Below are 288,358 nucleotides of genomic sequence, written 5' to 3' on the forward strand. Positions count from 1 at the left end.
ACCGGTGATTTCAATGGTGATGCAAACGGAAACCAAGGTTTCCGTTTTTTTCAGTCAGGACTCCGTTCCGACGAAAAGCTCAGACGGAACGCCTGAACGGAGCCTTAGTCTGACCATGGTTGCTGAGCAATTCTTAAAGGGAACCTGTCACCAGCATTTCACCAATTAAACTAGCAACACCTTGAGGTAGTGGGTGAAAAATAATTTCTATATAACCTATAATTGTCTTCTTAGTCGGCTCTGTAGCTTTAGTATTCAGTTTTTTAGTGTCCCTACACCGTATGCTAATGAGCATAAAAGAGTCAAATCTTCGTTTGAAGAGAGTCATATTTTCATTCCTCAAGTCTTTCTGGGTTTACCCCGCCTCCATACTTTTGATTGACAGCTTCTCGCCTTCCCCCAGCATACAAAAACCTGTGCTTGTGCATTGATGTCCCATTCTGTTGTGTGCGCACAAAGAGACACCGTATTATTACGATAAAAGGCGCAAAATGTTTGCAGACCGTTATTTACAGTCGGAGGAGTTTAGGAGAGGGGATAACGGCAATGACCTTTTGATAGCAGCGGCCAGAGAGGGATAAGTAAAGTTCAATAGGTGAAATGCTGGTGACAGGTTCCCTTTAAAGGCTATGTACACCTTTGAAAACATTTTTTTTTTAAATTAAAATATGTATGTTTGGTGCAACTTTCTCAAAAAGTAAAAATCATTTTTAATAAAATTTAATTAGATACAGCTGCTTTGTATCCTGTATACAGAGCAGCTGTATCTAGCACTGAAACCTGTATCAGTCAGGTCAGCGGGTCTGACAAGCAGGATCGAGCTGTTACCAATCACACCTAAGTTCATAACACGCAGGATCCGCTGTCACTGTCCCGCTGACCTGACTGATTTAGTGCTAGATAAGGCTGTTCTGTTATACAGGAGACAAAGTTGGTGTCCCAGCGCTGTCACTTGTGAAACCCAGTCAATGGTGAGGTTCAGGAAATCAATCCAAGGCAGGATAGTAGAAGAGGAGTTGAAAAGAAATATGTTTATTAGTACAACAGCTACGCGTTACAAGATCAAATCGATCGCTTCATCAGCCTAAAACATACATGTTGCCAGCTGAGCCCAGCAGCATTTAAATAGCTGAAAAAGACTGCCAAAGCAGAGAAAACATCAGGGGAAGCCTTGGCCATCAAACCTTTGCATATATGAATACCCACTTTGGCAACGGTTTTCATCCATACCCACCGTTTGGACCAACAACTGCATCACACCGCCTCTTTTTGTAAAAACAAGCATGACCTTGAAATACTGACAAGTATTCCACTCATTCCCATCATAAAAACAGAGACTGCTGCCATGAACAAAGCTCCTAACCATAGTCCACTTGGCCCCTTCAGGCTTCCGTAGTCTTCTTGCGATTCCCCTGACAACCAAGGATGCTAACCCGTCCTTTCGCTTCATACATCCAACCTAACGATCCCCATAGGTACCAAGGACGCGTACCTGCCATCCACTTTTGCCCCTCCGACAGGTCAAAGTGGCTTTCATATAATTTTGAGCGATCCCCATAGCAACAGGGGACGCTAACACACCGTCTCTTCGCTTCACTTTTCAAGCTCACGGCGGCTAACACAGCAACATGCCACACCTCCCCAGGAAGATGTCATCATAAATCACACATCTTCCCCTCTAACACATTGCCTTGGCAAGATGCAAGTCCCCCTCTGTATCTATTGTGCCCATCAACACACTCCGCCGGCCTGTAACATTTATTCTATTGACACTTTGTGAAAGTTGCAAGTTACATCGATGTATCTAATTGCATCCTTTTATTGTTAATTCTTTTAACCCTTGAACCCAATGATTTTCTCTGCTTTGGCTGTATTTTTTAGCTATTTAAATGCTGCTGGGCTCTCCCGGCAACATCTAGGTTTTTGCCTGATGAAGAGATCGGTTCGATCTCGTAACCCGTAGCTGTTGTACTAATAAACATAGATTTATTTTCAACTCCTCATCTACTATCCTGCCTTGGTTTGATTTCCTGAAGATCACCATTGACTGGGTTTCACACGTGATAGCACTGGGACACCAATCAATTTTTTTCCTCATCCCTTCTGCATTATTGAAGGAGCCCGAGTGGACCCCGAACGGATCAACCAGCTGCAGTCTCTGACATCTAATAGGAGCACAACACCCTGGTGTGCCTATCACAACACTATAAGGTAAGCATAACCACTTACCCCCTGACCCTCTCCAAAAGCAACATGAGAGGATGCACGATGTGCGCCGGTCGTTCTGTTTTTTTTTATCCTTTTCTTGTAGATACGTAGACTTTAAGGTATTTATCCATCCCAGAGGGTGCCATGGCAAAATAATATCCCACACCTATGGGGTTGTTATTTTATATCATAGAAAATAGAAGTCTAAACAGTATGGCCTCTAGTGAAGAAATGAATAGTAGGTCTAATAACTGGTGGCCAAGTGCAGTGGTGTCCCAATAAGCAGAGAAAAAGGGGTGACCGTGTTAGAACTGGCACTAAGGGGGCATATGACTAGAAGTCTGGAAATAGTCATACAAATATAAATAAATACATACCCCCTCGTAAAATGCGTAGAATGGGTAGGAGAATAATACTGTTCACTAAAGTTAGGTCACACAGAGGCAATAGTGTGGTAACAGCAAAGACCCCTTAAGATTTCAGTAAAGTCAAACATAGAATATGGGGATTTTTCCCCTACTCACTCAGTTTTTCAAAAAGTGATCATCCGTGCCGAGTCGGGTCTGGAAGAGCCATTTTAAACGGGAATTTGAAGTTATCAGTAGGCTTGTTGCAGCAGGGTTCCCGCGTAGACGTATCCCTAGTTTCCTCAGCAGAGGCGTTCAGGACAGGAGTCACTGCTGATGTGTTCTATTGCTGAAAATGGCCTGGATCCCGGAGGTTACAGGGAGAGTACCTCCTATAGCATCAGACAGCCCGTGTAGTGGGGTTCCCGTCTAGACAATCTGTCAGCTGCTCTTAGTGGAATACGGTAAATGGAGGTGGATGCTCCGAGATAGGCCAATTGTTGCAGGTTCACATGGCGGGACTTGGAGCACCATGGAGATCAGCTGATGGAGGACCAAGATTTTGGGGTATGAAATAAGGAGATTTGTTGTAACTGTGGGGCTCTCCCCTGGGTCCTTACTGCAGGATTCAGAAGGATGGAGGCAAATTCTCTGCAATTTCTCTTGGGAGAGTAGGAACATGACTAAATCGCAGCCGTTTGAGAGTTGCCGGCCCGGATGTCCCCTTGAACTTCTTGTTAAAACACACAAGTTTACTTACTTCGCTCTTTTATTAAAAAATGTTTCAAGTTCACTGTGCAAGAGGCATTTGTTTGCGAGGTCACATGGTAAACTGATATTTAACCCTTCTAATGACCAGCCTATTTTAGGCCTTAATGACCAAGCTATTTTTTAAGTTTTTCCATCGTATCATTCAAAGAGCTAACACTTTTATTTTTGCATCGACACAGCTGTATAAGGTCTTGGTTTTTTTTCAGGACAAGCACCATTCTGGGGTACATAGATTTTATTGATTAACTTTTATCAACTTTTTTGGGCGAGCAATAGAAAAAAAACACAGCAATTTCACCTTACTTTTTTCCATCCTAAATTCACGCAGTTCAGTGTGTGGTATAATAAACACAATAACTGTATCCAGCGGGGTGTTAGAATTGCAACTATTCCAACTATATAGATTTTGTATGTTTTAACACTTTTACATTTTTAAGGGAGGATTCACAGAAAACAGCAATTTTTGCATTGTTTTTTTATTTTATTTTTTACGGCGTTCAAGGTGCGGGTTAAATAATGTAATAACTTTATAGTTGGGGTCGTTACAGACGTGGTGATACCAAATATGTATAACTTTTTATTTTTTATAATAAAGCATTTTTTTATTAAACTTTTTTTTAATTACTTTTTTAATAGTCCCACCAGGGGACTTCACTATGCGATCCTCCGATCACATTTATAATACACTGCAATACTTTTGTAGTGCCGTGTATTAGTGCCTGTCCGTGTAAAACGGCCATGCCGCAGACATAACTAGTGGCAGACCTGGGGGCCTTTACTAGGCCCCCGGCTGTCATAGAAACCACCGACATCCTGCGATCTTATCGCAGGATGCCTGTGGGGTGAGAGAGGGAGCTTCCTCTATTCAAAACCACTCAGAAGCGGCGCTCGCTATTGAGGGGTTAAACTTGCGAGATTGATACGGATATCGATCTCGCCCATTCGAACATTGCTGTTCCCAGAGCAGGGAGATTTAACGGCTCCCTGCTCTATTTATTTAATCCGATGCAGCGCTGTGAAAAGGCGTATGCATCAGAATAAAGCGCATTAGTGGCCGCCATGAATAGGTGTATTGGCGGTCACTAACGGGTTTATTCCTGTGAAACGCCCAAAGGGTTAAGAAAGTTTATAAATGCTGTTTTGAATACTTTGAGGGGTGAAGTTTTTAAAATGGGGTGACTTATTGGTGGTTTCGAATATATAAGGCCCTCAAAGCCATTTAACAACCGAACTGGCCCCTGTAAAAATGGCCTTTGTAAATTTTCTTGAAAATGTCAGAAATTGCTGCTAAAGTTCAAAGCCTTGTAACGTCGTAGAAAAATAAAAGGATGTTCAAAAAACAATGCCAATTTAAAATAGACATATGGGGTATGTTAATTAGCAACAATTTTGTGTGGTATAACTGCCTGTCTTACGAGCAGATACATTTAAATTTAAAAATGCACATTTTTGCAAAACTTCGCTAAATTTTGGGGTTTTTCACAATTAAATACTGAATATATAATCGACCAAATTTTGCCAGTAAAGTCAAATGTGTCACGAGAAAATCTCAGAATCACTTGGATAGGTAAAAGCATTCCGAAGTTATTACCACATAAAGTGAAACATGTCACATTTGAAAAATTAAAAATCAGGCTCTCTCAGGAAGGTCAAAAGGGGCCAAAGCGGGAAGGGGTTAAAGCAAAGTAGAGGTGAAATTTACAAATGTATTTTTTTTTGCAGATATTCATATTTAATCCATTTTTTTTAGTAACACAGAAAGCTTTACCAGAGAAACACAACTCAATATTTATTGCCCAGGTTCTGCAGTTTTAGGAAATGTGGCCCTAGTGTTCTAATACACTGAAACACAGGCCTCAGAAACAAAAAAGAGTACCGAGCGTATTTTGGGCCTCCTTTTTATTAGAATATATTTTAGGCACCACGTCAGGTTTGAAGGGCTCTCTTGGTGCGAAAACAGTGGAAAGCCCCAAAAAGTGACCCCATTTGGGAAACTACACCCCTCAAGGAAATGATCTAGGGGTATAGTGAGAATTTTGACTACCACAAGTTTTTCCGCAGAATTTATTGGAAGTAGGCCGTGAAAATTTAAATCTAAATTTTTTCAAAGAAAATGTAGGTTTAGCTAATTTTTTCTCATTTCCACAAGGAGAAAAAAGCACAACAACATTTGTAAAGCAATTTCTGCCGAGTAAAACAATACCCCACATGTGGAGATAAACGGCTGTTTGGACACACGGCAGGGCTTAGAAGGGAAAGAGCGCCATTTGGCGTTTGGAGCTCAAATTTAGAAGGAATGGTTGCGGAGGCCATGTCGCATTTGCAATGTCCCTGAGGGCACGAAACAGTGGAAACCACCCACAAGTGACCCCATTTTGGAAACTACACCCCTTGAGGAAATTATTTAGGGGTATAGTGGGCATTTTAACCCCACAGGTGTTTCATAGAATTTATTAGAATTGGGCAGTGAAAAAAGAAATAATTTTTTTTTTCTTCAATAAGATGTAGCTTTAATGCAAAATTATTCATTTTCTCAACAAATAAAGGAAAAAAAGGATCCCAACATTTGCAAAGCAATTTCTCTCGAGTGCGGCAATACTCCATTTGTTGTCATAAACTGCTGTTTGGGCACAAGGTAGGGCTCAGAAGGGAAGGAGCGCCATTTGGCTTTTGGAGCGCAGATTTTGCAGGATCGATTTCTGGGCGCAATGTCGCATTTGCAAAGCCAATGTGGGACCAAAACAGTGGAAACTCCCCAGAAGTGACTCCATTTTGGAAACTACACCCCTTAAGATATTCACCTAGGGGTGTAGTGAGCATGTTAACTGCGCAGGTGTTTTGCAGAAATTAGTGTGCACTCGATGTTGGAGTGAAAATGGGATTTTTCCATAGATATGCCAATATGTGGTGCACAGCTTGTGCCATCATAACCAGACAGCTCTCTAATTATTATGCTTTTTACCGGTTTCAGAATCACCATACATGTGGCACTAATCTTTTGCCTGGACATTTGGCAGGGCTCAGGAGTGAAAGAGTACCATGTAAAGTTATGGCCTAATTTGGCGATTTACAAAGTATTGGTTCACAATTGCAGAGGCTCTGATGTGAAATAATAAAAGAAACCCCTGAGAAGTGACCCCACTTTGGAAACTGCATCCTCAAGGCATTTATAAAGGGGTGTAGTGAGCATTTTCACCCCACAGGTCTTTTCCATAAATTATTGCGCTGCGGATGGTGCAAAGTAAAAATGTACATTTTTTCCTAGATATGCCATTTCAGTGGCAAATGTGTCGTGCCCAGCTTTTGCCACTGGAGAGACATCCCAAAAATTGTTAAAAGGGTTCTCCTGGATATGGCGATGCCATATATGTGGAAGTAAATAGCTGTTTGGGCACGCTGCAGGGTTCAGAATGGAGGGTGCACCATTTGGATTGTGAATTTTCCTTGGTAGTAATTTTGTTTGGAGTTTTACTGGTATTTCAGTTGATAATGATATATGTACCCTGACAAGTGTACATCAGGGGCATAGTCAGGTTATATAATAATGGGGTAAAAAAAAAAAAAAAAAAAATCCCTAGATATTGGTTACGCTGTGAAGCAATCCTACACAGACCAGTGTCGCACTGATAAACTATGTCCTTACATATCCCCCTTTTGGTCCATACTCCGCACATTTTGCTGGGAAAGTGTTGTCCTGGTATAATATGGGCACCGTCGCTTCCAGCAGATATGTTTGGGCTCTACCCTTCCTGGTTCCCCAATTTTAGGGCCTTAATAAATCGCCTCTTGAAATAGAAGAAATGTTCCCCTCTGATCTGCACATTTATTATTTTCTGACTTATTGGAGCCTCAACTAATTTTATTTTTTCATACATGTAGTGACATGAGGGCTGTTTTTTTGCGGGATGAGCTGTAGTTACTATTGGTACGATTTTGGGGTACATGCGACTTTTTATCCTATTTTTTAGGAGACAAGGTGCCCAAAAAAACAGCAATTCTGGCATAGTTTTTTTTTAGTTATTTCTATACAGCACTCACCATGCGTTATAAATTACATGTTAACTTTATTCTGCAGGTCAGTACGATTCTGGCGAAACCTAATTTATAGCACTTTTTTAGGTTTTACAACTTTTTGCACAATAAAATTACTTTTGTAAAAAGAATGTATTTTTCCTGTCGCCATGTTGTGAGAACCAGAACGTTTTAATTTTTACGTCGACTGAGCTATATGAGCGTAATCTCTTTGTAACCGGTCATCTACAGTGTAATCTTGCAAGATTACGCTTGCTCTGCTGTAAGTACCACAGAAACCGTAACGAAGTGCACAGATTGAGAATAGACATCCCGTGGAATGTCTATTCACCGTCTAAACACTTCAGTATCGTTAATGTGTTCGTATAAGACAGCACATAGTGATCTAAAAGGATCCCTATGCGCTGACTAAATGAATGGAGATGAGTGCATGACGCCGATTGGTCAGCATCATATCCTCCTCTGTACAACGCCCACTTGGTCTAAAGAAAAAACACGCCCACTTGGGCATTAAGAAACTCATTAGCAAAAATCTATAATCGCTAATAAAGTGGTGAAAATAGATCATTTTTTTTAAATAAGCATTACTGTCACCTACATTATAGCGCCCATGCCCATCTCCTGATGTAGGAGATAGGGCACTTATAATGTGGTGACAGAGCCTCTTTAAACGCAGCGATCTCTTTTTGCCGCTGCATTTAAGGGGTTAATGACGGGGATCGCAGCAAACTTCTGTCCTTGCCATTACCCAAGGGTGTTAGCTTTAACATACAGCTGACACCCGGGGATGGCAGCACCGACTCAGCTTCTGAGCCGGTGTCACCCATTTGTCGTATGGATACGGCAAAATGCGGTAAGCACTAGCTTTCCATGACTAATTTATAAATGTCGGGAAGGGCTAAATTCATATTCAGCTGAGGGCAGTGCTGCAAGCAATCAAAACAAAGACAAGGAAATATTGAAAACACCAATTCCACACTTGGAAATCTTGCAATGTGGGACTATGATGCAAATTTTATTACAAAACCAACCAAATATAAAAGGAAGGAATTAATCATAAAAAACAGTAATGCTAACATCTTTAACATTTAGCTTCAAGACCATCCATTCTCTCTATTACAGTCACTGTTCTTGGCATACATCAATAAAATAAGCTCATAGTAGGACGGAGCGTAATGCAATTTTAATCATAACCCTCCACTCACAAATAAATTATCTGAACCCTTACTCAGTAATGCGAAAGTGTATTTAAGCATTGATGGAGAACATGGAATATAAACGGATGACATAAAACCACAACACACACTGTGCAATTTTCTTTTTTAATAGCAATACAAACAGAAATAAAACATTCCATATTTTCCCCATTCCTAATTAAAAGTAATTCAGAAGGGAAGAAAACATAAAAATCAAATAGTTAATGACAAAATGACAGACAATTACGCTTCCACATATATTTCCGAGCATACCAATGCGTTGCAAGTGCAGATATCCGTATCCAACATCTAATTTCTCTGATTAAAGAGGTTGTCCCAAATGCTAACAACCCCTTTATAAATAAAGCTGCCCTGGCCATTCTTATGGGCCCATATGCAGAAACCCTGCACTTTTGTGGGCGCAAATTTGATACCTCCTACAGGGGAAGTGTGATATTAAATGGTGCCCATTCAAATGAATTTGCAACATTTAGTACATACTGTATTCTTGCTGGGAACTGCTATTTAATGAAGAATGCAAGTACTCCTTAGGCTTCTTTCACATCTCCGTCAGAGCTGTCTGTTGTTCTGCCTGGTCTTTGGAGCAGAACAATGAAAAACAGGAGCTGCCGGATCAGTCGCATGCTGGAAACCAACGGCGCCCGACGGAACCCATTCAATTTAATGGGTTTTGTCACATTTCTTTGCCATGATTAAGAGCACAGTACGTGCTTGAAACGCGTAGGCCAGGGCAACCGCCCACTACTGATATACATCTTGGGACTGCGTCTCCCTTCGATTTTAATTTCTACACCCCAATAAAAGTGGGAATACTTCTTCCTTTTTAAACAAAAGCACGACTCAGCGCTGGATCATTTCTTTTTTTCTCTACTACATACCGCCAGCCGTAGCGGGGATCCGAGCGGAGAGTCCGGAGACGCATCAAACTGGTGAGCTGGAGGTTTCCTCCCTTTCTTACTGCTTTTGTCACTGTATTCATGTGAACACAGCATAAAACAGACATATCAGGAGAGGTGATAGTGCCTCGTTAATACTTCAAAAATCAACTTCATTATATAACTTATCAAAATATAAATATATTTCCAGACATTTTAAAAAAACATATCGCTCTCACAAGTTTAATTTCCCTGATGTCAGCTTATCTGACTCCCTATAGACATTCTGAAAATGGAGGCATACAACGGTACTAGCTGCATGTTACTTTCCTTCATTTCAAGCACGTAACAAGACAAACTGAATATATGGAATTAAAGGTAATAATTTGCAGCAGTTTATCATTAAATACATATAAAATTACAGCCGATTATTAAAGCGCTGATCTAGATTGCTACGTACATAAAGCATTAAATCAAGTTATCAACCCTTCTCGATCTCACCCTTAACATATATTATGTATTGCTGTCTACAGGTATATTGGCATATTCATTGGCCGGATAAAGTAACAAGATACCAGATAATGATCCTATCACAAATAAAACAATTCTATTGAAACGAAAAAGCAGCCTGTACTGTAAATGGTGCACGAAATGCCGCTATCGAGTCCGACCATATTTTTTATGACTTTTGAAATACCGCTGTTCTTATTTGCACATAGAGGCCTCTGAAAAAAATTAAGTAACTGCAAAATAAGAGTTCAATGTGAAGGAATTTAGTTTTTAGATGGTTACAAAAAAACAGGAGTTTTACCGCAGGTCTCTGAACTGCAAATCGATCGTGAAACAAATATGTAAGGCATTGCTGAAAAGCACGGAATCAATGGGTAATTTAAGTCACTTCGTTTTGAAATCCCTGCAACATAACATAACAACCCTCTGTGCTTACAACCAAAATAAAACGAGGCGCTTATTTCAGATAAATAACATTCTTGACATTATATTTATAGATTCTGCTGATGGGTCAAAAATCATAAAAATAAAAGATAACAAAACTGACAATTATTTTCCTTCTCCTAAAGCATCACAAACACATGGGTTTATATCTGACAATCCTGAGCAAGAGTCGGTTATATAAAAAATTCATAGAAATAAGATTCATTAAAAGAAAAATAAAAAAAAGCAAGAAAAAATACCACAAATCAATGACCTTCCTTTCATGAAATGATTGCACATTTGTAAAGGTTACATGAGGTGGAGTGCACAGATCAAATATGCCAGTAAAGCTAGCGGGAAATATTAAAGGGTTATTCCCATTGTCGATATTCCCGGCATATTCACAGATCGATGTGCTACTGTTTTGTAACTCCCATTCACTTCTATACAGTTACGGAAATAACGTAGCTCAGCAAGCTCGGATGTTTCTGGAATTCACGGCCACCTCTGCGTGGATTCTCAGCCTGGATGAGGCGGGTAGCGGTCGCTTAAACAGGCGGGAGAAGGCTGGGGAGATAGGTGCGGGTTCCAGAAGGAGGACAAGCATCTATCAGACGTATCCTGTGGATAAGCTATAAACGTCTAAGATGTACAATCTACTCAAGTACCAATGACTTAAAGGGGTTGTCCAGCAGTTTTTTTTTTTTTTTTTTACTTATTTTTAGAATAGGAAATCATACCGTTTTCTAATATACATGTATTAGAAATTCTGCTCATATACATTTCTTATAGTGAATGAGGCCCCTGTCACAGTGGAATGGTATAGCCCACAGATTAGTCCTACATAATGCATCCACAGGCTGAGTATGACTAAACATGGCATCAGTCATGTGACATACACACACACACACACACACACACACACACACACACACACACACAGTTAAGGCAACATAGAAGACACATGCATGGGCTAAAGTGAATAGGACTAGTGGTGGAATATTGATGAACAACTACTTCACTGTGCCTGTATTCACGGTCTCTAGATGATTTATAAAATAACTGCCTGTCTCTGAGATGTAGTCATGTTGTTAATAAAGTTAAGTAAATAAAAATAACACAGAGAAGACACGGAGAGTAATGTAAGAGCTGCTCCTTACAGACACTGACGGACATGTTGAGGATATATTGCTGTATGTAGAAATATCTTATAATTTCTGCTCCTCAGTAACCTATTCACCCGTTATATACCGGACAAGTGTTACCTGAATGCCAGGGGTCACATGATGTGGGTCACATCACTGCCGCCATCTTTAGTCCATTCAGTTATCCTATGGGCGAATTTCTGTGGACTATACCATTTTTAGTTTTTTTAGACATTGGCAACTGCACTGATATAAGAAAGGTATGTGAGCAGAATTGTAAACACATTTATATTAGAAATTTCTATGATTTCCTATTCTATTAATAAAATAGAAAATTAAAAAAAAAAAAAAAAAAAGTGGACAACCCCTCTAATTACAATCTACACAAAATATTATGCCCAATAAAATCAGAAATAGGAGCATCAAGAAAGATTGGCATCCACCAAACGGATTATGTTTTTGACAAAATGTATGCCTAACAAGTTTACAAATAAATGAGCAATTATTGGTATGTATATCCAAGGATCAGTTTCAGTGTAAATCAACATTAGAATGGAAAAATCAAGCGATCTGAGTGACTTCGAACAAGACATTGATGCTAGCCGGACCAGTATTTTAAAAACTGACTACTTTTTTTTGTTGTTGCATGCAACGGTGTCGAAAGAATACCGAGAATGGTGTGATTGAGGTAAAACCTCTAGCGATCATCCTGTGGATGTCCAAAAATAAATAAAATATATATATATTACACACACACACACACACCAAAAAATTCAAGACCGTACTTCCATGAATAGTGAAAAAGTAGAAAAATTGTATTCACCACATGCGCGACGTTTTAGCCCTACTCCATGGGGCCTTTCTCAAGCAATACATTGTGTGAGTAGTGCACATATAAATATTCAAATCATCAGACCGTAATTAAATATAAAATTATACAATATACACGTGTCCGTATGGTATAAAATCGTACGATGCATTGCTATGTAACACATTCACAAATAGCAATTTGCAATAATAAGTGAACATCAATGAATAGTCTATTATGACTGTATAAGTTTAAAAAGTGTCAAGTGCCAATTACACCAACACGTGTGTTAATAAAATAATATTTGCAGGCTCACCCCTCTCCGGATCCCTTCATTAATATTCTGAATGCCGAACTTCTCGGTGCTTGTATAATCCTACTGCACATGCGTTAGTGTTGAATTTCGGCGCATGCCCATACCCTACATGCATCCGAAGCGTGAGAAGCAAGCTGTCAGACCAAGATCATCAAGGCACAGACATTCTCTTAGCCGTATGAACTATCCATCTAACAAGTGTGATATAGATATCAGGATTTCTCATCAGTTCTCAATGCACATAAAGTTGCTACTTCGGGAATATTTATATGTGCACTACTCACACAATGTATTGCTTGAGAAAGGCCCCATAGAGTAGGGCTGAAACGTCGTGCATGTGGTGAATACAATTTTTCTACTTTTTCACTATTTATGGAAGTACTGCCTTGAATTTTTTGGGGTATCTATTGGAATTGTGGGACACTGGTCTTGTGTCCTATCGAGGCTTCTCTGCACTCCGCCTGATCGTTCTTTAGCAGTGCTGCTTTCTTTACCTGATCTTAGTGAATATATATATATATATATATATATATATATATATATATATATATATTTTATTCTGCCACACGTATATATATTCCAGCCATGAGAGTGTAAAATGCCTAGCAAGTTGCACAGATTTTGCCACGTGCGCTACTTTGATGCATTTCTCACCTATTATCTTTACAATGGTAAGTTTGAAAAGATATACTGTACATTTTATCTTTATGTACATACTACATAAACCACTACAGTTAGGATTCTTTTCAGCCTGTAGTGGGCACTGGTTACACTTTCCTCTGTATCTTATGGTGAAATTCGCACTGAAATAGTACTACAAATATTTTTGTAAATAAACTCTCACTTACGAATTCTACAGCCAATAGAAAGGCTAACATCCTTCTTTGTAGCTTTAAATTATTCTTATGGGTCTCCATGCATTTGCCATCTATGGCAAGATGGAGAGAAGTGCTCTATACGCAGTGGATTGATAAAAATAGGGATATGAGAGTAAGAAATAGGAAAAAATTTGGTACCCAGTGGTAAAAAGGATATTCTTTGCAGAGTAAATGAAATGGTTGTATGAAGGTAGATGATCCAGAATATAACAGAAGTTGTATGGGTAATAAGTAGGTGTGGCAGAACGCAGACTTAGGGAGGGGGGGGTTGGGGGGTAAGGAAGGGGTTATTTATTTGTATTCATTGGTTAAATAATTTTTTTGTATAATTATTGCCTGATGTTCCATGCTTAATGGACACAGGACGGTTTGTCTTTTTAAAGCAATGAAAAATTAGAAGAGAGTATATTAGAGAGAAGGGAAAGAGTATTATCCGAAACATTTACAATTAAATATGTCTCAAGCGCAAAAAAAGACAGTGAGGCAATCAACTGAACGCCGTGGTTCCAGCAATTAACAGTTATCCCTGGGGTAAGCCACAGCCAGCCACACATTACATACCAGCCATTTATACATGGATGTGACGGATCTTAGAGCGGCTCTCCCTTTTGGCACATGGAGGGATGTCCGAGCAGATCCCTCTTTATGACATCCCTATGCCTTAAACAGAAAGTGGTTCTTGTCTTGAGATAACCCGATACAAATTTGCGACTTTCAGGGGTGACTTTGAAATATAGATAACCTGCTCTTTTTATAAGCAAATCATGTATATAGGCACATGTGAGGCAGGCTATCTTTGCTGAAACGTTGAGGCAGCATGAAGCCACCTCAAGAAGTAACATTCTTAAAAAGTAGAATTTGATCCTCTCTGCAAAGTGTCAGTCATGATAACGCTCTACAAGAGATCCAGTGCTAATAAAGTCTTTAGATATCCACAAATTTGAGCTTGATGAAAAATCTTCTCTGTGCCTTCTCTGCTTATACATCCTTGCAAGGAGTGTACTGCACATTAGGAATTTCTGATTTGGATTTCCTAAAAAGTGAAAATCGACAAAAACATTACCATGTAGATTGTACAAACTCCACCAATGATTCCGAGATGAAAGGGTAGTATTACAAAGAAGAGAAATAGAAGACAGTTGCCAATATACAAAGAAGAGAAAAAGAAATAAAAAAAGTCAAAAGGCTGTACGGAAATATTAAGTAAATGAAGATTATAAATACAGAAGGCCAGGAATAGTAGCTTAAGTCCTTAAAACCCAACAATAGTGGTTGCCGTTTCCTATATTCTTACACATGTTCCTTGGATTGTGAACATTTAGGGCAGTAACGTTAGATGATAATTTGTTTATCATTTTTGTAATCTAAAAGGTGGATTCTAGCACTAGTTCTAGTCATATTGTAATGAAGATATTGGACTAATTGGAAATGGATCGCATATATAATTCTTGAGGACTAAAGTTTCCCAATTCCTGCTTTTGGCAAGAGTTATAAAAGAGAAAAAGAAAATACATAGTCTGCTAGTGTGAACAGTTGAAATCATTTTGCAAGGCATTTTAATGCAAGTAGCATCCTTATAAGACATATTTAGATACCAGGCGTCACAGCATCTTCAGGAGACAAAACATACTGTGAAATTTAGTGGCAAAGTAGCAAAATTGTGATTAAACAAATACACTTAAGACAACAAGGTTAGATACAAACATAGTGATGTTCACTGACAAATGGCAAGCGAGTGAGTGTTACATTGAAAAAAAATCTGGCATAAATACTGGGAATTCAAATGAACGTCATATCTGCTTTTAACCAACCTCGGGTTGCACAAACAACCCTCAAGAGGTTTTAAAAAGCAGAGCCTTAAAGAAAAAAAAAATGCTACAATAATACAATGAAATATGCACATTTTATATACAATGCATATAAAATGACATTAAAATAAAAATTAAATAGCTGATCATAGAATCAATTTCATTAACGTTCTGATTCAAGAGATTGTTCATAATTTTTTCGTTTCAAATATAATTAATACGGCAGTAAGAGATAGAGAAATATTTGGTTTAAAGGGGTATTCCCAGCTACGAGATGCACCTTTTTCCAAAACAGGGGTTACTTGGGCCCCTGTCAAGTCTGGTCAGGCAGCAGCCGCATCCTGGTGAAGAGTGAATGGAGAGGTGGCCATGCATGTTAACAACTCTCTCCATTTATTCCTATGGAACTCCGGAAACAGCCGAGCCCACTTCCTCAATTGATTCTGTAACTCACGTAGGAATGAATGGAAAGTGTCATTCTCAGTCTGAATGCGGCAGCCGTCTTAACGTTGAGGCGGTATGGGGGATGGATGACCCTCATTCTGGAGATAGCTCTAGGTACCAGCTCCGAGACCCAGACCTTTTACTAATTTATGGCATACATGTTTAAGTTGGGAATACCCCTTTAGGCTGGGTTCACACGACCATGTTACGTCCGTAATGTACGGAACGTATTTCGGCCGGAAGACCCGGACCGAACACAGTGCAGGGAGCCGGGCTCCTAGCATCATAGTGATGTACGACGCTAGGAGTCCCTGCCTCTGCGTGGAACTACTGTCCCGTAATGTAATCATGATTACAGTACGGGACAGTTGTCCTGCAGCGAGGCAGGGACTCCTAGCATCGTACATCACTATGATGCTAGGAGCCCGGCTCCCTGCACTGTGTTCGGTCCGGGTCTTCTGGCCGAAATATGTTCCGTACAATACGGATGTAACATGGTCGTGTGAACCCAGCCTTAAGCTGCTTGACAACCCCACAGAATAGACCAGTCACCTCCAGCCTGTGTCCATCCAGCTAGGAACAGCTTAGCAGCAGTCAATCCATGCTATTCATCTTCTCAGACTGGTTTTATTAATCAGATTTTTAGAAGAATAAATTTAAACAGTAAACCTCAGTTTCAATTCAACTATAAGTAGCCCAACACCAAGTATAAGCAATTTCTTCTTTATCCCATTGTTTCAAGTTACTACAAAATAATAAATCAATTTCATTTTCAGCAAATTAAATATAAAAAACACAAGCTCTAAAGACTTGCTTCCATTAAGAAACTTGTTTTTTTAAATAAACAGCCAATTCTGACTTTAAGAACAACTATTATTGTTTCTGCACCTCTGCAGACAAGGAGTTCTAGTCTATGTTGATGTAGTGGAATGAGGCCTTGTGTTTTGTGGGTCACTTTTTTTTAGGAGTCAATTTGAGTTATAAATGTGTTATATTTATTACTGGGTTTTACTGCTAGGAGGATGCCAAATGTGTTATGTGATGGGTACTGGAACATTGTTTCTTTAATTTTTTTCCAAAACTTTTCTAATAAAGGGAAAAGTTACCCCCACCCTTTTGTATATAACTTTTTTTATTTAACATTCTTGCTTTCACATATTGTTAGTATGCAACACAGGAAGACAAGCAGTACAATGAGACATGGACACTGCCAAAAAGATCATAAAATCTCCTTAAAGGGGTTTTCCGTGACTAAATCATTGATAGGACATCATTGTGTGATCAGTGGAAGTTTGAACCCAGTGAATAAGACTGAGTTGCAGTACCAGGCACAGCCAAACTTCGAGCTGCTGAGCCTAGAAAAACAATGAATGGGCCACGGTGCTCCAACCTCCATTCGGCTGATCATCATCATCCCCAACAAAGGATAGCTTATCAACGTTTTAGTCCCAAGAACCCCCTTTAACTGCGTTAAATGGGCGCACCTGTAAGCCTTAAAATACCTGTTTGTATTAATTGTTTCAGTAAGCTCCTGCAATACAGTCTGCTTGAACTTGTCATTTTTGTTTTCACAATAATATTCACTGGGTAAAAGAAGAAACAATGCTAATATTGTGCAAAAAAAAAAAAAAAGGAGAAAAACAAATCACGGTTGCTAACTTTTTTTTTAAGGAGTTTTTTTTTTTGGTCACCACAAACACCTACAAAAACCCCTCCAAAACTCAAACCGGTATGACCATGAAAAAATTGCAATAAAATAGCGTAATTTTGGGATAAACAAGAATATTGATGGAAAAGAACCAGAAGTACAGTACAGAGAGCCAGTTCTTTTCATCATGCTCTGCATCGACTACTGCAAAGTACTATTTAGTATAAGCCATGAAAAAAAATAGAGAAAATGGGTAAAGAGTTAATGAAAACACTTCTCACTATATTATGCATTTCTTCTTAGAAATTAAAGCAACAAGAACAAGGGACCAATTGTCAATTCCACTGAAGTTAAAGTGTAAGAATTAGAAAAAAAAACCTCCTTAAAAAAAAATAATAATTATTTCACTCCGAAACTCTCATTGGCAATTGTGAAATGGAGAAACTAAAATCAGAATGAAATAAAGGAGCGTGTGTCGTATTTAATGCTGTAGTTTCTCATCCCAGCACAGAAAATGTGCCCATTTCTTCTACTTACAAACACAACTACTATCAAACTATTGTAAAGCATCCAGGTTTGTTTATATGGTTGCTGCAATGGTTGGGGAATTTTGCTTCCTATTGTATAGAAAAACGGGTGTCAGAAATGTTACTAGAACATTAGATACTGCAGCAATGTAGCGTAAAACCAGAACTATGGGGAAGATTTATTAAGACTGACGTTTCATACACCGGCCTGAATATAAAGATCACTGGAGTAAAATGCGCACTAATAAATCAGATGCGTCTCTAGCATTTCTGTGCAGAATGTCAAATCTACTTTGGCTACAAGCCGGACTAGATTTGCACTATAATTTATGCCACTTTCTGGTGTAAATTTGTTGGGCTCACACACACTTTTCCAGAAGAGTGGCGGACACAGCACAACATTTTTGCAACCTGTGTGTCGTTTATTAACTTTTCTATGGCAGTTTTTTGGCGTACAAAATGTGCAAATTCCCCCGTGTGTTTTTGAATTTTCCCCTTTGAGACCAAAAGTGCAAAGCGTGAATGTAAATTCACTGCATTTTCACTGTGGACAACCTGGCAATCTTTAGAAAGGTTAAAATTGCAGTGATCCTTTTCCAGAAGCAGATTTTACAGCACTACAGCAGAAAACATGACACCGTTTTCAAAAGGAAATCATTAAGAGAGAGATGTTTCAGGGAATGCTAAATATGGAGAATCACCAGTTGCCATAAAAATATATGCCAGAGATCTGGACTCATCAACTATGAAATTGTGTTCTTGAAGCCCAAACTATGACAAAAAGACATTGTACAAAAATTAGTTGATACAAGTAGGGTATGTCTCTTTTTCACCTATAGCGGTTACAAAGAGAAAAGAAAACAATGATGAAAATGGTGAATGTCTTTTTCAGAACTGCTAATAAAAGAACGTTGTTTTTAAATATAAACTGATCACCATATTCTTAGAAGAGGCCACTATAGACATAACACTATAAGGCTCTGTTCACCCCACAAACGTGGTACACGTTTGGAATATATGTATTCTTCAGCCTATTACAAATTTAAAGGGAAGGTGTCATGATTTTTTTTTATTTTTTTTAGAATATTACTTTTAGTATGATATTAAAATACATTTTATTTATGTGTTCCACTTTTTTTTTTTTTATTACTTTTACTTCTCTATGGGGGCTGCCATTTTTTTTTCATCTCTTTGTGCGTCGATTAACGACACATACAGAGATGGAATACGGCACATACATCCCCATAGAGAATGCGAATGGGAACCGTTCCATTCACTGCAGCGTATGCCGTCTGTGTGGGAACGGCGCATGCGCCGCTCCCACACAGACCAAAACGAAGCTCGTTAGCAGAGCGAAATCCGGAGCCATTTTCATGTGGAACGGAAGCTGCTGCCGGACAGTCAGATGACGACCTCTGGCCATATGTTCAAGGAAGCGAAGATGCAAGGAATAGGAGCGGAGGCGGCAGTAGGAGCAGGTAAGTTATGTTTGTGTATGTGATGGGTGCATTATGTTCGTGTTATACTGTCCGATTAGCACTGTATCTAATCCTTCTACACTGTGCATTCGCTCAGAAAATGGCGGCACACAGTGTAGGAGGTTTGAAGATTCAACCCCCTCCTTCTCCTGGCACTAGCCAGAATAAGGGAGGGGGGATTGTGTGAGGACATTAGAGCGAGTGTGTCTACCCCAAATTTGCAGCATAAAGCAATGAGGTTGCTTTACCCCATTGACCATGCTACAATTTTGGGAACTGCTCCCTCTAGTTACCAGCACATGGAAATGTTATAAATTAGAATCTAATTTATAAGATTTCCTGACTTGTGAAAAAATTAAAAAAATTAAAACAATGTGTAATCACTTAAATAATAATTGTTTAACTAAAAAAAATTGAAATAAAAAAAATTTCTAGCGACACATTCCCTTTAAATACATTTCCACAATTAAATAAATATCTATATTAATAAAATATTATACATAACAAAAGGATACCAGAAAGGAAGGAAAAGTTTGAATTAGAAATATAAACAAATATAAGCATACATAAAAAGTAAAAAAGGTATGTGATTTTTGAGGACAGACAAAGAAGATCACCACAATGAAGAATCCTCACCCTGATTTTTTCTTTAAACAGCAGCAATACAGTAGGACAAAAGCAATTGCTGCAACAACAGCGGCTATAACAATGGCTTAAGAGGGGGGAAAAAAAACAACACGTTATTAATGACTTGCAGGCATAAAACACTAAATGATCATACAGTCAAGGTCTTATTAATAGCTGGGGAATAGCGACCCGACATTTTGGTTGTCAAATGAGGGAAATTACAAACTAAATCGTAAACTACAGAGAAGTTTAAAAGGAGACATTGGGTGGGCAAGAATTAAATTTTATCATAATATCAGCCCTCAAGCAGCTGTAAGGTCTAATGCACACAACCGTAGTGATTTTTGCAATCTGCAAAGCAGCGGATCAGTTGTCTGTATTTGCGGTCCAATTGTCCACAAAAAACCTTCAATAGTGCATCTGTGTGTTATCAGTATTCACGGATCTGCACCAAAAAAAAAAAGAAGGCTGGAATTGATATCACCAGTTTGTCCCAACCCTCATGTGAGTAGGTCATATGAAAGCTGAATCACATGAATACTCTGTCGTCGCTTGGCAACATATCCGCAATTGCGCACGACCCACTTTTCATGGTTCCATAGACTTCTACGGGCACGTCAGTGCTGCAAATCTGGACAGTAAAATTCAATTTCCTGAGTTTTTGCAGCCCGGTATCATGGCCCCCAAACGGATCCGTGAATATTACGGTCGTGTGCATGGGGCCTAAGTCATTCTGATTTATTTACACTCTTGTCTGAAACTTCACAGCCATGGTGGTTCATTGTGAACAAAGATGGGCCACGTAACTTGGAAAAAATAAAACTACCATGAAATAGACAGGATCTGATTGTTACTGTTCAATAAGGAGGTCATACAACCTGATGCGATTCCTGTACTACGCACAACAAACCAATAAATGTGTTGGAGCAACAAGGGTCTTTGAAAAGGTACAGCTGCCTTTATAGTGTAAGAATTTGCAGAGAATCTAACTTTAAAGATCCTGTATAACAATTCCAATCATTATGTCTAGAGCAACACAATACTTAATTCCATGAATGGAAATTTTTATTGAATGGAACTTTTATTGGATATATATTAAAATCCCTCTCGGTTAGGAGCTATAAATCAGCAGAGACTTTCCAGATATGGGTAATTACTGTCCAGCTGCTTCACATAAAGGGGTAACCAGTTAGTCGAAGAATTCACGTAGCAGTTCATATGCATTTTTTGCTGCGAATCATGACAAAATTGCACCATTTTGCTTTGATTTTTCAAAAGACAAAGCAAGGAGGCGCAGATTTGCTACGATTTGTGTCTAAAAAACAAACAAACATTTTATATGCAAAAGGAATTCTCAGTCTTAGGAGGACCCTTTTTGGGCTGGGTTTCCACAGGGCGTTTTTATTGCAGTTTCACAATGTGCTTCATCTGTAATACTTGCACGGCCGAAAACCAAATCACAGTAAACGCATGTGGTTTTTAAAATGTATTTTTCAAAGAAATGAGGAAACACATCAAAACTGCAACCAAACTATAATAAAAAAAACCCTGAAAAAAACTGGATAAAAATGCCCTGTGGAAACCCAACTTTAAAGTATGGGTAAGGTTACCATAACGGTCTCCCCATAAGCCCTAATAAGGCATATAGATAGAGGTTGTCCATAGAGGACAGTACCATTAACCAGAATGTATACAGAAGAGAAAATGTTCAGAAGAATATAATAATTTTTAGGTTTTATGTATTTTTATCAAAGTAAACTTTGGACCACTTACCTATAATAGAACCAATGCCGAGTTGTGACTCGAGAGACCCTAAAATGCAAAAATGAATAACGTGTTTAGTATGTAAAGTAATGCCTTAGAAAGAAGGAAAAAAACTGAAAATAAACAGGATTCAGAGGATCCTAAAAAAATTGGAAGTCCAATGGGTCTGCTTTGGTGGGAAGGAGTAATGAACCAGAAAGGTCACCGCACTATTTTACAATGTCTAATTTAGGGTATTGCTCACAGATGCGTTTGAGGGTCCATCAGGTGCCCGTCACAGAGGCAGTCAAAAAAACAACAAAAACTGTTTATTTGGTAAAATGACAGACATGATGACAAAAACCCCATGAGTCAATGGGCTCTGTCGGACAACGTTGGTGTTTCTCTATTCAACAGATCCGACACTTCGGTTTTTTTATTGTCATTTTCTGTGATAGGAGCAGAACAATGAAAAAAAACCGAATGAAAGTGTGAATCCAGCCTAAGATTGTCATAAGTCTGAAAAAAAAAATGTAATCTGTAATTGACATCTTAGCACCTGTCACACTGCGTTTCCCCTGCACGTTTCACGCACACTTAGGGAAATATCCCTATGCATTATCAAAAGTACACATAGTCTCGCATTATACCGATGTAGGCCAAATGTGTACTTTTTCCGTCGAGCAATCTACATTAGGGTTATTGCTTATTTTCTGGATAGAATAGCATTCCGCAGGCATCCTTTTTTTTTTTTTTTTTTTACATGGGAGACCATGGGTGCCAACAGTCCCTGTATGGCATATGTCACAAGCAGCCATTTAACGTATAAGCCATGAACTTTTTGATAGTTTTTCATAACATCCGTTAAACAGATGCCCTAATCCATCACCCATAGACTTTAATGGGATCCGTTTAATGGTCACAAACGGATCATGAGTGTTCATGGCACAAAGTGTCTACGCCACTGTTAGGCATCCATTACAGCCTCCATAAAAGGTAGACGTCGGGAACTTTTCCAGGCGTATACGTCAAACAGACCATAAACACAATGTGAAATGGGCCTAAAAAGAACATAGTAAGCCAATAAAAAAAACTTAGTAATTCCATTCTTAGGCTATGTTCACACGGGGTATTTTGCCGAGTTTTTTGACGCGGAAACCGCGTCGCAAAACTCGGCAGAAACGGCCCGAGAACGCCTCCCATTGATTTCAATGGGAGGCGTCGGCGTCTTTTTCCCGCGAGCAGTAAAACTGCCTCGCGGGAAAAAGAAGCGACATGCCCCATCTTCGGGCGCTTCCGCCTCGGACCTCCCATTGACTTCAATGGGAGGCAGGAGAAAGCGTATATCTCGCTGTTTTATGCCCGCGGCGCTCAATGGCCGCGGGCGAAAAACGGCGAGATAATTGCCGCGAAAATCGGCGTGCAGGGAGAGGAATATCTGCCTCAAAGTTCCAAACGGAATTTTGAGGCAGATATTCCTCCCCCAAAATAGTCCGTGTGAACATAGCCTTAACCCTTTAAAAGAGTAACTACACTTTCAGCAAACTAGAGACATCAAAAGTTTATTCAATTCAATGAGAGAAAAGGCTGCAATACCTGTAAATCACCGCTAAATGCGTGTCGAAGATTCACAGTGAGCAAGTGGACATGAAGCAGCTGATCGGCGAGATTCCCGGGAGTGGGACCCAGACCCATCACCTTTTCATGGCCTATCCTGAGGATAGGCAATTTTTACTGGGTGGAAAGCCCCTTTGAGGACAGAGTCAAATGTTGGGTTAAGGAACGCTGGAATGTTTTGGCTTTTGCAGCGTCGCATTCCGAGAGCCATGACTTATATTTTGTTCAATGTAGTTGCATGGAGCGCTAGTTCTTTGCGGAAGTAGAAGTATTTTGAAGTATATTGTATATAACTTACGAACTTTCACTTACATTTTCACAGACATAACTTTGATTATTTTCGTCAATATAGCCGTATGAGGGCCTATTTTTGACGGCAACGAGCCATTTTAGGACTTATTGGTTAACTTTTATTATTTTTTTTGGGGGGGGGGGGGGGAGGGGGGATAGAAATTAAAACCAATTCCGTCACTTTTGGATTCAATTTTGTTTACTTTTGGGAAAAAATTGTTTTATTACATTTCTTTCTTTTTTTGTAGTACAGTTTATTTAACTAGTACGCTGTACTCCGCAATCCGTCATAGACACTGGGGACCGCCTAAACAGGTCACCAATGCAAATGGGAGGATGCAGGGTAACGTGTGTGTGGATGGCAAGAAAAAACCCACAAGAAAACAGTGCTGCACTTGTTAGAGGACGTGAAAGGTCCAATTTGAATGCTTTGGTATACTCAGTATACTAAAGAATTTTAGCCGGTCGGTGACAAACTGCTAATAGTCAAAAGGCCATGGCAAGCCTGGGGGTTGTTGTACGGCCCCCGACTGCCATGGAAACTGATCAGCTCCCCGTGATGCTATCGATAGCAATATCAAAGGGTTTAAACGACCGCTGCAGAAGTATGTTGGATTTATATTACAGCCAGCACCCACTGCTAATGAGGTTTGTGTTTGTGCCATCCACTGGACGTACTATTGCAGTAAGAACACCGCAATTAAGATGTAACACATCCAAATGCGGGAGGGGGTTAAAAGTCTCCTCTCGTTTGATCTACTGTATCTCTTATTAAAATCGAAGCTAAAAAAAAATAAAATCTCAGCCATTTCTCTCCACCTGCTTCTCACAGGCAGGTGCAGGATTGTAAGAAAACTTGGTGCAGAAGTATTCCAACCCTCATCCTCAAAATCCTACAGACTGAGTATGGGCAAGCTCATTTACGGTTCACTTTTATCATTAATTTCTAAGTTTAGTGTAATATATATATATGTGTGTGTGTGAACTTCCCCATTGGAAGTAAATTTAGCAGTAATGCATATTTATTCCAACACCTATAACACATATGGTTTAAGCATGTTCCATCTAGGACTCCAATCATTTTATATAATTATTTCCTTCTTTACCTCTTGAAACATGTAACTATTTAAAAATGCCTATTACTAATAATGCTATAATTACTATTACATGATATACAGGGTCCTTATTTTGACTGCACTGCTATAATGCAATATTGCTATTCATCAGACTCGTAATCACACTTTAATACAGAGATAAGAACTTTTTTGGCTATGGACATACATAGAAATTCTAAGAAAAAATGCTGAAAAATGGCTAAGATATATTGACATGCGCAATCTGCAACGCCTCACACTTCGTAAATTACCATTTTAACAGGGAATGGCCAGCATATGCCGTTCTTCCACTATTAAGTGGCGTAGCCTGTGTTTATTCACAGGCTACCCTTTTTTTCTAAGTGTCCAGACCTGCGCAGATATATCCTTTTCCTCTTATGGCTCATCGGATAGTTTTTTTCACTTCTGTGCGCATGCGCCTTCCGAGATCCTTGAGTGGATGGATCTTTTTTTTTTTTTTTTTTTTTTTTTTAAGAATATTAAGTTTCAGAACACAAAAGTTACAAAACATAGTGGAGGGGAGACCTCCACACCTTAAATAAAAAACAAACAAGGTCAGTGGACCAAAGCAAAAACAAACAAAACACCAAAGGGAAAATCAATAATGTGCATCACATCTCAACATGCAAAAGAATGGTCGGTGTCCAACAGTAGAATAAGTAATCCTTGAGGCATAACAACAGGAGGTACAGCAAGACCACTTAATTCAAACAGAGAAGAAGAGGCACATTACCCTAGACAGGGGAAGAGAAAGTATAGAGAAAGGCCCCAAGAGAGGGAGGGATAGGAGGGAGGGGAGAGGACAAGGGGATCCTGGACTCCAGTTCCGGCGTATTATGAATGAAAATCAGCAACGAGCAAAAGCCATAGTACATTTCACAGGGGCATAGGCCGACTCAGGTGACAGCCGTGAGGTAGGAAGGAGAAGAAAGAAACACTATCCAGGGAGACCATGTAGACGTGTATTTTACCACAGCTGCCGGGGAGTGAGCCACCAAGTGTTCCATTCGCTGTATCAAGGCAACTTCCCGAAACCACTCATCTAATGTTGGGGGTATGGCCGTTTTCCACCTGCGCGGGATCACGGATTTTGCCGCCTGAAGGAGATGTCTAGTTAGGGAGCTTTTATAAACTTGTATTGGCATCGGGAACATGAATAAAAGAGCTGCTTCCGGGGAGTTGGGGACAGAGACTCCAGTAACCTCCAATATCAATTTAAGTACCGCATCCCAAAAACTCCTCAACAAGGGACAACTCCACCAGACATGTGACATGGAGCCTCCCGCAGCACCACAGCACCAACATTTGTCAGGCACAGACGGATACCATTTATGAAGCGCAGCCGGGACCCTATACCATCTAGAGACAATTTTGTAGCTAGTTTCCTGGGCCCTAATGGCTATAGAGGCTTTTTGTGAGAGGGAGAAACACCTCTTCCATTGTGCGTCAGTAAATGTAGTATGTAATTCTCTCTCCCAGGCCCCACAGAAGGCGGGGAGTTGTTGGGAACGCTGTGAAAGGAGTAATTTATATATTGTGGATATGGTATGGGTAGGTGGCTGGGAGTAGACACATAGGCGCTCAAAGTCCGTCAACCCCCTGTGAAGATGTGCGCGCCGGTTAACTGTTCCATAAAAATGTTTTAACTGGGCATACTCATATATATGGCGAGTTAGGGGCACGGCATCGGGGTAGATGGAGGTTAGAGGGAGAAGAGAGGAAGCTGAGAGGACCTGGGCAAAATACATGGGGCCGGTGGACGACCTGCCTAGGAAGGAGCGACCAGCTTTACCAGCAGGAAAGTCTGGATTATCTGTGATAGGAGTTAAAGGACCCAGAGGGTCTACAAGCGTACTTCCAGGCCCTAGGGACCTCAACGTCATGAGGGTATGGTAAACAACAAAGGAGGGTTGAGTCGGTCTATTCCCGGGCAGGATCCACGGCAGGGATGATAGGGTACTGGGACATAGTTGTTGAGCCAAACGGACCCATAATTTTGATTCACGGTTATGAAAAAAATCTAAAACCCGTGCGTGAGTTGCCGCCAGATAGTAGAGCCGACAATCCGGCAGACCAACCCCACCCGTACCCCTGGAACGAGTCAGCAGAGCCCGGCTCAAACGTGCACGACCAGTTGGCCAAATGAAGGAGCCGAAGCATCTCTGAAGCCGCAACCAATAGGAGGATGGGCTAGAGATGGGGATCGTCTGCAGGAGATAAAGTAAGCGGGGGAGGAGAGACATCTTAATAATATTGATACGACCAAACCAGGAAAATTCAGTCTTATGCCAGGAATTAAGATCAGTGCGAAACTTGGCCAGTAGGGGGATAAAATTATTTGCAAACAATTGTGTAAGAACCCCGCTTATACGGGCACCCAAATATGTAATACCTCTGGAGGGCCATGAAAAGGGGAAATTACTTTGGAGAAGCGATACTAACGGCCCTGGGAGAGAAACATTTAACGCCTCTGACTTGGAGAAATTGATTTTGAAATTAGACCATGTTCCAAAACGAGACAACTCGGACATCAGTGAAGGCAGAGAGACATGAGGGTCTGTTAGATAGACCAATAGGTCATCAGCAAATGCTGAGCACTTGTATTCCTTCCCTCCAATATTAATACCCTTAATATCCGTGTTGCTCCGAATGGAGGCCATGAGGTGTTCCATAACCAGGACATACAACAGAGGGGATAGGGGACAGCCCTGTCGTGTGCCATTGTAGATAGGGAAAGGTGCCGAGAGGGAGCCATTTATTTTTATTTGGGCCGAAGGCGTGCGATACAATGCCATAATTTTTGCCAAAAGAGAGGGTCCTATTCCCACATGCCGAAGGGTTTGGTAAAGGGCAGGCCACGATATTCTGTCAAACGCCTTTTCCGCATCTAGGGACAGGATCATGAGCGGGATTCGGTTAGTCTGGGCGTGGTGAATGATATCGAAAGTTTTAAGGGTGTTGTCACGGGCCTCCCGACCAGGCACAAACCCCACCTGGTCCGGGTGGATTAGGTCAGGCAGGTATTTATTCATCCTATTGGCGAGCAATTTAGCGTAAATTTTTAGGTCTACATTGAGCAAGGAGATGGGACGATAACTGGAGCATAGTTGAGGGTCCTTACCCGGCTTAGGGATAACCACGACATGAGCCAAGGTGGAGCTAGGAGGAAACAGGACCTCCGGGGAAATAGAGTTAAAAGCTAACAACAAAAGCGGTAGCAACCGGTCCGCCAACACCTTGTAAAACTTGGCAGTGTAGCCATCCGGGCCAGGACTCTTTCCCCCAGGAAGCTCGGTTATAACCCTGAGGAGCTCCGAGGAAGTGAAATCCATATCAAGTTCCTCAGCTATCTCCCCCGACAACTGTGTGAAGGGAGATGGGAAAGAATCCCGGTCCGGCGGATGGGAGGGGACGGAGGTGGGAGGGTCAAGGTTGTAAAGATCAGAGAAAAAGCTATGGAAGCACTCCGCTATCTCTGGGGTCGTGTGAACAACTTGGCCAGAAGGAGCCTTAGTATTTGGGATGTGTGACTGGGCGATTCTATTTTTTAAAGCTCTGGCCAACATACGTCCGCTCTTATTGCCAAACTCGTAGAATTTACTGCGACAGACTTGGAGAGCGCGCTGCTGGGCAGAGTCCAACAGCTGTCGGGCAACCTGTAACTCCCTTAAAACTCCATTAAAATCGGAAGAGACAGCGCACGCTTGTGAGCCAGTTCAAGAGCGCTAATTTTTTGGAGAGCAATTTGGAGACCTTTTGTCCTTTTGATTGGACAGTACACATGTTTATCACACCAGGCGCGCCCCTTCTTAGGCATTTCTATTGGGCCTACATAGGGCCGCACCTTCTCATACGTCATTCTGAGGTCTTAAAGGGAAGGTGTCATGATTTTTGTAATTAGATTGCTTTTTATATAAACAAAATTTTTTATTTATGTTGTCACTTTCAACTTTTTCATGTATTCATACTTTTACTTCTCTATGGGGGCTGACATTTTTTTTCAACTCTGTATGAGTCAATTAACGACACATACTAAGATGCTATTCGGCACATAAAATCCCATAGAGAATGCGAACGGTAGCCGTTCCATTCTCAGGAGCGTGCGCCGTCTGTGTGGGAACTGCGCATCAGAACGAAGCTCGACCGTAGAGCGGAATCCGGCGCCATTTTCTTGTAGAACGGAAGCCGCTGCCGGACAGTAAGATGACGAATTTAAACCGCCGCGGCTTCCATATGTTCAATGAAGCGAAGGCGGCAAGAACTTGTGTGTGTGCAGCAGAGCTGAGGGTGTGTCTGTCTGTATGTAGCAAAGCTGAGTATGTGTCTGTATGTAGAAGAGCTGGGTGTGTGTGCGTGCAGCAGAGGTGAGTGTGTCTGTATGTAGAAGTGCTGAGTGTGTGTGTGTGTGTGCAGCAACGCTGAGTATGTGTTTGTATGTAGCAGTACTGTGTGTGTGTGTGTGCGTGCAGCAGAGCTGTCTGTGTGTGTTTGTATGTAGCAGGGCTGAGTGGCTGAGTGTGTGCAGCAGAGCTGAGTGTGTGTCTGTATTTAGCTGAGCTGATCGTGTGTCTATGGGTAGAAGTGCTAAGTGTGTGCGTGTGTGTGTGTTTAGCAGAGCGGAGTGTGTATGTATTTAGTAGTGGTGTGTGTGTTCGCGCATCAGAGCTGTGTGTGTAGTGTCCTATTTTTGTGCAACGGAGTATGCACGGGTGGCGCTGATCATTCATAGCCACTTATCAGCGGTTTTGAAGAATCAGCGGCGAGCACTCCCCCCCCCCCCCCACAAATCCCCCCAAACATGAAAAATCAAGAGTTTCCTGATGCGGGTTTTGGCACGTAAGATGCGCAAAAAAAAAAAAATATGTCAAATACATGCCGTGTGAACCGGTCAACTGAAAAGTCATTCACTTCACTTTCATCATTCTAAGGGTATGTTCACACGCAGTGTTTTCAGCCGTTTTTCGGCCTGTAAACGTTCTGAAGGACGGCTGAAAAATTGGAAGCAGAACGCCTACAAACATCTGCCCATTGGTTTCAATGGGAAATACGGCGTTCTGTTCCGACGGGGCGTTTTTTACGTGCCTGTTTTCCAAAAACGCATATAACGTGCATATCACTTCTTGGGACGTTTTTGGAGCAGTTTTTACAGCTCCAAAAACGGCCGTAAAAAACGCCACCAAAAACACGAGTTTGATTATAAAATGTCTGAAAATCCGAAGTTGTTTTCCCTTTGTTTAGTAAGCATGTGAACATACCCTTAGCCTTTTGGTGTGTCCTATAGCGTCTGCCAGCTGCATTTGTACAATCACACCAAAAATGGAAGCCGGACACTGCTTAGCAATTTGAAGACACCTTTTCCTGGCTTGTAGGAGAGGGGGTGATATTCCCTCCCACATTTACGGCAGCTGTGAGTCAGGTTGCTTTGCCTTATTCACCTTGCTGTAATTCTGGGAAGTGGTCCCTCTGGTAGCGAACATAGGAAAACATGTCAAATTATTATTTAATTTTTAATACTTTCCACCATGTGGAAGAAAAGAAAAAATACAGCAAAAAACGTAAAAAATATATAATTGAAATAAGTAACTTAAGAAAAAAAAAAGGTTTAATTCGCGACACATTCCAGTTAAGAGAAGGAAACCTTGAGCACGCCGTCATTAGCACCAATATACCTCTGAGGACGCTACGTTTGTGTAGCGAAACATGCCGGGGGTGGGTGCTTCTTAGTTTTTAATTTCTTTGTTAGGATAGAAGTTGGACTGTAAATTTCTTAGTTTATGGTTATTGGCACAGCGTACCACGTCCACTGTTTGCTGAACCAGTGCATCTATACACTTACTCAATATACTGTAGTTACGCATCCTTACGCACTACATCCTGCTAGCTAAGACTGGCTACTTTTAAACATGTGTGTTGTAGGTCTTATTTGGAATCCTTTTTTATTTAATTTAATAAAAGCTCAATTTTAGTTTAATTCAACATTATCAATTTGGTAGCTGGGAACTAGGATGTTTAGTGTGCCTTGGCACAATACTTTCTCCTTGGGGACCACTCTTGGCTCAGGCAGGTCTCACCGGCTGATTTGGTTGGTGCGCTTGTGCCTCAGCAGCCAGCCTGAACGTGTTATAACTGATAATCCCTGCACTCCAGGCAGCCATACCTTTAGCGTTCTAGAGGAGTAGCGTCGATGTCATCACTGCTCGGCCATTGGCTATCCCAAACGTCAGTAACTGTATGGAATCCAATCAGAATCGCTGATATGTTAATCACATATCAGCGATTCTAATTCTATAGCATACAGTTACTAACAGCAGAGGCTGGGCTGCACGTAATAATCAAACAGAAATGCGAAGAGGACGTTTGTTATCTGCGCTGATTTTCGGTTTCGATTAATTGACCAATTCATTTTAAATACAATACAAAACAAGAATAAAAAGGAAATAATTGCATGGATCTAATTACAGGTTATAAAACTATTGCAATATACAAACATGTCTATAGTTCGTGAAGGCGGTGCAACACAGTGATCTTTGCCTGTGCAAGCTGTGCCAAAGCCAAAGACACTGTGTAGCACGAGCCTTAGGCCTAATTCACACGAGCGTGTTCGGTCCGTGATATACAGACCGCATGTCGGCCGCATTTCCCGGACCGAGCACAGTGCAGGGAGGAACGCTACTAGCATCATAGTTATGTACGATGCCAGGAGTCACTGTCTCGCTGCAGGAAAAAACTGTCCCGTACTGTAATCATGTTTTCAGCATGGGACAGTAGTTCCGTGGGGAGGCAGGGACACCTAGCGTCCTAGATAACCATGATGCTAGGAGCCCAGCTCCCTGCACCGTGTTCAGTCCGGGAAATGTGGCTGACATGCGGTACGTATATCACAGACCGAACACGCTTGTGTGAATTAGGCCTTAGACAGATCATCCTTGAGCCATGGGCCCCATTTATATTTTAAAGAGTAACAATGTTTAAAAAACTTCTGACATGTCATAGTGACAGTGATCGGTGGGGGTCCGAGCCTTGCGAACCCCACCGAACCGCTAAAATGAAGCGACAGAAGCGCTTGGGCGAGCAGTGTGCCTCTTTGTTTCTGATCGCTTTTCTCGGAGTGGTATATGAGCTCAATAGATGGCCTGAGAGTCCGCACACCGCTCGCTTGGCCTTCTGAGGAAACCCGATCAGAAACGAAGCGGCACAGCGCTCAGCCGAGCACTTCTGCTGCTTTGTTTTAGCGATCGGTCGTCATCGCAGGGCTCGGACACACACCGATCTAAACTTCTGACATGTCACTATGAAATGTCAAAAGTTTTTAAAAGTTTAGTTATCTTTCAAGACCGGCTTTCCAGTCGATTATCCCTGCAAATTTACAATTCATACTTAAAGTAGATGTTAACTCTGTTTATAAGCTCGGGACTTAATGATGTATTAGCAGTCTTGTAATTGAATCAAATAAAATAGCGAGCTGCATCAAAGATATGAGTCATCATCCACCTCCTATTCCCATATTCATATATAATAGAGCTTTTTCAGGGAATTAGATTGTAATTTATCTATGACAACTGGATTAAAACCTCCTTCCAAAACCTATCAATCTTAGCACAGTTCCACTACATGCATCAGATCTCGCACCATTCTACAATCCCTCCAACACAGATTAGACATCTGAGAATCAAAATGTTGATAATTTAGATGGATGAAAGTGCAACAAGTGTTTGTTATATGATTAATACATCATGTAAATTTTGGTGCCCAACTTACTGCCTGATCCCCTTGTGATAGAGAAAATTCTCTTAACCAATTCTGCATATAATTTATCTTTAATTCTTCTAGTAACCAATTATAAATACTAAATAACCCTCTCCCTACGCTCACAGTAAAGTAAATTGGCAGCTAAAATAACTTCATATGTCTTATAGTAATCCTTTAATAGTTCATCTAAACCTGGCTTTTTCCTATCTGAAGTTAATATATTGTTTTATTTTTTTTTAAACTCCATTATTAAGAGTGGCTGACTTGTAATTTGATGATTCTCTGTCAGACTGGGAAAAGCTACAATTTTAAATCATATCTTCCTCATTGGACTTAATGGTCAAGACATCACCAGCCAAATTGTGAAATATTTTATAATATTGCACTAAAGCGTCAGCAATAACTTAAAATGCCATTTAAATGGATAAATAGCAAAATGTACAAATTCTTTTAATAAGCAATTTACTTACTTGTACATTCTGGTGGCGAAGGCTCCCACTGACCACGACTGCTGCATGTGCTAGAATTTGAGCCATGCAAGACATGGCCTGTCTCACATTCAAATACCAAAACATCATTCTTCACATATACCCTCTTAGAGCCTAATTTAATTTGTGAGTTGGCAACCTCTGGAATCTGGCATGTAACTATTGAGAGACAAGCGAAGACAAGACAGAACATTTAAATTAATTAGGGTCAGGAGAATATAACAGAACTTTTTTTTACGGTCACAGTTACCCTTTAACCCTTTTGCTGCCAAGGGTTTTGGACATTTTGTACCTCTGGTAGACAAGGCAATTTGCACACTTTTGACATGTACAAAAAAAAAATCCTTCAATTGCTAAATAAAAAAACCATACTACTTAGATTATCACCGATCAGGAAAGCCGATCAGAAACGAAGTGGCACAGTGCTCACCCGAGCGCTTCTGCCGCTTCATTATAGCGATTGTTGGGGTTCTCAGTGCTCAGACCCTCCCCGATCACAAAGGCATGTCTTTTTTTTTTTTTAAGTTTAGTTACACTTTAAGCACCTAGCCATGCAGTCTGCCTTTACAAACATTTGTGAAAGGATGGGTCAATCTAAAGACCTCAATGAATTCAAGAATGGTAATGTAATAGGATGCCACAGATCGTGAATTGTCTTCCCTAGCAGATATCCACGATCAACTGTGAGTGGTATTATTGCTAAGTGGAAGCGTTTAGGAACCACAGCAACTCAGCAAGACTACGGAAAGTTATAGAGTGGGGTAGCTGAGTGCTGAGGGAAGCACTCGGCGCATAGTGAATAAAAGTTGCAAAAGCTCTGCTGACAAAATAACTGCAGAGTTCCAAACCTTCTCTGGCATTGGCACAAAATTTGGAGCTTCATGATTTGGGTTTCCATTGCCGATCAGCTGCATGCAAGTTTTACATCAAGTACAATGCCAAGCGTTGGATATAGTGGTGTAAAGCATGCTGCCACTGGACTCTGGAGAGGTGGAAACAGTTTCTGTGGAGTAATGAATCGAACAAAATTACCCATTGTGCCAACTGTAAAGTTTGGTGGAGGAGGGATAATGCTATTATTTTTTGAGGGTGGCCTAGGCTCCTTAGTTCCATTGAAAGGAATTCTTAATGGTTCAGCATACCAAGACATTTGGACAATTGTATGCTTAGAACTATGTGGGAACAGTTTGGGGAAGGCCCTTTTCTGTTCCAGCAGGACTGTGCCCCAGTGGACAAAGCAAGGTCCGTAAAGGCATGGTTGGGTGAGTTTGGTGGGGAACGACGTGACGGGTCCGCACAGAGCCCTTACCTCATCTCCATTGAACACATTTAGGATAAACTAGAAAGGCGTTTGCAAGCTAGGCCCTCTCATCTAACATCAGTGTCTGACCTCACTAATACTCTTCTGGATGGTAGGAGAAAACTTCCCACAGACACTCCATAATCTTGTAGAAAGCCATCCCAGAATAGTGAAAGCGGCTTCAGCTTCAAAGAGCTCATCTTAATGACTATATTTAGAATGGAAAATCATAAAAGCTCATGAAGCTGTAATGTGTAAGTGTAACAATACATTTGTCCATATTGTGTATCTTCATAAAATCACCAAAATTAAAAAGACCAAAAATCTGGGTTTTAAATGGTCACTAACTTTTAAACAATTTTGCATAAATCAATAGTACAAGCAAATATAAAACGACTTTGTAATAGGTCTTATTATTGAAAAATGCCTCTTCCTCCACCTTAGGAGATGTTCACACGCAGTAACAAATTACGTCTGAAATTACGGAGCCGTTTTCAGGCGAAAACAGCTCCCTAATTTCAGATGTTTTTGCAAGTACTCGCGTTTTTCGCGGCGTCTTTTACGGACGTATTTGTAGCTGTTGTCAATTAAAAACTACTCCAAAAACGTCCCAAGAAGGGACATGCTCTTCTTTGACGCGGGCGTCTTTTTACACGCCGTCTTTTGACAGCGACGCTTAAAATGACACCTCGTCTGAACAGAACATTGTAAAACCCATTGCAAGCAATGGGAAGGTGTTTGTAGATGTAATGGAGCCGTCTTTTCAGGCGTAATTCGAGGCCCCTCCCCCCGACTGTTCACTCACTCTGAATGTATTGCTTTTTCCATCTCCTTAAAGGAACAGTGTCATCACAATTTTTTTTTTAATACGTTAAAGATGTTGGTGCTTTATTAAAAACGTTTATATTTATTTGTGTGTTTGTGTTTTACTTTTTCTTATTTTTACACTTTTTCTTCCCTATGGGGGGGGGCTGCCATTTTTTTTCCCATTTCTGTATGTGTCGATTAACGACACATACAGACATGGAATACGGCAGCCACAGTCCCATAGGGACTGCGAACGGGGCCCGTTCCATCCACTAACATGTACGCCGTCTGTGTGGGAACTGCGCATGCGCCTCTCCCACACAGTCCAATTTGAAATGCGCGCCGTCCGGCGCCATTTTCCTGTGGACCGGAAGTCGCGGCCGGACAGTAAGATTACTACTTCCGGTCGCGGCTTCCGGACTTGTGCACTTGGACCAGCGGCAGCAGACGGAGCGGACGGGCCGGAGGGAGCCGCGGCGGCAGGAGCAGGTAAGAGATTTCTATGTATGTTCGTGTACGTTTACTACTGTATGTAAACCTACTACACTGTGTTAGCTCACACAGTGTAGGAGGTTAGACCGTTCAAACCCCTCGTTTATCCCGGCACTAGCCAGGATAAAGGAGGGGGGGGGGATGCTGAGAGCTCACTAGAGCGAGGGCTTTTTACCCAATTTTGCAATGCTGCAATTTTGGGAATAGCTCCATCTAGTGACCAGCAATGGGAAATATTATAAATTAGAATTAATTTATAATATTTCCTGACTCGTGAAAAAAATAAAAAAAATTTGAACAATGTTTAATCACCTACACACTAAACGTTTAATTAAAAAAAAACAAAACATGTTTTTCTGGCAACACATTCCCTTTAAGACATGACAGAACATTGCTTTTTCATGGCACCATTTATTGTACCATACAATGTCCTGGGAAATTGGATGAAAGTTTATTCGTGGAGTGGAATGAGAAAAATATAGTGATTCTTCAATTGCTTTTATGGGTTTCGTTTGACGTTGGCCGTGTGGTAAAAATGACATGTTAACTTTATTCTGCAGGTCCATTCGATTATGTCGATACCAAATGTAAGTAATTTTTTTTATGTTTTACTACTTTTACAAGGGAAAAACTATTTGTTAGAATTTGTTTTGTGGTGCCATATTCTGAGATAACTTTTTATTTTTCAGTCAATTGAGCGATGTGGGGGGCTTCTTTTTTTTGCGTGGCGGGCTGTAGTTTTTATTGGTACCACTTTGGGGTATAAGGGTTTTTGATCATTTTTTGTGGGAGATGAGGTGACCAAAAAACAGCGATTTTTGCATTTGTTTTCTTTCTATGGAACTCACCATGTGGGTTGAGTAACGTTAAATTGTAATAGTGCAGAATTTTACGGACGCGGCGATACCAGTTATGTTAATTTTTTATTTTACATTGCTTTTGGTTTTTGTTTTTATTTAACTTTTATTAGCCCCTCTAGGGGACTTGAACCAGTGATCGTTGGATCGCTTGCACGATATACTGCAATACTAATGTATTGCAATATATTGTGATTCTAGCAGGCTCCTATTAGCACAACCACCAGCACCCTGCGATCGTGAAGGGGCCAATGAACCATTAGAGGCGGCCATCTGTCCATTTTTAATGGCTGAGATGTCACGTCGCTATTGACTGCGGCATCTAAGGGGTTAAACGGGTGGAATCAGAGTGTTCTTTGATTCCACCTGTTGCAGTGAGGTGTCGGCTGTAACATGAAACCGACATGCTGCTCTTATGGAGCGGGCTTGGCACGTGAACCCGCTCCATACTCTCCCACCTGACCTGCATATATACACGGCAGAGGTTGGGAAGGGGTTAAGCTGCAATGTAGCCTGAGCTAGAGCCTATAGAAGCATGGGTTGAAGTAAGAGCTACAATATTATGCTCCAGCTAGATCGCAGCTACAATCTAGCCTGAGCTAGATCCACTTGTAGGGAGGATGTAGCAGATATGCCCTTGGCTAATGAAGTGCCTCCATGCTAGGACGTATGAGATACATCCATGTCAGGAAAAAGTGGTATTGCCAGGGAAAAAAAAAAAAAAAGTTAAACCAGGAAGTGCTTGCATGGACGAGAAAGAGACACACGGAAACTACACTGACACAACACGGACAGTCACATGCATGAAAAAGGTCCGTTCTTTTGCCAACACAAATCAGACATTCGTGTGAATAAGGCCTTATTTAATGTATTAATCGTAAGGCGGTTTGCAGGAACGACCCACTTACCACGACAAGCTATCACAGCTCAGGAAGGGAAGAAGTTAAAAACCCTCTAAATCACAATTCTGGATAAACCTTCTAAATAATAACAATTGTGCTTTTCTATAGAACCGCTTTATTCAAGAACAAAAACGGAAAAATCCCAGCAAAATTATGCATATTTAATACATGGTTTTACTGGGGTTCTTGCCGCCGCGTCTCACATGCTGTAGCGGTATCGCTTTTTGCTGCACTACCACCAGTATGTGTGAATGTACCCTAGCAAATACAAAAATAATTGGGGGAGTTGTATCAAAACTAGTGCACGGGAAAAGTGGATGAGTAGTTCATATCAAATCACTGCTCATTTTCCAAAATATTTTTTTTAATAAGGATACCGCACTTGAGTGATATTGCTTTTGCAAGACAGGGACTCTTAACAAAAAGTGGTGTTTTGTTTGAAGTGACACTATTTCTAGTTTTATTTGGATATATACCCCAGCACAGTGGGCACAGTCTTCCTGGGAATTTGAACACCGAAAGTATTTTCCTTCTGGCGGGAAGCCATACAAACGCTCTACATAGTTGTGCCCATCATTTAGTACAACTAACAAAGATGAGCCTCCTTTCTTTATAATGTTTGAGACCCTGAATCAGAATGTACTTTTGGTAAGTTGCGCCGTCTTTTCGGTCTTCTGAGCCCTATCCCGATTTTACAGAAGGTGTAAGCCATGTGGGGTTTAAATGTAGTCGTTAATACTTGTTACCTATAGGAAATTAGGTATCCGTATAATTGACCAAAGTGTAATTAGAAGTACTCCAATTTAACATTTGTATCGTTATTTGACATTAGTCGCTCCCTGTTTCTGTCCTGCAGTGCAGTCCTTAAACCCTTTCCCTCTTTGGTCACTTTTGACCTTCCTGACAGAGCCTCATTTTCCAAATCTGACATGTTTCACTTTATGTGGTAATAACTTCGGAATGCTTTTACCTATCCAAGCGATTCTGAGATGGTTTTCTCGTGACACATTGGATTTTATGTTACTGGCAAAATTTGCTTGATACATTTAGTATTTAATTGTGGAAAACACAAAAATTTTGCGAAAAATTGCAAACATTATCATTTTTCTACATTTAAATGTATCTGCTTGTAAGACAGGCAGTAAATACCACAAAAAAATTTATGCTAATGAACATCCCCCATATGTCTATTACAGTGCTTAGAACTTTAGTAGCAATTTCACACATTTTCAAAAGAATTTCAAGAGACTATTTTTACAGGGGCCAGTTCAGTTGTGAAGAGGATTTTAGAGCCTTATATATTAGAAACCCCCGATAAGTCACCCCATTTAAAAAACTTTACCCCTCAAAATATTCAAAACAGCATTTAGAAAGGTTAACCCTTGAGACATTTCACAGGAATGAAAGCAAAGTAGAGGTGACATTTTCAAATTTATTTTTTTTTTGCAGAAATTCATTTTTAATCTATTTTTTTTGTAACACAGAAAGTTTTACCAGAGAAATGGAACTAAATATCTATTGCCCAGATTCTGCACTTTTTAGAAATATCCCACATGTGGTGCTAGTGCGCTAATGGACTGAAGCACAGGCCTCAGAAGCAAAGGAGCACCTAGAGGATTTTGGGGCCTCCTTTTTGTTAGAAAATATTTTAGGCACCATGTCAGGTTTGAAGTGCTCTTGCAGTGCCAAAACAGTGGAAATCCCCCAAAAGTGACCCCATTTTAGAAACTACACTCCTTGAGGAAATTATCTAGGGGTATAGTGAGCATTTTGACCCCACAGGTTTTTTTGTAGAAATTATTCGAAGTAGGCCATGAAAATGAAAATCTACATTATTTCAAAGAAAATTTAGGTTTAGCTAATTTTTTCTAATTTCCACAAGGACTAAAGGAGAAAAAGCAACGCAACATTTGTAAAGCAATTTCTCCCGAGTAAAACAATAACAATACCTCATGTGGTGATAAACGGCTGTTTGGACACACGGCGGGGCTTAGAAGGGAAAGAGCACCATTTGGAGCTCAAATTTAGCAGGAATGATTTGTGGAGGCCATGTCGCATTTGCAAAGCCCCTAAGGCACCAAAGCAGTGAAAACGCCAAAAAAGTGACTCCATTTAGGAAACTACACCCCTTGAAGAATCCATCTAGCGGTGTAGTGAGCTTTTTGATCCCACAGGGGTTTCATAGATTTTTATTAGAATTGGGCAGTAAAGATAAATAAAATAAAAATCCTTTTTCCAATAAGACATAGCTTTAGCTCAAAATTTTTCATTTTCTCAATAAAGGAAAAAAAGAACCCCAACATTTGTAAAGCAACTTCTCTGGAGTACGGAGACACCCCATATGTGGTCATAAACTGCTGTTTGGGCACATGGCAAGGATCAGAAGGGAAGGAGCGCCATTTGGCTTTTGGAGTACAGATTTTGCTGGATTGGTTTCTCTGCACCATTTTGCTTTTGCAATGCCCCTAAGGTACCAGTACAGTAGAAACTACCAAAAAGTTACTCCATTAACTAAACTACACCCCTTGAAAAATTAATTCAGGGGTGTAGTGAACATTTTGACGCCACAGGTGTTTCATAGATTTTAATAGAACTGAGCAGTGAAAATAAAAAAAAATCCTTTTTCTTCAATAAGACAATTTTAGCTCAAAATTTTTCATTTTCTTAAGAAATAAATAAAATAAAAAAAAAGAACCCAACATTTGTAAAGCAATTTCTCCCGAGTACAGCAATACCCGATATGTGGTCATAAATTGCTGTTTGGGCACATGGCAGACCTCAGAAAGGAAGGAGCGCCATTTGCTTTTGGAGTACAGATTTTGCTGGATTGGTTTCTGGGCGCTGTGTCGCATTTGCAAAGTCCCTGTGGGACCAAAACAGTGGATCCCCCCAGAAGTGACCCCATTTTGGAAACAACACCCCTCAAGCTATTCACCTAGGGGTGTAGTGAGCATATTAACCTTGCTGGTGTTTGGCAGAAATTGTTGTGCACTCGATGTTGCAGAGTGAAAATGGGATTTTTTCCATAGATATGCCAATATGTGGTGCCCAGCTTGTGCCACCATAACAAGACAGCTCTCTAATTATTATGCTGTTTCTCCCGGTTTTAGAAACACCCTACATGTGGCCCTAATATTTTGCCTGGAAATTCGACCAGGCTCAGGAGTGAAAGAGCGCCATGTAATATTGAGGCCTAATTTGGCGACTTACAAAGTATTGGTTCACAATTGCAGGGCTCAGATGTGAAATAATAAAAGAAACCCCTGACAAGTGACCCCATTTTGGAGACTACACCGCTCAAGGCATTTATTAAGGGGTGTAGTGAGCATTTTCACCCCACTGGTCTTTTCCATAAATGATTGCACCGCGGATAGTGCAAAGTAAAAATTAAAATTTTTCCCTAGAAATGCCATTTCAGTGTCAAATATGTCGTGCCCAGCTTGTGCCACTGGAGACACACACCCCAAAAATTGTTAAATGGGTTCTCCCGGGTATGGCGATGCCATATATGTGGAAGTAAACTGCTGTTTGGCCACGCTGTAGGGTTCAGAGGGGAGGGAGCGCCATTTAGAAGGCAGATTTTGCTTGGTAGTAGTTTTGTTTGGAGTCTTACTGGTGTATAATAATAAGGTAAAAAAAAGAATAAAATAATCCATATATGTGTGTTACGATGTGAAGCAATCATTTCTGCACAGGCCAGTGTCGCACTGATAAATGTCCTTCCTTATCCCCCTTTTGGTCCACACTCCGCACCTTTTGCAGTTTGGGGAATTTAGCTGGGAAGTGTAGTCCTGGTATAATATGGGCACCCTCGCTTCCAGCAGATATGTTTGGGACCTCCCCTTCCTGGTTCCCTAATTTTAGTGCCTTGATAATTCGCCTCTTGAAACAGAAGAAATGTTCCCCTCGGGCTGCTCTACTGGATATTTTTATTTCCTGAATTATTGGAGTCTTAACTAATTAAATTTTTTCATAGACGTAGTAGTAGGAGGGCTGTATTTTTGCGGGATGAGCTGTAGCTTTTATTGGTACAATTTTGGGGTACATGCAACTTTTTGATCACTTTTTATCCTTTTTTTTTGGGAGACAAGGTGACAAAAAAAACAGCAATTCTGGCATATTTTTTTAGTTATTTTTATATAGTGTTCACCACGCATTATAAACTACATGTTAACTTTATTCTGCGGGCCAGTCCGATTCCGGCGATACCGAATTTATAGCACTTTTTTATGTTTTACAACTTTTTGCACAATAAAATTACTTATGTAAAGAGAATGTATTTTTCCTGTCGCCAAGTTGTGAGAGCCATAACTTTTTAATTTTTTCGTCGACGGAGCTGTATGAGGGTTTGTTTTTTTGCGAGACGAGTTATAGTTTTTATAGGTACCATTTTTGGATACATGCGACTTTTTGATCACTTTTTATCCTTTTTTTTTGGGAGACAAGGTGACAAAAAAAAAACCACAGCAATTCTGGCAGTATTTTTTTACTGTCGTTCACTGTGCGTATATATAAATAACATAATATTTTTATAGTTCAGGTCATTACGGACGCAGCGATACCAAATATGTATGACTTATTTTTTTCAATAATAAATTACTTGAAGCTCCAAATGTTTTTTTGATCTAATATATTGCACTACCTATGTAGTGCAATGTATTAAAACTGTCAGTTGTTCACTGACAGCAAGCCGATCAGGCCATTGTTAGGCCTCCTGTTGCCATAGTAGCAGTCACCTGCCTTGCCATCGCATGGCAGGCTGCCGATTTGATACAAACCGCTAAGATGCAGCGGTTGCTGTATTAGGCCTCCGGTTGCCATTGCAGTCACCGGCAACACAGCGATCACGTTGCTGGGGTGCCGGTGGCTAAAAACTCCTCACATGCTGCGATCTCTATTGATTGCAGCATCTGAGGGGTTAATCGGCCGGATCGGAGGCTAGCTCCAGTCCTGGTCGTTACATCAGGGTGCCAGCTGTAACATACAGCTGGCACCCGACGGTGATGGAGCTGGCTCAGCTCCTGAGCTAGCTCCATCTCCTTCACGTACAGTTACATGGGAATGCGTTAAAACACCAGTTCCCATTACGTAACTGTACGTGATATTGTGGGAAGGGGTTAACCTGAAGAAATTGGTTCTCTGTTTTTTTTTACAGTTTAGACAATATGTTATTATATTGAAGTCACTGTTTCCAAGGTTTTCACAAACGGTGGCATTCCTGCATTGTTAGATATTACCAGATCCAACCAAGCATCACTTCTTTTTCCCTGCAACAAGATGAGGAAATTTCTCCCCTTCGCAGTTGAAGCAGAACCATGACACCAATTAGTATCTGGTTAATTAAAATCTCCCATTATCACTACAGTACCAGCCTCTGCAGCTAGCTCCGTTTCTTTATATAGCTGACCTTCCATCTCCTCAGTAATGTTGAGGGGTCTATAGATTACACCCCAAAAAAAATTTCACAGTGTTTACCTCCCTTTGCAATTCCACCCACAAGATTTCAACATTCTCACAAACTTCAGCCACTATTGCCTCTTTAACAATCCCTTTCATATCACTTCTCACATATAGACGTACACCACCGCATTACCTATTTGCCCTGTATTTCAGAAACATTATAAAAGACTTACAGCCAATCATGTGAAGAGTCCATCCACGTTTCAGCAACACCAACTATATAAATTACCCATGGAACAGAAGGCGATAAATGTGACTGAATTGTATATGCACAGAGGTCACTAAGAAGAAAATGCGGTAGTAGGACTACACGAAGGTGAACAAAATCATACATGAACAAAGGTCACATGAAGAAAGAGAATGCGGTAGAAGAACTATATGCAGGTGAACAATGAAATACAGAAGATTAAGTGATTTAATAAACAAACCTGAACAGATAATATCACCAGCGCTCCAAGTTCCATCTTCTTGACATTCTCGATAATTGGTCGAAGACAACATCGTATAGCTGAAATGAAACGGATAACATTCAATGTAACTCAAAAAAAGGGTCATGCAACCATAACGAATGATATCAAAAAGTATAAAATGTTATTGAAATACTTAAAATATTGCACATAATAAAATCAATAATGAATCACCAAAAAAGACCAGTACAGATACTGAATGAATTAACAACCACAGTCAGCTTGGAATAGGAGGCTATAATGGAGTAAAATACCAGTATATATATGAAAAAATCTCTAATACAGCAGATAGCTGGTCATCTCGTCTCCGAGGTGACCAGACACACTTCTGAACATCTACCTAGGTGAGCTAATTTTTACTGTTATCTGAGAGTATCAGACAGATCCAGAGCAGTTAATAGCCACATAGATTTGCACCTCCTCTCATAGGTCCATATATATTTTTGGACAGGTGGTGTAATTTCATGTTACTGAAGCGTACAAATTACTATTTGACTAGCTATCTGCTGTCTTAGAGATCTTTTCGTATATACTGGTATTTTACTCCATAATAGTCTCCTATTCCAAGCTGACTGTGGTAGTTAATAATTCATTCAGTATGTGTACTGTTTTGTTTTTTTGGTGATCCATCATTGATTTCAATAAAATTTATACTTTTTGATATCATTAATTATGGTTGCATGACCCTTTTTTGAGTTAGGTTTAATATTTGCAAGGAGTTGCAAAAACTTTCAATTCTATGGACGATAGTTATGTATAAACAGGATAAAATTCAATGCAATAATTCTTAACTTATTTAATATCATGCTTTGTTTTTCTTCCTGTAAATTTAAACTTTCTTCACAGCAGTAGAGGGATGCTTTACAGTTTGAGATGGACATTGAATTCACCAGCCCCATCTCCGATAACAGTCTCCTCGATCTGCCTGAGCTGCTCTTCACTTTTATCTTAAATGGTCACTAAGGGCCTGTTCACATCACCGTTCATTTCCGTTCCGGGGTTCCGTCTGAGGTTTCCGTCGGGTGAACCCCGCAACGGAAAGTGAAAAGCACAGCCTCCGTTTCAGTTACCATTGATCTCAATAGTGACGGAAACATCGCTAATGGTTTCCGTTCGTCACCATTCCGGCAGGTCTGACGGAATCAATAGCGGAGTCGACTACGCTATTGATTCCGTCGGAAAACCGGATAAGTTAAGAATTATTGCATTGAATGTTATCCTGTTTATGCATATATATCGTCCACAGAATTGAAAGTTTTTACAACTCCTTGCAAACATTAAACCCAACTCAAAAAAGGGTCAGGCAACCATAACTAATGATATCAAAAAGTATAAATTTTATTGAAATACATAAAATATTGCACATAATAAAATCAATGATGGATCACCAAAAAAACAAAACAGTACACATACTGAATGAATTATTAACAACCACAGTCAGCTTGGAATAGGAGACTTCTGGAATAAAATACCAGTATATACGAAAAGATCTCTGACGGAACCCCGGAACGGAAATGAACAGTGATGTGAACAGGCCCTAACTTTAACAAACTTTTCATACATAAACAGTATAAGTGAACACAGAAAGATTTGTAATATATCTTATTAGAAAAAAATGTCTCCTAACTGTTCCCTTTCTGAATTTTTCTGCTAAATCAGCTCACTCAAGGATCACGTTACAGGTTCCCATAGAAGTCTATGGAGAGGGGTAGGGATGGGTTATCCCCATTACAGAAAGTGATCTTTGGAAACAGATTGCCAGGATCTCCACCAATCCTGAGTTTGTAAGGGAACGTAGTGCTGCCGTAGTGCCTTCATTTTCAGAAATAGTGGGGTCCCAGCGGTCCGCAAATCTGAGCGCTATAACCCTCTAACACCTTCCACAGTGCCTAATCTCCCGCTGAAGCAAAGGATAGAATATTCTAAAATCGAATCTATAATCCCATAAACATCTTTTGATCAAATATGTCTGCCTACTATTAATAACTAAGCTATAACATTCAATTTTCACTGTAGGCTGCAAATCAAGAAAATGAAAAAAAAAAAAAAAAAAAAAACTTTAAAAAATAAATAAATTCATTTTATGATTATATTGTATACTATTTCAATAATTTCTATAGTGTGATTGGTGCAACTTTTGAAATAATTTTTACTTTTTGAGATGCAGCTGTTGTGCGAAGACCTGAATCCATCAGGTCCGCATGAGTGACTGGTTCAGTGAAAGCGGGTCCTGCATGTCTCTGAATCCACCTGTAATCGATCATATCTAACTTATGAACTTAGATGTGATCGATAACAGGTAAATCCTGCATGTCAGAAATATCACAAGATACAGCTGTTCTGTATACAGTATACAGAGCAGCTGTATCTCAAAAAGCAAAAAAATTTTTTATAAAAAGTACTAAAAAGTCAAAGTAATTTTTAATAAAAAGTATTTTGAAAGTTGCACTAATCACACGGATACAATTTTCTTAAGAAAAACGATTGGCGTACATAGCCTTTAACCCCTTAATGACCGGAACTGAAAAGACCTTAATGACCAGCTAAATTTTTCTGTTTTTGCCTCTCTGCCTTTCAGCAGCCATAACTTTTTTATTTTTTCATTGACGTGGCTGTTTGAGGCCTTGTTTTATGCGAGAGAAATAGTATATTTTTCCCCACAGTTTGGGGGTAAAAAAAAATTTACGGCGTGAATATAGGAAAAAGCGATTCTTGGTATTGTTTTTCTTTTTTTTTTTATCCCGTTCATGTTTCACGCTAAATAACCTATTCGATTAATTCTTCAGGCGATTGTGGTCATTCAGATACCTAATATGTGTAGGTTTTCTGTTTTTATTTAGTGTAGGGGCAGTAAAATTTATTTTATGCAAAATAATGCCTTTTTTTGGGACTTTTTTTATTTATTTATTTTGTTACCTTTTTTGGATTCCCATTAAGGGATAACTTTATTTTATACTTATAATGTATTAGCATACTCCTGTATGCTAATACATTACACTGTGTCACTATGACACAGGCTGCTGTTAGGGCAGCACATAGTGTGCCCGAACAGCAGGCAAACGGAACAGACAGCCCTGGGGTCCCTTCTAGGTCCCCAGGGCTGACTGCAGAGGGATTCCCCGGTGTTTGATCGCATCACAGGGATTCCGGTGATGCGATCAAAGAGGGGAATTCCCTTTGATCATGTTGCGGTCACAGACCCCAGCTGTATTCAGGAGGCTTCTCTAAGATCAGGAGCTGTTAGTTACAACTCCTGCTTAGAGGATGAGCGCTCACACGAGCGCTCATCAGCCTCATCTACAGCGACGCCAAAAGACGTCATTGTAGACTGGTGACGTGCACCGCATGCCGTCAAAAGACGGGGGTGGTCATTAAGGAGTTAATTATGGAAATGAAAAATAATGGGTTACCAATCAAACTGTACCTGTAGTTCTAATTGAAAAATTATATGCTGCAGTACTTACTATAATATTTAAAGAGGCTCTGTCACCAGATTTTGCAACCCCTATCTGCTATTGCAGCAGATAGGCGCTGCAATGTAGATTACAGTAACGTTTTTATTTTTAAAAAACAAGCATTTTTGGCCAAGTTATGACCATTTTTGTAGTTATGCAAATGAGGCTTGCAAAAGTCCAAGTGGGTGTGTTTAAAAGTAAAAGTCCAAGTGGGCGTGTATTATGTGCGTACATCGGGGCGTTTTTAATACTTTTACTAGCTGGGCGTTCTGATGAGAAGTATCATCCACTTCTCTTCACAACGCCCAGCTTCTGCCTGATCACTGCTGTGACGTCACTCATAGGTCCTGCATCGTGTCAGACGAGCGAGGACACATCGGCACCTGAGGCTACAGTTGATTCTGCAGCAGCATCAGCGTTTGCAGGTAAGTAGCTACATTGACTTACCTGCTAACGCCGAGGCTGCTGCAGAATCAACTGAAGCCTCTGGTGCCGATGTGTCCGACACGATGCAGAACCTGTGAGTGACGTCACAGATCTGCACTGCCAGAAGCTGGGCGTTCTGAAGAGAAGTGGATGATACTTCTCATCAGAACGCCCAGCTAGTAAAAGTATTAAAAACGCCCCGATGTACGCACATAATACACGCCCACTTGGACTTTTGCAAGCCTCATTTGCATAACTACAAAAATGGTCATAACTTGGCCAAAAATGCTCGTTTTTTAAAAAGAAAAACGTTACTGTAATCTACATTGCAGCGCCGATCTGCTGCAATAGCAGATAAGGGTTGCAAAATCTGGTGACAGAGCCTCTTTAACTTCCTCTTCCTTTCTGATCTACAGCTTCACAGACAGCCGTGCTTCAAACTTACTGTAAAGGCTACGTTCACACATAGTGGAAATTATGCGGATTTTTCGTCCGGATTTGCATATGGAAAGTCTGCAGCGAATCAAAGTAGCTGCAAAGTGGAGATTTGAATAAATCTCACCCATTGGCTGTGGAAACTTTCCGTGCAGAAATTGACGTGTAAAAATCTGCCGTATGTCCATTTCTGTCGGATTTGTTGTAACACCTAAATTTTTCCCGTTTGTATTGATATTTACACGGTTTAATGTCTCAGATGTACTTTGAAATGAAAGCATAGAAGAAACAAACAAGTTAAGATGAATACAAATAATAGATTAACTTTGTTTCAACTAATTAAATATAGATTTTTGACTCATCAGAGTAGCCACCTCTAGCGGATATAACAGCTTTACACAACCGAGGCATTCTTTCTACAATTGAATTAAGATATTGGTCAGAAATGTCTTCCCAATATTGTTGCAGAAGTTCCCTGAAATGTACTGCACTTGTAGATTGCTTTGCTTTTACCCTTGTGTCTAGTTTATCCCAAACAAGCTCAATTGGGTTTAAGTCTGGAGACTGTGCAGGCCATTCCATTCTTTGAAGCCTACCAGCTTCTTCTGGTCTTCTTAGGTAGTTCTGATATATATCGTACTTCTTGGTTGTTTTGGATCATGGTCTTGCTGTAATATAAACCCCTGACCAAGTAGGTATATACCAGAGGGTAATGCATGGTGCATCAAAATGATGTGGTAACCCTTTTGTCCAGTGTGCCAGTAACCCTGTGCAAGTTGCCAAATCTGGATGTAACAAAAGAGCCCCAAACCATCATGCTTCCTCCTCCGTGTTTGACAGTTGGTGTCACACACCGAGAAAGCATCCTTTCACGTACTCGACGAGGTACAAAAACCCTGCGCGATGTACCAAAGATGTCAAATTTGGATTCCTCAGTCCATAAGACCTTCTTCCACTCTTCAATAGTTCACTGGAGGTGCTGCTTGGACCAGGCAAGTCTTTTTTTTCTTATTTTACAAAATTAGCAGTGGCTTTCTAACGGATACTCGACTTGTCAAACATGCAGATAGAAGTTTTCTCTTCATAGTTAAAATGGAAACTTGTTTATTTCTTGCTGAATTAAGCTGGGCTTGAAGATTTTGTGCTGTGAGGCGCCAATCACATAAACTGTTGACACTCCAAAACTTTACATCTGATTTTGTAATGGCCTTTGGTCTGCCAGACCTCTTCCTGACAGTTTCCACCAATATAATGCAGCACAGCTTATTATTGAAGCATAATGTAGAAGCTTGTGTTTGTTAGATCTATTCTATAGTTCACTTTATATGCAAAACAGGGATTACTCTGCTTCTGAACTTGCTCAAGTCTTGGATACTATTTAATTTCCAGATAGATCAATGTTGGATGCCCCTATTTCCAGAGCTGAAATCATTGCAGCAATTAATATTTTACAAGGTTTCAAAGCATATGGACCGTATTGTCTCCGACGATACGTTACTACGTTACTATTTAAACCGACGATACGTTACTATTTATTACGTTTTCAATATGCGTTTAGTATTGAGCTATTGCCCCCTTCAATGTACGAGGCAATAATTACTTTATTACTGAAGGAAGGCAAAGTCAAGTTCTTTGCCGAACCTTATCGACCAATTTCTCGAACTAATTCGGACGCTAAAATATTCTGTAAGATTTTAGTGAATCGCCTTGACTGGATTGTTGGAGGTTTGGCACATGAGAATTATTCAGGCTTCATGTGTTGCAGATCAACGTCTATTTACCTGCATATGGTCTTTTTAAATATACACCTTCCGCGAATGGGAATTGCTTGTTAATCTTACTGGAAGTGGTCAAAGCATTTGACTGTGTGGAGTGGGAATTCATGTTTGAAATTTTGAATAGGTTTTGCTTCAGCTCAAGCTTCATTAAATGGATTAGGACTATGTATAAAAATCCATCAGCATGTGTCTGTTAATGAGACCAGGTCATAATTTTTTTGTTTGCAGAGGGGAACGAGGCAGGGCTGTCACCTTTTCCATCTTTTGTTTAATCTAGTATGTGAGCCTTTCACTCTTTTGATAAGACAACTCTCGTGTATCTGTCTTTGAACAGGAAGGTTTCTCCAAAAATGTTTTACTATATGCTGATAGCCGTGTAAAGGAGCAGGCTGATCCTTTTAGATCACTAGAGGTACTATTTGAAATTTTCTGTCTTCTTTGTAAACTGGCAGAAATCAAACATACTACCCTTGAACAACCACCCGATTGAAAATAGTTTTTGTCTTAGGGTAGTTTCTTCCATCTTATACTTGGGTGTTGTGATATCCCCTCATCCTGAAGAATTTCACTTAATTTGAAACCCCATATTAAGACGTTAAAAACTAAAATCAATCTTTTGGAAGTGACTTTCACTTCTGGCTATGGTTTTACATCACCTTCTGCATCTCTCCGATATGGCTGTTGGATTTTTGGTTCAAATTTCTTAGAAGTTTCTATTAAACGTATATGGCATATTTGGAGAATAAGAATGAAAATTTATTAGTTTTACTCTAGACTAGATTGGGGTGGCCTTGGTGTACCGTATTTTAACCATGATTTTTGGGAGCAGTCTCATAACACTGCACTTGCACGGAGTCCTATCTAAGTGCAGCAAGTGATAGATCAGTGACATAGAACTACTGTCCCCTAACTGCAGCGTCTCAGTGTATCCTATGTGATGCAGCTTCAGCCTGTCTCTTTGCATACAGCACTCACAGATAGTATAGACATTCAGTATGAGTCAGGGGTGTTTTGTTTAACTCTACAGCTAATTATTGTATGGGCTCACCTATTATATCACTGCACTCATGCTCCCTTAGAGAAGGCAGAAATGATCTCCTCAGTAGCACTATATACATGGGGAACCAGAGAGGAACAAGGAGGGTAGAGCTGGGTGGGGAGTATCTCTGTGCTGCCAGCAGGTATTTGATAGGTGATAATGTAATCCTGTAGTTCACAGGAAGTCAGCCATTCAGGAGAAACTGACCTGTCTACACATGAAAACATGGTCTATTTTGGGGGTCAGACTGAGATCACATGACAGCTCCCCATAATGAAAGGCTCAAAATGTATAGATAGATGCAACTGAGCTGGGAAGAAACAAAATCACACTGGTAAAATACTGCTGGTGAATAACCATGCAATGTGCAAAAAAAAAAAAAAAAAGTTTGCCGGAGTGCTTCTTTAAAGAGGCTCTATCACCACATTATAAGTGCCCTATCTCCTACATAATGTGATCGGTGCTGTAATGTAGATAAGAGGTTTTTATTTTGAAAAACGATCATTTTTGAGCAAGTTATGAACAATTTTAGATTTATGCTAATGAGTTTCTTAATGGCCAACTGGGCGTGTTTTTACTTTTGACCAAGTGGGTGTTGTAAAGAAGTGTATGAGGCTGACCAATCAGTGACCAATCAGTGTCATACACTTCTTATTGTTTCAGCCCAGATTCATTCACTGCACAATCACACGGTGCTGTGGATCATGCGGAGCTGGAACAATGAGAAGTGCATGAAGCCGATTGGTCACTGATTGGTTAGCGTCATACACTTCTTTACAACACCCACTTGGTCAAAAGTAAAAACACAGTTGGTCATTAAGAAACTCATTAAAATAACTTGCTTAAAAATGATCGTTTTTCAAAATAAAAACCACTCCGGTTATCTATATTACAGCGCCGATCAGATTATGTAGGAGATAGGGCACTTATATAAATTTATGTGTTTTTATTTAATAAAATATTATATAGACTTTGTGTTTTCACACACACAATGTTTTTTTTTTTTATTAACACTTTCTTACTTTACTGGGGCTGCCATGATTTATTTAATCTCTGTAGGTGTCTCTTAACGACACATACACAGATGGAATACGGCAGCTACAGGGCATAGGACATAATGAACGGCTCCCGTTCATTGCGTCCTCCGCTTCTGCTGTTTCACTCTGGGCGGGCGTGCAGCAGAGCTGTGCGTGGGCGCACGCTTAGCAGCACTGAGCGTGCGCGCAGCAGAGCTGTGCGTGTGGCAGAGCCGTGGGGGGTTGTGTAATGGTGGGCGTGTGTGTGTGGGTTGTGTGATGTGGGGGTGTGTGTGTGTGCAGGGTCCTCTAGTATTTATTGTGGGGTGTAGACAGAAGTCACTGTAGGCGAGTATGAGTATTTATATTTTTCATATTACTAACTTTATTATTTTTGCTTTGCAGGTTCCGCGGGGCATATTGTAGATTCGTTGGACTACTGCGATCTACGCTTTTGTTTTTTTAATAAAATGGTTAGCGAGGATTGTGTGGGGGAGTTTTTATTTCAATAAAAATATTTTCTAATCTCTGTGTTTTTTTAATACTTTATTACCACCTTAGTAATGCCAGTTGTCTATTTGACGACATCCATTACTAAGGTGGGGCTTAGTGTTAGCCAGTAAAGAGCTAGCACTAACCCCTAACATTGCACTAACATGAAGCCTCGCCTTAGTAATGGACATCGTCAAACAGACAACTGGCATTACTAAGGTGGTAATAAAGTAGTAAAAAAAAACAGACATAAGAAAATATTTTTATAGAAATAAACACTCCCACACAATCCTCACTAACCATTTTATTTAAACAAACACCGTAGATCATCACAGTAGACCACCGAATCTATGACGTAGTCCAATAGGTCCAGCGGAACCTGCAAAAAAAATAAAGTTAGGTCTCAAGCACCCTTCAGTGAAATGCCTCAGTGTGCTATCCGTTTTTTGTGAACAGATAGCACACAGAGCCATTTATTTCTATGGGGCCATGCACACTTCCTCTTTATTTGCAGAGGTGTTTTTGCAGTTTGTGTGTGTGCTTTTTGCAAGTTTTTGGGCGCGTAGTTAGGACTCCCACTGATTCTGGGAATATTTGGTGCATTTTATGTGCAAAGGAATTGACTCGGCACTTCTTTATTTACACAACGCGTTTTTTAAAAAAACAGTGCGCTTTACCAATTATGTAAATGAAAAGCGTAATCAAGCGTTATTTAATGCGGTTTTTGGCACGTAAAATGCGCAAAAAAAAAACAAAACATGTCAAATACACGGTGTGAACCTGTCAACTGTAAAGTAATTTACCACAGGGGCTTCCCTCTTGACTTTCATCATTCTTAGCCATTTGCTGTGTCCTATAGCTTCAACCAGTTGCATCGTAAATGCTCTCCCAAAATGGGAGCCGGACACTGCTTAGCAATTTGAAGACACCTTTTCCTGGCTTGTAGCCAAAAATAGGGAGGGGGCGTGAGATTCACTCCCACATTTACAACAGCTGTGAGTCAGCTTGCTTTCCCTTATTTACCTTGCTGTAATTCTGGGAAGTGCTCCCTCTGGTGGCCAACATAGGAAAAAAATGTCAAATTATTATTTCATTTTTAATACTTCCTAACATGTGGAAGAAAAAAAAAATGCAGCCAAAAACGTAAATATAATAAAAATAAGTAACTTAAAAAAAAATAAATTTTCATTCGCAACACATTCCCTTTAGAGAGCGGAATGTAAAGGAAAGTAATGCATAAGGCCCAGTTCACAGTGTTTTTTTACGCTGATTTTGGCACAAACGTCAGAATAAGCATTAACCCCTTCCCGCTCCTGGACGTACTATTAGGTCATGGTAGCTGTATCGTTCGCGCTCCATGACCTAATAGTACGTCTCGGGAGTAACGGCCATTTCGGCCGTCCTCCCGACACATACAGGAGCTGTGACAGCTGCGGTCTCGTACAGCAGCTGTCACAGCTCCTACAGCGGGGACCGATCGCTGTGTCCCCGCTGATTAAGCCCTTAAAAGCCGCGTTCAATAGAGATTGCGGCTTTTTAGGGGTTAAGCTGCCATCGCCCGCCAGCTACACGATAGCGGCCTGCGATGGGGACTATGGCAACCGGACACCAAACAATGGCATCCGGCTATGCCATCGACGGAAGCCAGGACCCACTATGCTTGCTGTCAGTGAGTAGCTGACAGTTCGAATACACTGCACTACGCATGTAGTGCAGTGTATTAGAATTACGATCAGGGCCTCCTGCCCTCAAGTCCCCTAGTGGGACAAAGTAATAAAGTTAAAAAAAAGTTAAAAAAAAAAAAGATGTGTAAAAATAAGAAAATAAAAGTTTTAAAAGTATTAAAAGTAAAAATCCCCCTTTTTACCTTATCAGTCCTTTATTATTAATAAAAATATATGAACAAACAAATAAACTCTACATAATTGGTATCGCCGTGTCCGTAACGGCCTGAACTACAAAATTATTTCGTTATTTATCCCGCAGGGTGAACGGCGTAAAAGAAAATAATAATAAACCGTACCACAATCAGAATTGTTTGATCACTTCACCTCCCAAAAAATGGAATAAAAAGAGATCAAAAAGTCGCATGTACCTAAAAATGGTACTGATCGAAACTACAGTTCGTTACGCAAAAATAAGTCCTCGCACGGCTTTATTGATGGAAAAATAAAAAAAGTTCTGGCTTAGAATAAGGTAACACAAAAAGTGAATGATTTTTTACAAAACTTATTTTATTGTGCAAACGCCATAAGACATAAAAAAACTATAAACATCTGGTATCGTCGTAATCGTATCGCCACGCAGAATAAAGTGAATATGTCATTTATAGCACACGGTGAATGCTGTAAAAAAAAACGAAAAAAAAAACAATAGTAGAATTGCTGTTTTTTAGTCACCACGCCACCTAAGAATAGAATAAAAACTGATCAAAAAGCCGCATGCACCCCAAGAAAACTACAATGAATTCCTCAAGGGGTCTCGTTTCCAAAATGGGGTCACTTTTTGTGGGTTTCCACTGTTTTGGCACCACAAGACCTCTTCAAACCGGACATGGTGCCTAATAAAAAAGAGGCCTCAAAATCCACTAGTTGCTCCTTTGCTTCTGAGGCCGCTGCTTCAGTCCATTACCGCACTAGGGCCACATGTAGGATATTTCTCAAAACTGCAGAATCTGGGTAATAAGTATTAAGTTGCGTTTCTCTGATAAAACCTTTTGTGTTATAAAAAAAATGGTATAAAGAGGATTTTCTGACAAAAAAAAAATGTAAATTTCACCTCTACTTTGCTGTAAATTTCTGTGAAACACCTAAAGGGTTCATAAACTTTTTAAATGCTGTTGTGAATACTTTGAGGGGTCGAGTTTCTAAAATGGGGTGTTTGATAGGGGTTTCTAATATATAGGCCCCTCAAAGCAACTTCAGAACTGAACTGTAACCTAAAAAAATTAATAAATTAGGCAATACTTTGCTTCTTACATTATACTGATAATGAGCCGTGTACACCCCGAGATGACCCCAGTTTTGACCGTTTGTATAAACGGAGACCCCTATTAGACAGTTTCAGTGCCCGGTTTTCCCAAGCAAACACCCCCGAGAAGTGTATTTCTATTGATGAGTCCTTGGTACATTTTAAAGGGAGGCTTCAATTCCGCCAGTACCTGCCGAGTAAGAGGGCAAGGTATGGCGTGAAGATGTATAAGCTATATGAGAGTGCACCAGACTGCATCCTGGACTACAATTGGTACATGGGAGGGGTGGACTTGTCAGATCAAGTCCTGAAGCCCTACAGCGCCATGCGGTGTGGTATAAGAAGCTGGCCGTGCACATCATACAGATGGCATTGTACAATGTGTACGTGCTACGTCGATGTACAGGCCAGACGGGAACATTCATGGAATTTCAAGAGGTGATTATCAACAACCTAATCTTTAGGGACCAAGAAGGGGGGGGGGGGGCACCCAGTACTTCTGGAAGCGAGGCCACACGCATCGTACCAGGGCAACACTTTCCAGGAGAAGTTCCCCAAACTGGCAAGAAGGGAAAAAGTCAAAAGAGGTACAAAGTCTGCTATAAGAGGTGGATAAGGGAGGACACAATATATCAATGTGACACGTGTCCCGAAAAACCGGAGCTCTGTATGAAAGAGTGTTTTAAAGTTTATCATACATCCCTTGGCTTATAATTTACCCCAATTTTACTTACCCTGATGTACTCCGCACAGCTTATCCCCCTTCGTCTTTCCCCTCTGGGCCCTGCTGTGTGCCCAGGCAGCTGATAACAGCCACATGTAGGGTATTGCCGTACCCAGGAGAACCCACATTACAGTTTATGGGGTGTATGTCTCCGGTCAAAATGCTCACTACACCTCTAGATGAATGCCTTAAGGGTGTCGTTTTTAAAACGGGGTCACTTCTTGCGGGTTTCAACTGTACTGGTACCTCAGGGGCTTCTGCATACATGACTTAGCACCAGAAAATCCCAAGTAGGCCAAATGGTGGTCCTTTCGTTCTGAGCCCTCCCATGGGCCCAAACGGCAGTTTATCACCACAAATGGGGTATTGCCGCACTAAGGACAAATTTGGCAACAAAATGGAGTATTTTATTTCTTTTTTTGAAAATAAGAATTTTTGAGCTAAAACGACATATTGGAAAAAATATATATTTTTTTTTAATTCCCAGCCCAATTCAAATAAGTTCTGTGAAGAAACTATGGGGTCTAAATGGTCACATTACCCATAAATGAATTCCTTGAGGGGTGTAGTTTCCAAAATGGGGTCACTTCTGGTGTGTTTCCATTGCTTTGATACCTCTGGGGCTCTGCAAATGCGACATGGCACCCGAAATCCAAACCAGCAAAATCTGCACTCCAAAGAACACACAACTCTCCTTCCCTTCTGAGGCCTCCCATGGGCCCAAACGGCAGTTTATTGCCACAAATGGGGTATTGCCGCACTAAGGAGAAATTGGGCAATAAAATGGGGTATTTTGTTCCCTGTGAAAATAAGAAATTTTGATAAAAAAAATGACATCTTATTGGAAAAAATGTCATTTTTTTCATTTCACAGCCCAATTCAAATAGGTGCTGTGAAAAAACTGTGCGGTCAAAATGGTAACAACAACCATAAATGATTTCCTTTAGGGGTGTAGTTTCCAAAATGGGGTCACTATTGGGGGGATTCCTACTGTTTTGGCACCTCAACAGCTTTTCAAACCTGGCATGCTGCCTAAAATATATTCTAATAAAAAAAGAGGCCTCAAAATGCACTAGGTGCTGCTTTGCTTCTAGGGCTTGTGTTTTAGTCCACGAGCGCAGTAGAGCCACATGTGGGACATTTCTAAAAACTGCAGAATCTGGACAATACATATTTAGTAGTGTTTCTCTGGTAAAACCTTCTGTGTTACAGAAAAAAACCCGAATATAATTGAAATTCAGCAGGAAAAATGAAATTTGCAAATTTCACCTGCACTTTGCTTTAATTCCTGTGAAATGCCTGAAGGGTTAAAAAACTTTCTAAATGCTGTTTTGAATACTTTGAGGGGGTCTAGTTTTTAAAATGTGTTTTATCAGGGTTTCTAATACATAGGCCCCTCAAAGCCACTTCAGAACTGAAGAGGTACCTTAAAAAAAAGGCTTTTGACATTTTCTTAAAAATATGAAAATTTACTGTTTATGTTCTAAGCCTTGTAACGTCCAAGAAAAAGAAAAGAATGTTCAAAAAACGATGCCAATCTAAAATAGTCATATGGGAAATGTGAACTAGTAAATATTTTGAGTGGTATAACCGTCTGTTTTACAAGCAGATGCATTTAAATTCTGAAAAATTCTATTTTTTCAAAATTTGCAATTTTTCACCAATAAACACTGAATATATGGACCACATTTTACCACGAACATGAAACCCAATGTGTCACGAGAAAACAATCTCAGAATCGCTTGGATAGGTTTAAGCATTCCGACATTATTATCACATAAAGGGAAATATGTCAGATTGGAAAAATGGGCTCTGAGCCTTAAGGCCAAAACAAGGCTGCGTCCTTAAGGGGTTAAAAGAAACTTTCAATCTTTCTCCATGGATTTAATTTGGTGCAAAAGCCATGCCATGCCAAGTAAGAAACACTGCAGAGGGAAAAGATGATGGTGGTTTGGCGGTCCATAAACTTTGGGTATATTATTTATCTTCTAAACTAAAACATATCAAGGGTTAGGGGTGACAGTAACTGCAGACTCTGTCCGAGCTTTTATTGCAACACTTTTTAAATACAGAAAACCTATAAGAGGCGATTGAAGCTCGTAGATTTTAGAGCAGCTCTGGGGTATTCGTACTCTATATTTCATAAAACCTCGAGGAAATTGAGAGGTGTTCTTAATATTACGGACTGTTCAGCCTACACCTTTATTTGGGATAATCCATGGCTTTGGAAATCATTCTGCCTGAAAGGCTTTACTGGTTGGCAGCAACTGGGAATGAGATGTATATTACACGTGGCACAGGGCTCAGATTGGAACACGAGTTACCTCAGTCTCACTTTTAGGCTGTGTTCACATGGGATGGGTAAAAGCAAGCAGCATAGCCGTCCTGTGCGCCACAGGGAATTCCGGGCGAAAAACCGCAAACTGTGGTGCAGTTTTTCGCCCGGTATGTCCGCTGCGGAAAACTGCAGTACCAGCCGGCCTGTGATTGGCTGCAGCGACGGTCACCTGGAATGAAGCGTCATCCCTGGAGGCCGGCCTTCTGACTTCACCCAGGCCGGCCCCATGGGATGAAGTTTCATCCCATGTGACCGCCACTACAGTTCAATTTGTACCTATGATTATTAGCATATGCGTGTATGCGAAAACATTACACAGTATCACTATGAGCCTGCTGTTAGGGAAACTTTTAGTTGCATACTGAACAGCCAGCCCTGGGGTCCTTTCTAGGTGCACGGCTGACTGCAGAGGGTTCCACCAGTCTCCATTTCCAGTGATGCAATTGAATACGGAACACGCTTTGATCAAGCAGCAGTCATGGACGGTGGCGATCAAAGGGTAAAACAGCTAGGGTCGGAATTTCCTGTGATCTCAAATATAATCCGGACCTGCACCACCCACTGTCAAAACACAGTGGGCGGACGGGAAGGGGTTAAATTAATTTGTCTCCCTTTAACCCCTTCCCGACATTTGCCGTACATGTACGTCATGGAAAGTACTGACTTCCCGCATCTTGCCGTACATGTACGCCAAATGTTTGGGACCGGCTCAGAAGCTGAGCCGGTGCCATCATCACCGGATCTCAGCTGTATCTTACAGCTGACATCCGGCTGTAACGGCGGGGACCGAAATTAGCTTCGATCCCCGCCATTAACCCCTTAAGTGCAGCGCTCAAACGCGATCGCTGCACTTAAGGTGTTTGCAGCTCATCGGAACCCCAGTAATGAAATTGCCGGGGTTCCGGTGGCTGCAATGGCAACCGGAGGCCTAATACTGGCCTCCCGGTCTGCCTAGCACCGAAGCCGGTCAAGATCCGCCCGGCGGCGGAGCCTGATCAGCTTCCGTAGCTGCCGGCAAGATGGCGCCGGGTCAGGAGCTGATCCGGCGTCATCAGCGGTGGAAGTCAGCTGTACTGTACAGCTGACATCCACCTGTAACGGCAGGAACCGGAGCTAGCTCCGATCCCTGCCATTAACCCCTTCGATGCAGCAATCGAAAGCGATTGCTGCATCGAAGCGGTTACTAGCATATCGCCAGCCCTGACAGGCAATCGGGACTGGCGACTGCTGTTATGGCAACAGGAGACACAATGGTCTCCTGCTCTGCCATTACGGAAGCCGATTTAGGCCCCGCCGGGAGGCGAAGCCTAATCGGCTTGCTGTCAGTGATTGACTGACAGATCTAATACATTGCACTACATAGGTAGTGCAATGTATTAGAAAAAAAAAAATCTGACCGTTGGAACTTCAAGTCCCCTAGTGGGACTTGAGAAAAAGTGTAAAAAAAGTATAAAAAAGTGTAAAAAAAAGTGCAAAAAATAAAAGTTTGAAAACAATAAAAGTTTCAAGTAATCAAATAAAACACAATCCCCCTTTTACTCTTATCAAGTCCTTTATTATTGAAAAATAATAATAAACCATATGTATTTGGTATCGCCACGACCGTAACGACCGGAGGTATCAAAATATTATATTATTTATTGCACGCGGTGAACAGCGTAAAAAAAACCGTAAAAAACGTTACCAGAGTTTGTTTTTTGGTCACTTTGCCCTACAAATATTAGAATAAAAAGTGATTAAAAAGTCGCACGTATCCAAAAATGGTACCTATAAAAACTATAGCTCGTCCCGCAAAAAACAAGCCCTCATACACCTCCGTCGACAAAAAAATTAAAAAGTTATGGTTCTCACAACTTGGCGACAGAAAAAGTACATTCTTTTTACAAAAGTAATTTTATTGTGCAAAAAGTTGTAAAACATAAAAAAGTTCTATAAATTCGGTATCGCCGGAATCATACTGACCCACAGAATAAAGTTAACATGTAATTTATAACGCATGGTGAACGCTGTATAAAAAAAAAAACGAAAAAAGCTGTGCCAGAATTGCGTTTTTTTGTTTACCTGGCATCCCAAAAAATAGGATAAAAGGTGATCAAAAAGTCGCATGTACCCCAAAATGGTACCAATAATAACTACAGCTCGTCCCGCAACAAACCAGCCCTCATACCGCTACGTCTATGAAAAATAAAATGAGTTATGGCTCCAATAAGTCAGGAAATAAAAAAATATGCAGTTGTGCCCGAGGGGAACATTTCTTCTGTTTGAAGAGGCGATTTTTCAAGGACCTAAAATTAGGGAACCAGGAAAGGGAGGGCCCAAACATATCCGCTGGAAGCGACGGTGCCCGTATTATACCAGGACAACACTTTCCCAGCAAAATTCCCCAAACTACAAAGGCGCGGAGTGTGGACCAAAAGGGGGATAAGAAATGACACCATTTATCAGTGCGACACCGGCCTGTGCGGAAAGGATTGCTTCACAGCGTAACACACATCTATGGATCATTTTATTGGTTTTTTTTACCCCATTATTATACCACCTGACTATGCCCCTTATATACTCCGCCCGGCTTACATATGCCCTACATTATAAACGGAAACACCAGTAAGACTCCAAACAAAACTACTACCAAGCAAAATCCACGCTCCAAAAGCCAAATGGCATTTCCTCCCATCTGAACCCTACAGCGTGCCCAAACAGCAGTTTCCTTCCACATATATGGCATCGTCATACCCGGGAGAACCCTTTTAGCAATTTTTGGGGTGTGTGTCTCCAGTGGCATAAGCTGGGCACGACATATTTGCCACTGAATGGCATATCTAGGGAAAAATATAAATTTTTAATTTGCACCATCCACAGCGCATTTATTAATGGAAAAGACCTGTGGGGTGAAAATGCTCTCTACACCCCTTAATAAATGCCTTGAGGGGTGCAGTTTCCATAGTGGGGTCACTTCCCAGGGGTTTATTTTTATTATTTCACATCAGAGCCTCTGCAGTTGTGAACCAATACTTTGTAAATCGCCAAATTAGGCCTCAATTTTACATGGTACCCTTTCACTCCTGAGCCTGGTCGACTGTCCAGGCAAGAGATTAGGGCCACATGTAGGGTGTTTCTAAAACCAGGAAACCCAGCATAATAATTAGAGAGCTGTCTCGTTATGGTGGCACAAGCCGGGCACCACATATTGTCCACATATCTGTGGAAAAAATCCCATTTTCACTCTGCAACATCGAGTTCACACCAATTTCTACAAAACACCTGCAGGGTTAACATGCTCACTACACCCGTAGGTAAATGCATTGAGGGGTGTAGTTTCCAAAATGGGGTCACTTCTGGGGGGTTTCCACTGTTTTGGGCCCACAGGCACCCAGAAACCAATCCAGAAACATCTGCACTCCAAATGGCGGTCCTTCCCTTCTGAGCCCTGCCGTGTGCCCAAACAGCAGTTTATGACCACATATGGGGTATTGCCGTACTCGGTAGAAATTGCTTTACAAATGTTGGGTTCTTTTTTTCCTTTATTTGTTGCGAAAATGAAAAAATTTGCGCTAAAGCTACGTCTTATTGAAGAAAAAGGATTGTTTTTATTTTCACTGCCCAATTCTAATAAATTCTATGAAACATCTGTGGGGTCAAAATGCTCACTACGCCCCTAGATGAATTCCTCAAGAGGTGTAGTTTCCTAAATGGTGTCACTTTTTGGGCGTTTTCATTGTTTTTTCCCCCCAGGGGCTTTGCAAATGTGACATGGCCGCCGCAAACCATTCCTGCTCAATGTTATCTCCAAAAGCCAAATAGCGCTCTTTCCCTTCTAAGCCAAGCCGTGTCTCCAAACAGCCGTTTATTACCACATGTGGGGCATTGTTTTACTCGGGAGAAATTGCTTTACAAATTTTGTGGTGCTTTTTCTCCTTCAGTCCTTGTGGAAATGAGTAAAAATAAGCTAAACCTACATTTTCTTTGAAAAAATGTTGATTTTTATTTTCAGGGCCTACTTCCAATAATTTCTGCAAAAAACCTGTGGGGTCAAAGAGCTCACTATACCCCTAGATAATTTCCTCAATGGGCGTAGTTTCCAAAATGGGGTCACCTGTGGGGGGTTTCCACTGTTTTGTCCCCTCAGGGGCTTTGTAAATGTGACATGGCCTCCACAAACCATTCCTGCTAAACTTGAGCTCCAAAAGCCAAATAGCGCTCTTTCCCTTCTCAGCCTCGCCGTGTCTCCAAACAACCGGTTATTACCACGTGGGGTATTGTTTTACTCGGGAGAAATTGCTTTACAAATTTTACGGTGCTTTTTCTCCTTTAGTCTTTGTGAAAATGAGAAAAAAAAATCGCTAAACCTACATTTTCTTTGAAGAAATGTTGATTTTAATTTTCACGGCCTACTTCTAATAATTTCTGTAAAAAAGCTGTGCGGTCAAAATGCTCACTGTACCCCTAGATAATTTCCTTGAGGTGTGTAGTTTCCCAGATGGGGTCACTTTTGGGGGATTTTGACTGTTTTGGCACCGCAAGAGCCCTTCAAACCTGACATGGTGCCTAAAATTTATTCTAACAAAAATAAGGCCCGAAAATCCACCAGGTGCTCCTTTGCTTCTGAGGCCGGTGCTTCAGTCCAGTAGCACGCTACGGCCACATGTGGGATATTTCCTAAAACTGCAGAAACTGGGCAACAAATATTGAGTTGCATTTCTCTGGTAAAACCTTCTGTGTTATAAAAAAAATTGTACTAAAAATTTATTTCTGCAAAAAAATATGAAATTTGTAAAATTCACCTCTACATTGCTTTAATTCCTGTGACATGTGTAAAGGGTTAAGACATTTTCTAAATGCTGTTTTGAATACTTTGAGGGGTGAAGTTTTTAAAATGGGGTGACTTTTTGGGGGTTTCTAATATATAAGGCCCTCAAAGCCACTTCACAACTGAACTGGCCCCTGTAAAAATGGCCTTTTGAAATTTTCTTGAAAATGTGAGAAATTGCTGCTAAAGTTCTAAGCCTTGTGAGGTCATAGAAAAATAAAAGGATGTTCAAAAAACGATGCCAATCTAAAGTAGACATATGGGTGATGTTAATTAGCAACAATTTTGGGTGGTATAACTGCCTGTCTTACAAGCCGATACATTTAAATTGAGAAAAATGCAAATTTTTGCAATTTTTCGCTAAATTTTGGTGTTTTTCACAATTAAATACGGAACATATCGAGCAAATTTTGCCAGTAACATAAAGTCCAATGTGTCACGAGAAAACAATCTCAGAATCGCTTGGATAGGTGAAAGCATTCCGGAGTTATTACCACATAAAGTGACATGTCAGATTTGAAAAATGAGGCTCGGTCAGGAAGGTCAAAAGTGGCTAAAGAGGGAAGGGGTTAATAATATAATGTAAACAAAAATTTTATTTGTGTTGTCACTTTCTACTTTTTAACCCCTTCCCCCTGCTTGCATTCTGGGCCCTAATGTCCAAGCCATTTTTTACATTTTTCCATTGTCACATTCGAAGAGCTCTAACTTTTTTATTTTTGCGTCGGCATAGCTGTATAAGGTCTTGTTTTTTGCGGGACGACTTGCAGTTTTTATTGGTACCATTTGAGAGTAGATGCGACTTTTTGATCACTTCTTATCACATTTTTTTTAAGTCAGGATTAACAGAAAACAGCAATTTTTCCATTGTTTTTTATTTTATTTTTTTACGGCGTTCACAGTGCGGGTTAAATAATGTAACAGCTTTATAGTCTGGGTCGTTACGGACGCGGCGATACCAAATATGTGTAACTTTTTTGCTTTATTGTAGTTTTTTTTAATAGTAAAGCATTTTGTAAGGGGAAAAAGTGGGTTTTTCATTTTTTTTTTCACTTTTTTTTAAAATTAACTTTATTAAACTTTTTTTACTTTTATACTAGTCCCACTAGGGGACTTCACTATCCTCCGATCGCTATTGTAATACACTGCAATACTTTTGTATTGCAGTGTATTACTGCCTGTCCGTTTAAAACGGACAGGCATCTGCTAGGTCATGCCTGCGGCATGATCTAGCAGGCATTCGCTCCAGGCAGACCTGGGGGCCTTTATTAGACCCCCGGCTGCCATAGAAGACACTGACACTCGGCGATTTTATTGCCGGGTGTCGGTGGGAGAGAGAGGGAGCTCCCTCCCTCTCTCCCAAAACCATTCAGATGCGGTGCACGCTATTGTGCACCGCATCTGAAGGGTTAAACGGGGAGATCGATACTAATATCGATCTCACCCGGCAGAGCAGGGATGCCCCCAGCCCTCAGCTGCCTCTGGCAGCTGAGAGCAGGGAGATTTGACAGCTCCCTGCTGTTTACTTTATTCTACAGCAGCGCCGTAGAATGGCGGCGCTGTAGAATAAAGCCCATTAATGACCCCCGTGAAAAGGCTTATCGGCGGTCATTAAGGGGTTAATGTATTAATACTTTTACTGCTCTATGGGGGCTGCCATTTTTTTTCATCTCTGTATGTGTCGATTAACGACACATACACAGATGGAATACGGCAGCACAATGCATAGGACACAATGAACGGCAGCCGTTCATTGCTTCTGCTATCTGGCTCTCTACTGCGCAGACGCAGGTCAGAGTCACACAGCAGAGAAGCTGGTTTGTAGGGAGATAGCAGGCGCCATTATGAAGACTGGCTGCTCTGCAGGTAAGGTGTGGGTCTCGGTCTGTCCCTCTCCCACAGACCCCCGCTCTCGGCCCCCCCGATGCTAGCTGTATTGTCAGTGTGGACGGTGTGCGGAGCTAAGCCTGTCAGATGTAGCAGTGCTGAGTGTGTGTCTGTATGTAGCGGTGTTGACTGTGTGTGTGTGTGTGTGTGTGTGTGTGTGTGTGTGTGTGTGTGTGTGTAGCAGTGCTGTGTGTGTAGCAGTGCTGCGTGTAGCAGAGCGGAGAAGGCACGGGCGCCGCTGATACTTCATAGCTGCTTATCAGCTGTTTTGAAGAAGCGGCGGCGAGCACCCCCCCCCCCACACACAAATCTCCCCAAACATGCAAAATTAAGTGTAATGAAGCCTTTTTTTGATGCGGTCTTTGTCACGTATAATGTGCAAAAAAAAAAAAGGGGCCAAATACACGCCGTGTGAACCGGTCGACTGAAAAGTCATTGACTTCGCTTTCATCATTCTAAGAGTATGTTCACACGCAGTGTTTTCAGACGTTTTTAGGGCCATAAATATCCCGAAAAATGGCAGAACGCCAGAACGGAAGCAGAACGCCTACAAAAATCTGCCCATTGGTTTCAATTGGAAATACGCCGTTCTGTTCCGACGGGGCGTTTTTTACGCGTCCGTTTTCCATAAACGGCACGTAAAAAGACGCCCGCCAAAAAGAAGTGCATATCACTTGACTATAGAAAAACAGCTCCAAAAACGGCCATAAAAAAAACGCCGCCAAAAACGCGGGTTTGATTAAAAAATGGCTGAAAATCAGGATCTGTTTCCCCTTTATTTAGTAAGCGTGTGAACATACCCTTAGCCTTTTGGTGTGTCCTATAGCTTCTGCCAGCTGCAGAATCACACCCTAAATGACAGCCGGACACTGCTTAGAAATTTGAAGACACCTTTTCCTGGCTTGTAGGAGGGAGGGTGAGATTCCCTCCCACATTTACAGCAGCTGTGAGTCAGGTTGCTTTGCCTTATTCACATGTCAAATTATTATTTCATTTTTAATACTTTCCACCATGTAGAAGAAAAAACAAAAAATACAGCAAAAAACAAAAAAATAATAGAAGTAACTTACTTAAAAAAAAAAGGTTTAATTCATGACACATTCCCTTTAACAGCATTTTAAATGTTTTATAAATTGGTAGGTGACACCAACATAAAACTTACCCCTTTTGGCATTTATAGTTCACCCTGGATCCATAGGTAAATTCTAAACCAGACCTCTCTGCATACATTATGTCCCCAGGATCACCACAAGATTTGGCTGCAAACAAGATGCAAATTGTCATCTTAGATTTATATTATACACAAAAACCACACACAATAACTTCAGAGCTACAGTATGCAGTGCAACAAAAAATACTTACGTGAACAAAACATAGCAAGTTTAGACCAGTCTCTTCCTGAGCAAGTTATTTGATTAACTATTTCAGGATCCCTCGTGTATCCTGTTTTGCATTTGTAGAGCACAGTTGTGTTGTCAAAGTAGTTGTTAAGGTTGGCAAAGCCTTCTTCAAGCACCGCAAAGAGATAATCGGGAGGGGCACGACAAACCGCTAGGAAATAAGTAGTTCAGCCATTAATACAGAATTGTAAAAATACCATTACTGTAGCAAAGGAATGATAAAGACAAAAGGAACCCCTTTCTGCTGCAGCCACTTTTGACCTCCCTGACGGAGCCTCATTTTTCAAATCGGACATGTTTCACCTTATGTCGTGTTAACTTTGGAATGCTTTTTACCTATCCAAGCGATTCGGAGATTGTTTTCTCAGAACACATTGTACTTAATGTCAGAGGTAAAGTTTTGTCGATACATTCATTGCTTAATTGTGAAAATTCCAAAATATAGAGAAAATCTCACACATTTTCAAGAAAATTTCAAAAGCCTTTTTTTTTTTTACACGCCAGTTCTGAAGGGTCCATACTTTAGAAACCCCTATAAATTGCCCCATTTCAAAAACAGCACCCCTCAAAGCATTCAAAACAGCATTTACAAAGCTTCTAATCCCCTTAGGCATGTCACAGGAATTGAAGCAAAGTGGAGGAGAAATATACAAATTTAATTAATTTTTTGCAGGAATGCTATTTTAATGATTTTTTTTTAATGTAACACAGAAGGTTTTACGAGAAAAATGCAACTTAATATTTATTTCCCAGATTCTGCAGTTTTTAGAAATATCCCACATGTGGGCATAGTGCGGTAAAGGACTCAAGCACCAGCCTAAGAAGCTAAGGAGCACCAAGTGGATTTTGGGGCCTTCGCATTATTAGATTCATTTTAGGCCCCATGTCAGGTTAGAAGAGGTCTTGAGGTGCCAAATCATAGGAAACACCACAAAATAAGACCCTATTTTGGAAACTACACCCACAAGGAATTCATCTAGGGGTGTAGTGAGCGTGTTAACACCACAGGTGTTTTCTAGAAATTCGAGTGCAATAGATGTTGCAGATTAAAAATGGCAGGTTTTTCCTATATATGCCATTTCAGTGTCCAATATGTTGTGCCCAGCTTGTGCCACAATGAAAAGATCGCTCTTATTATGCTGTGTTTCCCGGTTTTAGAAACACCCAATATGTGACCCTAATCTTTTGCCTTGAGATATGACAGGGCTCAGGAGTGAATGAGTATCATGCAAATTTAAGACCTAATTTGGGGATTTACACAGTATTGGTTCACAATTGCAGGGCTCTGATGTGAAATAATAAAAGAAACCCCAGATACGTGACCCCATTTTGTAAACTACACCCCTCATTGCAATGTATTGAGTGCAGAATGATGGAGGAAATCCAAAAAGGTTTTATTTTTATCCAAAGCCTCAACATAAAATGTGAAAAATATTTAACCCCTTAGTGACCAGCCTATTTTAGGCCCTAATGACCAAGCAGCAATTTTTTTCGTTTTTCTATAGTCGCATTCAAAGAGCTATAACTTTTTTGTTTTTCCGTCGACATAGCTGTATGAGGACTTGTTTTTTGCGGGATTAGTTGTACTTTTTAATTGCACCATTTTGGGGTACATATAAACATTTTTGATTAACCTTTATTAACTTTTTTTGGGGGGGGGGGGGGGGGAATAGAAAAAAAACCTGAAATTCCACCATTGTTCTATGCGTTTTAAATTGACGCCGTTCACTGTGCGGCGTAACTAACACATTACTTTTTTTTATGTGGGTTGGCACGATTACGACGATACCACATATGTGTAGGTTTTTTATGTTTTACGACTTTTGCACAGTAAAAACACTTATGAACTAAAATTATTTGTTTTTGCATCGTCGCTTTCCAAGAGCTGTAATTTTTTTATTTTTCAGTCGATGTAGTGATTTTTTGGGCTTGTTTTTTGCAGGACGAGACGTCGTTTTGGTGGTACTATTTTGGGGTACATGGGACTTATTGATTAACTTTTATTATGACTTTTGAGGGGCAGTGGGGGGGAAAAAAAAGCAATTTCGCCATATTTTTTTTTACGGTGTTCACCTTCCGGTTTAAATTACATATTAACATTACTGTTTAAGTCATTACGGTCACTGCGATACCATATATGTGTGGTTTTATTTCTATTTTTTTACACTTTTACTAAATAAAACCACTTTTTAATGGAAAAAATGATTTATTTTTTACTGTAATTTTTATTAACTTTTATTTCACATTAATTACTTCTTTTTTTTTAGTCCCACTAGGGAACTTTACTATGCGATCTTCAGATCGCTGCTAAAATGCATTGGTATACTTAGTATACCAAAGCATTATTGCCTGTCAGTGTAAATCTGGCAGGCAATCCGGCAATCCTAATAGGGATATGCCCAGGGTAGACCTGGGGGCTTTTATCAGGCCCCCGGCTGCCATGACACCCCATCTAAGGCCCACGATTGCATTTATGGGGCACCAATGGGTGAGAGAGGGAGCTCACTCCCTCTGTAAACAAGTTAAATGCCACGGTCTCTATTGACCGCATTTAATGGGTTAAACGGCCGCGATCTAAGTAAACTTTGATCGTGCTTGTTGGAGCAGGAGTCCGGCTGTCATCAGACAGTCGAGCCCCGGCTCCAGCCTGGACGGGACACCCGTGCAGGGCTTAGATTGGGCTGCCGTGAAAAGGCGACGGCCTAGCCCATGGCCCCTTATTGACCGCCGTGAAGAGGCGTATTGGTGGTCACTAAGGGGTTAAAGGGTCCTTAGACTTTAAGAATGCATTGTATGTTGTGCCAAGCTTGTGCCACTGGAGACACACCCCCCGAAAATTGTTAATTGTGTTCATCCGGTTATGGCAATGCCATATATGTGGAAGTAAGCTGCTGTTTGGGCACACTGTAGGGCTCAGAAGGACGGTAATTTTGTTTGGAGTTTTAAAGGTATCTCAGTTTATAATGTGGGGCATTTGTAAGCTGAGCAGAGTACATAGGGTCATAATAAGGTGGTATAATAATAATAATAATAATAATTGCATAACATTTATTATTATTTTTTATCCTTTGTTGTTTGTTACGCTTTGAAGCAATCCATTATGCACGGGCCAGTGTCAAACAGGATAAATTGTGTCCTTTCTTATCACCCTTTTGTACACACTCTGCACCTTTGCAGTTTTGGGAATTTTGCTGGGAAAGTGTTGTCCTGATATAATACGGGCACCCTCGTTTCCAGCAGATATATTTGAGCCCTCCCCTTCCTGGTTCCCAAATATTAGGGCCTTGATAATCGCCTCTTAGAAACAGAAGAAATGTTCCCACCTGGCCTGCACATCTGCATATTTCTTCTTTCCTGACTTATGGGAGCCATGATTTATTTTATTTTTTCATAGACGTAGCGGTATGAGGGCTGTTTTTTGCAGGATGAGCTATGTTTTTTTTTGTTTAAGAAACCTTTTGAGGTACATGCAACTTTTTGATCACTTAAATTTTTTTGGGAGGCAAAGTGATAAAAATAGGCAATTCCTGTATAGTTTTTTTTAATATGGCATTCATTAATCTGTACAAATTACATTTAACCCCTTCCCGACATTTGCCGTATGGGTACGCCATGGAAAGCATGGACTTCCCGCAAATTGCCGTACCCATACACCAAATGTTTGGCACCGGCTCAGAAGCTGAGCCGGTGCCATCATCGCCGGCTCTCAGCTGTATCTGACAGCTGACATCCGGCTGTAATGGCGGGGACCGAAATTGGCTTAGATCCCCGCCATTAACCCCTTAAGCGCAGCGCTCAAACGCGAGTGCTGCACTTAAGGTGTTTGCAGCTCATCGGAACCCCAGCAATGAAATTGCCGGGGTTCCGGTGGCTGCAATGGCAGCCGGAGGCCTAATACTGGCCTCCCGGTCTGCCTAGCACAGAAGCCGGTCAAGATCCGCCCGGCGTCATAAGATCCGGCGTCATCAGCGGTGGAAGTCAGCTGTATGTTACAGCTGACATCCACCTGTAACGGCAGGAACCGGAGCTAGCTCCGATCCCTGCCATTAACCCCTTCGATGCAGCAATTGAAAGCGATTGCTGCATCGTAGCGGTTACTAGCAGATCGCCAGCCCTGACAGGCAATCAGGACTGGCGACTGCTGCTATGGCAACAGGAGACACAATGGCCTCCCGCTCTGCCATTACGGAAGCCAATTAGGCCCCGCCGGGAGGCGAAGCCTAGTCGGCTTGCTGTCAGTGAATAACTGACAGATCTAATATATTGCACTACGTAGGTAGTGCAATGTATTAGAAAAAATAAATCTGACAGCTGGACCTTCAAGTCCCCTAGTGGGACTTGAGAAAAAGTGTAAAAAAAAAGTGTAAAAAAAAAGTGAACACAATAAAAGTTTCAAGTAATAAAATAAAACACAATCCCCCTTTTACTCTTATCAAATCCTTTATTATTGAAAAAAAATAATAAACCATATGTATTTGGTATCGCCGCGACCGTAACGACCTGAGGTATCAAAATATTATATTATTTATTGCACGCGGTGAACAGCATAAAAAAAACCCGTAAAAAACTATACCAGAGTTTCTGTTTTTTGGTCACTTTGCCCTATAAATATAGGAATAAAAAGTGATCAAAAAGTCGCACGTATTCCAAAAATGGTACCTATAAAAACTATAGCTAGTCTCGCAAAAAACAAGCCCTCATACAGCTCCGTCGACAAAAAAATAAAAAAGTTATGGTTCTCACAACTTGGCGACAGAAAAAATACATTCTTTTTACAAAAGTAGTTTTATTGTGCAAAAAGTTATAAATTAGGTAACGCCGGAATCGTACTGACCCGCAGAATACAGGTAACATGTAATTTATAACGCTTGGTGAACGCTGTATAAAAAAAACTAAAAAAAACTATGCCAGAATTGCGGTTTTTTTGTTTACCTGGCCTCCCAAAAAATAGGATAAAAGATGATCAAAAAGTCACATGTACCCCAAAATGGTACCAATAATAACTACAGCTTGTCCCGCAAAAAAAAGCCCTCATACCACTACGTCTATGAAAAAATTAAATTAGTTATGTCTCCAATAAGTCAGGAAATAAAAAATATGCAGTTGTGCCCGAGGGGAACATTTCTTCTGTTTGAAGAAGAAATTTAGCAAGGACCTAAAATTAGGGAACCAGGAAAGGGAGGGCCCGAACATATCTGCTGGAAGAGACGGTGCCCGTATTATACCAGGACAACACTTTCGCAGCAAAATTCCCCAAACTGCAAAGGTGCGGAGTGTGGACCAAAAGGGGCATAAGGACGCCATATATCAGTGCGACACCGGCCTGTGCAGAAAGGATTGTGTCACAGCGTAACACACATCTATGTATCATTTTATTGTTGTTTTTTTTACCCCATTATTACACCACCTGACTATGCCCCTGATGTACCCTGCCCAGCTTAAATGTACCCCCACATTATAAACGGAAACACCAGCAATACTCAAAACAAATCTACTACCAAGCAAAATCCGCTCTACAAAAGCCAAATGGCGTTCCCTCCCATCTGAACCCTAAAGCGTCCCCAAACAGCAGTTTCCTTCCACATATATAGCATCGTCATACCCGGGAGAACCCTTTTAACAATTTTTGGGGTGTGTGTCTCCAGCGTCATAAGCTGGGCATGACATATTTGCCACTGAAATGGCATATCTAGGGAAAAATATAAATTTTTAATTTGCCACCATCCGCAGCGCATTCATTTATGGAAAAGACCTGTGGTAGAAATGCTCACTACACCCCTTAACAAATGCCTTGAGGGGTGTCGTTTCCAAATGGGGTCACGTCTCAGGGGTTTCTTTTTATTATTTCACATCAGAGGCTCTGCAATTGTGAACCAATACTTTGTAAATCGCCAAATTAGGCCTCAATTTCGCATGGTGCTCTTTCACTCCTGAGCCTGGTCGTATGTCCAGGAAAAAGATTAGGGTCACCTGTAGGGTGTTTCTAAAACCGGGAAACACTGCATAATAATTAGAGGGCTGTCTTGTCATGGTGGCACAAGCTGGGCACCACATATTGGCATATCTATGGAAAAAAATCCCATTTTCACTCTGCAACATCGAGTGCACACTAATTTCTACAAAACACCTGTAGGGTTAAAATGCTTACTACACCCCAAGGTAAATGCATTGAGGGGTGTAGTTTCCAAAATTGGGTCACTTCTGGGGGGTTTCCAGTGTTTTGGGCCCACAGGCCCAATCCAGCAACATCTGTATTCCAAATGGCAGTCCTTCCCTTCTGAGCCCTGCCGTTTGCCCAAACAGCAGTTTATGACCAGATATGGGGTATTGCTGTACTCGGGAGAAATTGCTTTACAAATGTTGGGGTTATTTTTTTCCTTTATTTGTTGAGAAAATGAAAAAATTTGCGCTAAAGCTACGTCTTATTGAAGAAAAAGGATTGTTTTTATTTTCACTGCCCACTTCTAATAAATTCTATGAAACATCTGTGGGGTCAAAATGCTTACTACACCCCTAGACGAATTCCTCAAGAGGTGTAGTTTACTAAATGGAGTCACTTTTTGGGCGTTTTCATTGTTTTGTCCACTCAGGGTCTTTGCAAATGCGACATGGCCTCCGCAAACCATTCCTGCTAAATGTGATCTCCAAAAGTCAAATAGCGCTCTTTCCCTTCTAAGCCCTGCTGTGTGTCCAAACAGCCGTTTATTACCACATGTGGGGTATTTTTCTCCTTCAGTCCTTGTGGAAATGAGAAAAAATTAGCTAAACCTACATTTTCTTTGAAAAAATTTAGATGGTCATTTTCAGGGCCTACTTCCAATAATTGATGCAAAAAACCTGTGGATAGATAATTCGTGGTGTAGTATATCCCCCACCTGGATTATTGTGAATTCACTTCTCCGTAGTATCAAAATAAAGAAAGAATAGATCCGGAGTACTAAAATATAACTTTTACTGGTGTAGGTAAAAAATGGACAAACATGTAAAACAACATGAGGATCCTATCTGCCAATACTGCATGCAAATATGTATTTAGTTTCCATCAATTCGGAATATTGTCAAGATTTCCTGTTGACAGCAATGAACAGCAATAAATCAGTCCACCTTTTGTGTGGTTTCCTAGTATGAATGGTGCTTGATTCTTGGATCACATGTGGAAAAAGTGTAAACAACAATGGGGCAATTGCCCTCCTACCCCGTATTTGGTTGGTAGTCCTCCACGTGAATGTGTCCAGAGTAGAATATTAAATCCTCTCTTTGGAAGGTGAAAAACGACAGGTAATTCTCCCAACGCGTTTCCTGCTGACCAGGCAATTCCTCAGGGGAGATAGGTCGATGAAGCAGTGATGTCCAAAGTCAGGGCTTGCTGCTTAAAATGTAGCTGTCAATCTTGATAGAGAGGAATGCTCAATAACTTAGAGCATGTTAAATCAGAGCAGCAGTTATTTTCAATGTGCTGCTCAGCTGTCATTTCTTGCACAGGGGAAAGCTCGATTAGAGCAAGTTTGCAGTGGCAAAAGGAATCCTTTAAAACAATCTTGCAGTGGCAACGATTATATCCTTCCTGGTAGGAGGTAAACAAAGAACGCCTGTCCCTGGCGTGTGCCGTCAGTGTACTGAGGGATTCCCTGCTTTTTATGCTAGATTATTTCCCCTAGCCCATCCCACCAATCACACCCCCTTGTGACGTATCAAGGGAGGTGTGTGTTAGAGGTGACAGATCTCTCCTCCCCGCGACTGAACGCACGCCGGGCATGAAAATCATGCCACGGCTGTGTGAGCAGCCGCGCCGAGAACGAGTGCCACTTAGAACCCCCGGCAGACTTACCCAGATTAATGTACTGCAGATATAACTGCGTCTCCTGTCTGCAAACAAGTGCAGACAGGAGATGCATAAAGGGGAACAATCCCTTATGGTGACGCAGCGGCCAATGATTGGCTGTGACGTACCCAGTGTATTTCTCGTACATCAGGTCCGTGTGCCTATACAGGCATCACGGGTCTGTGTTAGAGAAAATAACATGGAAGATATCCATGCTTGGTGATGAGGAGCGTGGTCAGGGAATAACTGGCTGGGATGAGGAATAGGGAAGTGTCAGAACGGAACAAATGCCGTGTGCAAGGGACAGTGGTGCCGACATAAGCATGTCAGCACTCATTGAACCAGGGACACAGCATTATATCTGAGTATAATCAAAAAAGCTATGTTTAGTTTAGGGTAATCCATTTATAAATAGTCATGTGACTAAAATTCTTTGGATATTTAAGTGGCAAACTGAGTTTGATATTTTTAAAGCTATTATCAGAGGTTGAAAAAATTCAATATGTATTAAAGAAACCTGTGGAGTCAAAACACTCACTATACCCCTAATTTCCTCAATGGGTGTAGTTTCCAAAATGGGGTCACTTGTGGGGGGTTTCCACTGTTTTGTCCCCTCAGGGGCTTTGTAAATGTGACATGGCCTCCGCAAACCATTCCTGCTAAATTTGAGCTCCAAAAGGAAAATAGCGCTCTTTCCCTTCTAAGCCCTGCCGTGTGTCCAAACAGCCGTTTATTACCACATGTGGGGTATTGTTTTACTCGGGAGAAATTGCTTTACAAATTTTGCAGTGCTTTTTCTCCTTAAAGAGGCTCTGTCACCAGATTTTGCAACCCCTATCTGCTATTGCAGCAGATAGGCGCTGCAATGTAGATTACAGTAACGTTTTTATTTTTAAAAAACGAGCATTTTTGGCCAAGTTATGACCATTTTTGTAGTTATGCAAATGAGGCTTGCACAAGTCCAAGTGGGTGTGTTTAAAAGTAAAAGTCCAAGTGGGCGTGTATTATGTGCGTACATCGGGGCGTTTTTAATACTTTTACTAGCTGGGCGATTTGAAGAGAAGTAACATCCTCTTCTCTTCAGAACGCCCAGCTTCTGACAGTGCAGATCTGTGACGTCACTCACAGGTCCTGCATCGTGACGGCACCAGAGGCTACAGTTGATTCTGCAGCAGCATCAGCGTTTGCAGGTAAGTCGATCTTACCTGCAAACGCTGATGCTGCTGCAGAATCAACTGTAGCCTCTGGTGCCGATGTGGCCGTCACGATGCAGGACCTGTGAGTGACGTCACAGATCTGCACTGTCAGAAGCTGGGCGTTCTGAAGAGAAGAGGATGTTACTTCTCTTTAAAGCGCCCAGCTAGTAAAAGTATTAAAAACGCCCCGATGTACGCACCTAATACACGCCCACTTGGACTTTTACTTTTAAACACACCCACTTGGACTTTTGCAAGCCTCATTTGCATAACTACAAAAATGGTCATAACTTGGCCAAAAATGCTCATTTTTTTAAAATAAAAACGTTACTGTAATCTACATTGCAGCGCCTATCTGCTGCAATAGCAGATAGGGGTTGCAAAATCTGGTGACAGAGCCTCTTTAAGTTCTTTTCTCATTTCTTGTGGAAATGAGAAAAAAAAAAAAAAAAAAAAAAAAAAAAAAAAAAATCGCTAAACCTACATTTTCTTTGAAAAAAATTTAGATTTTAATTTTCACGGCCTACTTCCAATAATTTGTGTAAAAAGTCTGTGCGGTCAAAATGCTCACTATACCCCTAGATAATTTTGTTGAAACGTGTAGTTTACCAGATGGGGTCACTTTTGGGGGATTTTCACTGTTTTGGCACCGCAAGAGCATTTCATTTTTTTTTTTGCAGAAATTCCATTTTAATCCATTTTTCCTGTAATTCTCCAGAGTACAGAAATACCAAACATGTGGTCATAAACTGCTGTTTGGGCAAGCAGCAGCACTCAGAAGGGAAGGCACGCCATTTAGCTTTTGGAGCGCTGATTTTGCTGGATTCATTTCTCTGAACCATGTCGCATTTGTAAAGCTCCTAAGGTACCAGTACAGTGGAAACCCCCAAAAAGTGACTCCATTTAGGAAACTACACCCCTTGAGGAATTCAAACCGGACATGGTGCCTAAAATATATTCTAACAAAAATAAGGCCCCAAAATCCTCTAGGTGCTCCTTTTCTTCTGAGGCCGATGCTTCAGTCCAGTAGCACGCTACGGCCACATGTGGAATATTTCCTAAAACTGCAGAAACTGGGCAACAAATATTGAGTTGCATTTCTCTGGTAAAACCTTCTGTGTTCTAAAAAAATGTTTATTAAAAATGTATTTCTGCAAAAAAATATGAAATTTGTAAATTTCACCTCTACTTTACACATTTCACAGGAATTAAAGCAAAGGGTTAAGACATTTTCTAAATGCGGTTTTGAATACTTTGAGGGGTGAAGTTTTTAAAATGGGTAGACTTTTTGGGGGTTTCTAATATATAAGGCCCTCAAAGCCACTTCACAACTGAACTGGTACCTGTAAAAATAGCCTTTTGAAATTTCCTTGAAAATTTGAGAAATTGCTGCTAAAGTTCTAAGCCTTGTAACGTCCTAGAAAAATAAAAGGATGTTCAAAAAACGATGCCAATCTAAAGTAGACATATGGGGGATATTAATTAGCAACAATTTTGTGTCTTATAAAAGCCTGTCTTACAAGCAGCTACATTTAAATTAAGAAAAATGCTAATTTTTGCAATTTTACGCTCAATTTGAGTGTTTGTCACAATTAAATACTGAACATATCGAGCAAATTTTGCCAGTAACTTAAAGTGCAATGTGTCACGAGAAAACAAATCTCAGAAGCGCTTGGATAGGTGAAAGCATTCCGACGTTATTACCACATAAAGTGACACGTCAGATTTGAAAAATGAGGCTCTGTCAGGAAGATCAAAAGTGGCTAAAGAGGCTAAAGGCTAAAGTGGCTAATTCTGCGGATCAGTATGATTATAGGGTTTCTAGATTTATATTATTTTTATGTTTTACTACTTTTACAAAAAATATTTTTTTTATTTTTTTGGGTCACCATATACTGAGAGTCATAACTTTTTTACTTTTCTGTCTACAGAGCTGTGCAATGTTTTTTTTTTTGCGGGACGAGCTATATAGTTTTTATTGGTGAATTTTTGATCACTTTTTATCCTATTTTTTGTGAGGCAAGTTGACAAAATAACAGAAATTCTGGCAAAGCTTTTCAGGTTTTTTTTTTTATACCGCGTTCACTGTGTTATAAAGGACATGTTAACATTATTCTGCGGGTCATTAGGATTCTGGCGATACCAAATTTGCATCGTTTTTTTTTTCTGTAGCCATGTTCTGAGAACCATAACTTTTTTTTATTGTTTTGTTGACGGAGCAGTATGAGGACTTGTTTTTGCAAGACGAGCTGTAGCATTTATTGGTACCATTTTTGGATACATGCAACTTTTTGACCACTTTTTGGAATTACAGCGTTCACAGTGTGGGATAAATATAATATTTTTATAGTTCAGGCTGTTACAAACACGGCGATACCAATTATGTTGTTTATTTCCGTTATAATTTTTTTTGCCAATAATAAAAAGGTAAAAGGGACTTGATAAGGGAAAAAGGGCGATTTTTTTATTACTTGAAACTAATTTTTTTACTTTTTTTTTAGTCCCACTAGGGGACTTGATTTTCCAACTGTCTGATTGCTGTTCTAATACATTAAACCAGATCAGCAAAAGGTAGCTACTTAAAAATTTACTTTTAAGCATTACCATTAAAAAGGTATAAATAGACAAACAGGACAAACAAATAACAAAATTATAGGTTGTCTTCTCATTACAACAACCTGCAAGATAACCAAGTCTGGTAAGATCCACCCATTTTCTCACTATTGATGTCATCTGATCTTTATCATGTTGCAAATATTTAGGTCCATTAAATTGGTGGTCACGGACAGGGCCGCCATTAGGGCAGTACTAGGGGTACTGCTGTACGGGGCCCGGACCAAACCTAACTGAAAAGGAGGCCCGCCGACTGCAGCCGCTTGCCTTTGGTAGAAAAAAACAAGCCCTGAAATGGGGCCCGATCTTATCACCAAAGTAGTGTCGTGGGCCCCCCCCCTCCCTTACCCGATTTTGTAATGTTGTTCTGTGCCTCCCCACATGGGGGCCCGACCATCAAAAACCACCACCCCCCCCCCTGTGCGAACATGGCCGCTCGTAGCCAAGAGCACCCGGCCACTCACTCCTCTGCTGTCTGCAGAGTATGCCTCCCTTCTTTTTTTTACTAACCTCCTCCTCCTCAACGTAAGTGCGTAGGAGGAGGAGGAGTCATCAAGTTATAGCACGGCAGGAGTTCTCCGATGCCAGCTATTTTCTGGAGCCTGGAGGTGGAGGACTGGACCTGGAAGACATGGGACGAGGACTGGAGTAGGAGCCAGCAGCTCTTCTGACACAGTAAGTAAAGTGTCTGAAAGTTCTGATTAAGTTCACACAGCGTATTTTGCTGGCAGAAAAAAAATCTGCCTCAAGATTCCCCCAGGAATTTTGAGAGATATTGACCTGCCTACACCTTCTTGCCGCATTCTTTGCGCCGTTTTTCGTCCGCGGTGATTGAGGGCCGCGGGCAAAAAACACAGTGAAAAGCGCTATTTTTGCCTCCCATTGATTTCAATGGGAGGTCAGAGGTGGAACCGCGACAAGAAAGAACATGCCACTTTTTTCCCCTGTGAATGGGATAAAATCAATGGGAGGTAGTTTCCGGCGTTTTTTGGTGCCGATTCCAATGCAGTTTCCGCGTCAAAATCAACACCAAAAAAACCTCTGTGTGAACTGGGCCTTATTAGGGTAGGAAAACAATAGGCGTGAACGCTGCGGATTTTATGCAAGAAAATTAATTGTGTGAAATCCGGAGCGTATTGCAGTAGCAACAGAGTGGATGAGATTTGAACAAATCTCATCCACCCACTGCAGAAAAAATCTGCCCCCAAAAAACCCTGAAAACTTCATTAAGTGACCTGCTGTGTTTTTTTTTTTAAGACCGCAGCATGTCAATTTATCCTCCAGAATCGCTGCATCTCTGTTGAAGGGTTTCCCCATTGAATTCAATGGGGATTTAAAACACGCAACAAAGTGCTATGTGTTGTGATTTTTTTGCGTGGAAATTCTGCGATTCCTCCGCAAAAAACACAAAATGCGAAAAAAAAGGTGTTTTCTCTTTAAATTTCAAATTCATAAAGAATTTTATACTTACAATTGGCGTAGTCTAGGAGACACGATCCTCTATTCTGAGCACAGCCCGGCCTCCCGTCCTGACGTTTCATCCCATGTGACTGCTTCAGCAAATCAAAGCCTGTAGCGGTCACATGGACTAAAGGCGTCATCACAGGAGGCTGGGCTATGCTCCGAAGAGAGAGACACGTCGCCTAGACTACGGCCGCAGTAAGCCAACTTTTTTTCTCTGCAGGATTTCCGTAGCGGACATGACGCCCAAAAAAACCTCACCACTATTTGCTGGCAGAATTCCCTGCGGCTACAATGGCAGATTTCGCTGTGTAGTTTTATGCAGCGTATCTGCCTAGTGTGTTCCTACCCTTATGATGTGCTCCGAAGCTGCTGCCGGTCTCTAAATAGGCAGTCGATTCAGTAGAATTTGTAATGGTTTATTTTATTATTATGGATCACTCAAAGAGTGTGATATGGTACTGGACGGAGTACCGTTAATGGGCGGTGCCACGGGAGGGGGGCCCAGAAAATTTGGCTGTATGGGGCCCTGGTCACTGAATAGACATACACCTCTCTGTCTTTACATTACGTCTGTGACACACGATCAGTGGGTAGGATTGGTTTTCCTACAGGTTAATCGATAGATAACCTATATTTTTGTTATTTGTTTGTCCTGTTTGTCTATATATACACATTTGTAATAAAACTATTACAACTTAAAAAGGCTCTGTCACCAGATTATAAGTGCCCTATCTCCTACATAATCTGATCGGCACTGTAATGTAGATAAGTGTTTTTTTTATTTCAAAAAAAGATTTTTTAGCAAGTTATCAACAATTTTATATTTATGCTAAATTCGTTTTTTAATGCCCAACTGGGCTCTTTCTAACTTTTGACCAAGTGGGCGTTGTAAAGAGAAGTGAATGACGCTGACCAAACAGCATCATACACTTCTCTTCATTCCAGCCCAGCTTCTTTCACTGTACAGCGTGATCTCACGAGATCACGCTGTGCTGTCACTTACTCACATATTAGCTTTGCCTGAAGTGTCTTGAGAGTGAATAGACATCCTGGCTGGAGGCAATGTCTATTCACACTCCCGACATTTTGGTAAAGTTTCTGTGGAGCTTACTCAGACAGCACAGCGTGATCTCGCGAGATCACTTTGTGCTGTGTAAGACCCACAGAAACTTTACCAAAGTGTCGGGAGTGTGTCCACGCATTAAATCCTCTGGTGAATGCCATATTGACGCGCTTCGCAATCTATTCACTATATAACACTGATAGGCAGCCTATTGGCCATTGTTAGGCCTCCGGTTGCAATAGCAGCCATTGGGGGATGCCGATCGGCTACAAACCACGGTCAAAAGTAACCTCGGAACTCATGTTTTTGTAACATTTTTTGCAATCTGACTTTCTTGTATTGCACTATGTACCAACTTTTGAAATTTTGTGTAATGTTTTATCTGCTTGGTTTATTTTCTAATAAAATGTTTTTATAATGAAAAAAAAAAAGTGTAACCTCGGAATCTAAGGTGTTAATGACGGGGGATCGGCGCTAGCTTCTATCCCCGCCATTACAGCAGGGCAACATACAACGGACACCCGCAGCTAAGCACCGCGGGCCCAGTGCCATCTTTTTGTCGTAAGTGTACTATATTTTGCATGAGGCACTAGCTTTCCATGACATATACTTACAACAAATGTCAGGAAGGGGTTAAAGTAATAAATACCAGACATCACATTCTAAGGCCTCATTCACACGGCAGGGTTTCCCGGCCGGGTGCCGGCCATTCATAAATCGGCCGGCACCCGGCTGCATTAGGAATAATAGACCCCTAATGGGGCTATTCACACGACCGATTTTTTGACGGCCGGGAAAACCGGTCGTCAAAAAATAGGACATGCTCTATCTTCGCCCGGTTACCCGGCTCCCATAGAAGTCTATGGGGCCGGGTAATACACGGCCATCACCGGGATGTGTCCCGAGTGATGGCCGGGTTTTCCGGAGCTTGCGCTCTATCTCCTCCTCCTCCTCACAGCGCAGAGTGCATGTGAGGAGGAGGAGTTGATGCCATTCTGACAAATGGCATCGCTGTACACTGTGTGGCAGGGCCGGGGTGTACAGCAGGTGGAAGGGAGCGCTGCGCTGGCTCCCTTCCCCTGCTTGTTTTAAAAGCACCCTGGCCCGGCGACACCTTCGATGGCGCCGCTAGCAGCTGCAGCTACTACTGTAGCGACGCCACTATAGCAGAGCGGGGAGGTATCTCCCCGCTCTGCTATGTGCTAGCCGCACTTTAGCTCCTTGAAGGAGCGGAATCCCCATGTTTTCGGGGATTCCGCTCCTGGACAGAGCGCTTGATGTCTCTGTCCATATCTGGGTAGTGACATCAGGGGAAACTCCTGAAGCGGAATCCCCGAACACATGGGGATTCCCCTTCAGGAGTTGCCGCTGATGTCACTGTCCGGATCTGCCTGGCCCGGATGCAAAACTTAATGCAAACCGGCCGGGCAAAATGGCCGATTTTACCGGCCGACACTCGGGCTCGGGAACGACCCGGTCGTGTGAATCCCGCCTAAGGCTATATTCAAATGACTGTGAAAAAAAAATGTCCATTAAAGACTGATCAACCATTTTGCATCAGTGTGTCTCTAAATTTTCATCCTTTTCCAGTCCATCTGTCTGTTTTTAAATGGCTGTTTGACCTCCGTTTTGCAACAGTTTTTCATGGCCGTTAAAAAAAAACAAAAAAAAAAACTGATGAATTTCATTGGTCAGGCTTTTTTTGTCCCAACCGACTGAAAACACCCAAAGGAAAGTCACATGTTCACCTAGACTCCATTTACAGCCCCCCTGTAGATGCCACACCTCCCTGGATATGATGCCACGCACCTCCCTGTATATGATGCCACACAGCCTCCCTGTAGATGATACACAGCCCTCCTGTATATGCCACACAGCCCCCTGTAGATGACACAGCCCTCTTGTATATGATGCCACACAGACCCAATGTAGATGATGCTACACAGCCGGACATGAATGCCCTACATACTTACCGATGCAGCGCTGTTTTCTTCGGGTATGGGCTCTCGACTCCACGGGATCTACAGCGGCGGCGACATGATGACACTCACTGATGCAGCTCCGTCTTCCTCACATGTGGTCTCTCGTCATCGCGTCACATTCGCAGAACCTGTGAAGACTAGTGACCACACCAGAAGAAGTCGGCGCTGCATCGGTGAGTATGTGTCGTCGCGCCGCCGATAGCCGGCAAGGAAACTAGTAGTTCCCTTGCCAATCCTCATGTCACAGATCCGTTTTTAACCGTTGTTACATATATTGACAGTTGTTAAAAACGGATCTATTGACTTCTATGGGGGCTGACAGGCCGTTAAAATGGCCAAAAATAGGACATGTCCGTTAAAAAAAACATAGAACATCATTGTTCTGAAAATGGCCGTGTGACGGCCGTTAAAAGAACGGCCGTCACACAGATGTTTTTCACTGTCGTGTGAATAAGGCCTAAGAGATTGTTAAAATATTACAACTCTGTAGATCTGTACATTTGTGTCCATATTGCAGCACAATATGGTTACTCTCATACATTTATACTGCCCATATTACACTAGACCAGGAACATTGGGGAATATTTATTGATAGTCATAAAAGGGATATTCCACTTTCAACCAATCGTTGTTATTTTTTTATAACTTCGAACTCATGCACACACCCGTAGATGTGTGCACAGTCCGTGATTACAGCACAGAAGGGCCACGAAATGTCATCCGCGGCCTGTCCGCTATCACAGATCGTGCACACTCAAAATGTGCATTAATTTCAATGAGCACGAACCGCAATTGCAGACCGTATAATGACATGTCCTATTGTTTTTGAGGTCCGGGCTCTGGGCAATGCACAGATCGTGGAAACCACGGTCATGTGAATTGGCCCATAGGTTAGCATGTGTTTTATACTATCTGTAGTTGCTGCTCAGCAATAGTATACGGCCTAAGGGCGGATTTACAAGAGCGTGTGCGTTCTGCGCACGCAAAAACCGCTGCACTTGACAGCTCCGTGTGTCATGTTCATATGGTGCTTTTCGCGCAGCCGCCATCATTATGACACTCCGTTTGGATGTTTGTAAACAGAAAAGCACGTGGTGCTTTCCTTTTACATTCATTCTTTTACTGCTGTTGCGCGAATAACGCGCGTCCCACGGAAGTGCTTCCGTGTGGCGCGCGTGATTTTCAATGGGTGCGTGATGCGCGAAAAACGGCGAAATATAGAACCTGTCGTCAGTTTTACGCAGCGGACTTACGCTGCGCAAAAATCACGGAGAGTCTGCACTGCCCCATAGACTTGCATAGGTCCGTGCGACCCGTGTGAAAATCACGCGGGTTGCACGGACGTAAATCCTGTTCGTGTAAGTCCGCCCTAAAAGTTGTTCAATATTCAAATATGTTTTCTGTATTCATTTCTCACGGTTTTCAAGATTTCTGCTGCTTGTTATACAGTAGGAACATTTAAGGTTTACTTCCAGTGGATAAAATCCTGTAGATGGTCATGTGATGGACACACAGACGCTGGGATTATTAGAAGACACAGCTCTGATACACATACTGTAACGACCTGTGAATCCATCACATGACCATGATCAGAAATCTCTAAACCGTAAAAATACAAAAAAAAAAAAGTATATTGAAAAAATGATATAGCTTTCAATTATACAAAAATAGCATTCATTTGCTAAAAGTGGAATACCCCTTTTACCCACTAAGGCTACATTCACACGACAGCGAAAAACGTAATTTTTCAGAACAGCTAAGTTCTATGGGTGTATTCGCATGGCCCGTGAATATTAGCCGTCAAGAAATAGGACGTCCTATTTTTGTCCGTTTTCACGGCCAGACGGTTCCCATAGAAGTCAATGGATCAGTTTTATCCGGTAGTGTTTTCTGGAAACAATCCTTGTAACGGCCGGTAAAAACTGATCCTGGCCGAGAATTCCCCACACACGGCTGTACTTTGAGCTCTGAGCCCGGGGAAGCCCTTGACATTACTGTCAATATATGAACAGAGACATCAGGGACTCAGTCTATGACGAACCCCTTCCCAGAGGGGTTCCGCTCCTACATTGGCGCTATCTACAGGGGAGGGGGGTGGCACTATCTACAGCGGACACTGAAGCACTATCTACATGGGAACTATGGCACTATCTACAGGGGACACTGTGGCGCTCTCTATGTGGGAACTGGCACTTTATAAGTGGGCACTGTGGTACTATGTGGGCCCTGGCGGTACTATGTGGGCCGTGGCCTTATGTGGGCATTATCTACAGTGGCAGTATCTGCAGGGACATTGCAGCACTATCTACATGGGCACTAAAAAAGAAAACTGACTAATTAAATCCATTTTTTTTTTTTTTTTTTTTTTTTTTAACGGCCATGAAAAAAGGAATGGCAAACAGCCATTAAAATCTGACAGACAGACTGGAAATGGATGAAAATTTAGAGACACACTGATGCAAAATAACCATGAAAAACGGATCAGTTTTTAATGACCATTTTTTTCACCGACATGTGTATCCCCTGGCCAGAGCATCGTAGCCTAATAATCATATTAAAATTGAAAAAATGCCCCCGAAAGTGTCACTTTTTTTAATATAGATTTTGAAATTATGTCAAGTAAATACAGTTAGCGCATAATTTTAGTAAACATTCCCCCCCCCTCTTTTCCAGCAGTCATAACTTTATTTTAGTTTCTTGGATTTTTAAGGCATTAACCGTTAATTCTACGGGACGTTACGATTATGTATTTAAATAACCCCTCAACATTGAAATTGCAACACCAAGTAGGAAAAGTTTTGGAATGGTAGAAATCACAAGATCAATAGACATGTTAATGATATGCAAATGATCAAAAAAATGGAATCAAAATATTCCAAACATCCTCATTTATTCTGAATAGAGAATGAGCGCCACACACAGAATACATGCACGTCTTGGTATGCTTATCAATGAGGTCATAAATGGTTGTCTGAGGAATGTTATGCCACGCTGAATGCACTTGGCCACCTAAATCATCAAGATTGGCTGCTGGCCCTTTGATGTTGCCGACCAATGAAGTCCCATATGTGCTCGATGGAAAACAAGCCTGGAGTCGCTGCAGGCCATGTTAGCATGTTTCGGCCAAACAGACTGCTCATAGTAACAAGAGTAACATGTGACCTGGCGTTATCCTGTTGAGAAATGGCTTCTGGGACACTGGAGAAATGGTTGTACCACTGGTTCCACGACCAAATCAATGTAACGCCGAGCTGTTAGTGTATCTGAAATGAAGTTGAAGAGGGGTCTGGCTACCGTACATTTTGCAACTCCACACCATAATCCCGGGAGAAGAACCGTTGTAACGCTCCCTTATTGTCATCTTCATGGCGTTGCCCATATGGTCTTCAGACCAACTTCTGGCTATCATTGCGTCCGAGACACAAGCGGGACTCATTCCTAAAGAGGATAGACCTCCAACCCAGCCTCAATTACCGTCTGGCTGTGCACCATGTTAGCCTTTGGGAGTGGTGTGCGTGTAGTCAATGAAACACCTGTAGGTGGACGTCTGGCTCGTAGACCAATGTCATGCAATTGCCTTCGAATGGTTTGTGCAGCCACTGGCCGCTGCCCTAGGCTTGGAATGTGACATCCAATTTCACTTGCAGTACATGCTGAGGTTCGCCTCTGCGCACCTCTTGCTGTCACTCCCGTTCGTTGCTCTCGCGACCTCCGGTACCCGCAACATTGAACAGTGCGGACATCTCGGCCTAGGCGCGTAGCGATCTGCCGGAGTGATAAACCAAAGTCTCACAGTCCAAGCATTCTGTCCCTCTCAGTTTGCAACAACTGCCGATAACTGGAATGTTGACTAACGGGAGGCATCACACAATCATCCCACACCACATTATCTCATTTTTGAGATTTCATGTGGCTAAAAAAAAACCTCTGCTTTCAATCTGGCTTTTATGCCCCTCCCACATGCCAAAGATTAGAGCTAGGTGCTTAAAAAAACGTGATCATTTGCAGAACTTAGCAACACCTGATACTTCGATTTACATAACCATAGGTTTTGCCCTACTCAGTGTTGCTATTTTTATGTTGAGGAGTGTATATGAAAGAAGACTCCTTGTGGATGGTAAAGGCATATGCAATGGTTTTTATTTCCGAGTTGCCCTAGGGCAAAAAAAAAAAAATATTGCTCGTTTTCCACCTCACTATCAAAATTATAACATGTAAATTTTTACCTCTAAAAATACAAAAATAGCCCACACCACAAAAATCATTAAAACAACATGCCCTTAACTGTCCTATCATTCATAAATAAAACGTTGCATTTACCATCTGTATAAACAAAATTGTGGTGGTGTGTCCACAGTACACATTGTTACTGCGAAATACACCCTCTGTCAAAATGTTAAGGACTGGATTTAAAATCACATTAGACAAAGCCCAGTCTAAATATTTTGCCATATTTCAGCGACCTCTTTCCTTTAGGAGGCTATGGAACAAGCATGCCTTTACACAGAAGCTCTAAAGGGCTCAAGTGCCCCAATATCTTTTATAGCTTCTGTGTATTATTTGTTTGATTTTTCTTTATGGAGTTTACTGCGCGAGATAAATATAATTTAAGATATAGTATGGGTTGTTACGAATGCGGCGATACCAACTCGGTGTAGATCCTTTAATCTTTTTTTTTTTTTACTAATAAAACATTATATAAGGGAAACTGTAAAAAAAACAAAAAACTGTAAAATCACCTCAGGTGCTGTGGAATCTAAAAGGTTAAACTGCTTGGTGGTGTAGAAAAAAATAAAAAATAAACTCCTATTTGTGATAATCACAGGGCAAGTTTGCTCTCTGATTAAAAAAGGAGGCATTGATGTTATGAATAAAAGTTCATGTTACCCACTTCCCCTGGGGTCAGGAGATAAATAACTGATCTACTCTCCCTTCAGGCTGTCATGTCCCCCGCTGCCCCTCTCCTCCTCTACAGAGGCTGAAGGGAGTGCTGCGAATACAGTATATGCAACTTCTAATTGAACCTGTTCTTGTTCTGGCTAGAACTGGAGACACGATAGAGGAAAAGATGCAACTGCAATTACACTGCCTCAGGCTAAACTGCTAGGACCTTTTCCTGCAGCCCGAGAACAGCTCGGGTAGGGGCCTTGCTAGGGTATTAAAAGATTAGGGACACAAGCCAAGAGACATATATCCCCCCCCCCCCATGGAAATAATTACATTCTTACATACATATCGGAGATCGCATACCTATAAGACTAAGGCTCGTATAGCTTCACCGCTGGATAGAATTGGATGCATTGTCTCACCAGACAGTATAATACACCACAGGCTTAGATACATGGCCCCAGCAGACCATATCACACATGATACTTAGATACAGGGCCCCAGCCGTAAGTATCCTTGTACTAACATATGTTCGCCCCCCCCCCAAAAAAAACTAATTTTATATATATATTTATATATATATATATATATATATATATATATATATAAAAAGACAGCATATCTATAGCAGTCTGACCCTATAGCTATGGATAGGATTAGATACAGCGGCTCAGCAGACAGTATCACACATGATGGGCTTAGATCTAGGACCCAGCTCGCTGACATTGGGGGTTTTTTATATCAATAAAATATTTTTTCTATGTCCTTGTATTTTATTTAAACTTTATTACTAGGTCCACTGTTTTGGGACTTTCCCAGCCAAATAATACCAGCCTGCGGCCACTCCAGTACCCAACCATCACTACAGATTGTCGGATACTGGTTTGTACCTGGCTCTTCCCGGTACCCCTGGTGGCGGTGGGTAGCCGGGATAATAACGGGAGTTCGTGTTAACCTCTGCTACGGCTAACATTAAGCCCCGCCTTAGTAATGGACACGGTCAATCAGCCAGCGGCCATTAGTAAGGCGGTAGTAATGAAGTGTAAAAGAAAATACAAAAAAGGCATAGAAAAAATATATTTTATTTAAATAAAAAACATCCACACAACCCTTGTTAACCATTTTATTGAAAATAAAAAAAGCTGCCATCGAAGTAGTCCCCCAATCCGACGTAGTCCAACGACCAAAACTGTAAAAAACACAGACACAACGAAAAAACAAGGCAGGCCTAGATACAGGAACCCAGCAGACAGTAATCTTATACTGTATAAGAGTACTGTCTGCTGGGGTCCTGTATCTAAGCCTGCCTTGTGGTAAGCTTAGATACTTGGTCCAACAGACCGCATAGATACAGGGCCCCAGCCAGGGGGTGAACAGACCAGTGTGATACTGTCTGTTGGACCCTGTATGTAAGCCTACCAGATGTTAGACTTGGATACAGGGCCCCAGCAGACAGTAATCTTATACAGTATAAGATTACTGGAAAATATAGGATTCCTCCAGCTCACCAGTATTTATGTCCAAATTTGGACTACGCACGAATCCACGTGGCGGCACACGGTACAAAACTGAAGAATTTGATCCAGCCCCGTTTCGTTAAAAGGAAGTAATATTCCAACTTTATTTCAGACAAAATCCACTAGGAGTGAGGGTGGTTGTCTCAGCAGTAAGCCTACGCGTTTCCGACAGATCACCTGTCCTTAGTCATGGCACATTTATTACAGTGGCACTCGTATGATAAATTTGGTGCATCTTGCATCAAAAGAATGGCACATGCCATTAATACATCTTGTGCATTTTACAACTCCTCTTTAGCCACACCCCATTTTTGTAGGCACCTTCAAAACCTTCGAGGAAGGTAAAAGGTATCTAAAACAATAATTTGATACACAATATGTACACAGTTTTTATCTGCAATTTGAGGCAGAATTCCTGCACATTTTGCTTTCTCAATCTCCCTAACTAGCTACTCCACCAGGAAGAATCAACATACACTAACACAGGTACAGCTGCAGACTTAAAGGGAAGGTGTCATGATTTATTTTATTTTTTTATTATATTGCTTTTAATATATTAACAAAAATTGTATTTGTGTTCTTATTTTTTACTTTTTTCTCTATTCATACTTTTACTTCTCTATGTGGGCTGCAAATTTTTTTTTCATCTCTGTATGCGTCGATTAACGACACATACAGAGATACTATATGGCACATACAACCCCATAGAGAATGCGAACGGGAGCCGTTCCATTCTCAGAAGCGTGCGCCGTTTCCACACAAACCAAAACGAAGCTCGTTCGTAGAGCGAAATCCTGCGCCATTTTCATGTGGACCGGAAGCCGCTGCCGGACAGTAAGATAACGACTTCGGGACGCGGCTTCCGGCCATATGTTAAACGAAGCGAAAGCGCAAGGAAGAGGAGCGTAGACTAGGGGAGGCAGAAGCAGGTAATTTATATTCGTGTATGATGTGTGTATTATGTTCGTGTGTGATACGGTTTGCTAAGCGCTGTATCTAATCCTCCTACCAATGTGCAGTCGCTCAGAAAATGGCGGCATACAGTGCAGTAGGATTAGAAGATTCAAACCCCTTCTTCTTCTGGCACTAGCCAGAAGAAGGGAGGGGGGATTGTGTGAGGACACTAGAGGAGAGTGTGTCCACCCCAAATTTGCAGCATAAATCAATGAGGTTGCTTTACCACAGTGACCATGCAGCAATTTTGAGAACTGCTCCCTCTAGTGGAAAGCACATTGAAATGTTATAAATTATAATCTAATTTATAAAATTTACTGACTTGTGAAAAAATTAAAACAATGTGTAATCACTTAAAGGGAATGTGTTGCCAGAAAAACATGTTTTGTTTTTTTAAATTAAACATTTAGTGTGTAGGTGATTAAACATTGTTCAAATTTTTTTTATTTTTTTCACGAGTCAGGAAATATTATAAATTAATTCTAATTTATAATATTTCCCATTGCTGGTCACTAGATGGAGCTATTCCCAAAATTGCAGCATTGCAAAATTGGGTAAAAAGCCCTCGCTCTAGTGAGCTCTCAGCATCCCCCCCCCCTCCTTTATCCTGGCTAGTGCCGGGATAAACGAGGGGTTTGAACGGTCTAACCTCCTACACTGTGTGTCGCCATTTTTTGAGCTAACACACAGTGTAGTAGGTTTACATACAGTAGTAAACGTACACAAACACGAACATACATAGAAATCTCTTACCTGCTCCTGCCGCCGCGGCTCCCTCCGGCCCGTCCGCTCCGTCTGCTGCCGCTGGTCCAAGTGCACAAGTCCGGAAGCCGCGACCGGAAGTAGTAATCTTACTGTCCGGCCGCGACTTCCGGTCCACAGGAAAATGGCGCCGGACGGCGCGCATTTCGAATTGGACTGTGTGGGAGCGGCGCATGCGCAGTTCCCACACACACGGCGTACATGTTAGTGGATGGAACGGGCCCCGTTCGCAGTCCCTATGGGACTGTGGCTGCCGTATTCCATGTCTGTATGTGTCGTTAATCGACACATACAGAAATGGAAAAAAAAATGGCAGCCCCCATAGGGAAGAAAAAGTGTAAAAATAAGAAAAAGTAAAACACAAACACACAAATAAATATAAACGTTTTTAATAAAGCACTAACCGCTTTAACATATTAAAAAAAAAATTGTGATGACACTAATTGTTTAACGGAAAAAAAATAATAATAATAATAATTCTAGGGACATTCCCGTTAAAGAGGCTCTCTCCCCACATTATAAGTGCCTATCTTCTACATAATGTGATTGGCGCTGTAATGTAGATTACAGCAGTATTTTTTTTATTTAGAAATACAATCTATTTTCACCAAGTTATGACCTATTTTAGCTTTATGCTAATGACTTTCTTAATAGACAACTGGGTGTATTTTTACTTTTGACCAAGGGGACGTTGTGGAGAGAAGTGTATGATGCTGACCAATCAGCGGCATACACTTCTTTCCATTCATTTACTCTGCACATCATGATCTAGGAAGATCACTATGTGCAGTCACATACACACACATTAACCTTACTGAACTGTCTTGACAGTGAATAGACATCACTTCCAGCCAGGACGGGATGTCGATTCACAATCCCGACACTTCGGTAACGTTTGTGTGGGACTTTCAGCAAGGCCAGCGTAATCTCGCGAGAACACGCTGTAAATGACAGCTTACAGCGAGATCACGCTTGCTGTGCTGTAAATCCCACACAAACGTTACCGAAGTGTAGATCAGGTATGTTTGCCGAAAACCAATTCAGAAGAATACATTTCTTAGCTGCCATCAATACACTGTGTGCTACATGGGAAAGAGATTTTCCTGTTGCGTCAAACTCTTCATATCGTGATATATGGAAGAAAACCTCCAGTGGACTCAACTCTCCCATAAAGTTACTTATTTGCCTTAACAAGGAAGCAACCTCCTTCCAAAATGGTTCTATATTTGGGCAAGTCCAAAACCCATGGTACATAGAGCGAATAGCCTGATATCTAGGACATGATGTCATCCTGCCCGGATTGGCCACTGAAGGGGGCAAAGTAAATGCATATATCGCTTGATGTATGGTCTTTAAGGGAGTTTCTCTCCATCTTTTGCTTACAATATGTTTACGGAAAATCAATCCCATCTCTATGTGTTTTTCTACATCCGTTATTTCAAAAAAAGTTCCCACTTCGACCTTAATGAGTCACATAGGTGAAATATGGATCTCCTATGTGAGCCCTTAAACCAAGCATCGAATAGATTTGGTGAAAATTCGCTCGAGATGTTTTTAAGTTGTTTTGCATAGTATGAGTGTATCTGATAGAATTTGAAATGCTGTTGGCGAGTCGTCTGGAGCTTATTCCCGATCTCCTGCAATGTCAGCTATCTCTCCTCCTGACCATGAAACAGGTCACAGTGTCACTATTCCCTTATCTTTCCAGCTCATTAAGAATTTATTTATCCTCCCCGCTTCAAATTTTGGGTGTTTCCATAGGGGCATATATTTGGAGATTTGATAGGAAAAGCCATAGTGTTTGCGCAATACCTTCCACGCTACAACAGTGTCTCTCAACAGCACCAATCTTTTGACTATAAATCGGGAGGGAGGTGAAATTGGTATGGAGCAATGCCATGAGATCCCATAGCTCCGCCAATGGTCTCTCCAAAAGAGTATTTGAATGATACATGGTGTCATGTCCCCAGTCTAATAAGTGTCTGCTCAAGCAAGCCAGATTATAGCCTCTAATATTGGGGAAATTGAGACCCCCAACCTCTTGTCTCATCATAAGATTGTTAGGAGTAATTTTGGGCCTCTTTCCCACCCAAACAAATTTAGTAAAAGTAGAATTGATCGTATTAACGTCGGAGTGTTTGATCAGTAAGGGAATGGTCTGCATTAGGTAAAGAAGCTTTGCAAAGCATGACATCTTGACCAAACAACATAATCCCATAGTCGAGAGAGGTAAACTATTCCACCTCAAGAAGTCCGTGTATCAATGGGGGGTAGTTTAGCCCTTAAAGGGACTGAGGTGACTGTCACACCAAGCCTGACGTATATACTCTTGCCTTTGGACTTTTATATAATGTGCCCCAATAGTGTTCTGAATGCCCCAATAATCCCAAACTCATCTAGAACTGCCATTAACCATGGCCATCTTACATTGTCAAATGCTTTTTCCCCGTCTAACAATAATAGCGCTGGATATTCATTCGGCAATATGTTATTATGAACCCTATCCAACACCGCCAGTACATTTCCCAAGTTGGTAAATCGCTGCTCGTCCCTTAACGAAGCCCACTTGTTCTGGAGCTATAAGGTGTGGCATAATGTCTGCCAACCTGTCCGCCATAATCTTAGAAAGTCGTTTAGCATCAACATTTATAAGTGAAATAGGTCTATATGACCTCGGTGATAAAAGTAGCTTTCCCTTGTTTTAACAAAAGCTTAATGTAAGACATGTCCGCCGAAGGGGGCAATCCTATAGTTCTCAGAGCAATATTATAAAGCGATACCAAGGTCACATTTACCGGTTCTCTCGAGGCTTTAAAAAAATTCTCCATTTAGGCCGTCCGGGCCAGGAGCTTTAGCGTTTTTTTAATTTCTCGATGGCCTGATTAACCTCCTCCAGATTTATCTGGGCGTTTAGAAGCACGAGTTGTTCTTCAGTAACCTTTGGAAGGATCGTTTTGTGTAAAAGGGTGTCATCTAGCTGTTTCGGGGAATTGTCAGAGTACAAGTCCTGATAGAACTGAGCCAAAGTTTCATTAATATGTAACGGGTCGTTATGTAAATTTGCAGAGAAATCCCTAATTTGTGTAATGTGCTGGGGCGAGCGTCTGCCTTTCATCAAGTTCGCTAATAACTTTCCCGCTTTGTTTCCAAACCTATGTAACTTGGCCTCGAAGTCCTGTCTATGCATTGCCTCTTTCAGAGATGCCCAGTTATCAAAATTTTGTTTGGCCTGTATCCACACCTGTTTATTGTGTACCGTGTGTACCGTCGGGTGTGTGAGGTATGCGGTGTACATAGTTCGTAATGAGGAACTAGATGATGACAACCGTAGTGCAATTTCTTTTTTACTCGCTGTATATAATATTCGATCTCTTAATACAGCTTTAGCAGCGTCCCAAAAGAGTGACATGTTATCTTTGTGTCGTTTGTAGTGGTATATTCTAGCCACCACCCACGTAATATTATAAACGTGTCATCAGAGGTAAGATGAGTGGGAAATCTCCAGATATAATCAGTACCGCTCTGATAAATTTCAAGAAGAGACAACTGTATCGGAGCATAATCCGAGATCACCAATCGCTGAGGACAGCAACCTGGGTAGTACAGACTGAGATAACAAAAGAAAACCTATTCTCGACCAAGAATGTTGGGCGTGGGAGTAATGGGTAAATTCTCGCTCTTTCGTATTTTCGCTCCTCCAGGGATCTAGTCAGTTAGTATTCTCTAAATGTGGGCCTAACATCCTATCCTGTGGTCTAGGACCAGAGTGGAGAGTGGTATTGTGAACTCCATGTATGTCCTGCCTTCTATCCTCCCTATGATCTAAAACGGAGTTGAAATCCCCGCCCACAGTTTGATGTGCAACCGGATCAAACAGTAGAGCTTTTTCTAAATGTGTATAGAAAGGTACATTGTTGCTATTAGGTCCATATACATTATAGACACTCAAAATCCCCCATGGTGAATTGAGAACAATGTGGAGCAAACGACCCTCTTTATCTGAATTGATGTGTGACCTCATGGGCGAGATTTTTGTGGACCAGTAATAGTACCCCTGCTTTACGGCTACAAGCTGAAGAGCCGTGCACTGCACCCACCCACAATTTTTACATGCGGTGGAATTCACCCTCCTCCAAATGAGTTTCCTGAAATAGAGCAATATCGGTATGAAGTTTTTTGAGATGTCGAAGTACCATCGTCCGTTTGTTTGGGGAACGGAGCCCCTTTACATTCCATGATGTCAGCTGCATAAACGAGGTTGTATAGCAATGGTTAATAGTGGCATTTCCAATATCAGTAAGTATAAATCAACAAATTCCCATTGTAAAGTACCTTGTGTATCCAAGTTTGCTCCACATTGCTCCCAACAAAATAACAATCATACACTATAACACAAATCATAAAAAACATGCAGAATTTATTTTGAACCTCTGATGCCCGTTCTCCTTGAAACATAGTAGGAGACATTGTGACATACATGACTTCACTATTTTTCTAGGTTTAGACCCCCCCGCCCCCCATGAAACCGTTCTACATTCCCATTCAATTATTAATGTGTACGATCAGTGACATTGCGAAGCCAGGGACTAATAAATGAATCCGTCCCATCAAAATGCAATATGAAAGTCATAGTTGGGGCTTCATAATTGGGATAGTCATCATATCCAGCAACGCCAAGAGAAGAAAACTGTAATAAGGCAGTATGTAATATAGTTAACGTAAAATGGTCTAGGCTGGGTTGTCTGCGCAATGTCTTCTTTGAGCTTTTGGCCACCAAGCGCGATTCTGCCTTGGCGATTTCAGCTGTGCCACTTCAGTCCAAGATCTGGTACGGAAAGAAAGATCTAGGGATTTTCTATGCGTATCCCCTACGTCTCCCTCTGGTCTCGATGTCGATACCGCTGAACCCTTGGGGCTCCCCAAGTTGTGATTGCCCTCTATATAAGTCTTTGCGTCATCCGGCGACTAAAGATTTTGACTGATCCGCCTGGTTGTGTGATCTTTAAAATAGCCGGGTATTGGAGTTGAAATTTAACTTTGCGGTTATATAGAGTGGTGCGGATACCTCCAAAAGATCGGCTTGTGAACCCCACCGAGTAATCAGCAAATAAGATGACCTTCGTACCCCTGACAAGTAAAGGGGTGTTGCGGGATCTGAAAGCCCGTAATAGGTCTTCCTTGTCGTTGTAGTCTAAGTAACGCATGATCACTTGTCGCGGTCTATTCTGTTTAGCTTAATTGTTGCCATCCAGCTTAGTCAGGGGGCCTACTCTATGTGCCCGTTCCAATCTGCGGGACCCCGTCAGCCTCAATGCCTCGGGGAGATCAGTTTCACATAAGCGTTGTAGATGTGGTTTTATGCTGCTTTCTGGTAAACCGACAAACCTAGTTATTTCTCCGTGAGCGGTTTTCAAGGTCCTCCACATGATCTCTCAATTTGGCGTGGTCATGTAATAAGTTCTTGATACAAGCATGAGCTCCTGCAGAATCATCTTCCAAGAGGTTTACTCGCTGGTCTAACTCACAAGTCACGTGCTCTGAGAAGCTACCCCATTTTGTATTTGTAGCAATGTAGCCAAGACAGTAGCCGTCAGCGTGTCCCTAATGTCAGGAGCCAAACGAGTCGCCACCTCAATTGCCAGCTTTCTATAATCCAGTGAGGAATCAGTGTCCTCTGTTAGCTCCAAGCTTCCCATAGGGGTTAGGAGAGGACTGTTGTGGCACCGCCATTTTATATTCGGTAGAGTCCTGTGAGGTTAGTCCGGCCGTGTGGGTAATGTTGCTACTGCCGCTGCGGAGGAGATATCGCTCCATAAATCTCCTGCTGCAAGCATCCGTTCTATTAGCTACTCACCGAGAGCTAGATATAATGCGGCTATGCGGCTGTGGGGGTCGGGATGAACCAGGTGCGAGGAGCTCACCCGCCTTTGTCCTCACATCCCAGCGCCGGAACCGGAAGTCCAAGCGCCGGAATGGCTTGTCTCGGAGTTAGTGAGTGGAGCCTAACTGCATCATGTCTTCAATGCAGGTCACTCTCCTTTTGCTTTGATGACAGCTTTGCAAACTCTTGGCATTCTCTGAAATCAGCTTCATGAGGTAGTCACCTGGAATATTTTGGCAACAGTCTTGAAAGAGTTCCCAGAGGTGCAATAGTGACCACGACATCCAAGTGGTTTCGGTGACAATGGTATTCATGGCAGTCGGGGGCAGGGCCTAATAGAATGCCTGTCAGATTTACAATGACAGGCATAATACACTGCAATAAGTGTTGCAGTGTATTATAAAGGTGATCAAAGTCCATCATAGTGAAGTCCCGTAGTAGGACTAAAGCAAAAATTAAGAGATAGACCTAAAGGCTGTGATACTGTGAACTGCCGCTACTGCTGTGTCGGTGATTTACAATACGAACAGTGACCAGAGTGAAGGGGAAGCTGCGCTCGAAAGCCCCTTCAAAAACAGATCGGACGGGGTCTTCAGTCGGGGTCTCGACAGTCGGAGCCTGACCGATCAGATATTGATGGCCTATTCTAGGGATAGGCCATCAATTTTCAGGGACTGGATAACCCTTTAAGGCTCTAGTGCAGGCTAGAACTAGGTCTTGTTTTAAAGAGGCTCTGTCACCAGATTTTGCAACCCCTATCTGCTATTGCAGCAGATAGGCGCTGCAATGGAGATTATAGCAACGTTTTTATTTTTAAAAAACGAGCATTTTTGGCCAAGTTATGACCATTTTTGTAGTTATGCAAATGAGGCTTGCAAAAGTCCAAGTGGGTGTGTATTATGTGCGTACATCGGGGCGTTTTTACTACTTTTACTAGCTGGGCGTTCTGACGAGAAGTATCATCCACTTCTCTTCAGAACGCCCAGCTTCTGCCAGATCACGCTGTGACGTCACTCACAGGTCCTGCATCGTGTCAGACGAGCGAGGACACATCGGCACCAGAGGCTACAGTTGATTCTGCAGCAGCATCAGCGTTTGCAGGTAAGTAGCTACATCGACTTACCTGCTAAAGCCGATGCTGCTGCAGAATCAACTCAAGCCTCTGGTGCCGATGTGTCCTCGCTCGTCTGACACGATGCAGGACCTGTGAGTGATGTCACAGCGTGATCTGGCAGAAGCTGGGCGTTCTGAAGAGAAGTGGATGATACTTCTCGTCAGAACGCTCAACTAGTAAAAGTAGTAAAAACGCCCCGATGTACGCACATAATACACGCCCACTTGGACTTTTACTTTTAAACACACCCACTTGGACTTTTGCAAGCCTCATTTGCATAACTACAAAAATGGTCATAACTCGGCCAAAAATGCTCCTTTTTTAAAAATAAAAACGTTGCTATAATCTCCATTGCAGCGCCTATCTGCTGCAATAGCAGATAGGGGTTGCAAAATCTGGTGACAGAGCCTCTTTAAATGATTTAATCTTATCTGTAGTCTCCATTCTCTAGTGAGATAAGAAGTAGACACAATAACTTGTGTCTCTGAAATGTGTGTCCTTCCCATGGGACAAGGTTCAGGCAACCTGGGGCTTGGAGGGTGAAGAATTATTATAATGCATTGAAATATTCTCATTGGCTGAATCAGAGTCATCATATTGTAGATGATTGGCTGAAACCAAAGCCTACACCTTTCCTGTCATTATACTTCTATACTTGTTTGGATCAATAAAGATCAGAGAAGGATTTTGAGCATACAAGCATGGTCTCGTGTGTCATCTTTTCTCTCAGATATATATATCTATCACCTATGATTTGGAAACTGGATAAATCACTGGAGGGCGGGTATCAGTTGACATACCCATTACAAATTTCGGTCTAATATATTTTGGCCCATGATTGCGTTAACAGTGACGCGTCCCTCTCTTGACATCCAGTCCGACCTCCCTGGATGACGCGGCAGTCCATGTGACCGCTGCAGCCTGTGATTGGCTGCAGCGGTCACATGGGCTGAAACGTCATCCCAGGAGGCCGGACTGGAGGAAGAAGCAGGGAGTTCTGGGTAAGTATGAACGTTTTTTTTTTTTTTTACAGGTTGATCTATATTGTGATCGGAAGTCACTGTCCAGGGTGCTGAAACAGTTACTGCCGATCGTTTAACTCTTTCAGCACCCTGGACAGTGACTATTTACTGATGTCGCCTAGAAATGCTCCCATAATTACAGGTGCACACACGTAGTCACCCATAATTACGGGAGCCCCATGACTAAGCATACGGGGAGGTACCCGTGGCCAAAAGAAGTCCATGGGCCCGTAAAAACGTGCCGTAATTACGGCCGTTTTTACGTTCGTGTGCATGGGGCCCAAGTCCTGCCTCCTGTCAGAAACTCTATATGCTGCAATACATTAGTTTTACAGTGTATATAGTGCTAGCAATCCAACAATTGCTGGTTCAAGTCCCCTAGGGGGACTAATAAAAAAATAAAAAAGTTCAAAAACAAAGCAAACCTTTTCCCATTTTCCCCTAAAGCATTGTAAGAAAAAAAAATAAACATAAAAATTGACATCACTGCGTCCAAAAAAGTCTGAACTATTACAATATAACATTTAACGTGCATGGTGAATGCTGTAAAAAAATGATAAATGTAGAAATGCCAGAATCGCTGTTTCTTGGTCACCTCATATCCGTCCAAAAAGGTTTATAAAAAAAGTGATCAAAAACTTGCATGTACCACAAAATGTTACCATTAAAAACTAAAAGCTCGTCTCGCAAAAATGATGCCGCTCAAATCAAGTAGCTGGATTAAAAAGTAGCTTTTTGAAATACCTTTCCCTCTCCTCTTCTTTACGATCGCTTATGTATGGAAAATATTGCCTTTTAGACATTGTTACTAATAAACTGGAAAATACCGCTTTAGAGACCGTGTTATTAATATTCTCTAAAATGCAATTAGGTCTGTATACTGAACCTTTTAATTGACTATTTAAAAATTCCCCTTAGAAGTCAGTATAAAGTACAAATTCCACAAATGGCCTTCAAGTTATACTTGTACACCATTGGGGTAATATAGCTTCTGTCTTCCTGCTATCAATTACATTTTACCTATGGTATTTAGACTAAATCAATTGACATGTATAATCTGTCTTCTTCCCTTTTTTTTTTTAAAGTTACTGGAAACAAAACAGACTGCGCTTGCGCATTATCTAGTATCACGGGAGATCTCTCGTTTCAGACTTAGTCCACTGTCATTCGCAGTGGACCGGATTCGGTACATGCAACTTCATTTCACTCTTTGAGCAATATTGCGCATGTCCCGTATGGGTCTTCAATTGGTCACTTGTGGAGCTCTCTGATTGGCTTCTGTGCAGGTCCATCAAGCTAGAAGATGGGCTTGACTGGATTCTATAGATATGATTGGACCCTAGTATTGACCAGCCTATGTGACGTCACTGGAAAAGTTATAAATGGGGAAGCGAATAGTCAGGTGCCAGTGGGCCAAATACCCCTGTGTAAGCCACAATTGCAGCGAAACATGTTGGGGGGGGGGGGGGGTTTAAGTATTTGAAATCATTGCAGCTATGGGATATTCACATATTAAAAGTGGACTGCAGCCACAAGCTTAGATTATGCAAAATGGAGATATTTGAGTAATCCTGCACCAGTTCATAGGTACCTTGGAAATAAGGGCATTATCTCGCCTTTTGGCAAGTCCGTGGTAATGAAGAATTACAACACGTCCCGCAAAAATCAAGCCCTCATAGGGCTATATTAAAAGGAAAAATAAAAAAAGCTATGGCTTTTGGAAGGTGGGAAGGAAAAAATGAAAATCTGAAAAAGGGCTGCGGCTGGACGGTGTTAAAGGAAAGTTATTCCTGCCATCCTCTGGATCTGCTCGCCTTGCTGGCAAGAAATATGTAATATTACCGATAACCCAGAGGCGTAAATGCAGCATACCCAGTCATAGGCTTTCTTATCAGATGACTTGACCAATGAGCAGAAAACATGGGACATTTAATAAACTTATCTACTGGAAGAAAATAAAAAAATAAAAAACCTCTGTGGCACTCATATCAAACATTGTTGATACACATTAAGTATTTCCTATAATCTATAATTAAAAATCTATCAGGCCTATTTCATTAAATATAAAAACTTTAGAAATAATAAATGACAATCTCTAAAAATGTGTTTAATTTACCCAATTTCATAGCTATATTTGAAATCCATGGGCGTTGTCACACTCTCTAGAACAGGATTGCCAAATAACTGCATTTTCATTGCCACAGTGGTGGCCTCCCTGCAAGAACGTTATATGGACCCTTTGCTCGTGAATAATCACCATAGAGAATCCTCAACTCTTCAAAAATCCAAAAGTAATAGTGAGCCATGAAATTCATTAGCTCACTCCCTTTCATGCAAACTAATAGACCATAGGAAGCTGCATTCAAGGTGAAAGTGGGCCCCCTTTAGCTGCACAGGTTGTACATATGGTAGGTCCACACCTGCATTGACACATTTAAAATATTACATTAAAGCGACCCTCCAGTCCTGGGACAACATTTTAAATATGATAGGGTATATGGAGTAGTATCAGCTGGTGACCTCTAGTTGTGCCCCTCTGCCATCTTAGGGTCCCCTCTGTGCTGTCCCAAAATGGCTGAGTCTGAGACACTCCCACTGTTCTTGGATTGGACAGAGCTGCTCATGTGAGCATTTCTGTCCAAACTGTAAACAGAGGGAGTGTCTTAGACTCAAGTCTGAAGCGCTTTGGCCATTTTGTGACAGGACAGAGGGGACCCTAAAACAGCAGATGGGCACAACTGGAGGGCACTAGGTAATAATACTCCATATACCCCATCAGATTTATAATTTTGTCCTGGGACCGGAGGGTTGCTTTAGAAAAACTTATGGATATCTGCTTTACCATTTACAAGAAATATACCACATCATTTACAATGTCCATCAGGTACTGTATGCAAATCAGCACAATTATGCAAACCAATCCAGCATGCAATGAAGAGTACTCACTCAGACATTTTGGGGCTTCAGGTTTCCACTGACTATCAACAGTGCAGGTGATTGAACTGGAACCAGTCATGACAAAGCCATTATCACACAAGTATCTCACAGCAGAATTCAATGTGTAAGGGCCATTAAACCCGGAATCCTTCCTTCCGTTCTGCACTTGTGTTGGATCTGGACAATTAACAGCTAGAATAGTATAAAAGGGGAAAAAAAGATTTTAATTCTATATTGCAGTTAACATAGTAGGTTATTATTCTGCTGCACTGCATATAATCAGAGATGATTTCTTTCCAGTACTGCTAGAGGGAAAGCCAATGTTAAATGACTGCACGATTTTGCAGGCACTACCGCAACTGAAGCCACATAACCGCGCAGCCATTAACATCGATTATTAATGGCCATGTGGTGGTTTCGCAGGTATAACTACAGTATTACCTGCAAAATTGTGGGGCCATTAACTATTAATTTCCAAATCACACCTACTGTACTTGGGGGTGGTTTTCGACCACGGATACTTGTGTCCTTATGCTTATTTCCATGAAAAATGGAAAGCTGGAGTGGCCTTTGTAGATATATACAATAAAAGAATAGAGACGTGTAAAATATAATGTATATAACTAGATATTCTTCTAAATAAACATGTCACAATACAGGGAATGCATGGTAACCTGCTCTAGTAAAAGTTTGCAAAAGTAGATAATTTTTATTCATAGCTTTTTTTTCCCCTCAATCTTGGTTTTGCTACACTTTATAGTTAAAAGTATGTGGACACCTGAGCAAAACACCTATATGAGGTTGTACAGAATTTTGGTATTCTAATTTTTATCATTTTAAAAGGTGCTGCTCATGTGTTCAGATCAGTATTCTAAGCAATAGACAGATGTTACTTATATTCTTTATGATAAATTACCGTATTTTTTGGATTTTAAGATGCACCTGACTAAGACGCACCCAGGTTTTAGACAACAAAAAATTGGGAAAAATTTAATTTTTTACTACTTTCACAAAGCAAAAACAACTTGTTAAAAAAAAAAATATTTGCTCTGTTTCACCACATTCTGAGAGACATTTTTTGGTACATACGGTTTTTTTTATCACTTTTTCATTGCTTTGTTTTATCATTTTTTACAATGTGCTTTGGGAAAAATGTGAAAAGGTGTTTTTTTTTTTTTAAAAGTGTAGCTAAACGTTCGGCAAACTTCTGACAAGTCATAGTGACATGTCAGAAGTTTAGATTGGTGGGGGTCCGAGCACTGAGACCCCCACCAATCTCTAGAATGAAGCAGCTGAAGTGCTCGTGTTAGCGCTCAGCTGCTTCGTTTCTGTTCGGCTTTTTCCGGAAAGCCGATGTATCTGTGTACGGGCTCATAGACTTTCTATTGAGTCCGTACACCGATACATTTATTTCCGGAAATAGCCGAACAGAAACGAAGCAGATGAGCGCGCAGATGAGCGCTCACACGAGCACTTCAGCTGCTTCGTTCTAGAGATTGGTGGGGGTCTCAGTGCTCGGACCCCCACCAATACAAACTTCTGACATGTCACTATGACATGTCAGAAGTTTGTCGAACATTTAGCTACACTAACTTTTAATATTTTTTTTACACTCCCCAAAATGTATCTAATTTTTTTTTTTTTTTTTACACATTGTTAGTTCCCCTGGGGGACTTGAACCAGCGATCATTAGATCGCTGGTACAATACATGGATGAGTTACAGAAACAGCGTAACTCGCTGAGATATGCTGTTTCCGTAACTTCCATAGTAGCGAATGGCAGTTGCAGAAGCAGCGTAGCATGCTACGCGGTTTCCATAACTACCATTTAGTTATATGGAAGTTTCGGAAACAGCGTAACTCATCCATGTAACGCTCGACCACCTAACCAGGAAGTTGCCGGGAGACAGCGGAGCCGGGTAAGATAGAACGGGGCCCCGTTCTAGACAGAGGTGGGACCCGCATCTAATCGGACATTTATGACACATCCTGAGGATACGTCAAATGTCCTTCATGGGAAAACCCTATAAATGCTGCAGACTGTATTGACCGCGGCATTTAACGAATTAAACAGCCAGGAACAGCGCCATCGCCGTTAGAGCAGCGTGTCAGCTGCTGACACCTGCAGTGTATGTACTGGGCTCAGTGAGTGGGCCTGCTCCGCTCCAAACATTATCCCCTCCCCATGATGTGCTGGCACATAATGGGTCGGGAAGGGGTTAAGGAAGAAGCGGTGAGGGGGTCTGGCGCTGCCGGGTCCCTTGACTGCAGACTAGAAGACGCAGGGACTTTTTAGCAACATGTATTCCTGCTAAAAACTGCATCTTAAAGTCCGAAAAATAAGGTAAGTTTTTCTTTTACTTTGTCCGTAAAGAAAATGTTAAAATGTCCCTGATTTTTGGATAAATTGTCTAGAGAAAAAAAAAAGAAGAAATCAGGTTTGCTACCCTGAGCCTCTAATCTTCTGGGAAAGCTTTTCACAAGATTTTGTATGAGTCTGTGGGAATCAGTGTTACAATTCATCCCAAAGACGTTCGTTGGGGTTGAGATCATGGCTCTGTGCAGGACACTTAAGTTCTTCCACACCAAACTGGTCAAACTATGTCTTTATGGACCTCTCTTTGTGCACAATTAAGCTAGAACAGTAAAGGGCCATCCCCAAACTGTTGCCAAAAAGCTTAACCCCTTAATGATGCAGCCTAGTTTGGGCCTTAAAACTCAGAGCCCATTTTTCAAATCTGACGTGTCACTTTATGTGGCAATAACTTTGGAATACCTTTATTAATCTAAGCGATTCGGAGACCGTTTTCTCGTGACACATTGGACTTTGTTAGGGGTAAAATGTCCTCAATACATTCCGTGTTTATTTGTGAGAAATAGCAAAATTTAGAGAAAATTTTGAAAAGTTAGCATTTTTCTGAATTTAAATGTGTCCGTTTGTAAGGCAGATGATTATACCACACAAAATAGTTACTAGTAAAAATTTTCCATATGTCTACTTTAGCTTGGCATCATTTTTTGAACATTATTTTATTTTTCTAGGATGTTACAAGGCTTAGACAGCAAATGCTCATTTTCAATAGCCTTTTTTTTTTTACGTACCAATTCAGTTCTAAAGTGACTTTGCGGGCCTTATACTTTAGAAACCCCCATAAAAACACACCATTTTAAAAACTGGCCCCTCAAAGTATTCAAAACAGTATTTAGAAAGTTTAACCCTTTAGGCATTTCACAGGAATTAAAGCAAAGTGGAGGTTAAATTTGCAAATTTAATTTTTCTTGCAGAAATTCAATATTAGTTAAGTTAGAAGGTTTTACCAGAGAAACACAACTCAATATTTATTGCCCAGATTATGCAATCTTTAGAAATGGCCCACATGTGGCCCTAGTGTGCTGATGGACTGAAATACGGGCCTCAGAATAAAAGGAGCACCTAGTGCCTTTTTTTTTATTAGAATATATTTTAGCCACCATGTCAGGTTTGAAGAAGTCTGTGGTGCCAAAACATAGAAAACCCCCAAAATAACCCATTTTGGAAACTACACCCCTCAAGGAATTAATTTATGGATGTTGTGACCATTTTGACCCCACATTTTTTCACAGAATGTATTTGAATTGGGCAGTGAAATAAAACAATTTTTTTTTTCCAATACGTCGTTTTTGCACAAAATTTTTTATTTTCACAAGGAATAAACCCCCCCCATTTTGTTGGGCAATACCCCATTTATGGTAATAAACTGCCATTTGGGGGGGGGGGGGCTCAGAAGGGAAGGAGCGCTCGGTGTTCTTTGGAGTCGAGATTTTGCGGATTCGTTTTTGGGTGCCATGTCGCATTTGCAGAGCCCCAGGGGTATCAGGACAGTGGAAAACCCCAACTAATGACCCAAATTTGGAAACTACAACCCCTTAAGGAATTTATCAAGGGGTATAGTGAGCATTCAAACCCCACAGGTGTTTCATAGAATTTATTAACATTAGGCCGTGAAAATTAATTATTATATTTTAATATATATCTATGTATATATCCATACATATACACACACTAGTCCTTCTAAATTAGAATATCAAGAAGTTAATTTCAGTAATTCAATTTAAAAAGTGAATCTCATATAGATTCATTACACACAGTGATCTATTTCCAGCATTTTTTTTTCTTTTAATGTTGATGATGAGTAACAGTTAATGAAAACCCATAATTTAGCATCTCAGAAAATTAGATTATAATATAAGCCCAATTTCAAAAATGATTTTGAATACCGAAATTGGCCTTCTGAAAAGTATGTACAGTATATGCACTCAATACTTGGTCGGGGCTCCTTTTGCATGAATTACTGCATCAATGCGGCGTGGCATGGAGGCGATCAGCCTGTGGCACTGCTGAGGTGTTATGGAAGCCCAGGTTGCTTTGATAGCGGCCTTCAGCTCATCTGCATTGTTGGGTCTGGTGTCTCATCTTCCTCTTGACAATACCCAAAAGATTCTCTATGGGGTTTAGGTCAGGTGAGTTTGCTGGCCAATCAAGCACAGTGATACTGTGGTTATTAAACCAGGTATTGGTAATTTTAGCAGTGTGGGCAGGTGCCAAGTCCTGCTGGAAAATGAAATCAGCATCTCCATAAAGCTTGTCAGCAGAGGGAAGCATGAATGACATGACATGGCTCCCCAAACCATCACTGACTGTGGACTCTTCACATTGGACCGCAAGCAACTTGGATTGATACCTCTCCACTCTCCCTCCAGACTCTGGGACCTTGATTTCCAAATGAAATGAAAAATTTACTTTCATCTCAAAATAGGACTTTGGACCACTGAGCAACAGTGTTGGTCCACTGTGGTATATCAACAAACCAAACGCCTAAAAAGATAGCCCCAGACCATTATCCCTCGAAATTTTACAGTAGGCACTATGAATTCCAGTAGGTGCCGTTCTCTGGAAGCATCTGCCAAACCCAGATTCATCCAGCAGACTGAGATAGTTAAAAGGTGATTCATCACTCCAGATTACACCATTCAATGCTCCAGTGGAGGTTGGTTTTACACCACTCCAGACTATGCTTAGATTTGCGCACGGTGGTCTTAGGCATGTGTGCAGCTACTCCATGGAAAGTCTTTATTTTTTTGGGATGCACAATTCTTGTGCTGATGTCGCTTCCAGTGGCAGTTTGGAACTCTGTAGAGAGTGATGAAACAGAAAATAGGTGATTTTTACGTACTGCACTTCAGCATTTGGTGGCCTTGCTCTGAGTTTGCACATTCTACTGCTCTATGGCTGAGCTGTTATTACTTCCACTTCACATGACTAGCACTTACAGTTGACCTGGAGTAGATCTAGCATAGTAAAAATTTCAATAAGGTTGTATCCTAGGACAGTTACAGGTTTAAAATCACTGAGCAATGTACTCTTCAGTACAACCCATACTACTACCCATGTTTGTCTATGGAGATTGCATGGCTGTGTGCTTCATTTCATGCACCTGTTTGCAAGGGGTGCGGCTACAACAATAATTGTCCACAAACTTTTAGCTATACAGTGTAAGTACAAAATGTTGTACCCCTTGGCACTATCCGCCATAAATTCACAGTGGAGGTGCTATGTACTTAGCACAATCTGCCTTATAATTACGGCAGTGTTAAGGGATCACCTTGTCTAGTTACACACGATGACCAAGTAAAGATGACTACTGTCTCCGACAACACGCCATCTTTACTAACTGCCAAGGGGGAAACTCAGAACCCCATCAAAGCATCGATCACTGTGTTTGGCCATTCAATTCTACAATACATGTAGAATTTTACGAAGTATATTGGTATCATTTTTGTCACTGAAGTTAGTACAGTAAATTGGATATACTACAGTTGTATTAAGAGTTGTCACAGGAGCTATCAGAAGATGACCCAGATCACAATTGAACAAACTGCTTTATCCAACAGTGGCACACATTTAATTAAGTAGCCTTCAAACTAGAGTCCGGAATCCCAACCTCCACAGGAGTTCCCACAAAGACAGGCTGTGCCAAAGTGACTGCATGCTCTGTAGCTTGTTCCAAGTGGCACAACATATTGGGCAATGAAATGGCATATCTGTGGAAAAATGGCAATATTCAATTTGCACCATGCGCTGCCCTTTATCTTCTGCAAAACATCTGTTTGGCCAAAATACTAGCTGCACCACTTGAAAATTCTTGAGGGGTGTAATTTACTTAATGGTTCACTTCTCTGGGTTTTCCACTGTAGTGGTACCTCAGCATCTCTGCAAATATGACAAGACGCCTAAAAACCATTACAGCAAAATCTGCGCTACAAAAGTCAAATGATGCTACTTCCTTTGAGTCCTGCCGTGTCAACAATTTACAAACTACTGTACTATGGAAAAATTGCGTAACAAATTGTTTTTTTTCTCCTACTTCCCCTTGTGAAAATTAAATATGGAGCCAAAACTATATACAATTAGAAAAAAAAATGTTTTCATTTACACAGCCCAATTCTAAAAGATTATATGAAATAACTGTTGGATCAAATTGCTCACTACACCCCTAGTTGAATGTCTTGAAAGGCGTTGTTTCTAAAGCTGTGCATTTGGGGGTGCTTCTAGTGTCTTGGCACAAAAACATCCTATTAAAAAGGAGTCCCCAAAATTCACAAGGGTCTTCTATATTTCTGAGGCCTGTGTTTGAGTCAAGTAGCACATTAAGGCCACATATTGAATAATAACTATTAAGTTGTGCTTCTGTTAATAACTGTGTTTTACGGAAAAATAAGAATTAAAATGGAACAGCTGCAAAAATTAGGCATCTACCTTCCTGTTAAACACCTTAAGCGTTAACAATTTTCTAAACGCTGTTTTTAATACTTTGAGGGGTGCCGTTATTAACGTGCTTTTTTATTGGGGTGGTTTTTAATATATATTCCACTGAGTTATTTTAGAACTGAATTGGTCCATAAAAAATATATATATTTTGAAAACTTTCTTGAAGATTTTAAAAGTTTGCTGCTAAACATAGAAGTCTTTAAACAGGGCAGACGATGATAGGAGCTTGCCTAGGACGACTTTGCCACACTAGAGGGGGAGCAATGACCGCTTCAGTCAGTGATTGAGATGCTCAGTGGTAAAGAAGGCCCAATGAGCATGCTTGGCGGTAAACTCACCACTCCCCAATCCTCACCAGCATCAGGACCAAGAGTGGCGGCACCGCCTGAACCATACTACAACGACCCAGTACAGTGGAGATAGCGGACAGAACAGAAGAGGAGCAAGTAGAGTTGAGTATGATTAGTTTGAGGCAAATTTCCACAAGGGGGCACCGTCTGCGGCAAATTTCCACAAGGGGGCAACGCCTGTGGCACTTTCTACAAGGGGGCAACGCCTGTGGCACTTTCTAGAGTGACAGTGACATTTAGGGCTACAGTCTGATATGAGGGCACAGTGTGTGACATGATTTTATTCCGGGGGGAACCGTGTGTTGGGGGGGCCAAATTTGCCTAATCTGCACAGGGCGCTAAAATAACAGGACTCGGCCCTGCTTCCAACATCCTAAAAAACAAAAAAGTTATATGCCAAAATTAGGTACACATATGGTAAATGTTTATTATTCGGTAGCTTGTGGTATGACTGTTTTCCAAGCAGATAAATAAATTTAGAAAACTGCAAATTTTTCCAAATATTCGATAGTTGTGTTGTTTTTTTTTACAAAATTTACCACTAAGGTAATTACGGGACCATAGACTTCTATTGGCCACGGGTACCTCCCAGTATACTTACGGGAAGGTGCCAGTGCCGTTAAAAAATATAGAACATGTCCTATTTCAGGCCGTAATAACGGCACGGGCAGGCCCTTAGAAGTCTATGGCGCTCCCGTAATTACGGGTGACTAAGTGTGTACACCCGTAATTACGGGAGCGTTGCTAGGCGACGTCAGGGGATAGTCACTGTCCAGGGTGCTGAAAGAGTTAACTGATCGGCAGTAACTGTTTCAGCACGCTGGACAGTGACTACCGATCACAATATAGATGAACCTGTAAAAAAAAAAAATAGAAGTTCATACTTACCCAGAACTCCCTGCTTCTTCCTCCAGTCCGGCCTCCCGGGATGACGTTTCAGCCCATGTGACCACTGCAGCCAATCACAGGCTGCAGCGGTCACATGGACTGCCGCATCATCCAGGAAGGTCGGACTGGATGTGAAGAGAGGGACGCGTCACCAAGACAACGGCCGGGTAAGTATGAATTTCTTTTACTTTTTCTGCGGAAAGAGCTGTCCCTTCTCTCTATCCTGCACTGATAGGGAGAAGGGCTGCCGATTACTGCAGTGCAATTTTGCTGCGAAAACGTGCCCGTAAATACGGGTGCAATACGGGTCGAATACGTGTGACCAAGGACCCGTATTTACGCCAGTATTTACAGGAGGACAAAAATAGGTTCGTGTGCATGAGGCCTAACAAAGTATAAAGTGTGACAAATAAAATAATCTCAGAATCACTCAGGTGAGTAAAAGTATTACTCTCACATAAAGTAACATTTTTATTTTAATGCGGTCATTTTTTTTTTGTTAACTAATGTTGCAAAAAGATGCTTAGCTGTCAACTCTGGATTTTCCTTTAATTGGTGTCAAGGAAAACTGATGTCACTTGCATCAGGGTTTCTATTGAGAACAGAAACCACGATGCATTGCCGGATCTCTTGCATGACACCCTATTGACTTAAATCTGATAGGAGTGTCCACAGAGTTTCCAAACAGAGCCTCTGACGGCAGTTAATAGAGCCCAAATTGTCAGATACATAACACAATTGATCGAAGAGGTGGCCCTACGCGGACGTGCCCTACTGGCGTATGTGAGTGGAGGCAGGCTCCGCAGCTCCCACTATCCTCATCCTAACAGTACATACTTACCTTGCTCCCAGGGGCGTAGCTAAAGGCTCATGGGCCCCGATGCAAAAGTTCTTATTGGGCCCCCCGCAAACTTCTCATGGCCGACGGTCCGCAGCTTTCAGCTGCATCGCTGGGTCTCCTAAGTGACAACAATGCAGCACTAGCAGCCAGGTGCGTCACTAAGGGCTTAAAATGTCAGGGGAAATACTCCAAATACATATGTGTCCACCCAAAAAAAAAAAGTGTGTATGGGAGACAGCATAGCATATCTATAGCACTACGACCCTATAAACTATGGATAGGATTAGATACAGTGGCTCAGCAGACAGTATCACACATGATAGGATTAGATACAGTGGCTCAGCAGACAGTATCACACATGATTGGATTAGATATAGGGCCCAGCAGACCGTATCACACATGATCGGATTAGATACAGGACTCCGCTCGCTGACATTGCGGCTCCAGCGCTGGACCCAGGAAAGGTAAGAATAATAATTTAGCTTCTTTATGTGTTACTGATTATTTTTGTGTGATTGTTTTTTTACAGGTTCGGTTGTTGGACTTCGGATATGAGGACTTCAATGACGGCGTTTTTTTATTCTCAATAAAATATTTTTTCTATGTGCTTGTATCTTTTTAAACTTTATTATTACCGCCTTAGTAATGGCCGCTGGCTGATTGACAACCTCCATTACTAAGGCGGGGCTTAATGTTAGCAGGTGCAGAGGCTAACACTAACTCCCATTATTACCCCGGTACCCCCCGCCACCAGGGGTGCTGGGAAGAGCCGGGTACCATCCAGTACTTGACCATCTGTAGTGACGGTCGGCCACTGGGGTGGCCGCAGGCTGGTATTATCAGGAGGGGAAAGGCCAAAAACTCGTGATTCATAAAGATGTACCCTTTCACTACTATGCCTCTTTTAGTGACAGTGAGGGGAGGCACGTGGGGGTACATTGTAAAACGTTCCGCTGGGAATGTATAGTGGTTGTGATGTACATTCCTCCTCCATACTCCAGCGTAAAGTGTTAGGGTATGTTCACACGGCCTATTTTCAGACGTAATTCGGGCGTTTCACGACTCGAATTACGCCTGAAAAGACAGCTCCATTACGCCTACAACATCTGCCCATTGCTTGCAATGGGTGTTACGATGTTCTGTTCAGACTAGGTATAATTTTACGCATCGCTGTCAAAAGACGGCGTGTAAAAATACGCCCGCGTCAAAGAAATGCATGTCACTTCTTGGGACGTTTTTGGAGCAGTTTTTCATTGACTCCATTGAAAAACCGCTCAAATTACGTCCGTAAAAGACACAGCGAAAAACGCGAGTACTTGCATAAACGTCTGAAATTCGGGAGCTGTTTTTGCCTGAAAACAGCTCTGTAATTTCAGACGTAAATTTGCTACTGGGTGTGAACATACCCTTAGAGAGGTTGTCAGATTTACCTGATGATCCGACAGTAATAAATCGGGGATTTTAATAATGTCATAGATGTGGGTATGGATTGGTTCCCGACAGTGATGAGGAGGGGTGGATTAGGTCTGACCTATATCAAAAGCTGGTTTTAAAGTGCAAACATTCCTTTACGAATTCATATATAAAATACATTATACATGAGAATAGAGAGTGTATTCGTGAATAGTGAACAGACAGCTTCCCACTCAAGAGGTCCTAACTAAAGAAAAGAAAGTTTGTTTACCCTTTGGAAAGGATAAGGAATGTATTAAATAGAGCCCTTCCAAATATAGTTGAATTCCAGGAGAGACCTATGATGGCCTACAGAAGGGGTAAAACAATCAAAAATAGTGTGGTCAAGGCTGATATTGGGGCAAATCGAAAGAGCCAAAAACTTTTTTGGCCCCTCCAAAACATGGTTGTTACCCATGCCTGGGATGCAACATCTGTAACAATATGATCAAGGGTAGCTCCTTTAGTCACCCACAAACTGGTAGATTAATGAACATCAAGGGTTTCTTCACATGTCAATCATCTATTGTTATCAATTTGTTGAGCTGCCCCTGTGGTCTTCACTATGTGGGTGAGACCACAACAGAAGTGCGTCTCAGGATGAGAAATTATAAATCCAATATCAACACAAAGACAGGATTTACCGGTGTCAAGACACTTTTTGTAAAAGAAACATGGTGTGTCGCAATTAAAATTTAGAATCATTGATTCAGTACCCCAAATGAGACGAGATGGTGATAGAGGTTGTAGTGGATATATAGGTTGGAAACCATGTCTCCCAAGGGGCTAAATATGGAGCACCCTTTGGCCCACATATCTAGAAACGGTGAAGGGTAACTTGCCCTGATACCGGAGGGTTGCTATCGGTGGGCTTTCTCGAAGGTATAGTTTGTTCCTTGCATATGTATAATCTAGGGTCTAATTTGGACTTTTATATATATTTTTATCTGATTCTAATGTGTTTGTACTTATGAATACTGCATATTAATTGTTTTTTTTTTTGTCTTTTTCACATCCTTTAGACACGTAGCTCTATGTGAAGCAATATGAGGGATGTTGGAAAGTAGCAGAGGCCTATTCTCTGGGATCGTAATGTCCAGAGTAGAAAAAAATATATTCGTTCTTCAAAGATTCTTCTCCCAGAATACAGCGATGTAGTTTTTTGTATGTTTTTACATTTTTTGATTATAAAGTCGTAGTGAACTACATAGTAGAGTACCCGCCTTATTTGAACCATGTTCCATATAAATAAAGTGAGCTCCCTTTTTTTAAACAAAAAACGCATGTTGATTACATTTGCAATATGCGTCCTTCCCTTGATATCCCTTTTAAGTGCGAGAGCTCATTATGTCCGAATGGTGACTACTGTCACATTGACAATTTATTAGGATATATCTTATTTTGATACATGGTAGCCCTTTAACTGCGGTCATATAAGTGCTGGTTGTCTGCTCCCCCCCCCCCCTTTTATTTTGATTCATGCTATTTCTGGCATCCATTTAGATGCTGTTCTGTGCATGAATTCAAATTTGCAGACTTTTTCTACTTATAAAAATCTATTTTTCCTTATGTATATCTTCTATTTACATTATAGCTGCTGTTGACGAATGCGCAGAATCACTGGAACGCAAGCTCTGTTTTTGAGCATGCGCAATAGGGATCTTCCTGCTTTATGCGCTCCACTGGATTAAACTTCCGGTTTGGATGCCATTTTCGAGCATACGCAGTAGATACGCGTGGACGATACATGCTGGTTAAGTCTGATATTGATGCTATACCACTAACTAAGTTTTGTATACACACATACATACATATACACATTTAATTGACCTCTGCATCTTTCTAAATCAGCTTAATTGCTAGTTTAATCACCGTTCACGATTTTTATACACTATTCTCATGTACAATGTATTTTATATATGAATTCATAAAGAAATGTTTGCACTTTAAAACCAGCTTTTGATATAGGTTGGGTATCAGATTTATAAATGTATTTTATGTACATTGTACATTAATAGGCTGTGAATTGCTGTATGTACTTCCTACTTATACTTGACACCGTGTGCAGTATGTGACCGCTTGAGAAAGGTTCACGGTTGAACCGAAACGTCGCTCCCTCGAGGTGAATATATCCCCCCTATTTCATCTACTCTGAAGTCCTGGTGCATATAATATAAATATACATACATACATATACACACACACACACACACACATATATACACACACATACATATATACACACACACACACACACACACACACACACACACACACACAGAGAGAGAGAGAGATCACGACTGTTAACAAGACCAGACAATTGGGTACTGAGCTGACACAGAGGGTGTCGACCACTGAAGAACATTACGTTAGGGATAACACTCCAGATGCACTAGCCGACTGGAAGGAAGCCCAAAAACTGCTACTAGATTATATAAAGGAAGAAGCTGCTAATAAACGATTATTTTTGAAACCGTACTATGAGTAAGGAGAGACGACTGGTAGACTGCTAGCCAACATAGCGAGACCACAGCGAGAAGGGGCGTTTACCAATCAATTGCAGGATAGTGGAGGGCGAATGCTTACAGAGACATCTCACAGGCGCTGAAATCATTTTATATTATATAGTTCCAGGGTAGACTACACAGACTATCTTTTGAAGGACTATCTGGAAGGGGTTCTGTGGGTGAAATTGAGTGAAGCGGACAGGGAAATGTTGAAGGGCTCCTGACTACTGAGGAAGTGCAGCAAGCAATGAGATCTATGGCAAATGATAAAGCACAGGGATGGATGGTTTGCCCACTGAAATATTTAAAACGCATGGGGATGAACTACTGCCTCATTTACTAGCCAAGTATAAAGACAGCTTTGATAGAGGATAGATGTTTTTGAACATCCAAGCGACTCTGGAGGGCCCCCACTATAAGGCTATACTGTCTTTGGATGCCGCTAAGGCATTTGACGTGGAGTGTTGCTACTTATGGGCGGTGTTCGAAAATTTCGGGTTTGGGCGGAATGACTATACCATTAACTATTTGCTAGAATACGGGCTAATGGGGTGTTATCCGAATCGTTCTCTAGCGAGAGGGACGCGTCAGGGGTGTCCAGTCTCCCCGTTGCTGTTCGCTTTGGCGATAGAGCCTCTGGCAAATATTTTGAGACAGCATTCGAGCATACAGGGTTTTAGATACGGGGATCCGGAGGAGCGTATAGCCTTGTACTCGGACTACAATTGATGTTTTTAGGGCGTGTGGAGAGATTCTTGCCTGTGGTTGTGGATGTTCATGGAAGGTTCAGCAGATTTTCGGGCCCGACGATCAACTGGACGAAGTCGGCCTTGATGCCGCTAACCACAAAGGAAATGCCGGTGGTTGTAGGGGGTGTAAAAACAACGTGTCCACTACTTTAACCCCTTCCCACGATTGGGCGTGACTGTACGTCCAGAAACCAAGTGAGTTCCCGCAGACGGGCGTACAGTTACGCCCTGCAGATAAAGCGAGCACAGGAGCTTCAGCGGCTGTCAGCTGTTATACACAGTTGACATGCCGCTGCAATGGCTTTTACCGCCGATCGCAGCCATTTAACCCCTTCAATGCGGCTGTCAATGACATCCGCCGCATTGAAGTGGTTTACAGAGGGAGGGAGCTCCCTCTGTACCTCCCGGGCGTCCCCGCGATGGTTGCTATGGCAACCAGGAAGCCGTTGCTAGGCTTCCTGGTTGCCCAGGTACGGAAGCCTATTAGGTCCTGCCCGAGGCAGGACCGAATACGCTAACTATCAGTTGATGAATGACAGTTACAATACACTGCACTACATAAGTAGTGCAGTGTATTGTACCGGGCATCAGAAGACCAGATCTTCATGTCCCCAGGTAAGTGTAAAAGAAAAAGTAAAAAAATAAAAAAAAATAAAAAAAAAAAAAGTGTGAAAGAAAAATAAATAAATAAATACAAACAACAAATCGTCCTGTTTCCCTGATCAACTCCTTTATTATTAGAAAAAAAATGAAAACATGAAAAATAACTGTACATAATAGGTATCGCCGCGTTCGGAACGGCCTGATCTATAAAAACGTCACATTATTTTTACCGCACGGTGAACACCGTAAAAAATTTTTAATAAAAAACAATGACAGCATTTTTTTTTTTGGGTCATCTGGTCTAAACAAAAAATGAAATAAAAAAAGTGATCAAAAAGTTGCAAGTAACGCAAAATGGTACCAATAGAAACTACAGTTCGTCACGCATAAAACAAGCCCTCCAGCAGCGATATCAACGAAAAAATAAAAAAAGTTATGGCTGTCAGAAAATGGCGACACTAAAACATGATTTTTTTTTTAGAAAAGAGTATTTTTATTGTGGGAACGTAGTGAAACTTAAAAAAACAATATAAATTTGGTGTCGCTGTAATCGTATCGACCCGCACAATAAAGTTAACATGTTTATACTGCACGGTGAACACTGAAAAAAAAAAAAAAAAAGTGCTAGCATTGCTGTTTTTTGGTTTCATCTCCCCCCAAAAAATATGGAATAAATAGTGGGAAAAAAAAATTAAAAAAAAAATCACATGTACCCCAAAATGGAACCAGCAAAAATTACAGCTCGTTCCACACAAAACGCACCCTCACACAGCTCAGTCAACGGAAAAGTAACACGTTATGACTCTCAAAACGCAACGATGCAAAATGATGGCCTATACTAATTTTTTAGGTCAAGTAGAATTTCACTAAATACCCCACATCATCATTTGCTGGACCCCACAGGTGGACCTTGTAGATGCAGCGGAGATGAGGAAACTTTAGGGCCTTGTGAGGCTTATAGGGCTAATGAAGAAGTCAAAGATTAGGCAACACTGGAGCGCAGATATTTTGTATAATACCCAACAAACCCGGCAAGTGCATAAAGGATTGGTTCAAAGCGTACCACACCAATCCATGGATTATTCTTTCTCCCCATTATTACATCATCCTATTATGCCCTGATGCACTCCGCCCAGCTTACATATACCCTGATGTACTCCGCCCACCTTACATACAGTGAAGGAAATAAGTATTTGATCCCTTGCAGATTTTGTAAGTTTGCCCCACTGTCAAAGACATGAACAGTCAAGAATTTTTAGGCTAGGTTAATTTTACCAGTGAGAGATTATATATATAAAAAAGAAAAAAAAAAAAAGAAAATCACATTGTCAAAATTATATATATTTATTGTGCACAGAGAAATAAGTATTTGATCACTTTGGCAAACAAGACTTAATACTTGGTGGCAAAACCCTTGTTGGCAAGCACAGCAGTCAGACATTTTTTGTAGTTGATGATGAGGTTTGCACACATGTTAGATGGAATTTTGGCCCACTCCTCTTTACAGATCATCTGTAAATCATTAAGATTTCGAGGCTGTCGCTTGGCAACTCGGGTCTTCAGCTCCCTCCATAAGTTTTCGATGGGATTAAGGTCTGGAGACTGGCTAGGCCACTCCATGACCTTAATGTGCTTCTTTTTTAGCCACTCCTTTGTTGCCTTGGCTGTATGTTTCGGGTCATTGTCGTGCTAGAAGACCCAGCCACGAGCCATTTTTAATGTCCTGGTGGAGGGAAGGAGGTTGTCACTCAGGATTTGACGGTACATGGCTCCATCCATTCTCCCATTGATGCGGTGAAGTAGTCCTGTGCCCTTAGCAGAGAAACACCCCCAAAACATAATGTTTCCACCTCCATGCTTGACAGTGGGGACGGTGTTCTTTGGGTCATAGGCAGCATTTCTCTTCCTCCAAACACGGCGAGTTGAGTTAATGCCAAAGAGCTCAATTTTAGTCTCATCTGACCACAGCACCTTCTCCCAATCACTCTCAGAATCATCCAGATGTTCATTTGCAAACTTCAGATGGGCCTGTACATGTGCCTTCTTGAGCAGGGGGACCTTGCGGGCACTGCAGGATTTTAATCCATTACGGCGTAATGTGTTACCAATGGTTTTCTTGGTGACAGTGGTCCCAGCTGCCTTGAGATCATTAACAAGTTCCCCCCGTGTAGTTTTCGGCTGAGCTCTCACCTTCCTCAGGATCAAGGATACCCCACGAGGTGAGATTTTGCATGGAGCCCCACATCGATGTCGATTGACAGTCATTTTGTATGTCTTCCATTTTCTTACTATTGCACCAACAGTTGTCTCCTTCTCACCCAGCGTCTTACTTATGGTTTTGTAGCCCATTCCAGCCTTGTGCAGGTCTATGATCTTGTCCCTGACATCCTTAGAAAGCTCTTTGGTCTTGCCCATGTTGTAGAGGTTAGAGTCAGACTGATTGAGTCTGTGGACAGGAGTCTTTTATACAGGTGACAATTTAAGACAGCTGTCTTTAATGCAGGCACCAAGTTGACTTGGAGCGTGTAACTGGTCTGGAGGAGGCTGAACTCTTAATGGTTGGTAGGGGATCAAATACTTTTTTCTCTGTGCACAATGCAAATAATTATAATTTTGACTATGTGATTTTCTGTTTGTTTTTTTTATATAATCTATCTCTCACTGGTAAAATTAACCTAGCCTAAAAATTCTAGACTGTTCATGTCTGACAGTGGGCAAACTTACAAAATCAGCAAGGGATCAAATACTTATTTCCTTCACTGTACATAGCTTGGTGTCATCTGCAAAAATAGAAATAGTGCTACTAATCCCATCCTCTATATCATTAATAAAGAAGTCGAATAATAGTGGTCCCAGCATGGTACCCTGGGGCACACCACTTATAACTCAGAGTAGGAATCATTGACCACAACTCTCTGGATATGGTCCTTGAGCCAATTCTCAATTCAATTACAAACCATACTTTCTAAACCTATAGTCCTTAAATTTACCCATTAGACGTTTATGAGGGACAGTGTCAAATGCCTTTGCAAAGTCCAAAAACACTATCCACAGCGGCCCCTCTGTCTAGGCTTCTGCTCACCTCTTCATAAAAACAAATCCGGTTAGTTTGACAACTTCTGTCTTAAGTAAAACCGTGCTGGCTGTCACTTATAATAAAAATTTTTGGTCACATAATGCTGTATATAGTCCCTCAAACATTTTCCCCACGATGGATGTTAAGCTTACTGGTCTATAATTACCTGGGGAAGACCTAGAGCCCTTTTTGAAAATGGGCACCTCATTTGCCCTGCGCCAGTCCCTTGGCACTATACCAGTCACCAGAGAATCTCTGAATATTATGAAGAGGGGGACTGAAATAACTGAACTAAGCTCTTTAAGAACTCTAGGGTGTAAGCCATCTGGTCCCGGGGACTTGTGTACATTTATTTTATTTAGATTGGACCATATCTATATTCATCCAATTCAGTATATCAACTGATATATTAACAGCACTGGCACCGGCTACATCAGCTGCTCTTTCTTCTGTTGTATATACAGAGCTAAAGAACCCATTTAGTAACTCTGCCTCCTCTTGATCCCCTGTGACCAACTCCCCATTACCACTATCTAAGGGTCCTACATGTTCAGACCTTAGCTTTTTTGCATTTCCATAATTGAAAATTTTGGGGGGATTTGTTTTACTATCCTTGGCCATCTGACTTTCATTTTGTATTTTTGCTAATTTTATTAAAAAAATTTTTACAGATTTTATTACACTCTTTATAATTTAAAAAGCCTACAGATGTACCCTCCGTTTTGGATTTTTCAAATGCCCTTTCTTTGTCCTGTATTGCCCTTTTTACAGAAGGTGTAAGCCATGTGGGGTTTAATTTTAGTCGTTTATACTGGTTACCTATAGGAATAAATTTTGCACTATAATTACCCAAAGTAGATTTGAAAATCTCCCATTTATCATATGTACCATTATCTGACATTAGTTCTTCCCAGTCTATATCCTGAATTGCAGTCCTCATCCTGGGGAAATTGGCCTTCTTAAAATTAAGTGTTTTTGCCCTCCCAGCCTGTGTTTGTTTTTTACAGTATAGCTAAAATATAACTATATTGTGATCACGGTTACCAAGGTTTTCACTAACATTGACATTCCCAACAAGCTCAGCTTTATTAGAAATGACCAGATCCAACAGAGCTTCACCTCTAGTCGGGTCTTCCACAAACTGGCCCATAACATTTTCCTGCAACAGATTGAGGAAATTTCTCCCCTTTGCAGTTGAAGCCGAACCATGACACCAATTAATATCCCGGAAATTAAAATCTCCCATTATTACTACAGTACCAGCCTATGCAGCCCGCTCCATCTGTTTATATAGCGGACCTTCCATCTCTTCAGTTATATTGGGGGGGTCTATAGATTACACCAAAAGTAATTTTTTCAGTGTTTACCTCCCTTTCTAGTTCCACCCACAAGGTTTCAACCTCCTCACAATCTTCACCCTCTAATGTCTTTCACACTCGCCTTCATATCACTTCTCACATACAGACATACACTACCGCCTTTCCTATTTGTCCTGCCTTTCCGAAAAAGTGTAAAACCCTGTAGATTTACAGCCCAGTCATGTAAAGAGTCTAGCCATGTTTCAGCAACACCAACTATAGCTATACTTTCTTCCAGTACCAAGGCCTTTAGCTCCCCCATTTTGCTTGCTAGACTTCTGGCATTTGTGAACATACACTTTAACTTGCCTTTCAGTTTTTCCACTTTCAGTATCCAAAATGTGATTATTTGACATTTGGGCATTTTTATTTTCATTGCCGTTTTGTAACGAAAGGATCTCCTTATTTCGTGGTCTAGTCCTCTTTCCACAGTCTATTTCTCCCCCCACCAATATAGTCTGACCCCTCTCTAACCGGACTACCCCTTCATTTTCTACATTGACCTTCCTCCTCTGCCCTAGATTAAATACTCCACCACCCCAGCTAGAATTCTCCCCCCCCCCCCCAGCACAGCAGACCCCCTTCCATTTAGGTGCAAATCTGTAGAATACAGTTTGTACTAGGGATGCACGAAGCATCAAAACTGGTTCGATACTTTGCATCCCCAAACCGTTCGATACCGTTATTTTATGTATTTCGATACTGAGCTGTGCGGTCGCACAGCTCAGTATTGTAACACATGAATGTATGAGAGCGGGGCTGTGGCTGTGTAATACTGCCATTGCCCTGCTCCTCAGTCCTGACAACAAGTGCACGCTGTCAGGATGAAGCGATGCGGCCGGCGCTGCACTAATGATTGCCGGCACTGAAGACAGAACATGGGGGTGCTTTGCAGTGCGCCCGCCATGTTCTGTCTTCAGTGCCTGCGCCGCCACTCATTGGTGCAGCGCTGGCCGCATCACCTCATGCTGATCGCGCACGCACTTCGGCATCATTTACACGAGCGTAATATACGCGTGTGCTTTTCACGCGTGTCGTACGCGCCTATATTAGGCTTTGGAGCAGTGCAGACAGTGCGTGAATTTTGCACAGCGCGAGTACGTTGCGTAAAACTCCCGACATGTCCTTTCTTTGTGCGCTGTTCGCGTGCGAACTGCGTGATTCGCGCAACAGCTGTCAAGCTCTGAATGTAAACAGAAAAGCACCACGTGCTTTTCTGTTTACAAACATCCAAACGGAGTGTAATAATGATGGCGGCTGCGCGAAAATCACGCAGCCGCGCATCATACACCGATGACACACGCAGCTGTTAAGTGCCTTTTGCGCCGCGTTTTATCCTCGATTAAAATGAGCTCCTGAGCGGCAATGAGGTGTTCCTACAGCCTCCACTGCGCCTGCGCGTTCGTTTGATGCTGTCGGTGTGACACTGGTGGTCACATGGTCAGGCATCACGAATCTGGTGGGTGAGTGTGATTGGCTGGTATGGAGTGCGCCGCCGAGGCCGGGGGGAGGAGTTACGTGTACATAGTAACTCAGAGTCCCGTAGTGAAGCATGCCGCTGATATCTATGCGAGCATGCTTCCGTGGTGTACAGCAGAATATCTGCTGCTGAAGTAATATCGCTGGCATCTTGGCCAGACTTATCAAGCTACAGACCCCTGACGATAAGTATATTGAAACGCGTAGGGTTGGTTTCAAGTGAGGAATTAGAGCGTAGGAGACAGTGGCATTGTTGTGTACCTGAGCATTAGGAGTTTTTGTTGCGGCAATCGCGGGCTCCAGTGTGTTTGAGGGTTTAAAGAGGCTCTGTCACCAGATTTTGCAACCCCTATCTGCTATTGCAGCAGATAGGCGCTGCAATGTAGATTACAGTAACGTTTTTATTTAAAAAAAACGAGCATTTTTGGCCAAGTTATGACCATTTTTGTTGTTATGCAAATGAGGCTTGCAAAAGTCCAAGTGGGTGTGTTTAAAAGTAAAAGTCCAAGTGGGCGTGTATTATGTGCGTACATCGGGGCGTTTTTAATACTTTTACTAGCTGGGCGCTCTGATGAGAAGTAACATCCTCTTCTCTTCAGAACGCCCAGCTTGTGACAGTGCAGATCTGTGACGTCACTCACAGGTCCTGCATCGTGACGGCCACATCGGCACCAGAGGCTACAGTTGATTCTGCAGCAGCATCAGCGTTTGCAGGTAAGTCGATCTTCTCGTTACTTCTCTTCACAGCGCCCAGCTAGTAAAAGTATTAAAAACGCCCCGATGTACGCACCTAATACACGCCCACTTGGACTTTTGCAAGCCTCATTTGCATAATTACAAAAATGGTCATAACTTGGCCAAAAATGCTCGTTTTTTAAAAATAAAAACGTTACTGTAATCTACATTGCAGCGCCTATCTGCTGCAATAGCAGATAGGGGTTGCAAAATCTGGTGACAGAGCCTCTTTAAACCACTGTTACACCAATGTTCAAACGCTGATTCCAATTTTTGTATCTTTGTGGTACATCCAGGTATATAGGGTTCACAATTGAATGAGGACCTGGAGTATTTTGTTTAATACGTTTTTAACACACACGGTGGGGCTTTTCACAGTGGTGATTGTACCCCTGTTTTTAGAGAGTTACAAAATAAAGTTATATATATTTTACTCATATCACTTCAGTGAATTAATAGTAATTAACCCCATCATCAACCTCACACATTAACCTAATGTTGTCCATTATGACTGAGAAACATGATGGAATTACTATTGATGTGAGGCACATGGAGGTTCCAAATTTATCACATCTCATCACAAAACGTAAGAACTTTTTTTTTTATTATTATTGTTGGTAAAAGTATCGTTTTGATATAGAGTATCGCAATACTACACAAAGTATCGGTATCGAAGTCCAAATTCTGGTATCGGGACATCCCTACTCCATACATTCATTATATCTTGTGTGACATAGAAGCATCTGCTACGTTTTACAGTTAATAATTTCCCTGAGAGTAGCAGTTCTTTAAATTTCAAATTTAACAAAAAATTGTTAGTTGATAGACAAAAGTATTTTCCAGAATGTATATGCTCAAAATAGAGTAGTAGAAGGCAAAAAACAGCACTGTGAAGCTGTCATTTTTGATTAACCCCTTCCTGACATTTTCCGTATGGGTACGCCGTGGAAAGCTAGTGCTTCCCGCAATTTGCCATATCCATACGACAAATGTTTGCCACCGGCTCAGAAGCTGAGCCGGTGCCATCAACGGATCTCAGCTGTATCTTACAGCTGACATCCGGCTGTAATGGTGGGGACCGAAATTGGCTTCGATCCCTGCCATTAACCCCTTCAATACAGCGTTCAAACGCGATCGCTACATTTAAGGTGTTTGCAGCTCATCGGAACCCCGGCAATGAAATTGCCGGGGTTCCGGTGGCTGCAATGGCAACCGGAGGCCTCATACTGGCCTCCCGGTCTGCCTAGCACGGAAGCCGGTCAAGATCCCCCCGGCGGCGTAGCCTGATTGGCTTCCGTAGCTGCCGGCAAGATGGCGCCGGCTCAGGAGCTGATTCGGCGTCATCAGCAGTGGATGTCAATTGTATGTTACAGCTGACACCCACCTGTAACGGCAGGTACCTGAGCTAGCTCCGATACCTGCCATTAACCCCTTCGATGCAGCAATCGAAAGCGATCGCTGCAATTTAGCGGTTGCTAGCAGATCACCAGCCCTGGCAGGCAATCAGGACTGGCGACTGCTGCTTTGGCAACAGGATACACAATGGCCTCCTGCTCTGCCATTACGGAAGCCGATTAGGCCCCGCCAGGAGGCGAAGCCTAATCGGCTTGCGGTCAGTGAATAACTGACAGATCAAATACATTGCACTACGTAGGTAGTGCAATGTATTAGAAAAACATAAATCTGACAGTTGGACCTTCAAGTCCCCTAGTGGGACTTGAGACAAAGTGTTAAAAAAAAAAAAAAAAAGTTAAGTAATAAAATAAAACACAAATCGCCCTGTTCTGATAAAGTCCTTTATTATTGAAAAAATAATATGCGACCGTAACAACCTAGGGTATCAAAATATTATAATATTTATTGCACGCGGTGAACAGCGTAAAAAAAAAAAACCCGTAAAAATCTATACAAGAGTTTGTTTTTTGGTCACACTGCCCTACAAATATTGGAATAAAAAGTGATCAAAAAGTGGCACGTATCCAATAATGGTACCTATAAAAACTATAGCTCGTCTCGCAAAAAACACGCCCCCATACAGCTCAGTCGAGAAAAAAAAAGTTAAAAAGTTATGGTTCTCACAACTTGGAGACACAAAAAATATTTATTTTTTTTACAAAAGTAATTTTATTGTGCAAAAAGTTGCAAAACATAAAAAAAAGTGCTAAAATATGTATCGCCGGAATAGGACTGACCCGCAGAATAAAGTTAACATGTAATTTAGAACGCGTGGTGAACGCTGTATAAAAAAAAATTATTAAAAAAACCGATGCCAGAATTGCGGTTTTTTGGTTACCTGGCCTCCCAAAAAATAGGATAAAAAGGTGATCAAAAAGTCGCATGTACCCCAAAATGGTACTAATAAGAACTACAGCTCGTCCCACAAAATAAAAGCTCCCATACCTCTAAGTCTATGAAAAAATTAAATTAGTTATGGCTCCAATAAGTCAGGAAATAAAAAATATGCAGTTGTGCAGCCCGAGGGGAACATTTGTTCTGTTTGAAGAGGCAATTTATCAAGGACCTAAAATTAGGGAACCAGGAAGGGGAGGGCCCAAACATATCTGCTGGAAGCGAGGGTGCCCGTATTATACCAGGACAACACTTTCCCAGCAAAATTCCCTAAACTGCAAAGGTGCGGAGTGTGGACCAAAAGGGGCATAAGAAAGGATGCCATATATCAGTGCGACACCGGCCTGTGCAGAAAGGATTGCTTCACAGCGTAACACACATCTAATGCTCAAATCTACTATCAAGTAAATCCGCTCTCCAAAAGCCAAATGGCACTCCCTTCGTTCTGAACCCTACAGTGTGCCCAAAATGACAGTTTACTTCCACATATATGGCATAGTCATACCCGGGAGAACCCTTTTAACAATTTTTGGGGTGTGTGTCTTCAGTGGCATAAGCTGGGAATTACATATTTGCCACTGAAATGGCATATCTAGGGAAAAATATAAATTTTTTAATTTGCACCATCCGCAGCGCATTCATTTGTGGAAAAGACCTGTGGGGTGAAAATGCTCACTACACCCCTTAATAAATGCCTTGAGGGGTGCAATTTCCAAAATGGGGTCACTTCTCAGTTTTTTGTTTTTTTATTATTTCCCATCTGAGCCCTGTAATTGTGAAACAATACTTTGTAAATCACCAAATTAGGCCTCAATTTTACATGGTGCTCTTTCACTCCTGAGCCCTGTCGAATGTCCGGGCAAAAGATTAGGGCCACATGTAGGGTGTTTCTAAAACCGGGAAACACAGCATAATAATGAGAGCGGTCATGTTATGGTGGCACAAGCTGGGCACCACATATTGGCATATCTATGGAAAAAATCCCATTTTCACTCTGCACACTAATTTCTACAAAACAACTGCAGGGTTAACATGCTTACTACACCCCTAGGTAAATGCATTGAGGGGTGTAGTTTCCAAAATGGGGTCACTTCTGGGGGGTGGGTTTGCACTGTTTTGGTCCCACAGGCGCCCAGAAACCAATCCAGCAAAATCTGCACTCCAAATGGCGCTCCTTCCCTTCTGAGCCCTGCCGTGTGCCCAAACAGCAGTTTATGACCACATATTGCCGTACTCGGGAGAAATTGCTTTACAAATGTTGGGTTCTTGTTTTTCCTTTATTTGTTGAGAAAATGAAAAATTTGAGCTAAAGCTACGTCTTATTGAAGAAAAAGTATTGTTTTTATTTTCACTGCCAATTCTAATAAATTCTATGAAACATCTGTGGGGTCAAAATGCTTACTACACGCCTAGATGAATTCCTCAATGGGTGTAGTTTCCTAAATGGAGTCACTTTTTGGGCGTTTTCTTTGTTTTGTCCCCTCGGGGGCTTTGCAAATGTGACATGGCCTCCGCAAATCAATCCTGCTAAATGTGATCTCCAAAAGCCAAATCGCGCTCTTACCCTTCTGAGCCCTGCCGTGTGTCCAAACAGCCGTTAATGACCACATATGGGGTACTGTTTTACTCAGTAAAAATTGCTTTACAAATTTTGTGGTGCTTTTTCTCCTTCAGTCCTTGTGGAAATGAGAAAAAAAATTACCTAAACCTACATTTTCTTAGAAAAAATTTAGTTTGTCATTTTCAGGGCCTACTTCCAATAATTTCTGCAAAAAAACCTGTGGGGTCAAAACGCTCACTATACCCCTAGATCATTTCCTCAATGGGTGGTTTCCAAAATGGGGTCATCTGTGGGGGGTTTCCGCTGTTTTGTCCCCTAAGGGGCTTTGAAAATGTGACATGGCCTCCGCAAACCATTCCTGCTAAATTTGAGCTCCAAAAGCCAAAAAGCGGTCTTTCCCTTCTAAGCTGCCGTGTGTCCAAACAGCCGTTTATGACCACATATGGGGTATTGTTTTACTCAGAAGAAATTGCTTTACAGATTTTGCGGTGCTTTCATTTTCCTTTAGTCCTTGTGGAAATGAGAAAAAGAAAAAAATCGCTAAACCTACATTTTCTTTGAAAAAAATTTAGATTTTAATTTTCACAGCCTACTTCCAATAATTTCTGTAAAAAACATGTGCGGTCAAAATACTCACTATACCCATAGATAATTTCCTTGAGGTGTGTAGTTTCCCAAATGGGGTCACTTTTGGGGGATTCCCACTGTTTTGGCACCGCAAAGAGGCCTTCAAACCTGACATGCCTAAAATATATTCTAATAAAATAAGGCCCCAAAATCCACTAGGTACTCCTTTGCTTCTGAGGCCGGGGCTTCAGTCCAGTAGCACGCTAAGGCCACATGTGGGATATTTCCTAAAACTGCATAACCTGGGCAATAAATATTGAGTTGCATTTCTCTGGTAAAACTTTGTGTTATAAAAAAAAAAAATAATTGGATTAAATATTAATTTCTGCAAAAAAATATGACATTTGTAAATTTCACCTCTACTTTGCTTTAATTCCTGTGAAACGTCTAAAGGGTTAAGAAATTTTCTAAATGCCGTTTTGAATACTTTGAGGGGTGAAGTTTTTAAAATGGGGTGACTTTTTGGGGGTTTCTAATATATAAGGCCCTCAAAGCCACTTCACAACTGAACAGGCCCCTGTAAAAATAGCCTTTTGAAATTTTCTTGAAAATGTGAGAAATTGCTGCTAAAGTTCAAAGCCTTGTAACGTCCTAGAAAAATAAAAGGATGTTCAAAAAACGATGGCAATCTAAAGTAGACATATGGGGGATGTTAGTTCGCAACAATTTTATGTGTTATAACTGCCTGTCTTACAAGCAGATACATTTAAATTGAGAAAAATGCGAATTTTTTGCAATTTTTCGCTAAATTTTGGTGTTTTTCACAATTAAATACTGAACATATCGAGCAAATTTTGCCAGTAACAAAGTCCAATGTGTCACGAGAAAACAATCTCAGAATCGCTTGGATAGGTGAAAGCATTCCGAAGTTAATACCACATAAAGTGAAACATGTCACATTTGAAATGAGGCTCAGTCAGGAAGGTCAAAAGTGGCTAAAGAGGGAAGGGGTTAATAACAAAGGAAAAATAGGAGAAAATGTAATTCTAACCTTTGCAAGTTGGGGAGCTAATACTCCAGTTTCCATTACCAGTGCAGGATGCAGAATATTCACCAACAACATGTAAACCTTTATTGCACGTAAATGTCACAGCATCCAAGTACGTGTATTCATCCTTCTCTGGGGTATAGGTGCCATCAACTGGGGACTCTGGTGCAGGGCAGATAGCAGCTGTAAGCAAAAGAATAATACAACTTTGTATGGACTCTTCAAGACAATTCCTTTTCTTTGGTGTGACAGATTGTAGGAGCTATCATTAAACACAAGCATGTTTTAACAGGTAGTAGAGAATGTCAGCGTCTGAGTCTAAGGCCCCATGCACACGAACGTGCTTTTGCGGCCGCAATTCCCCCGAAAATCCATGGGAGAATTGCGGCCCCATTAATTTCTATGGGGCCATGCACACGACCGTAGTTTTTACGGTCCGTGCACGGCATGGGAGCCCGCACCGAAGAAAGAAAGGACCTGTCTTATTACGGCCGTCTTCTGCGGTCCAGGCTCATTGAAAATAATGGCCGCGGCCATGTGCATGTCCCGCAATTTCCGGGCGGCTTGCGGCTGACAGTCCGCTGCCGGCCGACCCGAAAATCACGGCCTGAAAAGACCCTAATGACCAGCTACATTTTTCCCTCTCTGCCTTTCAGCTGCCATAACTTTAGTTTTTTTTTTTTATTGACGTGGCTGTATGAGGCCTTGTTTTATGCGAGAGAAATAGGTTATTTTATGGGGGGGTAAAAAAATATTTGTTTTATGCCGTGAATATAGGAAAAGGCGATTCTCGACATTGTTTTTCTTGTTTAGTTTTATCCCGTTCACATTTCATACTGATTAATCCGTTAGATTAATTCAGGTTATTACGGTCGTGTAGATACCCAATATGTGTAGGTTGTTTTATTTAGTGTAGGGGCAATAAAATGTATTTTATTCAAAATATTGACTTTTTTTTATTTATTTTTTTGGTTACTTTTTTTTTAAAATCCCATTAAGGGATAACTTTATTTATAACTTTACTTTTTACTTATAATGTATTAGCATAGTCCTGTATGCTAGTACATTACACTGTGTCACTATGACACAGCCTGCTGATTGGGCAGCACATAGTGTGCCCGAACAGAAGGCAAACGGAACAGACAGCCCTGGGGTCCTTTCTAGGTCCCCAGGGCTGACTGCAGAGGGATTCCCCGGTGTTTGATCGCATCACCGGAACGCCGGTGATGCGATCAAAGAGGGGAATTCCCTTTGATCATGCCGCGGTCACAGACCGAGGCAATCAAAGGGTTAAACAGCTGGGGTCCGAATGTTTTCCGACCCCAGCTGTGTTCGGGAGGCTCCTCTGAGATCAGGAGCTGTTCGTTACAGCTCTTGAATGGAGGATGAGCGCTCTACAGGGACGCCAAAAGACATTGTTGTAGGCTGGGGACCTGCACCGCCTGCCGTCAAAAGACGGTGGGCAGTCATTAAGGAGTTAAAACCACGAGGAATTAATACAGAAAATTAATGGGAAATTGTAAAACTTTTAATTATACAAAAAAAATAACAATTTGCTGAAACCCAGACAACTCCTTTAACCCCCTTGGCGACATTCCACGTACGTGACAGTTGATATGGCGGAAGTATGGAGTGGTCTCATGGGCTGACCATGCTCCATACTGGGCAGGTGTCGGATGAGCATGTGTCGAAATTCCACATACCTATATGTGGCAGCCGCGATGGGGGAAATACGGAATGGGCTCACGGGCCGTGTCTGTTAAAGTCTGAACCGGTATTGCCGAGTCGTTAAAGTCTGAGCTAATCTAAAATTATTTAACCCGCATATTAAACGCTGTAAAAAAAATAAAATTAAATAAAAAGACAGAATTGCTGTTTTTTGATCACCTTAGCTTCCACCTTATCTTCCAGAAATAATTAAATAAAAAGTGATCAAAAAGTTGCTTGTCCCCCCAAAATGGTACTAATAAAAACTACAGCTTGCCTTGCAAACAAAAAAAAAAAAATAAGTCATTACACTGCTCAAGCAACAAAAAAAATGTAAAAAAAAAAAAAAAGTTACAGGTCTAAGAACATAGCGACAGAAAATAAATGTTACTTTTTAACAAATAGTTTTGTTTTTGTAAAAGTAGTAAAACATAGAATAAATTGAACAAGAAAACAAGTCGGAATTCCTGGTTTTTGCCCATTTCACCTCAATTAATTTGTCTTCAATCTCCCTGTACATTATATGGTATATTAAAAGGTGCCATTAAAAACTACAAATCATCCCGCAATAAACAAGCCCTCATACGGCTATGTCGACATAATAAAAAAAGTTACAGCTTTTGAAAGGCAGGGAGAAAAAAAATCTAAAATAAAAAAAATAAAATTGGCTGCATCTCCAAAGAGTTAATTTGTCATGTCACAATGACAACTATCAAAAGTTGTTTTTTTTTAAAAAAAAACAACAAAAAAAACAAAACTTTCCTTCACAGTTTCCACAGAGAACAAAAGTAAAAGACTCAGAAATATTTTTGACCATTGATGGACACACTGCTGTGGTAAGCAGATGACTTTGTGGTTCTTTATGGAGACATTTCATGATGAACCTGACCACTACATTCTAAAATTCCTGTTTTTGAGAAGACTTTCCTTTAAAAAAAAAACGTTACTTGGTACGAGAATTGAACCAGTACACAGCACCCACTGAAAACTATGTGCAGTGCGGCTAATGCATAGACAAGCTGTTTATTCAAGGAAGGGCTGCTCTTTGCAGCAGTGCTCTGCCCTGGTTAATAGAGGGGAGGTCTCAAGTGGTGTTCCCTCCTCTAATACGTCCACATGCTCTAACAAGGCATATTGATAAGGTGCAGACAGAACCACTATTCGTACTCTTGGGCAGGTTCCTAATGACATATTCCACTTAACTAAAATAGAATAAAGACCTATTGATTTTATTGCTTTGATTACCTTCACATAGAGGGGCAATATTAGTCCACAATCCATCTGCTTGGCAATCTCGATAATTTTTTTTGTTTGATAAACGATAACTAAAGATACAAGAACAAACGGAGCACATGAAAACACTCAAATTACAAAACTAAAATTTTAACTACAATAAAGAACCTAAAACCCAATTAAATCAAATTTATATTGAACTGAACAAAAAACATTTAAATTGGAAATAAGAATGAACCGTTACATGCAGTATTCAGTCTGTATTATAACGATTATTTCAGATTTTATAGTGTACAACCTTCTCTTGTTCAAGTGCCACATTGTCAAATTGTACCTGCCAGGGGCCGCATTAAAACGTTGACTCTTTGTAATTTATTTACTGTTAAAATGCAGTTTTATCCATGCAAATTGTGTCTCCCTTCCTGTAATCTGCTGTCCAGCCCTGTTGTCAAGCAGAATCTATCTCCAGTTATAGACTCACTTCAGAAAGTGAGGGTTTGTCTCTTTACTGCCTGCCAATACAAGTCTAAGGAGGGGAGTTGCAAGCAGATGGAGGGAGCAGAGAAAGAAAGATGCAGACATACACATCTATGGAGAGGGGAGCAGAAGTAGAGTGAGAAATACACGCAGACATTTGCCGAAGCTTCTTAGTAAATGTTACTATCTTACACCAGTGCTGGATTCTCAGCTACACTGCTCATGTTAAGCTATACTTAACGGGTCAGTACGATTACAACAACAGCAAATGTATACCGTTTTTTTTAGTTTTTTTTTTACTACTTTTACATAATACCATAAAAACACTTTTTGGGCATTGTTTTTTTTTTTTTTTTTTACAGAGTTCACCAAGCGGGATATAGAATGTGACTAATGTTACGCAAGTTTCATAGTTCAGTTCTTTACGCGACACCTAAGTGGTTAAACGTCCAGGATGGGCACTAGCTCTGATCATGCCAGTTACAGCTGTGTGTTAGCTGGGGTATACAGCTGACATGCTGGTGACGGCGCAAACTTCGCTTCTGAGACCTTAACAATACACACCGTAACTGTACGGCGGTTTACAAAAACCCCTTCCAGACAGTGGCGTGCGTATGTATATATATATATATTATATATATATATATAGCGGATGTCGGGAAGTGATTAAATTTGTACATGATTGGTTAAGCCCTTTTAGTTCGGTTCTTTTTTGGATCTTTAGGACAAAGCATCCATTTTAGTTTTATTCTTAGTCACATTAATATTGTTTTATTTTTAGTTGATGCAACTGTATAAAGGCTAGTTTTTATGCAGAACGAGACATTTTGTAATATAACTATTTTGGTGTATATATAGATTAACTTATTTTTTTTAAGGGGGGGTTGTAAAAAAAGAAATAAAAAAAATAAAAAAAAAGCAATTACGTTTTGTTTTGCATCTTAAACTTTACGCCACTCACTGCAATATAAATAACGTTATCTTTATTCTATGGATTAGTAGAATTAGGACAATACAAAATGTTTTTTTCCATCTTTTACTACTTTTGTACATTAAAGAGGCTCTGCCACCACATTACACCATGTTCCAAATTATTATGCACATTGGATTTAAGGGTCATAAACATTAATTATTAGTTTTTCAATTAAACTCATGGATGGTATTGTGTCTTGGGGCTCTTTGGATCATTGTGATCGATCTCAGACACCTGTGATAATTAGTTTGCCAGGTGTACCCATTTAAAGGAAAACTACTTAAGGACGTTCCACATTATTAAGCAGGCCACAGGTTTCAAGCAATATGGGAAAGAAAAGAAAGAAAAAGGATCTCTCTGCTGCCGAAAAGTGTGAAATAGTGCAATACCTTGGACAAAGTATGAAAACATTGGATATTTCAAGAAAACTTAGGCGTGATCATCATACTGTGAAAAGATTTGTGGCCGATTCAGAGCACAGATGGGTTCGTTCAGATAAAGTCATAATGAGGAAGGTTTCTGCCAGACAAATTAATAGGATTAGGAGAGCAGCTGCTAAAATGCCATTGCAAAGCAGCAAACAGGTATTTGAAGCCGCAGGTGCCTCTGGAGTCCCGGGAACCTCAAGGTGTAGGATCCTCCAGAGGTTTGCAAGTGTGCATAAAGTTATGCCACCCCTAAACAATGCTCACAAGCAGAAACGGTTGCAGTGGGCTCAGAAATACATGAAGACTAATTTTCAAACCATGTTGTTTACTGATGAGTGCCGTGCAACCCTAGATGGTCCAGATGGATGGAGTAGTGGATGGTTGGTGAATGGCCACCATGTCCCAACAAGGCTGCGACGTCAGCAAGGAGGTGGCGGAGTCATGTTTTGGGCTGGAATCATGGGGAGAGAGCTGGTAGGCCCCGAGGGTGTGAAAATGACCTCTGCAAAGTATGTAGAGTTTATGACTGACCACTTTCTTCCGTGGTACAAAAAGAAGAACCGTGTCTTCCGTGGTACAAAAAGAACCGTGCCTTCCGTAGCAAAATTATCTTCATGCATGACAATGCACCATCTCATGCTGAAAAGAATACCTCTGTGTCATTGGCTGCTATGGGCATAAAAGGAGAAAAACTCATGGTGTGGCCCCCATGTTCCCCTGACCTCAACCCTATTGAGAACCTTTGGAGCATCCTCAAGCAAAATATCTAGGAGGGTGGGAGGCAGTTCACATCAAAACAGAAGCTCTGGGAGGCTATTCTGACATCCTGCAAAGATATTCAAGCAGAAACTGTCCAAATACTCACAAATTCAATAGATGCAAGAATTGTGAAGGTGATATCAAAGAAGGGGTCCTATGTTAACATGTAACTTAGCCTGTTAAGTTTTTTTTGTTTGAAAGAGCTTTTGATTTATGTAAATATGACCTTCTGATGCTGCAAATTCAACAAATTACCATTTTAGTTCTCTTTATAACCTTTAAAATGTTTTGATCTCTGTTGTGCATAATAATTTGAAACAGTGCATTTTGAGGTTTTTTTACTTCTAAAAAAAAAATCTGTTATCATTAGTAGATTTGTTCAATAAAATTCACATTATACTCCAACTGTTGATGGATTGAAGATTATACTGACGGTCATTTGCATCGACTAGGAAAATCAGCGAAAAATAACATTTGCATAATAATTTGGAACGCGGTGTATAAATGCCCTATATTGTAGATAATGTGATCGGCGCTGTAATATAGATTACAGCAGTGTTTTTTATTTAGAAAAATTATCATTTTTGACGGCGTTATGACCTATTTTAGCTTTATGCTAATAAGTTTCTTAATGCCTAACTGGGCGTGTTTTACTTTTTGACCATGTGGGCGTTGTGGTGAGAACCAATCAGCGTCATACACTTCTCTCCATTAATTTACACTGTACATAGTGATCCTGCATTGTTCACTATGGGCAGTCACATACACACCTACCCACTAACGTTACGGACGTGTCCTGACAGTGAATATACATTACCTCCAGCTAGGACAGGATGTGTATTCAGAATCCTGACACTTCGCTAACGTTTGTGGTTGATTTACAGCACAGCAGGCGTAGTCTCGCTGTATATGACAGTTTACAGCGTAATCTCGCGAGACTATGCCTGTTGTGCTGTAAATCAAATCACAAACGTTAGCGAAGTGTCAGGATTCTGAAAACACATCCTGTCCTAGCTGGAGGTAACGTATATTCATTGTCAGAACACTTGAGTAACGTTAACGAGTGTGTGTGTTTACTTTTTTACCATATGGGCGTTGAGGAGAGAAGTGTATGACGTTGATTGGTCACTGATTGGTCAGCGTCATACACTTCTCTCAACGCCCATATGGTAAAAAAGTAAAACACGCCCAGTTGGGCATTAAGAAACTCATTATTATAAAGGTAAAATAGGTCATAACTCCGTCAAAAATGAGTTTTTCTAAATAAAAAAAAAACACTGCTGTAATCTACATTACAGCGCCGATCACATTATGTACAAGATAGGGCACTTATGTGGAGACAGAGCCTCTAACAGCAAATTTAATAGAATTTTTTTCCCAGCAAGCATTAAAGTAATAACTTTTTTTTATTTTTCTTTCGATGTAGCTATGGGTGTGCTTGTTTTATGTGGAACGAGTAATATTTTTTAATAGAACCATTTTGGGGTACATATATCTTTACTTTTTTTGGGGGGCGGTTGAGGGGGTTGATAAAAAAAAATTCCCCTTGTATTTTTACACTGTTCAGCGTGAAGTTAAAATAACGTGTTAAAGTGAATGTGTCGCTAGAAATTTATTAATTTATTTCAGTTAAACAGTTAGTATATAAGTGATTACACATTGTTTTAATTTTTTCACAAGTCAGGAAATATTATAAAATTAGATTCTAATTTATAACATTTCCATGTGCTGGTCACTAGAGGGAGCAATTCCCAAAATTGCAGCATTGGCAATGTGGTAAAGCAACCTCATTGCTTTATGCTGCAAATTTGGGGTAGACACACTCGCTCTAGTGTCCTCACACAATCCCCCCTATGTTATCCTGGCTAGTGCCAGGAGAAGGAGGGGGTTGCATCTTCAAACGTCCTACACTTTGTGCCGCCATTTTCTGAGCGAATGCACAGTGTAGGAGGATTATATACAGTGGTAATCAGACAGTATAACACGAACATAATACACACATCACATACACAAACATAACTTAGCAGCTCCTGCCGCCGCTGCTGCCTCCGCTCCTATTCCTTGCGCCTTCGCATATGGTCGGAAGCCGTGACCGGAAGTCGTCATCTTACTGTACGGCCGCAACTTCTGGTCCACATGCGACGTTCCCACACAGACGGCATACGCTATAGTGAATGGAACGGCTCCCGCTCGCATTCTCTATGGGGATGTATGTGCCGTATTCCATCTCTGTATGTCATTAAGACACATACAGAGCTGGAAAAAAAAATGGCAGCCCCCATAGAGAAGTAAAAGTGGCAAGTAAAAAGTAGAACACAAACAAATAAGTAAAATTTATTTTAACCCATTCCCGACCACCCCACGTAGATTAACGGGCTGCAGAGCTGGTCCTTGTGCCTGCAGCCCGTTAATCTACGTGTGCTCCTAACAGAGCACACAGACGCCCCCCGCAGCCCGGCATCTCCCAGTACAGGCTGCTAATAGCAGCCTTAGTACTGGGGGAAAACATCGGGTCGGATCACAGCGGTGATCCGAACCGATTAACCCCGTAATTGCGGCAGTCAATAGTGACCGCCGCATTTAAGTTGTTGTAGCAACATCGGCACCCCGTAAAATTGCGGGGGCCGATTGCTATGGCAACCGGAAGCCTAAGAAAGGCTTCCGGTCTGCCATCTATTGAAGGCGATTACGTCCTGCCAGAGGCAGGACCTAATATGCCTCCTGTCAGTGTGAAACTGACCGGTATAATACCCTGCAATACATAAGTATTGCAGGGTATTATAAAAACGATCCAACAATTGGATCTTCAAGTCCATAGAAAGACTATAAAAAAAAATATTAAAAAAAGGAAAAAAAGATACAAAAAAAACGTACCAAAGTAAAATGTCAAAATAATAAAATGTCAAAATTGACTTTTTCCCCTTAAAGTCCTTTATTATTAGAAAAAAAAAAAAAAAAGTTGTGGCTCTTAGAATATGGCGACACAAAAACAAAATAATTTTTTTTAAAACCGAGATTTTAGCGTGCAAACACCATAAAAAAAACCTATAAAACATATGGTATCGCTGTAATCGCATCGACCCACAGAATACATTAAATAAAAAACAATAGAAGTTTTGACGGCCTAATTCCACTAAATTCAGCAAAAAACCTATGGGATCAAAATGCTCACTATACCCCTAGACAAATTCTTTTTAGGGCTGTAGTTTCCCAAATGGGGTCACTTCTGGGGGGTGTCCACTGTTTTGGTCCCTCAGGGGCTCTGCAAATGCGACATGACACCCGAAAACCAATTGAGTAAACTTGATCTCCAAAAGCTAAATAGCGCTCCTTCGCTTCTGAGCCCTGCTGTGCGTCCAATCAGCCGTTTATTACCACATATGGGGTATTAACGTAATCAGGAGAAATTGCTTTACAAATCCTGGGGTGCTCTTTCTTCTTTATTGCTTGTAAAAATGTATAATTTCTACGTTTTATTGAAAAAAAATTTAGATTTTCATTTTTACGGACTAATTCCACAAAATTCAGCAAAAAAACCTGTGGGGTTAAAATGCTCACTATACCCCTTGATTAATTCCTTGAGGTGTATAGTTTGCCAAATTGTGTCTTTTTGGAGGTGTCTCCACTGTTTTGGCACTACAAAACCTCTTCAAACCTGACATGGTGCCTAAAATATATTCTAATAAAAAGGAGGCCCCAAAATCCACTAGGTGCTCCTTTGGTTCTGAGGCCTGTGGTTCAGTCCATTAGCGCACTAGAGCCACATGTGGGATATTTCTAAAAACTGCACAATCCGGGTAATATATATTGAGTTGCGTTTCTCTGGTAAAACCTTTTGTGTTACAGAAAAAAAATGGATTTTCCGACAAAAAAAAGAAATTTGTAAATTTCACCTCTACATTGCTTTAATTCCTGTGAAATACCTAGAGGGTTAAGAAACTTTCTAAATGCTCTATTGAATATTTTGAGGGGTGCAGTTTTTAAAATTGGGTGACTTATGGGGGTTTCTACATATAAGGCCCTCAAAGCCACTTCAGAACTGAACTGGTACCTATAAAAATAGGTTTCAGAAATTTTCTTGAAAATGTGAGAAATTGCTGCTAAAGTTCTAAGCCTTGTAACGTCGTAGAAAAATAAAATAATGTTCAAAAAACAATGCAAATATAAAGTAGACATATGGAATATGTGAAATAGTAACTATTTTGTGTGGTATAACCATCTGTCTTACAAGCAGATAAATTTAAAATTAGAAAATCATAATTTTTGCACATTTTCTTTATATTTTGGTGTTTTTCACAAATAAGCAATGAATTTATTGACCAAATTTTTCCACTAGCATAAAGTACAATATGTCACGAGAAAAGAATCTCAGAATCGCTTAGACAAAAGCATTCCAGAGTTATTACCACGTCAGATTTGAAAAAATGGGGCTGGTCCTGAAGGCCAAAATGAGCTCGGTCCTGAAAGGGTTAATAACATACTAAAAGCAATATTATATAAAAAAAATAAAAAAAAATTGCGACACCTTCCCTTTAACTTTATTATACGGGTTGCTACAATAACGGCGATACCATATATGTGTTTTTATTTTATTTTAAAACTTTCATAAGAAAAGCACTTTTTATGGAAAGAAAAATAGTATTTTAATTTAAATGTTTTTCCTTTGATTAACTTTTCAAAACTTTACCAAGTTATTTTTTAAGTTTCACTTGGGGACTTCACAGTTCTATCTTTTGATCGCTTTTTATAATGCTTTGGTATGCTTCGTATACCAAAGCATTATTGCCTTAAAAACTGAACGGCAATCTATTAGGCATACAGCAATGGGGGCCTTTGTTAGGCCCCTAGCTGCTATGACAAATCATCAGCAGCCCACGATTGCGAGCCGTTGATGGGTGTTACAGGGAGCCCCTCCCTCTGCAACCACTTAGCTGCTACGGTCACCATTAACCACAGCAACTAAGGGGTAAAACACTGACAGCCCGGCTTTTAGACAGTCAAGCACATGCTCCAGCCTGCAAAGGACACCCGTGAAGGACTTAGGCTAGGCCACTTCCTTTTCATAGCTGTCTAGTCTAATGCACGTTAGAGACCGACGTGAAAAGGCGTATTGGAGTGACCAACTGGTTAATAGGCTGACCATAATTGCCTTTCAAAAATAGAAGAAAAAAAAACAGAGCTAAAGTGCCACAGTTCTTTCCTACGGTCGCCGCTGCATTAATCCACAGATTGGACACGATATGCCAACAGTGTCTTTAGTGAGACTAACACTTAAATAAGAGCGGAGAAGGAAATGCTCGATTAACTAGAAAATAGAAAACTTTGCAGTAAAGTGTGCTTGTTGAGACCTTCAGTTTATTTTACTGTACTGGAAACCAAAAAAAATATTTTTGAAATATATGCATCTGGAAAAGTGTAACGCGGACAGGCAACATAATAGGCATAAAGACATGGCAGGCCTAATGGCTTTTGTTAGGCCACCGGCCGCCATGATAATCATCGGCACCGGAAGATCACGGAAGCGCCGATGGGGAAACAGAGCAAGCCACGGAAACTAAGGGAGTTAAACGTCTGGAATGTACATTCTCTCCAATTCAGGCCGCTGCGGTGGGATGTCCGTGTATATTGCAAGCACAACGTAATTGTACTTCGAGGTGTTGGACGTTAGTCCACACCACAAAGTAAAGTTACGTCATGGTGTGCGAAGGGGTCAGACTATGGTGGTCTATGACGGTCTTCAATAATAGCACACAATATAGAAACCATGCACGTGAATAAGAAATGAATGCACTACCTGTGATTTTACTGGATGCTTACTGATGGCTTGATACAAAGTACACTGCTGAAACCTGAAAATGACCGGGCCTGAAAAGACGTTAATGACCAGCTCAATGTTTCTGTTTTTGCCTCTCTGCGCTTCAGCAGCCATAACTTTATTTTTTTCATTGACGTGGCTGTATGAGGCCTTGTTTTATGCGAGAGAAATAGTATTTTTTTTTCCCCACAGTTTGGTGGTAAAAAAAAAATTTTTTACGGCGTGAATATAGGAAAAAGCGATTCTCGGCATTGTTTTTCTTGTTTATTTTTTATCCCGTTCACGTTTCACGCTAAATAACCCATTCGATTAATTCTTCAGGTTATTACGGTCGTGTAGATACCTAATATGCGTAGGTTTTTTGTTTTTATTTAGTGTAGGGGCAATAAAATGTATTTTATGCAAAATAAAGACACTTTTTGGGACTTTTTTTATTTATTTAGTTACTTTTTTTTTTTAATCCCATCAAGGGATAACTTTATTTGTAACTTTATTTTTTACTTGTAATGTATTAGCATACTCCTGTATGCTAATACATTACACTGTGTCACAATGACACAGGCTGCTGATCGGGCAGCACATAGTGTGCCCGAACAGCAGGCACACGGAACAGACAGCCCTGGGGTCCTTTGTAGGTCCCCAGGGCTGACTGCAGAGGAATTCCCCGGTGTTTGATCACATCACTGGAATCCCGGTGATGCGATCAAAGAGGGGAATTCCCTTTGATCATGCCGCGGTCACGGACCGCGGTAATCAAAGAGTTAAACAGCTGGGGTTGGAATGTTTGCCGACCCCAGCTGTGTTCAGGAGGCTGCTCTAAGATCAGGAGCGGTTAGTTACAGCTCCTGCTTAGAGGACGAGCGCTCTCACGAGCGCTCATCAGCCTGATCTGCAGCGACGCCAAAAGAAGTCTCTGCAGACTAAGCACCCGCACCACCTGACGTCAAAAGACAGTGGGCGGTCGGGAAGGTGTTAATCTACCACAAAATCTGCATTGATTTGCAACGGGTGAAATCTGCTGTAAAAGTCCATGACAAATAAATCAGGATGCGGATTTAAAAATCAAAGCAGACTTTTTTTTAGTTTTTGTTAAGTCATACGATTTTACAGTGAAGTTAAAAGAACAGTCAAAGCATTCACATAAATTCACAGCAACATGTAATTACGGGAAAAAGAGAGAGAGGGAGGAGACTACACATATTAGGCTAGTCAACTGGCTCCACCAACTATCTTATGTGTATTGGCACAGCCTGACTGTCCTGTTATCTGGGTAAACAAGGATCTGGCATATTGGATTATAAAGGGGTTGTCCAGGATTAGAAAAACATGGCTGCTTTCTTCAAGAAAGCGTGACCATTTGTCCAGGGTTGTGTTGCACATCGGCTCCAATAAAGTGAATAAGTCTAAGGTGCAATACCTCAAACAAGCTGTGGGCAGGTGTAGCACTGTTCTCGGACAAACCCTTTAAGATGCTGGATCTTTAATTCACCCAGGTACAGAAGCAAGAGTTGTCCCACTTTTTCTTTTGAAATAAATAAGCATGAACATCTCAGATCGTATGCTAATGGCCTACATGGGAAAAATTGTTTTCAGCCGAAAAGCTATCTATTGTTTATAAGCTCTCAGAAATACAGCAGATTGTATTCATTCTAAACATTTAAAAACTCACCCCTCATTACATTTGTACGTAACTCTGGAACCGAACAGAAAGCTATCTGATGCATCAAAGTCTCCATTTAGTATATCTCCAGGATGCCCACATACCCTGCCTGCCAGCAAAGAAAAAAAAGGTAAGACACAGAAATAAAATAGTTAGTTATACAGCGCAAAATAGATTTATCATCAGATTCTATAATGAATCAAGAACAGCATTTTGGTGACAGATGATCTTTACTTGTTGCGCAAGTCTCAAATCCTACACCATCAATGTCGATTGTCATAAAATCCATGTAACCCCTTCTTGGTGAATGGGCCTTAATGCGGTGCAGGGATGGCAGAAGGTGCCAGCTTTAACAGGCAGCTGACACCCTGCTGCACCACCCAGGATTTAGATGCCACGGTCAAAAGAAGGGTCACCCCATCAGCACTCTTCTAAGGCAGAGCCTACTAGGCTGCCTGTCAGTAAAACCCCGACAGGCAATGACACACTTCAATAGTGGAATAAAAATAAATAAAAGAAAAAAGAAAAGTAGGAATCCGCAAAATCCAATTTTGCGGTTTAAAAACAAAACACACACACACACACACACACACACACACACACGCACGCACTAAAAGTCTGGAACACCCTCATAACTTTTGAACGGCTCAAGGTAGAGGGTTGAAATTTGGTGGCATTTAATGGGGTCATAAAATCTACCAGTTAATCTTAAATAGTACCGGGGGGGGGGTCCTCGAGTGGGGGAATGACTTATCTCGTGCTGTGTACACACACACACACACGGGAGAGGCAAGGGGACTCGCATTAATCTAGCACCCCGATGAGATGTAAATCCGACCGTGTGACCTCCGCGCGATGAGAGGCTTTTACGTCTGAAAAGACAGACTGTTTTCAGGAGAAAACAGCTGCCTCGTTTCAGACGTAATTGCTCCTCCTCGCATTTTGCGAGGCTTCTGACAGCCGTAAATTTTGAGCTGTGCTTCATTGAGTTCAATGAAGAACGGCTCAAATTACGTCTGAAAGAAGTGTCCTGCACTTCTTTTGACGAGGCTGTATTTTTACGCGTCGTCGTTTGACAGCTGTCAAACGACGACGCGTAAATGACAGGTCGTCTGCACAGCACGTCGGCAAACCCATTCAAATGAATGGGCAGATGTATGCCGAAGTATTGTAGCCCTATTTTCAGACGTAAAACGAGGCATAATACGCCTCGTTTACGTCTGAAAATAGGTCGTGTGAACCCAGCCTAATACTAACACCGGCGGTAGCCGATAATGAAGATGATAACTTTAAAGTTAAATATTTCAGCGAAAAAAAAAATCTATCTCAAAATCGATTGCGGCATTGTTTTCGTATTGAAAAGAGCTTCCAAAAGACCCCCCGTGCCATTTAAGATTTTAAATCCCACCAAATTGCAACCCTCTACCTCGAGCCCTTCAAAAGTTATGAGGGTGTTCCGGAACTTTTGGTGGGCACTGTATACACATCTATTATATAACCCAGGACATGGTGTCCGAAGCCCACATAGAGCTCCGGCCATAGCCCAACCGCCAGTTAGATCTGCCCACAGCCAGAAGACTGAGGAAGGAGATGTGAGTGAATAGTGGCGTAGCTATAATGCCCCCCCCCCCATCCCTCCCATACACAGTATAATGCCCCCATATGTACGGACCTAATAGAAAAATAACAACATACATACTTACCTATCCCCGTTCCCCCGCTGGGTGGAGGATCCTTCTCCGGTCTGTGCGATGTGAGTGACTTTGTGCAGACAGGCGCGATGACGGGGGTTCCATTACACTGTGTGCGGGAGGGGGCAATATACCGTGTATGGGAGGGAGATGGGGGCATTATGCTGTGTGGGGGAAGCTATGGGGGGCATTTATATATATTAACAGACCACTGCATTCCTTTTGCTAGCAAACCCGTGTAACAGTTATTCTAAACTAGTATATATATATATATACACACATAAAAATATATATATATATATATGTGTGTGTGTGTGTGTGTGTGTGTGTGTGTGTGTGTGTGTGTGTGTGTGTGTGTGTGTGTGTGTGTGTGTGTGTGTGTGTGTGTGTGTGTGTGTGTGTGTGTGTATATATATGTACACACACACACTTTGAAATTACATTAAGGGCACACCGTAAGTTTATCCAAATCGAGGAAGTAGCAGACGTCGCTAAGATCTGCAAACGATAAAATTTTCAAGCACCCAGCTCCAATCTGTGGGAGGGGCATAAAAGCCAGATTAAAAGCAACATTTTTTTAGCCACATGAAAATGTGACCCCATTTTGAAACTACACTCCTCAGGGAATTTATCTAGGGGTATAGTTAGCATTTTGACCCCACACGTTTTTTGCTAAATATATTTGAAATAGTCTGTAAAAATCAAAAATCTTTTTAAGCATTTGTAAAGGAATTTCTCCTGATTACGGCAATTACCCCATGTGTGGTACTAAACTGCTGATTGGCCCCACAGCAGGGCTCAGAAGGGAAGGAGTGCCATTTGGATTTTGGAGAACAGATAATGATGGCATGTTTTTCGGTGCCATGTCGCATTTGCAACGCCCTGGAGGGAATAGAACAGTGGAAACCCCCCAAAAGTGACCCCATTTTGGAAACTAGGAATTTTTCTAGGGGTATAATCATTTTGACCCCACAGGTTTTTTGCAGAATTTTGTGGAATTAGGCCGCAAAAACGAATATCAGCATTTTTTTACCCTAAATATTGAATTTTTTCATTTTCACAAGGGATAAAGGAAAAAAAGCACCCCAACATCTGTAAAGTAATTTCTCCCAAGTACGGTAATACCCCATATGTAGTCATGAAAAAAAACAATTAACCCTTTCAGGACTGATCCATTTTTTGCTTTTTTATTTTCGTTTTTCACTCCCCACATTCCACGGGCCATAAAAGGTTTATTTGATTATTTATTTATAGAGTGGTGTGAGGGCTTATATTTTGCGGGAGGAGTTGTAGTTTCTATTGACACAATTTAAAGTAAAATGCTATGCAGGCTGAAAATGGAAAAAACTGATTCCTCCATTTTTTTGGGGGTTTCGTTTATACAGCTTTCATTTCGCAGTAAAAACGACAACTTAACTTTATTCTGCGGCTCAATACGATTAAGGTATTACCAAACTTATGTATTTTTTTTTTATATATATATTTTATTACTTTTCTAAAAGAAAAATCTATTTGTTAAAAAAAACAAATTGTTTTGTTTCGCCACATTCGGAGAGCAGTAACTTATTTTTTGGTCGATTGAGCGATGTGATCGCTTATTTTTTTGTGGGACGAGCTGTAGTTTTTATTGGTACCATTTTTTGGTACATACAACTTTTTGATCACTTTTTATTATATTTATTTTTTTGAGAGCCAAGGTGGCAAAAACATAAAAAATAAACACAGATTTTGGCGTTTTAAATTATTTTATTTTTTAGTGTTCACCGTGTGTGTTAAATAATGGCATATTGTAATAGTTCAGACTTTTACGGACGCAGCAATGCCAATTTAGCTTAATTTTTTACATTACTTTAAAAGAAAAATGGGGATTTTTTTTTTAACTACTAATAACTATTTCATTTTTTTACACATTTTATTAGTTCCCCTAGTAGACTTGAACCAGCGATCATTGGATCGCTGGTACAATACTAACGTATTGCAGTATATGGTAATTTTTACAGGCTTCTGTAACAGCGTGATTGCTGTTCCTGCCTGTTCGTTCCGGGCGTCAGCTGTAATACAGAGCTGACACCCGAAAGATATGGGGCAGGCTCAGCACGTGAGCCCGCTCCATACATCACGACCCGCATCACAACGTGTTATTAAGTCATAAAGTGCAAAGGGGTTAATGCGCAGCGGATGGTGCAAAGTGAAAAATGCAATTTTCCACTGATATGCCATTTTAGTGCATGTGTTGTGCCCAGTTTGTGCCACTGAAAACAAATACCTCATAAAATGTTAAGCCGGTTCTCCCGGGAACTGCAATGCCATATAAGTGGACGCAAACGGTTGTTTGGGCATGCTGTAGGGTTCAGAAGGGAGGGATCATTGGCTTTTGGAGCGCAGATTTTTCTTAGTGGCAGTTGTTCTGTTTGGGGTTTTACTTGTATTTCAGTTTATAATGTGGGGGCATATGTAAGCTGTGCGGAGAGCATCAGGGCATAATAAGAGGGTACAATCACACGGTAAATAAATAATAATTCATAGATATGTGGCCAGTGTCGAACTGAAAAATGATGCCAGATGTTATCCGCTTTTGTAACGCTCTGCACATTTTGAATGGCCATATTCTGAGAGCCAGAACTTTTTTAATTTTTCTCCCTCGGAGTTGTGTGAGGGCTGATTTGTTGCGGGACAATCTGTAGTTTTTATTGGTACCATTTGGGGGGGACGGGACGGGACATGCAATTCACTTTTTATTCCATTTTTTGGCAAGCAAGGTGCCCAAAAACCATATATTCTGACAATGTTTTTTACAGCGTTCACGGTGAGCTATAAAATGACATTTTACTTTATTCTACGGGTCGATAAAATTACGGCGATACCATATGTATATAGTTTGTTTTGCAGCGTTTGCACAATAACATCACTTTTATTAAACAATTAATTTTTTTGTGTCACCATATTCTGAGAGCAACAACTTTTTTATTTTTCAGTCAATTAGTGCAGTGCAATTTTGCAGCCAAAACGTGCCCGTAAATACGGGTGGAATACGGGTGACACCGGACCCGTATTTACGAGCTCGGGTCCGTAAATACTGGTGCAATCAGGGTCGAATACGTGTGACCAAAGACCCGTATTTACGCCAGTATTTACGGGTGGACAAAATACGGTCGTGTGCATGAGGCTTAAATGTGTGCCAGGAGAACATTCCGCACAGAATTATCCCACTACTACTCCAGAGGCCATATTCTGACCGTAGCACCTGCATGGATGTATAAATAAAGAGTGTCATTAGACCAGACAAAGTTGTCTTAATTTTCACCTATTTAATTTTGGTGAGACTGCGCCCACTGTAGCCAGAATTTACTATCCACTGACAGCTGCGGAGTGTCCTATGCAGGCCGCCCGCAAATCAGACAGTGCACACATTGATTTCAATGAGCCCTGACCACAAATATAGCCCGTATAATGACAGGTCCTATCTTTTTGCGGTCCGGGCTCCAGGCCAATGCACAGACCGTGGAAGCCATGGTCGTGTGAATGGGCCCATAGAAATGAATGGGTCCGCAATTCACCCACAGAATTTCAGGAGAATTGCAGTTAGTGTGCATAAGGCCTAAGGATTATGGAGGCCACTGTGCTCTTGGGAACTTTCAGTGCAGTAGAACACAATCCTGTCGCTAAGATCTACAGGCAGTTCTTTCTATCATAGCTTGGTTTTTGCTCTGATATGCAGGGGCATTGATGGGCCTTAAAAGAACAGGTACATTGTTTCAGCAAACAGTATCATACATGATAGGCTCAAGGTATGTTCTTACACAGATTTTTGAGGCGTATATCAGGGCGTAAACGTCTCGAAATACACCTGAAAAACCGGTAGCTAAACGGCGTACAAACACCTGCCCATTGAATTCAATGGGAAAAAACAGCATTTTGTTCAGATGAGGCGTTTTTTTACGCCGCCGTTAAAAAAATAAAAAAAAAGTGCGCAAAAAAGGCCACATAAAAAGGAGCATGTCAGTTCTTGAGCCGTGCTTCTGAGTGGTTTTTCAATGTCAAAAACAGCGCCAAAAAAAATGCCTCCAAAACACGATTTAAAAAACATTTTCAGTTTCAAAAACGACTGAAAATCAGAGGCCGATTTCTCTGAAAACAGCTCCGTAATTTTCTGCAGTTTTCACTTGTGCGTGTGAACATAACCTTAGATACATGGCCCCAGCAGACAGTATCACACATGATAGGCTTAGATACAGGGTTCCAGAAGTATGTATCCTTGTACTAACTATATGTCCACCCCACAAAAAAAATACGTGCGTGCGTATGTATCTATATAAATTTGACAGCATATCTGTAGCACTCTGACCCTATAGCTATGGATAGGATTAGACACCGTGGCTCAGCAGACTTCATCACATATGACATTGCAGCTCCAGTGATGAACCTAGGAAAGGTAAGAATAGATTTGCTTTTTTATGTGTTACTAATGTTTTTGGTGTGTGTAATTTTTTTTACAGGTTCGGATGTTGGACTACTTCGATAACCATTTCATTGAGAATAAAAAAAAACTGTAAATGAGGATAGTGGGGATTTTTTATTTCAATAAAATGTTTTTCTCTGTCCTTGTATTTTTTTTTTAAGCTTTATTACTACCACATTAGTAATGGCCGCTGGCTGACTGACAGCGTCCATTACTAAGGCGGGGTTTAATGTTAGGGTTTTACCATATCACACTAACTCCCATTATTTTCCTGGTACCCACTACCACCAGGGTTGCCGGGTATAATCCAGTACCCAACCAACTGTAGTGATGGACTGGCATTGCGGCAGCCGCAGGCTGGTGCTAGTAGGCTGGGAAAGCCCAAAAACAGTGGGCCTTCCCATCCTGGTACTGCTAGCCTGCTGCTGCTGTGTCTGACTGGTTATGAAAAATGGGGAGACAACGTTGTTTTCTCCAATTATTTATTTTAAAAAAAACAAAAAACAAAAAAAAAACAAAAAAAAAACACAAAAATTACATAGCAGCAGGCTAGCATTACCAGGGTGTGAAAGTCCACAGTTTTGCAGCTTTCCCAGCCTAACACCAGCGTGCGGCTGCCCCAGTACCCAACCATCACTACAGATGGTCGCGTACTGGATCGTACCCGGCTCTTCCATGTACCTCTTGTTCACCGGCTAACACTAAGCCCCGCCTTAGTAATGGACATTGTCAATCAGCCATCGGCCATTACAAAAGCGGTAGTAATAAAAGTTAAGTAAATACTAAGACATAGAAAAATATTTTAGTGAAATAAAAAAAAAAACACCCAACCCTCATTAACCATTTTATTGAAAATAAAAAAGCAGTCCTCGAATCCGATGTAGTCCAACTTCCGAAACGGTAAAATACACAAAAAATAAAAATTTGTAACGCACATGGTAGGCTTAGATACAGGGACCCAGCAGACAGTAATCTTATTCTGTAGAAGACTACTCTCTGCTGTGGCCCTGTATCTAAGCCTACTATGTGGTACCCTTAGATACAGGGCCCATCAGACAGGATCATACATGGGCCATGTATTTAAACTGAATAATGGTAGTACTAAATTATTGAAGCCGTTATTCCATGGTGTACACCACCATAGAATCATGCAAGTAGTATGGGAAGCGGGAGGGGGGGGGAGCTTCACGGTCAATCCGGTCACTGCATTCAGTAGATCGGATATAGGAAGGTTAGGTCTGGAGTATCCCTCAGTAGACACTGTCCCTACCTAAACAGCCGGGCTCGTCCCGATGTGCGTTTCGCCGAGTGTATCGGCTTCTTCTAGGGGCCTCTTTTCTCATTGATCTTACACTTCCTGTCCTCAAGTGTGTGTTCCCCCCCACCCACACTTAAATTTTTTCACTTATGTGATTTACATCAGAGCTACGTTTATCAATAGAAGTGTTTGATCTTCAGATTCTCTTTAGGTTGGCTAATAAAGGTGACACCCAACCTATATTCTTCAGGATTATAAAATTCATCCCTGGGTACGCTTCACATTTTATTAATACTCATTAAAAGTTATGTTTTAGTTTAGTGTTATACCAGCTCTCCTACTCCCCCCCCCCCCCCCCCCCATACTACTTGCATTTATTTAACCCTACCACGTGGTAGGCTTGGATACAGGGCCCAGCAGGGAGGATCCCGCATCCTGACGTCATGAGCTCTGGAAGTAGGAGGGCAAGTATAGTGTCATCACTATAGTAACAGGGGCCCGTTTATTTTATTACATCGGCCCCAGTTACTATAGTAACGGTTTATAGACGCAGTGAGGGGGGGGGGAGCAGTTGCGACCCCTATAGCTGCACCACTGAATGTTTCAGTCGCCCGGGGATTCAAGGCTAAAGATCTGGGGCTAGCAACGCCCCTACGGATATGAATGGTCAGCCGTGAGACCTTATATAGACAGGGGTGTGTTTTTCCAAATCATGTCCAATCAAATTAATTTACCACAGGTGGACTCCAATCAAGGTCTAGCAACATTTCAAAGCTTATCTAGAGAAATGGGAGGCCCCCAGAGCTAAAGTGTCATAGCAAAGTGTCTGAGGTATTGAGTGCAGAATTATGGGGAAAAACTTGAATTTTATTTTATTTTAGCACAAGGCGTCAACATAACAAAATGTGAAAAAAGTGAAAGGGTCTGAAGACTTTCCGAACACACTGTATGTATTACATCGTGACTTTAAACACTTGCCCCAACTAGAATATAAGAGATAGAGCTTAGATCTTGGTATAATATCAAAGCTCAGAATCTTAAACTTCAAGTGAGAGAAGGACTTCTATGTGCAACATTTGGGGTGTAGCACTCATTTAAAATCCAGGACAATGATGATAATCTTTTAATCCCTGGTTCTTTGTGTGAGGGTATGTGCACACGTAGTGACCAAAAACGTCTGAAAATACGGAGCTGTTTTCAAGGGAAAACAGCCCCTGATTTTCAGACGTTTTTTGAGCAACTCGCGTTTTTCGCGGCATTTTTTACGTCCGTTTTTGGAGCGGTTTTCATTGGAGTCTATGAGAAAACCGCTCCAAAAACGTCCAAAGAAGTGTCCTGCACTTCTTTTAACGAGGCTGTATTCAAACGACAACGCGTAAATGACAGGTTGTCTGCACAGTACGTCGGCAAACCCATTCTAATGAATGGGCAGATGTTTGCCGACGTATTGTAGCCCTATTTTCAGACGTAAAACGAGGCATAATACGCCTCGTTTACGTCTGAAAATAGGTCGTGTGAACCCAGCCTAAGGTTAGGGGTGGGGATGGGAACCTGCAGGTGATAGTAGGGAGAAACATCACAGTCGGTTACGGTCATATTTCCCATGTATGTAACTAGAAAGAGCTTGGCCCCATAGCAAACTCCTCAATAGAGAACCCAAGCTCTCCCACACACACCTCCTGAGCAATTACTAGCTCCATTTGAGGGTAAGGGCATACTGTACCTGCCAGCTGAGTTCCAGTAAAAAAAAAAAAAAGTAGAACACGCAGGATGGGGGAATGAGAGACTAGACCTCAGACCAGACTCCAAAATAAAAATTCAGACCCCCAGAACCATAAATTAATTCAGTTCCTAGACCCCTAAATTCCGATCCCAGATCTCTAAATCAGACCCCTGACCCATAAATAAGACCTAAACTTTAATTCAGACACCAAACCCTAAATTAGACCCCAGACCAGGAACCTAAATCAGACATCTTAAAATTAACTAAAACCCTAGATCAGACCCCCTAGATCAGAACCCTTAAATTAATTCAGACGCCAGGCCAGATAATTCAATTAATTAAAATCCCAAACCAGACGCCTATATTGATCTAGATTTATTCAAACACAAAAAACAAAACAAAAGAACACTTACATTTCCCTCTATTTTTACGGTCCTCAGGGGCTTGCACAAAGGTCCTGATGCGGATTTGCATCAGGAACTTGTATGAGATGCGGCACACAACATCCTGATGCTGACCAGTGTCAGGAGCTAGTGTGCCAGGCACTGAAAAGCATGATATGGAAAGGGGGGCCTGATATGGAAGGGGGGGCCTGATATGGAAGGGGGGGCCTGTGGGCCCGCTGGACTGAGGAGCCCAATCTTTACACCACGGTCTCACCCCCTATACAGCCTTCCAGTGACCCCCAAGGGATGGACACAAACATTTCCTCTTATGATCCCTTTTTACCTAGCAGAGGGGATAAATGTGTGAGCATTAGCAGTTTCTCATCTAAACACCCCAGTGCTAAATAAGACCATTCGTCCACTTTGGCTCTTTTCAATTCTGGTAAATATGTGAAATTATGTATGAACTCTGCACATCTTAAATGTTTATTTTCAGTATGTGATATGAGTCTCAGAGCGCATGGGTCAGACTTCTAGTCTCAAACAAGAAGCATTTGCTACAAAACATTACAATTTGATGCAAATTTGTCTAAAAGTGCGCATGAGTTTAAAGTGCAGAGTGGCATTTATTTTACAACCCGTTTTATTTTGAATGTCAAAAGGCACGAAAATTGTTCCGGCAGCAAAAATGTTAGAAAATAAAACTTTGTAGCGGTGCTCAAATCCGTACAAGGGCAGCCTCACAGTCTGTGAAATGTACGGGAAACACCTACATTGCACAAAGGCTTTTTGCTGCTTTCCCCATTGCTGTGATGTCACATATGTGACACGGCTGTAGCTTGGAAAGCCACTCTGTGCAAGGTAAGAGTGCACAGACAGGGAAGGGGCAGTGCGAAGTTAATATTTTACAGGGGTTTCCCAACCAGTGAAAATTGATGGCCTACCCTCAGGATAGGCCATCAATAGCTGATGGGTCAGGTTCAACTCCTGGGACCCCCTGCGAATAAGCTGTTTTGAAGGGGGTGCAGCACTCGTACGAGCGCTGCTTCCCCTTTCATTTTTGCTTACTCACTGTGAATCTTCGACACGCATTTAGCATCGATTCACAGGTATTGCAGCCTGTTCTTCCATCACATTGTAAAGCCTTATTCCTCAAGAAACAAAAAGGGCTAACACATACATGCAGGACAACTCCTCTAAAGGGTGCAGTAATATCGGTGACTGAAAATCTGTTACATTCATCCGAATGGAGCGTGCATAAATCCATGTGCTTGCTGCAGAAGCAACACAACTCAGATGAATGGAACAGATTTTCAGTCACAGAAACTTCTGCAACATATCTGCCACGTGTGAACTTACCCTAAAGGCCCCCTGCACAACCTGTAGATTTTGGTGCAAGTTTTGTGAGTGCTGCAGAAACCCCATTCAGGTTGATGCAACTGATTTTCAGTTGTCGAAATTTCTGGCAAAAAATTTGCAGCGTGTACAGGGGCCTAAAAGAGCAGACGTACAGGTGTACCTAATAAAAGGGGCCACTGAGTGCCAAGTCATTTTCCGAAAGAAGGCTTTGGGAAATGCTTTCTTGATCTTACAAATGGAGACCTGAATCTATCCTTGGCTATAAATATATGGCTCATGCACAAAGCTGTCACTTGTCCTAAGTTTTTTTGTTCCAAGTCACGCAGGAGCCAACGAGCATGGTACCAAATGTTTACGGTTTAAATTTCCTCACACAATTTAATGAGAGCAAGAAATAAAAAAAAATATAGTTTACTTACGCACACAGAATTCGCTTGGCTCAGACCATGTATAGTTTTCAAGGCAGATGATTGAATTGCTAGAGAGAGGCACACGCTTAAAACCTGGTCTGCAGTTATAGCTCACGGTCGTACCAGGAAGAAAGAGATCTTTCTCAAGATCACTGTCTTTTGGCACTGAAAACTCTCGTCTTTTAGGAACATCACAGGCTCCTAGTAAAAATAAATATGAAAAACACACAAATACAAAATCAATCACATAATCAACAAAGAAAAGCTAAAAACACAACAAAAAAAAAGCATTTTAAAAAATTGTGGGAAAAAAAAATTACTTTAAAGCATAGCTAACTTATCAGGTGACCTTTCAGAATAAGCGGTCATTTTTAAGCAGTTTTCCCGTATGCAGGCTCTCTCTCTGATTCTTAGTTTTTTTTTATCATCTAGGTGGAACCTAACTGCACGCTAAACTGGTAGGAGATGGAGTCATAAGGGTCAGTCCACACAGAGGTTTTTTTGATGGGGAAACCGCGTCTGAAAACGAGGCAAAAATGCCTCCCATTGATGCCGTATCTTCGGGCGTTTACATCTCTGACCTCCTATTGACAACAATGGGAGGCAGAAAAAGCCTATCTCGCTGCGTTTTTTGCCCACGGCGCTCAATGGCCATGGGTGAAAAACGCAGCGAAAAATCGGCGTGCAGGCAGAGCAAATCTGCCTCAAAATTCCACATGGAATTTTGAGGCAGATTTTCTGCCTGCAAAAAAACTGTGTAAACCCAGCCTAAGGCTGAGTTCACACACAGTTTTTTGCAGGAGTAAAATATACCCCAAAATTCCCTCGCGGGGAAAAAACGCCTCCGCCTCAATGGGAGGCATTTTCGGCCGTTTTTTGCAGGCCCAAAAAAATTTGTCTAAAACCTCAGTGTGAACTGGCCCTAAAACTCTGACAGCCTGTTGATAAACATTGGCAGTTTTATTGCCAGGCGCATAGACAAACATTTTGACCTGATCCAATTCTGGAGCAGCCAAAATACAATTGTCCATGCGAGAAACATGCAGAGTCCAGATTTATTCCAGCCACCTGCAATGATTGCCTTATTTATCGTCATTGTAAAAGGATAGCTTAACTGGAAACTGAAATAATGTAAAAAGTATTGTGTCATCTGAGTTATTCAGTGGAATTTGTGGAATAAAAAAAGTCTGCTCCAGCAGCACAACCAGTGAGGACAGTTGCTTCAAGCACATGGGGATGACAAGTTTTAATGCACATCCTGGATCCATTACAGTCTTGGTGCATCAAAATTAATCAAGAGAATAACTGGAGCACCAACCTTTAGAACCAAGTGGTGAGGAGGCATTCCCATCGATTCTAAAGAGTTTAAAAACGCAACAGGGTACTGCACCATCTGTTCTGGATCTATTGTGGGGTCAATGGAGTTGTAAGAATAAACTAATCCCGGCAACTCCTTAAGAATTTGCAAGTTCATTGCGTTTACCGCATCAGTGCTGAGAACCCAGCACTAAGGAGACATATCCCTTACCAGAATCTCCAGCAAGTCTACGTCTCCTCTCTCACTGTGCTCCTACTCCACCCCCACTCCACAGACTTATGGGAAGAGTGTGTTTTTTTTCTGCTCCCGCTCCCCATTTCTGCTCCACCTCCCCTCTCCATGGACTTCTATGGGCCGTGTCTGTACCTCTCTCTCCGCCTGGTCGCCTTTCCATAGCCTTCTACATGCAACATGTCTGATTCTTTCCAACTCTGCTCCCCCTCTCCCTTTCATAGATTTATATGGGCAGTGTCTTTCTCTGCTCCCCCTCGCCATAGACTTCTATGGCCAGTTTGTGAGTTTCCCCTTTCTGCTACCTAAAGCCATATTTCCACATATAATTGACATCAAGTATTCAACTAGCATCATAACAAAAAAATGTGGATAAGCAAAATGACACTTACTTGTACAGAACTCAAAGACTGGTGGTGACCATGTGTTGTCGTCTAGGCAGGTAAAGGTTCTGCTTATACCAGGAAGGTCATAATATCCAGTGCTACGATCACACACATAAACAACAGAATCACCTGGGACTCCGGGTGTCGCTTCAACTGCCAGTGTGTGTTCTATGACCGGAGGTGGCCCACAGTTACCTGAAAAGAAAAACATACCATTTTTTATCGCCTTAAAGACGCAGCGATTTTTCATCACAGCATTCCAAGAGCCATCATTTTTTCTATTTTTTTAATCAACATAGCTGCAAGAGGGCTTTTTTTTTTTCTTTTGCAGGACAAGTTGTATTTTTGAATTGATTCATTTTGGGGCACATACACTATGTACAAAAATAGTGACACACATCGTAATCATTTAATTCAGTTATTTTATTCCGTTCAATTGCCAGAGGTGTATGAAATCAAGCACCTTGCAAAGTGTGGGTCGTTCTAAAGAGCTCAGTGAATTAGATCGTAGTACTGTACACAATACCAAGTGTTGGATGGAGTGGTGTAAAGAGTGCCGTGGATAAAGTGGAGTGACAAATCTGGCAGTCTGATCGATGAGTCTAGGTTCGGCGAATGCCAGGATAACATTACCTGCCTGACTGCATTGTGCCAACTGTAAAGTTTGGTGGTGGAGGGATAATACTATGGGGTTGTTTTTCAGGGGTTGGCCTAGGCCCCTTAGTTCCATAGAAGGGAAATCTGAATGCTTCAGCATACCAAGACATTTTAGACAGTAAAAAAAAAAAAAGGTTATGGCTTTTGGAAGGTGGTGAGGAAAAAGCAAAATCAAAAATTCCAAAAAATGGCTTGGGTTAAAGAAGCACTCCAGTTAAAATATTTTGGAACCCCCCACCAGTTTCTAATCCAAGTGGCATAAATAAAACGGTGGTTAGAAAACTCATTGAGGCTCATTTTCGAGGTGCATGCGACCTATTGATTAACGTTAGCTGCTTTTAATTGGAAGGAGGGTATAAACAAAACACAGCTATTCTAAATATATTTTTTAGGTTGGAGCGAATCTGCAATACAATCCTATGCGATGAGTAAGGGTTAGTGTAACCTAAAACACAAAACTATATAGTTTGTCTGTCTGCAAGCATTTTTCTGTCTTTACATTTTTGGAACAAACAAGGAAATTTGTGTCACATGGAGTTGTGGATATTCCGCTCTTTTACTTGAATTGAAATACAGAGTTGCGCAAATAGTTTGTCAATAATGCTGCAGTATATGCCAGAAATATTTAGGCTGTAGTCACACGTCAGGGGTCGGCAAAAACGTTTTTCCCGGCCGTTTTACATCCGTTCCGTTTCCGTTTTTAACGGTCGATTTCGACCCTTCCTGCATCCTTTTTGTTCCCTGTCAGTTTTAAAAATCGGATGAATTTCATTTGTCAATTTTTTGCCACAGCCCCCCCTCGTACGTAGTGCCACACAGTGCCCCCCCCCCTGTATGCAGTGCCACACATTGCCCCCCCCCGTAGGCAGTGCCACACAGTGACCCCCCCCCCCGTAGGCAGTGCCACACAGTGCCCCGCCCCCCATAGGCAGTGCCCCACAGTGCCCCGCCCCCCGTAGGCAGTGCCACACAGTGCCTTGCCCCCCGTAGGCAGTGCCACACAGTGCCCGCCCCCCGTAGGCAGTGCCACACAGTGCCCGCCCCCGTAGGCAGTGCCACACAGTGCCCGCCCCCGTAGGCAGTGCCACACAGTGCCCGCCCCCGTAGGCAGTGCCACACAGTGCCCGCCCCCCCCCGTAGGCAGTGCCACACAGTGCCCCGCCCCCCGTAGGCAGTGCCACACAGTGCCCCGCCCCCCGTAGGCAGTGCCACACAGTGCCCCGCCCCTGTAGGCAGTGCCACACAGTGCCCCGCCCCTGTAGGCAGTGCCACACAGTGCCCCGCCCCTGTAGGCAGTGCCACACAGTGCCCCACCCCTGTAGGCAGTGCCACAGTGCCCCGCCCCTGTAGGCAGTGCCACACAGTGCCCCGCCCCTGTAGGCAGTGCCACACAGTGCCCCACCCCTGTAGGCAGTGCCACACAGTGCCCCACCCCTGTAGGCAGTGCCACAGTGCCCCGCCCCTGTAGGCAGTGCCACACAGTGCCCCGCCCCTGTAGGCAGTGCCACACAGTGCCCCGCCCCTGTAGGCAGTGCCACACAGTGCCCCGCCCCTGTAGGCAGTGCCACACAGTGCCCCGCCCCTGTAGGTAATGCTACACAGCCCCCTTGTACATATTCATCCCCCATTCCTTCCTGTAGGGGACGGCTCCAGGGGCGGGGGGGGGGGGAAGAGTCCTCACTTCATTGTGGAAATATGGACAGTGAAGTCAGGGACTTCTCCTGAAGCGGAAACACCAGCCACATAGCCGGGGATTCCACTTCAGAAGTCCCTGACGTCACTGTGTCCATAAATGAACAGTCAAGTCAGACGTCTCCTGGAGCGGAATCCCCGATCCCCGGCCACAGCGAACAAAAAAATACCACCCTCCTCACATGCACTTCGCACTGGAGAGAGCGAGCGACGGAAGACACGGCCATCACTTGGAGCACATTCAAGTGATGGCCGCGTGTTACCGGGTACCATAGGCTTCTATGGGAACCAGGCAGCCGGGAGAATGCCGAAAATAGGTTGTCCCATTTTCCCTGGCCGTCATAAAAAAAAGCGTCTTATACTTACAATGTAAAGTGTCATGAATCAATATTTACCAATAACTTCTATTTTTGCATATTTGTCACACTTGAATGTTCCAGATAGTCAAACTACTTGTAATATTAGACAAAGATAACCCAAGTAAACACAAAATGCTGTTTTTTTTTTTTTTTAATGGGGATTTCATTTATTGAAGTAAAAATGGTGTTCAGCCCTACCTGGCCCTATGTGGAAAAGTAATTGCTCCCTTAGCTACTAAAATCAACCAGTCAACCAAATTCAATTGACAATTGGGTTCAATTTCACTAGCCATACCCAGGCATGATTACTGCCAGACCTGTTAACTCCAAACATCATTAAATAGAACCCGTCTGGCAATGTGAAACAGGCTCAAAGGTCTAAAAAAGCAGAACATGACGCCACGTTCTAGAGAGATTCAAATAATGTGACACAAAGTCATTGAAATCTACCAGTCCGAAAAGGGTTACAAAGCCATGGATAAGGCTCTGGGACCACAGTAAGCCATTTTCCACAAATGGAGAAAACCAGAAACAGTGGTAAACCCAGATAGACATCTAAAGAACTGTAGTCCTCACTTGTCTCCGTTAAACCGTACCGTATAGAAGCAGCAGCAGCAGCATGGAGGACAAACAGTAGTGTAGCTTTGAATCCAGCACTAGAGTGAGATATAAGACTGGATTCACACAGGACAAAAATGGTGCAGATTTTCAGAAGGTTTCTGCAGCAAAATCCACACGTGTATTTTGCGGCACATTTCTTCTACATTAAAAAGGCTAAAATCCAGTAAACATTCAAAACAGAACGAAAAATCCAAAATTGAAAATCCACAGCATGTTCGGATTTCTGTCCAGAAGAGATTTACCAATACGTGAATGAAATTTGTTGGAATCTCATCTACATGGCTCAAATTGTAATCGGCAGAGGATTTTCCACACAGATAATTTGAAGCATTTCCATCTTATGTGAGATCAGCCGGAGATTCAGACAAACTAGCGTAAACTCAGACGTGAAAAACTGCAATTTTTCACATCTAAGTCTCATCCGTTTTCACAGATCCCTCATATAGACTGGAGTCTACTAAGGTTAAAAAAATCTGACAACACACGGATGTATAATACACTTATCTGAATAAGCCCCAACTCTTAAGGTGTTTTAAGACGTCCTGGTATAGGTGGTTAAAAAAAAAAACCCAATCCAAAAATCACTTGCATTCCTACAGCAATTTGATGTGTTTTACTATCGGGGTAAAAATAAATGCGTTTTTGTTTGCACCGCAGGTAAATTCATGGATGTTTTCTCTGTCGTTTATTTACGCAGCATGCGGATGAGAATTCTTAAAGTCTAATCCACTTTACTGGTAGTGTAATATTGCAAATTTTCCGTCTGCAAATTTGGGCAGCTGTAACTTGACCCCTCAGTGGGCTGGTCTCAAAAATAAAAAGTTAGGAGAGGATGGGGGAAGGAGCCTGATAAGTGGAGATAGAACCATTTTATTAAGATATATTACAAAGTTTCTTATATTCGCTTGTACTATTGATTTATGCAGTTTGTTAAAAAGTTATTGACCATTCAAAGGGGACCTCTCTGACATTATTCTGGCCTAACTAAAGGGCAGCATAATGTAGTTACAATTACTGATTTAGGCTATGTTCACACAGTTTTTTGCAGGCGGAATTTCTGCCTCAAAATTCCGTTTGGAAGTTTGAGGCAGATATTCCTCTCCCTGCACGGAGTTTTTCCATAAAACGCCGCGAAATATGCTTTCTCTGCCTCCCATTGAAGTCAATGGGAGGTCAAAGACGTAAACGCCCGAAGATAAGGCATGTCGTTTCTTTTTCCCACGAGGCGGATTTACCGCTCACGGGAAAAAGACGCCTCCTCCTCCCATTGAAATCAATGGGAGGCATTTTCAGGCCGTATGTGACTAGTTTCTTGGAGCAGTTTCCACGTTAAAAAAAAACTCGTAAAAAAAACTCAGTGTGAACATAGCCTTGAGCGGCCTGTCACTCATTTGCTTAAGTTAAGCAGTTTAAGAGAACTTACCTGCAAAGTCCAGGAAGTCCTGACAGATAGGAGTCTGGCGCATTCATGAGACGACGCTAGCTCCACCCACTCTCCGCTGATTGATAGATCTGTCAAATCAGCAGAGAGTGAATGGAGGTAGTGGAGAGTAGGTGGCACTAGCAGCAGTTTAGGATTACGCTGCCCCAGCTCTGCAGGTTTGTTTTCATAAACGGCTTAAAGAGACTGTCACCACATTATAAGTGCCCTATCTCCTACATAAGGAGATGGGCGCTATAATGTAGATGACAGCAGTGCTTTTTATTTAATAAAACAATTTTCACCACTTTATTAGCGATTTTAGATTTATGCTAATGAGTTGCTTAATGCCCAAGTGGGCGTATTTTTACTTTAGACCAAGTGGGCGTTGTACAGAGGAGTGTATGACGCTGACCAATCAGTGACATACACTCCTCTCCATTCATTTAGGCAGCGCATACGGATCATTTTAGGTCGCTATGTGCTGTCTTATACCAACACATTAACAATACTGAAGTATTTAGACAGTGAATATACATTCCACGGGATGTTTATTCACAATCTCTGCACTTCGTTACTCTGTCTGTGGTAGTTACAGCAGAGGAAGCGTAATCTCACGAGATTACGCGGTAAATGACAAGTTACAGCGAGATTACGCTTGCTCTGCTGTAACTACCACAAAAACAGTAACGAAGTGCACAGATTATGAATAGACATCCCGTGGAATGTCTATTCACTGTCTAAACACTTCAGTATCGTTAATGTGTTAGTATAAGACAGCACATAAGGATCTAGCAGGATCCCTATGCGCTGCCTAAATGAATGGAGAGGAGTGCATGACGCTGATTGGTCAGCATCATACACTCCTCTGTACAACACCCACTTGGTCTAAAGTAAAAACACGCCCACTTGGGCATTAAGCAACTCATTAGCATAAACCTAAAATCGCTAATAAAGTGGTGAAAACAGATCGTTTTAGTAAATAAAAAGCACTGCTGTCACCCACATTACAGCGCCGATCTCCTTGTGTAGGAGATAGGGTACTTATGTGGTGACAGAGCCTCTAACTTAAGAAAATGAGTGATACACTGCTGAAATCAGCATGTCTGTCACTACAATATGGTGCCATAAGTGAGGGCAGAATATGGTCAATGACAGGTTCCCTTTAAGATCAAATGCACAGAAATCCACAATAAGACACTTGGCAAAAGTGACATCATGGAGTTGCAAGGCGCAAACCACTGAGGACCAAAAAGAACATAGAAGACACATTTGGCATTTGACAAAAATCTAGATCCCCCCCCCAAGACTTTTGGGATTATAGTCTGTGGACCAAAGAGACAAAAGTGGAACTTTTTGGAATAAACGAGTCTCATTACATCTAGCATAAAGATAACACTGCATTTCACCATAAGAACATCACACCAACAGTCAAACATAGTGGTGGTAGTGCGACAGTCTGGGGCTGCTTTGCATCTGCAGACCTGAACGACTTGTAATAATTGATGGAACCATGAATTATGCTATCAGAATCTTTAAGAGGACTATCAGTCCATCAGTTCATGACCTAAAGCTCAAGCGCAGTTGAACGATGCAGCAGGACAATGATCTGAAGCACACAAGCAATTCCACCTCTGAATGGCTCAAAAGAACGAAAATTAAGGGTTTTGGAGTGGCCAAGTCAAAGTCCTGACTTGAATTCCATTGAGATGCTGTGACCTTAAGGCCAGGGCTACATAGACTTTTTGTAGTGCTACTGATTGATTTTAACTATTGAGTGACAGCTACAGTACAAGATTGCATACAACTCAATGTACAGGATTTGCATGAGCCAGTAATACCATGTTTTAACTCCTTAAACCATCATGATGTAACTGTACGTCATGATGGGTGAGGAAATGTATGGAGCACGCTCACGATCTGAGCACACTTCATACGCTGTGTGTGTCAGCTGTATACTACAGCTGACATCCTGCTCTAACAGCAGAGATCGGAGAAAACGTTGACCCTTGGCCGCTTACCAACTTCGATGCCGTGTCCACGGCTTCTAAACCGTTAGAAAAAGTGGTTAGGTTTCACCTGTGATCACGTGATCTCGGGGTGCAGGTGTGTTGTCATGGCAACCGGGGGCCTAATAAAGACCCTCAGTTCTGCCATGCTACTCCTATTAAGCCCTGCCAGAATAAAGTAATGTAAAATAAATAAAAAAATAAAACATAAGTGGTATCGCTGCATTCGGAAAAGTCTAAAACAAAATATATTATTTATCCCACATGGTGAACGCTAACAAATAGTTTTTGGTTTATTAACTCCTTAACGCCGAAGGACGGATATATCCGTCCTCAGCAGCTGCTAGTTCGCGCAGGAGGACGGATATATCCGTCCTGTGATGGCGCGGTTACTGAGACTGTACCCACGCGATCAGTGGCAGGAGCACGGCTGTTATACACAGCCTGGCTCCTGCTGCAACTGCCGGAATTGAAGCGCGCGCCGATTCTGGCAGTTTAACCCATTAAATGCCGCTGCCAATAGTGACAGCGGCATTTAATGTGTTTGACAGAGGGGGGAGCTCCCTCTGTCACCCGATCGGCGCCCCCGCAAACAAATCGCGGGTCGCCGTCGGGTTTCCATGACAGCCGGGGGTCTAACAAAGACCCCCAGGTCTGTCTTCAGCATCTGCCTGTTAGGCGATGCCGGAGGCATGACCTAACATGTTGCCTGTCAGTTTTACACTGACAGGCAATAATGCTTTGGTATACGAAGTATACCAAAGCATTATATATGCGATCGGCACATCGCATAGTGAAGTCCCCTGGTGGGACTAAAAAAAAAAATGTAAAACAGTTAAATAAAGTTTGTGGAAAAAAAATAAAAAATAATTACAGTCAAAGTCAAATAAAACTACTTTTTTGCCCCAAAAAGTGGTTTTATTTAGTAAAACGGTCAAAACAAATCACACACACACATATATGGTATCCCCGCGTTCGTAACAACTTGACCAATAAAATGAACATATTAATTAAACCGCCGGATGAACGGCGTCCAAAGAAAACGCAAAAAACAACGTCAAAATTCTCTCTTTTCTCCCATTCCCCCCATAAAAATAAAATAAAAGTTAATCTATAAGTCCTATGTACCCCAAAATAGTACTAATAAAAACTACACATTGTCCCGCAAAAATCAAGCCCACAGACGGAAAAATAAAAACGTTACGGCTCTTGGAATGCGGCGATGCAAAAACAAGTAATTTTTTTCTAAAAGGGTTTTTATTGTGCAAACGTAGGAAAACATATAAAACCCTTACATATTTGGTATCCCCGTTATCGTGCCGACCCATAGAATAAAGTTAACATGTTATTTACGCTGCATAGTAAACGGCGTAAATTTATAACGTGAAAATTAATGCTGGAATAGCTGCTTATTTTCAATTCTCTCCTAAAATAAAGTTAATAAAAGTTAATCAATATATTATAAGCATCTAAAAATGGTACAATTACAAAATACAACTCGTCCCGCAAAAAACAAGCCCTTATACGGCTATGTCGACGGAATAAAAAAAGAGTTACGACTCTTGGAATGCGACCGTGAAAAAACAAAAAATAATCCTTGGTCATTAACGTGCAAAATGGCCCGGTCATTAAGGGGTTAAAGCAGTAAAACAAAAAAAAACAAACAAAAAATACCGATACAAATTTTGTATCACCAATGGTTTTGACTCGCAGGATAAAGTTAAAATGTAATTTTTAGAACTTGATCGTAAAAACATAACCCAAAAACAGACAATGGAGGAATTGCTGTATTTTTTTATATTCCACCCCATAAAATAATATTTGAAAAAGTTTTTCTTAGTAAATAATATAATACATTAAATGTTGACATAGAAAAAAAAAAAAAATCAGCTCGTTCCGCGAAAAACAACCCCTCAAACGGCAAGGTCAATGGAAAAATAAAAAAAATGTATGGCTCTAAAAAGGGTTGTACAGGAATAGAAAAACAGGACTTCTTTGTTCCAAAAACAGTGCCACATCTGTCCTCAGCTTGTAAGTAGATTTGCAGTTCAGCCGATTTCAGATCATGGAAGCGAAGCTGCAATGTTTCTGGAAGAAAGCAACCATGTCCTCCTAATCCTGAAAACCCCTTTAAGGGATTAATAAAGGAATCAATGATCTTTATATATTGCCATAAATTCCTCTATGTTCTGGAAAGGATCGAGCATGATTTTCAATGTCTAGAGACTGTGGTTCTAGTGACAGTCATGAAACCCTTTCAACACCATCGGAATTGTTCAAGGTAGAAGTGAGAGCAGAGCTATTTCAGGTGTAGGTGTGAATGGTCCCTCCTATACCGCATTATATAGCGAAAAGGTCGCCTTCCAGAAGTGGACAATCTCAGCAGATATGCTTATGCGTGCCTATATCAGGGAGACAACGTCAACACGAATCTGACGTGTCAGGAAACATTTTCTTAAGGCCGGAATCACAAGATAGTGTTTGGTCCGTGACATACGATCCGTATGTCAGCCGCATTTCCCGGACCGAACACACTGCAGGGAGCCGGGCTCCTAGCATCATAGTTATCTAGGACGCTAGGAATCCCTGCCTCTCCGCGGAACCACTGTCCCGTACTAGAAAACATGATTACAGTACGGGACAATTTTCTCACAGCGAGGCAGGGACTCCTAGCTTCATAGATAACTATGATGCTAAGAGCCCGGCTCCCTGTAGTGAGTTCGGTCCGGGAAACGCGGCCGACATATGGACCGTATATCACGGACCGAACACGCTTGTGTGAATCCGTCCTAAGTGTTGTTGAACACCTATACCCGGGGGACAACCTTTTCTGCTATCCTTCCTGGCAACTCCCAGAAATGGTGGATAAAAAAAAAAAAAAAAAAAAATCTTCTTTTCACATCTAGTCACATCCCCAAACACACTCCAGTAGTAGGGGTAATGGTGGTCACCCAGCTTTCCCAGACCCCTGAACGATAAATCTCTCTAATTGTGCTGAGACTCAGAGATTCATTAGTCACATTCCCAAACAGTCTCAGCACAACTAGAGAGATTTACCGTTCAGGGGTCTTGGAAAGCTGGGTGACCACCATTACCCCTCCCACTGGAGTGTCAAAGGTTCATTAGTCACATCCCTAAACACTCCAGTAGAAGGGGTAATGGTGGTCACCCAGCTTTCCCAGACGCAGATATAACCAGGAAAGGGCTGGATGGACGGGCTGAGGGTGCACAGGGTTTTTGGTGACCCCCTCTGTCATGTGATCGGACCTAGGTTACCGATTCATCAGACGGGGTTCATGTGACTATAAATCTGTCCATAACAAGAGACAGTGCACTCAGGACAAGCCCTGCCCTCATGCCGTAGTTGTGTGGTTCTGTCTGCAGTGATGGCGGTGGGTGGCTCTGACACCCGCCTCCACCGTCGGGTCATCTCAGGACAGAAGGGGTGCCCAGATTGGAGAGACAGCGCCGCACCTGTCCTCAGGTTGTGTCTGGTATTGCAGTTCACCTCCATTGCAGTGAATAGGAGAGAGCTGTAATACCACACACGACCTGAGGACAGGTGCGGCGCCATGTTTTCCTGGACGACCCCATTAAGACTTTTCCCGTGTGTGTGGCAGAGCGGAGTGTGCACGGGCGCCGCTGATACTTCATAGCCGGCTATCAGCTGTTTTGAAGAATCAGCGGCGAACACCCCCCCCCCCCACACACACACACAAATCCCCCAAACACGCAAAATCAAGTGTAATCAAGCGGTTTTTTATGTGTTTTTTTGCACGTAAAACATGTAAAATACACGGCGTGTGAACCGGTCATTCACTTCCACTTTCATCATTCTAAGGCTGGGTTCACACGACCTATTTTCAGGCGTAAACAAGGCGTTTTACGCCTCGATTTACGCCTGAAAAGACGGCTCCAATACGTCGGCAAACATCTGCCCATTCATTTGAATGGGTTTGCCGATGTACTGTGCTGACGACCTGTAATTTTACGCGTCGCTGTCAAAAGACGGCGCGTAAAATAACAGCCTCAGCAAAGAAGTGCAGGACACTTCTTGGGACGTAATTTGAGCAGTTTTTTATTGAATTCAATGAAGAACAGCTCCAAATTACGGCCGTAATTGAAACCTCGCAAAACGCGAGTACGAGCAATTACGTCTGAAATGACGGAGCTGTTTTCTCCTGAAAACAGCTCCATCATTTCAGACGTAAATGCAGTTAGCGTGTGCACATACCCCAAGGGTATGTTCACACACAATGTTTTCAGCTGAAAAATCGGAAGCAGAACTCCTACAAGCATCTGCCCATTGGTTTCAATGGGAAATACGGCGTTCTGTTCCGACAGGGCGTTTTTTACGTGGTAGTTTTCCAAAAACGGCACGTAAAAAGATGCCCGACCAAAACGAAGTGCACATCACTTCTTGGGACGTTTTTGGAGCAGTTTTTCATGGACTTTCTAGAAAAACAGCTCCAAAAACGGCCGTTAAAAAGCGCGAGTTTGATTAAAAAATGGCTGAAAATCAGGAGCTCTTTTCCCTTTGTTTAGTAAGCGTGTGAACATACACTTAGCCTTTTGGTGTGTCCTATAACTTCTTCCAGCTGCAGAATCACACCCAATATGGCTGCCGGACACTGCTTAGCAATTTGAAGACACCTTTTCCTGGCTTGTGAGAGGCGGGGGTGAGGTTCCCTCCCACATTTACAGCAGCTGTGAGTCAGGTTGCTTTGCCTTATTCACCTTGCTGTAATTCTGGAAAGTGCTCCCCCTGGTGGCCAACATTGGAAAACATGTCAAATTATTATTTAATTTTGAATACTTTCCACAATACGGAAAAAATATACAGCAAAAAACGTAAAAAATATAATAGAAATAAGTAACGACACTTAAAAAAAAAAAAAAAGTTTAATTTGCGACACATTCCCTTTAAATAGAACCTTTCACCTACCCATACATGTGCAGCTGAGTGCAACATGTAATAGGGAGGACTTCACAAACACGGTCTCACTTTATACTTTTTTCCTATCTTCCGCTGTTATGTACATATCAGTAGCCGTTATATTTGGCACCCGATATGTAAATAAGCCCCTGAACTGTCAATAGGGAGTTTCTATCTAACTAAATGGGTGTGATCTCTTCACTCTGACACTGTCCAATCAGCTACGGACAGTGTCAGGGCGGCTTGCGCTGTGTTCCCTCCCACTAGCTCCAAATATAACGGCACCGATATGTAAATAACAGAGGAAGATAGAAAAAAAAGTGAGACAGGGTTTGTGAAGCCCTGCCTATTACACGCTGCACATGTATGGGCAGGTGACAGGTGACAGGTTCTCTTTAACCCCTTCCCTCTTTAGCCACTTTTGACCTTCCTGACCGAGCCTCATTTTTCAAATCTGACGTGTCACTTTATGTGGTAATAACTCCGGAATCCTTTCACCTATCCAAGCGATTCGGAGATTGTTTTCTCGTGACACATTGGACTTTAAGTTACTGGCAAAATTTGCTCGATATGTTCAGTATTTAATTGTGAAAAACACCAAAATTTAGCGAAAAATTGCAAAAATTAGCATTTTTCTCAATTTAAATGTATCTGCTTGTAAGACAGGCAGTTATAACACACAAAATTGTTCCTAATTAACATCCCCCATATGTCTACTTTAGATTGGCATTGTTTTTTGAACATCCTTTTATTTTTCTATGATGTCACAAGGCTTAGAACTTTAGCAGCAATTTCTCACATTTTCAAGAAAATTTCAAAAGGCCATTTTTACAGGGGCCAGTTCAGTTGTGAAGTTGCTTTGAGGGCCTTATATATTAGAAACCCCCAAAAAGTCACCCCATTTTTAAAAACTTCACCCCTCAAAGTATTCAAAACAGCATTTAGAAAATGTCTTAACCCTTTAGACATGTCACAGGAATTAAAGCAAAGTAGAGGTGAAATGTACAAATTTCATATTTTTTTGCAGAAATAAATTTTTAGTACAATTTTTTTTATAACACAGAAGGTTTTACCAGAGAAATGCAACTCAATATTTGTTGCCCAGTTTCTGGAAATATCCCACATGTGGCCGTAGCGTGCTACTGGACTGAAGCATCGGCCTCAGAAGCAAAGGAACACCTAGTGGATTTTGGGGCCTTATTTTTGTTAGAATAAATTTTAGGCACCATGTCAGGTTTGAAGGGCTCTTGCGATGCCAAAACAGTCAAAATCCCCCAAAAGTGACCCCATCTGGGAAACTACACACCTCAAGGAAATTATCTAGGGGTACAGTGAGCATTTTGACCGCACAGGTTTTTTACAGAAATTATTGGAAGTAGGACATGAGAATTAAAATCGACATTTTTTCAAAGAAAATGTAGGTTTAGCTTATTTTTACTCATTTCCACAAGGGCTGAAGGAGAAAAAGCACCACAAAATTTGTAAAGCAATTTCTCCCGAGTAAAACAATGCCCCACATGTGGTAATAAACGGCTGTTGAGACACGGCTTGGCTTAGAAGGGAAAGAGCGCTATTTGGCTTTTGGAGATCACATTGAGCAGGAATGGTTTGCGGCGGCCATGTCACATTTGCAAAGCCCCTGAGGGGAAAAAACAATGAAAACGCCGAAAAAGTGACACCATTTAGGAAACTACACCTCTTGAGGAATTCGTCTAGGGGCGTAGTTAGCATTTTGACCCCACAGATGTTTCATAGAATTTATTAGAATTGGGCAGTGAAAATAAAAACAATCCTTTTTCTTCAATAAGACGTAGCTTTAGCGCAAATTTTTTCATTTTCGCAACAAATAAAGGAAAAAAAGAACCCAACATTTCTAAAGCAATTTCTCCCGAGTACGGCAATACCCCATATGTGGTCATAAACTGCTGTTTGGGCACACGGCAGGGCTCAGAAGGGAAGGACCGCCATTTGGAGTGCAGATGTTGCTGGATTGGTTTCTGGGCGCCTGTGGGCCCAAACCAGTGGAAACCCCCCAGAAGTGACCCAATTTTGGAAACTACACCCCTCAATGCATTTACCTAGGGGTGTAGTGAGCATGTTAACCCTGCAGGTGTTTTGTAGAAATTAGTGTGAACTCGATGTTGCAGAGTAAAAATGAGATTTTTTCCACAGATATGTGGACAATATGTGGTGCCCGGCTTGTGCCACCATAACAAGACAGCTCTCTAATTATTATGCTGGGTTTCCTGGTTTTATAAACACCCTACATGTGGCCCTAATCTCTTGCCTGGACAGTCGACCAGGCTCAGGAGTTAAAGCGTACCATGTAAAATTGAGGCCTAATTTGGCGATTTACAAAGTATTGGTTCACAACTGCAGGGGCTCAGATGTGAAATAATAAAAATAAACCCCTGGGAAGTGACCCCATTATGGAAACTGCACCCCTCAAGGCATTTATTAAGGGGTGTAGTGAGCATTTTCACCCCACAGGTCTTTTCCATAAATGAATGCGCTGTGGATGGTGCAAATTAAAAATTTATATATTTTTCCCTAGATATGCCATTCAGTGGCAAATATGTTGTGCCCAGCTTATGCCACTGGAGACACACACCCCAAAAATTGCTAAAAGGGTTCTCCCGGGTATGACTGTGCCATATATGTGGAAGGAAACTGCTGTTTGGGGACGCTGTAGTGTTCAGATGGGAGGAAACGCCATTTGGCTTTTGGAGCGTGGATTTTGCTTGGTAGTAGTTTTGTTTGGAGTCTTACTGGTGTTTCCGTTTATAATGTAGGGCATATGTAAGCCGGGCGAAGTATATAAGGGGCATAGTCAGGTGGTATAATAATGGGGTAAAAAAAAAAACAATAAAAATGATCCAAAGATGTGTGTTACGCTGTGACACAATCATTTCTGCACAGGCCGGTGTCGCACTGATATATGGCGTCCTTTATTATCCCCCTTTTGATCCACACTCCGCTCCTTTGTAGTTTGGGGAATTTTGCTAGGAAGTGTTGTCCTGGTATAATACGGGCACCGTCGTTTCCAGCGGATATGTTTGGGCCCTCCCTTTCCTAGTTCCCTAATTTTAGGTCCTTGATAAATCGCCTCTTCAAACAGAAGAAATGTTCCCCTCAGGCACAACTGCATATTTTTTTATTTCCTGACTTATTGGAGCCATAACTAATTTTATTTTTCATAGACGTAGCGATATGAGGGCTGGTTTGTTGCGGGACGAGCTGTAGTTATTATTGGTACCATTTTGGGGTACATGCAACTTTTTGATCACTTTTTATCCTATTTTTTGGGATGCCAGGTAAACAAAAAAACGCAATTCTGGCACAGCTTTTTTGGTTTTTTTATACAGCGTTCACCACGCGTTATAAACTACATGTTAACTTTATTCTGCGGGTCAGTACGATCCCGGCGATACCTAATTTATAGCACTTTTTTATGTTTTACAACTTTTTGCACAATAAAATTACTTTTGTAAAAAGAATGTATTTTTTCTGTCGCCAAGTTGTGAGAACCATAACTTTATTTTTTTGTCGACGGAGGTGTATGAGGGCTTGTTTTTTGCGGGACGAGCTATAGTTTTTATAGGTACCATTTTTGGATACGTGCGACTTTTTGATCACTTTTTATTCTAACATTTGTAGGGCAAAGTGACTAAAAACAAACTCTGGTAACGTTTTTTTTTACGCTGTTCACCGCGTGCAATAAATATAATATTTTGATACCTCAGGTCGTTACGGTCGCGGCGATACCAAATACATATGGTTTATTATTATTTTTCAATAATAAAGGACTTGATAAGAGTAAAAGGGGGATTGTGTTTTATTTGATTACTTGAAACTTTTATTGTTTTCAAACTTTTATTTGCATTTTTTTTACACTTTTTCTCAAGTCCCACTAGGGGACTTGAAGGTCCATCGGTCAGATTTTTTTTTTCTAATACATTGCACTACCTATGTAGTGCAATGTATTAGATCTGTCAGTCATTCACTGACAGCAAGCCGATTAGGCTTCGCCTCCCGGCGGGGCCTAAATCGGCTTCCGTAATGGCAGAGCAGGAGACCATTGTGTCTCCTGTTGCCATAACAGCAGTCGCCAGTCCTGATTGCCTGTCAGGGCTGGCGATCTGCTAGTAACCGCTACGATGAAGCAATCGCTTTCGATTGCTGCATCGAAGGGGTTAATGGCAGGGATCGGAGCTAGCTCCAGTTCCTGCCGTTTCAGGTGGATGTCAGCTGTACAGTACAGCTGACTTCCACCGCTGATGACGCCGGATCAGCTCCTGACCCGGCGCCATCTTGCCGGCAGCTATGGAAGCCGATCAGGCTCCGCCGCCGGGCGGATCTTGACCGGCTTCGGTGCTAGGCAGACCGGGAGGCCAGTATTAGGCCTCCGGTTGCCATTGCAGCCACCGGAACCCCGGCAATTTCATTACTGGGGTTCCGATGAGCTGCAAACACCTTAAGTGCAGCGATCGCGTTTGAGCGCTGCACTTAAGGGGTTAATGGCGGGGATCAAAGCTAATTTCGGTCCCCGCCGTTACAGCCGGATGTCAGCTGTAAGATACAGCTGAGATCCGGTGATGATGGCACCGGCTCAGCTTCTGAGCCGGTCCCAAACATTCGGCGTATATGTACGGCAAGATGCGGGAAGTCAATGCTTTCCATGACGTACATTTACGGCAAATGTCGGGAAGGGGTTAAGACAACATGCACACGATGCAGATTATGTGTGGATTTGCCGGAGTCATATCCGCAGCATAAAACAGTACCAGCAAAGTAAATGAGATTTCAAGTAATCTCATCTACACATTGCAGAATTTTTCTGCATGTATATTGAACAGCGGTGCATATTTTAACATCTGCAGTATGGTCAATTTATCTTGCGTTTACTACTCAATACTGTATGGAAATAATTTTTAAAAATAACGCAGCAAAATCTGCAGCAGATAATCCACACCTGTTTCTGCATCAAAATGTAAAATAAGCACCTAAAATTGCATTAAAAAATAAATATTAAGTGCAGATTTTACCTACGGCATTAGCGGAGTTCACCTGATTTTCTGTATGAAGTTACGCAATGTGTGCCTGTTGCCTTAATGCCGTTATTGACGCAGCTTAGGTGCAGTTTTTTGAGCCAAAGCCAGGAGTGGATCCAAAAGAAATAAAAATGTAAGAATGACAGACATACTTGTCCTCTCTTTTGCATCCACTCCCTTGCTTGGCTAAAAAAAACAAAACGGCATGTTTGAATCCAGCCCCAGGGTTAATATAACGTAAGGCTTCCTATAAACAGGCAGAAGAACCCTTGACATTTCTCGGACTAGAAAATCATTGGCACCTACTACATGCCAAAACTCAGAGTGCAATGGATGAAAAGACTTGAGATACTACAACATGTTGGAAAATGTCTGCATACATACGGAGTGGTTCTGCTATTCCCCCATACTTGCCTGACAGCAGGATCTTGGTATCAGGTTCGAGAAGTGCGGCCTGCCGCGGTGGTAGCTCAATAGACGTGATGAAAAATATTCACAGCAAAAACAAAATCAAGCCGGTGTAAAAAACAAAAAAAAACAACACTTACCCCATATACAAATAATTTGTGAGGAGAAAATCAGAAAAACTGCCCAGGTTCTTCCGACTGTATACGCCATAGGTGACATTATAATGAAGTCTGTAAAAGAAAAAAAATACAAGCTAAAAATGCATTTACTTTTTGCATCATGTTGTGCATGCCAATCAACAAAAAAACCTCAGCTTTAACCCCTTAGTGCCCAGCCTATTTTAGACCTTAGTGACCAAGCTATTTTTTAAGTTATTCCATAATCTCATTCAAAGAGCTAGAACTTTTTAATTTTTCTATCGATGTAGCTGTATAAGGACTTGTTTTTCTATGGGGCAAGTTGTATTTTTTTAATAGAACCATTTTGGGGTACATATAATTTATTAATTAACTTTTATTAGATTTCCGCCGTAACGATTGTGACAATACCAAATTTATATAGTTTTTTTGTGTTTGATTACTTTTAGGCTGGGTTCACACGACCTATTTTCAGACGTAAACGAGGCGTATTATGCCTCGTTTTACTTCTGAAAATAGGGCTACAATACGTCGGCAAACATCTGCCCATTCATTTGAATGGGTTTGCTGACGTACTGTGCAGACGACCTGTCATTTACGCGTCGTCGTTTGACAGCTGTCAAATGACGACGCGTAAATTGACTGCCTCGGCAAAGAAGTGCAGGACACTTCTTTGCAACGTAATTTGAGCCGTTCATTGAAGAGCAGCTCAAGATTTACGAGCGTCAAAGACGCCTCGCATAATGCGAGGAGCTTTTACGTCTGAAACGAGGCAGCGGTTTTCTCCTGAAAACAGTCTGTCTTTTCAGACGTAAAAGTCACTTCTCGTGTGCACATACCCTCACACAGTAAAAAAACTTTTCAAAATTAGTTTTCTGTCTCCATATTTTAAGAGCCGTAACTTTATTCTTCTGCTGACATAGCTGTACGAGGGCCTTTTTTTATTTATTTTTTCTGTGGGACTTGTGTTATTGGTACCATTCTGAAGTACATAAGACTTTACCACATTTTTTTGATTTTTTTTTTAACCACGCAGGTTAAATAATGTGGTATTTTTATAGTGGAGGTCATTAGACGCTGCGATACCAAACACATGTAACTTTACTTTTGTTTATTCATAATAAAGCCTTTTGTAAGGGGAAAAAGTGTGTTTGTAATGATTTTTTTTTTTGGGGGGGGGGGGATTTTTAATACTCATATATATATTATATATATATATATATATATATATATTATTTTTTTATTTATTTTTTATTTTTTTGGTCCCACTAGGGGACTTTACTATGCGATCTTTTGGTCGCTTTTATAATACACTACAATATTTCTGTATTGCAGTGTATTATTGCCTGTCAGTGTAAAACAGACAGGCATCTGTACAAAACACGTAACAATATACAAAATAAAAAGACATTCAGAAAGGCATTAGTACTGTATAGAAATGCCAACTCGGAGCAGATGCATTGTATGACAGTGACAGGGTATGCAAAATTACCATCTCCGAAAGCCTGACAATCAAAACGAACCGTTCACTCAGTCTTCCTTGTGCGCCAACCCCCCCCCCCCCCCCCAACACACACACACCTCCGTCACTCTCAAGTGACCATTAAACCGCAGTTTGAGTCTTTAACCACCTGGACCAAATTTTCAAGAATTTATCAGGACATTTTCTGCTAAGGTATAGCTTTTTATACATAGGTATATATTTATTCACCAGTTGCTGCCAGTGTAGTAAACTCTGACTGACTGTATTCTTCCAAGCCATAATTATAATCTTCCAAGCACAAAAAAAGAACAAAATGAAAGAATATCTTATCATAGTGGTTATGAGTAACTTCATTCATAATGCCCAAGAGGCACATCTGAGGGATAAGAAGCCGCTGTAACTCATAATGGGTATGAAGAAATTCCACTACCTCTGACCAAAAGGGGGCAACTCTGGGACACATCCACACACAATGTAGAAAGGTACCGACCTCCGACTGAAATCGAAAACAACTATCCGAAGCCGACCAAAGCGCATGTTTAACCCCTTAATGACTGCCGATAAACCTTTTCACGGCGGTCATTAGTGGGCTTTATTCTGATGGAATAGCCTTTTCACGCTGTGCTGTAAGTCCCACAGAAACATTACTGAAGTGTCGGGAGTGTGACTAGACATCGCTTCCTGGCTGGAGGCAATGTCTATTCACTCAAGACACTACGGTAAAGTTACTGTGGGAGTTTGAAGAGAAGTGTATGACGCTGATTGGTCAGCGTCATACACTTCTCTTCACAACGCCCAGTTGTCAATTAAGAAACGAATTCGCATAAATCTAAAATGGCTCATAACTTGGTCAAAAATGATTGTTTTCCAAAACATAAACCACTTATCTACATTACAGCGCGAATCAGATTATGTAGGAGATAGGGCACTTATAATCTGGTGACAGAGCCTCTAAGGCCAAAACAGGCTGTGTCCTTAAGGGGTTAAGAGGGCCCCATTTCCTCACCATTCCAAGAACTTGTCTGTGTTTAAATTTGGGAAACTTCGTTATGAACATGCACGGGTGCGCACCAGGTGGAGGGGCCCTTGTGGGGACGCAGTGTAAACGTTTCACACCAAAACATAGGAGAGAAATCAGTTTATCCAAAAGTTATCTTGAGCCAGCCCTCCAGAAAGGCAAAAGGGTCAGGTCTTTCCACAACCTCTGGTAGACCAACAAAAAGGACATCACATCTCTGTAAACGGTTCTCCATATCATCTAGTTTAGCCTGCCATGCAGACTGCGGAGACTCCAAATTCCCGACTTTAGACAGTATGGGGCCTAATGTGTCCTCCAGATCGGAAATACGATGCTCTGACTCAGTAGCTCTCTCCTGAAGGGTATGGACATCAGCCCTGAGGAGACCAAAGTTAGTCTGGAGGGCGTGAATTTTTTACGTGAGCACAGTATGGGATTCGGTAACAGCCCACTAAACATCTAACATTGACGGTTCTACAGACAGCTCGAAGGTGGAGAGGCCGAGGTTTCAGGAATTACGGGGTTCAGCCGCACCACAAGAGGACTTCTTTAGTTTGTCAGTAATCTTGGATAGTTTAGAGTAAGTCATTTTAGGTCTACAAAAACAAACAGCGGAATACAGAAGCAGGAGAATGGACTCGGGTCAGTGCACACAAAAGTATATTCAGCAGTATGGAGGGGGGGGGGGGGGGGGGGGGGAGGACAAAAAGGTTCTGCACATATCATGGCAGATTCAAAGGCCCAGGGTACCCTGAACGGCAGATTTGACAAAAGGATGTGTGTTTAAGGTCCAATTAATCTAGAGTAAAGTGGGCAGAAATCAATGCCGAGATTTCTAGGGCCTCCAGGACCTAGCAGGTACAACTATAGCCATGGGATACACCCTGCCAGTGACAGACCCTTCGCTAAAATACATAGGGGCAAGGAGGACCGTGTAGACCTGCAGAAGGCAACGGGACAGATTTGCAGTCCAAAGCCTGATGAGAGGAGGGAAGGACAGAAACCACCTCAATTTTTCTTCCTATATAGAGCAGCTGGGCCAGGTTCACGAGGCCTAAACCTTATTATTAACCACTACACCAGACAGGATATCAAAGACACAGGTTGAGGGTCACGTAGGTTATCAGTTTTAATTTCTCCTTTAATAAGATTAAAGAGGCTCTGTCACCAGATTTTGCAGCCCCTATCTGCTATTGCAGCAGATAGGCGCTGCAATGTAGATTACAGTAACATTTTTATTTTTAAAAAACGAGCATTTTTGGCCAAGTTATGACCATTTTCGTATTTATGCAAATGAGGCTTGCAAAAGTACAACTGGGCGTGTTGAAAAGTAAAAGTACAACTGGGCGTGTATTATGTGCGTACATCGGGGCGTGTTTACTACTTTTACTAGCTGGGAGTTCTGATGAGAAGTATCATCCACTTCTCTTCAGAACGCCCAGCTTCTGGCAGTGCAGATCTGTGACGTCACTCACAGGTCCTGCATCGTGTCGGCACCAGAGGCTACAGATGATTCTGCAGCAGCATCGGCGTTTGCAGGTAAGTCGATGTAGCTACTTACCTGCAAATGCTGATGCTGCTGCAGAATCAACTGTAGCCTCTGGTGCCGACACGATGCAGGACCTGTGAGTGACGTCACAGATCTGCACTGCCAGAAGCTGGGCGTTGTGAAGAGAAGTGGATGATACTTCTCATCAGAACTCCCAGCTAGTAAAAGTAGTAAACACGCCCCGATGTGCGCACATAATACACGCCCAGTTGTACTTTTACTTTTCAACACGCCCAGTTGTACTTTTGCAAGCCTCATTTGCATAAATACGAAAATGGTCATAACTTGGCCAAAAATGCTCGTTTTTTTAAAATAAAAACGTTACTGTAATCTACATTGCAGCGCCTATCTGCTGCAATAGCAGATAGGGGCTGCAAAATCTGGTGACAGAGCCTCTTTAAATATTAATATATAATATTTTTTTTTTTTACTTGTTTTATTGAAAATGTTCTGCAGACTGCACTTTTGTTTCCATTAAAAAAAAAACGGAAACCTAGCAAACGAAAAGCAACTGAAACAAAAGAATTACCATTCAAATCAATGGTAATTCTGACAGAACTTGCTTTCTGTTTAATTTATCCATCCTCTCTTCCTTTGACAGAAGAGAGGTAAGCTTATAGTAACGGTAGCGTGAACTTAGTCTAAATTTTCTAGGGGCGTTACCCAGCACTTGACACATGTTCTCTTCTCTGTCTCTATGGATTTCTCATGCATGGGCACAGCCTTCTCGCTGCTCTCCCCCCTCACTTCTGTGGCTGTTTTGCATAACCACACCCACAGTGTGTCTATTTCCCATTATCCACCCTGTCCCTCTGATCACAATCTTCCCCCTGCACTGTAGCTCTCTGCTGACACAGGAACATGTTGCACTGTACATGCCCAGCTATTTGTGGTGGGTAGAGAGATCGCTGGGCATGCACTTTAGTCCTGGGGAGGAGAAAGTGGCTGCTGAATAACTGAAGTGGGAACTGTTCTCATGTGCACGGCGCACACACACCGGTGAGTAGGACCTTGTACACACGCAGATGTCACACTAAATGCTCGTACATGAGTCTACAAAGGAGGAGCTGCTATGTTTGCGGTCAGGGAGCTGAAATGACGGATCAGAGAGAACTGAATACAGCAGCTGGCCATGTACTGAAATACACTGCAGATACAGAAGACAAAACGGTAAACAATTTTTAATTAAGACCAATAAGAAATTTATTTTATTTTTCAAAAAAACAGAAAATGCATTTAAAAAATAAAATAATGCAAAGGTGCACATAGCCTTTAAGGTTACAGATAGTGTATAAAAAAAAAAAAAAAAAAAAAAAGAAGGAGCTGTCACATTGGACTCACCATTCATAAGAAATGGATGGCCTATCCTCAGGATAGGCCATCAATGTCTGATTTGGTGAGGTTCCGACTCCCGAAACCCCTGCTGATTCAAGAGAATGGGAGAAGGCTGTAATACTGTGAACTACCGCTACATGGCGATTCACAGTAGGAGTAAGGAATGAAGGAGCAGCGGCGTACGAGCAACACAGATCCTTTAAAGCAGCTGATCGGTAGGGGCGTCGGGAGTCGGACCCCCACCAAATAAGACATTGATCGCCTGTCCTGAGGATAGGCCATCAATTTCTTATGAATGGTGAGTTCTGTGTGACCGGGTTACCAGCGGTCACATTGAAAGTAGGTCACTGACCCTAATAGTTTCTACTGCGGCGCAGAGGAGAAGACAGAAGACTGCTGTAGGGGAGTAGGAGTATTTTTCATACTAACTTTATTTTTTGTTTTGCATGTTCCGCTGGACCGTTTGGACTAAATCGTAGAGTCATTTGACTACTTCGATCTACTTTTTTTTATTTTTTTTATTATTATTATTTTAAATAAAATGGTTAACAAGGGTTGTGGGGGCGTTTTATTTCAATAAATATTTTCTAATATCTCTTTTTTAATACTTCATTAACGCTTAGTAATGGATGTCGTCAAACAGACAACTGCCATTGCTAAAGCAGGGCTTAGTGTTGGCCAGTAAAAAGGCTAGTACTTACCTTCCATTATTACCCCGGTACCCACCACCACCAGGGTTATCAAAAAGAGCCGGGTACGATCCAGTACCCAACCAACCGTAGTGATGGTTGGGCACCAAGGCGGCGGCAGGCCAGTATTATTAGGCTGAGAAGGATCACTGCGAAGGATTACCAGGGTGGGAAGGATAACTGTTTTTGGCCCTTCCCAGCCTAACAACAGCCTGTGGCCACTCGAGTGCCCGACCATCACTACAGATGGTTGGGTACTGGATCGTACCCGGCTCATCCTGATAGCCCAGGTGGTGTTGGCTATCAGGGGAATAATGGGGTGGTTTAGTGCTAGCATTTTTACTGACTAACACTAAACCTCGCCTTAGTAATGGACGCTGTCAAACAGACAACCGCCATTACGAAGGCACTAAAAGTATGAAAAAAAAAAAAAGATACATAACTCAGTTCACACATTTTTTGGCGCTCATTTGAAACCACGTCTGAATCCGCACCATAAAACCCCTAAAAAAAAACACGCCTCATTGATTTCAATGGGAGGTAGAGGCTTATGTACAACTGGGCGTGTATTATGTGCGTACATCTGGCCGTTTTTACTTGTTTTACTAGCTGGGCATTGTGAATAGAAGTGTTTGATGCTGACGAATCCGCATCATCCACTTCTCTTCGTTACCACCCAGCTTCTGGCAGTGCACAGACACACAGCGTGTCCTCGCGAGCTCACGCTGTGACGTCACTCACTTCCTCCCACAGGAACTTCATCGCATCGGATGAGCGAGGACACGCTGTGTGTCTGAACTGCCAGAAGCTGGGGGGTAACGAAGAGAAGTGGATGATGCCTAAGGCCCTGTTCACACCGTTTTTTGCAGGAAGAAAATTTAGCCTCAAAATTTAGCTTGAATTTTCAGGCAGATTTTGATCTGCCTCCTCGCTGTTTGCCACGTTTTTCGCCCGCGGGCATTGAGAGCAACGGGCAAAAACGCTGCGAAAAACGCTTTCTCTGCCTCCCATAGATGTCAGAGGGAGGTCAGAGGAGTAAACGCCCAAAGATAGGGCATGCCGATTCTTTTTCCTTCAATGGCCGCAGGCAAAAACGTGGCAAACGGCGTGCAGGCAGGTCAAAATCTGCCTCCAAATTCAAGACAGAATTTTGATGCTGAATTTTCTGCCAGCAAAAAAAACTCAGTGTGAACAGGGCCTAATAAAGGATCTCTTGGAACAGATCCAGCAGCAGGTGAAGTAAATGTGCTGACTGGATTGTGTGTACCAAGATGTCTGACTTAGGTGGAGTGGGCAGACTTAGGGCATGTTCACATGGCCTATTTTCGTCCGTTTTTCGGGCCGTAAACACCCGAAAAATCGGAAACAGAACGCCTCCAAACATCTGCCCATTGATTTCAAAGGGAAAACGGCATTCTGTTCCGAAGGAGCGTTTTTTGATGTGTTTTTTTACGCATAAAAAAAACGGCCGCCAAAAAGTGCAGGCAACCTCTTGAGACGTTTTTGGAGCAGTTTTCCATAGACTGTAGTGAAAAAAGCTCCAAAAACGGGTGTAAAAAAACGCAGCGAAAATCGCGATTGCCACAAAAAACGTCTGAAAATCAGGAGCCGTTTTCTCTTGAAAACGGCTCCGTATTTTGAGACGTTTTGCGTGTGAACATACCCTGACATACCCTGACATTTATCAGGCTGTGGAAGGGGCGGAAGAGGGAGATGGGTGCCTGTACTTAGATCAGGGATAGATGGAGGCACAAAGGCACAAGTGTCCTATCTCCTACATAAGGAGATGGGCGCTGTAATGTAGGTGACAGTGATGCTTTTTATTTAAAAAAAACGATCTTTTTTCACAAAGTTAGGAGCGATTTAAGTTTATGCTAATGAGCTTTCTTAATGCCCAAGTGGGCGTACTTTTAGGGCATGACCACACATGGCGGAATTCCTCCGCAACTGTCCGCATCAATGCCGCACCTAATCCGGGTTGCGGATTACGGCTGCGGATCTGCACAAAATGTGCAGAAAATTGATGCGGACTAGCTGCTGCGGACTGCGGGAAAAGTGCTTCCCTTCTCCCTATCAGTGCAGGATAGAGAGAAGGGACAGCACTTTCCCTAGTGAAAGTAAAAGAAATTCATACTTACCGCCCGTTGTCTTTATGACGCGTCCCTCCTTCGGCATCCAGCCCGACCTCCCTGGATGACGCGCCAGTCCATGTGACCGCTGCAGCCTGTGCTTGGCCTGTGATTGGCTGCAGCCGTCACTTACACTGAAACGTCATCCTGGGAGGCCGGACTGGAGACAGAAACAGGGAGTTCTCGGTAAGTACGAACTTCATTTTTTTTTACAGATACATGTATATTGAGATCGGTAGTCACTGTCCCGGGTGCAGAAACAGTTACTGCCGATCGCTTAACTCTTTCAGCACCCTGGACAGTGACTATTTACTGACGTCTCCTAGCAACGCTCCCGTCATTACGGGAGCCATTGACTTCCTCAGTCTGGCTGTAGACCTAGAAATACATAGGTCCAGCCAGAATGAAGAAATGTCAAGTGAAAAAAGCAAGACGCATCCGCAGCACACATGACATGTGCATGACAGCTGCGGACTTCATGGCGGAACTTTGAATCTCCATTGAAGTCAATGGAGAAATTCCGCCATGAGTCCGCCACTGCTCCGCAACAGACAGAGCATGCTGCGGACACCAAATTCCGCTCCGCAGCCTATGCTCCGCAGCGGAATTGTACGCATCGTGTAAACGAACACTGCTAAATTAAAGTGAAAGTCAATGGAGAAACGGCTCCGCTGCGGATTAACGCTGCGGAGTGTCCGCAGCGGAATTTAAGTGCAATTCCGCCATGTGTGAACCCGCCCTTACTTTCGACCAAGTGGGCGTTGTACAGAGGAGTGCATGACGCTGACCAATCAGCATCATGCACTCCTCGCCATTCATTTACACTGCACTAGCGATATAGTTATATCACTATGTGCAGCCACATACACAAGCCCTAACATTACTACAGTGTCCTAATAATGAATACACATGAAATCCAGCCTGGACGTCATGTGTACTCAGAATCCTGACACTTCTGAATCTTTTTTTTTTTTTTTTTTTTGTGAGATTCCAGCAGAGTCAGAAGTGTCAGGATTCTGAGTACACATGACGTCCAGGCTGGATTTCATGTGTATTCATTATCAGGACAATGTAGTAATGTTAGGGTTTGTGTATGTAGCTGCACATAGTGATATAACTATATCGCTAGTGCAGTGTAAATGAATGGCGAGGAGTGCATGATGCTGATTGGTCAGCGTCATGCACTCCTCTGTACAACGCCCACTTGGTCGAAAGTAAAAATACGCCCACTTGGGCATTAAGAAAGCTCATTAGCATAAACTTAAATCGCTCCTAACTTTGTGAAAAAAGATCGGTTTTTTAAATAAAAAGCATTACTGTCACCTACATTACAGCGCCCAGCTCCTTATGTAGGAGATAGGGCACTTATAATGTGGTGACAGAGTCTCTTTAAAGTGTATGTTCACAAATGCCAGAAGTCTAGCAAGCAAAATGGGGGAGCTGGAGGCCTTGGTACTGGAAGAAAATATAGATATAGTTGGTGTTGCTGAAACATGGCTGGACTCCACATGACTGGGCTGTAAATCTACAGGGTTTTACACTGTTTCCGAAAGACAGGGCGAATAGGAAAGGTGGTGCTGTATGTCTTATGTGAGAAGTGATATGAAGGCGAGTGTGAATGAAAGAGACAATAGTGGGTGAAGATTGTGAGGAGGTTTAAACCTTGTGGGTGGAATTACAAAGAGGTAAACACTGAAAAAATTACTTTTGGTGTAATCTATAGACCCCCCCAATATAACTGAGGAGATGGAAGGTCAGCTATATAAACAGATGGAGCAGGCTGCACAGGCGGGTACTGTAGTGATAATGGGAGACTTTAATTACCGGGATATTAATTGGCGTCATGGTTCGGCTTCAACTGCAAAGGGGAGACATTTCCTCAACCTGTTGCAGGAAAATTTTATGGGCCAGTTTGTGGAAGACCCGACTAGAGGTGAAGCGCTGTTGGATCTGGTCATTGTTCGTGAAAACCTCGGTAACAGTGATCACAATATAGTTATATTTTACATATACTGTAAAAAACAAACATGGGCTGGGAGGGCAAAACACTTAAGAAGGCCAATTTCCCCAGGATGAGGACTGCAATTCAGGATATAGACTGGGAAGAACTAATGTCAAATAATGGTACAAACGATAAATGTTTCGTGCTGGGACCACTATTATTCAACTTATTTATTAATGATATAGAGGATGGGATTAATAGCACTATTTCTATTTTTGCAGATGACAACAAGCTATGCAATATAGTTCAGTCGATAGAAGATGTTAGTAAATTGCAAGCGGATTTGAACACACTAAGTTTTTGGGCATCCACTTCGCAAATGAAGTTTAATGTAAAGTTATGCACCTGGGTACGAACAACCTGCATGCATTATATGTCCTAGGGTGTGCTACACTGGGGGAGTCACTTGTTGAGAAGGATCTGGGTGTACTTGTAAATCATAAACAAAATTACAGCATGCAATGTCAATCAGCTGCTTCAAGATATTGTCGTGTATTAAAAAAGAGGCATGGACTCGCGGGACAGGGATGTACGATTACCACTTTACAAAGCATTAGTGAGGCCTCATCTAGAATATGCAGTCCAGTTCTGGGCTCCAGTTCATAGAAAGGATGCCCTGGAGTTGGAAAAAATACCAAGAAGAGCAACGAAGCTAATATGGGGCATGGAGAATCTAAGTTATGAGGAAAGATTAAAAGAAAGAAAACCTATTTAGCCTTGAAAAAAGACGACCAAGGCCTCATGCACACGACCGTAAAAACTCCCGTTATTACGGGTCGTAATTACGACCCGTAATAACGGGCTCATAGACTTCTATTGGCCACGGGTACCTTCCCGTGTTCTCACGGGAAGGTGCCCGTGACGTTAAAAAAAGATAGAACATGTCCTATTTCAGGCCGTAATAACGGCACGGACAGTCCATAGAAGTCTATGGAGCTCCCGTAATGACGGGTGGCTACATGTGTGCACCCGTCATTACGGCAGCGTTGCTAAGCGACGTCAGTAAATAGTCACTGTCCAGGGAGCTGAAAGAGTTAACTGATCGGCAGTAACTCTTTCAGCACCCTGGACAGTGACTACCGATCAGAATAAAGAGCAACCTGTAAAAAATAAAAATAGAAGACGTTCATACTTACCGAGAACTTCCTGCTTCCTCTAGTCCGGTCTCCCGGCCGTTGCCTTGGTGACGCGTCCCTCTCGACATCGGGCCCGACGTCCTGGCCGTCCCTGGATGACGTTTCATGTGACCGCTGCAGCCCATGTGACCGCTGCAGCCAATCACAGGTCAATCACAGGCTGCAGCGGTCACATGGACTGCTGCGTCATCCAGGGATGTCGGGCTGGATGTGAAGAGAGGGACGCGTCACCTAGACAACGGCCGGGTAAGTATGAATTTCTTTAACTTTTATTACAGAAAGGGCTGTCCCTTCTCTCTATCCTGCACTGATAGAGAGAAGGGGCTGCCGATTAGTGCAGTGCTATTTTGCCGCCAAAAACGTGCCCGTAAATACGGGTGGAATACGGGTGACACCGGACCCATATTTACGGGCACGGGTCCGTAAATACTGGTGCAAAACGGGTCGAATACGTGTGACACCGGACCCGTATTTACGCCAGTATTTACGGGTGGGAAAAAATACGGTCGTGTGCATGAGGCCTAAGGGGGGGGGGACATGATTAACTTATATAAATATATGAATGGCACATACAAAAAATATGGTGAAATCCTGTTCCATGTAAAACCCCCTCAAAAAACAAGGGGGCACTCCCTCCGTCTGGAAAAATAAAGGTTCAACCTGCAGAGGCGACAAGCCTTCTTTACTGTGAGAACGGTGAATTTATGGAATAGCCTACCGCAGGGGCTGGTCACAGCAGGGACAGTAGATGGCTTAGATAATTTCCTAGAACAAAAAAATATTAGCTCCTATGTGTAGAAATGTTTTACTTCTGCTTTCCCATCCCTTGGTTGAACTTGATGGACATGTGTCTTTTTTCAACCGTACGAACTATGTAACCAGACTCCACAGGTTCTGTCCTGATTACTTGGATGAATGTCCTAAATGTCGACTTACTCTTGGTACATTCTGCCATTTGGTTATGTCCTAAAGTGTCTGGATTATACGATCAGGTTTTTAAACTTCTCAATAACGAGATGGGAACTCCGGTTCCGCTCTGCCCCAAGGCATGCTTCTTCCTCCTTGATCCTGGTGATTCTGCTTCGCATTATATTTATACCTTCCTTGTAGAGGCATTATACTACGCTAAGAAATTGATAGCTAAAACTTCAATGTCCCGTCATGCTCCTTCGTTCATGGATCGGCTCGCCAAAGTTGGTAATATGCTGCCTCACAAAAAAAATGGATTGACCAACATAGAAAAACTGTCCTTCCAGATTCACCAAAATATTGGACACGTTTTTACAATCCCCAGCCACGTCTGCTCTTTGACTCACCCCCTAGCTCTTAATTAGTTTTCGTCACATCCATGCCTCACATTTAGCCACTCGTCATTCCATGCATACACTTGTCTATGCCATATGCCAAACAGTCCTGACTGTTAGCATCACATTCACCTGTAGAGCATGACGGTTCTGATGCACTTAGTATCCAAGAGACCGATATAGACGACAGTTCTAGTTAGTTTTCATGCTGTCTTTTAGGCCAAGATCGGCTTTACTGGATATTTGGTATGCATGTACCTAACCGTCATTCTCCGTGCCTTATACTCCTCCTCATACACCGTCATTTTCAGGCCTCATGCCTACTTCAGTTTTTTCTTCAGGGTGCTATCCGTTTTTGTCACTGATCGCACCCTGAACCCATTCTATTTAATGGGCCCACGCACACTTCCGTTATTTTGACTGATCCGATGTTCCGTTCCATCAAAAGTAGAGCATGTCCTACTTTGTTTAGTGATTCCATGACCGTGGTGCCCATAGAAGTCAATGGGTCCGTCCAAAAAACTTTGCTGGATCCGTTGCCTTAGCAACGGCAGGGCGAGCCAAAGTTCATAGACATGTGACAAGTTCAAATAAAGTTCAATACCTTCCGTTTTTTTTACGGAAACACAACGTCCGTTTGAAATGGAAACACGGAACGGACACAGTACACACGGATCCGTAAGAAACGGTGATGGAAGTGTGCATGAGGTCTTATTGCATTTACTTTTGTTTTCCACTGTTTTGCTGCACTCTATGATGATATGTTGGATTTACATGCATACTTTTCCTTTTCCAGTGATACTTGTATCTCATTTGTATTATGCTTTGTATAGAATATTTGCAGCACTGCAAAACGTAAGAGTTTAACACACACACACACACACACACACACACACACACAAAGGTGAGCACTGTATTTCCCAAACTTCTGTCAGAGTGCTGTCTATGGAGAGAGGCAGGGATGGTGGTGGTGCCGCGAACTGTGCCCAGCCCAGTCTTGGGACAGAGAAGAGGCACCTCAGAATTCCCCCAGCGAAACAAACGGACAGGCCGGGAGATTTTTTTGGGGAGGCCAAGTCCAACTGGTGCCACTTTCCACCGCCAAGACCAACTAGTGCCTCATGTATGGGCAGAGAGGCACGACTGTGGATGGCAGGCAGTCCCAAGAAGAGGTACAGCTACATTAGCAACAAGTGAGTCGGCTTACGAATATAAGTCTGAACTATTACAATATAATGTTATATGAACGTCATAAAAAAAAATAATTAAATGAAAAACACCCATGCTGTTTTTGTCACATTAGCTCCCAAAAAAAGTGGAATACAAAAAATTATAAAAAAAAAAAAAAAGTCACATGTACCCCAATAGACAGAAAAATAAAAAAGTTAAAGCTCTCAGAATATTGCAACTCAAAATGATTTTCTTTTTAAAATAATTATTTTTTGTAAAAGTGGTAAAACATTAAAAAAAACATCAAATTAGTATCGATGTAATCGTATAACCCCGTAGACGTAAACATGTCATTTTTACCACACGATGAATGCTGTAATAACGAAACCCCACCCCCCCAAAGAAAATGGTGCAATTGCCGTTTTGCCCATTTCACCCCACAATTATTTCTTCGTTTCCCAGTACTTTATACGGTACATTAAACGGTGTACTGCATAATGTATAGCTCCATGATGGAGCTTGATGAATGATGCTAGCATATTGAATATTAGCTTGATCACTTTAATATAGGAATATACCACTGCATATTTGTTTATACACACAAAGTGTGATTTTGCATTAGCACTTATATACAAGGTGTCAAATCAAATACTAGGCCACACTTAGGGTATGTTCACACGCAGTGTTTTCAGGCATATTTCGGGGCGCCTACAAACATCTGTCCATTAAAATCAATGGGAAAAACAGCATTTAGTTCATACGGGCCGTCTTTTTACGCCTCCGTTTTAAAAAACGGAGTGTAAAAGAGACGCTCCGTAAAAAGAAGTAGCATGTCACTTCGAGGCTTTTTTGGAGCTTATTTTTCATTGAACACTATGAAAATCACCTAAAAAAAACACCTCAAAAGAAGCTCCACATTAAAAGCTTCATTTTCAGACATTTTTTGTTAAGCGTGTGAACATACCCTTAAAAATACAAGTTATCAGTAAGGCCTTAGCGTTCATGTTTCGTGCATTAACACAACGGACGTCACACAGACCTATGCAATTCAATGGGGCCATTCAGACATTGTGTTTTTCACGCAACATGTGTCCGCTGCGTGAAACTCACTACATGTCCTATACTTGTGCATCACGCACCCATTGAAGTCAATGGTTGGATGAAAATCACAGACAGCACACGGACGCACATCCGTGTGCTGTCTTTGATTTTCACACACAAGTTGCTAAAGAATTGAGGAAAAAATAAAACACCTCCATTTTTTTTTTTGCCGACGTAAAAAACGCGTGACATGCGGATGACAAACGCGCGTAAAAAACGCAGACGCGCACTGTACACAGATGCTACACAGAACTGCAACGCAGGAAAAACGATGCGTTTTTTACGCGCTCAAAACGGACACTTTCGAGTGAATAAGGCCTAACTGTACTAAACAAAAAAGTTAAAGTAGTTGCGATCTGCTACAGGGCAATAGGGAGGACTATTAGACAGAGATACTTATAAAAATTCCAGTTGGACTGAAGTTTTTAACAATTTTTCTCTCACTAAGGCCGGATTCACACGAGCGTGTGCGTTTTGCGCGAGCAAAAAACGCGGCGTTTTGCACGCGCAAAAGGTCCGCAAAAGCTCTGTGTCATCAGCATATGATGCGTGGCTGCGTGATTTTCATGTTTTTATGTTTGTAAACAGAAAAGCACGTGGTGCTTTTCTGTTTTCATTCATAGTTTTGACTACTGTAGCGCGAATCACGCGCGGCACATGGAAGTGCGTCCGTGTGCCGTGTGCAGTTTTCACGCACCCATTGACTACAATGGGTGCGTGATGCGTGAAAAACGGGCAAATATCGGACATGTCGTGAGTTTTACACAGCGGACACATGCTGCGTGAAAATCACTGACAGTCTGAACGGCCCCATTGACTAACATAGGTCCGTGCGAGGCGCGTAGCACGGACGTATTACACGTTCGTCTGAATAAGCCTTAACACAGTAAAACCTACTTTTAAATAAGACTAATGTTTAGTTTTAAAATTAAAGAGGCTCTGTCACCACATTATAAGTGGCCTATATTGTACATGATGTCATCGGCGCTGTAATGTAGATCACAGCATTGGGTTTTATTTAGAAAAACTATCATTTTTGACGGAGTTATGACCTATTTTAGCTTTATGCTAATGAGTTTCTCAATGGACAACTGGGCGTGTTTTACTTTTTGACCAAGTGGGCATTGGAGAGGAGTGTATGACGCTGACCAATCAGTGACCAATCAGCGTCATACACTTCTCTCTATTCATTTACACAGCACATAGCTATATCGTTATGTGCAGCCACATACACCCACTATAACGTTACTGCAGTGTCCTGACAATGAATATACATTACGGACCTATATTAGTCTATGGGGCAGTGCAGACAGTCTGATTTTTACGTAGCGTGTGTCCATGGCGTAAAACTCACGACATGTCCTATATTTCTGCGTTTCTTGCGCATCACGCACCCATTGCTGTTTACAAACAGTGTCATAATGATGGCGTGTGAATCCGGCCTAAAGCTAACGTTTCTTTGACATTTACAGCAAGGCAAACTTAATCTCGCGAGATTACGCTATAAAATGTCATTTAAAGAGGCTCTGTCACCACATTATAAGTGCCCTGTCTCCTACATAAGGAGATCGGCGCTATAATGTAGGTCACAGCAGTGCTTTTTATTTAAAAAAAATTATCTATTTTTACCACTTTATTAGCGATTTTAGATTTATGCTAATGAGTTGCTTAATGCCCAAGTGGGCATGTTTTTACTTTAGACCAAGTGGGCGTTATACAGGGGAGTATATGGTGCTGACCAATCAGCGTCATGCACTCCTCTCCATTCATTTACTCCGCGCATAAGGATCCTTCTAGATCCTTATGTGCTGTCTTCTACTAACACATTAACAATACTAAGTGTTTAGACAGTGAATAGACATTCCACGAGATGTCTATTCACAATCCCTGCACTTCGTTACTCTGTCGGTGGTAGTTACAGCAGAGGAAGCGTAATCTCGCGAGATCTCACTGTAAAAATAGATCGTTTTTTTAAATAAAAAGCATTACTGTCACCTACATTATAGCACCCATCTCCTTATGTAGGAGATAGGGCACTTATGTGGTGACAGAGCCTCTTTAAAACTGTAAATCTCACAGAAACGTTAGTGAAGTGTCAGGATTGTGACTAGACATGACGACTTGGCTGGAGGTAATGTATATTCATTATCAGGACACTGCAGTAGCGTTATAGTGTGTTTATGTGGCTGCACGTAGTGATCTCGCGATATCGCTCCGCTGCAGTGTAAATGAATGTAGAGAAGTGTATGACACTGATTGGTCAGCCTCAAACACTTCTCTGTACAACGCCCACTTGGTCATATAGTAAAATACGCCCAGTTGTCCATTGAGAAACTCATTAGCATAAAGCTAATATAGGTCATAACTCCGTCAAAAATGATCGTTTTTCTAAATAAAACACACTGCTGTTATCTACATTACAGCGCCGATCACATCATGTACAAGATAGGCCACTTATAATGTGGTGACAGAGACTCTTTACGGGAATTAAAGGGGTTGTTTTTTTCCCCCCTTAGGATAGTTTGCTTGCCACGTTATTGTATACCCCACAGCTATCTAGGGGCAACTTCAGCTATATTCAACAGAAGGGGACTGCTAATGAAAACTGCTGAGAATCGAGCTCCTTGTGTGTGCAGCTGAGTGGTAAGATAAAGAATATAATGATTACCGTTCTGAGACTGTGCCGACGCTGATACAATTTATTGCCATCTCAGCTGGACTGTGCATTCTGCGAAGGTTGAAAACATCAAAAAGCAGCGATTCCCAACCTGAACGCTTGTCTGCTCGATAATTGCCCAGTGTAAAACCCCCTTAGGGTATGTGCACACGATGAGAGGCTTTTACGTCTGAAATTACGGAGCGGTTTTCAGGAGAAAACAGCTGCCTCGTTTCAGACGTAAAAGCTCCTCCTCGCATTTTGCGAGGCTTCTCTGACAGCCGTAAATTTTGAGCGGCTCTTCATTGACTTCAATGAAGAACGGCTCAAATTACGTCTGAAAGAAGTGTCCTGCACTTCTTTTGACGAGGCTGTATTTTTACGCGTCGTCGTTTGACAGCTGTCAAACGATGACGCGTAAATGACAGGTCGTCTGCACAGTACGTCGGCAAACCCATTCAAATGAATGGGCAGATATTTGCCGACGTATTGTAGCCCTATTTTCAGACGTAAAACGAGGCATAATACGCCTCGTTTACGCCTGAAAATAGGTCGTGTGAACCCAGCCTTAGGGTATGTGCACACGATAACTGCAATTACGTCTGAAATTACTGAGCTGTTTTCAGGAGAAAACAGCTCCTGCATTTCAGACGTAATTGCTCGTACGCGCGTTTTGCGAGGCATCCATTACGGACGTAATTTGGAGCTGTTCTTCATTGGAGTCAATGAAAAACGGCTCCAATTATGTCCCAAGAAGTGTCCTGCACTTCTTTTGACGAGGCTGTATTTTACGCACCATCTTTTGACAGCGACGCGTAAAATGACAGGTCGTCGGCACAGTACATGGTAAAGTCCATTGAAAGTAATGGGCAGACGTATTGGAGCCGGTTTTTCAGATGTAATTCGGGGCGTAAAACGCCTCCATTACATCTGAAAATAGGTTGTGTGAACCCAGCCTTAGGCCTCATGCACACGACCGTATTTTTTCCCACCCGTAAATACTGGCGTAAATACGGGTCCGGTGTCACACGTATTCCACCCGGTTTGCACCAGTATTTACGAACCCGTGCCCATAAATATGGGTCCGGTGTCACCCGTATTCCACCCGTATTTACGGGCACGTTTTTGGCGGCAAAATAGCACTGCACTAATCGGCAGCCCCTTCTCTCTATCAGTGCAGGATAGAGAGAAGGGACAGCCTTTTCTGTAATAAAAGTTAAAGAAATTCATACTTACCCGGCCGTTGTCTTGGTGACGCGTCCCTCTCTTCACATCCAGCCCGACATCCCTGGATGACGCGGCAGTCCATGTGACCGCTGCAGCCTGTGATTGACCTGTGATTGGCTGCAGCGGTCACATGGCCTGAAACGTCATCCAGGACGTCGGGCCGGATGTCGAGAGGGACGCGTCACCAAGGCAACGGGAGGGAGACCGGACTGGAGGAAGCAGGAAGTTCTCGGTAAGTATGAACGTCTTTTATTTTTATTTTTTACAGGTTGCTCTTTATTCTGATCGGTAGTCACTGTCCAGGGTGCTGAAAGAGTTACTGCCGATCAGTTAACTCTTTCAGCTCCCTGGACAGTGACTATTTACTGACGTCGCTTAGCAACGCTGCCGTAATGACGGGTGCACACATGTAGCCACCCGTCATTACGAGAGCTCCATAGACTTCTATGGACTGTCCGTGCCGTTATTACGGCCTGAAATAGGACATGTTCTATCTTTTTAACGGCACGGGCACCTTCCCGTGAGAAAACGGGAAGGCACCCGTCGCCAATAGAAGTCTATGAGCCCGTTATTACGGGTCGTAATTACGACCCGTAATAACGGGAGTTTTTACGGTCGTGTGCATGAGGCCTTACTGTTAGTTACTTCCTTTTCCAACCAATAGGTGTTCCGTTTTCTAAACCGATTTTGGATAGGTGGCGATTTGCTTTTACCCTCTTGTTATCTATATTTTAATAGGGTTTGGGGGCTGGGGAACACAAACAATGACACCATTAACCATATAAGTAGGAAATACAGGGCGGGGGCAGGGTAGGCATCAAATCCAAAAAGACAGAACCCAGACCAAGCACCCTAAATAAATACAGACCCAACCTCCTAACTAAACACAAACCCCAGGCCCCCTAAATAAAGACCCTAAACCAGAACAAAAAATTAAAACTCAGACCCCAGAACAGACAGTTATATTTATTTAGCGCTCTCCCTTTCTATGTCCTCTTCAACTTCAAACCGAGTCCTGACAGGAGATTGTATGCGCCCAACGCACGCCACATCCTGACGCCAGTGGGCATCAGGACGCAACATGGCAGCACCTGGTTGAATTTTGCATTGGTTCTCTAGGTAATACTATCCATGACATTTATGTGGTTAACAAATCATTGCAAAGTTACTTTGTTCATCATCTTTATCTTCATATACTGTTTGAATGGCAATTTAATATTGATATCTCCATACATGTTAAATATATATATTATTTTTTTTTTATTTTTTTTAAAAAGAACTTTAGAAGGGATGTCCTCAATTTTTCACAAGAATGTGGAAGTGCAAAATCTAAGCCAGTAGATCACGTCCTCAATGCCTGGGTATGGGGTGGGCACACGACCTGTCAGATCCCCACCCCCCGTCAGTGCCCACTGCTTACTCTTATGACAGGTGCACAAACACCGACCGCTATTGGTAAGGAGATGAATATAATCACAACCCACTTATATTCCAGACATCTGCATACTAGTACCGGTAATGGTATTAGTACAAGTTATTTCATCCCATCCCATAGCAACCACAATGGAATACACTCCCACAATATAATACACGGCTAGCGGAGTACAGTAGAAGTACAATGCTTATCATACTAGAAAAGCCTCATGTGATAAGCGAGGATGTAACGACCACAGCTATAAGGGTGTGCCCGAAGGCGCCGCATTCATAACAACAGCCACCGGCAGCTACGACTGTTTCCTCTATAAAGACACAGTCACAGAACTACCACCGGCCCCGAGGCCAGCTGTGTGGATAATTACCTGCACACTCCCGCAGCCAGCTACACTCCGCCCGGCGTACACACAGCGCTCTGCCCGGAACTGTACAGAAGAGGCCGTCGTCACAGCCTAACACAACAGTGATCCCGCCCACTCCTCAGTCTCACACTGGATTGGCTGACGCCCTTCCTGGTTGCTGACAGGAAGCAAGACGTACGAATCAAGATTGGGCCGACACGCCTGTGGCGAGTGTACGGCATTACATGGCGGGCATGAAGTTTCATGAGGTGAAAATTGCTGGAAATACGAGCTGTCTCACAGATACACAGCAAATACATAAGAGGATTCAATAGATCTGTCAGGGGATTCCCATGTTCTTGATAAAAATTTTCACCAGCGACTTATACAAATATATTTTTAGTGCAAGTCCCAAATCATTGAGTTTGGTGGAGTCTGAAAACATACAGAGAACCTTTAATTTGATCCATGTGCATGTCTATATTTCGGGATATTGCTTAGACTCATGATTTCAAGCCTGATTTTTGCAATGATGGGGAACCACTACTCCTGCCCCTATGTCAAAGAACAAAGCATTTTAGTTGTATGCCCTGGCCAGACGCATTAGACAGCAGTAAGGCCAGTGGCGGATTAAAGGAACAGTGTCATCACAAATTATTTTTTTATATGTTAAAGATGTTAGTGCTTTATTAAAAACGTTTATATTCATTTGTGTGTTTGTGTTTTACTTTTTCTTATTTTTACACTTTTTCTTCCCTATGGGGGCTGCCATTTTTTGTTCCATTTCTGTGTGTGTCGATTAACGACACATACAGACGTGGAATACGGCAGCCACAGTCCCATAGGGACTGCGAACGGCTCCCGTCCCATTGACTGCAGTGTACGGCGTCTGTGTGGGAACTGCGCATGCGCCGCTCCCACACAGTCCTATTCGAAATTGGCGCCGTCCGGCGCCATTTTCCTGTGGACCGGAAGTCGCGGCCGGACAGTAATATTACTACTTCCGGTCGCGGCTTCCGGATTTGTGCACTTGCACCAGCGGCAGCAAACGGAGCGGACGGGCCGGAGGGAGCCGCGGCGGCAGGAGCAGGTAAGAGATTTCAATGTATGTTCGTGTTTGTGTGTGTTTACTACTGTATGTAAACCTACTACACTGTGGGTTAGCTCAAAAAATGGCGACACACAGTGTAGGAGGTTACATCGTTCAAACCCCTCGTTTATCCCGGCACTAGCCAGGATAAAGGAGGGGGGGATGCTGAGAGCTCACTAGAGCGAGGGCTTTTAACCCAATGTTGCAATGCTGCAATTTTGGGAACAGCTCCATCTAGTGACCAAAAATGGGTAGTATTATAAATTAGAAATAATTTATAATATTACATGGACTCGTGCAAAAAAATAAAAAAAATTTGAACAATGTTTAATCACCCACACACTAAATGTTTAATTTTTAAAAAAAAAACATGTTTTTCTGGCAACACATTCCCTTTAAGTAGACCATGGGCCCTGGGCTGTTACCCAAACTTGGGCCCCCCTTCCTCACCGCCGCACTGCCACGCCGTAACTATTTTTAACACTACCTTTTTGGGCAAGCATTAACAGTGTTACGATTTCCCTTGTCACAGCGCGGTGTCCCTACATACTGACAGTATCACACTGTGCAGGGACACAACCTCCTGACAAGGGGAATTGTCTATCAGTCCTGGACTTCAGAAAGACTTTTTGTGAAATACAAGGATTCCTATAATAAACATGTTAGGAGAGGTGACAGATTCTCTATATATAAATCTAGTGACTCACAGGTGACGACGTCTCAGATTCTAGTAGTTTTTTTCCTCTTTTCTTCTCCATCTGGTCCAGCGCTCATGACGACTTCTCCCGGCCATGACTCATTTCTGCAGAATTTGCCACTCAGACGTCTCCTCACTTTTCCAACATTTCCACACCTATAAACGAAAATAAAGTTATCATGGTGCCACATACTGTGCCCCTAAATATAATAGCACCAAACACTGCGCGCCTGAATATAATAATACCACACACTGTAAAACGCCACATAGACACAGCCCCCTGTACATAGTGCCACACACAGCCCCTGTAGATATTACACACCCCCATAGATATCGCCATACACAGCCCCCTCTATATATCACACATCCCCCCCCCGTAGAGAGCGTTACACACAGCCCCCTATAGATAGTGCCATGCAGCCCCCCTGTAGAGAGCGTCACACAGCCCTCCCCCTCTTGTAAATAGCACCAAAAAGCTCCCCCTATAAAGAGCGCCACACACATACCACTGTGGATAGCACTACACAGCCCCCCCTTGTATATAGTGCCACACAGCGCTCCCCCTTGTATATAGTGCCACACAGCGCTCCCCCTTGTATATAGTGCCACAGGGTTATGTACACATTTAAAAACTTTATATTATATTATAATATGCTTTGTTTCTGACAGGATCAGTGACACGCAGGATCCACCTCAAATCTATCACATCTAAGATTATAATTTAGCGCAGGGCCCGTTTCACGGATCCCGTCAGTCCTGCTGAACTGACGGATACAGGATACAAAGCAGCTGTATCTCAAAAAGTGAAAATATTTTTTAATAAAACGTAATTACAAAGTTGCACCAAACACACATTTTTATTAAATTAAAATAAAACCGACGTGATTTTTGCAAAGTTTTTCCGTAGACAATGCAGGTTTCGTTTTTTAGCGTTTTTATACACACCTTTTTTGCAATTTTAGAATTTTTATTCATAAAGTTTGAAAATAATAGTAAAAAAATAAGCTTTTTTACGTTTCAGCTATTTTTTTTTTGGTAATATAGTTTTACCCTAAAATAGACCTTTTATTTGTAATCGTCATTGTTTACCGTAAATTTTTATATATTACATGTCTATATTAGGGTAATTGGGTCAGCGCTAGCGTTACAACAATGATTGGCGGGGGGAACGTTTTTTTTTGGGGTGGGTATTTTATGTGTATTTATTATTTTTTTTTTTTTTGCACTTTACTTTATTCTTTTTTTATTACTATGGTCTGTCCCCCAAAGGTCAAAGAAGACCTTTGGGGAACATTATATATACTTTTTCTTTCTTTTACACCATGTTTTTCCACTGTAACTGGGGCTGCTCAGCAGCCCCAGTTACAGGGGAAATCAGCCCTCTCATAGTGACGATTGTCACTAATAGGGCTCTGCTGGGTCTAGTTAGACCCAGCAACAGTCTGCCACTAACGGCACCCGGCGATCATGTGACCAGTCACATGATCACCGGGAGGAATAGAGACAGCGCCGCTGCTGCTGCTGTCTCTATTCCTGTACACAGCGCGCATTCAGCGCTGTGTACAAGTGATCAGAGAAGACAGAAGCAGCGAAAGCTGCTTCTATCTTCTCCTCAGGGTCCCCGGCAGTCACTGACAGCCGGAGACCCGACATTCAGCTGCCCGATCGCGCGGGCAGCAAGTTAAAACCCGAGCCGTAGAAAGTCTATGGCTCGGGTTTTAACGACCCGTTCCTGACCGCTGGCCGTAAAAATACAGCCAGCAGTCGGGAACCAGTTGGGCAGGAGGTTAAGCCAACTAACCTCAGCGCCGGTGACCGCCCGCCCGGCTCTTCTCTTGCTGCTTTGGAGTAACAGAACAGCCGTCCGTCGCTGTTCTGTTACTCAATGGCGGCGGCCCGCACTTGTCAGGGAGGCGTGTCCTACCCCTTTCCCGGCCAATTCCCTGCTCCTCCTCCTCATCTGCGGCAATTAGCAGCGCTAGCGCGCTGAATATATTTATAAGATGATGTGCGGTTCGGGCTGCCATGGGCCCCCTGCAAGCCTCGGGCCCCGGGCGGCCGCCCAAACCGCCCATATGATAATCCACCACTGAGTAAGGCGATGTTTAAGTGATCATTCATCCGACAAATATTCGTTTAGCTGATGTCCCCATACACATTTCAGATAACATTGGACGTTCTAGTCGCGCAATGTGCCCATGCATGTCCAATGGGACAAGAAAATTGGGACATACAAAAAAGAATGAAGAAAAAGAATGAACAATATTAGTAATGGGTGAAAATATAAAAAAAGATATGAGTTTTTTTATGTTTCGAAACATGGAATGAACAGATTTGTAATTAATGAGAAAATAAACACATTCCATAGAAACAGATGTGTAATTATTTGCCTGTGCTTGATAGACCTGGAATGAACAGAATTTATGTGTAGTTTTTTAGTAGAATGAACTTTTCCTGATCGTCCTTCGGCAGCACACTTAAGGCTGGGTTCACACAGTTTTTTTGCAGGCGGAAAATCTGCCTCAAAATTCAGTTTGGCATTTTGAGGCAGATTTTCCTCTGCCTGCACGCCATTGAGCCCCGCGGGCATAAAACACCACGAAATAAGCTTTCTCTGCCTCCCATTGATGTCAATGGGAGGTCAGAGGCGTAAACGCCTGAAGATAGGGCATGTCGCTTATTTTTCCCACGAGACATTTTTTCCGCTCGCGGGAAAAAAACGCCTCCACCTCCCATTGAAATCAACGTTTTTTGGCGTGTTTTGCGGCGCAGTTTCCACGTCAAAAAACTCGCTAAAAAATCTGTGTGAACTGCCCCTTAGGGTTAACACACTTCATCCGACTGGATAGAAGAGACAGCAGTAATCAATTAAACAATTTGAAGGTCCCAGGTAACTTTAAATAGAGCCCAAAGCCCTTCAGAAAGCGTATTTTTTCCCTTCTATGAACATGGATAGTTGAAGACAGAACACATCTATAGCAAAATGCTTTATACAGAGGGGGTTCCTCTGTCCCTAAGCTGCAACCCATGAGGACATGGGGGGGCTGTATACTGGGGGTTTCCTCGGCCTGGCTTCTAAAAATCTTACCTGGAGGTAATGAGAAGCCACACTTCCAGTCTGGAGCGGCATACAGGTCTTACCTGTCCCTCGGCTCCTAGACGTGGATCCCATACACCTCCGGACGGGTGTCCCAAGATGGTCCGCGCCGGATCCCGGCAGTTCAAGAAAGGACCGCGAATCCGGGGTTACGGCGCTGGTGCAGCTGCTCGACCCTGGAGATTAAGGTACCCAAAACTTTCATTGTGTAATGTGAGAAGGGTTTTGCTTCCTTGGGGCCGCTTACAGATAAGATTGTAATTTGCATGCCTTTTTTCGCAGATGGCAAGTCCTGCATCTCAAGGGAAACGTAAAAGGAAGTCCAAGCACAATATGTGTAATGGTATGTTCACACGCAGTGAGCAAAAACATCTGAAAATACGGAGCTGTTTTCAGGTGAAAACAGCTCCTGATTTTCAGACGTTTTTCTTTAACAACTCGCGTTTTTCGCTGTGTTTTTTACGGCCGTCTTTGGAGCTGTTTTTCAATGGAGTCAATGAAAAACGCCTCCAAAAAAGTCCCAAGAAGTGTCCTGCACTTCTTTTCACGAGTCGTCATTTTAAGTGCCGAATTTTCACAGCGACGCGTAAAAGAAAGGCTCGTGGGAACAGAACATCGTAAAACCCATTGCAGGCAATGGGCAGATGTTTGTAGGCGTATTAGGGGCGTTTTTTTTCAGGCATTATTCGAGGCGTAAAACGCACAAATTACGTCAGAAACCACTGCGTGTGAACATACCCTAAAGGTTGTCAGCAACCATTGCCAGGGGATTGGGACCAGAGTTTCTGCTCATCTTGCAGACGTCCTGAACAATCCTTCCATGCTGAAACTGTGGGATTTCTGTCCTGGTTTAAAGAGAACCTTTCACCTCCCCATACATGTAAGCGCTCTTACACTGTCCGTAGCAGTGACACGCCCCCTTGCCAGTTCGGCAGACAATACAAGACTGATCTCTCGCAAAAGCTGAAAAGATCCTCTCCACAGCCCTGTCCGTAGCAGTGACACGCCCCCTTGCCTGTTCGGGTGAAAAAACTGCAATCGCACACTCTCTCCTGCTGTTGCACTGTGCATATCTGATTGGACAGTGTCACAGCCATAGTAACATGCCCCCTTGACAGTACACGCCCCGTTGACTGTTCAGGCAGTTATTTAAATATCGGGCGCCAAAAATAACTGCACCGATATCTAAATAACGGAGGGAGGTAGAAAAAAAAAAGTATAGCGCCCCAGGGTTTGTTCAGCCCTCCCCATTACATGCTGCACTCAGCTGCACATGTATGGGGAGGTGAAAGTTTATTTTTAAAGATCAGCTTACAGATACCTTTCAGGATATTAAGTCAGCTGCTATGCTGAAAAAATCTAAAGGTAGAACGCGGTCGGCCTCTCCACTTTCCCCTTCCAAATATGATCTATCAGAGGAGGATCTGGATTCAGAGGACTCTGATGGGGAACCCTTAGGCCCCATGCACACAAACGTGTTTTTGCGGCCGCAATTCCCCCGAAATCCACGGGAGAATTGCGGCCCCATTAATTTCTATGGGGCCATGCACACGACCGTAGTTTTTACGGTCCGTGCACGGTCCGGGAGCCCGCACCGCAGAAAGAACGGACCTGTCTTATTACGGCCGTGTTCTGCTGTCCGGGCTCATTAAAAATAATGGCCGCGGCCATGTGCATGTCCCGCGATTTGCGGGCGGCTCGCGGCTGACAGTCCGCAGCCGGCCGACCCGAAAATCACGGCCGTGCACATGGCTACGGTCGTGTGCATGAGTCCTTAGAGAATATTTATCTGTTAGATAACAATAAGGTCCCGCACTTGCTGAAAGCAGTCAAACTGACCGTGGAGACTGATAAAGATGTCTCATAAACCTAAAAAGGAACAACCTTATTATTTTCCGGTCAATAAAGACCTTCCCTCCCGTCCTGTTATTACTGATTGGGTCCAGAAAGATTGTGATAAGCCGGAGAGACGCTTCGATCACAAAACAGATCCCAAGTTCAGTTCTAACTGGGATGTTCCGTCCAAAGTTGATCTAGCTGTCCCCAGATTGTCAAAGAAATGTGTTTCCTTCAGAGGAGTCCTCACTCTTAAAGGGAAGGTGTCATGAAATATATATATATATATATATATATATATATATATATATATATATATATATATATATATATATATATTTCTTTATCATATTGCTTTTAGTATGATAAAAAAATAAAATTTATTTGCGTTCTACTTTTTACATTTTTTTAATTTTTACTTCTCTGTGGGGGCTGCCATTTTTTTTTTTTCATCTCTGTATGTGTCGATTAACGACACATACAGAGATGGAATACGGCACATACATCCCCATAGAGAATGGGAACGGGAGCCGTTCCATTCACTGAAGCGTACGCCGTCTGTGTGGGAACGGCGCATGCACCGCTCCCACACAGACCAAAACGAAGCTCGTTAGCAGAGCGAAATCCGGCGCCATTTTCATGTGGACCGGAAGCCGCTGCCGGACAGTAAGATGACGACTTCCGGCCATATGCGAAGGCGCAAGGAATAGGTGCAGAGGTGGCAGCAGGAGCAGGTAAGTTATGTTTGTGTATGTGATGTGTGTATTATGTTCGTGTATGTTAGTGTTATACTGTCTGCTGAGCCCTGTATCTAATCCTCCTACACTGTGCATTCGCTCAGAAAATGGTGGCACACAGTGTAGGAGGTTTGAAGATTCAACCCCCTCCTCCTGGCACTAGCCAGGATAAGAGAAGGGGGATTGTGTGAGGACACTAGAGCGAGTGTGTCTACCCCAAATTTGCAGCATAAAGCAATGAGGTTGCTTTACCACATTGACCATGCTGCAATTTTGGGAATTGCTCCCCCTAGTGCCCAGCACCTGGAAATGTTATAAATTAGAATCTAATTTATAATATTTCCTGACTTGTGAAAAAATTAAAACAATGTGTAATCATTCAAATAATAATTGTTTAACTTAAAAAAATAAAATAAAAAGTTTCTAGCGACACTTTCCCTTTAAAGGATCCAATGGATCGCAAAGCTGATTCCATATTAAAAAAAGCCTATTCATCGTCTGCTGCGGCGTGTAAAGTGGCATCAGCTTCCATCCCGGTTGCCAGAGCCCTTCGTACATGGCTTAGTCAGCGCTCTCAAGATCTGGAGGAAGGCGTACCGAGAGAAAAGATCTTGCAAAATATCCCTCTCATGAAAGCGGCTGCAGAATTTTGTGTGACGAGCCGCTAGATGTCTTGAAGTTTTCTTCCAGATCCCTGGCGCTCTCTAATATGGTGCGTAGAACCCTCTGGATCAAGCAATGGACAGGGGATGTGCCATCTGAAAATCATTTCTGTTCCCTACCATTCCATCCCTCCTCTCTGTTCGGCCCTCAGCTGGAAGACATCCTTAAATTAATGGTGAATAATGGGTTTCCTTCCCACGTCCTCCAACGAGGCCGCCATTTAGAACCTTTCAAAACCGTTCCAAAAGGTTCCCTAAGGATCAAAAATATTTTCAGTTGGGTGACAGACTGCGTAGATTCAAACGCAAGCAAGTGGGTAACCCCTCCGTTAGGAAGAAATCACCCTTTCAAAAAAAGTCTAACTTATGACGCCAAGAGAGAGGAGCGTTAGGTAGGTGGAAGACTAGGAAAGTTTGTTCACCTATGGCTAAAAACGTCCACAGATGCCTGGGTCAGATCCACCATCCAGAATGGCTACCCACTGGAACTAAACACTGTTCCAAAGAACAGATTCTGTATAAACAGAGGAAGAAATCCTGTTGTTCTCAGGCTTATTCAGGACTTCATAAGGAAGGGAGCATTGAAGGAAGTCCGTATCATCAGCAGGGCCGTTCCAAAAAAAGACAGATGGCGGTTAGTGATAGATTTAACATATCTGAACCAGTTCTCTGTAAAGAAAAAGTTCAAAATGGAATCTATACAATCAGTCATAAATATTATCCAGGAAGGAGATTTTCTATAGCCACTATCGATCTGCAAGATGCATACATTCATATCCCTGACCTGAGGAAACACAAGAAGTTTCTTCGGGTAGCAGTTCTTGTTCATAATAAAGTCCTACATCTTCAGTTCACCTGCCTACCCTTTGGGATAACATCAGCACCCCGAGTGTTTACAAGTGTAGCGGTGGTACTGTCTGCAGTACTACGCATGAAAGGGATCTTCGTATGCCCGTATTGATTGGCTGGTGAGAGCCTCGTCAGAAGACAACTCTCATAAAACACCTGAAGGTCACTCTAGACATGCTCAGATCGCACAGTTTCATCATACACCTCCAGAAGTCTCATCTAACACCATGCACCAAGTTAAAATACTTAGGCGTCATGGTAGACACACAGAAAATGTCACTGACTTTGTCCAGCGACCGGATATGTTCTATCCGTCAGGGTGTTCAGCGACTAACTTCATTGAGTCACTGCTCCATCCGTCAGGCCATGAGAGTGTTAGGCCTTCTAACATCGGCTATCGAGGCAGTACCCTGGGCAAGGGCACACATCCGAATGTTGTTGCAATCCAACATGCTAAAAAGCTGGGTGTAATGATTGGGGTAGGGAAACGGACAAGTGAGCCCTAATCTACCCACCACTCTGTCCCTGCCTACTTGCAACGACCCGCCCTAGGCGACGGGGTACAACTGGGCGGCGGTCCCTACGCTCAGTAAGTGCACGAGACAAACAGACAAGGGTACACAAAGCTAAGGGAAATGGGGCAGTTGCCCACGGCAACACCGTGAGCAACAAGAGAGGTAAACGAGCCGAGTCAAACCAGGAGTGTAGGAGGATCCAAACGCAGAGCAGGAGAGTAGTCAGTAAGCCAGGGTCAGTATGGAGCAGGATCAAATAGTAGAAGCTGTAGCTGGGCCAGGAAACCACACGAGAAGAATCACAAGCAAAGGAGGAACAGGAAAGGCAGGTATAAATAGACAGAGGGCGGGAGCTAGCTCCGTCTGGCCAGGCTGCGATAGGCTCTCCCACTCCTAAGCCTGCCATCCTGAGTGGTGGAAGATGGAGTCAGTCTCAGAGACATAGACTCAGGTGCAGACTGAATACTTATAGGCGTATCCACAGAAGTTGTGCCTGGCAGATCCTTTACACTGGGACAAGAGAATAGTGTTGCTCGACACCTTAATATCAGTGCCTCCGGATGTGAAACGGGACCTCCAGTGGTGGCTGGTACCCTACCACCTCGATCGAGGCAGATCTCTGAAACCAGTTCATCGGATACTTCTCACTACGAATGCCTCAGGCTCGGGTGCACATGTGGGAACATCATGGGTGCAAAAGAAATGGTCCAAACACGACAGCTGCCTTTCATCCAACATGAAGGAGCTCAGGGTGATCAAACTAGCACTATTAAACTTTCAGGCTGTACTCCAACATCACAATGTACAAATTCAGTCAGACAACCTCTTCGCAGTGTTTTATGTAAACAAGCAGCAGGGGCACCAGAAGCAATTCCTTCAAAGGAACGCAGTCAGATTATGCGATGGGCAGAACGCAATCTGAGATCAGTCTCCGCAGTCCACATTCGAGGAGTGTTGAATCTGAAAGCAGATTGGCTGAGCAGGAAACTGATTCACCCAGGAGAGTGGAGCTTGAATCCGGACGTCTTCCTCCAAATCACCAGGAAGATGGGTAAACCATCTTTAGACGTCATGGCGACCGCAAAGAATGCCAAATTAAGGAAGTTTTGCTCCCTCAACAGGTCGGATCACCCATATGCCATAGACAGTCTATCATTGAGTTGGGAGAAGATCTTCATATGTTTTTCCCCCATCCCTCTAATTCCTCGGGTGTTGAGGAAAATAAGGGACGAGAAAGCGAAGGCCATAACGATCATTGCTCATTGGCCCAGAAGGGCATGGTTTCCACTCGTGTTGAAACTCTCGAACGACAACTTCTGGAAACTTCCATTATGTCCAGATCTCCTGCTACAGGAGGGTTGGTTTCATCCCACGTTAGACAGGTTACAGTTGATGGCATGGAAACTGAACGACCGTCTCTAATAAAAAAAAAAAATAAGGGCTTCTCTGATGAAGTAGTTAATTAGCCTCCAGGAAACCCAGTACGACAAAAATATATTCTTGAATATGGCTTATATTTTCAAAATGGTGTCAGGACAAGGACAGGTCACCAAATACAGTGACAACAGTATTGCAGTTTCTGCAAGAGGGATATCAGAAAGGCCTCAAGCCCAATACATTAAAAGTGCATTTGACTGCCATTAATGCTAATTCAGATGGGAGGTTCTCCAACCATCCACTGATAACCAGATTCCTGAAAGCAGTTAAAAAATTAAGGCCATACTATCACAATCCTCTGCCTTCTTGGGAATTGACCATTGTTTTGAAGTACGTCAGCCGTGCCCGATTTGAGCTGCTTCATAGTATAAGCCTTAAGCTTCTCTCATATAAAACCCTATTCTTGATAGCTATTACCTCCGCAAGGCAAGTTGGCGAGTTGCAAGCTCTGTCCTGTAAAGAGCCTTATTTTAGGATTTTACCCGAGTGTGTTATCCTTCGAACAATGCCAGGGTTCTTACCAAAAGTACCATCCAGCTCCAACTTAAATCGAGATAGTTTTGCCAGTCCTACTAGTAGACTCCGCCTCTGATACCCCTATTGATTCACAATGCTTAGACGTAAGGAGGTCCGTACTTGCCTATCTAGAATAACGGCCCCCTTTACACAATCCGAAGGGCTGTTTCTCCAATTTCAGGGGCCAAATAAGGGGAAAAAAGCCAGCAAAGCCTCGCTAGGTAGATGGCTCAAAGAGATAACCAGGCACTGCTACTCCTCGGAAGGCCTAGAGTCCCCTTTAGATATTTGTGCCCACTCAACCAGGTCCACATCCACATCGTGGGCAGAAAGATGCCATGTCCCCTTAGACCAAGTCTGCAAAGCAGCCACTTGGTCTTCTTCCTCGACCTTCATTAAACATTATAGGCTCGCCTTTTTTTTTCCTGAAGGTTCTACCTTTGGCAGGAAAATACTAGTGGGAGCATCCAAAGCCTAACCCCCCCCCCCCCATACTGTCATTGCTTGTTAAGTCCCCTAAGTGTGCTGCCATACGGTGCTGCCATAGGACCACACCGTATGCTAATGAGCATAAAAGAGTCATATCTTCGTTTGAAAAGAGTCAAATCTTCATTCCTCAAGTCTTTCAGAGTTTACCCCGCCTTCCTACTTTTGATTGACCGCTCCTCACCTTCCCCCAGCACACTAAATCCCGCGCTTGTGCATTGATGTCCTCTTCTGGTGTGTGCGCACAAAGGGACACCGGAGTATTACGATAAAATACGCAAAATGTTTGCAGACCGTTCTTTACTGTCGGAGGAGGAGTTTAGGAGAGGGGATAACGGCAATGAACTTTTGATAGGAGCGGCCAGTGAGGGATAAGTCAAGTTCAATAGGTGAAATGCTGGTGACAGGTTCCCTTTAACCCTTAAGTGTGCTGCCTACGGACTCCAGAAAATTAAAATTTCAGGTAAATTTTCCACATTCCATAAAAACCGATGCGTAATTCTTTTCCTGTGTTTGATAGACCTGGAATGAACAGGATCTATGTGTAGTTTATAGTAGAATGAACACATATTCCATAGAAACTAGGGATGTCACGATACCAGAATTTGGGCTTCGATACCGATACTTTGTGTAGTATTGAGATTTTGATACAAAAACTATACTTTGCCAACAGTAATAAAAATAAAAAAAAAAATCTTTCATTTTCTGATGTGAGGCGCGAGGTGTTATTGACTTTTGAATGTGCCTCACGTTAATAGTAATTAACCCCATCATGTTTCACAGTCATAATGGGTTAATGTGTAAGGTACATGATGGGGTTAAGTATTATTAATGTGAGGCACATGGAGGTTAAATTCATCACACCTCGTGCCCCACAATATGTGAAAGAAAGCCGTTTTTATTTTATTTTTTTGACAGCGTACACCTCATAAATGACGCAGAAAAATTGTTGTGAAGGTTATTACGGCCGCGCCAATACCGACTGTGTATATTTTATGTATTGAGACTTAATTTAATGTTTATTGTAAAAACCGTGTATGTATTTTTTCAAAATTAATATTACTTTGTTTTTACTTTAATGTACTGGCATATATTTATATGCCAGTACATTAGCCTGTGTACAGATAGTACACAGGCAGTTATTAAGACATACATTAGTATGCCCTAACAGGAAATATGGTAAGATAGCCCTGGGGTCCTTCAATGGACCCTGGGCTGTCTGCCCATATATGGTATGTCCCTCAATCGCATCACAGGAATTCCTGTGACACGATACAAAGGGCATCTCCCACCTGCTCATTTTCCCCTGAATGCTACAGTCTGCTTTGATCGCAGCATTCAGGGGAATAACGGCGGAGATAAGCGGTTTCTCTGATCTCCACAAGTGGGACTGCGGCTGTGTAATACAGTCATTGCCCCGCTCCTGACATTAAGTGCGCGCACGGTCAGCATGAGGTGATGCGGCCGGCGCTGCACTAATGAGCACTGAACACAGGCACTGAACACAGAACATGGGGGTGTTATGCAATGCGCCCGCCATGTTCTGTCTTCATTGCCGGCAATCATTAGTACAGCGCCAGCAGCATCACTTCATCCTGACGGTGCGCACTTTTCAGGACTCGGGAGCGGGGCGATGGCTGTATTACACAGCCGCAGCCCAGCTCTCATACATTCATGTATTACTATACTTAGCTGTGTTAATAAATTTGTTTAGATATTGGAGATCTATAATTGTCGTCGATTTCCCTCCTGGTTTGGGAACTAGGAAGACTTTGGAGTAGACTCCTTTCTGAACTTCCTCTTTGGGTACTTTTTCTAGAACTCTCATATCTAGAAACACCAGAATAGCCTTTTCTAGCAGAGACTGCATTTCTTTGGTAAATGTAGCAGTTCGAAGGAATCTGTCTATTGGGTACGACAAGAATTCTATCTTGTAACCATTTTTTATTACATCTAGTACCCAACGGTCTTTTATGGACTCTTCCCATTGGGGATAGAAAAGAGACAGCCTTCCTCCCACTGGCAATCTTTTGGCGTCAGAATTCCAGGCTTCTGCCCGCACCCTGAGGGTTTCCTTCTCTACCCGTGACGTCTATAGGTTCCACGCTGGGAACTCTGTATACTAGTAGAGCAGGAATTCTCTCCCCTCTCATTTTTCTGTCCTGTACTGACCACTGGATTGGCCTTGAAAGGAAGATCTCCATTTATGTTTCCCTGACTGGGAGAGTAATTTACCCTTCTTGTCTGACAGATTCTCCATTAGAGAATCTATTTCCGTCCCAAAAAGCCTATTGGGCTGGAACTCCATAGAGAAAAGGGCATTTTTTGAGTGCACATCAGCTCCCTATCACTTTATCCAGAGGGACCTCCCAGCTGACAATAGGGCCATAACACGGGCCGCAAATCTGGCTTGCTGTATCATAGCGTCACAACACAAAAGTCTGAAAGACTTAAGGATGTTATTTCGTGAGATTCCATTGTCTATATCTTCCTCCATCTGGAGGATCCAGGATCTTAAAGAGGCTCTGTCACCAGATTTTGCAACCCCTATCTGCTATTGCAGCAGATAGGCGCTGCAATGTAGATTACAGTAACGTTTTTACTTTAAAAAAACGAGCATTTTTGGCCAAGTTATGACCATTTTTGTAGTTATGCAAATGAGGCTTGCAAAAGTCCAAGTGGGCGTGTTGAAAAGTAAAAGTCCAAGTGGGCGTGTATTATGTGCGTACATCAGGGCGTTTTTAATACTTTTACTAGCTGGGCGCTCTGATGAGAAGTATCATCCACTTCTCTTGAGAACGCCCAGCTTCTGGCAGTGCAGATCTGTGACGTCACTCACAGGTCCTGCATCGTGTCAGACGAGCGAGGACACCGGCACCAGAGGCTACAGTTGATTCTGCAGCAGCATCAGCGTTTGCAGGTAAGTAGCTACATCGACTTACCTGCTAACGCCGATGCTGCTGCAGAATCAACTGAAGCCTCTGGTGCCGATGTGTCCGACACGATGCAGGACCTGTGAGTGACGTCACAGATCTGCACTGCCAGAAGCTGGGCGTTGTGAAGAGAAGTGGATGATACTTCTCATCAGAGCGCCCAGCTAGTAAAAGTATTAAAAACGCCCTGATGTACGCACATAATACACGCCCACTTGGACTTTTACTTTTAAACACACCCACTTGGACTTTTGCACGCCTCATTTGCATAACTACAAAAATGGTCATAACTTGGCCAAAAATGCTCGTTTTTTAAAAATAAAAACGTTACTGTAATCTACATTGCAGCACCGATCTGCTGCAATAGCAGATAGGGGCTGCAAAATCTGGTGACAGAGCCTCTTTAAGTTCTTTGCTACAGTGGAGGAGAATAGTGACATATTTGCCAGAGCTCCGGCTGTTAGGTAGCCCCTGGGCAGTGCGCTATCAATCCTTCGGTCCATAGGGTCCTAAAAATTTGACCCATCTTCACTGGGGACTACTGTACACCTAAAGGGCTTGACAATAGCTATGTCTACCTTAGGGTGATTCCCCCCCCCCCCCCCCATTCTTTCTCTTGTTCCTCATCAATGACTAACATTGTCTTGAGACTTCCATTCATTTATCATAAGCTTCTTTGTGATGACATCAACTTTGAATGCCTTAATCTTTTTGGGCAAGCCATCCTCTCCTATGGCATCATACTGAACCCGTTCATCTGAACGTATGGTTTTGAGTAATCTGGATATCTTCTCTAGAGGGAAGAGATTAATGTCCTGATCGTCATCACTCTCAGATGGAGATGGCTGCTTTAAATCCTCTACTTCTGGGACTGCGCAGAAAGCGGCTGAGGATGCCGGCATGAGCATGTGCAGAAGCGTCCCGTTCATAGGGAGAAAAACACAGGCTTAAAAAAAATGGCGCAGGCGGCATGCTGACATCACGCGCCGGTGCCGTGCATGCCTAGATCCGTTCTACGGGCGGAGAGGAGGAGTAACAACGCTCTCTCCTCTAAAAAGGGGAACCAGCAGAAACCGTACCAAGTGTACAATCCGACTATAACCCTTTCCCCACAAACCGAACCTTAATGCATAAGGACACTAATCTTTAAATCCAAACCAAGAGCAGATCATATAAAAAAATATATATACTTCCCAATGCTCTAGGAAGCAAATGTCCTTCCAAAAGCAAGGACAGAAAAGAACACAATGTGACTACTAGCATGCAGGCTGTTGATTTCAATGGGCAAAATGGCGTTCTGTTCCGATGGGCCGCGAAAAAGAAGTTCAGGTCACTTCTTGGGACATTTTGGAGACGTTTTTCATATACTCTATTGTAAAATGCTCAAATCGCGAGTGGCTTAAATGTCTGAAAATCAGGAGCGGTTTTCCCTTGAAAACCGCTCCGCATTTTCAGACGTTTTCGTGTGAACATACCCTGAGTGTTGCTGTTGTAGGACATCAAGGAATTGAAAGTTGCTTTAATTCCTGTGAAACGCCTAAAGAGTTAAACTTTATAAATGCTGTTTTAAATAGTTTGAGGGGTCTAGTTTTTAAAATGGGGTGTTTTATGTGGGTTTCTAATACATAGGCCCCCTCAAAGCCACTTCAGAACTGAACTGGTCCCTGAAAAAGGCTTATGAAATTTTCGTGAAAATATGTGAAATTGCTGTTCATGTTCTAAGCCTTGTAAAGTACTATAAAAATAAAAGAATGTTCAAAAAACGATGCAAACCTAAAGTAGACATATGGCAAATGTTAATTAGTAACTTTTGTGTGGTATAACCATCTGCCTGAAAATTCAAAAAAATTCAAATTTTTCAACATTTTCTCACTTACATATAGCCCAATGTTAAATTATTACCACATAAAGAGACACCTGTCAGATTTGAAACGTGCGCTCTGAGCCTTAAGGCCCAAACTAGGCTACGTCATTAAGGGGTTAATTGTCCAAGAATTATTTAATAGAAATGAATTTGTGTGATCAAGTCCTGGATTTAATTGTCCAAGAATTGTATAAAAAAAAATCTCCCCATGAGAATCCCTCCCTCCCTTGGAAAGCCCAGAAATTAAACAAAGAATATGAATAAATGAAATTGACTCCCTAAAAACCCCCCTTTTTGGTGTTCCCTAAATGATATATAAAATTAATAATAAGAAACTGTGCCACAGGTCTCAAAACGTCAAGTTGCATAGGCCTGGTGTAACGGCAGGGGGTAGGGAGACGGACAAGTGAGCCCTAATCTACCCGCCACTCTGTCCCTGCCTACTTGCAACGACCCGCCCTAGGCGACGGGGTACAACTGGGCGGCGGTCCCTGCGCTCAGTAAGTGCACGACAAACACGACAAACATACAAGGAACACAAGCAAGGAAAAGGGGCCGTTGCCCACGGCAACACCGTGAGCAACCAGAGTGGTGAACGAGCCGAGTCAAGCCAGGAGTGTGCGAGGTACAAAACGAAAAGCAGAAGAGTAGTCGGTAAGCCAGGGTCGGTATGGAGCAGGATCAAAAATAGCAGGAGCTGTAGCTGGGCCAGGAACCACAAGGAAGGAAACCAAAGCAATAACAAGCACCGAGGGACAGGAAGTGCAGGCTTAAATAGACCGAGGGCGGGAGCTAGCTGAGTCTGGCCAGGTTACGATAGGCTCTCCCACTCCTAAGCCTGCCAGCCTGAATGGTGGAAGCAGGAGTCAGTCTCAGGGATGTATTCTCAGGTGCTGACTGATTAGTTCTGGGAGTTAACCCCGCAGTGCCTGGCAGATCCTTTACAGTACCCCCCCTTTTATGAGGGGCCACCGGACCCTTTCTAAGTGGACCTGGCTTACTGGGGAAACGCAGGTGGAACCTCCTGACCAATACCCCAGCGTGAACATCCCGGGCGGGTACCCAAGTCCTCTCCTCGGGCCCGTATCCTCTCCAATGGACCAGGTACTGGAGGGAGCCTTGGACCATCTTGCTGTCCACAATCCTGGCCACCTCGAATTCCACCCCCTCCGGGGTGAGGATGGGAACAGGAGGTCTCCTCGAGGGAGCCAAGGACGGGGAGCAGCGTTTGAGGAGGGAGGCATGAAACATGTCGTGTATCCGAAAAGACGGGGGTAACTCCAGCCGGAAGGAGACAGGATTGAGGACCTCAATGACCTTATACGGCCCAATAAACCGGGGAGCAAACTTCTTGGACGGAACCTTGAGACGCAAGTTCCTAGACGACAACCACACCAGATCCCCGACCATAAACAGGGGGTTAGCAGAACGTTTTTTATCAGCCTGAGTTTTTTGTACGCTCTGGGACACCTCTAGGTTTTTCTGAACCTGGGCCCAGACTGTGCACAGTTCCCGATGAACGACCTCTACCTCAGGATTGTTGGAACTACCAGGTGAAACGGAGGAGAACCGTGGATTAAACCCAAAATTACAAAAAAAAGGAGAGACCCCAGACGAGTTACTGACCCGGTTATTAAGGGAAAATTCGGCGAGGGGAATGAAAGAGACCCAATCAAATTGACAGTCAGAGACAAAACACCTTAAGTATTGTTCTAGGGACTGATTAGTCCTCTCCGTTTGGCCATTGGTTTCAGGATGGAAGGCAGAGGAGAAGGACAGATCAATCCCCAACTTCATACAGAAGGCTCTCCAAAACAATGAAACAAATTGTACCCCTCTGTCCGAAACAATATTGACAGGGACCCCATGGAGACGCAGGATGTGTTTGACAAACAAGGTAGCCAACGTTTTGGCGTTGGGTAGTTTCTTGAGGGGCACAAAGTGGCACATCTTACTGAAGCGGTCCACCACCACCCACACCACCGACTTGCCTTGGGATGGAGGCAAATCGGTGATAAAATCCATGGAGATATGTGTCCAAGGTCTCTGGGGAATGGGCAACGAACGCAGTAAGCCCGCTGGTCGGGACCTGGGAGTCTTGGACCTAGCACAAACCTCACAAGCGGCGACGTAGGCCTTAACGTCTTTAGGCAACCCAGGCCACCAATAATTTCTGGTAATGAGGTGTTTGGTACCCAGGATGCCTGGATGGCCAGATAGTGCGGAGTCATGATTTTCCCTAAGTACCCTTAGCCGGAATTGCAGGGGAACAAACAGCTTGTTCTCAGGAAGGTTCCCGGGAGCTGCACCTTGATCAGCAGCAATTTCAGAGACTAAATCAGAATCGATCGAGGAAATGATTATACCTGGAGGCAAAATACAAGCTTGATCTTCCTCCGAAGGAGGGCTGGCCATGAAGCTACGCGACAGTGCATCAGCCTTAATATTTTTAGACCCAGCCCTATAGGTAACCAAAAAATTGAATCTGGTAAAAAATAACGCCCATCGAGCTTGTCTCGGGTTTAGCCTCCGGGCAGATTCTAGGAACACCAGATTCTTGTGGTCGGTAAGGACCGTTACCTGGTGCCTAGCCCCCTCCAGGAAGTGGCGCCACTCTTCAAATGCCCATTTAATGGCTAAGAGTTCGCGGTTGCCAATATCATAGTTACTTTCAGTTGGCGAAAACTTCCTGGAGAAGTAGGCACAGGGGCGGAGATGGGTGAGGGACCTGGTACCCTGGGACAAGACAGCCCCCACTCCCACCTCAGATGCGTCAACTTCCACGATAAATGGCTCCATTTGGTTGGGCTGAACCAGCACCGGGGCCGAGACAAAGCACTTCTTAAGGACCTCAAAAGCCTGGACAGCCTCAGGAGGCCAGTGGAGGAGATCAGCACCTTTGCGAGTGAGGTCCGTAAGGGGCTTAGCGATGACCGAGAAGTTAGCAATAAATCTCCTGTAATAATTAGCAAATCCCAAAAAACACTGTAACGCCTTCAGGGAGGCAGGTTGGACCCATTCCGCCACAGCCTGAACCTTGGCGGGGTCCATGCGGAATTCATGAGGAGTGAGGATTTGACCCAAAAATGGAATCTCCTGTACCCCAAACACACATTTTTCGGTTTTGGCAAACAGTTTATTTTCCCGAAGGACCTGGAGCACCTTCCTGACATGCTCCACGTGCGAGGACCAGTCCTTGGAAAACACCAGTATGTCATCAAGGTACACTACCAGAAAAATCCCCAGGTAATTTCTCAAAATCTCATTTATGAAATTCTGGAAGACCGCAGGGGCATTACACAACCCAAAGGGCATGACTAGGTATTCGAAATGGCCTTCGGGCGTGTTAAACGCAGTCTTCCACTCATCCCCCTCTTTGATGCGAATAAGGTTATACGCCCCCCGTAGATCCAATTTAGAAAACCATTGGGCCCCCTGAACCTGATTAAAGAGATCTGGAATCAAAGGAAGGGGATACTGGTTCCTTACCGTGACCTTATTCAGGCTACGGTAGTCGATGCATGGCCTAAGACCACCATCCTTCTTCCCCACGAAGAAGAAGCCAGCACCTACCGGAGAAGAAGAGGGACGAATGTAACCCTTGGCCAGGGATTCCTGGATATACACTCTCATAGCTTCACGTTCGGGACAAGAAAGATTAAATATCCTACCCTTAGGAAGCTTAGCTCCTGGTACCAATTCGATAGCGCAATCGTATTCTCTATGAGGAGGTAACACTTCGGAGGCCTCCCTAGAGAAAACATCAGCGAAGTCCTGAACAAACTCGGGTAGCGTATTCGCCTCCTTAGGGGGAGAAATAGAATTAACAGAAAAACATGACGTACAACATTCATTACCCCATTTGGTTAGCTCCCCAGTATTCCAGTCAAACGTGGGATTATGCAACTGCAACCAGGGAAGACCTAGCACCAAATCGTACGATAATCCCTGCATCAACGGTACAGAGCATTGCTCCAAATGCATGGAGCCAACAAGGAGTTCAAAAACAGGGGTATGCTGTGTAAAATAACCATTAGCAAGAGGAGTGGCGTCGATACCCACTACCGGGACAGGTTTAGGCAAATCAATAAGAGGCATAGCAAGGGACATAACAAATTCCACAGACATGATATTAGTAGAGGACCCTGAATCCACGAAAGCACTGCCGGTAGCAGACCTACCACCAAAAGAGACCTGAAAGGGAAGCAAGATCTTAGTACGTTTCATATTTACGGGAAATACCTGTGCGCCCAAGTGACCTCCCCGATGATCACTTAGACGCGGAAGTTCTCTGGCTGCAACCTTACGCTTAGGACAGTTGTTCACTTGATGCTTGTCGTCCCCACAGTAGAAGCAGAGACCATTCTTCCTGCGGAATTCTCTACGTTGTTGGGGGGACACGGAGGCCCCGAGTTGCATAGGTATCTCTGAATCTTTCGGGGAGGAACGAAGCAACGGAGCTTCGGGAGGCATCATGGGGGAGTCGGAGGAGAAAACACATAAACGTTCACGTTGTCGTTCCCTGAGACGTCGGTCAAGTCGTATCGCTAAAGCCATAACCTGGTCTAGGGAGTCACAAGAGGGATAGCTAACTAGCAGGTCTTTCAGGGCATTCGACAGACCCAACCTAAACTGGCACCTTAAGGCAGGGTCATTCCACCGAGAAGCTACGCACCACTTCCGAAAGTCAGAGCAATACTCCTCAACAGGTCTCTTACCCTGACTTAAGGTCACCAGCTGACTCTCGGCAAAGGCAGTCCTGTCAGTCTCGTCATAAATAAGTCCGAGAGCAGAAAAGAAACAATCAACGGAGGAAAGTTCGGGGGCGTCAGGAGCCAAGGAGAAGGCCCACTCTTGGGGCCCTTCCTGGAGCCGGGACATAATTATACCCACCCGCTGGCTCTCAGAACCTGAGGAATGAGGCTTTAAACGAAAGTAAAGCCTACAACTCTCCCGAAAGGAGAGAAAAGTCCTCCGGTCCCCTGAGAACCGGTCAGGCAACTTGAGGTGGGGTTCAAGAGGTGCGGTGCGGGGAACTACCAGGGTAGCATCAGGCTGGTTGACCCTCTGAGCCAGGGCCTGGACCTGTAGGGAGAGACCCTGCATTTGCTGAGCCAGGGTCTCACGGGGATCCATAGTGGTGTCAGGGACCAGGGGTAGACTAGGTATGGGCTTGTTATTATGTAACGGCAGGGGGTAGGGAGACGGACAAGTGAGCCCTAATCTACCCGCCACTCTGTCCCTGCCTACTTGCAACGACCCGCCCTAGGCGACGGGGTACAACTGGGCGGCGGTCCCTGCGCTCAGTAAGTGCACGACAAACACGACAAACATACAAGGAACACAAGCAAGGAAAAGGGGCCGTTGCCCACGGCAACACCGTGAGCAACCAGAGTGGTGAACGAGCCGAGTCAAGCCAGGAGTGTGCGAGGTACAAAACGAAAAGCAGAAGAGTAGTCGGTAAGCCAGGGTCGGTATGGAGCAGGATCAAAAATAGCAGGAGCTGTAGCTGGGCCAGGAACCACAAGGAAGGAAACCAAAGCAATAACAAGCACCGAGGGACAGGAAGTGCAGGCTTAAATAGACCGAGGGCGGGAGCTAGCTGAGTCTGGCCAGGTTACGATAGGCTCTCCCACTCCTAAGCCTGCCAGCCTGAATGGTGGAAGCAGGAGTCAGTCTCAGGGATGTATTCTCAGGTGCTGACTGATTAGTTCTGGGAGTTAACCCCGCAGTGCCTGGCAGATCCTTTACACCTGGTTTTGAAGGGCACATGGAGCAGTAAAACCGGGTATCCCTCCTCTTTCCATGTTTACTGCACACACGGCATCTCTTTTAGGGGTATCTTTGGTTCTCAGTGGCAGGGACGGGGTGAAGAAAGTGGTGCTCAGCGAGCTTTTGGACATCCTCTGTCTCAAAGGATTCTCCAGGTGCAGGGGAGTCCAACGGGGTGCTCGATGATTTTTTTTTTATTTTTTTTTTCCTGCTATTGTAGGAAACTGAGCGTTCCTTGGGTCTTGTAGAGCACATAGCTGTTATATGTAGCAATCTGGTCCTACATTTTTATAACCATGTCCTAGTCTTACGTTTGACTAAGTAAGGTTGCAGGACCTGGTCAGATAGATCGACTCCCCCAATGAATTTATTATAATCCACTACACAGACCGGTTTCCTCTTATCAGTGGTAGCTCCCCTCTCTCTTACTGCCACTGTGGTGTACTCCTGCACGGTGGTGAGCATATACACCTCCTTTTTGTCACTCGACTTGACAGCAAGCATCTGGTCACTTGCAAATGAGAGTGATACACCCCTTGTTATACGTCTGGACACCAGTTGTTAAGGGAAGCCGACTCTATTTTTACATACAGTTCCACAGGCCCCCGTACCAGCAGCATGGAGGGACTTATACAGGGGGAAACTAGTTGAATATTTGTCCGTGTACACATGGTAGCCTTTTTGTAGGAATGGCACCATGAGTTCCCAGACGATTTTCCCACTAATGGCAATATCCTCTAGGGCATCCTGTGGGTTAAGGAGGTGGTCCCTGCCCTCATAAATAAAAAATCCACAGGTGTAGCCCGTTGTCCTCTGACACACCTTGTACAGTTTGACACTGTATCAGGCACTTTTGGAGGGGATAAATTTGCTAAACGATAGATGGCCCTTGAAGCTCATAAGAGACTCGTCTACCGATAATTTTTGGTCTGGGGTATATAAAATTAAAAATGACTCTTAGAAGGGAGATAAGGGGTCTCAATTTGTAAAGGCGATCATAGACTGGGTCATAATTACAAAAACAGGGGTGCTGTGGATAACGCTGGTAGCCCAGTAGGACTGGATGGATTTGTTTTTATTTTTTACTAACCCCATGTTTAGGGTAATCCCACCCCCCCCCCCAAAAAAATAATATTGAATATATTGATTTGAATTTTTAGCCTTTGATTAGGAAGCTTGGCTCTAAAATAATTCTATGGAATAGAATGCCTTTTCTAGGGTGGATAATATTGCCATGATTAAGATGTCCATTCTTTCCAAACTTCTGTTCATTTTGGCGAACACTCCTGTGGCTATAGACTTTAACCCCTTAGCGCCCCAGGATGCACCAGTACGTCCTGCATTGAAGTGTTTTAAGGCACAGGGACGTACCGGCGCGTCCTGGCTAATTTCTGTCACCCTGTCAAAGGACAAGGTGACAGAACTGTGCCGTCAACTGTTTATGACAGTTGACCGGCACAGTAAGACGGCAGGCGACCATTCACAGCGGTCTCCTGCCGGCGATCGCTGTGATTGGTCAGTCAAAGCAGACTGACCAATCACAGCTCCATGACGTAGGTTATGTGATGGCGCTGGCTCAGAAGCTGAGCCAGCGCTATCACCGCCGGGAATCAGCTGTCCGACGCCCCTCTGCAACGGCCAGGACCGGAGCTAGGCTCCGATCCGGCCGATTAACCCCTTCGATGCATCGATTAACGTGATCGATGCATCGAAGTGTCTTGTAGCCTGTCGGCAACCACGATGGTTGCCACGGGCGCGTGTCTCAGCTGCTTGTCACAGCTGACATCGTGCCCTATTGGCCAGGACCGGAGCAAGTCTCCGATCCGGCCGATTAATCCCTTAGATGCAGCTATCGCTGCATCTAAGTGACTAGATCGTACCTTATGGTTGCTAATGACAACCATCAGCACCTGCGGGTGTTCCGATGGTTGCTATGGCAACCATAGCCTAACAATCGCTTCCTAGTATGGAAGCCTACTAGGCCCCGCCGGGAGGCGAAGCCTAATAGGCTTGCTGTCAGTGAATAGCTGACAGCTCTAATACACTGCACTATGTAGGTAGTGCAGTGTATTAGAATAGCGATCAGGGCTTCATGCCTTCAAGTTCCCTAGTGGGACAAAAAAAAAAATGTTGTAAAGTAATAAGTCTTTTATTATAGGAAAAAATAAAAAAAAGTACACATATGTGGTATCCCCGCGTCCGTAACGACCCCAACTATAAAAATATCACGCTATTTTACCCGTACGGTGAACACCGTAAAAAAATAAAATAAAATACTATTCCAGAATCGCTGTTTTAGTCGCTACCCCTCGCAAAACAGAATAAAAAAAGGGATCTAAAAGTTGCATGTACCCCAAAATTATACCATTAAAAAACGCAGCCCGTCCCGCAAAAAAACAAGCTCTCCCACCGCTTTTTTGACGGAAAAATAAAAAAGTTATGGCTCTCAGAATATGGTGACGCCAAAAATAAATTATTTGAAACAAAAGTGATTTTATCATGCAGACGCTGCAAAACATAAGAAAAACTATATATATCTGGTATCACCGTAATCGTACCGACCCGTAGAATAACGTAAAATTGTCATTCATAGCGCATGGCGAACGCCGAACAAAAGAAATAATAAAAAACATCAAAATTGCAGGTTTTTGGTCACCTTGCTTGCCAAGAAAATGAAATACAAAGTGATCAAAAAATCGCATGTACCCCAAAATGGTACCAATGAAATCTACAGATTGTCCCGCAACAAATAAGCCCTCACACGGCTCAGGTGGAGAAAAAATAAAGACGTTTTGGCTCTCAGAATATGGCGATGCAAAATGTGCAAAGTGTCCAAAAGCGGATAAGATCGGGCGCCATTTATCAGTGCGACAATTATTATAATTATTTATTTACCCCATTATTATACTCTCTTATTATACCCCTGATGTTCTCCGCACAGCTTACATATGCCCCCACATCATAACTGAAATACCAGCAAAACCCCAAACAAAACAACTAGCGAGCAAAATCCACGCTCCAAAAGCCAAATGGCGCGCCCTGCAACGTGCCCAAGCAGCAGTGTACGTCCACCTATATGGCATCGCCATACCCGGGAGAACCCGCTTAACAGTTTGAGGTATTTGTCTTCAGTGGCACGAACTGGGCACAAAATATTGTGCACTAAAATGGCACATACCTGTGGAAATTTTCACTTTGCACCATCCACTGAGCATTCATTTCTAATAGAAAAAAAAAAAACCTGTGTGGTCAAAATGCCTTGAGCGGTTCAGTTTCCAAAATAGGGGTCACTACTTGGGGGTTTGTTTTACTATTTGACCTCAGAGCCCTGCCGTTGTGGGCTTATGCTGCGAAAATCACCAAAATAGGTCTCACATGCGCCTTTCACTCCTAAGCCCTGTCATATGTCCAGGCAAATGATAAATGCCTTGAGGGGTGTAGTTTACAAAATGGGGTCACTTCTCATGGTTTTACACTCTACTCTGGTACCTAAGAACGCTCTGCAAATGCGACATGGCGCCCGTACACCAGTCCAGCAAAATCTGTGCTCTAAAAGCCACATGGCACTCCATCCATTTTGAGCTCTGCCATGTGCTCAAACAGCAGTTTAGGGCCACACATGGGGTATTGCCGTACTCGGGAGAAATTGGGTAACAAATTATGTGTTGTTTTTTCTCCTATTACCCCTTGTGGGAAAAAAAATTGGGTGCAAAACTACATATTTTTTGGAAAAAAAAATAATTTTTCATTTTCACTGCCTCATTCTAAAACAATCTATGAAACACCTGTGGGATGAAAATGCTGAGTACACCCCTAGATGATTAGCCTGAGGGGTAAAGTTTCCAAAATGGAGTCACTTCTCAGGGGTTTCTACTGTACGGGTACTTCAGGGACTCTGCAAATGCGACATGGCGCCCAAAAAACAATCAACCAAAATCTACATGCCAAGTAGCACTCCTGCCATTCTGAGCCCTGCGGTGTATCCAAGCAGCAGTTTATAACCACATATGGGGTATTGCCGTACTCGGGAGAAATTGCTTTACAATTGTTGGGGCACTTTTTCTCCTTTATTCCTTGTGAAAATGAAAACAATTCAACATTTTAGTGGAAAGAATGTAGATTTTCATTTTCACTGCATAATCCCAATAATTCAGCAAAAAAACTGTGGGGTCAAAATGCTCACTATATCGCTAGATAAATTCCATGAGGGGTATAGTTTCCCAAATGGGGTCACTTTTGCCGGGTTTGCACTATTTTGGCCCCTCAGTGGCTTTGCAAATGTGACATGGGGCCGCAAACCATTCCAGCAAAACTTGAGCTCCAAAAGTCAAATGGTGCTCCGTCCTTTCTAACTTCCGCCATGTGTCCAAACAGCAGTTTATTACCACATATGGGGTATTGCTGTGCTCAGAAGAGTTTGCTTTACAAATATTGGGGTGCTTTTTCTCCTTTATCTGTTGTAAAAATGAAAAAATCTGAGCTAAAACTACATTTTATTAGAAAAAATTTAGATTTTCAATTTCACTGCATAATTCCCATAAATTCAGCAAAAAACGTGTAGGGTCAAAATGCACACTACACCCCTAGAAAAATTCCTTGAGGGGTGTAGTTTCCAAAATGGGGTCACTTTTGGGGAGTTTCCACTGTTATGGTCTCTCCAGGGCTTTGCAAACACGACATGGCACCGAAAACCATTCCAGCAAAATCTGCGCTCCAAAATCCAAATGGCCCTCTTTCCCTTCTGAGCCCTGCCGTGGGTCCAAACAGCAGTTTATTACCACATATGGGGTATTGCCGTAATCGGGAGACATTGCTTTACAAATGTTGGGGTGCTTTTTCTCCTTTATTCCTTGTAAAAACGAAAACATTGTATGCTTTTTCAGAAAAAAAGTAGATTTTCATTCTCAAAGACCTCTTGAAAAATTCCTTGAGGGGTGTAGTTTCCAAAATGGGGTCACTTTTGGGGAGTTTCCACTGTTTTGGCACCACAAGACCTCTTCAAACCTGACATGGTGCCTAAAATATATTCTAATAAAATAGAGGCCCCAAAATCCTCCACGTGCTCCTTTGCTTCTGAGGCCGCTATTTCAGTCCATTACCACACTAGGGCCACATGTGGGATATTTCTAAAAATTGCAGAATCTGGGCAATAAATATTGAGTTACATTTCTTGGGTAAAACCTTCTGTGGTACAGAAAAAACTGTATTACAAATGAATTTAGTAAAAAAAAATTGAAATTTGTAAATTTCACCTCTACTTTGCTTTATTTCCTGTGAAATGCCTAAAGGGTTAAAAAAAATAATCTGAATGTGGTTTTGAATACTTTGAGGGGTGCAGTTTTTAAAATGGGGTGTTTTATAGGGGGTTTCTAATATATAAGGCCCTCAAAGCCACTTCAGAACTGAACTGGTCCCTGAAAAAATAGCCTTTTGAAATTTTCTTGAAAATGCGAGAAATTGCTGCTAAAGTTCTAAGCCTTGTGAGGTCATAGAAAAATAAAAGCACGTTCAAAAAACGATGCAAACATAAAGTAGACATATGGGAAATGTTAACTAGTAAATATTTTGTGTGGTATTACGATCTGTTTTACAAGCAGATACATTACAATTTAGAAAAATGCAGATTTTTGCAAATTTTCTCTAAATTTTGGTGTTTTTTACAAATAAATATTGAATTTAACAACGAAATTTTCAGTATCATAAAGTACAACATGTCACGAGAAAACAATCTCAGAATCGCTTGGATAGGCAAAAGCATTCCGGAGTTATTACCACATAAAGTGACACATGTCAGATTTGCAAAAATCGGCTGTGCCACAAGGCCAAAATAGGCTGTGTCCTTGAGGGGTTAAAGCAGGGGTCTCAAGCACGCGGGCCGCATGCGGCCCCTTGGGCTGTCATCTGCGGCCCGCGGGACACAGAGCCGCTAGTATCGGCTCTGCTCCGAGACTCTGGAATTGCCTGACATCGCTGTCCTTATATGAACAGCGATGTCTGGGGCTTCCCCAGAGCCGGAGTCCTTGGCAGAGCGCTAGTACAGGCTCTGCTCCGGGACTCTGTGGAATTCCCTGACATCGCTGCCCATATATGGACAGTGTGTCGGGGTCTTGCCCAGAGCGGAGCAGAGCGCTGGTGTCGGCTCTGCTCCTGGACTCTTTGGAATTCCCTGACATCGCTGTCCACATATGAACAGTGTTTCAGGGTCTTCCCCAGAGCCGAGTCCCGGGCAGAGCGCTATTATCGGCTCTGCTCCGGGACTCTGGGGAAGCCTCTGACATCGCTGTCCATACATCGACAATGATGTCAGGGGCTTCCCCAGAGCAGGAGTCCCAGTGATGTCAGGAGCACAGCTGGAGTCCCAGGAAGAGCCTACTAGCGCTCTGCCTGGGACTCCAGCTCTGGGCAAGCCACTGACATCACTGTGGCAGCCTCTACAGAGGGCACTGTGGCAGCCTCTACAGAGGGCACTGTGGCAGCCTCTACAGAGGGCACTGTGGCAGCCTCTACAGAGGGCACTGTGGCGTTATCTACAAGTGGGTGTGTGACAGTATCTGAAGAGGACACTGGCATTATCTAGGGGTGTGTCGCATTATCTACAGAGGGCACTGTGGCCTTATCTACAGAGGGCACTGTGGCCTTATCTACAGAGGGCACTGTGGCCTTATCTACAGAGGGCACTGTGGCCTTATCTAGGGGTGTGTTGCATTATCCACAGAGGGCACTGCGGCAGCATCCACAGAGGGCACTGCGGCACTATCTAAAAAGGGGCTGCCCAATCTTGACGTGTGCTAACTGAGCCGCCGGACTGCATTTAGCGACACTTAAACTGGAAAGTTGGATTGTTGAAATAAGCACGTGGAGAAATATCTCAAATTTTAAACCTAGCGCTATTATTATAGTAATGTAGTATTATTATTCTAGTAATATAGTGTTATAGTAGTTCAAATAACTAATTGATTAACAATAATTTGTATTGTATCAAATTTGAAAGTAATGCGGCCCGTCAACTTCCCATTTTTTCTATATGCGGCCCACTTACCCGGCCGAGTTTGAGACCCCTGGGTTAAAGCAATAGAAAATCTTTTCAATTAATATGGGGGATGACATTGTAAGGTTGAAGTTAACAACTTTGACTAGGTCAAAGGAACTGAGGAGCTTAACTGTCCTGAATATGAAGCTGTATTATATAGTAATGCACTTGGCTTTGCTTATGAAACTAGAACAATTTTGTCTTTTTTTTTTTTAATTCATTGGTCAGTAATAGTTCTGATCATTTGCCAAACATCTTCGCTTTGCTGGAGTCTGGACAGTTGAACGATAGGAGGTGGAGTAAAATCCCACTTGTGAAGTTAATGCGGGAAATATGGCTAAAACTGAGGAAGTACTTTGGAGTCGCTGACTCGCTGTGTGTCGCCCCCTTGTGGTATAATACCCACTTAGGGAAAATAGTAGATTTTGACAGAAGAAATTACTTGATCACAAGGGGTTATTGGTATGTTCACCAATTGTTTTGAAAATTGAACTATTAAAACTTGGGATGTTATCAAGAAAGAAATTGGGGAACTTAGGGAACTGGCTTTTAGTTATATACAAGTCAAATCAATTATGAAGAGCAATGCCAATTCAGGTTATTTGGAAACGGCCTATAATGAGTTTGTAAAAATGTTGAGTAGCTGGAAATGGACAGATAAATTGATCTTGTTGCTCTATTCTAGATTAAGGACTGAGTTTAATAATTCACACAGGGTGACACAATTCTTCATCCTCCATAGGATTTATTATACTCCTAGTTGGTTGCACAAAATAAAATTTAAGATCCTCGCCTTTGGGATTTGTTATATGTATATATGATTATATTATATATATTTTTTTCTCCCTCTTTTGAGATTTTTTTGTGTGTTTGTAAAGAAAAGAATAATAAAAGAAAATAATTATATTCAGTGGTTATCTGTGGTTATCTGTGGTTAGTTCTCCAAGATGTTTGGAACAACCTCCCTGCTGTGTTCCTTCAAAATGTGTGTGCAAGTGTACCTAGAATAATTGATGCTGTTTTGAAGGCAAAGGAGGGTCACACCAAATATTGATTTTAATTTCTCTACTGTTCTTTCACTTTTCATTTTGTCAATTGATAAAAAAAAACAACTATTAACCCTTCTATTTTCGAAACATTCTTACTTTGCAGCATTTGTCCACAACTGCTTAAAACTTTTGCACTGTACTGTATAGAAATGTGGTATTACCATAGCCCAAGCAGATCCGATGGAAGCAGGGGCGCCCGTATTGTACCAATGCAAACACTTTTCGACGATGTTCCCCCAAACTGCATAGAAGTGCATTCATATATGTATGAATGTGTGCAAGGTAAAGATAACCCACATAAAGTTTCAAAGAAAAAAAAAAAGAAAAGCAGAAGTTTTACTTTCACTTTGGGTGTAAATGACGTATAGCCCGAAATGAGTACAAATAAATAATGGAAAGTATTTACAAAGCATTTAACTTTTTATGCAGATTGTAACAGATATTTAGTTTAAAAGGGCGGTGTTCTTTTAAAAATAAATGTTTCTTATGCATGGATTCTTGGCAGTGTTTCAGTTGTGCTCTTACGCAAGCAATATTAATTCTACACCAATTTATTAGGGGTTGAAATGGTTAATAATTAATTATCATGTATATCCCTGAAAAAGGCCTTACTTAGGCCCCATTCACATTGCGTTTGTACTATCCGCCGAATGTATACGTAGACCAAAATAGCATCCGTTTAGTCTATATTGGTCATGATTTACGTTGGGATATTGTTTATGGAAAGTACTGAAATGCGTAGTCTGCTACACTATTCTGTACTTTAAAAAAAAAGGTATACGCGACGTAACTTTTTTTTTTGCATTAATCTCAATGGACAATGTATGCAAACGTAATGCTGTTTGTTTGTATGCGTTTACATACAGTAAATCTATCAAGTTTTTTTTTTCTTTTCTATCAGTGTTCACTAAAAAATGGACATACCTAAACATATGAGTATACACGAAACGTACACGCTATAAAAAAAACAGACGTAAACAGAAAATGGTACACGTTTGTATACGATTTCAATTGTCCACGTTTTTATAAAAAAAACATATGCTCGGCGAATAGCACAAATGTGATGGGAATGGGGCCTTACTGATACAAGTGCAGATTGAACCCAGGCGCATGCAAGCAAGCCACAATGTGGTATGAAGGGAGGTTAACCAAGTTCAAAATACTGATAAATAGCCACTCACACACCTACCACTCATAGTTACATAGTTAGTACGGTTGAAAAAAGACGACACTCATGAGGAGGTGGTTTCTTAGTATTACAATTGTACATATATAAGGCTTCTATAAGGTGCCAGTCACACAGTTACATTTAGTGCACGATGCTAGCTTATTAGTCATGCCTATTAGTTACGCCCTTGCAGTGTCGAATCCTTGTATGGGCGGTTCGATGCAGGGCTGATGCCGGCCGCTTTATCGTGGTCGTCGGTCCCACTTGCGATGAAGAGATGGGGCGAGAGGTGTGCAGGGGGAGTCAATTGCTGTAGCGAGCTAGGCCACGGAAGAGGGGGCGCATCATTCTCCCACTGGGTAAGGGGCCGCACAGCACCCCAGCTGTAGAGAGCAGACTGTTAGAGATTGTGATGGGCAGATGCTGGAGTCACTCTCACTGACAGTCTGCTCCTCTGTGCTGCTGTGCACTGTACAGTCTGTCTACACTTCCAGCAGCTGCTTGATGACTGCAACTAGGAGGTGTAGGACCTGCAGTGACATCAGTCACATGATTAAAGTCCTATAGGCTGTACCCAAGCACTGCAGTGGAAGAGGCTCTGGTAAGTGTGGTGTGTGTGTGTGTGTGTGTGTGTGTATATATATAACAAACATAATGTAAGTCTATATAGTGTGTACTGTGTTTATAGTGTGTATAATGTGCATATAGTATGTGTGTGTATAATGTAAGAGTGTATGTGTGTATATAGTGTGTTTATAGTGTGTGTGTGTGTGTGTGTGTGTGTGTGTGTGTGTGTATAACATGTCTATATAGTGTGGTGTGTGTATATAGTGTAAGTCTATATAGTGTCTGCTGTTAGTATAGAATTTATAGTGTGTATAATGTAGGTCGTCTGAATAGTGTTTATAGTGCGTGTGTTAAATGCATATAATGTATAGTGTGTCTGTATAATGTAAGTCTAGTGTGTGTGTGTACTATGTGTATATAGTGTGTGGTTTGAATATATAGTGTGTGGTGTTAGTGTGATTTGTAAATAGTGTGTATTGTGTATATAATGTAAGTCTATATAGTGTTTATAGTGTGTACAATGTAATTCTATATAATGTGGTGTGTATGGTGTGAGTGTGAATTGTGTATATAGTGTGTGTGTGTTGTACAAAAACAATAACGTACATCTCAAAGTGACTGCGGGCTCTATGGGCGGGAAGATTGTTCCCCACCCATAGAGCCCTTTGCAGTCAGTCAGATGCTCAGAACCCTCCTTGCAGTATAATCCCACCCCCCATAGAGTAGTTATTATACTGCAAGAGGGGGGACAGAGATTCTGACTGCTTCAAACGCCTTCCCCCAGACCCATATGAGTCAGATGCTCAGACCCTCCCATAGAGCACTCCGCAGTGAGTTTGGCCCTCGGGAGTTATTTTATTGCAAAGGGAGTGGTGTCTGTTTGCTTAAAGGGTAACTAAACTTTTAAAAAAAAAAATTGACATGTCATAATGACCTATTAAAAGTTCTTATTGGTGGGGATCCGAGCACTGAGACCCGCACAGATCACTAAAACAAAGGGGCAGAATCGCTCAGGTGAGTTTCTGATTGTCTTTCCTCTGATAGCCGAGCAAGCGGTGTACGGACACAATAGAAAGCCCGTACACTGGCCTGAGGAAAGACGATCAGAAATTAAGTGGAACAGTGCTCTGCCACGTTGTTTTAGCGATCGATGGGGTCTCTGTTCTCGGACCCCCAGTAATCAAAACTTCTTCTAACATAGCACTTTGACATGCCAAAAGTTTTTTAAAAGTAGAGTTACCCCTTGGGGACTGAATTTATTGGTCTGAGGTAATGTATGGGACTGAGGTCTCAATTTGCTTATGGGTTTGGTCTGAGGTATAAAACAATGTACCGTATTTTTCGGACTATAAGACGCACCCGCCTATAAGACGCACCCAGGTTTTGGACAACAGAAAATAGGAAAACATTTAATATTTTACTTCTTTTACAAAGAAAAAAATGTGTTCAGTTTCACCACATTCTGAGAGCCATAACTTATAATTTTACATTTCATCAGTGTGAGGGCTTATTTTTTGCAGGACGAGCTGCAGTTTTTAATAGAACCATTTTTTTGGTACATATGATTTTTTTATCACATTTTATTTCATTCTTTTTAGCGCTATGGTGACCAAAAGACTGATTTTGGGGTTTTAAATTTATTTTTCTTACACTGTTCACTGTGTGAGTCAAATAATGCTATATTGTAATAGTTTTGGACTTTTACGAATGCAGCGATACCAATTTTTTTTATTTTATTTTTACATTGTGCTTGGGGAAAAATGGAAAAAGGTTGTTTTTTGAACTTAAATTTTTTTTTTACACTCCTGAAAATGTATCTAACTTTTTTTTTTACACATTTTATTATCTCCCCTAGGGGACTTGAAGCAGCGACCATTAGATTGCTGGTACAATACACTGAAATACATGGATGAGTTACGGAAACCGCGTAACTCGCTGAGCTACGCTGTTTCCGTAACTCCCATAGTTGTGAATGACAGTTACAGAAGCAGCGTAGCATGCTACGCTGTTTCTGTAACTACTATTCAGTTCTATAGGAGTTACAGAAACTGCGTAACTCAGCGAGTTACGCTGTTTCCGTAACTCGACCATGTTAACAGGAAGACCACAGAGCCGGGTAAGATAGAACAGGGCTTAGGTGGCCCCGTTCTAGAGATAGATGCGGGTCCCAGAGGTGGGACCCGCATCTATCTGACATTTATGACATATCCTGTGGATATTTCAAAAAAGTAGTAGGACAACAGCACACGTCTTCAAATCATCAAAGTGGTTTTATTCAAGACATCCACAAACGACAGGCAACGTTTCGACCCATAGTGAGTGAGGGGTCTTTGTCTTTGTCTTTGTCAAGCCTAAATGTTAAAAACAGCAATGGGATCTCAGAGTCCAGGTATTATCTTATATTCTAGATTCAAACCTTTGGGGTATAGGGAATCGAATTCAAAGATCCAACGTAATTCCTTCTTTTTCAATAGCTTCTGTCTATCCCCTCCCCTCCTGAGTATCGGGACACAATCTATTACCCTAAATCTCAATTGATTTAACTGATGATTTTTTCTCAATAAAATGCCTCGGTAATGGAAGTTCCATCATTTTCTTCCTGATTGTACTTTTATGCTTATTGATTCTCAATTTAATATGCATAGTCGTCTCTCCTATGTAGATTAATGAACAGGGACATGTGATCATATACACAACGAAGTCTGAATTGCACGTAAACCTATGTCCGATATTGAAGACCTTCCCAGTATATGGATGCTGAAATTTATTCCCTTTCAAAATATTATTGCAATTGCAACAATTCAAACATGGAAAATTTCCATTTTTGGGGGGGCAAAGTAGTGATTGTGTATTTTTCTTCCTGCTTCCCACGTCTGACTTAACCAATGTATCTCTGATATTCTTAGTCCTCCGATATGACATAATAGGTGGTGTTCTCAACGTGTCAATCTCATTATGCCCCTTGGACACTATTGGCCAATTTTTTCGCAGAATATTACCTATGCGACCACTCAAATTGCCAAAGGTTGAGATGAACGGTATACGTTCCACTTGTGTACTCTTGATTTTGGACTCCAAACCATTATCTAGTCTGTCCTTATGTTTCTGTACAAGATTCCTAGGATAGCCTCTCCTCTTGAATTTATTGCACATCTGAGTCAACCTAATTTGTTTTTGTGTAGTATCTGACACAATTCTATCTACTCTCAGTAGTTGACTCCATGGTAAAGACTCAATCATGTGTCTAGGATGGTTACTGCTATATAAGAGGAGATTGTTTCTGTCTGTGGGTTTCACAAATAAATCTGTGGAAAATACTCCATCTTTCCATTGTACCAAAGTGTCCAAAAATTGTAACTCTCGGTCAGAGCAAACCATGGTAAATTGAAGAGCTGGAATATGAGTGTTAAGTTCTAACAAAAATTGATCCAGGCACAACCCATCACCCTCCCATATGACAAAAATGTCATCAATAAATCTCCACCAGCAGCGGATGTGGCCCATATGTGGGGAGGTGTAGACGTACTCCTCCTCAAAGGTGGATATAAAGATGTTCCCATACGTTGGGGCCACATTGGACCCCATCGCCGTCCCCCTTAGCTGTAGATAGAACTGGTCACCAAAGAGGAAATAATTCCTCCCTAGTACCAGCTCCAGCAGCTGGAGGATGAAGCGTCTACACCCTGGGTCACATCTGGTGCTGGCGAGACATTTCTCTATTGCCCTTAAACCTCTATTGTGTTCAATACTAGTATACAAGGATACAATATCAAATGATACAAGTAATACAGGACCTCTAGCCTCAATGTGCTGTAATTTATGCAAAAAATCTGTTGTGTCTTTGATATAAGACGGGGCCTTCAAAACATGTTCTCTCAGGACTTTATCAAGAAAAATTGCGATATTGTTAAAAATTGAACCTCTCCCCGACACAATTGGTCTACCTGGGATATGTCATAAATGTCCTTCATGGGAAAACCACTATAAATGCCGCTGTTTATATTGACTGCGGAATTTAACTAGTTAAACGGCCAGGAACAGCGCCATCACTGTTCCTATCTACACCTGCAGTGTATGGAGTGGGCTCAGCGCGTGAGCCTGCTCCATACATCATCCCCTTCCCGCTCCATGATGTGCCGGCACATCACGGGTTGGGAAGGGGTTAAGTAAGGAGGGGTATGCAGCCCCGGCACAGCCGGGTCCCCTGACTGCCGACTATATAAAACGCAGGGACTTTTTAGCAAGATTTATTCTTGCTAAAAACGGCATCTTTTAGTCCGAAAAATACAATAGGTTGTTTTGTTTCTGAATTTTTGTGTTGCTATAGATGTTGAAAATGGCTTCAGAATCGAAGGGCAAAGATTTCTAATCAGGAAACTTCAGTCATCAGGAGAAGTCGCCATAGCGGCCTGTGTCAGATGGAGAAAAGAAGAAAAGAGAACGACTCCCATCAGATTAGACATCACTTGTGAGTCACAGGATTTATCGTGGATCTGTCCCCTCTCCTGACATGTCTGTTATAGGAAATCCTTGTATTCTTTAATTAAAAGGCATGTTGTTATTCCCATTGTCAAGAGGATGTGTCCCTACACAGTGTGATATTGTTAACAATGGTTAGAGACTGTCAGTATGTAGGGACAAAGCCCTTTGACAAGTGAATCGTAACACTCATTTGTTAATGCTCGCATAGAAATGTGGTGTTTCGTATAGACACGACGTAGCAGGGTGGTGGTGGAGAGCAGTGCCCAAGCTTGGGGGAACAGCCCGTGGCCTAAGGTCTACTTAATCCACCAATGCGCTCTTACTATTACATCAGACAGGCTACCCTGTACCTTCTAAGTGTATCACACATAGTAATGACACCCCATTCTAACCAAACCTCACAAGACCAGACTGCATCCTGTGAAAAATAGGTATTAGTTGAAAGGTTTTTTTTGCAAAAATATGCAAAATGGCAAACCGCATTGAGGGTTTTTGTTGTCTTCCAAGTCCCTACATTAAAATCAAAAGCAAATTACTGAAAAGTAAATTAAATTGACAGCATTTAACTGAAAAAGGCCATACTTACAATGGTAGGTTAAAACATCAGCAGATTTTATCAGAATTTTTGTTCAACAGGGCAGTGTTCTTTCAAAAATAAATGTTTCTCATACATGTATTCTTGGCAGTGTTCCCTGTGTTCTCTCACGCAAGCAACATGAATTCACTATCAGTTTAGTAGTGGTTAGTACAGTTATTTCTCATACAGGTGAGCGATAGTACTGAATTATTTGTAAGGTTTTTTTTTTATCTCAAGAGGCTAATTATTCTTACCCTGGCAAGTTTGTTGACATGGTTGCCTACCCAAAGTGAACGGTAAATTTTGCAATGTAATATGACCGAAGAGTTTTCGAAACATTGTTCATTGAAGTGTCCCTTTCACATCATAGAAAATATAGTTTTATTATTATTTTTTTTATTTTTTGTATTTCAAATTTTTTATTTTCAACAAAGAAAGTAAGGATACAGAAGGAAAAAGGGGGAGACGAGGGTACATCAATAAAATCTGAACACAATGCGAAATGTAAACAGTTAACTCTACAAGTCTGCTTGATTTTCAGAAATGTCAATATTTCGAAATACTTCTCACATCTACCATTGTCAATATAGATAGACTTGTACCATAATTTAACATCTCTTTGCGACATTTCCCTATACCCTCCTGCCACCCCCCCCCCCCCCCCCCCACAAAAGACCATCTGTGACGATAGTCAAGAGTCAGATGACAGAAAAAGAACAATAAAAAGAAAAGAAAAAGGAAAAACAAAGAGGATTGAAAGATATGAGGGAAGAGGGGAGTCATCTCTCCCAGCTCTCTCCCCCCCCCCCCCCCCCGCAGCACGTCTCTACGAACCAAATATTTCTAAGAGCTCCCAGCATTAGAGATGAGCGAACTTATCAAAAGTTCGGTTCGGCTAGTTCGCCGAATTTCACAAAAAAGTTCGGTTCGGACCGAACCTGTCACTTCCGTGCGCCGAGCATGCTACTGTCCGGGGTGCTGATAGAGTTAATGGGCTGCACTAACTCTTTCAGCAACCTTGACAGTACATGCTCGGCGCGCGGAAAATACAATTTAAATGTAATAAAAATTATACGTTCGTACTTACTTTCCTCCTGTCCGGCCTCCAGCGATGACGTTTCATCCCTTTCGCCGCTGCAGCCAATCACAGGCTGTAGTGGCGGTCACGCACGTCAGGATGACGCTTCATCCCACGTGACCGCCTCTGCAGCCAATCACAGGCTGCAGCGGCGACATGGATGAAACGTCATCGCTGGAGGCCGGACAGGAGGAAAGTAAGTATGAACGTATTATTATTTTTTTGGGCATGTATGTATGTATGTATGTATGTTGGCATGTATGTATGTTGTCATGTATGTATGTATATATGTGCATGTATGTTTGCATGTATGTTGGCATGTATGTATATATGTGCATGTTTGTATGTATATTTGCATGTATATATTTGCATGTATGTATGTTTGCATGTGTGTATGTTTGCGTGTATGTATTTTTTCATGTATGTTGTCATGTATGTATGTTGTCATGTATGTATGTATATATGTGCATGTGTGTATGTATATTTGTATGTATGTATGTTTGCATGAATGTATGTATGTGTGTTTGCATGAATGTATGTTTGCATGTATGTATGCATGTTTGTATGTATATTTGCATGTGTGTATATATATATGTATGTATGTATGTTTGCATTTATGTATGTATGTATGTTGGCATGTATGTATGTTGTCATGTATGTATGTATGTTGTCATGTATGTATATATGTGCATGTGTGTATGTATATTTGCATGTATGTATGTATGTTGTCATGTATGTATGTATATATGTGCATGTATGTTTGCATGTATGTTGGCATGTATGTATACATGTGCATGTTTGTATGTATATGTGCATGTATATATGTTTGCATGTGTGTATGTTTGCATGTGTGTATGTATGTTTGCATGTATGTTTGCATGTATGTATGTATGTATGTTTGCATGTATGTATGTTGTCATGTATGTTTGTATGTATGTTGTTATGTATGTATGTATATATGTGCATGTATGTATGTTTGCATGTTTTTATTTTTGCATGTATGTTTGCATGTATGTTTATATATATATATGTGCATGTATGTAATTATGTTTGCATGTATTTGTTTGCATGTATATTTGTGCATGCTTGTATATATGTATGTATGTATGTATCTTTGCATGTTTGTTTGTATGTATGTATGTTTTCATGTGTGTGTGTGTATGCATGTATGTATGTATGATAGTTTGCATGTATATATGTGTGTATGTTTGCATGTATGTATATTTGTATGTATATATGTGCATGCTTGTATGTATGTTTGTATATATGTATGTATGTATGTATGTATGTTTGCATGTATGTTTGTTTGTATATATGTCTGTATGGCCATGTATGATACTGTCTGCTGGCGCCCTGTATCTAAGTCAACTTCACGGCAGGCTTCTATACATGGTATAACAGTCAGTATCACACATTAAACTGAATCTAAGCCTACGACATGTTTTATTTCATTATTTTTTTTTTTTTACAGGTTTGGTGTTTGGACTACGTCGGTTTCGAGGACTACTTAGATTACGTTTTTTTTTCTACAATAAAATGGTTAATGAGGGTTGTGTTGGGGGTGCTTTATTTCAATAAAATATTTTATCTATATCTTTGTCTTTTCAAACTTTATTACTACCACTTTAGTAATGGCCGCTGTCTGAGTGACAACATCCATTACTAAGGCGAGGCTTAGTGTTAGCCGGTGCAGAGGCTAACACTAAACACCATTATTACCCCGGTACCCACCACCACCAGGGGTGCCGGGAAGAGCCAGGTACGATCCAGTACCCGACCATCTGTTGTGATGGTCGGGCTCTGGGGCGGATGCAGGCTGGTATTATGAGGCTGGGAAGGGCCAAAAACAGTGGACCTTCCCACCCTTGTAATGCTAGGCTGCTGCTGCTGTGTTGTATCTGGCTGGTTATAAAAGTGGGGGGGGACCCCACGTCATTTTTTTAAATTATTATTATTATTTTTTTTTAAAAGACATGGGGTTCCACCCAATTTATCATAACCAGCCACATACAACACAGTGTTATTAGCCTGGGAATGGACAAAACCAGTGGCCCTTCCCACCAATGTAATGCCAGACTGCTGCGGCCTTGTATATGGCTGGTTATTAAAAATGTGGGGGACCCGTCTATTGCTAAATTTGTTAAATTAAAAAAAAAAACGACGTGGGGGTCCCCCCCATTTTTATAACCAGCCCGATACGACACAGCAGCAGCAGCCTAGCATTACAAGGGTGGGAAGGCCCACTGATTTTGGCCCTTCCCAGCCTCATAATACCAGCCTACGGCCGCCCCAGTACCCGACCATCACAACAGATGGTCGGATACTGGATCGTACCAAGCTCTTCCCGGCACCCCTGGTGGTGGTGGGTACCGGGGTAATAATGGGTGGTTAGTGCTAGCCTCTGCACCGGCTAACACTAAGTACCGCCTTAATAATGGACGCTGTCAATCAGCCAACTGCCATTATCTAGGCACTAATAAAGTTTAAAAAAAAACACAAAGACAATTATTTTTTATTGAAATAAGAAATCCCCAACAAAACCCTCGTTAACCATTTTATTAAAATTTGAAAAAACGTAGATCTACGCAGTAGTCCAACGAATCGAAGATGTAGTCCAATCGGTACATCAAAATCTGCAACAACATAAAAAAACAGTTATCAATGTGAACAATACCAATACTTCTACTCACCTACACACATATATACACGCACACACAAACAACCATACACAAACACACACATATATACACAAACACAACAAGATATACACACACACACACATAAACACAAACACACACACACATATACACGAACTCACACATATACAAACAAAAACACACATATCCAAACACACACACACACACACACACACACACACGAACACATATACACAAACACATATACAAACAAAAACACACATACCCAAACACACACATATACACAAACACATATACACAAACACACCCATATATACACACAAACACACACATAAAACACACACCCATATACACACACACACATATACAAAAACACACACAAACATCTACACACAAAAATATACACAAATACACTCATATATACACAAACACATATACACAAACACACCCATATATACACAAACACATAAACACACACACACACACACACACATATACACAAACACACATATAAAAACCAAAACAGACAAAGACACATACCCAAACACACATATATACACAAACACACACATACACAAACACGATTTCTTTTAAATGCTGCTGGGGAACCCGCTCGATCCACTATATAAGGCTGCGCTACAGTGCAGCATTTAAAAGAAACAGGATCCTGACCTGTCCATAGAGTTTAAAGCAGCACAGAGTATTTCAGGAGATGAGCGTGCAGATTCAGTGCTGCTGTGAACTCTGCTCTTACCATTACGTAGCTCTCAGTCTGTTACCTCTCCTCCACTCCTGTCCTCCAGAACACCTTCACATGATTGGCAAGTCACCACGTAATGGTAAGAGCAGAGTTCACAGCAGCACAGAGTATTTCAGGAGAAGAGCGTGCGGATCTTGTGCGGGGTGGTGACTTGCCAATCATGTGAAGGTGTTGTTGAGGACAGGAGTGGAGGAGAGGTAACAGACTGAGCTACGTAATGGTAAGAGCAGAGTTCACAGCAGCACAGAATCTGCACGCTCCTCTCCTGAAATATTCTGTGCTGCTGTGAACTCTGCTCTTACCATTACGTAGCTCTCAGTCTGTTACCTCTCCTCCACTCTTGTCCTCAAGAACACCTTCACATGATTGGCAAGTCACCACCCCGCACAAGATCCGCACGCTCATCTCCTGAAATACTCTGTGCTGCTGTGAACTCTGCTCTTACCATTACGTGGTGACTTGCCAATCATGTGAAGGTGTTCTTGAGGACAGGAGTGGAGGAGAGGTAACAGACTGAGAGCTACGTAATGGTAAGAGCAGAGTTCACAGCAGCACTGAATCTGCACGCTCATCTCCTGAAATACTCTGTGCTGCCTTAAACTCTGTGGACAGGTCAGGATCCTGTTTCTTTTAAATGCTGCACTGTAGCGTAGCCTTATATAGTGGATCGAGCGTGTTCCCTAGCAGCATTTAAAAGAAACAGGATCCTGACCTGTCCACAGAGTTTAAGGCAGCACAGAGTATTTCAGGAGATGAGCACGGGCAGCCGTTCGTTTTTCCGAGCCGTGCTCCCATTATGCACACCGTAAAAACACCCGTTATTGCGGGTCGTAATTACGACCCGCAATAACGGGCTCATAGACTTCTGTTACCCCCGGGTACCTTTCCGTTTTCTCACGGGAAGGTGCCCGTGCCGTTAAAAAAATAGAACATGTTCTATTTTTCTATTTTACGGGCCGTGCTGCTATAATAAAGCGGCCGGCTGCCCGTGGCCGGCCGTGCTCGTAATTACGAGTCGTAATTACGAGCACGGCCCGTAAAATAAAAAAATAGAACATGTTCTATCTTTTTAACGGCACGGGCACCTTCCCGTGAGAAAACGGGAAGGTACCCGTGGCTAACAGAAGTCTATGGGCCCGCTATTTCGGGTCGTAATTACGACCCGTGATAACGGGTGTTTTTATGGTCGTGTGCATGAGGCCCCGTAATGACGGCTGGCTACATGTGTGCACCCGTCATTACGGCAGCATTGCTAGGCGACGTCAGTAAGGGTATGTGCACACACACTAATTACGTCCGTAATTGACGGACGTATTTCGGCCGCAAGTACCGGACCGAACACAGTGCAGGGAGCCGGGCTCCTAGCATCATATTTATGTACGATGCTAGGAGTCCCCGCCTCTCCGTGGAACTACTGTCCCGTACTGAAAACATGATTACAGTACGGGACAGTTGTCCTGCAGAGAGGCAGGGACTCCTAGCATCGTACATAACTATGATGCTAGGAGCCCGGCTCCCTGCACTGTGTTCGGTCCGGTACTTGCGGCCGAAATACGTCCGTCAATTACGGACGTAATTAGTGTGTGTGCACATACCCTAAATAGTCACTGTCCAGGGTGCTGAAAGAGTTAACTGATCGGCAGTAACTGTTTCAGTACCCTGGACAGTGACTACCGATCACAGTACCTGTAAAAAAAAAGACGTTCATACTTACCGGGAACTCCCTGCTTCCTCCAGTCCGGTCTCCTGGCCGTTGCCTTGGTGACGCGTCCCTCTCGACATCCGGCCCGACATTCCTTGATGACGATGCAGCCCATGTGAGCGCTGCAGCCAATCACAGGCTGCCGCGGCCTCTGCAGCCAATCACAGGCTGCAGAGGCCTCTGCAGCCAATCACAGGCTGCCGCGTCAGAAAAGGTCGGACTGGAGGAAGAAGAGGGACTCGTCACCAAGACAACGACCGGGTACGTATGAAATGCTTTTTATTTTATTTTTAATCAGCAGCCTCTTTTCTCTATCAGTGATTGATAGAGATAAGTGGCTGCCGATTTGTATAATGTTTTTGACCGGGTTCGGTCAAAACGGGTTCGGCCGAACCGGGTGAAGTTCGGATTCGCTGCGAACCGAACTTTTCCGGAAGTTCGGACCGAAACCAGGTTCGGTTGTCCCGGTTCGCTCATCTCTACCCAGCATCATTCCCAACTTGTTCACCCATAGCTTCCTTGTACCTGTCTGAGCTACAAAATTCAAGCCAGTAGAACCATGTTTTCCGGAATCTACCTGCTTGTTCAGGAGAGTAATGAAGCAACTCCTCCATTCTCCTAATATCTTGTACCCGCTTCAGCCATTGTCTAATCGATGGAGGCTCAGAGGACTGCCATTTCGCTGGAATACATGCTTTAGCTGCATTTAACAAGTGTCTCACCAGCGATTTCTTATACGTCCCTATGGGGATGTCATGATGATGCAACAGAATCCACGCCGGATCGTCTCCCAGGGTGAGTCCCGTGATCTCAAATATGACGTCTTGTACTTCTGCCCAAAAGGAGCGAAGACTGTCACAGCCCCAAAATATATGTAGTAGAGTTCCATTTTGTGTAGCACATGTGGAACTCTGTACCACCGGGATAATATTTTATAATTCGTTTCTTGATAAGCATTACTAATAGAGGCTTTATGAGAGAGGAGCATGACCTTCTCTTTTTGTTCTTGCGTTAGGGAGATCTGAAGATCTCGCTCCCATTTCGCGATAAACGGTGGCGTGAATTCTTCTACAGGAGAAATCAGTATACCATAGATTTTAGACAATGCTCGTTTCACAAGTCCCGTCTGGAAACACATTGTTTCAAACTAGGTTAGTCTGCAATCATAAGCAGCAGGTGCAGGTATATGGGCCAAGTAGTGAGATAGCTGTAAAGTCTGCCACTGTGACGCTACCAGCATGCCCTCAGGTTCAGCGAGTTCCCTATCACGTAGCCAAGTCGCCTGTCTACGAAAGTGACTAATCCTAAAATGACCCTGTTGAAGCCAGTTCTTAAACGTCACTTCCGATAATCCTGGTTCAAACTCTCGTGTCCCCAGGACCGGCGCGAGCGGCGAAGGGGCCGATGAAACCCCTTCCCTTCCCCTCACTCTCCTGAACACCTGTAGTGTTGGATATATAGTAGGGTGATCTCTCAGGGATTTTAGATGAGTCATAGGTATCCATGGCAAGCATTTCAGTGGGAGATCCGCAAATCCTTGTTCCACATTTATCCAATCTTTAAGAGAAGCATGGCGGCACCAGTCAACTATCCTAGTCAAGTGTATGGCTTGGTAATATTGCTCTACATCAGGCAGCCCAATTCCTCCACGACGTTTGGCAAGCACTAGAATTCTCCTCTGGTATCTCGGCGGTTTATCTGCCCATACAAATGAAGTGATGTATTGATATACGGTTTTAAAAAAGGACGTAGGTAATTTAATTGGCAATGCCTGCATCGGGTATAGAAATCTGGGTAACACATTCATCTTAATAATACTCACTCTCCCAAACCATAAGAACGTCCCCCTTGTCCATCGAGCCAAATCATTTCTCAATGTTTGTAACAGAGGTAAAAAGTTTAGCTGGAATGTCCGATCTATACTGGCCGGCAATTGGATACCCAGATATTTGATCGATTCCCTCGCCCATCTAAAGTAAAAACTAGCCCATAGGGAATTCCCTAGATCATGTGGAGTATGTAGCATCATCGCCTCCGACTTCTGAAAGTTGATTTTCAGGTTGGACATTAGGCCATATTCTCGAAATTCCTTCATGAGATTGGGCATTGAAATGTGAGGAGAGGTCACAAAAAATAGCAGATCATCTGCATAGGCCGCCACCTTGAAATCTTTACCTCTCATGGTTAAGCCACTCACATTAACGTTGCCTCTGATCTTACATAAAAAAGGTTCCAGAGCTAAGGCGAACAGCAGGGCATCCCTGTCTTGTCCCGTTATGAATCATAAACGGGGAAGAGTAAGTGCCATTCACTCTCACAGAAGCCGAAGGCGACGAGTATAGTGCCCCCACCCAGGAGCGCATGTTAGGTCCTACACCCAGATGTTCCAGAGTTCCAAATAAAAAAGGCCACCCGACTCGATCAAAAGCCTTTTCCGCGTCTGTGGATAAAATGACAGCAGGGCTCCTCTGCGAGTTGACCCAATGGACAAGGTTGAGAGCCTTAGTCGTGTTAGCTCTCGCTTCCCTTGACGGAATGAAGCCTGTTTGATCTCCGTGAATTACGGTGGTCATCAATGGAGGTAGCCGATTCGCCAAAATTTGAGAAAACAATTTCAGATCTACATTGAGTAACGAAATCGGTCTATAGCTAGCACATGAGGAGGGATCCTTGCCATCCTTCGGGATAACCACTATGGTGGCCCTCAGTGAATCTGAAGGTACCGAGCTGCCTGATGATATCGCATTAAAAGCCCCCAAAAAGCCATCTGCTAACTGATCTAGGAACATTTTATAGTAACCAACCGTCAGTCCATCCGGGCCTGGGGCCTTACCCTTTTTTGTGTCCTGCAAAGCTTCAGAAAGTTCTTCATGAGTGATTGGATGATCTAAGGTGTCACATGCATCCTCAGGTAGTCGTGGGAAACCTGAGGAGGATATATATTCCTGTATAGCTACCTTCGTGGGAGGAGAATGAGGTGTTAATTGGTATAGGGAGGAGTAGAATTCCCGAAAGGATCGGGCGATCTCCCTCGGAGAGGTTATCTTTACCCCTGTCTGGGAAGTAATATGAGGACCATAAGCTGAGGCTCTCTGGGTTCTTAAAGCATTTGCCAGTATTTTCCCTGGTTTATTTCCATATTCATAAAATATTCTCAGACACTTAACTAATGTGGCTTTAGCCTTAACCTCATAAAGAGCTCTAAGTTCTTCCCGAAGTGACAGCAAGACTCCCCTAGTTTCTGAAGTCTGACAATGTTTGTGTTTGCTCTCTACTTCGCTAATCTTATTCAACAGGTCACTCGTTTTTGCCACTCTCTCTCTCTTGAGCCGCGCCCCCCACTTGATGAAAAAACCTCTTATGTAGCATTTATGGGCCTCCCATAATATGAGCGGATTTGCTACTGAGCCAGTATTGGTAGCGAAGTAGAGCTCCAGCTCACGGCGAATTTCAGATTGAGCCTCAGGATGTTGAAGTAAAAACTCGTTGAGTTTCCACTGCCCTTGTGCCTGTGAGGGCGGGGCGAAAGAGAGAGAGAGCGCAATTGGCGAATGGTCCGACAAAGGAGATGTGTGAATGTCTGTCCCCACTACTCTATCCAGATGGAAATGACTGATGAAAAAATAATCTATTCTGGAAAACATATCATGAGTTGCTGAGTAATATGAGTAATCCCTAGCTCCCGGGTACAGAGTCCTCCATACATCCACTAGTTGGTGATCATGAATAGTTTTCCTAATGGAGCTGAGTTGAGAGTAAGGAAGATGGGAGGCGCCCCTTGAGACGTCTAGGTGAGGTTCCATTGCTACATTAAAATCCCCTCCAACTATAATCATGCCGTCCCCAAAAGTCTGGAGCTGTTCCAAATATGCCACTAGAGCCGCTGATTGTCCTGTGTTTGGTAAGTACAGGTTAGCTACTGTAACTGCCTGTGAGAATAGAGTGCCCTTGACAAACAGAAATCTACCCTGAGGGTCTGCTAGAGAATCAGTGAAGATCCAAGGTACATGTTGTGCAATGAGAATACTCACACCCCTAGATCTGGCGTCCTCTGAGCAACCATGATAGCAATATGGAAAGCGTCTATTGGAGAACCGTGGTACCTTATCTTTCCGGAAGTGTGTTTCTTGAAGAAACGCCACCTGAGTTTTAAGTCTCCACAGTTCAGCAAGAATCATGGAGCACTTCTCCGGAGTCCTCAGGCCTCGGACATTGTAGGAGAGCAACTTCGTATCCGTGTTCATAGTTCCCAGGTGCTGCGAGGGAAGAAACCGAAGGGAGGGAGGGAGAAATGGGAAAGAAAAGAAAAGAAACAACAATAGGAATCAAAAACAGATAAGTAAGTAAGGATAATCAGGGAATTCTCTAAGGAAGGTTAAAGAAACCGAGGGTACTCAGCCAGCGAGACACCTCGGAGGGAATACCTATAGGGGAGAGTTGGTAAGGAATCTAAGGAAGTGGAGGCCACCTCCCGTGTAGTTATCTGTAAATAGTACACTTTCAGCGAACACAAACACCCACCTCCAACCTCTATTAGTAATTAACCAGGGAGATCAATGAAGTGATGCTACTTCAAAACTCGTAACAATAAAGGTATAGCCCTGCTCCGTAGGAGTCTCAAACCTCTTCTCAGCCCTGACTAACTCGCTCCTGCCAATAGGCCCATAAACTCCATAAGGAGCCTAACCCCAGGTACCAGCTCCTGCAGCGACACTCATGACAACATAAGGCTCCTTCACCTTTTGCAATGGAATCCTGAAATTTCTCTCGTCCTCAGAGGGTGTTTATGAAACGTACTCCATTACCCAGAACAAACGTCTCCATACTCAATAAGTCCCAACAAATAAACCCTAACTCAACTATGTGACATAATCCTATGCATATCCCATCAGATGACGTACCATGAACCCTGAGGCCCGCATTATCCAGCTGCGTGTGTGAATCTATCTCTTTCCCCCTAATCACATACGGACCGCTACGTGATTTGTTCTGAGAGAGATATCAAGCTACTAGATAAACATTTTTAGGGAACTATTCCTTCAGCATGACTCCATTTATAAGGATACATTATCTGACTATCTAGGCATAAAATCAGGAAACCAGACATTTGCACCAGGATGAACAGGGAGTCCCGTGTCCTGTGTAATCATGACTCCACAGCACGGCAAGACAATCACAGATCTTGGATTCCCTTCTATGGCAGTTGTTGCCTCGCCGGTCTGATGCGCTGCGGTCTGGGTTGAAGAGGGTCGATAGGGCGGTTTCTGCTACGTCTTGTAGGACGATAATTCAAGGATGCCGCAATCCAGTCCGGAATGGCTCTCGGTGGGACTTCCAGGAAGACAAAAAGGGCGGGTAGATCTTGTGGCGAGTGGATAGCAATCACGAAGCCTTGTTTCTTGACGATAAGGTGGAACGGAAAACCCCACATATATGTCGCTTCAGCCTCTCTGATGATATCCAGTAGTGGTCGCATCACCCGTCTCATATGCAATGTACGAGCTGATAAGTCAGGCAAAATATGAATTTCAGCCCCTCTAAATTTCACGTGGCCCATGGTGCGCATTTTACGCATTAAATTTTCCTTCACTGTAAAGTAGTGAATCCTACATACAATGTCCCGTGGACGATCTGGATCTGCTGACACCGGGCCCAACGCTCTGTGTACCCGATCCAATTCTATGTGATTGCTCGGCAGCTCTCCCAGAATACCGTTAAACAGTTCTACCACTATTGCGCGTAGATTATGGCCTTCCTTATCTTCCGGTAGTCCCCTAATACGGACATTATTGCGCCTGTTGCGGGTCTCCAGATCATCATGGTCCAGAGTCATAGCTTGGATTAATGCCTGTTGTGAGCGCAGTTGGTCCTCCATCCTATCCAGTCTGTCGCCATGAGAAGATGTCTGTTGCTCAATGGCTGAGACCCTAGAGCACATTTGCTCAACAGTACGGTTCACCTCCTCTAAACACGTACGTTGCATTTTCTCCATTCTTTCTAACATGGTGTCAAAAAAGCTCTGGGATGGGAGATGCTTAAGGGCCTCTGCCAGATCTGATCGTGTTAGTGGCGTTAATGGCGTCTCCATGCAGGGCGGGGAGACAGGGCCCGTGACCAAGAACTTCCCTCATGGGATCTCTCCGGACTAGGGCTGGTGACTGGGGCACTCTCCAGAGGTTTATAAGGAGTAGACACACCTGGTAGCTCGTGGGAACGGGCTGATATCGTCGCTCCTGGTCGTTGAGGCGTTCCACATGCGGCTGCGGCCGCCATGTTGGCTTCCTCTTGCTTCTGAGATATACGTGGCCGTAGGAAGCGAGACAGTGAGGATGCCGGAATATTTTTGTCCACGGTCTTCAGAGGCTTCCCTCGGGGCATAACGCGAGGTGCCGGGTTGATTGTAAGTCGCTGTCAGCGTTAATGTCACAAGTTAAATCACGGTCGGCGGGAGCTCCTGAAAATGCGTCCTTCTTCCTCACATGCCGAGACCACGCCCCATAGTTTTATTATTAACTTATATAATGCCATTTTATTCTGTTGAGCTTTACAATACAGTACAAAAACTTCCAAGATATTTGCATTATTTTATCTTCTGTACTAACAGATACTTTTTGCACCCCCAGCTGCATTTGAATAAAATTCATGCTAGAGGTTCAGTACATATTTTGTGGTAAAATATCTTGCTTTTGTGTAATATACTCAGCTGCCATGCTGCAGCACTCTTTCTCTACCAGCCAAGAGTTGCAGCCGAGCTGTTGGGGACGTCAAGCGGAGTATGCGTTGAACGTATGACTGCCTGACCAATCTCAGCTCATGACTTCTCAACCAATTAGTTGCTTGGCCCCCTAGACAATCAGAAAACCCTGCATATAAAAAAAAAACATTGCAAGAGCACTCTTCGCGAACGCTAAAGCTGGGTTCACACGACCTATGTTCAGACGTAAACGAGGCGTATTATGCCTCGTTTTACGTCTGAAAATAGGGCTACAATACGTCGGCAAACATCTGCCCGTTCATTTGAATGGGTTTGCAAACGTACTGTGCAGACAACCTGTCATTTACGCGTCGTCGTTTGACAGCTGTCAAACGACGACGCGTAAAAATACAGCCTCGCCAAAAGAAGTGCTGGACACTTCTTTCAGACGTAATTTGAACCGTTCTTCATTGAACTCAATGAAGCACAGCTCAAAATTTATGGCTGTCAGAGAAGCCTCGCAAAATGCGAGGAGGAGCAATTACGTCTGAAACGAGGCAGCTGTTTTCTCCTGAAAACAGTCTGTCTTTTCAGACGTAAAAGCCTGCTACCATGTGCACATACCCTAACACTACAAAATGCACTTAATGTAGATCAGGAGTCTAAAACTCGGCCTGGTAAATGGGTCGCACATAGAGAAAATTTTAAGTTGACCGGCCGCATTACTTTTAAATTTGATAAAATACAAAATTATTGTTAATCAATTCGTTATTTGAACTACTATAACAATACTACATTACTATAATAATACCGCTAGGTTTAAATTTACTGGAAATTTGTGAGTTTACTCCACGTGCTTATTTTAACAACCCAGTTTTCCAGTTTAAGTGTCGCTAAATGCAGTCTGGCTGCTCCGTTGGCAGCGTTTAGCAGACACAGGAATGTCAAGATTGGGAAGACCCTTTTTAGATAGTGCCACAGTGCCCTCTATAGATAACACCACAGTACCCTCTGTAGATAGGGCCACACCCCCATAGATAATTCCCCAGTGCACTCTTTAAATAAAGCCACAGTGCCCACTGTAGATAGTGACACACACCCCCTAGATAATTTCCCAGTGCCCTCTGTAGATAATTTCCCAGTGTCCTCTGTAAATAATGCCACACTGCCCTCTGTAGATAATGCCACAGTGCCCTTTGTAGATAGTGCCACACACACCCCTTTTTAGATAGTGCCACACATATCTCGCTATAGATAGCTCCATTGGGGCTCCCTCTAGGAGTGGAATCCCCAGCCAAAGCGTTGCATCACTGTCCATAGATGGATAGTTTTGTTAGAGGCCTCGTCCATCAGCGGAATCCTCCGAGCAGTGCATCATCAACGTGCTGGCCGGGCATTCCAGTCCAGGAGGAACCATTGACGTCACTGTCCATGAATGGACTGTTACATCAAGGGCCAGGTTTATCAGCGGAAATCCCAGCCAGAATGCTCTGGCTGGGGATTCCACTCCTAGAGGGAGCTCCAATGAAGCTATCTATAGAGAGGCGGGTGTGGTGTGGCACTCCTCCTTCGGCCTGCTCTCCCGCTGTCAGCGGCCGCAGATAACCGCTTCAGGGGCCCCATGCGGCCCGCGTGTTTGAGACCTCTGATGTAGATTATTTTGCAATACTGCTAAGTTTACTTACAAATATGAGGTTCTTAACCCACATTTTGATCAAATTGTGTGAGCCCACCTGCCACGACAACGCAACCTCTATTAAGTGGGTTCCTAACCGTAAAAGACACCTCTCTCCTGGGTATAAGCCTACGGAATAAATTCAGGGTAGGTAGGAACCAACTGTTAAGGATCTGCCAGGCACAGCTTCTGTATCCACGCCCATAGGTAATCAGTCTGCACCTGCTTCTATGTCTGTGAGACTGACTCCATCTTCCACCACTCAGGATGGCAGGCTTAGGAGTGGGAGAGCCTATCACAGCCTGGCAAGACGGAGCTAGCTCCCGCCCTCTGTCTATTTATACCTCCCTTTCCTGTTCCTCCTTGCTTGTAATTCTTCTCTGTTGGTTTCCTGGCCCGGCTGCAGCTTCTTGAACTACTTGTCCCTGCTTCGTATTGACCCTGGCTTACTGACTACTCTTCTGCTCTGCGTTTGGTACCTCGTACACTCCTGGTTTGACTCGGCTTGTTCACTACTCTTCTGCTCTGCGTTTGGCACCTCGTACTCTCCTGGTTTGACTCGGCTCGTTTACTACTCTTGTTGCTCACGGTGTTGCCGTGGTTAACTGCCCTGTTTCCCTTTGTTCTGTGTTTACTTGTCTGGTTGTCTGTCGTGCACTTACTGAGTGTAGGGACCATCGCCCAGTTGTACCCTGTCGCCTAGGGCGGGTCGTTGCAAGTAGGCAGGGACTGAGTGGCGGGTAGATTATGGCTCACTTGTCTGTTTCCCTATCCCTGTCATTACACCAACTAATTAAAAACACCTTGGGCAGAATGGGAGTAGTGCATGACCAAAAATGGAGGCAGTCACCACCCACAATTTGATCAAAATGTGTAAGTAAACATAGGAGTAACGCAAAATGATCTACATACAGTGCATTTAGTAGTCTTAGCGTTTGCAGAGTGCTGTTGCAATGTGTTTTTTTTTTTTTTTATCTGTATGGTTTTCAGTCACAGTGTACTGGGACCTGCACATTTTTCATTTTGTTAGGATGTGCCTTTTGTGTTTTGTTTTTTTTCTTTTTTCTTTTTTTGTGTATTTGAATCAGAAAACCCTGTGTAATGCCCATGGCCGCGGGCCGCCAGGTTTACTTACTTCCTGACGGCCGCAGCTATGGAGCAGTAAGCACTTCTCTCTGCTGTGTCCAGTAGGGTGAGCGCACACGCTCGTGTCCGCTCTTAAAGAGCCAGCGCGCACCTGTATTAAAGACCAAATTAGCCCATGAGCACCCTGGACTATAAGTTGGTCCCTGCCCCTTCCTGCATTGCCTGAGCGTTGTTGTCGTTACCTAAGTTTGTCTCTGCAAATGGTCCCCTAAGTGTCTCAGTTCCCAGTGGTCCCGTTCCTGCTACCTGTAACCTGTATCCCGTGTTATCCTGGTCCAAGTGCCGTATTGAGTTGGAGTCATGCTGCGCTGAATACCACGTCTGTCCTCCTACACCACGCCTGGTGCCTGCCTGCTTCGTAGTCCCATCCGAGCCTGTCTTGCTACTGTCTGAAGCTACCACAGGTACACCTATACGAACTGTAGACTTTGACCTGTATCCTGTTGGCCAGCTGCTATACCGTTAAGGCGGTACGGTCCAGTGGGTCCACGCACCCTTCGTGACCATACACTCAGGCCATAGATCCTGCTGGTCAAGTCAAGACCGTGATGACGTCACAAGGGATGCGGGCGGATATGCTAGACCTCCGGTCTCGACAGGACCAACTCCAGGCATTGAACGTTATTGCACATCGACTGGATGTGTAAACTGCCATTCCTCCTACTACACCTCCTGGCAGTACAGACCCTCCAACTTCACCTCCTGGCAGTGCTGATCCCCGCTTTTTCTTTGCCGCTACCTCATCACTATGATGGAGACACAAAGACATGCCAGGGATTTTTGAACCAATGCCAGATCCACTTTAGCCTGTATGCAAGGGCATTTTCGACTGATGGCGCAAGGGTCACTTTCATCGTCTCCTCACTGGCAGGGCACTAGCATGGGCGAACCCTATCTGGGAGAGACGAGAACCAGAGACCCGCAACTTCCAGGGGTTCTTACGGATATTTCGCACAGTGTTTGAGGGACCTGGACGAGTCTTGTCTGCAGCTGCCTCCTTGCTGAACCTACGCCAAGGAGACACTTCCATGGGCGAGTACGCTATCCACTACCGCACCCTGGCGGGAGAATTGTTGTGGAACAATGAGGCCTTAGTGGCTACATTTTGGCAGGGACTGTCTCCTGAGATTAAGGACGAGCTTGCCGCCCGAGATCTGCCGTCTACCCCGGATTACCTCATGCTTCTGGCCGCCCGGATTGATATGAAGATCCAAGAACGGTTCCAAGAGGCTCGTCGGGAGGGAGGACTCCCTAACCCAGTTCCTACTTTGCAGCAACCCCTGCTGTCCTCATCAGCTGTTCCTCCAAAGGAGTCTTTAAGGATAGACTGTTTCAAGCGGTCTACCCTGGAGAGGCAACGCAGACGCACCTCGGGACTACGTCTGTATTACGTCCTCGGAGGCAATCTTGTGCGTCTGTGCCCCCAAAAGCCCCAGAGCCTAGGGTTGGTTGGAGAGACAATCTTGGGTGAAGAAGGTCTTTCTTCTAAATTGTCCATTCCCGTGAGCATAGTGTTCGGCGAAAAGACGCATCGGGTGTCTGCCTATTTGGACTCAGGATCCGCAGCTAACTTCATAAGGAGAAACCTGGTGGATCTTCTCCAGTTGCCCACAACCCCTCTGGAGAGGCCTTTGATTGTTGCCTCAGTGAGTGGAGTACCTCTACCAGACACTGTTGTCGCTGTGACCAAGTCGCTGAAGATCCAAGCGGGAGCCCTTCATTCCGAGCTCATCTCCATTTTTGTCCTGTCTAATTCCGTCAACCCTGTGCTGCTGGGCCTCCCCTGGCTCCGACTACATGCACCAGTCTTGGACTGGAATTCTGGAGAGGTTCTCCAGTGGGGTTTCGAGTGTCTCAACCGCTACCTGGTACAGATTCATCCGGTTCAGATTCCTCTGGCTCAGTCCTTGGCATGATTGCTTTGTCATTATTCTGCGTTCTCAGATGTCTTCAGAAAGAAAGAGGCGGAGACGCTGCCCCCACACCGGGCGTATGACTGTCCTATCGGCTGATTCCTGATGCATCCCTTTCCCGTGGTAGAGTATATCCTCCTCTTCTTGCCAGAGACTCATTCCATGTCTGCCTATGTTAAAGAGAACCTGGAGAGGGACTTCATACGGAAGACAATTTTTTTTTAAAGTTAGACCTGCGGGCGGCTTATAACCTAATCCGGATTCGCCGGGTGATGAATGGAAGATGGCATTTAACACCCGTGATGGACACTATGAATATCTAGTAATGCCCTTCAGCCTGTGTAAGCTCGTGCAGTCTTCCAGGAATTCATTAATGACATCTTCCTTTACCTCCTCTTTGTTTGTGGTGTGGTCTATCTTGATAACATCTTGATTTTTTTTTTTTCTCCAGATCCAATGACTCTTCAGAGACATGTCCGTCAAATTTTGTTGCGGTCAAGGGAGAATCGCCTGTACGCCAAGTTGGAAAGGTGCGTGTTTGAGAGAAATGCTCTACCCTTCCTGGGCTTCATCCTCTTGGATCAAGGCCTCAAGATGGATCCTGAGAAGGTAAAGGCCGTCCTGGAATGACCGTGTCCTCAAGGCTTGAGGTCCATACAGTGTTTCCTGGGATTTGCCAATTTCTACAGACAGTTCATTCCAAACTTCTCACTGACATCTCCTATCTCTACCCTCACCAAGAAAGGCTTGAACGCCAAGGTGTGGACTCCAGACCCGGAATCTGCATTTAATAGCCTGAAGAGTGCCTTCAGGTCAGCCTCTATCCTCCATTATCCAGATGTATCTCGACAGTTTTCGTTGGAGGTGGACGCCCCCTCTGTTGGTGCTGGTGCACTCCTGTTCCAGAGAGGTTCCAAGGACAAGACAATGGTATGTGGCTATTACTCTAAACTCTTCTCTTACGCAGAAAGCAACTACTCGATTGGGGATCGGGAGTTACTGGCCATCAAATTGGCTCTGGAGGAGTGGAGACTTCTAGAGGACGCAGTCCATCCCATCTTGATATCAACTGACCACAAGAAACTCTCTTATCTCCAGACAGCCCAACAGCTGAACCCTCGTCAGGCCAGGGGGTCGCTGTTCTTTGCCCGATTCCAGTTTGAGCTCCACTACCGTCCGGCCGACAAGAATGTGAGGGCCGATGCCTTGTCCAGGTCCTTTGAGATGCCATGGAGTCTCCACAAAGTATTATTGACCCGTCTTTCATTGTCTCGGTGAACCCCCTGCAAGTTACAGTCATCCCTCCGGGGAGGACTTTTGTGCACCTGGCAGACAGCGGGAGAATCCTCCGCTGGGGACACAGCTCCAGACTGGCAGGTCACGCGGGTACCCGTAAAACCCGAGCCCAAAGACCTCATGGACTTTGTTTCATCCTGCTCGGTGTGCGCAGCTAACAAGGTTGCTCACTCCAAACCTGCTGGGATGCTCCAGCCGCTGCCTGTGCCCGATGCTCCCTGGCAGCATATAGCAATGGACTTTGTTACGGACCTGCCTCTCTCTGTGGCATGCAGTGCGGTCTGGGTGGTGGTGGATTTTCGAATATGGCTCACTTCGTTCCGCCGACCGGTCTACCTTCTGCTTCTCGAGCAGCTGCCCTCTTCATCCAACACATCTTCCGCCTGCACGGTTTACCTAATTTTTTTGGAGAGCAGTTTTAAGGGAGTGAGCCCTTTCTCTTTTAAGGCGTGCTCTGTGTTTTATGAGGACACCCCTAAGTACACACTTAAGGGCCTCCCACTGTACCATGGGAGACGTGTCATCATGGGCGTGATCAGATGTGAAATGCTCAACCGGTTGTAGCAGTTCAGCATGGCATACCCCATCCAGGAGCAGGGACTCATCAAGTCTAGGGGCCCTTAGTGAGGAAAGGAAGATGTAAGGTACAATACAAAGGGGCATGGTCGGACCAAAGTATACTGCCGATGGACGTAGAGACAACCCAGGGAAGGGCATGATGTTGAAGGAGGATGTAATCAAAGCTACTGTAGGTGCCATGCGAATGGGAAAAAAACCCATAATACTTATCAGAGAGATGTTGAAGGCGCCAAGTATCACAAAGTTGAATCTGTAAGATACCGCGCCTCACCCGCTTGATAGCACCATATGCAACACTAGAGCAACCAGTAGAGTTATCTACCGTCGGATCCAAAGTAAGGTTAAAGTCTCCACACAACACCACAGTCCCCGGACCACCGGAATGGCAGCATCTATAAGTTTAAGAAGGAAAGGTACCTGGCCCTGGTTAGGAACATAAGCATTAATCACAGTGAACTCACGCCCACCTATATTAAGTACTAGGATGATGTATCTGGCTTCGGAGTCTACAACAAAATTTACAACCTGATGAGGGAGAGATTTGTGGAGAGCTATGGCAACTCCACACGATCTGGAAAGGGGATTGTTATTGAAATGCCAATTTGTGTAAAATGTATGTTTAATGGTAGGGAAATGTACTTCCTTGAAGTGTGTTTCCTGAAAGCATGCAATGTGTACGCTTGGGAAGATGGTGTAGGATTTGTGCCCTCTTTTCCGGAGTGTTCAGCCCCTTCAAATTGAAGGAGGCTATAGTAAGGTCAGCCATGGATGCAGACTAAACGGCTCGCTGAGGTGTTCCAGAAGAAACAATAAAGGCAGGATTCCAGGGTCACCATGAGGAGAAAAGGGGAAGGGGACAAGCTAGAAATAGAAAGCACAGCATGAGAGAGAGACAAAAATTCAAACAAAAAAGGCAGTAAGATAACAACTGCCACGCAAGCTAAGCACAAAAATGCGGAGGACTAAAGGCTCGGTCCAATACCTACAGGGGGAAGGTGACAGCTACATATAAGAGCTATCCGCACTCCCCAGCTTACAGTAGTATAAACCGCTAACATTATGTACACACTGTAAATAAAATAGGGAGGAAGACATTGTAAGACATTTGAAAAACAATACTCAAAACAAAAGGCAAGCTAGATATGTAACAGCAAATAAGAAAAAAGGATAAATTCCAGGAGCTGATAGACCAATTACATCTAACATAAGACCCAGAGTATATATGTCAGTGCCAAGGCAACTTAGATCATCACCCCGAACGGGCAGTCTCCACAGGTGGTGTAGGGTCATGTTCCTGCCTGCGTCTAGACCGTATGTTGGCCCCGCGTGGGGGGCGACCCCCAGTGGTAGGCAAATGCACAGAGAGCGGGCGTCCCGGCCGAGATCTTCCGCCTGAAGAAGATAACAGCGAGGGCCACTCCGGTAGTGAAACATGAGGAAGGTCTAAAAAACCTGGCAAGTCAGCCGGGGATCGTATAGTATGGGTGCGACCATCTTGTCTGACCATCAGGGCAAAAGGGAAGCCCCATCTGTAGATGAGGCCTCGGCTCCTGAGTACCTCCAGAAGGGGTTTGAGAGCAGATCTTTGCGCAAGGGTATATCTAGACAGATCTGGCATGATACGTATCTGCGTACCTTGATGAAGAATTATTTAGTCGGATGAATGATTGTGATTGTCGGATCTTTTGTAGAATAGAGTCCTTGATGGCGTAATAGTGTATTCGGCAAATGACATCCCTTGTCCACTGATCATCAATACTCAGTGGACGGAGAGCCCGATGTGCCCGATCAATTTCTATATGAGTATTCGGCGGACAGCCCAATAAGTTATTGAAGATGGTAGACAGAGTAGAGAACAGATCAGATGCAGGAATGGTTTCGGGTAATCCCCGAATACGTAAGTTGTTCCTCCGGTTACGATTCTCAATATCATCAACATGTTGTTGCAGAATGAACAATTGAGCAGAGTGCTGTTGTATAGTAGATTGGATATTTGCAATAGTGGTAGTGTCAGCAACACGGTCATGAGTAAGGGTGTCCACCCTCGTAGAAAGTGAGGAAAGTTCAGCACGGAACTTGGTAAACTCCAGCTTACATTCTTCCACAATCTGTTTGGCAAAATAAGTAATTTCAGCCCTAGTGGATAACAATAGTGCAAGCTGACGGATATCTGAAAGAGTAGCTGGTCTGTTTTCACAGACAGACACAGATGAGGAGTCTGAAAGACTTAATCCGAGAACAGCCGGAATATCATCCGGAGCATGAGCATAATCCGGGTCAGGATGAGTAGAGGAATGGAACAGAGATCCTTGGCTATAAGTGTGCAATATAGGTAAAGTCCAGTGGTGTGGGGGAGACCCCTGAGGCAGTGACGGTGTTATGGTCGGATACATATGAGGGGGACTGCCCTGGAGGAGCCAGAGGACCAAGAGGGGGAAACCCCTAGCAGTGCAGGGCCTTGGGGAGGGTGGAGGAGTATTGTGGCCTTTAGCCCTGAAGGCCAAACAGCAGAGAAGGTGGCATGAGGCCCAGGACCTCGGTACTCACTGTGCCTCCTAGATGTAGCCTCCAGCTGTGCACCGGCTGATGAAGGTGGGAAGTCCGATGTACCAGAGACCACCGGCTCGGAATCCAGCATCCCAGCCGTTCCCGGATCGGGCAGGAGCAGCCTGCAGACAGGGGCTGGAGGCAGAGGGCCCGCAGGCCGTGGAAGGAGTGTGTGACGGAGACAGAGTCCCGGCGTCTGTGTCTCTGCGGGAGAGTGCCGGTGGCCATCTTGAGAAGCCACGTGCTCCGCAGCAAGGAGAGCGGTCGCCGCAGAGGCATCACCAGGGGTCTCCGGGGCAGGTAGGGGATCCAGCACCGCTGCAGCCAGAGCACCCCCAGCAGGGGAGGCTGTTTGCCGGGCCGTAATCGCCTGAGCAGGCCTGAGACCCAGCACAGGAAAGTCCCGGTGGCCATCTTGGATGGCGGCAAGCGGTGTCGTCCGGGCCTCAGCACCACCGACATTACGAGGAGGAGGCAGGGAGTCAGAGCTCTCCAGCAGCTGTACCTGGGCAGCTAAGGCGACGTCAACTGGGGACATCTCAGGGATCCCGGAGCACTGGGAGAGCAAAGGTGGAGAGGACGGGCGGCCATTTTGTCCTCGAGCCTCAGTCCGGAGCGGAGTCCTCAGCTACATCGGGGTCTGTCACCCAAAATATGACCCAATGTCACTCTTGGGAGATGAGGGACTGGTAGAGGCTTCAGCCTTATTCTTATTAGTAGCCTTCCCCATTGCAGGGAGTGGATGTTAGCTGATTTTGCAAAAGCTGGCGGAGGAGCTAAGGAAAGCACGTCCTCTGTCTCACATAGCTATGTTTCCAACCTGTTTTTATGGCTCAATTTCTTCATTCTACGCACTCTTAACCCTTTCCCGACCGATGACGAAAATGAACGTCATAGTCGGCTGCTAGATCACGCACCATGACGTTAATTTTCGTCAGTATTTCAAACTGTCACTCTGTGTAAACACAGAGTGACAAGCACGCGCTGACAGCTGTCCTAGACAGCTGACACATCAGTGTTGCCGGTCAGTGGACCATTGCCGCTGCTTTCCGCAATTAACCCCTCAAGTGCTGGCGACGGATTGCCGTCGCCGCATTTAAGTGGTTTGAAGCACATTGGCAGCCCCCACGACGTGATTGTGGGGGCTGCCGATGCTTGCCGATGCTGCCGATGCTTGTTGTGGCAATCAGAGGCTAGACAATAGCCTCCGGGTTGCCATGTACGGAAGCCTCGGAGGAACAGCCTCCGGCCGGTCCTCCTCGGCTTCCTGTCATAGTGACAGTCACAATGACAGTTAGAGTACATTACACTACGTGTGTAGTGTAATGTACTCTAGCAGCGATCAAAGCTGCGAGTCTCATAGTCCCCTAAAGGGACAAGTAAAAAAAGTAAAAAAAAGTAATGAAAATGTTTTTAAAAAAGTGTAAAAATAAAAGTTATAAGTTCTATAAACACAAAATGCTTTTTTTCCTATAATAAGACTTTTATTATAGAAAAAAAATGAACACGTTAAAAAAGTACACATATTTGGTATCACCGCGTTCGTAACGACCCCAACTATTAAACTATAATGTTATTTTTCCCGCACGATGAACACCCCAAAAAAATGAATAAAAAACTACGACAGAATCGCAATTTTTTTTGGTCACCACCTCTCCCAAAATAAAGAATAAAAAGTGATCAAAAAGTTGCATGTACCCAAAAATAGTACCAATAAAAACTTCAATCCGTCCCGCAAAAAACAAGCCCTTACACAGCTTTTTTGACTAAAAAATAAAAAAAATTATGGCTCTCAGAATATGGTGACACAGAAAATATTTTTTTTTATAAATAAGTGATGTTATTGTGCAAACGCAAAAAAAAAGGAAAAAAACCTATATACATATGGTATCGCCGTAATCGTACTAACTCGCAGAATAAAGTAAAAATGTCATTTATAGCGTACGGTGAACGCCGCAAAAAAACCCCTAAAAAACTGTGTCAGAATTCCTGTTTTTTGGTCAGGATTGCAAAAAAATTGAATAAAGAGTGATAAAAAGAATCGCATGTACCCCAAAATGGTACCAATGAAAACTACAGATTGTCCCGCAACAAATAATCCCTCACACGGCTCTGGTGGTGAAAAAATAAAAAAGTTCTGGCTTTCAGAATATGGCGATGCAAAATTTGCAAAAAGTGTTCCAAAAACGGATAAGATCGGGCACCATTTATCAGTGCGACACTGGCTAAATATCTATGAATTATCATTTATTTACCGCATTATTATACCCTCTTATTATGCCCTGATGTACTCCGCACAGATTACACATGCCCCCACATTATAAACTGAAATAGCAGCAAAACCCCAAACCGAAAAACTACCAAGCAAAATCTGCGCTCCAAAAGCAGAATGGCGCTCCCTCCCTTCTGAGGTCTACAGCGTGCCCAAGCAGCAGTTTACGCCCCCATATATGGCATCGCCATACCCGAAAGAACCCGCTTAACGTTTTATAAGGTATTTGTCTTCTGTGGCACAAACTGGGCACAACATATTATGCACTAAAATGGCATTTCAGTGGAAAATTCCAATTTTCACTTTGAACCATCCGCTGTGCACTAACCCCTTTGCGCACTATGACTTAATTGCCTGTCATGGTGCGGGGGTTGATGTATGGAGCCGGCTCACGTGCTGAGCCCGTTCCATATGCTGCGGGTGTCCGCTGTGTATTACAGCTGACACCTGGGACTAACGGACAGGTACAGCGATCGCTCTGTTACAGAAGCCTGTAAGAACAATATACTGCAATACATTAGTATTGCAGTGTATTGTACCAGCGATCCAATGATCACTGGATCAAGTCCCCTAAGGGGATTAATAAAATGTGTAGAAGAATTAAAGTTATTAGTAGTGAGAATATTTTTTTTTTAAGTTAAAAAAAACCCACCTTTTCCCATTTTTCTTCTAAAGTAATGTAAAAAAATTAACAAAATTGGTATCGCTACGACCGTAAAAGTCCGAACTATTACAATATACCATTATTTAATTCGCACAGTGAACACCTTAAAAAATTTCATAATTGAAACCGCCAAAATCGCTGTTTTTTTTTATCACCTTAGGTCTAAAAAAAAAATGTAATAAAACTTTTTAATCACTTTTTATGAACCAAAAAATGGTACCAATAAAAACTGCAGCTCCTCCCGCAAGAAATAAGCCCTCACACCACTCTATTGATGGAAAAATAAAAAAGTTATGGCTCTTGGAAGGCGGGGAGTGAAAATCTAAAATAAGAAAGCAAAAAATGGACCAGTCCTGAAAGGGTTAATTCATTTCGCATGAAAAAAACGTATGACCACATATGGGGTATTTCCGTACTCGGGAGAAATTGCTTTATAAAAAATGGCGTTTTTTCCTCCTTTATCCCTTGTGAAAATGAGAAAATGCAACATTTTAGTGGAAAAAATTTTGATATTAATTTTCACGCCCTAATTCTAATAAACTGGGGGTCACTTTTGGTGGGTTTCCACTGTTTTGGTCGCTCCAGTGCATTGCAAATGCGACATTGCACCGAAAATCATTCCAGCAAAATCAGAAATCCAAATGGCGCTCCTTCCCATTTGAGCCCTGCTGTGGGTCCAAACAGCAGTTTATTACCACATATGGGGTATCGTCATAATCGGGAGACATTGCTTTACAAATGCTGGGGTGCATTTTCTTCATTATTCCTTGTAAATATTAAACATTTCTATGTTGTTTGAGATAAAAAGTAGATTTTAATTTTTACAGACTAATTCCAATATATTTAGTGAAAAACCTGTGTGATCAAAATACTAACTATACCCCTAGATAAATTCCTTAAGCTGTCTAGTTTTCGAAATGGGGTCGTTTATGGGGAATTTCTATCGTTCTGGCAGCTCAAAGCTTCTCCAAATGTACAGTGGGACCTAAAACATTTTCAAGCAAAATATGAGTCCTGAAAGCCTCCGGGTGCTCCCTTCCTTTGGGGCCCTGCCGTGTGTCCAAACAACGCATTAGGGCCACAATGTGGGTATTTTTTAAAACAGGAGAAACAGGGTGATAGATTTTGTGGTGTGTTTCTTCATTTTCATGTTCGCTTTACAAAGAAATCGGTCTTCAAACTGATACTTTTATGAAAAAAGTGAATTTTTTTTTTTTTCACCTGTTATGCATTAAATTTAGCAAAAAACTGTGGGGTCAAAATACTTACTATACCCCTAGATAAATACCTTAAGGGGTTTAGTTTTCTAAATCGGGTCATTTGTGGGGGTTTCCATCATTCTGAGACCTATGAGCCTCTGAAAACCTGGCTTGGTGCAGGAAAACAAAATGTACTTCAAAATTTATAAAATTATTATTCAATTTGTAAGTCCTCTAAATTGCTGAAAATTTATTTTATTTTTTCAAAAGTGCTGCCAAAATACTAAAGAGATGGAAATATATATTTAATTAGAAAAATTGTACAGTATGTGTGTACATATGTGACATGTTGCAGTTAAAAATAGGGAAACATTTTAATTTTTACAAAATTTCTTAAATTTTTCTATTTTTTAATTAATTTCCGCAAATTGTATCAGTCTACTTTTACCACTAAAATAAAGTACAACATGTGATGAAAAAACAATGTCAGAATTACTTGGATATTCAAAACTTTCACAGAGTTATTCTCTGATAAAGTCAGACATACCAGATTTGACAAATCTGGCTTGTTCATTAAAGGGGTATTCCGGAACTAAAAAATTACATTTATTTAAATAAAACAATGAAAAAGATATAACTTTCCAATGTACTTACGTTTCATCAGATGGCTGTAGCGTCGTATATCCTCCTCCGTCGCCGTCCCCTTAGCAATGCAAAATCTGCACTTCCTGTGCAGACCCGTCCATTTGGTCTTCTGCCTTGCTTCCGGTTTCCGGCTTTCACACTGTACGGTTACGTCAAAAATGACGTAACCGTACCACGTGCTTCTTTATAGAATTAGAGCATGCGTGGTGAACACACTCCACCGCGCATGCTCTGTGAAATTATGTGGCTGCGTCTTCAGCGGCCGTGTATATTACACTGCGCATGCGCAAGGTTGAAGGTGTGTAGCGGTGTGTATACGAAGTTGCAGGAATAACGGCCGTTTCGGCCGTCTTCCCGACAGGTGCAGGAGCTGTGACAGCTGCTGTCTCGTACAGCAGCTGCCGCAGCTCCTACAGCGGGGACCGATCGCTGTGTCCCCGCTGTCTAACCCCTTAAAAGCCGCGTTCTATAGAGATCGCGGGTTTTTAGGGGTTAAGTTACCATCGCCGGCCTGCTACACGATAGCGGCCGGCGATGGTTACTATGGCAACCGGACACCAAACAAAGGCGTCCGGCTATGCCATCGACGGAAGCCTAGTGGGTCCTGACAAAGTCAGGACCCACTATGCTTGCTGTCAGTGAATAGCTGACAGTTCTAATACACTGCACTACGGATGTAGTGCAGTGTATTAGAATAGCGATCAGGGCCTCCTGCCCTCAAGTCCCCTAGTGGGACAAAGTAATAAAGTAAAAAAAAAAGTTAAAAAAGATGTGTAAAAATAAGAAATTAAAAGTTAAAAAAATCCCCCTTTTTTTCCCTTATCAGTCCTTTTTTATTAATAAAAATATATAAATAAACGATACATAATTGGTATCGCCGCGTCCGTAACGGCCTGAACTACAAAATTATTTCGTTATTTATCCCGCGCGGTGAACGCCGTAAAAGAAAATAATAATATACCGTACCAAAATCACAATTGTTTGGTCACTTCACCTCCCAAAAAATGTATTAAAAATAGATCAAAAAGTTGCATTTACCGAAAAATGGTCCTGATTGAAACTACAGTTCGTTACGCAAAAAATAAGTCCTCGCACGGCTTTATTGATGGAAAAATTATAAAGTTCTGGCTCTTAGAATAAGGTAACAAAAAGTGAATGATTTTTTACAAAACGTATTTTATTGTGCAAACGCCATAAGACATAAAAAAACTATAAACATCTGGTGTCACCGTAAGGCCGAGTTTACACGAGCGTGTGCGTTTTGTGCAAGCAAAAAGCGCGGCGTTTTGCGTGCGCAAAAGGCAATTAACAGCTCCGCGTGTCAGCCCTTTATGATGCGCGGCTGCGTGCTTTTCGCGCAGCCGCCATCATTATGACACTCCGTTTGGATGTTTGTAAACAGAAAAGAACGTGGTGCTTTTCTGTTTTCATTCATCCTTTACAGTGCTGTTGCGTGAATCACGCGCGTCCCACGGAATTGCTTCCGTGCGACATGCGTGGTTTTCACACACCCATTGACTTCAATGGGTGCGTGATGCGCGAACAGCGCACAAATATAGGACGTCGTGCGTTTCACGCAGCGGACATACGCTGCGTGAAAATCACGTACCTGTCTGCACGGCCCCATAGAGTAACATAGGTCCCTGCGACGCGCGTTGCAAAAACGTATAATACGCTCGTGTAAATGAGCCCTAATCGTATCGCCCCATAGAATAAAGTGAATATGTCATTTATAGCGCACGGTGAATGCTGTAACAAAAATAGAATTAAAAATCAATAGAATTTCTGTTTTTTAGTCACCGCGCCACTTAAAAATAGAATAAAAACTGATCAAAAAGCTGCATGCACCCCAAGAAAACTACAATGTATTCCTCAAGTGGTCTAGTTTCCAAAATGGGATCACCTTTTGGGGGTTTCCACTATTTTGGTACCACAAGACCTATTCAAACCGGACATGGTGCCTAATAAAAAGGCGGCCTCAAAATCCACTAGGTGCGCCTTTGCTTCTGAGGCCGGTGCTTCAGTCCATTACCGCCCGAGGGCCACATGTGGGATATTTCTACTGCAGAATCTGGACAATAAGTATTGAGTTGCGTTTCTCTGGTAAAACATTTTGTGCATAAACTTTCTAAATGCTGTTGTGAATACTTTGAGGGGTCTAGTTTCTAAAATGTCGTGTTTCATAGGGGTGTCTAATATATAGGCCCCTCAAAGCCACTTCAGAACTGAACTGGAAGCCCAAAAATAATAATTAGGCAATACTTCGCTTCTATACGAACTAGTTAGCGATTCACAGTGTGATGAAGTAAGGGGAAGCAGCGCTTATACGAGCGGTGCACCCCCTTCAAACAGCCGATGACTTTTCAGTTCACAGGTAGCAGAGTTACATGATGGGGAATTTGTTTTCCTGTTGTGTAACTCTGCTACCTGTCAATGGAAAAATCAGCTGCCAGAGTGAAAAATGTTTCCACACAGAGGAGTACCGCAAAGAAACACCTGGGAATCAGACATGATGGACTAACATTTTTCCCTGTGGTGGATGACTTTTCAGTTGACAGGTAGCAGAGTTACATGAAGGGGAATTATTTTTCATCGATGGCTAGTTAGGAGCGCTGCTTCCCTTTAGTTTTTTCTTGCTCACTGTGAATCTCCGACACAGGATGCAGCGGCGATCCACAGGTATTGCTCCTTTTATCCCAATTCACATGTTAGAATTCAATTTTTTTTATTTTATATATATATATATATATATATATATATATATATAAAATACAGTATTTAAAACTAAGACTGTATAAACAGTTAATATACATTTAGAAAACTTATAATTATAAAGACCAAACTTTACGTATCATCATATAGGGTCAGTGTTGTTTAAAAACGCAGATATCCAGTGATTTCAGCTTGTGCTAGCAGTAATAGAATGAGAGCACCAAAATGAAGACTGAGATTGCAGAAGTTAGTAGAGCTGGGTGTAGTAGGCGGAGCAAGTGCACTGCTGCATGCACATTGCATGCTGGGACTAGAGCAGTGCATGCAGGGAGGAGAAACACAGGAAGAGAAGAGGAATGAACTTACTGAGCAAAACAAACCTCTCCAGGTAAACAATAGGGAGTAATGTTACTAAAACCATTTATTATCAAGAAAAAGCTAGACAGAGTGCACTAATATATTAATAGAGGAACATTGCATTGATTTAAAAAAAAAAAATAAAGTATTGGAAAACCCCTTTAAGGTCCAAACAGGCCCGGTCATTAAGGGGTTAAGGTTATTTTCCAGTTTCTTTACAATGCATTTTGCTGTGACCGGCCGTTTCCTGTTGTGAATAAAGACTACAAATCCCTTCAATCAAAGCGCCGATGTTTCCTCCCCTAGTAGTTTCTCCCCACTGAAGATCCTGTGTCGCCCTCCGCTGTGCCCCTGTGTCTCCACCTGTGTTCAGCGCCGCAGCATACAATGGCACTGAACACGGGCAGAGCATGCCAGTGTGTCACTTCGTTCTGCCACTGAGTCTCTCGCTGTGTTCAGCGCCGCAGCATACAACGGTGCTGAACACGGGGTGAGCATTCTAGTGTGTCGCTTCGCTCTGTCACTGTGTCTCTCCGCTCTGCCCTCTCTCTCCCTGTGTTCAGTGCCACAGCATACAACAGCACTGAACACTGGGAGATCATGCCAGAATGTCTCCCCGCTCTGCCACTGTGTTGCTCTGCCCCTTTATCTATCCGCTCTGCCCCCGTGTCTCTACCTTTCTTCGGCACCGCAGCATACAACGGCGCTAAACGCAGGGAGAGCATGCCAGAGAACAAGGCCCCGCGTGCCAGGTGCCATAGGTTGCCGAACCCTGGAATAGAGCATGCGTGTTGGACACTGAGTGTGTATCAACCACGCGTGCTCTGAATAGAAGTAAGAGAACATGGTACAACCCCTTAACACAGTGTACAGTTACGTCATTTATGACGTGACCGTACAATCAGACTGCCGGAAAACGGAAGGTAGAGCTCATGGACGGTGTTGAGGCGGAAGATAGGATTTCAGGTTAGCGAGGCATCACATGATGGAAGATGAGATACGCCGCTAGGAACATCTTTTCAAACGCAAGTACATTGCAAAAAGATTAGGTTTGACATGTTTAGTTTAACAGGATTGGATTAATTGGTTTCCGGAAAACCATAACTGGGGCTACATATATCTGGGGTTGGTAGGGACCAGCATTAAACTAATTAAAATCACTCAGGGCAGAATGTGCAGAGTAGGTTCCCACCTATAAGGGACGCCTTGTCGTGGCAGGTGGGCTCACACGATTTGATTAAAATGTGCGCTAAGAACCTCCCTATTGTAAGTAGATTTAGCAGTAATGTATATTTATTTATATTTAGTGGCTTAGGTGACATTGGTATTCACAGTGTGCTGTCGACATTCTCTTGTGTGCTGTGTGTGTGTGTGTGTGTGTGTGTGTGTATATACATGTATATATATACACACACTACACATATACATACACATGACACATGCATATTACACATATATTATATGTTACACACATATTACACATAGACATTACACAGATATATACATACACATTACACACATATACATACACATTCCACACACATACGGATGTAGCCATCTTTAACTTGATTCTGATAACTTGCTGCAGCGTGATATCACACAACAAAAGCCATTGAAAAGTCATTCAAAAAGTGTTTATTTAATGCGTTAAAAGTCGAGGTAAAGATGGCTACATCTGTATACAAACACATTACACATATATACAATTATCTAAAAAGCTATTTAATCGGCTGCATTGGCTATGCCCTCATTAATCCATCATCAATTAAGCAGGTAAAAGGTCTGAAGTTTATTCTAGGTGTGGCATTTGCATTTGGAAGCTGTTGCTGTGAACCCACAACATGAGGTCAAAGGAGCTCTCAATGCAAGTGAAACAGACCATCGTTAGGCTGAAAAAAAATGAAGAAATCCATCAGAGAGATAGCACAAGTGTTAGGAGTGGCAAAATAAATAGTTTTGTACATTCTTGAAAAAAAAAAGAGCGCACTGGTGATCTCGTGAACTCCAAAAGGTCTGGACGTCCACGGAAGACCACAGTGGTGGATAATCGCAGAATCCTTTCCATGGTGAAGAAAAACCCCTTCACAACATTTACCCAAGTAAAGAACACTCTCCTGGAAGTAGGTGTATCAGTATCTAAGTCAATCATAAAGAGAAGACTTCATGAGAGCAAATACAGAGGGTTCACTACAAGATTCAAACCATTAATCAGCCTCAAAAATAGAAAGGCCAGATTAGACTTTGCCAAACAACATGTAAAGAAGCCAGCCCAGTTCTGGAACAGCATTCTTTGGACAGATGAAACTAAGATCAAACTGTACCAGAATGATGGGAGGAAGAAAGTATGGAGAAGGCCTGGAATGGCTCATGATCCAAAGCACACCACATCCTCTGTAAAACATGGTGGAGGCAGTGTGATGGCATGGGCATGCATGGCTGCCAAAGGCACTGGGTCACTAGTGTATATTGATGATGTGACTGAAGACAGAAGCAGCCGGATGAATTCTGAAGTGTTCAGGGATATACTTTCTGCTCCGATTCAATTAAATGCAGCAAGGTTGATTGGACGTCGCTTCACAGTACAGATGGACAATGACCCAAAACATACTGTGAAAGCAACCCAGGAGTTTTTTAAGGCAAGGAAGTGGAATGGCCAAGTCAATCACCAGATCTCAATCCGATCGAGCATGCATTTCACTTGCTTAACACAGAACTTAAGGTTTAAAGACCCACAAACAAGCAACTGAAGACAGCTGCAGTAAAGGCCTGGCAAAGCATCACAAAGGAGGAAACCCAGTGTTTGGTGATGCCCATGGGTTCCAGATTTTAGGCAGTCAATGCCTGCAAAGGATTCTCTACAAGGTATTAAAAAAAAATTATTTTTATTTAAGGTAATGTTAATTTGTCCAATTACTTTTGAAATGAGGAGACTGTAGAAAAATGGTTGCAATTCCTAAATGTTTCACAGGATATATTTGTTTAACCCCTTGAATTAAACGTGAAAGTCTACACTTCAATTGCATCTTAGTTGTTTAATTTCAAATCCAATGTGGTGGCATGCAGAGCCCAAATCATGAAGATTGTGTCACTGTCCAAATAATTATTGACCTAACTGTACATTACACATAGACTTTACACAAAGAGTTTGGTGTTTGGACGTCATGTAGGTTGCCCAGACACAGCAGTAGAGGAGCATTGTTGCCAGTGCAGGAATGGAAACCTCTTGTGTTTTCCTCTCCTTCACTGAAGTATGTGCAGCCTCCCTCCCAGCTGACCTGACTGCTAAAAGCTTGCTTTAATAGGTTACAACAGCCAGGAAGCTAGGCTGTTGCAATTGCAAGGAGGTGATGCAGGACCTAAATGGGACTGAGCAACCAGCCATTTCTGCAGAAGACCGGACACTGATGGAGTCTTGAGTTCACAGTATTTTCCTACTGTCACTGCTTTACCTCTGCCCGCCCTACCTCCTCACTTCCTCACTTCCTCAGTCAGGCACTTGAACAGCAGTGATGAAGCAGGGGGCTCTGGGAAATTGCCCGGTTTACCCCTAATGCTGGCCCTTAGTACAGCCGACATCCTGCTGCAATGGCCGGGATCGGAGTTACCTCCGATTCTATCCGTTTGACCCCTTAGATGCAGTGGTTAATACCAGCCATGGCATCTAGGTGGTTAGACAGAGAGAGGGAGGGCCGCGGGGTGCCGATTGGCTGTCGTGGCAGCCAGGGGGCCTAACAGGGAAACCCAGACCTGACATAACTGTATGACTATTAACAAACCTCCACACAGCAATGTCGATGGAAAAATAAAAAGTAATGGCTCCTAGAATATGGCGAAGTGTTTTTATTGTCTAAAAGTAGTAAAACTTAAACTATATAAATTTGGTATCGCCGTCATCATATCAACCCACAGAATTAAGTTAACATGTTATTAGGCCTGATACAGCCACAGTTTCAAGAGGAGGTTATCAAGGCCAATAAAACAGGTGGCCCAATAGGGGTTTAAGAATGGACACTATTTATCAGTTCGACACCTGCCCTGAAAAACCTGGCCTGTGCATAAAGGACTGCTTCAAAGAATATCACACATCTATGGATTATTACTTTTATTATTTGTTTGTCACTTCTTGGGGATTTCCACTGTACTGGTACCTCAAGGGCTTTGCAAATGCGACATGGTGCCTGAAGACCATTCCAGCAAACTCTGCACTCCAAAATCCAAATAGCGCTCCTGCCCTTCTGAGTCCTGCCGTTTAGGGCCACAAATGGGGTATTGCCATACTTGGGAGAAACTGCTAAACAAATTGTGGGGTGGCTTTTCTCCTATATTCCTTGTGAAAATAACAAAGTACTCGAAAAAATAAAAATTTACATTTTTATGGCCCAATTCTAATAAATTCTATGATACACCTGTAGGGTTAAAATTCTCACTTCACCCCTAGATTAATTTCTTGACGGGTGTAGTTTTTAACGTGGGTTTACTACTTTGGGGTTTCCCCTGTACTAATAGCTCAGGGCTCTGCAAATGCAACATGGTGCCCAAAAAACATTCCAGATAAATATGTTCTCCAAAAGCCAAATAGCGCTCCTTCCCTTCTAAAGCTAAAACTACATATTATTGGAAGAAATTAGATTTTACATTTTTATGGTCCAATTATAATACATTTCATGAAACACCGTGGGGTGAAAATGCTCACTAAAACACTAGATGAATTCCTTAACCCCTTCCCGCCATTTCACGTAAGTTACGTCATGGGAGATGGTCTTTTCCCGCATCTCCACGTAACTGTACGTGAAACAGATGGAGCTGGCTCAGGAGCTAAGCCAGTGACGTCACCGCCGGGTGACTGCTGTATTTTACAGCTGGCACCCTGGGGTATTGGCCAGGACCGGAGCTAGCCTCCGATCTGACCGATTAACCCCTCACATGCTGCGTTCAATAGAGATCGCAGCATGTGAGGAGTTTATTTCCACCGGCACCCCAGCAACGTGATCACTGCATTGCCGGTGGCTGCAAAGGCGATCGGAGGGCTAATGCTTACCTCCCGGTCTGCCAGTAAGGGAATCCTCCTATGTCCCGTCGTCGGTGGGGCCCAGGAGGCTTCCGGTACCATCGGCAAGATGGCGCCGGCTCAGCTTCCGGCTCAGAAGCTGAGCCGGCGTCATCAGCAGTGGGTGTCCGCTGTATGTTATAGCGGACACCCCGATCTATCGCCAGGAACCGGAGCTAGCGCCGATTCCTGGCATTAACCCCTTCGATGCAGCGATCCATTGTGATCGCTGCATCCTAGAGGCTTGTAGCAAATCGGCAGCCTTGCCATGCGATGGCAAGGCTGGCGACTGTTACTATGGCAACAGGAGCCCTAACAATTGACTCCTGTCTGCCATTACGTAAGCTGATTAGGATGCGCCCAGAGGCGGAGCCTGATCGGCTTGCTTTCAGTGAACAACTGACAGTTCCAATACATTGCACTACATAGGTAGTGCAATGTATTAGAACATCAAACAAACAGTTGGACATTCAAGTCCCCTAGTGGGACTAAATAAAAGTGAAAAAAAAGTGTAAAAAAAAAAGTAAAAATAAAAGTTGTAAAAAATACAATAAAAGTTTCAAATAATAACACAAAACACAATCACCCTTTTTCCCTTATCAAGTCATTTATTATTAAAGAAAATAATAAAGCCATACATATTTGGTATCGCTGCGACCGTAACGACCTTAACTATAAAAATATTATGTTATTTATTCCGCACAGTGAACGCCGTAAAAAAAAAAACAACTAAAAAATACTGACATAATTGCTATTTTTTGGTCACTTTGTCTTCCAAAAATTGAAATAAAAAGTGATCAAAAAGTCGCATGTACCCAAAAATGGTGTCTATAAAAACTATAACTCGTCTCGCTAAAAACAAGCCCTCATACAGCTCCGTCAACGAAAAAATTAAAACCATTATGGCTCTCACAACTTGGCGACAGAAAAAATCCATTCTCTTTACAAAAGTTATTTTATTGTGCAAAAAGTTGTAAAACATAAAAAGTGCTATAAATTAGGTATCGCCAGAATCGGACTGACCCGCAGAATAAAGGTAACATGTAATTTATAACGCATGGTGAACGCTGTATAAAAAGAATTTTAAAAATATGCCAGAATTGCTGTTTTTTGGTCACGTTGCCTCCCAAAAACAAAGGATAACAAGTGATCAAAAAGTCACATGTACCCCAAAATGGTACCAATAAAAACTCCAGCTCGTCCCGCAAAAAAACAGCCGTCATACCACTACGTCTATGAAAAAATAAAGTTAGTTAAAGCTCCAATAAGCCAGGAAATAAAAATATGCAGTTGTGCCGGCCCGAGGGGAACGTTTCTTCTGTTTCAAGTGGCGAATTATCAAGGCCCCTAAAATTAGGGAACCAGGAAGGGGAGGGCTCAAACATATCTGCTGGAAGGGTGCCCGTATTATACCAGGACAACACTTCCCAGCAAAATTCCTCAAACTGGTGTGGACCAAAATGGGAATAAATAAAGACCATTTATTAGTGCGACACCGGCCTATGCAGAAAGGATTGTGTCACAGCGTAACACACATCTATGGATTATTTTATTGTTTTTTTTACCCCATTATTATACCACCTGACTATGCCCCTTATATACTCCGCCCAGCTTACATGTACCCCCACATTATAAACGGAAACACCAGTAAGACTCCAAACAAAACTACTACAAGCAAAATCCACGCTCCAAAAGCCAAATGGCACTACCTCCCTTCTGAACCCTACAGTGTGCTTAAACAGCAGTTTACTTCCACATATATGGCATCGGCATACCCGGGAGAACCCTTTTAACAATTTTTGGGGTGTGCGTCTCCAGTGGCACAAGCTGGGCGCCACATATTGGCATATCTATGGAAAAAATCCCATTTTCACTCTGCAACATGGAGTGCACACCAATTTCTGCCAATCACCTGTGGGGTTAATATGCACAGTACACCCCTAGATGAATACCTTGAGGGTGTAGTTTCCAAAATGGGGTCACTTTTTGGGGGGGATACACTGTTTTGGTCCCACAGGGACTTTGCAAATGCGACATAGCACCCAGAAACCAATCCAGCAAAATCTATACTCCAAAAGCCAAATGGCGCTCCTTCCCTTCTGAGCCCTACTCTGTGCCCAAACGGCAGTTTATGACCACATATGTGGTATTGCCGTACACAGGAGAAGTTTACTTTACAAGTGTTGGGGTGCTTTTTTTCATTTATTTGTTGAGAAAATGAAACATTTTCAGCTAAAACTACGTCTTATTGAAGAAAAAGGATTTTTTTTATTTTCACTGCCCAATTCTAATAAAATCTATGAAACATCTGTGGGGTCAAAATGCTCACTACACCCCTAAATGAATTCCTCAAGGGGTGTAGTTTCGTGAATGGAGTCACTTTTGGGGAGTTTCCACTGTTCTGGTACCTTAGGAGCTTTGCAAAAGTGACATGGTGTCATGAAACCAATCCAGCAAAATCTGTGCTCCAAAAGCCAAATGGTGCTCCTTCTTTTCTGATCCTTGCCGTGTGCCCAAACAGAAGTTTATGACCACAAATGGGGTATTGCCGTACTCCAGAGAAGTTGCTTTACAAATGTTGGGGTTCTTTTATTCCTTTATTTGTTGAGAAAATGAAAAATTTTGAGCTAAAGCTACGTCTTATTGGAAAAAAAGGTTTTTTTTTATCTTCACTTCCCAATTCTAATAAAATCTATGAAACCCCTGTGGGTTCAAAATGCTCACTACACCCCTAGATGGATTCTTCAAGGGGTGTAGTTTCCTAAATGGAGTCACTTTTTTGGTGAATTCACTGTTTTGGTCCCTTAGGGGCTTTGCAAATGCGACATGGTCTCCGCAAGCCATTCCTGCTAAATTTGAGCTCCAAAAGCCAAATGGCGCTCTTTCCCTTCTAAGCCCTGCCGTGTGTCCAAACAGCCTTTTATGACCACATGCAGGGTATTGTTTTACTCGGGAGAAATTGCTTTAGAAAAGTAGTGGTGCATTTTCTCCTTTTAGTCCTTGTGGAAATTTGAAAAAATTAGCTAAACCTACAAGGGGTTAGTTACCAAAATTGGGTCACTTTTGGGGGATTTCCACTGTTTTGGCGCCGCAAGAGCCTTTCAGACCCGACATGGTGCCTAAAATATTTTCTAATAAAAAGGAGGCCCCAAAATCCTCTAGGTGTTCCTTTGTTTCTGAGGCCTGTGCTTCAGTCAATAAGTGCACTAGGGCCACATGTGGGGTATTTCTAAAAACTGCAGAATCTGGGCAATAGATATTGAGTTGCGTTTCTCTGGTAAAACTTTCTGTGTTACAAAAAAAATTGATAAAATGAACTTCTGAAAAAAAAAATATGAAAATGTCACATCTACTTTGCCTTAATTCCTGTGAAACATCTAAAGGGTTAAGAAACTTTCTAAATGCTGTTTTGAATACTTTGAGGGGTGACGTTTTTAAAATCGGGTGACTTATCGAGGGTTTCTAATATATAAGGCCCTAAAATCCACTTCACAACTGAACTGGTCCCTGTATAAAAATGGCCTTTTAAAATTTTCTTGAAAATGTGAGAAATTGCTGCTAAAGTTCTAATCCTTGTGATGTCATAGAAAAATAAAAGGATGTTCTAAAAACAATGTCAATCTAAAGTAGACATATGGGTGATGTTAATTAGCAACAATTTTGTTTGGTATTACTACTATCTGTCTTACAAGCAGATACATATAAATTTAGAAAAATGCTATTTTTTGCAATTTTTCGCTAAACTTTGGTGTTTTTCACAATTAAATACTTAATGTATCGAGCAAATTTTGCCAGTAACATAAAGTCCAATGTGTCACGAGAAAACAATCTCAGAATCGCTTGGATAGGTAAAACCATTCCGAAGTTATTACCACATAAAGTGAAACATGTCAGATTTGAAAAAAATTGGCTCTGTTCTGAAGGCCAAAACAGGCTGTTTAGTTTTCACAATGGGGTCTTTTGGTGGGAATATTTTCAGATTCCGCTGGACTTCTATACCTGAGTTTCAAGCATCCTATTGGTCGACGGTGTCCTCAATGCCCTCCTCATTTACTTGCCTTCAATGCCCACAAGCGCAATTGCGAGTAAACAGTGACCATCCTAAAAGTATATATACAGGGATGATGGGGGTTTTATATAGGGATGATGGCTGGTTATAAACAGGAATGATGGGGGTTATATACAGGGATGATGGCTGGTATATACAGGAATGATTGCTGGTATATATAGGGATGATGGGTGTGATATACATGAAAAATGGCTGGTATATACAGGGATGATGGCTGGTATATACACAAAAAGATAAAGAAGGTAGGCAGCACTCAGAAGGTGAAGATAAATCACAAGTGGTATTACAGTATGCGACGTTTCAACTTGTATAATCCTTTATCAAGCATACAAACAACTGATACAAATGCAAGCTTATATAGAAATGAACATCATAAACAAGTGACAGTCAATTAACAAATCTAAAGGACAGTGTCAGAAAGTATTGGGTGGAAAAATGTGTGTAACAAAATGTCTGTGGCAAAAATGACTTTTGCAGTTGTCATGACAATGGTGGGTAAACAAAAATCACGTCGATATAACAAGGTTTGAATGTAGAGTGATGAGGCATATAAAGCCCATACATGGAGATCTAATAGTGACATACAGGTAGGTGTACGCAGTGGCGTAACTACCGCGGTAGCAGCCGTAGCAGCTGCTAAGGGGCCCGAGGCTTGAGGGGGCCTGTTCGGCCAGCCAACACACACATCGTCGTGCAGCTTCCGTGCTTGAAAGGCACTGATTGACGGGGCAAGTCATTCTGCCCCGCCAATCGGCGTAATTGAACGACGTGTCGTTCAGCTCCAGCAGACCTGCTCAGAAGAGAGCAGGTCTGTGTTGCCATTGTATGGCGATGGAACGGGATCATGTAGGTATGTAAAGTTTTTTTGTAATAAAACTGTGAGTGGCATTATCTATAGTGGGAGCTCTATCTACAGGGGGGTTGTCTATATGTGGTCCACTATATAAGGGGGTCTATATGTGTGGCACTATCTACAGGGGGGGTCTATATGTGGGGATGTGAGCCACTATCTACAGGGGGGTCTATATGTGGGGATGTGGGGCACTATCTACAGGGGGGTCTATAAGTGGGGCACTATATACAGGGGGAGCTATATGTGAGACACAATACAGTGGTGGGCTATATGTAGAGCACTATCTATAGGGGAGCTATTTTTAGGGCACTTTCTGTAGGGGTGGGCTATATGTGGGAAGGGGTGGGTTACCTGTGGGGTACTAGCTACAGGTATGGGCTAAATACTATACACTATATATGTAATGGCAGGGGGTAGGGAGACGGACAAGTGAGCCCTAATCTACCCGCCACTCTGTCCCTGCCTACTTGCAATGACCCGCCCTAGGCGACGGGGTACAACTGGGCGGCGGTCCCTGCGCTCAGTAAGTGCACGACAAACACGACAAACATACAAAGGAACACAAGCAAGAAAAAGGGGCCGTTGCCCACGGCAACACCGTGAGCAACCAGAGTGGTGAACGAGCCGAGTCAAGCCAGGAGTGTGCGAGGTACAAAACGAAAAGCAGAAGAGTAGTCGGTAAGCCAGGGTCTGTATGGAGCAGGATCAAAAATAGCAGGAGCTGTAGCTAGGCCAGGAAACCACAAGGAAAGAATCACAAGCACCGAGGGACAGGAAGTGCAGGCTTAAATAGACCGAGGGCGGGAGCTAGCTGAGTCTGGCCAGGTTACGATAGGTTCTCCCATTCCTAAGCCTGCCAGCCTGAATGGTGGAAGCAGGAGTCAGTCTCAGGGATGTATTCTCAGGTGCTGACTGATTAGTTCTGGGAGTTAACCCCGAAGCTGTGCCTGGCAGATCCTTTACAGTACCCCCCCTTTTATGAGGGGCCACCGGACCCTTTCTAAGTGGACCTGGCTTACTGGGGAAACGCAGGTGGAACCTCCTGACCAATACCCCAGCGTGAACATCCCGGGCGGGTACCCAAGTCCTCTCCTCGGGCCCGTATCCTCTCCAATGGACCAGGTACTGGAGGGAGCCTTGGACCATCTTGCTGTCCACAATCCTGGCCACCTCGAATTCCACCCCCTCAGGGGTGAGGATGGGAACAGGAGGTCTCCTCGAGGGAGCCAAGGACGGGGAGCAGCGTTTGAGGAGGGAGGCATGAAACACGTCGTGTATCCGAAAAGACGGGGGTAACTCCAGCCGGAAGGAGACAGGATTGAGGACCTCAATGACCTTATACGGCCCAATAAACCGGGGAGCAAACTTCTTGGACGGAACCTTGAGACGCAAGTTCCGAGACGACAACCACACCAGATCCCCGACCATAAACAGGGGGTTAGCAGAACGTTTTTTATCAGCCTGAGTTTTTTGTACGCTCTGGGACACCTCTAGGTTTTTCTGAACCTGGGCCCAGACTGTGCACAGTTCCCGATGAACGACCTCTACCTCGGGATTGTTGGAACTACCAGGTGAAACGGAGGAGAACCGTGAATTAAACCCAAAATTACAAAAAAAAGGAGAGACCCCTGACGAGTTACTGACCCGGTTATTAAGGGAAAATTCGGCGAGGGGAATGAAAGAGACCCAATCAAATTGACAGTCAGAGACAAAACACCTTAAGTATTGTTCTAGAGATTGATTAGTCCTCTCCGTTTGGCCATTGGTTTCAGGATGGAAGGCAGAGGAGAAGGACAGATCAATCCCCAACTTCATACAGAAGGCTCTCCAAAACAATGAAACAAATTGTACCCCTCTGTCCGAAACAATATTGACAGGGACCCCATGGAGACGCAGGATGTGTTTGACAAACAAGGTAGCCAACGTTTTGGCGTTGGGTAGTTTCTTGAGGGGCACAAAGTGGCACATCTTACTGAATCGGTCCACCACCACCCACACCACCGACTTGCCTTGGGATGGAGGCAAATCGGTGATAAAATCCATGGAGATATGTGTCCAAGGTCTCTGGGGAATGGGCAACGAACGCAGTAAGCCCGCTGGTCGGGACCTGGGCGTCTTGGACCTAGCACAAACCTCACAAGCGGCGACGTAGGCCTTAACGTCTTTAGGCAACCCAGGCCACCAATAATTTCTGGTAATGAGGTGTTTGGTACCCAGGATGCCTGGATGGCCAGATAGTGCGGAGTCATGATTTTCCCTAAGTACCCTTAGCCGGAATTGCAGGGGAACAAACAGCTTGTTCTCAGGAAGGTTCCCGGGAGCTGCACCTTGATCAGCAGCAATATCAGAGACTAAATCAGAATCGATCGAGGAAATGATTATACCTGGAGGCAAAATACAAGCAGGATCTTCCTCCGAAGGAGGGCTGGCCATGAAGCTACGCGACAGTGCATCAGCCTTAATATTTTTAGACCCAGCCCTATAGGTAACCAAAAAATTGAATCTGGTAAAAAATAACGCCCATCGAGCTTGTCTCGGGTTTAGCCTCCGGGCAGATTCTAGGAAAACCAGATTCTTGTGGTCGGTAAGGACCGTTACCTGGTGCCTAGCCCCCTCCAGGAAGTGGCGCCACTCTTCAAATGCCCATTTAATGGCTAAGAGTTCGCGGTTGCCAATATCATAGTTACTTTCAGTTGGCGAAAACTTCCTGGAGAAGTAGGCACAGGGGCGGAGATGGGTGAAGGACCTGGTACCCTGGGACAAGACAGCCCCCACTCCCACCTCAGATGCGTCAACTTCCACGATAAATGGCTCCATTTGGTTGGGCTGAACCAGCACCGGGGCCGAGACAAAGCACTTCTTAAGGACCTCAAAAGCCTGGACAGCCTCGGGAGGCCAGTGGAGGAGATCAGCACCTTTGCGAGTGAGGTCCGTAAGGGGCTTAGCGATGACCGAGAAGTTAGCAATAAATCTCCTGTAATAATTAGCGAACCCCAAAAAACACTGTAACGCCTTCAGTGAGGTAGGTTGGACCCATTCCGCCACAGCCTGAACCTTGGCGGGGTCCATGCGGAATTCATGAGGAGTGAGGATTTGACCCAAAAATGGAATCTCCTGTACTCCAAACACACATTTTTCGGTTTTGGCAAACAGTTTGTTTTCCCGAAGGACCTGGAGCACCTTCCTGACATGCTCAATGTGGGAGGACCAGTCCTTGGAAAACACCAGTATGTCATCAAGGTACACTACCAGAAAAACCCCCAGGTAATTTCTCAAAATCTCATTTATGAAATTCTGGAAGACCGCAGGGGCATTACACAACCCAAAGGGCATGACGAGGTATTCGAAATGGCCTTCGGGCGTGTTAAACGCAGTCTTCCACTCATCCCCCTCTTTGATGCGAATAAGGTTATACGCTACCCGTAGATCCAATTTAGAAAACCATTGGGCCCCCTGAACCTGATTAAAGAGATCAGGAATCAAAGGAAGGGGATACTGGTTCCTTACCGTGACCTTATTCAGGCTACGGTAGTCAATGCATGGCCTAAGACCACCATCCTTCTTCCCCACGAAGAAGAAGCCAGCACCTACCGGAGAAGAAGAGGGACGAATGTAACCCTTGGCCAGGGATTCCTGGATATACACTCTCATAGCTTCACGTTCGGGACAAGAAAGATTAAATATCCTACCCTTAGGAAGCTTAGCTCCTGGTACCAATTCGATAGCGCAATCGTATTCTCTATGAGGAGGTAACACTTCGGAGGCCTCCCTAGAGAAAACATCAGCGAAGTCCTGAACAAACTCGGATAGCGTATTCGCCTCCTTAGGGGGAGAAATAGAATTAACAGAAAAACATGACGTACAACATTCATTACCCCATTTGGTTAGCTCCCCAGTATTCCAGTCAAACGTGGGATTATGCAACTGCAACCAGGGAAGACCTAGAACCAAATCGTACGATAATCCCTGCATCAACAGTACAGAGCATTGCTCCAAATGCATGGAGCCAACAAGGAGTTCAAAAACAGGGGTATGCTGTGTAAAATAACCATTAGCAAGAGGAGTGGAGTCGATACCCACTACCGGGACAGGTTTAGGCAAATCAATCAGAGGCATAGCAAGGGACATAGCAAATTCCACAGACATGATATTAGTAGAGGACCCTGAATCCACGAAGGCACTGCCGGTAGCAGACCTACCACCAAAAGAGACCTGAAAGGGAAGCAAGATCTTAGTACGTTTCATATTTACGGGAAATACCTGTGCGCCCAAGTGACCTCCCCGATGATCACTTAGACGCGGAAGTTCTCTGGCTGCAATCTTACGCTTAGGACAGTTGTTCACTTGATGCTTGTCGTCCCCACAGTAGAAGCAGAGACCATTCTTCCTGCGGAATTCTCTACGTTGTTGGGGGGACACGGAGGCCCCGAGTTGCATAGGTATCTCTGAATCTTTCGGGGAGGATTGAAGCAACGGAGCTTCGGGAGGCATCATGGGGGAGTCGGAGGAGAAAACACATAAACGTTCACGTTGTCGTTCCCTGAGACGTCGGTCAAGTCGTATCGCTAAAGCCATAACCTGGTCTAGGGAGTCAGAAGAGGGATAGCTAACTAGCAGGTCTTTCAGGGCATTCGACAGACCCAACCTAAACTGGCACCTTAAGGCAGGGTCATTCCACCGAGAAGCTACGCACCACTTCCGAAAGTCAGAGCAATACTCCTCAACAGGTCTCTTACCCTGACGTAAGGTCACCAGCTGACTCTCGGCAAAGGCAGTCCTGTCAGTCTCGTCATAAATAAGTCAGAGAGCAGAAAAGAAACAATCAACGGAGGAAAGTTCAGGGGCGTCAGGAGCCAAGGAGAAGGCCCACTCTTGGGGCCCTTCCTGGAGCCGGGACATAATTATACCCACCCGCTGGCTCTCAGAACCTGAGGAATGAGGCTTTAAACGAAAGTAAAGCCTACAACTCTCCCGAAAGGAGAGAAAAGCCCTCCGTTCCCCTGAGAACCGGTCGGGCAACTTGAGGTGGGGTTCAAGAGGTGCGGTGAGGGGAACTACCAGGGTAGCATCAGGCTGGTTGACCCTCTGAGCCAGGGCCTGGACCTGTAGGGAGAGACCCTGCATTTGCTGAGCCAGGGTCTCACGGGGATCCATAGTGGTGTCAGGGACCAGGGGTAGACTAGGTATGGGCTTGTGATTATGTAATGGCAGGGGGTAGGGAGACGGACAAGTGAGCCCTAATCTACCCGCCACTCTGTCCCTGCCTACTTGCAACGACCCGCCCTAGGCGACGGGGTACAACTGGGCGGCGGTCCCTGCGCTCAGTAAGTGCACAACAAACACGACAAACATACAAAGGAACACAAGCAAGAAAAAGGGGCCGTTGCCCACGGCAACACCGTGAGCAACCAGAGTGGTGAACGAGCCGAGTCAAGCCAGGAGTGTGCGAGGTACAAAACGAAAAGCAGAAGAGTAGTCGGTAAGCCAGGGTCTGTATGGAGCAGGATCAAAAATAGCAGGAGCTGTAGCTGGGCCAGGAAACCACAAGGAAAGAATCACAAGCACCGAGGGACAGGAAGTGCAGGCTTAAATAGACCGAGGGCGGGAGCTAGCTGAGTCTGGCCAGGTTACGATAGGTTCTCCCACTCCTAAGCCTGCCAGCCTTAATGGTGGAAGCAGGAGTCAGTCTCAGGGATGTATTCTCAGGTGCTGACTGATTAGTTCTGGGAGTTAACCCCGAAGCTGTGCCTGGCAGATCCTTTACAATATACAGGGGAAGCTATATGTGAGACACTATCTACAGAATTGGGCTATACGTGGAGCACTGTCTATAGGAGAAGCTATATGTAGGGCAGCACGGTGGCTCAGTGGTTAGCACTATTGCCTTACAGCTCTGGAGTCCATATGTGGGCACTATCTACAGAGGGTTGTATGTGGGACACTATCTACAGGGGCTTCTATGTAGGGCACTATCTACAGAGGTTTTATGGGGTTCACTATCTACAGGGGCTTTGGGGTCACTATCTACAGGGGGCACGGGGTGTGTGTGTGTGTGTGTGTGTGTGTGTGTGTGTGACACAGTGTATGGTACTATTCTAATCAGGGACACAGTGTATGGCGCTATTATAGTTAGAGGTGCAGTGTATGGCGCTTTATTATATTTAGAGGTGTTGAGAATTTTAACTTCGCTTAAAGGTGCAGAAATGTTTTAAAAGTGAGAAGCTGAAGACATCTGAGCGTAAAACTGCAGAAATGGGTCATGGCCAGGAGAAATCCATCATAGAGATCTGGACCGGAGGGAGAAGAAAAGAACTAGAATCTGAGACGTCACTGGTAAATCACTTAATGTAAATGTTTATTCTGCCTCTAATTAGTACTGTAGTCACTGTATGATCTGCAGCGAGATGATGGTGATATGATTCTCTCAGCATCTCCCAGCATATCCTCACCATTGTTCGGGCCATGCCAAGCAGTAGTTTTACGCCGTACAAACCTATACGGCAGAGGTAGCACTAAATTGAGCTGTATTTGTTCTGGTGTTGTATATATGTACTGATCTTGGTTCTGATGCTGTATGTAAGTACTGAGCTTTGTTCTGATGCTGTATATACGTACGAGATTGGTTTTGGTGCTGTATATATGTAATGAGTGTCACGTTGGGTTCATGGACCCACTGGGCTATACCGTCTTGGCGGTAAGGCAGCTGGCCAACAGGACGCAGGTCAAAGTCTATAGTTCGTATAGGGTACCTGTGGCAGCTCGGACAGTAGCAAGGCAGGCTAGGCAGGAACTTGGCAGCAGGTGGACGTCAGGCGTGGAGAAGCAGGGCCGGCGTAGAATACAGCACGGCTACAGCTCAGCACAGCACTAGATCAGGATACAAGTATAGGTTACAGGAACAGGAACACTAGGAGCAGGAAACACTAGGGGGCCATATGCAAGACAGACTAGGAAAACACAACAAAGCTCAGGCATAGAACTAGGGGGCTAGACCCCTCTTATAGTCCAGGGTACTCATGGGTCAAAGTTCAGGAACGAGGTCCAGTGTGCGCGCTGCCCCTATAAGAGCGGGATCCGGCAGTGGTGAGTAGACACGAGCGCTGGCTTCTCCTGAGGAGGAGGCTGGGGCCAGCGCTTGCCGACTCGTGGCTGCGGCTGTCAGGGGGAGAACAGAGCTGACAGCCCGCAGCCACGGACATGACAATGACTTTGGTTCTGGGGATGTATATATGTACTGAGCTTGGTTTTAGTGTTGTATATATGTCAGAGCTTGGTTCTGGTGCTATATATATGTACTGAGCTTGGTTCTGGGGATGTATTTATGTACTGAGCTTGGTTGTGGTACTGTATATATGTCAGAGCTTGGTTCTAGTGCTGTATTTATGTACTGAGCTTGGTTCTGGTGCTGTATATATGTATGAGCTTGGTTTTAGTGCTATATATATGTACTGAGCTTGGTTCTAGTGCTGTATTTATGTACTTAGCTTGGTTCTAGTGCTGTATATATGTACTGAGCTTGGTTCTGGTGCTGTATATATATCAGAGCTTGGTTCTGAATCTAATTATATAGAATATATTTATAATAACAAAATTGCAGGGCTGATGGAATTATTCCCAATTCATTGTAGATTTCATGGGAACCTGTCTAGTAGTTTTAACCCCTCGAACCGCCACCATGTGGTAATACATGACCTGACACTATTTCCAAACATTCCCTTGTATGTTTTTTTCAGACGCAGCAAAATCTTTAAAATCAACTTTTAAAACGCATACTATATGCTAAAAACTCATTACAGGGTCATGGGGCGGTGCCGCTATCCTGAAGAGTCACATAGTCCTGCCTCCAAACCCACCTTTCCATGTTTGAGTGACATCTCCCTGGCTGATACAACTTTCTCGGATGCGCCATTGCCTTTTGGCCCTATACACAAAGGGGGTCTGTGTGGCACTATACACAAGGGGGAGCTGTCTTGCACTATACACAAGGGGGAGCTGTGTGGCACTATACACATGGGGAGCTATGTGGCACTATACACATAGGAGGTGTGGGTGGCACTATATACAAGGGGGAACGCTGTGGCTCTATCTGCTATGGGGTGGCTATGCTGCACTATCTACTAAGGGGGGCTGTGCTGCACTATCTACTAAGGGGGGGCTGTGTGGCACTTTATACAGTGGGAGCTGTATAGCGCTATATACAGTGGGGGCTGTATGGCACTATCTACAAGAGGGAGGTGAGGGCACTATCCACAAATGGGGTGTGACACTGTCTATATGTGAGGCTATATAGCACTGTCTACAGGCGGGCTGTATGGCAAATTCTACCCAGAGGGGCCCCGGTCAAGAGTTTGCTATGGGGCCCAGTCTTTCCTAGTTACGCCCCTGGGTGTACGGTGTGGTATTATAATATGTAGGAGGGGTACATACACAGTGATTATAGCCGGGGAGTAGCGCTTGTAATCTGAAACAACATGTATCCGATGTATGGCGTCGGTGCACTCGTCAGAGGCGGCATGACGTCACACGCAGTCTCAGGGTCGCAGTATCAGTGACGTGATGAGGCAGCCGTGTCACATGTACGCTGAGGTGGATGTGGCTGCAGTGGTGGGCGGAATCGTGACGTGATGACGTCAAACGCTGAAGTAGCCATAGCAATACACAAGTGTTGTAGGCGTAACCGAAGTGTGTGGAACGCCCCCAATATAAGACGTCCTACTGTTCTACCAAGGGGAATGTTTATAAATTCATAAATCCATTTTAAGGGATAGAGAATACAGAGCAGCTGTATCTCAAAAAGTTAAAATTATTTTTAATAATAACTATTTGTAAAGTTGCACCAATCACACTGACTGACCTTTTATTAAAAACAAAAATTACCTTTCAAAGGTTTACATAACCTTTAAGATTTTTTTGTTTGAGTAGTTTCTCTCTATCACCACCTCTAGTGGGACATGGTCGATAATCCTAAACCTGAGTTGACCGACGGTGTGCCTTTTTTCACAAAAGTGGTTGTGGGTTGGGAAATCTGTGTGTCAACATCTAATGGTGCATTTGTATTTTCTTATTCTCTCTTTGCAAGTGAGGTAGTTTCACCTACATAAAAGAGGCCACGGCGCATTGTATCAAATATACTACATAGCTAAATATTAGATAGTCCCCGGCTCTTTACTCAATATGTGTTATTTTGACTGGAGCAGGCAAAATTAGACCAGGTGAAATCCTCAACACCCGAATAACAAATAAAATGTAGCAGTTATTTTACCGCTCTGACGGTCATAGAGAAGACAGTTCCACAGTCTGATATGTATCTTCGAAGCAGGGGCGTAACTAGGAAAGACTGGGCCCCATAGCAAACTTTTGACTGGGGCCCCCCCTCCCCTGGGTGTCACACAACCCCCCCTTGTAGATAGTGCCTTTTTTACAGCCCCCCCCTGTAGAGAGCGCCATACAGCCCCCCTGTAGATAACGCCATACAGCCCCCCTGTAGATAACGCCAGACAGCCCCCCTGTAGATAACGCCATACAGCCCCCCTGTAAATAACGCCATACAGCCCCCCTGTAGATAACGCCATACAGCCCCCCTGTAGATAACGCCATACAGCCCCCTGTAGATAACGCCATACAGCCCCCTGTAGATAACGCCATACAGCCCCCCTGTAGATAACGCCATACAGCCCCCCTGTAGAGAACGCCATACAGCCCCCCCTGTAGAGAACGCCATACAGCCCCCCCTGTAGAGAACGCCATACAGCCCCCCCTTGTAGAGAACGCCATACAGCCCCCCCTGTAGGGAACGCCATACAGCCCCCCCTGTAGAGAACGCCATACAGCCCCCCCCTGTAGGGAACACCATACAGCTCCCCCCCTGTAGGGAACGCCATACAGCTCCCCCCCCCTGCAGGGAACGCCATACAGCCACCCCCCCTGTAGGGAACGCCATACAGCCACCCCCTGTAGGAACGCCATACAGCGTTCCCCCCCCTGTAGGGAACGCCATACAGCGTCCCCCCTCCCAAAAAAATGCGACCTACAGTGTGTCCTACAAAATACATGTATCCCCTCTCCACAGGATCTCCAAAGGATAGGGGATACATGAGTGATCGCTGGCAGCGATAGGGAGAACGGGGGACTGAAAGTCCCCTGAACTTCTCCATGACAAACCTCTGACTTCCGGCGTCTGCGCAGCTCAATAAAAATGAAAGGAGCGCTGGTCACGCACGCGCACAAGCACGACCGGCGCTCCATTCATTTCTACGGAGCTGCCGACACAGACCCCGGAAGTCCGAGGTTTGTGATGGAGAACTTCAGGGGACTTTCAGTCCCCCGTTCTCCCTATCAATGCCAGCGATCACACATGTATCCCCTATCCTGTGGAGAACTTTTTTATTTGTTGGGCTAACGACGTGATTTTTGCGACGTTTTTTCCGTAGACAATGCAGGTTTCATTTTTTATCGTTTTTATACACACCTTTTTTGCTATTTTAGAATTTTTATTCATAAAGTTTGAAAATAATAGTAAAAAAATAAGTTTTTTTACATTTCAGCTATTTTTTTTTTGGTAATAACATAGTTTTACCCTAAAATAGACCTTTTATTTGTGATCGTCATTGTCTACCGTAAATTTTTATATATTACATGTCTATATTAGGGTAATTGGGTCAGCGCTGGCGTTACAACAATGATTTGTGGGGGGGGGGGACTGTTTTTTTCGGGTGGGTATTTTATGTGTATTTATTATTTACATTTTTTTTGCACTTTACTTTATTATTTTTTTATTACTATGGTCTGTCCCCCAAAGGTCAAAGAAGACCTTTGGGGAACTTTATATATATTTTTTCTTTCTTTTACACCATGTTTTTCCACTGTAACTGGAGCTGCACAGCAGCCCCAGTTACAGGGGAAATCAGCCCTCTCATAGTGACGATTGTCACTAACTGGGTTGTGCTGGGTCTAGTAAGACCCAGCAGCAGTCTGTAAGTAACGGCACCCGGCGATCATGTGACCAGTCACATGATCACCGGGAGGAATAGAGACAGCGCCACTGCTGCTGTCTCTATTCCTGTACACAGCGTGCATTCAGCGCTGTGTACAAGTGATCAGAGAAGACAGAAGCAGCGAAAGCTGCTCCTATCTTCTCCTCAGGGTCCCCGGCAGTCACTGACAGCCGGAGACCCGACATTCAGCTGCCCGATCGCGCGGGCAGCAAGTTAAAACCCGAGCCGTAAAAAGTCTATGGCTCGGGTTTTAAGGACCCTGACCGCTGGCCGTAAAAATACAGCCAGCGGTCAGGAACCAGTTAATGGCAGAGCGTTGAGATACCTCCCTGCTCTGCCGTACTGTTCAGTGGCGTCCCGCTGTAGCAGCCATAGCGGCTGCTAGCGGAGCCTCCGGCCATGGTGGGGGCCCGTGCCGGCGGGCGACACGGGCCCCCTCATGCCGCGGGCCCCGTAGCAGCCGCTACTGCTGCTACGGCGGTAGTTACGCCACTGCTTCGAAGGGTACAAAATCCCCCAGCCTATATTCAAGAAGACACTTCCTTAGTCCAAATCGTGTGCTTTTTAGATTTTTCTTCAACTTGTAGTTCCACACATGTATGAAGAGATGCTACAATCCAGGTAAAACATAGAATAATCCATAGCATACGGCACGCCAAACTCTATATCCCAACCCTGGGTTTCATCCTTCCGGCTTCTTCTGGGGCATCATGATACTACATAGCTAGTTTGGCATGTGTAATAGTTCTTTATCATGTACACCTTTCCTGTCCTGGGGTGTGTGAACACACCAACTTTTTGTATAGAGTTGCAATGACAACAATTACCTTTTTTGGGTGTTGAAAGAAAGAGTTGTGTTTTTCCCGGGCTGGCACCTACATCTGACTTGGTTAATTTGTCTCTTAAGTTTGGGGGTCTTTTAAAAGCCATGATTGGGGGTTATTTTAGATCATTGACCTCAGAGAGCCGCTTTGGTTTTATATCCCAGTATATCATCCATTTATAAGCCAACCATCATCTCTGTATATAACCCCAATCATCCCTGGAAATATACAACCATCATCCCTGTATATAAACCCCATCATCCCTGTATATACAAGCCATCATCCCTGTATATACCATTGGGGCTGCAACAACAAGTAAATGGGGTGGGCATTGAGGACACCATGGACCAATAGGATGCCTCAAAAGCGGGTATATGACAGCAGAATCTGAAAATATGCCTTCTAGGGGGTTGTTTCTTATGTTTTTGGCATATCAAAGCCTATAATGGTGCCTGGAAAATATATCAATAAAATGAAGACCCCAATATCCACAAAGCGCTTCATTATTTTTAAGTCCAAAAGCACACTAGGGCCACACATGGAATATATTTTTCTAAAACTGCTGTCAGGGTAACAAATATCGAGGTGCGTTTCTTTAGTTCTCTGCATTGCTTTAAATCCCGTGAAACACATTAAGGTTTAACAATCTTCTTAAATGCCATTTTGAATACTTTGAGGGTTGCAGTTTTTAAAATGGAGTGATTTATGGGGGTCTCTAATATGTTCCTCAAAGCCACTTCAGAACTGATATGGTCAATAATGAATTGTTTTGGAAATTTCTTGAAAATGTTAAAAATAGATGCTAAACTTAAAAGCCTTCTACGCCTAAAAAATAAAAAGAAGTTAAAAAAATGATACCAGAATAAAGTAGACATCCTGCATAAATGCTAATTATGACCTATTGTGTGTGGTGTGATTATTTGTCTTACAAACAAAGAAATAAAAATGTTAAAAACTGCACATTTTCGATAAATGTTTTTTTTTTTTTACAAATAAACACAGAAATATACTACTTACATGAAGTACAACGTGTCACTGAAAAAACATTCTCAAAGTCACTTACATGAGTTAAAGCATTACAAAGTTATTCCCACATAAAGTCACATTGTAAAGGATCTGCCAGGCACATCTGTGTCCACGCCCATAGGTAATCAGTCTGCACCTGCTTCTATGTCTGTGAGACTGACTCCATCTTCCACCACTCAGGATGGCAGGCTTAGGAGTGGGAGAGCCTATCACAGCCTGGCCAGACGGAGCTAGCTCCCGCCCTCTGTCTATTTATGCCTGCCTTTCCTGTTCCTCCTTGCTTGTGATTCTTCTCGTTTGGTTTCCTGCCCCTGCTGCAGCTTCTGAACTATTTGACCCTGCTTCATATTGACCCTGGCTTACTGACTACTCTCCTGCTCTGCGTTTGGTACCTCGTACACTCCTGGTTTGACTCGGCTTGTTCACTGCTCTCCTGCTCTGCGTTTGGTACCTCGTACACTCTTGGTTTGACTTGGCTCGTTCACCACTCTTGTTGCTCACGGTTTTGCCGTGGGCAACTGCCCCATTTCCCTTAGCTTCTGTGTACCCTTGTTTGTCTGTCTGTCATGCACTTACTGAGCGTAGGGACCGTCGCCCAGTTGTACCCCGTCGCCTAGGGCGGGTCTTGCAAGTAGGCAGGGACTGAGTGGCGGGTAGATTAGGGCTCACTTGTCTGTTTCCCTACCCTTATCATTACAGACATATGTCACTTTATTACAGGGGTTAAAGCAGTCCTTTATTCTGAGATACATGTACAGGTACCCAGGTAAGGTTATGTTACTGCAGGCCAAATGCCACTTATAAAAAGAATCACCCAGCATTTAATCACCAATTTTATGATATTTAAAGTATGAATAGTGATATGTAGAATAACTGATTTATATCTTGCACTAAATGTATACACTGCTCTTAGAGGTGGATGACTGTGCTGCAGAGAAATCAGCTTAATTCAACATTATTGCAAATTGGCCTTGCTACGTGAGCGCATTAATTATAATTCCCTAGTAGTGCCTATATTAGCCCCTTCACATAAAATCATCTACATGTATGTTGCGGAAAGGGCTACTTGGGCAAAAGCTGTGCCTATTAGCACCTGTGGGATGGAAACTTTGATTGACAGCTGCCCTATAGCAACAGCTGTGATTGGAGAAACGTTCCACATTTTGGAGAAAACTTTCCACACAATGTTTGGAAACAGGATGTTAGAAATTAGATTCTTTTTAAACTAGAGGTTTACTTTAGAAATATCACCAGTTCCTGAGTTTAAATATTTGCTTATTTGTACAGTTGTATGGTATGTAGCTCCTATGATTTTCATTTTGTGTGTGAAATGTTAACAGATGAGATAAGAGCAAAATATGCTGACATCAGTACGGCTCGAGAAATGGACAATAACAATATCAATCTAAAAATATGTAGTTACAACTGTAAGAACAATGGTGCACAGAATGGTTATCAATTATGTAATGGCCACGGTTGCGTACCGTCGGCGTTGTTGACACGCCAACGGCCGCGACCACAGACTGTGAGCTCTTGCCTCCTCTGAGACGCCGGCACACAAGACTGTCCTCGGCTGCTATGCACCAGAATTAAGCTCCCTAGCCAATCCCTACTCACCCCCTGTATAAAAAGGACCCTGCCCTCTTCCTCCTTGCCTGAACATTGTTGTGTCTACCAGTGATCGTTAGCAAATGGTCCCTTAGTTGTACCCTATTCCCAGTGTTGCCATGTCCTGTTTCCTGTATCCAGTAATTGTGTTTGTTCCTGAACGAAGTCTAGTGTTGGAGTCGAGTGCATCCTCTGTGCCACGTGTCATCTGCCACGCCAAGTGTCATCTGTGCCGCGGAGTCTGCTACGCCATAGTGTCTGCTACGTCACGTGTCTGTCAGAACGTCTATACAGGTACTCCTGTTCTAAAGATTTAAATTGACTGTGTTTTGGCCAGCTGCTACTCTGCTACGAGTCGTGATAAATTATATGGGAGAAAACATGGATATTATTTTTGTATTGATGATTCACAAGGATTTTTGAAAAAACTAATATTGTTTGTCCCCCGCACTCAGGTCTTCCGCAGACGTGCTTTGTGCTATATATTTAAAACTATTTTACAGGATTTAAAAACATGGCTGTTCTCTGCTATAAATAGCGCCACACCTGTCTACAGGTTTGGATATTTGTATGTATGCCAAAGTATGGTACTCTTACTTATGCACTTTGCCTTTAACGTGTGATGTTTATGCTGATTCTCTGTGCTGTTTTTACCCCCTAGGTGTTCCGGAGAAGGAGTGACCTGTCGAGCCTGTTGTATTTATGTTGTGCTGCTGTTTCATTTATTGCACTGTAAAGTTGAGATTGTTATGGCAGGTAAGGCGAAGTGATGGTTGTCTCGCTGCCATGTCTAAATTGTTTGATGCTATCTTGACTGTATTGTCTCCCCATAACAGTGACAGGGCGACACAACGTGGTTAATTAGACACAAGAGCTCGAAATTAGACTTCTATAGTCTGCATTTTTTTGTGAAGACAGAAAAAAGTAAATTCAGAGTGAGTGAACAGCTGGAGTAGGGATGAAGGGCTTATAAGTAAAGCAGGAGGCATTTTTCTCTAATAATATATATTGCAACGTTTCTTATATTCAATTATACTATTAATTTATGCGAAGTGTGTATAAAGGGCAGTGCCTATTTAAATTACAGATCCTCTTTAAGAATCCAGCATTTCCAAAACTAATTGGGAATAGCTAGATGTACACCACATATATGGCCAAATGTAAGTTGGATACCCCTCCTTATTATTAAGATCAGGTGATTCAGCCACAGTCAATGAAAACAGATACATAAAATCAAGCACACAGCTATGCAATCTCTATGGACAAATATTGATGGTAATATTGGTCGTACTGAAGAGCTTAGTGACTTAAAAATTGGCATTGTTATAGGATTTTTGTTCTGCTAGGTTTCCATACGGTAACTGAAAGCACTAATATTTTGAATTAGAAGCATTTAGAAATAAAAACAAACCCACAAAGTACGGCCCCGAGTGCAAAAAATTTTTGGTGTCATTTGTTATTTTCTGTTTCATCACTCACTACATCATTACAAACTTCCTTGAGAAGGGACATCTGCACAAGAACTGCACACATCATAAGGTCACGAAGTGTCGGCTGGAGTTGTGTAGAACACACTACCACTGGAGTCTGAAGCAGTGGAAACTTGTTATCTGGACTGATGAATCTTATTTCACTTTCTTGGAGTCTGATAGATAAATCTGGGTTTGGCGGATGTCAAGAAATTGCTACCTACCCTTATTTCTACTGAAGGGTACTATTAATGCAACAGCATACAAAGACTGAAGGTCCTTTTCTTTTCTAGTATGACTTTGCCCCTGTGCATAAGGCAAGGTCCATAAAGATGTGGTTTAATGAGTTTGGTGTGGAGGAACTCCTGCACAGAGCCATGACCTCAACCCCTTCAAATAGCAAAAGTGTCCTGCCGGGACCCAGAAGATCAGTTTATTTTTACACACGCAGACATTAATACCATATTTATGTACTGAGCTTAGTTCTGTTGTTGTATTTATGTACTGAGCTTTGTTCTGTTGCTATATTTATGTACTGAGTTTTGTTCTGGTGCTGTATTTATGTAATGAGCTTGGTTCTGATACTGTATATATGTAATGAGCTTGGTTCTTGTGCTCTATTTATATACTAAGCTCGCTCTGGTACTGTAATTATGTACTGAGCTTTGTTCTGGTGCTGTATTTATAAGCTGAGCTTTGTTCTGGTACTGTATTTATGTACTGAGCTTAGTACTGATGCTGTATGTATCTACTGGGCATAGTTCTGGTGCTGTATTTATGTACTGAGCTTTGTTCTGGTGCTGTATAAATGTACTGAGCTTTGTTCTGGCGCTGTGTGTTTGTATATGTGTGTATATATATATATATATATATATATATACACACACACACACACACGTACTGAGCCTGGTTCTGATGCTGAATTCATGTACTGAGCTTGGTTCTGTTGCTATATTTATGTACTGAGCTTAGTTCTGTTGCTGTATTTATGTACTTAGCTTTGTTCTGTTGCTATATTTATGTACTGAGCTTGGTTCTGGCGCTTTATTTATGTACTGAGCTTGATTCTGGTGCTGTATATATGCATGAGCCTTGTTCTGGTGCTGTATAAATGTACTGAGTTTTGTTTTGGTGCTGTATATGTATGCATGTATGTATGTATATGTATGTGTATATATATATATATATATATATATATATATATATATATATGTATGTATATATATATATACACACACATGTACTGAGCCTGGTTCTGATTGTGAATTTATGTACTGAGCCTAGTTTAGCATGTTGCTTGCCAGATATTCTCTTATTCTCACACGCACACACACACACACACACACACACACACACACACACACACACACACATACGTGTGTACCTGTGGCCCACCATTAATTCTTTTTTTTTTTTTTTAATTCAACAATGCAAAGCATTCCCTTACAGCTGCAGGCCTTCAAGGAATGCTGGGAGTGTGTGCCGCATTGTTCGTCCCTCTTTCCATTCTTTAAGAGTTAAGAGGTATTTATAAGACAGCTACTTCAGGCTGGCTGCAGCATAGGGACCACACAGACTTACTATATGTATAGAGACATATAGCTGCTAATATTATGTAACAATAGATACCTTTATATGGTCCCTGTCCCAGGCCTTTGCTATACTTGACTACTGTAACTCATTACTAGTTGGTCTTCCCCTCACCAAACTCTCCCCTCTCCAATCTATCCTCAATGCAGCAGCCAGGCTCATATTTATCACCAACCACTACACCAACACCCCTACTCTGTGCCAGTCACTGCACTGGTTGCCCATCCCCTTCAGAATAAATTTCAAACTTATTACTCTCACCCACAAAGCTCTCCACATTGCTGCACCCCCTTACATCTCATCTCTGTCTACCACCCTACTCGGGCTCTACGTTCTGCCAACGACCTTAGATTAAAATCCTCCATAATCCGAACCTTCCACTCCCGTCTCCAAGATTTTTCTCGTGCTGCACTAGTCCTCTGGAATGTGCTACCTCAGACAATCAGATTAATTCCCAATATCCACAGTTTTAAACGTGCCCTGAAAATACACCTATTTAAACAGGCCTATAACATTCCATAATCTGACTCCTTTCCTTGGCCCTCCTTTTAGATTAGTCATCAGAATAAGATTCCGTAACACTCCTTCTCTTCATGTCCGTCATATACAGATACTGGCTGGTGACCGGCTCATGCAGCTTTATGTGTACCACTGCATGTGTATAAAAATGGCTGGACTATTCTACAGAACAAACACTGTGAGGGTATGTGCACACGATAACGACCATTACGTCTGAAATTACGGAGCTGTTTTCAGGAGAAAACAGCTCCTGCATTTCAGACGTAATTGCTCATACTCGCGTTTTGCGAGGTGTCAATTACGGGCGTAATTTTGGGCTGTTCTTCATTGAATTCAATGAAAAACAGCTCAAATTACGTCCCAAGAAGTGTCCTGCACTTCTTTGACGAGGCAGTCATTTTACGCGTCGTCTTTTGACAGCGACGCGTAAAATGACAGGTCGTCGGCACAGTACATCAGCAAACCCATTCAAATGAATGGGCAGATGTTTGCCGACGTATTGGTGCCGTATTTTCAGACGTAAATCGAGGCATAAAACGCCTCGTTTACGTCTGAAAATAGGTTGTGTGAACCCAGTCTTACACTTTGTGTCTCCTTTATTTCCTCATAGATTGTAAACTCTTGCGAGCAGGGTCTTCACTCCTCAGGTTTGAATTGAAAATTAACTTTGTCACTATGTAATGTCTGATATTGTTTGTTTCATGTTCCCTCTAAATTGTAAAGTGCTGCGTAATATGTTGGTGCTATATAAATAAAGATTATTATTATTATACTTGTGCCCCTCCTTTGACGCCTTTATCTTTGTCTCGAGTTGGTGGAGAGCACCTTGAGTGAGTGAGGGGCCCCATTAGGCCGCATTCACACGAGCGTATCAGATTCACGCACGTGAATCTGGTCCGTGTGTGTTGCATTGTGCATCAGTGTGCTTTGCGAGTGGCATGCGTTATTCACGCACTCGCAAAGCACATATTTTTTGTTAATTATTATTTTCAATTGAATTGATGCGCAAATCACACACCGCACATGCATGTGCATCCGTGTGCGGTGCATGGTCTTCACGCACCAATTGACCTAAATGGGCGCGTAGATGCGTGATAACGCAACAATATAGGACATGCAGTGAGTTTCACACAACGGACACTCGCTGCGTGAAAAATTACGCATGTGTGAATGGCCCCATTGAGATCAATGGGTCCGTGTGCTGTGCGTTGTTTCAACGCACAGCAAAGCGGACCTGATTCACCCTCGTGTGAATGAGGC

The 288,358-nt window shown here is 42.7% G+C and overlaps 1 protein-coding gene across 4 annotated transcripts; it reads right to left on the minus strand.

Annotated features, from left to right (window-relative positions):
* Positions 1–13,030: 13,030 nt before the first annotated feature.
* LOC142743190 (complement decay-accelerating factor-like) lies at positions 13,031–191,991 on the minus strand. 4 transcript variants are annotated; one of them, XM_075853683.1, is made up of 16 exons: positions 191,864–191,991; positions 171,269–171,358; positions 153,982–154,170; positions 152,050–152,241; positions 140,764–140,863; positions 130,655–130,734; positions 127,706–127,885; positions 101,341–101,523; positions 66,080–66,268; positions 65,880–65,976; positions 43,312–43,391; positions 33,048–33,224; positions 21,836–21,874; positions 20,072–20,147; positions 17,285–17,365; positions 13,031–14,563 (listed from the first exon to the last, which is right to left on the minus strand). In XM_075853683.1, exons 2-16 carry the CDS (start codon positions 171,345–171,347, stop codon positions 14,509–14,511), a joined length of 1,797 nt encoding a protein of 598 aa, XP_075709798.1. In that variant the 5' UTR covers positions 171,348–171,358; positions 191,864–191,991; the 3' UTR covers positions 13,031–14,508. The 4 variants fall into 4 exon arrangements, with proteins under 4 accessions (XP_075709798.1, XP_075709800.1, XP_075709801.1 ...); XM_075853685.1 differs by lacking the exon at positions 17,285–17,365 and adding an exon at positions 18,659–18,728 and having other exon boundaries at positions 191,864–191,990; XM_075853686.1 differs by lacking the exon at positions 33,048–33,224.
* Positions 191,992–288,358: the final 96,367 nt, after the last annotated feature.

The sequence above is a fragment of the Rhinoderma darwinii genome, chromosome 2 (genome assembly GCF_050947455.1).
Source record: "Rhinoderma darwinii isolate aRhiDar2 chromosome 2, aRhiDar2.hap1, whole genome shotgun sequence".
Lineage (NCBI taxonomy): Eukaryota > Metazoa > Chordata > Amphibia > Anura > Rhinodermatidae > Rhinoderma > Rhinoderma darwinii.

Coding starts and splice junctions, on each gene's coding strand:
- LOC142743190 (XM_075853683.1), bottom strand. CDS start 171,347: ATGTCACCTATGGCGTATACAGTCGGAAGAACCTGGGCAGTTTTTCTG. Junction 154,171..171,268: donor ACAAATTATTTGTATATGGG/GTAAGTGTTGTT, acceptor TTTTCTTTTCAG/GTAACTGTGGGCCACCTCCG. Junction 20,148..21,835: donor CGGCATTGGTTCTATTATAG/GTAAGTGGTCCA, acceptor CCCCCTCTTAAG/CCATTGTTATAGCCGCTGTT.